Source organism: Meleagris gallopavo, chromosome 19 (assembly GCF_905368555.1).
Source record: "Meleagris gallopavo chromosome 19, MGAL_WU_HG_1.1, whole genome shotgun sequence".
In the NCBI taxonomy this organism is placed as follows: Eukaryota; Metazoa; Chordata; class Aves; order Galliformes; family Phasianidae; genus Meleagris; species Meleagris gallopavo.
This window is the reverse complement of record NC_139422.1, coordinates 7,598,666-7,877,978: the sequence shown is the minus strand read 5'-3', so window position 1 is coordinate 7,877,978 and position 279,313 is coordinate 7,598,666. Positions and strand designations below refer to the sequence as shown.

Below are 279,313 nucleotides of genomic sequence, written 5' to 3'. Positions count from 1 at the left end.
TGTGTGCTGTGAAGGAGAAAAGGGCTTTCCAGAATCATTCCACAGCATCAGCCTTACGAATAAGAATTAAAAAAAGATTGAGAGAAGAGTAATAAAGGATTTATCAGATCATCTTCAAACAAACCCACATTTAAAAGCAGTGTTTTTCAAACACAAAACCACTGCAGTGGTCTGAGGCAGATTTCTCTGTAGGTCAGAGCACTGCCTCTCTCCTTGTATTTACCCCCAGACCAGGGAAATGTGGATCTCCACGACAAGTTGCACCTACCTCCAAAAGGAAAATCATTTTATCAGTGCAGGGAGTGCAGAAATAAGAGTTGTAAGCATTGCTTCCAGAAAATGCAACAGTAACACCCACTCAGTGGGCACATTTGACCATTTCTCAGCCTGGCTTTTTTCAAGAGTGTTGACACCAGCGAGCCAAGAGACCCATCAGCAGCCACAGCCAGGAGGCAGCCCTCTGCCCAAGGCTGCTGCCAGCTCTGTGGGGCTGGGAAGGGAGCCACGATTCACCTCCGTTCTCCCCAGCTTCCCCAAGTTCATCACAGGCAGAGCAGCCCTCAACTCACAGTGCAACGTTTTGCCAATGCGAATGTGGAGGAGACAAAACCCAAAGCCCTCATCAATCACAGCCCAGCTCCCGGTACAATTAGCAACTTCTATTATCTTAAGAATGACACTTGTAGCACAGAGCAGAGCATGGTGCACCTTGTATTATAATACAGCTTGCAAAAAAGGGAAGGCTTGAATTGCATTAACATTGCATTAGATTCCCATGACTTTTTATATCAGCACTTGTGAGTTATTTATGAATTCATTTATTTACAAGGACAGCCCTTTCTGCATTCAGTTGCCATGGTTCCTTTAACTCCTGTATCTTATTAATTCTGGATGTTATGAAATAAATATAGAACAGACAATCACCTGGTGCCATTTCTTTCTCAATTATTCCTTTTTTTTTTTCTTTTTTTTTCCCCCCCCACAGTTTGATTCCCTGTGTCCTGGGCAGAAATGCCCCAGCACCTCCCTGCAGCCCAAGGCCAGGGGATGCTGGGGCTGTCCAGGATGGAGGACGGTCCTACAGCCAGGATCCCAAAGCCAGCTGGAAGTGTGTTGTAATAGAATTCCACAAGAAAATTAAATCAATTACCGAGTCTAATAAAGCTCTCAAGGTTTTTAATTAAACTAAGTTTTAATTAAAGCAGCATGAGCCCATGCTCCTTTGATATTCTGCCTCACACCCCAGAGGATTGTGACTTCTTTTGGTAATTTACGTGGGCTGGATCAATCACGAGAGGCACACAAATGTGAGAACTTTGTCAATTCCATGGGATGGAATACTGAGTGCTGGGAAGCAGGGAGGCAGACGGGGTGGGAGCAAACAGCAATCTGAGCCAACCCCATAGCAGGGGATCCATCACCCAAAAAGCTCCTGCAGGGAGCAGGGGCAGACAAGAGCCAGGTCACCCAACTTGCACATCTGGTAAGTGGCCCCAGGATGTTCTGCCTCTATTTTAGTCTTGTTTTGTACACAATATGCCCCAAACATGCTTTGTTTCTTAAGGAGATAAGGATCTTTATGTAACCCATTTTTCCTTAACGCTAAGTCCTTTGTCAGGATTAAAGGATCCTAAAACATCTGTATGGACTTGGGTGGCAGATGCACAAAGAAAGCAGCCTGAAATAACATGGAATATTAACCAACTAAATGAGGTATTTAAAAAGTAAACAGACCCTTTTGCATTCTTTCTTACAGCTGATTCGTGGCCCTGGTTGCACAATGCAGGTGGTAACAACAGTGCTGCCATCCTCTGTGACTTCCATCCCAGCATTTGTGCCGGATGTCTCAGACCTTTCCCCTCTTTTTAGTGGGGACAGCATCACTTTCTCTGCCCCAGTCTACACCACCTTGCTCAGGGAAACCTCATAGATCCCCTCTTAGAACCCTAAAAACCAAGAAGCACAGTGCAGTTCCCCCCCCCCCCCCCACAGCTGCTTTTGTAAGCTCTGCATCACTTTTGCCCAGCTGCTGCTCTCACCCACCCCCATCCATGTAACGGGCATCAGCTGGGCAAGGAAACTGCCCTCCCTCTGCCTTCCCCAAATGTGGCATTGCTGCACACCTGGGCTGCACACTTGGAAAGGACGGGCAAGAGATTAACATGGATGGATGGATGGATGGATGGATGGATGGATGGATGGATGGGAGCACCCAGCAGCCACCATCCCAAGGCCTTTGCCAGTAACTCAGATCAAACCTAATTCAGATGTGACCCCACAGTTCAGGTCAGAAGCACCCCAGAGTGCTGAGCAGCCCCCACCATTCCCACTTCCCGGCCCATTTCCAGCAATCCATACCGGCCCATCCGTCCTGGCCGTGCCCAGCTCCCAGCCATTACTGTGATTACTAGGGGTCGTGAAGTTCAAACAAAAATGTCAATTTTCATCTGGAAGAATGGTCCCATTTTAGGAGCAAAGGGATTTCTTTTCTCTCTCTCAGAGCCCCCGACTGTGAAATCATTGCTCCCCGAAGGCTTGCAAATTTCTGGCCAGCGAAAGGTGCCAATAGCTCCTGAGCCAATAAAAAGATTAACAAGGGTCACTGGTGCTTCCCTCCCTGGCTGCACTCAAAGGCTCTGGGGCCTATTTTGAAGATATTAACCATTGCCTTTACCTCCTGCGCGTTTATCACAGGGCTCAGGTCTGTATGGATTTATTGATGAGATGCTGCCATCAATCTCCCAGCAGAGTGCCAGCCCCAGAGTCACCTGGGTGACATCACCCGAGAGGGGGCTTTGAGAAGGGACAGGAGAAGGAAGGTTGAAACCACACAAAGCAGCTGCTGGGGGGATGCAGGCGCTGCCTAGGGGCAGGGAATGCTTCACACAAGGGTTGGGGTACGGTCTGCCCCACATGCATTGATTTGGGGTCGGGACGCAGCCCCCCATGTTGAATATTTCCTGTTCTGGAGAAATTTGAGATAGGTCCCTATAGCCTGGCTGCAGCCTGGTGGCACTGCGGGGTGGCACAGCAGTGCTGGTGGCAAATGGCAGCGCTGGGGGTTGCGTGGCAATGTAAGGGGATATGTGGCAGTGGTGAATGGTGGTGGCACCCGACAGAGCAGGGGCACACATGGCCATGGGGGGTGGCACTGTGCCCACGGGATACCCCAGGGTACACCGTGCCCACAGCCCCGGGGCTGCTCAGCCTACCTGGGACATGTCATGGATTTCAGGTGGGTTTTTTTCTCTCTTGTCATTGTGTTAAATAATTAAGTCTGTTCCATCTTTACCTACTGACAATGTGGCCCTTAATTAAGTGGTTTAATTAGATGCTGGCAGCTTTAATTAAGTTTAGGAAGCTGGAGGTGACTGGGAGCCTTTGGCTGAGCTGCGAAGCCTTTCCCTGGGGATGAAATGTGGGAGAACCTTTTGCTCCATGCTTTGGTCTCTGGGCAGGGACACAACACAGTGCCCATCCCCTTTGTCCCCTCTGTGCCTCCCCATGGCTGCTTGGGGCACTGTTGGCTCCCAGGTGTCAGGGAGACAAGCTCTGCCCTGGGACCATGGCTCAGACACGTAGGGGCTGTGCTGGGGTCCTCTGGTGCCCACTGAGCATGAGGCTGGGATATAGAGACAGGACGGGACCCACCGGGGCTGCGTTGGGTGGAGGAGCAGCATCTGCAATTCTACACCGTGCGTGGGGCTGTCTAAAAGATGTATTGCTTTTTAATAATGTAAATATGTAAATATTACTAAGGTGCCATTAATCCTCCTTGCCTCAACTTGATACCACTCTTAAGAACAAATGTAATAAGATATTATTAATATGCAAAGCAATAGCGTGTTCACCTGATGAACGTCGATGCACTGCAGAGCTGAGCAGCAGCGAGGAGCACTGGGGAGCAACCTGTGACCCCCTGTCCCATGGGATGGCTGTGCCACTCTGAGCACTGCAGGCAGAGCCTCTGCTTCCTCTCCTCTGCAGTCACTCCCTCATTGCTGAGGTTGCTGCAAAGCCTCGTGCATTTTCCTGAAGGATTTCGTGGCCCCTCTCTTCAGTTTTGTGCAAGACGAGGAGGAGCCTGGCTGGTCCCAGGGTATGGATGTGCAGGAATTGAGAAGGAAATTATTCTGTGCAAATGGTGCTTTGGTTCACATCAGCCCTGCCCTGTAAATCTGCTCATCCTTCTTGCAGGGGAGGCTCAGGGAGATAACCAATATTTCAGCAGCACAGACTGGTGGAGACCTTCACCTCTTGCTGTCCCCCTGGGCACGAGACAGGAGAGCAGCTCAGGCATGAGCACGGCCATGGTTAATGCAAAAATTAACCTGTTGGCCTCGCTTGGGTCAAAGTAATTTCATTTAATTTGTTAATCTGGGCCCTTTATCGTTAATGAGTCCTTGGGGAGTGGGGGTCAGAGCCTCTTTTTGGCTGAAGAAAGCAGCAGAGATTATTTTTAATACTCAGGCCACTCAATAAAGCAAAAATACTTTTTCTATTGATAGCGCCGTTGGTTTTCACTTTGTTGGTGAATAGAAATTGCCAAATTAATCTCTAATTAAATCTGAAATTAATCCTCAATTTCATGATTAATGAACCCCAGAACCACAGACTTACCTGTGTAAAATGTACTGAGAAATTTCATACAGCAGATGTCTGCAAATAACCAGAACCGTATCAAAGAAAACGAATAAAAATCAATTATTTTCTATTTCTCTCTATACAAGAACTAAGCACTAAGCAGGAAAACTACCATCAGTTGAGCACTGATGGACTGATCTCTTTGCAGGGAGTTGGTTAAACCACCCCAAGCACAGTTTCAGACCAAGATTTTGGCTGCTCGAGCTCTCCTGTGCTCCCATTCCTGCTGTACCTCTGCCACAGCCCTGGATCCTTTTCTCCTCCCCAGGCTGCCCCGGGCAGCTGTGTGCAAACTGCCCGACCTCTCCAGGCGTGACCCTTCCCTTTCCTCCCAGGTTTCTTTATGCATCATCACTTTAGCAGGGTCTATTGTCCTGGAAATCTGTTTGCCACATGTTAGCTGGAGCTCTCTGCTAAGGTCCTTGGTTAAATATTCATGCAGAGGTTGCTATTAAAGCAGGGGTGAGAACTCCGGTTACACGCAGGAGACGAGGAGATGGCTGTGCTGGCAGAGGAGACCGCCTCAATATCAGGTTAAGAATCCTCATGGAAGGTCTGGGTGTGGAGTGGTAGGGAAAGATCCCCCCCATATTGTGCAGCTGAAGTGCTTTAGTTACGTGTGTGAGGTTGGCAGACCAGGGCTCTGAAAAGCTTCTTGGGAAGGGTGGTAGGACATGAAGTCCTGCGTGGGTTTGAGGGCACTAAAGAAGCAAAAGAGAATTTCGAATTGGGTTGAGTTTCTAAGATGGGAAGAAAAAGGCAATGCCTGTGGACGGGATCAAGAGCTGCAGCTTCACCTCCGTGCACAGGGCAAGGAGAATGCTGGGCAGGGAGCAGCACCCAACCTGAGAGGAGGGGATGCTTGAGCAGGGGCCGGGCTGGGGATGGGGACATTGCAGGGGGACGCTGGGGACAGACCACCCAACGGCATCCTCTCCCTCGAGGATAGGAACCACGAGGGCAAAAGGACAGGGGAGCAGAAGTCAGCCAGGGAGTGTCGGGTAACCGTCACCTGAGCTCTGCCTGAAGGTGACTTCCTCATGAATGGCTCCCGGAACACCAACACGCCAAGCTGGTGAATTATGCAGGGCAGCGCAGCGCCGAGCAGATGGCATTGCTGCTGTAACCCGAGCAGCTGCACTCGACAAAATGCAAAGCCCAGCAATTAACCTTTTTGAAAGTTTCCTCTTGTCTTGGGGATTAAACCTCCTCCAGTCCCCCTGCGCTCAGCTCCTACCCAAGAGAAAGGAATAATCCTCCAAACAAACAAGGGAAATAGACTTCACAGCCCCAGCAAGGTGGGCTTCCAAAGCCAACCCAGCACAGCGGGTCTGATGCTGACTCCTCGTGTAGGCAAGGCAATGCCTCAGCTTGGGAGCTTATTGCTGCCTTGAACCCATGCCATCCCCTTATTTTTCTTTGAGATGAAATTTTGGCTCCAGAGGATGCCTGGAAACTGTTTGGGATGCAGTTGTTATTTACATCCCCAAGCTTCAGCGTTTTATTCTTTCCAGAGCCTGCCCTCCTGCAGCCTTGGCTGGGGTTGATTTATGAGAGGGAAATAAAAGAAGAATAAATCATTATTAATTTTTTTTTTTTTTAAATGAAGAGAGCAAATTGATCTTTTTGTCTTAGAGTGAAAAAAAATCCCACTATTCCCAATATAAAGATCTCAGGCCATGATTACTGTGTGAGGAGAAGGACAGACAAAGGAGGGAATTGGGGCTGGGGGACAGCAGCCCACCACGACAGCGTGGGTGAGGGTTGTTTTCAACACCCTGTCCCCTTCAGGCCTGGATTTACCGCAGCAGACAATGCTCAGAAATCCATGAGCCTCCAGCCTGCACTCAGGGCTCCTGCTATCAAAAGCCACTCCAGGCAGGGTTGGAGTGACCTGAAGATGGCAAACCCCAAATTTGGTCCCTTTTCCCTTTCCCTCCCCCCACTCTGGGCTCCACCTTCTGAGTGCCACACGCTGTGCTGGGGAGGGAGAACGTGAACAGTGATTTACTTCTTAGAGAGGAAATGCGTCTCATGCTGGGCGCCCACCTTGGTGTTTGATAAAAGCTATTATTTTAACTATGATATTCAATCCTCTTCATGATTAAACTGATTAATTTCCAACAATGGAGTCTATATTGCCTAATACTTTTAATTAACAAAGTGTTGTACATATACTGGCAAAGCATTACTGGCACGATTCCTATGCAATACACTTAATTCCATCATAAATTATTGGCACGAAGGACAAAGATGCATGGCACCCTGGAAGTGGCTGACAAGAGAGAAGGACTTGAGACTGGTGGTCGCTGGTTGGACCATCATGGAATGTCAGATCCATTCCTCATTTTCTGGCGCCCTGCAGTCAGGATAGGGGAAGGGAGCACCCAGAATGGAACCAGCTGATCTTGGCCCTGGGGTAATTCTTTATTCCCATGAAAAAAATTGGTTGATGGCCTCAGAAGGAGGTTTCTTGGGTGGGCAAACTGGGCAACAGTGGGGGGTGATGCTGTGTTTATGAACGGTCATTGTATCAGAGAGGGAAACCACGCCTTGTAAAGTAAGGACACGAAGGTTAATGGAAGGATTCTGTGTTTCCCGAGGTTTCTTACAAATTAGTTAAGAGATAAATACCCTGGGGCCACATGCTAAGCAAAATTCATTCCTTCGACTTTTATTGGATCACAGCGGAAGGAGTCGGTGCTCAGAGGTCACTAGTGTTGCTTTAAGGGGGTCAAACTAATTAGCACCACGGATCATGCTGCTGGCTGTTCCCTCTTTGTTTCCAAAGCCTTGCTGACCTGGTCAGAGCCTCCTGGCCCCACTGGTTACAGGGACCTGGCTCAACCCTCCTGCTCTGCTGGAGAAATCTTCAGGCTTTTTTCTCTTTCAGTTCCACATGCAACCAAAACGGAGGCAACCCATGGCACATACAGACATATCCCCTTTCCCAATGGTGCGAGATGTACCTCTCACAGGAGGGGAAAGTGATGTTGGGAGTAGGAAGGAAGGAAGATCTCCATTGCTGCCTTGCGGGACATCGCCTGGGCCATTGGTTCAGCTGATGGGACTGAAGCTGGCCTCCTAACAGGGCAGCAGAGCCACAGGAACCAGCAAGGGGCTTCTGTGGGCATCAGGGGGTGGCAGGGATACAAGGAGAATGTACTCACACTTTTCTGTTGCTTTGCCCACGGTGCTTGGTCAGCACATCATAATGATGAGTTTCATGCAAAAGCTGAGCTTAGCCTCAGTCTCATAAATTTGTTATGCATTACATCCAATTAATGTAAATTATTACAGCGACTAAATAATGGCTCTGCCATCCGGACAGGGGAATAATCAGAAGTGAGGCTGCAACTTCCCGAGGGCCCAGCTGAATTAACTCTTTCCCCATAACTCCACTGGCCTTACAGAGCTGTGTACCAGCCCCACTCCTCTCATGGCAGAAATCCATCTGGCCCAGCCATTGAAACACAAAGGCCTGGGCATCAGCAGGGTGATGGCAGTAAGTTACTGCCTACCTGCACCCATGGTATCTGTCTGTCCTTCCGTCACCAGGTGATGGACATCCTTCTCCCTGCTCCTCTTGCAGGGAGCACAGCTGGGTGGCACTGCCCCAGGCAGGGAGCTTGTGCTCATCAGCACTGCCTCCAGGTGCTGTGCCGTGCAACCAGGAGGGACCCTGCTGTGTTTTTCTGGGCAGAAATGATCCTCAATGTTTGCAAGAATTCCCGGGTTCGGATTAAATGGAAGGAAGGCATGAGATCAAGGCAATAAATAAGTAGTCCACTCCCTGCCTCAACGTGCTTCCCATGGGTTCATCCATAAGCAGTCCCACACCGTGCTGCTGCTCGCTTTGCTCGTGCCCGGCTCCTCGCTGTACCCATTTCCCTTGGCAGAGCAGCCACAAATCATGCTGACACACCAATCAAGAGATCTGGAAATTTTTACACTGCTCCGTCTCTTGAAAGATGAGTCACCTCCTGCACTGTGCTCATGGGCACCCAGATAAATCTGTCACAAACTTCTCCTTCCCTCAAGGTGCAAAATCCCTTCCCTTTTTTCAGCAGGGCTGTATTTCCTCTCCTTAAGCTCCTCTTCTTGCCCCAACGCACATCCACACCCCTCAGCCATCTCAGTGTATTTCTCCCTTTGTTCCTGTTTCACTGACAACTTCATCCTAATAGTCTCCTCAAAGGAATGATGAATGCATAAGCTGCATATTGATCACCGCAGTGATTGATTACTGGATCTCTTTGACAGATGAGCCTACTAAGGTAGTTGCCAATATGGAGGTATGGATGGCAGGGCCCCCTTGTACAACAGTCTAATGGTATCTGACCTGATAGGGCAGCAAGGCAACTCCCTCATTTCAGCAGAAAGAAAGGCCTCTTTATACTCTTTATAAAATAATTCATAGGAAACTTAAAACACTCAGACACAGAGAGATTGCAAATGGGGAAATATGATGGATTATGGGTTGAAAGGAGCCGACTTCTGGAAGCTAAATTGATCCCCAGGAAAATGTTTTTGTCTGCTGTGAAAAATAGGCAATATCTCAGCAGCTCTGGAGGGCTATAATCTGGGAAATAATTTGCTTTTGATTTCCTTTAGTTTCAGGCATTATTATATTTTTTTTAAAGTTGGTTCCTTGCAGGTCTTGTTGCTCAGCTGGGAGAATCAGTGATGAAACAGGCAAGGGATTAGCCATGCTGACAAACACCAGGTGAGGCTTACAGTTATAAAGCCCTCACCCCTGTTTGTCACTTACTCCAGAGGAGATGTTGCATCTCTGCAAGAGGAAGCACTCCACCAACCAAAGAAAGAAAAGTCAAGCACATCATGGAACACGAGTGCCTACAAATCAAGGAGAAGATCTCCAGCTGTGATCCCCCAGAGCCCTGCAATCAGCTGGTGCATGCAGATGTTACACACACGCTCATTTTCTGAATGTTTCCTGGCTATCAGAGCCCGCCTGCAGGTACAGAATTGGGGGGCAGAACAGCAGCAGGGCGATTTTTGCTAATTCTCTCCAGGTCGCAGCACTTTGCATCTCTGAACAGTCAGTGAGCCAGCTGTGGCACCAACCCCATGTGGGGACAGGGAGACTGAGACACTGGGAAATAGCACACTTGGGATCAGCTCTGGGATCCCAGGGCCAGCTGAAGCCAAAAGCAAGCTTTTATTCTGCTTCTGCCCTCTGGTCAGAAGGGCATCTTGCCTCCCTGGCTTAGGGGCTGCTGAACAGCACATAAGGTCAGTTGTTAAACACATCCAGCAACTTGCTTTCAGAAATGGAACTTCTTCTGAACTCACTTTTTTTTATTTAATCAACATCACACTTTTATTGCTAATCATGAGAAATATTCTGGCAATAATTAGAGGAGTTTTTCTCTGAGTTCAACACACTAAGAAGAAAATGTATAGAGAAGTAGCTACAGCCTCCCAGTGCCTGGAAATCTCTTGTCAGAAAGCTTTGGCTCCAGAGAAGTGTGGAATGGACAGGCAGCAGCTCAGCAGCTCAGCATCCTGCTGCAGGAACACACCAACCCTGAGCTCCAGCAATCGATCCCCCACAGGGTGCAGCCACCAGAATGTGGTAACCAATTAGTTAGATTTCTACAGACTTTACATTCAGTGAGTAATAATCAGTAAGTAGAAATGAACTGAGCCTGGGCAGAGCACTGAGCCCAGTGGAGATCTTTTATTCATGGCCTCAACCACTTCATTCACTGAGGAGGGTATTTGGAGAGGGGCTCAGCCCTGAAAATATCCATGTGCAGGTTTGACTTCACACTTACTTGTGTCAGATCAAAGAATTATAGCAGTTTTGAAGCTGCTTCCCTTGTATCTGGATAGCCACACTTCTGTTCTGTTGGAGACATCGAGGCTTATTTTTCTCCCTCTAGAATAAATAGCGTTTTCATTTCTCTTTTAACCAGCAGGTTTCTAACAAGAATTAACAACAGCTCTAGCAATGTAGAGCAGATCAACTAAAGCTAAATGATAAAAGAAAGCTTACAAATGCTCTGGTGACATCATAGATAGATTTTATCTTAAAATGAAGACGTTTAAGATAAAACTGTGCAGATCAGAAGAATACACGTGAAGTGGCTCTAGGGACAGATGTACCTATGGGGTGCTGGGGGGTCTAAACCTGTGAATTCCATTTCAAAGAGGCACCCAGCAGTATCACAACGTGATCTGTGTCTGCTGCTGTTGGCAGCATTGGCACAGCCCAAGCACGAGCACTGCAGTGAACTTACACACTTGTGCACTTGGATCTGTTCTTCATGGAACTGATGCATTCTGCAGGGATGCTCACAGAAGGACAGAGTAGGACACATTACTGCTGCAACGTGCAGCTCTCAGTAACACCTACAAACCTTTAATGTTCTGTAGTTGAACCATGGAAACAAAAGAAAGTTGCTTGGAAATGGCTCATTCCCAGCTTAACTGGGCTGTCTGTCAGTGTAACTCTCAGATGTGAAGCTTCCAGTGGAAAGCTTAAAAATCAGAGAAATACGAGAAACTCCTTGATGAATGAAGGAGAGCAGAAGAACTGCAGGACAGAAAACAAAATAAACATCACAGCCTTTCACGTTACGTGAGGGAATTGCCTGTCCATGCATCAGCCCAGCTCCATGCCCACGGCAGAGCCAAGGTGATCCATAGCCACGAGCCCACCCGGCTGGGCTGCCTCCCACAGCACATCCATACAGCACAAAGCGAGCAGCCTGGGGCTGACCAGAGCTCCCTCCAGGAGTGCAGCGGCCAGCAGGACACGTCTCACTTGGCCTTCTGTCATTTGAGTCTGCAGATAGCTCACTGCGTGAAACACTGTCCGGCCCTTTGGCAGGAAGTTGTGCTTAACGGCAGGCTCTCATCGGAGGCACTTGATTATATTAGACAGATAATTATTGATCCAGCTATAGTTTATCCTTGCTGCCTAATTTCAATAAACAGCAGCCTAGGAGAATTAGCAAGGGATTCTGTTCCCCCCTCCCCCTGCTTCTTCAGGATTTGTCAGAAACACGATGATTTATGTGTATTCCAGTAAGATTCTCGCTTGTTGGCAGGCTGCAGGGATTGTTTGGGGTTGGAAGTACTCAGCTTTATATTTAAATGCTTCCATGCGAGTATTCAGAGGTCTCACTGCCTTGCACTGTAATATCTGAATAATAACTCTGACTTATGCAAACCAGTTTTTAGCTGTTCGCTGTGATCAATTTTTCATTTTAAGCAACTCCCTGCCATCCTGGGGAAAAAAAAATCTGATAGGCAAGAAGGTAATAATGCTCTTCCCTTTTTAAATAATGCACAACTCATTTCTGGAGCAGTTTCAAACATGTTGCTTTCTATTAAGCTCAGATAATATTCTGAAGATGTTTCCCCCGTGCTTTCAGGTGAGACTTTGGGAATAATGAAGCAGAAGAATGTGGGGCTGTCTGGTACAGTGCAGGGCACTGCCTGGATATGCAAACACTCAGTAGCACAGCAGGGCTGCAGAGCTCCAGGTTGGGCATAAAGGCAGCGGGGAGAACCAGGTGTGGGGTCAGCTCTGCTGCAGGATGCTGGGTTAGCCTAAAAGAGCAACAGCTGCTGTCAGACAGGGAAAGGATTAGGAAAATATTCACTTCCAGTCAATATGCAAGCTGACCAGGTGTGATAATGAAGAAAAGCTCTGCTGTTGTGGAAGAGTTAAGTGGATAGCTTCACTGGAACGACCAGGAGCCTGTGGTCGTTTCCCACATCAATTTCAGGAGTGTGCAGTGGACGCCTCTGAATTTCACCCTCATTGTGACAAATAACTTCAGTTTCTCCAGGGGACACCCAGAGCTTTTTCTGTTAAGAAATCCTCTCAATGGGGAAGAGAAAGGAAATCATTGTTGCTAACAATTAAATCTCTGCACCAATTTTTGTTGTTTTATTTCTTCCTGCCTCATTGGGAGCCCACGCTGCTGGGGGTTCAGATCTCTCTCACCAGTACAATTTGGAAATCTGCTGTATGAGAGGTATGAGACTGATGCATGATGACAAAATTAACAGACGACGGCTTGAAAATACTCTGCTCTGTTCCAGGTCTGGGCTTCCCAACGGGAGCCGGAGTGCTGCTGCAGTTTTCTCAAGGCCAGTTAGATTGATGCTGTGGTATTTTACCTTATACCCAAGAGTCACGGTAGCCAAAAATCTTTCCTGAGCTGCCAGATAAAAAGGTCATATAGAAAATGACTTTCCTGTGCACCTATGAGAAATCCCTGAGTCAGCAATATTCGCCTATTCCCAACCTGAGGCACTGCAGCTCTCTGGAAACCAGGACATCTTGCAAGCATCAGCAAGGAATCCTTGTGTCCAGCAAAATGCAAGGCAGATTCTATACACAACCTTCAATATTTCATACTGACTCTTGATTAGTTACTTTCCAGAAGGGTTTCAGGACAATCCTTTTATTGCTGTAAACTTTGAATACAAAACCAAATGAACAAAAAAGCTAAAGGAAACCTCCTCCCATCTTGGTTCCAAGGACTCTTTCAGAAGAGGCCTTGTGTAATTTTTTGCTCTCTCTCAGTACAAGAGCTGGGATCTCCTGTGCTGCATCTGTAGTGAACAGCATCTGCAGCATCTTAATTACAGTAGCTGTTCTCATCTTAATCTCTCGCTTGAGAATAAGGTTAAGTGTAATCTGTCCTAGATTCTTATACAGATGGTTCATTTCTTAAATACTTGAGAAGACTTCAGTTGATCTTTAATTCCTTAATCTGGGAACCAAGACCAACCACCCTGATTCTGAGTGATATTTCACCAGATTTTACAAGGAAAACATACCACCATCACCACCCCCAACAGGGGTTATTTCTTCTCTCTGTTTTCTTGCATTCTAATGAAAGTTGCTGGAGGTAAAGGAGACCCACGCAATCCCCCTTCATCCCACTGATCCCAATAACTGCACAGATCAGAAATTAATAGCATCTGAATGACAGGAGGAGATAGCAGGACCTTCTTTACTTGAAATATGACAGCTTCTAAAAAGTTCCAAAATACGTTCAGCTGCCTCTCTCAACTACAGCCAGATTGCTGACATCACCAAAAAAACCCCCACAACACAACAACAAACCAAAGCCTGATTAGACATAGATTTCCTTTCTGCAAGAAAACTGCACTTAACTAATTATGACTCTGGTAAGGAACAAACACATGATAGCTTTCAATTCAGTTTGTGTTGAAACACGGAGAGATTACAGCTGTGAAAATGTACTGAGATAGATATATATATACACATACATATACTGTGCTCACTTCAGTAACCGCTTGGCCATTTAATTCCCCAGCCCGTAGCTTGTGCTTATGATTTGATATTGAGATATCGAAGGCCTGAGGAAATTAACCCCCTTTTTGTGTTGACTTCTTTACAGCTCCAAGTGCTGCCTTTGACGACACGTCTTCCTGAGCTCACTTCATTTCTCACAGATCTCAGCATTTACCCGATTTCCTTCCCACAGGACTGGAGGTCATTTGTTGGGCTTCTCAGGCAAGACTTGCGAAGCAGAGACGGCCATCTCCACCAGCCCTTCTTTTCTGGCCGTTCCTCTCTTCTTTCTGTTGGTGCCTAGAGCGGAAAACTCACTCACACACACAAAGAGTCTGCAGGAGAATGCTGGCACTGACCCGCAGCCATCAGCGACCGTTCTGCGCTGCAGGGCGCTGCTGTGATGCACTGGGCTGACCACGCAGGTGGGCTGGGGATGGCTGCAGATGTCCACAGGTTCCATCACACAGCGCTGTACTTTTGAGCACACCCCATAAACTGCCTGCATTGCTGTACATCCCCGATAGCGCTTACAGCAGACCGAGAAGGACGACCCACGTATTCTACATAAAAAGCCACCTCCATCATTATACCTGCGTTTGGAAATGGGCAATACCACGGGGAGGGACCCATTCCTCGGAATGGCTGCACCCTCTGGCTTCCTGCAGGTGACCTCTGCTCCTCACCCAGCAGCTCCAGGGCCTGCAGTCCCCCACAGCCGCGGTCCCTTCCCCATAATTTCCCCAGCCTCCTCTGGACGAGCAGCAATTTTTCTCCCCGATGATAAATTTCAGCGCTTGCCCTGATGCAGCAGATGTCGGTCTCCAAGCTCTCCCCGATCGGTCCCCAGCGACAGCGAGCCGATCGATTTTTTTATTTTTTTATCTTTTTTTTTTCCACCTCGGATCGAGCAGACGGATGAACGCCGTGATAAATGGCCGAGGATTGATTTGCACTTAATTGACGATTTGGTGAACCCGTTCCAACAGCCCGCGGTCCGGCGCTCAGCGGAGGGGCGGAGCAGCGCGCGGCCGGCAGGGGGCGCCAAAGCCCGCGGCACGCGCCGCGACCGTTAGGGCCGTTAGAGCCGTTGGGCGCCTCGCTTTGCCCCGCTCTGGGTTCGCTGCTCACAAAGCCGCGTTGGCAACGGCGAAAGCACGGGCGGAGGAGGAAGTTAATTAAGAAAAACTCCTTTCTCTGTCAGCTTTTGTTCTTTCCTTCTACCGTGCCAAATCCCGGAGCTTTTTTACCCAAGCAATGCCCCCCTGCCATTAGATGATAAAAGCACGGTGCAGTTTGTGGCAGCGGAGCAACGTTATCCCCAGTGTTTATCTATTATTTATCAGCGAGCGCTGCTGGAGCTGACTGCAGCCAAACGGCTCCACGTCACGAATCCAGACCCAGAGGGCTGTGCCTTTACCTCACAGCACCCAATCACCCCCACGCACAAGGAGCCATAGAAGGGACCCTGAGGGTCACCAGGTTCCGACCCCCCAGGCAGTTTGCACACAGGCCTCCAGCTCGGGTTGCCCATGGCTCCAATCAAACCGGCCTCAAACACTGCCAGGGATGGATGGAGCATCCCCAGTCCCTTTAGGTCACACGTTATGACACCTCAGCCCTCTCAGCAAAAAACTTCCCCCTGACGTCTCATCTGAACCTCCTCTCCTTCAGTTTTAAACCATTCCCCTTGTCCTGTCACGATCTACCCTTGTAAAAAGTTGATTTGCCTGCATTTGGATGTCTTTTTCCCCAGTAATCCTTCAGCTCCAGCTAAGCTGGGCTTCACCTCCAGCAGTATCACCCACAGCCACCTCTGGATTGTGGCCTCCAGCCCACTGCTCTGTCTGCTGGAGCAAGCTGCAAGCAAAGCTAAATCCTCCGTCCTGAAGAGCCACCCCAGACATCCTCTGCCGTTCACCTCAGCCCCACCTCACCGCCATGAAGCTGCCATGAGCTCTGCAGGCCTGTTGGATAAGCACAGGACACCGTGTGAGCCTGCTGCTGGGTGCAGCACGGAGGATGCTGCAGTCCCATAACCATGCTGTGCACACACGCAAAGTCCCTCTCCCGGAATTGCAGAGCTCCTCTGAGTAATGGAGGCTCTGAAACTAATTACAAGGACTGCAGCGCGTGTCCCCCTCGCAATGGGCTCTGACACTGCGTGGCAGGCCTTCCTCTGGGGCAATTGGGCTTAGCAGAGCACACAGAAATGAGGTGCTGGTAGGACTCTGATTGAGGGCAGTGAGCTTAAATTACATCCACCTGCTGCATGCCTAACTTGCAAACCTGGGCTCCTCACCACGTTCGGATTCTCTGATTTTGGGACAGAGCTGCTGCTGTCTTCCCTACCTCCTTCTCCTTTGATGCATCCCTTGATTTGAGTTGCCAGGCCCTGTCCACACACTTAGCATCTCCTTTGAAGATCTGATGAGACATTTCATTAGTGCAAAAGCTGCAGGGTGGAAAGGATGGAGGATTTTGCATTTCTCTTAAAAGCCCATCTCAAATACCATGTATTAAAGATTGCTTTTCGAGCTGCAGGACTTCTCTTCAGCTCTGCTTTGACCAAGGAAGCCTGGTGCTAACAAATGGGGCCCACCCTCCCATAATGCAGGCTATTCTGTTACACTGGTTATAGAATGGAATGGAGACACAGAGACAATTAATTATGTGGGGAAAAAAGAAAAGTTCCTAATGCCACCTGTAGCTTTGTGACACCTCTGTATTGATTACACCAAGGAGAAAAACAGCAGATTACCAGCCAAGTTGGAATGCACTGTCAATATATTTAATTGGAAAGGAAAAGACAAGTTTGCTGGTTAATTAAGAACCATATCAAAAGAAGGCTAAAATTACTTGGAAAGAAAAACTTTACATTTTTCTGGCCCCAGAATGACCTCTACTCCTCTATCCTCAGCTTTCTCTTTATACTGAAGGCCAAATCTCTTTATGCTCCCATTTCTTCAAGCAAAGACATAACTGATAGTGCCAGTAAGCAAAGTAGCTCTGTATTCATTCAGTGTGCCAGCAATTATTACCACTCCTCAGCACAGAGAAGGTTTAAATCTCATGCACGCTTTTAATTCCCTATGCATGGATCATGGGTTACAGGAAAGGATCGTGCTGCTGATACCACCAGAATGAAATAGCGTCTTGTGACTGCTCTAGCATGGTAAAAAAGGTGGTGAGTGCTGTGCATTAGGGTTTTAATTATTGGATACACACAAATCATTTATTAGATATTGATTTGCTTTTTAAGAATGTTCTAGTAGTGTGAAAATAGCTGATAATTAACCTATGATTAGATAGATTTACCTCCCTTAGAAAAGCAGGGGAATCTCTGAGGGCTTACATTTATCAACCATTTCACTGGCCATCCTAACAAGCCAAAAGCTTGTATGAGAAAGAAATGAACATTTGGAATTAATCATACAGAATTCACCACAGTTCTCACTGTCTGGAAGAACGGAGAATAAGGATTTTAGATGTATGATATTCATGACCGTGCCTTTGATTTTATTAGCTTTCCAAACAGTATTTGGAGGAGCAGACAGCTAATTGGATACTAGATGTTCATTATCTGTTTAGAAAAGCAATATTGGTAGAGAACAGCTGAATCCTAAGAACAGTGTGGGCTGTTGGTTTGATAGAGTTTCACATAATATATCACAGCATCAGGCTCTAAATTCCACAGCCAGCCCGAGCCCAGCAGCTGCTGATATGTGGTACTTCTGGGCAAAATGCAATTCATCAAATGTGTGAGCATGGGGAGAGAAGAGACACGGTAAACATAAAGCAGTATCTCTACTCATCCCAAAATGGGATCTGATTTCTGTTAGATCTCGGTGCCTATTCTAGCTGCAGCTTTTCCTCTGACGAGGTTTGCTGCTCTCATAGTGTCTCGCTGTTCTGGATGGTGACATTAGGGGGGAAATTTGAGCAGTGCCTTCTGTGTGCTCACCTGCTGGAGCTGTGAGGTGGCAGCCTCCACATTTCTGCGTTCAAATAATCCTGAAAGAATCACCGTTATAATTTCCATTTCCATCCAGCTTTCAGCTAAGGGCTTCACATCACCTTCCAGCCACGGATGAACTAAACTTCCTTGGGGCAGTACAGAATTATTCTCCCTCATGGTGGGAAAGAGGTTGTTGGGCAGTGCACATCTAGGAAACAACCTGTGCTTTCCGGCTCAGTCCTCTGCCTCACTCCTAAGGTCACACTTGTGGGCTGCAGCTTCAAAACCAAACACGTCAGATAAAACCACAGGCTGGCTATAGGAGGAGGAAGGCATCTGCTGGCCCCCATGGTGCTGGGGCTTTGCCTTGGAGTTCAGTACAAAGGTGAAAACTCAGCTGGGGAATGATTACATTTACTGCACTTTCACAATGGAGTTCTTAATAAGGAGACTTTCCTCTTAAAATGAACGGAAATGAACTGCAGAGCAATCAGACAAGTTGATGCCACAAACAAGACTGGCTGGCTTGAATTTCTCATTCGGATGCTATTCAATGCCACTGTTATTTCTGAGCACGAAGGTGCAGCCAAGTCTGGAAATGGAGGGATTTGAAAAACAACAGGAAGAAATTCCATATCCCCTACCTGCCTTAGTGAAATGTTACAAGAGACCTGAGGATAATTATTACAGGGCTGTTCCAACTGCAATCGGGGTCTGCACCAGGTGGCAAAGGGTTAAGCCTGAGTTATTTTGAACAATAGATTTCACTTGATTTTTCTGTGTTTCCTACTTTGCAGACTTACATTCTGAGGCTTTACAACTTAATCCCCACTGTAGTAATAAATTTTTTTAATCCTGTGTTTAAAATATGAGATTTACTTGTCAAAATCTGGATATACAGCAGGAATTATAATCGCTGTTCCGCAAAAGCAATTCGCCTCAAGTTCAGGCTGGTGTTTGGGAGAGTTTGCCAGGTGCTTTATGTTAGTGCTCGAGGTGTGCTGCTTGCTGAGGGCAGAGCAGCCTTCCCGTGGTGCTGGGGATGCAATAAGTTAACAAGCATTTCACAGGTAACAGCTCGAGATTCCTATTTTCCTTTGTGCGTGTGACATCAGGTCCCTCAGGCAGCACCTAGCAGGCAATTACTACTTGACAATTAAAGTGGTAATTCTCTAGCCAGAACTGGGACGCAAAGCAGCTTTGCCATCTCGCAGCCACAGCTGGGAAAGACTTGGCCAAGGCCTTGGGTGTTTCGGGTGGGGAATCAAGGCTGGGAAAACCACTGCTGCATCCATGCGAACTCACTCCAAGAAACACATCGAGTGCCTCTAAAATGTAATCACTCCTCGGCAGAAATTCATCATCCCTGCTCAAATCTCCTGAGTTGAAAACCTCTGTCACAGAATGGCTGTGGGTTCCAGCTCCTGTAGCTGGAAAAAATGAAGGCATTCTGCCTCACTGAACCCAGCCCAAATTCCCTTCCCGGCAAGTCCAGCTGCATCTTTATCCAAACCCTGTGACCTAAACTGCAACAAATGGAGCCAACCCTTCCATCAAGAAAGGCTGAATTTATTGTGGGTGAAGAACAACAAATCATAGGCTTTCAGATTTATGGTCCCCAGCATCTGAATTGACTGTACAGAAAGCAGCCTTTCCAGCACTCTATTCATTTCTTTAATAAAGTTGAAAATGTAAAATATGCATGCATGCAGAGCCACCCAATCTGAATTTTATGTAAAGTGTGCAATAAGATTATGGATGGTAGCAACATATGACTCCTTGTAATTTCATTATGTAAAAAGACACAGTTGGGATCTCTTAGGCTCCTATTTAAATACTTGTGAATTAAATAATGGAAGGTATGCAAGACCAGGATTGGACAACATCATTTTCCAATAGGCAGAATTGATAGGCGAGTGGTTTCAGTATTTGAGGCTGTAATAGTCTATGTTGCCCAATTAGGGGAGAAAAAAAAAAAAGCAGAAATCTGTCAAAACGGGGAGAAAGCAAAACGTAATGCAAACACACCCTGAGCTTCAGATTCCTGTCGGGTTAGATCTGTGTGCTACCTGCAGCACTTGTGTCTGTCACACAGGGGAAGCACAACAACGGGCTTTTCCTTTCACTGCTCTGTCATCAGCTCAACTTTGGTGCCATGCTGCAACACCAGAGCCCACTGTCTCTCTCCCCGGATCCACAAAGGAGCAGGTGATACAAACTCATCATCTTGGAACGCTGACATGGGAACCCTTCCACAGCCCTTTCCAGAGGAAATGTAAGGGCACTGTCAGGCACATCCAGCTGGCTCTTCTCTCCTGAGGCTGATGGCAGTGCCCTGTAGCTCTAATCTGTAAATTCAGAGCATCTAACTGAATGCATCAGCTGCATACCTACACTACGTACAAAATAGAATGTGTTCTTTCCCCTGCCACCCTCTAAAAATAAAATAAAAAGGTCTTATGCTAAATTTCATCAAGCACCTGTCACAAGTTTTTTGTAAAACAGTTTGATCACAGTGACAGCATAACCAAGGAAGGAAAAGGACTGAGCACATTTTGGTTTTATGACTGTATGCATGGGACATCTCATACTCTGAGTTAAGCAAACTCTAACTTGTTTGGGCAATGCCTTCTGGTTAATAGAAATGCCATTATTTAGACCATCACAATCAATAAATTGGATTTTGCTTTTGCAAGTGAAAGGGCTGTTATTTTTCATACGGTTTGTCAATAGGCTCTGGGTTATGAGATATATGAAAGATATTCTATGCAGGCCAGAGAGTTATGAGCTCTCAGGTGGATGAATTATTAAAGTTCTTTTTACTTCTATAAAAAATAAATACAGGGATGGCCGAAACAGATGCCATAAATTGTGTTTCTGATCTCAGATTTCCATCTTTTCTTGTCTGTTCTAAAAGGCCTGGGCTCTTTGTACTGAAACCCTTTTGCCATTTGCATCCATGCAGGGAAATACATTATTATCACTGAAACAGGGTCCCTTGGTCTGGGCTTACAGGTGAATATTTACTACATACAGGAATTAAGAGGAAAAAGGCGCGTGTAGATAAGGCTGGAGGTTGGAAGGAAAGATGTGGGCTTCTCTAATCAAAACCTCTTCTTGCCCAGCAGGGTTGTCTCCCAACCAACGTGGGCATGCTGCTCTCTAGAGATGTTCTCAGCCGCTGCAGTTCCTTACATCTCATTTCCTGCCCTTTGCTCCCCCCTGGAAGCCTCACAGCTGCGCTGCTCAGGTACCACAGGCAGGGAAAAGGCAAAAGGGCAGAACTGAATGTCTGCTTTTTCTTGGCAGCACCCCTGTCATTCCTGCACCTCTGCCACTGGCTGGAGATACCCGTCCCCATGAGCTACTGTAAAGAAACCTCTGCAGAGGAAACTGTAATTCATGGCAAACAAATAAATGATTTGAGGATAAAATAAAACCTGTGTATATGGACAGTACAGACCATGGCAGCTCCTATGCTGCCTTCATTGGAAGTCTGTCTCCCAGCCTGTCCCCTCTTTGGCTCCAGTAATTCTCTCCAGCCCTCAAACACCAGCTCAGCAGAGTTTTCTGCCCTACCACTCCACTCTGACATGATCCATGATTTCACCTTAATGCACTCCATATACCTCTACAGCACGTTCAATATATTACTTTTTTCTTCATTCACAAGCGTGCTCAGAAGAGCCACAGCTCAGAGGATGGGTCCTTTTTGTTCCCAGATGCTGCAGGGACGTTTAAGCAGAAGGGGAACTCTCCAGCCTGCTCCCATGTGTTAGAACATTGCTTCCTTTTCCCCACCAGTGCTCAAAGCACTCTAAGCCAGCCTGCTCTGTCCTTGCCATTTCCTTACCCAGTGCACTCTAGTTAATACCTTTTTCATAAGGAGTTTTAAATTATAAGTCTAAATGAGGCCAATAAATTATACTTCATAAAATTCTGTGCACATCATTTTCCCACAGAAAAGGCTCCAAAGAAATATTTTCCATGCCACCACCTATGTTCCCATCCCTTTGCAATATAACATTTATTCTAATATTAAAATGGCAGCTGCTCTATAAATTGTGAATCATTAGCACTCTTCATTGATTTTTCCCTTGCAGCCTGCAACCCTGGGCAGCGACTGCGTGTGAATATCAGTCTATTGGATTGAGATTCATATCCTATTTGAGGGTCAAAGACCGAGACCTCATGAGCTTGAACTTCTATCAGCCTAAAGCTGATCAATACTTGGAGATATATTTGATCCTGGCTGCTAGCACAGATTAAGTGGCCATAAATACAATCAAAAACGTGAGGCTGCTGGGAAAAGTGCCTGGGGAATGGGAGTGCAGCAGCACAGGTGTCAGCTCCATTGGCTTCCCTGGGTGCTGTGCTTGGGGGAGCAGGCTGGAGGCTCAGCACTGCCCAGGGAGGAGGATTTGGACCTCTGGGACCTCAGACATGCTGGGGTGCCTCAGTGCTTTCCAAGACTGGTGTTCAGGTGTGAGCACTCAGAGCTTCCACCCAGCCCACAGCCAGCAGCACCAGAGCCAGCCCCAGCCGTAGGGATGGGCACATATGGGGAACTGGTTGGAAACCATCAGGTGGTCAGAACGAGTTCCTCTTTCTCTACATCTTCCCTCCCACCCTCCTCTTCCACCCAACCAAAACTTTAAATATATGATTAAAATGACCTATTAAAGAAGAGAGAGTCATTCCATTTCAGTATATTGGTAGTGATTCTGCGCTGGCTGAGGCAGAAAAAAATCCATAATCATAAGCCTTATTAAAGAACAATATCCTTTGAGGGCTTTTTGTTTTCCTCTTTAGATAATGTAAAGCCTTGAAAAATAGATATAGAAATAGAAAGAAATAGAGACATTGTGTTACACTGCTAGAGACCGTGGCACTCAGGGAAATTACCTTCCTATTTTTAGGCATGTTTACAACACGCCTATTTGCAGCATTACCTTTGATCCTAAACTCTAATTTATAGGATTCTTTTTATATGCCTGGGAGATCCAGGATGGAAACAACCGTAAGCGTGGCATGAAGTCAAGGGGACCGATTGGAAAAGGAGGGAGTGCAGGCATAAGTGCGGGGAGGAACCACTGCACTCATCTGCAGGGCACAGCATCCTCCATCAGCACCTCCTCAGCCAACGCTGGGAGGGAAGGCACTGTCTGCCCACAGCCAAAGGCACCCCAGTGTTTATGTTTACATGGCTTTGTGTCCTTGTGGTGTCCTTGTGCAGAGAGACTTCATTATCATAAAGAATATGTTTTTATTCCACTACATAAGTACTACTTATTATAGTCTCATATATTTTCTGACACAACCAAGGGGTCTTTATTGTTGTACATCAAGGTCACTGACAAGTAATATATTCAATCTATTAAGTTATTAGGGAGATAAATAATTTGGATGCAAGCTGAACTCTGAACTTTTACCTTTTCCCCTGACAGACGGGTAGTTTCTTGGCATTCATACTAATCTTGCCTGTGCTTGAATAGTAATTCCATTAGGGTTATGACTGCAGCTGTACATATGCAACGACCTCAAATACAATTTCTTTATGGAGATGGGCAATAGGAATATTAAAATTTTAAGCCAAAGAGGATGTAATTTAACTTTGCATTATTTATTGTGGATACAAATCCTTTATAATATTAAAGGATAAAGAATTAATAAAAGAAAGATCCCATAAACAATCCATAAAGTCAAATGTAGATCGTGATTTAATGCAATTGCTTTTTAGTGTCTCCTGGTCACAGGCTCACAGCTCATTAAAAACATCTAGTCAAGAATCAAGCACCGCTGCTGCCTTGAGGTCGCTGGATGCTTCAGGAAGCAGCTTCAGCTCTGCTCTTACGTGGAGATACCCAAACCTCAGAGTGCCTGTGGCTAATCTCAATCCAGAGGTTACTGCAGTTATTTAGTGCCTGAAACCAAGCCCCTTGCACCTGCTGAGCACGGCATCATCCCTGCATGCACCCACCATTGCCTTGGGCTGGGTAGAACCCCAGGCTTGGTTGTGCCCCACGTTGGGTCTCCAGGGTTTGGAAGCTCTGGTTTTCCCCACACTACCAAAGAGTTTTCATTTCTGATAAAATCCAGCTCCAGAAACTGTGCACCTTTGAATTTTAACTGGTGAATACCATGCCCTAACTTCTGGGACAGGAGTGTGTGGAGCATCATCCAGAAAAGTGGGGAGAAAACCCAGGGCTTTCCTACCATCACCATTAATGTTCCTATTGCAAATAACAGGAGATTCATGCATCTTTTCATTTCAACCAGTAAGAATACTTTGTTCAATGAAAAAAAAAAAAAAAAAAGTGAATGGCGTAACAGAAGTTACTTTATTAAGTCCTGTATCCCTAGGTACCCTCAGTGCCACCTTTTGCAATGATCTTTCAGAAAGAGATTAAACAGAAGCTTATACCCTTGCTCTAAGAAAGCAGGCTTACAATTCCTTACACTCATACAGCAGCTCCCATCTTCCTCACTCAGTTTTTGGAGGAGAAAGCAGGCAAGCCTTCCTTCTGAAAGGTGCAGAGCAGCCCCACAGGCAAGCAGCAGCACTGTAATTGCATCTCCTGGTTCCTCAGGCCCCAGTCTACTTGGTGCAGAAGCACACACGTATCTGCACCTGAGCCTACAGGACATCAGGCAGAAATCCTCCGTCCTCTCCGTGCCCCCATGTGACACAGGGCAGGGGAGCAGACTCTTGGACCTTACACCTCTTGGGACCTGCAGCAAGGGGGAAGCCGATACTGAGAGCATCTCTGCTTGTTTTTGTGGGGTCACATCTCAGACACGGACTGAGAGTTCTGTCTCCCCACACCGGTTCAGAACCATCCCCACCAGCCCAAACATACAGGCACAGAATAGAAAAAGCAGAAGTCTATGGAATTCAGAGCTGACAAACACCATAGCTGCATGCTTGTTCACATCCTCCTTAACATCATTACCAGATAGTTACATGTGTGCTTGGTGCTGCAGTACCTGAGACGGAAATAGTGATTTTTGCTTTTTGTTTTACCCATTGGCATCACCATTCTGTTTTTATATATCAGAAAGATGCTGCTTTAACGACCTCCTGGGCTTTCCAGAGCCATTCATTGTTTCCCCACCCATCTTGTTTCTCCCCTAAGAGCTGGCATTGCTGCTCCTGCCCCTAATTGCTAAGGGTGATGCTTTATTCCTTCTCCTGAATACAGAAGTCAGCCCCATCTGGGGACTAATACTGCCGCAGCCAGAGATCGAGCACTTCTTTTCACATCCTCTATTCTTCCTCCTTTCCCCCCCTCCTCCTCATTTATCATCCCCTGCCCACACCCTTCCTCCAAGCAGAACCCCATCAGAGCAGGGCACGAGCCCACAGGGGCTTGCACAAAGACCTCCCTCAGCCCAGGGAATGGGAGCTTTGCCCATAGAACATGATTGTTTGCAGACTGCAATGGGCCAATAAATCAGTTCGATTTTTTTTTTTTTTTTTGGGGGGTGGTGGTGAGGAGGAGATGTTCAAGCTTTGTTACCAACACCACCTTTTGTAGTGCCATCAGTGATAAGCAAAACTCACTTCACATTATTTTACCACTTTTAAATCCAATCTCCCACATGCACTATTAATTTACATTTAATCAGAACTATTGCATGTGAAATAATTACCCATTGATTATAAGGGACATATTTATTGAAGATAAATCATACCTAGTGTATTACATGGCTGTTAATCCTCATCTGGCAGGCTTTAAATAATTAGTTGGTGGTTATTGCAAAGAAGCAGTAAGGAGTTGGGCTGCAGGGTTGCTCTCAGGAGGAAATGCATTGAGCCAAGCGAAGCAAAGAGCTCCAGGACTCTCAGCAGCTGCTCCTTGCCACGTCTCAGCAAAAGCACAGCAGCACCAGGCAGGGCTGCCCTCAACAAAGCTCTGAGCTGCCTGGAGCTCCCCACAACGTCCCACATAGGAGCTGTGGGTCTGTGTGGCCTGGGCAGCCTGGGTCACCACTGCAGCCTGTGGGACCACATGCACACGTTCTGCAGCAGGGAGGGTTTGGCTTTGCTGTTACAAATCAAAAGAATGACATGGATTTGTGGCCTATCATCTTTGGCAGCCTCCTTTAAACTGCTTATTTTAAAACAGGATAAGCAGAGGATTGATAACCTTGTAGGACACAGAGAGTCTGGTTCCCCCCAGGGCAAAGCAAGCAGGGAAGTCTCTGCAGCATCCCCTCATCCATCCCACAGCTGGGTGAGGGCTTTGCCCCAGTCCTAGTGCCCTGCATGCCCACCTGCAATGAGCTGTGTTCCCCTCGGACCTCCATATATTCTTCATGCTCAGAAAATGCCCTACAGGACAGAGCAGCACTGACAGCTGACTGCCCCTGCACTGCAGGAAAACAGATGAGATTTAGGGGGAACCAACCTGAATATTTTGTGAACCTTCAAAATAAATCATTTCAAAGTCAGGTCCTGCTTCAACACAGCGGGAGGAAGAGTTTGCTTCCTGCACTCCCACTCAAGTTGGATAGAAATGCAGGTTCAGAACACACTTGTGAGTTTGGTCTATCATTAATTGCATCATTTCACCCACTAAACAAGCACACGGGTGTTTGCTAGCGAGTAACCGCACCGCACAGCATAAGGGGGTCATTCAATGCAAGTCCCCATATTGCTCACTTATTTCAGGGCAGATTTTCCACCCAGCACCAGCAGAGAGCCCCACGGTGCCCATGGGCAGAGTGGGTGAGGAAGAGCAAGAAGATCCCCCTCACACTTCTCCTGCAAGACCTTGCTGACTCCAAAGTGCCACATTTTCAGCAAAGCAGCAGCACACCTAATAAATCACATCTGCACGCTGCTTTATTCAAAGGCTCTGACAGTTTAGGATTGACGACACCCAGGGCAACCTAGTGTCAAGCACTCCTAATGAAAACTATCCCATTTTGCTCCAGTAGTAGCAGCTGCCAACAGACATAATCTACTGGCATATGGAGAAGGCCATGCTAATCCCTGCAAGGTCATTAACAAGAGGGTGAAAATTACATGCAAAGCACCAGCTGTGGCATCCCCTGCTCCCTCACACTTGATGTAGCAGGGGCAACAGAGGTGAAAAATGCAAGCACATCTCTGCAGGCCAAGTGTTTCTATTAAGAGCACAGCTATTTTTCCCTGTCCCCAAACCAAGGTTCAGTGCTGCTGAAATTCTTCCTGTGCAGAAGAGCAGAAAGCTTTCAATAAGCCAAACCTGGGGTCCAGCCCATTTTTCTCCAGCAGAAGAACTGCAGACAAACAGCCCATCCCTGTGGGCTCACCTCCATTGATGTACTGCACCACTGACACACACAGGCTCTGCTTCCATCAGCCCAAACTCCCTCCCAGGGAACACTCTCCCCTCATATTTACTTGGGAACTCAGGGCTGTTTTTGTCTTTTGGTTAAATCACACCAACCTTTTTGTAAGCAATAAATCACAAAGTCTGTTAGCCACCTCCCAACAACAACAGCCTAAAACAAATCTTTTCCAATCTAAATCCCAGCCTGCAGAACAATCAATCCCATAAACCCCATGATTGTTAACATTACTTTGGGTAATGTTTAAAAACATTAATTTCAAAAAATGTAATAGGAAAAAAGCTCTTTAAATGGGCACAAAGATAAATGGTCGCCAGCAGCGTGACCTTTTTCCATACCACAGTGACATTGAATCATTTTAAAGTTATTTACATTTTCATTCTTCCTTGGAAAAATGTTGACAGGGCTTTCACGGGCAGTAATGGATCCTCTGCAACATCTAAGGAAAGTGTAACAGCATCGAGAGCCCTTCCTCAATTCCTCTTCCCTGCCTCGTGCAAAAACAGCCTTAATTAATGAAGGAGAGGTGACTTCAGAGCACGGCTCCTCGTTAGCGCAGCGCTGATGGGTGATAAGTGACAGAGCTCCCAAAACACCACTAATGCAGCCTGCGGCACGTCTCAGCACCAGCACCTTCCTGCATCAAACACACACGTGCTGGATTTGACCCCCAGGCTTGCAATCACCATTGCACTGTGGGTTTGTCTGTGAGAGCTGAGATGTAACCCCAGCTTTGCTTTGCAGCTGAAGCATGCCCTGCTGGGCCACACAGATCACACGTGGTACCCACAGCTCGTTGTGCCACTTGTGCTTCATGCACTCATACACACATGCAGAACTGTGGCCGTGTAACACATACACCTGCAGCAGAGGAATCTTTCTAAGTGATGCTGCACAGAGGCACGGTGGTACACAGGCAGCACTGGACAGGCACAGCCTGCAGCTCTCATCCATCAGGATCCCATGACCACCTGTGCCCCAGACACATCTTCCTGCCCTCTCCCCAGCCCTCAGCAGAGGAAGCACGGCCCCATCGAGGCACTGCAATGTGATCTCTGCTTGCCTCAATGCAATATTCATGGTGAGAAGCGTGCCAGCCGTGCAGCACAGGAGCTATCGCCTTCCAGCTGTGCTGTGCCTGCAGGGCAATGCAGCCTCAACACAGCTGCAGTGCCCCAAAGCCCCACGAGCACACAGGGATGCAGCAGCACTCACACCTGGCCTCTGCCTTCTGCATGGAAGGGAGGCAGAAATACCCCATCTGATCACAGCGTATCCAATTAGTGCTCCTCTGTGTTAATGAGATGCTTCAATGAACATAAGGGATTATTTTTCCTGAAAATGATGATTTTCCTGCTGGCAAATCTATTGATAAAACCCTACACAGATCTGTTTCAATGCATCTGGGCTACTGCTGCTTCTCCAGACCAGCTCACTGTGGCAATGCTGGCCCCGGTGCTGCAGCAGAGCTAATATTGGCATCCCACAATTAGCATGCAACATATTAATCCGTGCAAATAAATGAGCCTGGTCCTCCAGTCCAGAAAAACACTTGGGGGACCAATTCTTTTTTTCGGAGTGTATGATTAGTACAAATTAAAACCAGAGTAAGTTTTAATTTTGCCATATTGCTCAGCTTCATCAAAATGCCCTCACTCCCCAGAGCCAAGTCCCAGCAAGAACACGACGAGGGGATGCTTCAGCTAGAACAATCAGGGTAGGCCAGGAAAATTAATTTTGAAGTGCATGGCAGGAACAGAACACAGCGAGGAGGTTACATGCCGAAAACAAAACAGAAAAGGCTGAGCAGCAAGGAACAGAGAAGGAGCTGGCCACATTAAATATTGGGCCAATTCTAAATGATAAACTCAACATCTACTGCCCTACCACCAGCCCTGAGGTCACCTGAGCTTCAGTTGGTTGGGTTTCAGTTAGGAAAAGTTGCACGTTGGAATTCAGCCCCATCCATCCCCTTTATACATCCCCACAGACAAAGGCCATGTACAGCTCAGTCCATGGCCCTCACAAACACCAGGGCAGCCTCTGAGCGAGCCCAAGCACTGAGCTTTGCAGGTGACATCAGTCCTATCCCAAGGATTTGGGACAAACCCAAACCAGCCCCACAGCACTGACCTGCAGCACAGCAGGGAGCTCAGCCCTGAGCCCAAGGCAGCCAAAGGTGAGCCTAGGGGAATAGGAGGAGTACCAGGAGCAGCAAGGACACGGTCCTAGAGAAAGGGGCCTGCAGCCCTACACCAGGAGCCAGTAAATACTCCCTCAGACTCCTCCTGGGAGCACAGGTGGCTCTGGTTGAGGCTGCTCCTTCCTCACAGCCCTCCCAGGTGGCACTAAGCCACACACCTGGAGCAGGATGTGGGCTGCCTTGTGCCTCTGTGCAGTGCCCCTGATCTGCAGAACGGAGCCTGGCACTGCTGCTGAGCATTCTCCCAGTGTGTCATTTCCATTGATTGAGAGCAGCATCCTCCTCCAGCCAAACAGAAGGCATTCCTGAATTAATTTAGATTTCCCGCTGCCTTGTTAGGCCAGCTGGATACGGCACGCTTCATCTCCTCTGCAAACAGTGCCTCTGTCCCTATGGGACACTCAGCACTTTATAAACCTGTCAAGCTCTTAAAGCCGACGGCCGTGAGGCTCTGCAGCACAACGCAGTGAGGTGTGGGTCCATACCAGCACCAGCCCACCCTGCAGAGGGGAAGCAGCACGGGTGGTTTGTGAGTGAGGGGATGCACTTTTGTGCCATGCTTTCGTTGAAGAGCAAAAAGAATAATAGTATGCAATGCATGATTTATTTCAGAGCGTCCAAGCTGCTGCAAACTGTGGTGCTTTGAGAACATATGTATATACATGGGAAAGAGGAGATTGGCCCCAGAGCTATTTGCATTTGCTGCCCTCCCTCCCTCACGCACTGTTGTTCAAAGGACTCATCCTGGAGACAGCTGGAATACCTGCAGCTTTGTGGAAATCAGAGCCTTCTGGTGCAGCACACCTGATCCAGCTGGGTTCCGTTTGCAAAATATGCTGTTCTGCCAGTCCTTCTTCTCGCCAACTTACCCAAAGCTGAATTATTTTTCCTATTTTTCCCACATGCTCCTGAAAATATTTTTTGCACCACCAGCATCAGTTCGGCTCTTGGGGATGAGCTCCTCCAGTGACACTCATCACTCCCATGAGGGTCCCCGTCACTCCCTGTGTGTCCCTGGGCTCTGTCCCTTCTCTGTGCCCCTCCCAGGCACAAGGATGCAGTGATGGGGATGGAGCTGTGCTGGCTGTGTCCCAGCCGGGGCCGCACGCTCAGCCCAGCAGCCGGCGTCTGATGGTGTCAGTGCCTGTTGGGTCCCCAAGGGATGCTAATGTGACTGCAGCAGGTCCCGGCTATTCTCTACAGCCCGGCATGTTGTTGCTTCATTAAATGCCAAATTGTTACATTAATTCTAACTGCCCTGTAGAGATGTAGCTGTCAGGAATGATTTACTCGCCTCCAGCTGACTTGGGGACTTTTCACAAGCTCCGGCAGAGGAACGGGAGGAAGGCAGGGGCTGAGCAGCAGCGGGACGGCGTGCAGCCAGGCAGGGATAGCAGTGCCTGCAGCATCCCTGGGGGGATAGAGACGCTCACACCGCAGTGGGAAAAAAATTATAAAGGTCTGGAGCTGCTGGCAGCCGGAGCTGAGTGCTCAACCACAGTCTTTGTGGACACCACTGTGTCACAGCTGTGTCAGGGCTCTGTGATCGCTGCTCCCAGTTCTGCCGCCGCTGCCCGAGGGATGGATTGTGCATAAATGTCAAAAACTTTCCCTTGTTGGTCAGGATTAAGAGGGAGCCGTGTGTCTGCATTCTGCCATGCTTTCCCTGGGCTCAGAGCAAGAATCCCAGCACTTCACACCCAGCACACCCACTGTGTGGGGGAGCCCCACACACCGCCCATCCCCACAGCAGCAGGGACCTATGGGGCTGCTCCCCCTCCGCCCCTCAGTTGGAAGTGACCCAACTCGTCATTCAAAATGGAAAGAGAAAGAAGGTACAAAAGCTGGTTGTTCTCTGTCGTGCAGAAGTCCGTTTAAACCCAGAAGCATCGTGTGTTTGGGTGTTGGATTATTTTCCATCACCAGGCTGCAAAACGCTGTGCACAAAAGCAATGTGCCCTTCTGCACCCTAAATCAACACCCCCCTGTGCCCCGCAGCCCTGCAGGCACACACCCGTATGTGAGGCTCAGCACAAAACGGAGAGATAATAAAGATGTCAGAAAGAAAAAACTAATAATAATTTAAACATCTTTGCTTATTTTTTTCCAGCATATTTGTGCTCGCTTGGTTTTCCTGTCAGCTTTTAACAAAGCCATTTGTGCTGTAATGTTGTTTCGGGGTGTAAATCCTGCAGGTCTGAGTCTTTCCTCCACCTGTAGAGAACACAGGTTTGGGACACAAGGACTCTTCAAAGGTGAATCTGCCATTCAAAACCAAAAAATCATGCATTAGGTTTTCCTCCCCGGCAGCAAACAAACTGCTCCTCCTGCAATGCACTCACACTGATCAGCAGAGCTGATGGAGCTCACCTGCAAAGTGAGCAATGCGAGCCACTCTTCCTAATTCCAGCCGGGTTTTATGAGCTGTCACTCCATTCGTGCTGTTGGTTTTATTTCCTTCTTCCAAATTGGTTTTCTTTTTAACGAGAAGAAAGCATTTCTGTTAATGGCATCTCTGAGTCTCAGCCCGGAGATGCACAGCTGAGAAGCAGCTCCTGAGCCTCTGCCAGAGCACCGCCATCCTGCCAGCACAGCACTGCACAAAGGAATGGGCAGAGTTGGCATCGCTTCCCTTCCTCAATCCAGACATGCATGGGGAGCAGCAGCTCTGCATTTGCTGTGAGGGAAACTATGAGCAAAATCTATCGAACACTTGGGTCTGCTTCCAGACAGTGGTCTTACAGTAGCACCATTCCCCTAAAGGAAACTCCATTTCTGCCTTTGTTCTCCTTTCCTTCTTTCAAAAATCACTCTTAATAGGAAATTGTTATTAATAATTGAACGGCCAGAATGTACTGCTGTGAAACAATTGGCCCAGGTTGGAAGGGGTGTCTCTGAACCATGGGGCAATGGAACAGAAAGCAAAGAATTCTTGAAAATAAGAACTCTTCACTGAGTGGTGATTTCAGGTGTTTTCATCTGATTTCCAAAGCTCCATCATTTTCTAATTAATCCATGAGTTTCAATGAGCTGTGGCCCTGCGATGGCACTGCGAATCACCAGCAACAGTTGTCTGCCTGTTACTCAGTTCTGGCACAGGAAGGGGAGAAGCTCCTGGGCCCAGACCCTACTGGAGCCCAATGGGCCATGGGAGGACACCTGAAATGCCCCAGGAGCTGAGGCACACGGGTTTGGCACCATGAGCTGAAACTCAGCTGCTTGGGGACCTCTTGATGCTTCAGCCTGGGACAAAGCTGCCCTGCTTTACACATTTCCACCTGTGCAATGAATGCTGAAAGATAACAACGAGCCATTAAAACCAGTCCGACCACTATCAAGGGCTGGGCATGCACTGAGCAGCTCTGCTCAGATCTCCCAACCACTGCAGCCCCAAAGCTCCCAGTTCTGTTTCTGCTTCTCAGAGCATTTTTACATCAGTTGCATTGCAGCTGTGTTTAGAGAGGAGAGCACGCTTTGGTGCTTTTGTGAATCAAGACTTCAAGTTTAGAGAGCTTTTACTTTTATTTTCAGGTATTGCATTTATTTATATAGATGTATTTGATGTGAATTTAGCAAAAGACAATTTAAGGTTCAGCTGACAAATTTATTTGCAGCCTTGGAGTATTCGATCATCAGAGAGAATGCGAGAATATAAATAAAAGACACGGGACAGTCACATCATCTACAGATAATTCCATCATTTGTACAGGTAACGATACACACATTGCTTTGCCTTTCCTCACCACCCGCTCGTGCTCTGCAGAGATACACAAATGCCTCCAACAGAGAAGAGCTGCTGGGAAGGCGAGCGCTCACTGCAAAGCACAGCTGGAGCCGACCCAGCGATGCGACCACAGAGAGACCCAGAGGGTGTTTGGCAACAGCAGGGGGAGCGAAGACACTGCAGAAAACGGCTGCAAAGGGATCTTAAAGAACAGCAAAAGATTCACAGCTCTGAGCCGCCGGTTTTCCCGAGCCAGGAAAACCACCTCTCGCCATCGTGATGAAGGTGGAGTTATTTGGTAATAAATACATCTATTCATGGTTCAACGCTTATATGGAAGAATGAAACTAGCAGCCTACAAATCAAAAAGGTGCGAAGCGGAATCAACGGGTGGTCTTCACTTTACAAAGGAAAAGGGTCGATGATGAGTGATTGGCATATGAAAGAGCATCTCGTTTTAGAAAAGTGAAGGTAAATTCAAAAGAAAGCAGAACATACCGCCTCGAAAATCTGCTGGAAGAACAGAGATGTTCGCTACCATGGGGTTCTGAAGTGATTCACTATTAACATTTCTCCTATAGAAATACAGACATGGTCACACCTTTCACCGTGGATGAGGACTTTATTTTCTCTTCAGAAGGTTTTCGGTGTGGGTGGGTGATGAAAGAAGTCCTCACTTCAGAGAATGAACTGACAGCAGAAAGCAAAATACGTCCTATCAAATCTGTAAAGCACAACTCTCGGTGTTCAGTAAGGACATGACAACCAGGTTCGTGGGATGCTCCTCATGCTCACCGCTGTGCCACGTCTCCCTTTGCCCACCGTCCACCGCAGACCCACCACCTGCTCGCCCTCCGCAAGCACATCCATGCTCTGCAGGCAGCCATGCCATCCTGCACTCAGCACGTCCCTCCTTTTTTCCCCATGGGCAGATGACGTTTGACAGCAATGAGTCCTTTCCCTTCCCACTGCACGGCGGCGGATCCTCTATCAAAACTGAGCGTGGTCGACTTCATCCAGCCAGGAGGCCGGGCTGGCGGGGAAATCCGGGTATCCCCCACTGCTGCCGGTGGAGAGGTCAGAGCTGGGCCCATTCCCAGCCAGGACCCGCATGGACTGGGGCACCCCCTGTCCACCTTGTCCCATGATGCCCAAACCGCTGTCAGGATAAACCAAGCTGGAGATTAAAGGCTGGTGGCCTGGCAGAGCTTGCAACGAAGCCGGTGACTGGGGAATCCCGTAGGGGCTGTTGGATCGCAGGTCGTGGTACTGGTCCTGAGCTGGGATGCCGCTGTGATCCAGAGCGAAGCCCCCATTTGTCCCAGCCTGCCTCCCCAGGGCCGGGGACGCCTCGCTGAGATTGCTGTAAATCCCGTTGGAGTGGCTCATCTCGGACATGGAGGGCTCATCTGAAAGGGAAACAGACTGGTTTTACTGGGAGAGCGATGGCCACGGCCAGCAGCACACACAGGAGCTCCTGAGAGCCCTGGGTACAAACAGATGGATGGGAACCGAGCAGCCATGCACTCGCTACTTGTATTCCTTATTATTCCTTATTATTCCTTATTATTCCTTATTATTCCTTATTATTCCTGCCCTTGTTGATGAGTCTCCAAAGAAAGCCATGGGATTATTTTTTCTGAGTACAAACATCTAATATATTTTGGATCTGAAACACAGGCATGAAAAGCACACATTAAAATATAAGACTGTGGTTTTAAAATAATCCTTTAAAGAGGAACGTGAGTTCAAGATCTTTCCATCCTTTTTTTTTTTTTTTTAATGTGTGTGTGTGTATCTCATTTCTATCTGGCTTTGAGGTTTATTTTGAATTTCAGTCTCATTTTTAGGAACTACGTGAGCATTCAATCCATGAAAAACTGCGCGTTGCTCAGAAGAAAATGTATTAAATCTCAGCAGTGTTTGTTTTCTCAAGATTGGGATAAGGAGATGGAAGGCTTAAAAACACTTCTGAAAAATAAAAATATTTTGTAAATTACCAGCAAAAATTGTTTGCTTTCGTTTTGGGCTTTATGGACAGTGAGAGCCGTTCTGTTGCCTTGGATACAAATCTGCCTTGGCACTGAGCTATCAATAATTGTTCAACAATTTTTAGTTATTATTTATAGTACATTCATAATTAATGACACCGAGGCACAGTGTGTATACACAGACTGGAAAATCAAACAGTTTTTAGGAACGCAGGAGAGAACAGAAACACAAAGCTGTGTGCATATAAACATCCGTGCATTGCAATGTCTTTGTCAGTCTAGTTTTGTATTTCAATTTCTGCACAGCTTTACATTTCAGCTTCTCTCCCGTGCCCCTACAAACGATGTCCGTGCCCGCACAGCTGAGCCCCGCGGGGATGCAGTGCAGGTGCTGTCGGTGGGGATGGTTGGCGCTGCCGGCCCTGTGCAGCCACCCCAGTGCAGGGCTGGCAATGAGCGGCCGCCGGGCTGAGGAGCACAGAGCTGTGAACTCCGGGGTTTATCTGCAGAGATGGCTGCCCCAAAAAACGGGACCCAGTAACACAGAAATCTTCCAACACGAAGAAAATTTTTTTTACAGCAGGGAGGTAACAGCTCCCACAAGATTGGGAAGTATTTAACCAGGAACTACACAAATAAAACGATTTTAAATAGGATAATACAGCAACAGCAGCCAAACTAAGAGGAACATATGCACTTCTCATAGTTCAGTTCAGTAATTCTGAATTCTGCGTTTTGTATTTCTAACAGTCCCTTGAGAAGGCTGCATGCAGGGGCTGCTGCAACAGCCCAGCGCTGCCCAGGGAACTCTCCCTGCTCCGTCTGGGATCTGTCACAGGGTTTTCCCGTGCCATTTCTCAGCTCACGGCTGTCTCCGGCCGAAGCGGCTCTGGCTCTGCCAGGGCGGTCCCTCCATTCCGCCTTCCTCCTCCCGCACTTGTTTTCCTTCATTATATTACAGCTAAAAATTATTAATGTGGCCCCGATGGGGTGAAGCGAGCTCTGCCCGGGCCGCAGCTCAGCAGGCAGCGTTCGGCACAGCCCCGCCGGGCACCGACCTGTGAAGGAGACCTCGGCGTCGCTGTCGGGCCCCTCCTCCTGGATGCTGTCCTTGTCGGACTTGGAGGTCCCCCGGGACCGCTTCATGTTCCTGAAGTACTGCCCCCAGCGCTGCCTCCCCGCGTCCTTCTTCAGCCGCTTCTCCTTGGCCCTGCGGTTTTGGAACCAGACCTACAAGTAGAGCACGGGGCAGCTCGCTGTGCGCGGGGCCGACCCGATCCCAGCCGCCTCCTGGGGTGGGACCCACGCGGTCTCACCTGCACCACCCGCATGTCCAACCCCGTCTCCGACGAGAGCTGCTCCCGGACGTGCCGCGCCGGTTTGGGCGAGTTGTTGTAGGCGTTTTTGAGGGTCTCCAGCTGCTTGGCCGTGATGGTGGTGCGGGGCCTCTTGGCCGTGGACTCGGCCTCTGCCGGCACGGAGCGGGTTAGCTCGGAGCTCCCCGTGGGGACCCGGGACCCCCGCCCTCCCTTTTGCCCAACCCTATGTACGAGCAGAACCCCGAGGGCAGAGCGGCCCGGAGCCGCCTCTCTCTTCCGCGAGGGCGAAGGGCACGCCGTACCTCTCTGCTTGGCCGTCTCGTAGTCAGCCTTGCACACCAGCCTGCTGTCCTCCATCAGGTAGAACTCGTCTCCGGTGGCCAGCTGCCGCTTGCAGACGATACAGGCGAAGCAGTGCAGGTGGTACACGAAGTCCTGGGCCCGGCGCACCACCTGGGTCGGGGGGATGCCCTGCTGGCAGGCGGCACACTTCGTCCCGAAGCGCCTGGATGGGGCGACAGGCGGCGGCCGCTGAGCGCGGGGATTCCCGCGGGCCGAGCCCGAGAGCGGCCGCTGTCCGCGGTGCTGAACCCCGGGACTGAGCCGCTGTCCGTGGTGCTAAACTCCCTCCGGTTCCCCGCCGCCCCCCGGTTCCCCTCCGCCGCCCCCCGACCCACGCACTTGAAGAAATCCTCCTTGCAGTACACGCCGTCCCCGCGGCTGAAGCACTTCTCGGCCAGCTGCGTCTGGCAGTCGGAACATTTCAAGCACTTGCTGTGCCAGTGCCGGTCCAGGACCTTGAGGATGAACCTGTCCACGATGTGTTGATTGCAGCCGGCGCACAGCGGGATCTCTGCGGGAAGCAGCCCCCCATCAGCTGCCGCTCCGATGGTCCCACTGCCACCCACCGCCACCCGATCCCCCCCGCCCGGCATTCCTGGAGCTGCCCCCGTCTGAAACCCCGTGGTTGGCCCCGGGAACGGCGTGAAAAACATTATTTTTCATTCAAATTCGTTGGTGTGGGTTGTGAGAGCCTCTCGCCGCGGCAAGGAGCGCAGAGACTCCCCCCGAACCCCTCACAGTCCAGGAAAACACAAACGGAAACGCTGGGAATGGACTTCAGCCCCAGCCGAGCTGCCTGCACCGCCTCTCACAGTTATTCCATCTCTTTTTGCTTTTCCGACACTTCAAATATTCACCAGTGAATAACGGCGGGGCAGCCTGGCCCGGGAGGGGGGGAACAAACTGCCCAAAATAATGAAAATTCTACTGAAAACAAAACACAGCAGGAGTGTTCGGTTACCCTGCTGGTATCAGAAGAGGTGATCTCTGGAGAGAGACGATACAGAGATATAGAAACAGAGAGAGACAAAAATGAACAGGTAAGTAGGTTAGAAAGTGAAAAGCTACAGATATATGGACATAAACATACAGATATTGGCAGGTATAAAGAGAAAGATAGAAATGTAGATGCAGAGACACAGAAATGCAGATTTATCAGCACAGATACAGATACAGAAATATACAGACACAGCTGCGTGGATACAGATAAACACAGACGTATGGGTGTCTGTATGCAAAGGTAACTGTGTGGAGACATACAGAGAATTACGGCTGTGGGTACGAGCAGAGGTTCAGGTGATGCCGTTATCGCTATAATCTTCTGCTCTACTCTTATCGGCATCCGAACAAACGACACCCGCAGCGGTAGCGATAACGGCAACGGCAATAGCCGACCCCGAGCTGCCCGGACAGCTGAGCAGCGGACCGGCACCGCGGCCCGGAGGCAGACACGGGGCTGTAAGGGCCCGGCGGTTCTTACGCTGCATCGCGCTCCGCTCGCTCAGGCGGGACACACCGCTCCGGGGACCCAACGGGGCGCTCCCTCCGCCGGCCCTCCCCGCGCCCTCAGCTCTCCGTTATCCCGCTGCCTCCCCGGGATTGAACCCCCCCGGGATGATTATTTGCAGCCGTCGGCCGTTCCCGCCCGCACTCCTTGCGGCGCTGTATTTAATCCCCTTCTCGTCTGCGCTCTGCGGGAGGGAGACGGCACCGCGGTGCCCGGAAACGAAATCCGGGCGGGGCCGCCCCGACGGGGCTGAGGGATGGCGGGGGCCGCGCTCGGCCCGGGGGCCGCATCGGGGGAGGACCGGAACGGGGGGGCAAACGGCGGTCGGTGCCCGGAATTCGTTGTGCGCTGCGAACGGCCGCGAGCTGCTGAGAAAAGGGGTTGATCAAAGGATTAAAAAAAAAGAAAGAAAACGAAAATGAAAACAATTACTCAATAATAAAAGCACGACGAACTCAGCCCCGCAGCGCCCCGCACCGCCTCCGGGTACCCCTCTATCCCCCGGGCCACGGGGCTTTTTGCGGGCGTCGCGTCCTGCAGGGACTCGGCGTTTTTGTCTCGTTCCTCCGCCGTGAATTCGCCCCGGGCAGTTTCGGTTCCTTCCCCGCCGCTAAGAGGAACCACCTCCCGGTGTTGGGGGTCAACCGCGCAATTCTCTCAGTGAGCATAGCGTGGAGAGAAGCCGGGGAGAGGTACAGAGACACGCGGGGTGCGAAGTGGAACGAGGGGCAGCGGACCGACGGTGGAGAGCTCCGGCAGCACCGGCACCGCGACCCCGTCCCTCTCCGCCTCGTTCCCTCCTCGCTTTCGTTTAAAACCCCCGCACCGACGGTTCTCGCCCGCATCGACAGCGCCAGCGTTTTCGCCAGTCGTTAAATTGGGGGGAAAAAAAAAAACAAAAACAAAAAAACAAACAACAACAACAACAACAAAAAACAGAAGAATTACGGGGAGATTTTCCAGAGGGGAAACGGAAAGAGTCGGAGCCAACGGGGGTCTCGCAGGGGGTGTTCGCCCCCGGGCAGCAGCTCCTCATCTCGCCCCGCCGTCGTTGCGTGCGGAGCTGCGGCCGTCACGGGGCACTCAGCCCGGCACAGACACGGCGTTTCCCCCTCGGCAGCGGGCGGCGGGATCCCGGCTACACAGACGGCACGGGCGGACCGAAACGGGCACCGGGAGCGGGCACAGGACGCAGCCGGGATCGGGACACGTCGGACGGGGGAGAACGGAGGCAGAGGCCGTCGGGCCGCCCGAACTTCCCTCAGCCGACTCCGAGCGCGATGCTACGGGGCACTCGGAGCCATCGGCGGTGCCTCCGCGAGGGGACGCGGGGCTCTGCGCCCTCTCACCTGGGCTCCGCGGGAAGGGGCAGAGCTCCGTTGCTTTCTCCGAGCCGGCGCGGACCCTCTCCAGCAGCATCGCGGACGCGCCGGGTGCACGGGATGTCCGAGGTGAGCGGGTGGCTGCGGAGGAGTGGCGGAGCGCTGCGGGGAGCGGCGGGGAGCGGCGCGGGGCTGGACCGCGCCCGGGGCGGAGCGGGGCCGGCGGGGGGGCGGGCCGGGGGCGGCACCGAGCCGTCGGGCCGGGCCGCAGCTGGGCCGCGGTTCACCGAGGGGCGATTTAGCATCACAAAAGCGCAAGGGCGAGGGGGGCAAGGATCGTTCCCCACGTCCCACGCGTGCCCCGGCCCCGTGAAGCCCCCGCGGGGGCATCGCGCTGCGGGCGGAGGTCAGGGGAAGCGCCGTCGGGGGGAGGTCCGGCCCCACAGCTCCGATTTCTCTCGTTCCAGCGGCCGTCACGACGCTGCCCGTGGGGAGCGGGGGTCGTCACTCTCCGTTAATTAGTTAATGAGCGTGAAGAAGTAGCGGGGAGAGTATCTGACCCACGGCAATCAGTGCCCTGCGGCTAGCAGAGGTTAATTGTGTTAATTGAGCGTCCAAGAATGTGCAAGGGGTGCAGATAGGAGTGCAGGGATGTGCACAGTGGGGCTGAGCTACGTGGCTGTGAGTGCAGATGTGGGTACACAGTTGTGTGCAGTGCATGCATCCAAGTCAGCCTGCACGTCCTTTGGGTGTGCACCTGTGCGTCTGCATTTGTGTGGTTGTGCTGTATTCTGATAACTCTTGTGTGTGTAGGTGTGTCTGTCCCTGTCCCATGGTGTACAGCCCCATAACTGCATGCACACTGCTTGTCCCAGCAGCGGGAGCTGATAATTGTGGTTGTTACTGTGAGACCACTAATCCCCCGAATCCCTTTACCTCCTGCTCGCAGGGGATTACAAATTAATAAAAGCAGCTTAGGGGCAGGAGCCTCCAAACACACATATGTTCCTGGCGGAGGGCAGCATGGCGACTTTCACCTGCCCACCAGGCTCAGCCTCACACCAACACCGAGCTCTGCTGGGTGCCACGGCCAGTGGATGAGTGGGTGGGGATGGATCCCATCCCATAGGACAGCTCTGAGCTGTATTGCGGAAACTGCTGCAGGAAGATGTCACAGGGAGAGGGATGGAGCTCCTTGCACGGGGTTGTAACAGTGCCCCCAGCACTGGAACAATTTGGCTGTCCACAGGACCAAGAGCAGCTCCTGGGGCAGGCAGTGACCCATGCAGCCTCTCTTAAGCTTGGGTTTATAAGTGGATTTTATGTCTGATCCTCTAAGGAAGCAGTTTAAAAGCCTGCGTGCTTGCAGGCGCTGTGCGGCAGCCGTTCCCCATGAGCAGCAAGCAGCTGGGCAGGGCAGGGCAGGGCAGGGCAGCAGCCCAAGCCTCACCCAGATAACCTTCAGCACCCACCTGAAACAAGGCAGCACACCCATTAACTTTGGACAGTGAGGACGGGTCATCCCTACCCAGACCCAAAAGTGAATGTCTGCATTTCTCCTCAAGGTATTTGGGCTGCAACAGTGAAAAAAATGGAGTAAGATTTTCCAAATTCATTACCTACAGAAAACAACTGGTGTGATTTGAAATGGATGTGCATACAAGCTGTGCCTGCACTGGAGTTTAACTAAAGAGATCCCAAAAACACGGATTAAAAACTCCAACTGCACCACTTTGCCCAAATGTTTGTATTTTTAACAAGCACATCAGCTTACAGTTTGGTACAAAATATTCACTTTTCCTTCCTAGAGTTTAAAAACACCCCTGACAGAACAGACATGAAAACGTCAATTACTGAATCTAAATAAATAAAACATTTAAATAACTGAACTGTTACATCCAATATTCCCAACATCTGATATGCAGTGCACAGATGGAGAAAATACACCTGGAAGCTTTTGTTCCATTCATAGATCGCAGTCAGCTCTGAGCAGTAACAGGACGGATAACAGTGCTGGAAATTGTAAACCAGAGACTTCACTAATGATGCCAGCGGGGTTCTTCAGCACTCAAGCTTCTCCTTCTCTCTATGCAGGTTCAGTATTTCCTCTTCACAAATATCTGAAGAGCAAAGAAGGCTCCATGAATTACGAAGGCCCAGAAATCCTGATGGGAAACGGCTGCTCCAAGGATGGTGTGAGCCACAGATGGAAACGGCATCACAGAAAGTTGGTACACAGCACAGAAACAGAAGTCCCAGGAGTAAGGGGACAGTGGTGTGAAGCACTGTAAGGAAGGAGATGCTGTGTGACACCTGCCAGCACAGCGGCAGCACCAGGCATCTCCCAGCAGATGTAAAACATGTAGACAACCAAAGGGCACAGAAGGATGACATCAGTCATGACAAAGATACCAAATAAAAACAAGTAAACCAAGGTTTGCACAACCGAGTCCAAAGTCAAGAAAACCTTTCCAGATGAGGGCAGTAAAAGCAATTCAAGTGAAAACCTGCACCAGCTTACTGCTAACACCAAGTGAGAGCATCAGCACAGATAAACCAACACCTTCATGCCGTGCTTCCATGCTAACAAACAAAAGACACCACTGCAGATTCACGTGTCTGGTCATTTTGTCATGGAAGTTATTGGGATGTACCAAAGCAACCTTATTCCAACAGCACATTTGCTGCTGTTCTGATGGCAGAGTTGCCTCTACAAACCTTCAAAGCCTTTTGTTTTCCTTTGTAGATGAAAATACAATGAACGAGTCAAACCAACTGGGGTCTGTAATACATGAAGGAAGTTCTGAACAGCAGTAATGACTGTTCTGCTTCAAAACACCTCTGGCAGCAGGAAGCCCAGCAGTCCCATGGAAACTGCCACATCTCCCAGAGCCGGTGCTCCCTGCGCTGCCTTTTACCGTACTTCTGGATTTAGTTCAGGTTGGTTTGTTCTGAGTAGCAAAACAGTTTCGATTGTTGGCCGATACCAAGATCTCTCCAGTTAGAAGTGAACCAATTTTCAAGCTTAAACTTCACAAGTCTGGGCTTTCCCATCAGCTCAGCTCCTCCTGGGACCTCTCACGGGATGCCAGCTCAAAGCGCAGTGGCACAGATCAACCACCACTGGTTAACCATCCTTCCACCTGCTTACAAGTTGTTTTAATGTTCAAGCTCAGGCACTACAATCATAGGAACCCCTACAAACTCCTGAAGAAAAGAAACTCACAAAGGCTCCTTGCACCAGAGCTCTCCAACACAGAGCACGGCCGTGGGAAGGTGCTCAGCTGCAGGCACAGAGCTCCCAGCACACAGATGGCTGTGCAGGGCTGCAGGTAACACACACCCCTTACGTGCACAGAACAACAGCACCACGTGAATGGAGAGCTCTTCCTGATGTGTTTACAACTACATGGATTGTTACCTTATCTGTAAGTTGTTTTGACACTTACAGGCTCAATTCCATTACTGGAGGTTGAAGCTGCAGAAAAACCTGCCTGAAAAAAAAGTCCATTTTGTAAATAAACAAGTTTAGTTATGAGAAAATATCTTTGCTGAGTTTCTGTGCTGAGCTTGAAGCTTTTGATGCTGGGATGTACAACGGAAAGAGGCTGACACACGCAGTACAAATAACAGAATGAATTGGCCAGGGACTGCTCACTGCTCGTGTAACAGAAGAGCTACTGAACATTCAATTAAATTAAAAGTTGGAAATGCAGAATTGAAAGGAAAACCCTTTTTATATAACATAATTAATCTGTAGAACTCACTGCCACGAGAAAACATTGAGGCCAAAACCTATTAGGATTAACTAAAGATTAGGTAATGGATAACTAGAACACGCTCAATTACATTGGATAGGATTATAAACTTCACTACCCAGAACATGAATTATCCTCCACAGATCAGAAAGGAACTCCTATTCTGAATGGTAATTTTACAACTGTTTTCATGCCTCCCTCTAATAGCTGTCAGCAAGGATCCCTGTCAGATCTGTAGAGCCAATGGCCATACTCCCCACTGCTGCCACATGCAGCAATGGAAGAGCTCTTGGACTTCCCTACAGTTAAAACCCGCCCTGGCCCACACAGCAGAGCTCTCAGCACACCACCAACAGAAGTGGCTGCTGTACTTTCTGCACAGACCTCACAGCCAGCAGGTGACATTCCCATGAGCCCAGAACTGGTGGTACCGAAAAGCATTTATGCTGACTTCCAGAAGAACAATTACTGTGACCCAACAGAGCCACTCAGCATTGTAAGAAATGTAGTATTTCTACATCTGAGCATTTGCTCTGGCACGCTGATGCAAACAGCCTCAGTTTCCTTCACTAAAAACGGTGTTTCTCTTCACTGGAGTCCATCAGAATTGGCAGCTGGCTAACACCTCATTCAGTACTGAGCTGCTCCTCCAGTTCAGAAATGAGTCATCCAATGCTCTGTTAACACATCCAACAGTGGTGCACACAAAACATCGGGTCTGGGGTGGTTGTTGCTGACACTGAACTCCGTTTAATGAATGATGGCATCAGCAAACACAATCAGGCTGCCTGCAGGGATGCACACCACCCCAGGTCTCCTGTCCTTGCAGAGCACACACATCCTTGGCTGCAACGAGGGAATGGAAGAACTGCTTGAAGATGCTTTCTACTCTATGTATGCAGCGTGAGCAATACTTGAGAAAGTCACAGAGGCTTAGAATTGATTTCAAGCAGACCTCATAACCTACACTGGTACCAATGCTGATTGCATAAAGTCATGCTTACTCTGCAAATGAATAAATGATGTAAGTCACGGAAAAATCCTCACTGAAAAATGCAACGCTTCCTTCACTGGGTATTTTATGACAGCACTGTGTGCCTCAGAGTGAAAGATTGGGGTTCTTGCAGCAAGCGCCATATATTAAGCTAAAACACTTGTGAAATGACTCAGGAAGAAAGGGTTTTAAAACAAGGAATATTGTATATAAAATCCCTGATCATAAATATTAAAGTTGTATCTGGTACTGAACAGCCACGTACAACAACAACAACAACAACCACCTGGCTCCCAAGGGGAGCTGTTACACAGATGGGCGATAATACTTCACTTTCCACCGTTTAGATCTCATTCGGAAAAAAAAGTACATGATCATCAGAAATAAGGATGATGCTACATACAGGACGACACACAGACTCATGTCTATGTTGGAAAATCCAATCCCTAAGAAAATTACAGACTGCCTGCTCTCCTGATGGTTCACGGACTCAAATGCACTTTTACTGCTGTCTTTGGCAGGTCCATGGTTCCCTAGGAGCTTATTGAACAGCTTAGATTCTGAATCTCTTATGAGTTCTTGGTTCAGGACCACATTTTCTCTATTTCCACCCGGTTTCTCCAGCAGGCTTTTGTCTTTCTCCTCCCTTGCATCTTTTAGTTCAGTATCACTGGAGTCAGTCTGGCTCTCAGTGTATTTATAAAGAATATTTTCACTGTCGTAGTGATGCTTCATGAACTGCAGAACTTGGGCCTCGTTCCAGCTGTGTAACCCTTTAATTTCCTCGTGACATGCAGGACAGAGGTCTGGAGTTGGCCACTGAACTTTGGGAAATTTGGGGTCTTCTGTCAGATCACCTAATTGAGAGAAGGCAAAAAATACATCAGAAATGAATGAGTGAGGCACACTGAACTGTCAGACACCTCAGCAGAAACTGCAGTGTATATTTTATTTAGAAATAGTGAGGCAGGAAAACAAACAAACACCAAAAAAACCACCACAGCACAGTAATGTTTGTATTAAACTGAAGGCAATCACAAATTAAGCAATTCATGACTTTCCTGACAGGTGCTTCCTCCTTTGAGCTACGAACACTATCGCTTATTTTCCTCTTCTCTCACTAAAAGATGCTGCATTCAAATTCCAATACAACAGGATTCACAAGTGCTGTGATGTTGGAAGGCATGAGAACACCCCCAGCTGGTTCTTTCAGGGTTAATTCGAGTTATGGTTTGAAACAAATGCTCTTTTGCACTGGATGCTCTTTAATCTTCCAGCCTGGTTTGCAGTAAGCTGTTACAAATATTTGTCTCTGCTATTCAAATGGAAGAGCACAAGTCTGCCTTTCAGATGTCTTACAATAAAAATCACTCTGTAACCACTTTGTTTCAGTAGAGAAAACAGGAAAAAAAACAACTTATGTTAAGATTACCAACAGAAAACTTACTGCACTTCGTGTTCCCCTGCCAAAAAGAACACATACATTTTGTATCAGGAATTCAGTAAGGCAGAGCTACATACAACAATCTCATAACCCACACCTGAAGTCTTGCCAAGGTGCTTTCATTGACCATTCAAACATTATTTCTCACTAACAGCTATGTATGTTGCCAGAAATGCAGGTGCAGCTTTCAGGGATTAGAAGAAGTTGCTGTCCCAAAGAGAAATTTCAGCAAACTCAAAATGCATTGTTTGACACTTATTTACTCCAGCACGTTTACACTTCTAAAAGTGCATTCAGCCAGCTGTTGCATCATTTAAATCAATATCCATGTGGGTTTTCCAATGACTGAATGCTCTAAAGCAGCACATTGCTCCATGTGTGCAGGATGTGACTCCCTGTGCTCTGTCTGGCAATAGTAGCAAACATTCAGGGATGATTTTTTTTTTTAAATACCTCCTCATACACTTCTTTCTTGGAGAAAGGAGGCCAACTGCTTCTACTCACAACAGTATTTAATACTTCATAAATCTTGGGAATTCAGCCTAACCACGATATAAACACAGCGTAGCATATTTAAATTGTAACTAATGCTACATTACACAGATCCATAACAGTAGCCAAGGATTAAGTGCAAAGAGAAACCAATTTTCTTTAGTGCTTTAGCTATTTGATATCCCCATAACAGAACAGATTAAATACAACCCAGTATTTTAGCTGTATTTTTAGTCCACTGAAAACACAGCAATCGAGGCAGTGGGGGAAAACAGATTTTCTTCATATGGCAATTTTATTTTATTTGGTTGTTGATCTGGTAATAGTTTAGGCTCTTTTATCCTGAGAAAGCCTCCTCTTCAATTATCACCCTCTACTCTACAGCATCTTTCCAGAACAAAATGAAGATGAGTTTTAACATCTGCTTAAACTGTAATGGAAAGAAAATTAATTATTTTTATCCTCTAAGTAGCTGAACTGTGTTGCTCTCTTTGGAAAAGGCTTTGTTTTGAATTCAGCATCTCATCAAGCAACAGGTGACATCTCGGATGGAGCACCATCTCTGAGAAGCTTTTTCACTGTATGTCATAAGAGATAAACTGTTCTACTGGAGTGTATCTCAAGTGTGCATATTCCTCAGTCATGAAATAGTTACCAGGCTGGTCTTTAAAGCTGACTGAGATGCTGTAAGTCTTGCTCTGCATACAAACACCTTTAAGGTTGTTAACCTTGTACACCAACATAGTTACAGAGCTGGTCTTAAGTCAGTATTTCATAGGGGGACACGAAGCTGAGACAACAGCTGTTGGTTTGAACCCATGTTACATATATTTGCACACCTATTTATTCCACTACAAACTACGCTGTATAAAATGCCATAGCCTTTCAGACACAGCTACCCTGTGTGGGTTTCCCCTGCTTACCTGCAAGTCTGTTATTGACTACATTGTGTTTCTCCCAGAGCCAGAGAACAGCCTTGTCCAAGGTTTGCACCGAGTCCATGGATTCCTTCGCCATCTCCTCAAAGTGCTGAGCACAAGCCTTGCATCCAAAGAAGTGCTGGATGTATCTCAGCATGACCTCAAGTACTATTCTGGGATTGTCTTCAAGACCTAGAAAGGCAGATGAGAAAAGCATTCAGCACCATTGGGACAAACACAGCTTCAGTGGGTGCTGTGAGCCTCGGGAAAAGGAAAGGAAACGTTGTTCCCTTCTCATCCCATGGATATGAACACCTCCAGATGCACAGAACCAGCCACCTTCCCCATTTACAGGCGTCCAAAGCACATGTGTAGTCATCAGCACCAAAACCAAATGCTTGCCAAAATAAACAGCTCATGATGCAGTGTCTTAGGTTGGGTGAGTACTGACTGCTGCAGCTGAACACACCCACCTGGAAGGTTCATAGATATCCATGGTAAAGGGTTCCAGTGCTTCTGTCCCATTCTGGCAATGAAGAGCAGAGGCTGGGAGCACATGTGCTCTCTGTACAAGCTCAGAAAAAAAAAAAATCCTTAGCAAAACCTACTCAAAACTGCCAGAGCATTTGTCTGCTGCCTGTGTAAGAGACACATGGAGACTCCATAGCACACCTTTAGTTAGAGCAGAGATGTTATTAATACCAATGAAAAGCAAACAATCTCTGCTCAGACATTCCATATCTGTGATTGAATAGGCGTGTATAAATAAAAGCTAGGAGATTACAGCAGATTAAATTACAGTATTACAAGAAAGGCTAAGAAGTGTTTTGGAAAGTTGAAATGAATTTCAGACAAAAGAGTTTCATCACATATACTGACTATGAATTTAGGAATAAAAATCAATAAGAAATAACTACCAGCAAACAATCTCTTCATGTAAAACAGATTCAATTACAAATTTAATCGTATCTGTTCTGTGTAATGTTACATTCTTGAAGTTTCCATCAAAATTCATTTTCTAGAGAGGGCTTTCAAATTTAGCAATGGATTAAAAGATTCAGATATACAGTTAAAAATCCACGAGCAAGTCTTATCCACACCAACAGATCTAATTAATTGAGAACTCTTCCATACAAATGAAGGATGTCCAGGATGAGATTTCTGCAGTGATTTCTATCCGCCCTCCGAAGTGAACAATTCTGTGTTCAGAGCTCCTTTGGGTTCCCTGATGTTCACCTCATTGCAGCTTCAAATTACACAGCTCAACAATAAAACACATCAAATTTAAAGCAATAAAAACATTCGATCAAGAAAATCATGGTAAGTTTATGCTGGCTGCTGCCAGACTCTGCAAGGAGTGGAAACTATCAAGAAAAATCCAGCTGGTTTAAAAAGGAAACAAACAATTGCAAAATGGCTCATTTTGTTTGTTTTTCTTTTATCAGCCCAGAGATGAATCTTCTATTAACATCTGCCATGTATCATCGTGTAATCCTCCTTTTCTCTTTCCTCCCAAACTACAGCAATTCAGGGTAACCCTAATCTTTAAAGTGGACAAGAACCATAAAACCCTACCTGTGGTGGGAAGGATTAGGGAGTACATCATGCTTTTTAGTAGATGGGATTTAAACAAGCAATAAGGAGAGGAAAACCTCCCAAGACATAATCCGACAGTCTCAGACTGACCCAATTCTTTTGCCATAAGAAGTGATCATCACATATCTGCCCGATTTAAATCGATGGTTAAAGTGTGCCGAAGAGTTCTCAGGTTCTGCAGTGTATTTTTAACTTCAGACTGACTAAAGCTTGGAACACGGAAGCAATGCAAGATGTGATTTTGTAATACCTCGATATTCAGAACGTTTTTCAATTCGATTCAAACAGTTTCAGCAGTTTGCCTCAGAAAAGGGCAATTCGGCTGCATGATGCTGCTGCTCAGCTAATACACCATGCAGCACAACAAAGAGATTCAGCCTATTGTCCCACGAATAACAAACAAAACAAGGCAAAATGAGAGGAAAAAACCCCTACAGCATGATGAGATTAGCTACTCAAAGTATGCCTACTTTGCAGGGCATTCAACATTAAGAATTGAGTTTTTCTCTGCGATTGCAAACTATGCTGGACAGATAAACACATCCAGAATCTGAAATATGTATGTATTTAATGTACAATTGACAACTGGAAAACTGCAAACTATTGTTACCATGGCCTGGTAGCACTTCATCTAGAATTCTTTGCAGAAGACATTAAAAGCCTTGAAATTGAAACAACAAAAACTAAATAGAACAATAAGTAAACAATGCACTATCCTACAAGACCAAAATCAGATGAAGAGCAATATCCCAGCATTAATTTTCTTTCCATTGTGCTAAGACAGTATCTACCTATGCAGAACGTTTCTTAATTAGGAACCAACATCAGAACATTTATACTCTTTCAAAGATACTGCAAGTCTAAAACCAAGGGATTTTACCAAGTGTTTGCAAAGGAGTGAGTGCCACCCACTGCAACAATTAATGGGCACTATGGGAATTCAGCTGAAAACAGATCTGTCTTGAAATTCTGTATTTCTGAAATAGAATTACAGAAGGACTGGCTAATGGCTGTCCAGCTTTTATTGCTGCTAAACCCTGTGGTTTCATCTCATTCTTCTCAAATAAACAGTGCAACCTCACAGCCTGACCAGTCTCCCTCCCTTTTCAGGTGGTTCAGAATTTCTTCCTTTGAAATTCTCCCCCTCCTTCCTGTTTTATTGCTCACTTCCCCAGGGTCACGTACTTTCCTACTTTATTTACCACATTTCTAAGCAAGGACAAACTGACACACTTTCTTTCAAAGCCTTCCCACTGCAGCAAAGCTACGCTCTGACCCCTGCTGGCAAAAGCCTGCCAACTGAGCCTGGAAAGACACTGTCCATGAATGCATTAGCAAAGAATTTACAGGAAAAAGATTCCTTGAATCCATTACTTATTTTCTTGACTACCAGAACTGCTGTGTGCTTTTGCCTCCCCCTTCAAGAACCTCACATAACTGCTACTTACCTGTATTTATCAAAGCTGTTGGTCGCAGCGCAGCTTGCACAGTTAGGGTATGAAACAGCTTCCAAAGGGAACAAGTATAGCCTCTGAGCTCTGGCCTGCTGCCCTGACAGCCAACCCACTCCATTCTCTTAGTGAGAAATATCCCAGAAATCTGAAAAGAATACATATTTCAGATACATGCAGCTCTGGGACCGAAATTAACTTCAACATTTGTAGAAATGATACTTCACTCCAAAGCCCATTATTAAACTCACCTGTCTTGCAAACACATGACATGACATACACTACACAGTCAGTGATGTTAAACCTGCCAAGATGCACATCAGGGATGTCTGATTAGTCTGCCAGGATACCTTAAGCAGCTTAACTTCTAGAGACTTTTTTTTTAAGCACAGTATGAAAACAAAACACCCACACTGCTGTAAGCTGTGTTACAGCTTCTGCGGGCACAATAAAAACTGTGCATCACTCAGCAAGATCTATGGAATTTACAGCAGTAACATCTGAAGAGGATCAGATGTAAAATTAATGTTTATTTCTTCTTAAAACTATCACTATCAATGAAAATCTTGCATGGGATTTCTTTCCAATGATTCATCTCTCTGATGCCTAAAACACATGTCTGCTTTCCAAACTGCAGATAGCAACCCCACTTCATGGGGAGAAAGACTCACATTAACTCCTGTGCAAAGACAGCTCCATCACAGTGCTTTTCATTACCAAACTGAGATGGGATTCCTGGCAATGACCATACAAAGCCAGGAAATTAAATAGGAATAATGAAGAATAATTTACCCTTCAGTGGGTAAATTTCCCACCTTTTATACTCTGATCTTAAGAGAATTCTGCTGATAGCTGGCAAATAAAGCCAATTCTAAAATTCCTGCTCTCCCATGGTTTGAAGCTGACATTAAGGAAGGCAGCAACTGCTTGCTCATAAAACCATGCCAGGATTGTCTGCTGCAATTCTCTCACTCCAATTTCTTCAAGTGGATTTTTTTTTTCCTGGCAATGATTTCACTTTATTCTCATTTTAACCTTCTTATAACTCCATTACGGCTGAGGGACCATCAGTAAGTGATGCCTTAGATTTATATAGAATCTTATCCTTTACTAATGCTGTATTTTACACTGGAAACCAGTAACAGCTTACCCGCATTTTGTTGTTGACCAGATCTAGAATAGCATCATAAGGGATTTTGTCTAATGGAAGGCTCACCAGCCACTCCTGCAAGGTCTCTAACAACTTCACCACAGGCTGACGGCCAGGAAAAAGCTGAGGATATTAAAAAGAAAAAAGAATATAGTAATATTTTAAAGCACAACTTTCATCAGCAGCATGACAGTTTGATGTTTACCCAAATGTGTTTTCTTTTCTTTGAAATGCACTAAGTTTAATAGACAAGATTTTTTGTTGTGTGCTTGTTCTGTTTACCAGTAAATCAGTTTATCAGTTATCTCACAGTAACTCTCAAAATTCAACACACTGCATTTGCAAAATGTTAACCAGCACGAAGGTACTCAATCTCAAGCAGAACAACCTTGGACAGATTACACAGAATTTTCTATGAAGGCAATTCAGCTAAGCATACAGCTTAAGGAGCATAAGACCTAAGAAAGGCTGAAATTCTTTCTCACTCTTTGAATATAAAACAGCAACTGGTTCTTATAATATTTTTATTCTGGTTTTTGTAAGCATGGATGATGGCAGTTACCTAGAAAAATAACTTTCCTTTTCACATGTGCAAAAGTGATTTCCAAAGTGGTTTGGAAATGGTGATTACATTCACTTGCAAGTTAAAGCAGTCAAACTCTGTCAGACAAGCACAAGGAACTGTAAATCAGTGGTCATATCATTATTATACACTAGAAATGCTTGATTGATTGTTGTATTTAGTATGCACAACATCTTCTAAGTACCCTTCCAGAGGAAGGGGAAACAAAGTCCCTGTATCTGCTGTCTTAAATACATTTCATGTATTTAATAGATGTCAGAAGATGCTCTGCACATCCAAGTCCCTTTGCAGCCACTGACCAACTAAAACAGCATACTTCTGTTCTGCAGCCAGCATTTACAATCACATTTACTCCTGTAGGAATCCCCAAATATCACAGATTCCTATCTAAAAGACAATAGTAGCAGAGTGTCCCTGGTGGATATATTTCATGGCAGAAAAAAATAAAATCTAATTCTACAATAATGAAGATTTCCCTAGTAGGGGGGCAGAGATCAGACCTCTGGATTTAGAATTTAGCATCATTTTAAATACTGTTAAACAGGAGGATAGGATAAAAAGTGTTGGAAGTCCTGATTCACAAAGCTGTTGTTATGGATTGAATGCTGGGAACTTTGTTAAACAGGAAAGCAAGATCCAGAGTTTAACTTTGAAATCCAGTGCCGTGAGCCTGCAGAAAGATGCACATAATTACAGTACCAACACTGCAAACTCAGCATTCTGACTGCCTCAAATATAAACAGTCCACGTGTCAATATGTGGGAATTGTGTATGAGAACCAAGAGAAAAGCTTTTCAAAACAAAAGAATGCAAATAAAGGACAGGAGTCCCCATGTACAATGGCAATCTGGAGATGAGTGTGCAACAGCATTCCCCATTTATGCACTAATAGCCAGGGAAGCAAATGACATAAGCTGGCCAGGAGCCATCAGGAAGAACAGAGGATGTTTTAGGGATAATATGATGGAAAGATTACCACCACACTTTCTTAAAGAAATGAGGACAGCTAGAGATTTCTGACCTCTGATGGCTGCAGGGGGGCAAGAAACTGATTGATACATCCAGATAGCTGGGAATAGATCATACAGCCCTTATTATTCCCTTAAACAGGGACTGGTTAAGGTATTTTGAACGAAGCCAAGTGTTAGCAGTCAGTGAGTAGATCTAGAGTCTGCTCCTTTCAGAAGGCTGATGTTACAAAGTTAAGTTTCATTTTTTTCCAAGTTAGATGGCGTATGTTGCTTTTATTACAGGTGATGTGTGTGCATCTTCATTTCTTAAATACTCAACCTCAATCACATTCAAGATTCAGACAGAAGTTAGAAATTTCTAAATAGAACACTACTTGTCAAGCATGCAAAATCGAAAAAACAGTGAATACTTTTACTTACTGAGTTAAAACAGCTATTTATCCCAAAGATCTGATAAATGGACTCTATTTATAGCATTCATTCAACATGCTGCAGGCTGCTTAACCTTTATTCAAATTTGATCTCTCTGAGATGAAATTAAAAGGCATTTCAGCTCTTTAAGGATATCAGAACGGCATAAACTAACTCAAAAACAACATTTCAAGAAATTCACAAAACTATTTTTAAGCTATTGGGAAAGCACATATTTAAATTCATTCTGAAAGACATTTTGAGAAGCTTACACCACAGTAAGTTTTATGTCGGTCTTTTTTTTTCTTTTTTTCTTAAAATAATCAAGGAGCAGAAGCACATACCTTGGCAGAAATGGTAACAAAATCCTTGAAGGTCTTCAGCTCAGCTCCCTCAAGCATCTTGTGTGTAGCAAGCTCTACCCGGAACAAGTAATGCAATCCAGATTCAAGGTCAGCCATGTACAACTTCGATCTGAAACACACACATAAACATCACGACAGGGCTCTTTCACTCATTTTCTCATCACTCACGAAGGTAAAATCGATATATAGCAGGTGTCATTAAAACCTCTACATTTGCCACTCCACAACGATTGCAGTACATCCTGCAGCAGGCACGGGCAGATACAGCAGTTGCTTCGGGTGCTGGGAATGGTGTCGAGTTCATTGAGACCCACTGCACTCTCCTGAAGAAGTTCTGTATCACTCTGCTCTGAAATTAGACCCGTGAAGCAAAACCACACTTAAGCTTTTTGTTTCCCGGCCGGCTTCACCTTGCAATGAAATTACAAACCACTGTCAGCAAGGAAGTAGAAATGACAGCTTCTCTCCAGAATCTGACACAAACAGTAAAATTACATGCTACCAAAAAAAGGGAGACTCCTGCTTAACATACACAGATGATACACAGAGCAGAGGTGCAAGCAAGACTGGCAAAAATCGTTACTGGAAAGGACTGAACCTAGAAATCCTCTCCCAAGTGCAGCAGCATTGCTGCAGGCTCCTTGGACACAGAGTTCTTTGCAAAACAATTAGTTTTATTTACATCAGCTCTTAGTTACACACCTTATGACAGGTACAAGTAAGACAGCTAAAGCAAATTAAATATTTTAACAGTTCATTCTCACAACCGAATGTCTTTACAACAAGAGGTACTTCAGATAAGATGCATCAGGTAAAACACCCTATCTTTCAATGTTCTCAGAGTCCAACCTTCACACTGTATCATGCAGAGCAATGTAACTGAACAAACAGAACTTCACACTTTTGTAAGAGCTCAACAAGATCATGATTTCCAAGCCAAACAAAAACAAACATTCAACAAGTCAGCTGCCTCCACCTCTAAAATTACATGCACAAATTAACATATATTAAAATGCATGATAATCTACATTTTTAACAACTCAAACTGCAAACTTACTTTGACATATCTCCTTAGTTAATAATGTACTCACTTAAATTGGGGAAAAAAAAAGAAAAAACTCTGCTGGCTTCAAGTTTCTTAAACATAAATCCATAGGTTTGCATAAAGGTCTCCCAGAAAAAGCCCATTTGGAAGACACTTGGACTGGAGATTCATATCAACAAGATTTTGGCTTGCTGGGAAGCAGCTACATTTAACTAAGCTGTTTTAATAATACAATGTTTTATGTACAATATTTTACAATAGTCATTGAAAGAAGATGACACTAATAGTGTCCAAAAAAGGAAAATAAGTACAAAATGAAAGCACTCAGTCCTGTATCTTTTCCATCTAAAGATGCTGAGGGATTATCTCTCTGCAAAGCCTTTGTATCCTTCTCTCAGAGAATGGGGAAAAGAGGGTAAAGATAAACCTCATCAGATTTGGTTTGGCAAGCATCTTTCACAGTGACTTAAGCATTTTCAACTGTATTTGCATTTGTTGAGCATTTTTAGTGGGCACTGCTTACTTTCCAATACACACAAAGAATAATTGCTTTCTACAGAAATGTGCTATAGCTTGTTGCTTTGCTGTTTATTTTTTTCAGGGAATTGATTGAAACACTGCTCACCAACACAGAAATGTTACCTGCACTTTGCAGAAGCTGTAACCTTGGTGCTGGAAATGAACTAATTCAGTGTCATCTCAACATACTGAGAAACAGATCAAGCTGAAGCAACAACTGAAGCACTGCTTTCAGCTTTGGTGCTATAATTTCTCCAGTAATAAGCATAAATGCCTTAAATTTTATTCTGCAGAAGAATGAAGATCAGAAATTCTGATCAACCTATTCAAATCAAGCCACATCAGATGGGATAGAAAGAAATACCATTTTCATCTGCAGCAGAACTTTGTAATGACAGGGCAGCTTCCTACGTGGCAAAAAGAAACTGCATGGAATTTTAATCATCAAGCATTGATTTGAAAATCAGTATTGCTTACTTATCAAATTCCTTCCACGGCTTGATCTCTGTGCTCTCCTCTTTGTTTCCTTTAGCAGGCAGCTCAAGTGGTGGAAGAAGTTTCTTTCTTACCCCTGGCAGCGACTTCAGATATGAAGAAAAGACCGACCGCAGGGGCTTCAGACTGGGCGTAAATGGACAAAATTCAGATTATTTTGCATCTTGGATTAATAAAACACCCAAAGCAAATCAGTATATTTATAACATGCTCACTTTGTTCTCCGTTTCTATTTTGATAAATGGTGATGATTTTAGGAATAGTAACAAAAATAACTGCAATTAGTGGTTTGAAATTCCACATGAATTAAGGACGTCACGGTCATCAAAATAGCAGCTTGCCTTACACAGGCAATGTTCACATGGAGCAGGCATTCTGATTTAGAAGCAAGCTTGTCAGACCTTGGATGCACTGCTAATTTTTTTTATTTTTATTCCAAAATGTTTTCCTTTCAGATACACCATGGCAATAGGCACAAAAACTATAAAAAGGCAATAATGGTAAGCAAGCTAATATCAAGTCTCTTACAGAAAAAAAATACAGATATATAACAATATTAAATGCTTCATTAGGAACAGCACACAGCTATCAGCATGTGCAACTCCAAATAACAAGCAGCCACCTATATCCAGACAGAAACACTACAAAACTGTCTATTTCAAAGAAAGTTTTACCAGTAAATAATTTTGCCAGTGCAGTAAAGCAAGCCAAGGTTATAAGGTTATAAGGCCACAGGACTCTTTCATACTAACTCTTTCTACTGGCATAATCCATCTCTACATATTGTAAGCATTCATAAAGAGCAAACTGTATAATGAGACCACTAAACACAATTAATCAATAACAGCTGAAGAGTGCTCAAGACAGACAATTTTCAAACACAAAGGAATCAAACACAGTGTACTGAGTACATGCTAAGACACAATGTCATCATGCACGTGCAAAAATGATTATAAAATAACTTACTTTGTATAAAAGGAAGCTATAAAAAACAGTTGCTATAGCTTAGGTGAATCCCCCTATGTTCCCTTGAAACAGAAACTGCTTACCTGTTAACCAACCCGTGTGACCCGTTAGGATGCATCAGGTAGCACGAAGGGACTGAGGTAATCCCAAGTTTCTCCAGGAAAGACTTATCAAAATTCAGTGCTCTCTTTACAGCAATGTTTTCATACTGGATCAAATCTAAGATAACCTGGGTAACAAAAAGGTAACGCAAATTAAATACGTTGTTGGTGGAATATCCAATCTTGCAGGACAAGACAGGTAAGTAAGCAGAGTGCATCAACTCTTAAACTGTTAAAGAGTTTTCTCAACAGTTCTTAAACCAAGAAAGTGCATCTGTGAGTATTCCGTGGACACCAATAATATCAGATGAACATTTACTCTATAAGATATTTACTCCTACTTTCAATTCTTTGTTTGGTCTATTCTGCTATTTTTCTTTTCAATTCTAACATCTGAAGAAAACATGAGAATGAATGATGAAATGTCCTCAAACCTCAAAATAGAGCAGGGAATATTCCACAGGCAACAACAGATATGCTTTGTGCTCCATGTGCAAGGTCAGTTTCCATTACATTTTTCCCTTTTGGGTGCATATTGTCTTTGCTATGTTTCACCTCACTTTCAAACTTGTAATTTAAAAGACCCCTCTTTTAATCAGTAATAAAAGCACGGACTTTGTTTCTTCAGCTGTTGTGACTTCTATTAGGTTTGTCTATATTGTCTAACGCTGAAAAATTGAAAGTAATGTTGTTTTCTATTTTATCAAGCTACTTTATAAATACAGAATTCTAAGTAACATTAGCAAATATTTAGCCTTCTGAAAGCAGATTCTATTCTCCTTACTCGGACAACAATCTGCTTTCCCTGCAAAGGGAAACAGTATTAAAATCAGTGTGACAAAATGCTAGAGAACTTCATAATCATTACCTCCTTTTTGGTACTGCCTACAAGCACCAAAACAGCAGCTTCCAGAAACCAAATGTCTGGAAGCAGTCTGCTTCTCAAAGCGATTCTTGTTTTTGGCAGCATACCCTCCTCCACTTACACAACTCACTCATCTTGGCATCAAATCTAATTAGAAACATTTCACAGACACCGGATGTTTCTGCACAGATTATACTTAGATAATTGTGCAGTTTATTTACTTTACTTATTCTAGATCTTGGCAGCAAGAGAAAAGTAACAGCTCTAGGCGAACAGCAGGCTCGTTAAGTGGTGAAATGATGCCAAATCAAATACTTTATTGGGGGGGAAGGAAAGATCAAAGACTTTCACTTCCTCAGTGGCTCAGAGTGGAAACAATTGCATGCTATCATTTAAATTAGAACTACTAATATTATGAATGTTTTTCTAGCAGTAACAAAACATCTGATAATATTTTTGTTGGGATTTTCCTACTCTTGAAACAAAAGAATTGTGCTAACAATGAAATAGATAAATTAATCTTCCTCTCAAGTGGGAAGAGAAGTTAACATAACACGGCGCACATTTGTAAGCAAGTTCTTCTGCATAATTAAATACAACAGCCTTAGGCAATCACTTGACTTCATGATATCTCAAAAAACATGACCCGACTTTGACCATCCTTCAATCCAGTCCTAGAATCACAAGTTCTCTTGCTTGACTAATATAAAACTCAGCTGTTTTATAATAACACCCTTTCATACTCACTGTGTCATAAATCATGCATTACCTCTCGGCCAATGTAGGAGTTATTACTTTCAACCACAACAGCAGTATAATGAGGGGCTTTCTTGTCGAAGAGAGAAGTAACATCACTGGACCTTTCATGAAAAGATAAAGCATTTAGCACAGGAGAATGCAATAAGCTCACTGTAACCAACAGAACTTCCTTCTACTATCTTGTAGTAGTATTGATAACAACATACTTTAATAAGACTATCTATATTATATTTAATTAACACAGCAGACATACATTAACTGCACTTTAAACAAGGTACTTACGAAACTGGATCCAGTGGTGGGCAAGCAGGAGGTCTTGACTCTTGGGAATGGTTCTGCAAGAAGTCAACCATCATCTGGCGAACTGTTTGCAGCTCACGATCCGCTCCTGCTGAGTCCAAGGTACAAAAACATGCAGTGCTTCAGACAACTGGTAGCAAACACTTCAGGTGCAGGTTTTCATACACTCTCATACTTTCCTGCAGCATTTTTGGTTTTTATTTGTTTCACATTCAGACTGGGAAAAAGAGGCACTGTTTTCTGCCTGATGAACAGGTACCAAGGATTTAATTGTAAGATTGCAATTTAAGGTTGAAAAGAGAACTTAAAAACTATCAACCCCTCCCAAAATCTATAAAATATCAAGACTCACAAATCTATCTGCTTGCCTTGCTGGTTCTCTGTCAAAACAACGTTTCATTCCAAACGTGTGCTTGATCCCACAGCAGTTGCAGTGGGAGATTCTAGTAGCCTTTTTTCAATAAGGATATTCGTGATGGATTAAGAACTGCAGATGTGTGGCATTCATAGCAAATGGGACAGGTGAACTTACAAAGCCACATAACAGAACGGAATAACTGACCTGCGAGATCATTTTATCAGCTTTAAAAGGAATAAATCAAGATGCAGGAGGTCTCACAAATACCAGAAGTAACAGGTACAGGCACAGTCTAATTCTACACAAAGGGTTAATGGTGCAGGTGGTCCTTCTTCTGACCTTTGGCCTTTTAAATGTTAATCCATTAGAAAAGACAACATCACTTTTGTCCCCAGACAAACCACCTCAAGCTGTGATCCTGTCAAACACAGGGGATAAGCCTGCTTTCAGTTAGTCAACATCTGAGTGGGGGTTCCCCCAATGAAATTCAGGATGCCTGGAAACTGACTGGCAGTTCAAAAGGCACCAGAGCCACGACTGAGCAAACTGCATCTCAGGCTACAGAGATGTGGGCTGGTTTTGTCCTTTGGGACTTCCCCCCCTCCCCCAAAATGAGGGCAACTCACAGTTATAGTAGGATATTCCTACCTTTGTAGTTTTCTCCAGTCGTAAACTGCTTTGTAAATGCTCTGAAGAACTATGGGGGAAGAAAAAGAAAAGTATTAATGATTTTTAAAAGTCGCTTTTAAAGACAAAAGCTCTGGTTTCACACAGTTGTTTTTAGTTTTTACAGCTGTATTACAAAACATTTCTATGCCTCCATTCATGAAATAGTTTTTACTCCTAGCCTATGAGTTCCAAAGATCTGGGTAGAGCATCAGAATTTCTAGTAAATACTCTCAGCAAATAAGTTGATTTATAAGTTTTAGTTATCATAAAACACACATAATTTACCTAAGACCATAAATACATCATGGCACTTACCCTTACAGTTGGATAGAAGTGGATCCCATACTCCTTGCATGTCTCATAGTTCTCTTCTTCCCCGCAATCCAGCACACCAATTCTAATTGCAGACTCCCAGTCTGAAAACAAAAATATATTTCCATTTTCAGCAGAAGCAACCACAGATCCCAGCAGGCAGACTGGCCTGGTTCCCAAGGATATCAACTCCACAACTCTGACAGATGCCAGTAGCACAGAAACCAACCCTTAAGTTGGTCCTTGTTCACAGGCCATTTCTATCCTCAAGATGAATGAAGGTCATTGAAACAACTAAAACCTCCCTGGCTGGCTGGGCTTCTGTTTCTTTGAAGCTGCAGCAGTATTCCCAATACATCTAAATAAGAAGAAATCTCAACATACAATGTGACAATTATAGGACTGAAGATTTTTTTCTAATTGAGTCCAAGAAGATGAAATAGGGTCCAACCCAACAGAAGGTACCAAATCAGTTCCGCAGCTTTTCCTATCAGCTAAGCATGTGGAGCATATTTAAATGGATAAAATAAATCCAATAGTTTCCCATCCACGTGGCTGACAATTACTAAATTGCACATTTGATGCACCTGGTATCGCAGTTAATTTTCACACAGGCTCACTGCTTACTGAACTCACAATGTTCTCAGAGGCCTCCAGATCTGCATTCACCCCAACACTTACATTTTGCCCACTGAAAGCTGTCTTTACTTTTTACTGCTCCTCAGGTGCACTCAGGATATGCTTCTAAAATACCCGAGATTTAACTGGAGTGCTACAGAGTTGGGTCCCCACATCACTAAATTTCCTAATTTCCTTTATAAATGTTTCATAGGAGTAACCACAAGGGTTGAAGTATTTCCATAAATGCACCTACATAACTTCAATAAAAGCTTTCGATTCATTCATAGCTTTTTCCTTCTCATTTTGCCAGCTCTGCTCTGCTGCAGCAATCACTTTAAGGAAGAACTGCTCCAAGAGACTCCCTTATGCAGTTACTTTTTATGGCTAAGCTGAATCAAAACAGCTGTGGGCAGAATTTGAAGACGCACCATAACTCCCAGGGATCAATAAAATATAAAATAAGCACTAAAATTAAATTTGCTTTTATAGCAAAGAGCCCAAAAGCTTCATCAAGTTCAAGGTTTGATTGGATGCCTGGCTGCTGTTGAAATTTAGCTTGACCTTTCCTTGTCTTTGAAGGAGGATGGGGCAGCTGAGTGGGAATTTCAGAACATGCCAACAGCCCAACAGGCACAGCAGTAACTACAAGCATCCTCGAGCAGATGGGCACATATTCACACCAACACAAAAGATACAAAAGTCCATTTTATCAAATAAAATGCAAAACAAACAACAACAACAAAAAAAGTTTGGCTTCTGGGTATCTATCCCATCCGACTTTCACCACTCCTCCTTTTTCCACCTGCCTTCATCCTCCTCCACACAATGAATAGAAGCACTACGAGCCCAATGCAAATTGCTCACTTACAACAATGGAAATGCATCTCTGGCTAAACACTTGGGTTAAAGAGCACCAGCTGGGGTGTATGCTGCTCAGCATTTGCTTCTGCTTAGCGAGGAGCTCCTTGTTTCTAAGAGACATGGAAACTGCTGCAGTACACAGCCTATATTGGCAACGCAATGTAGATTTGTTTCAAAGAAAACACTGCTGAGTTTTTAAATAGCACTATCATTTCCCATCTAGACTGCTTCCAGCACAACAGCAACGTTTCTGTAGTTTCCCAAAACAATTTCTGGAAGGAAAATGTTGCTGGATTTGGGACAACTGTGCAGAGAAGTGGATTATTTCTGCATAATTCAAGGGTTGTATGTGGGATCTCTAAGGATTTGTCACTTCTGCAGAGAAAACCACTACATATAATTCCAGCCCACAGACATTCTGGTGGGTACATGCAACCATCTTTTAAGTTACCAGAAGTAAACTGTAATAAAGCTAAATGTGTGGTTAGGGATGCAGCAGTGACAACTCTGAGCCTATTCTGAGAGAAAGCATCAAAACAAAAACTGCAAACAAAGCATGCTCTGCTCCTCATTCTCAGAAGCACCATCTTTAAGCTTGCAGTGAAGTTGCCAAGGTTGAACAGATGAGAAATGAAATCGCTCCTAGATGAAGCTAACTAGGGAAAGCATGAGCGTTCTTAGTCTTCCACTAAAACCCATCCATTCCCATTCTGAAGTGGAAACATTCTGCTACCAAATAACACCAAAAAGCAATTTGCATTTGCTGATAGGCCAACGTCCACAAACCTAAAAATCCACTTCTTAAATGGAAGCCTTTCTGAAGACTTAGACTACAGGATATTGGTCCTTAACAGGTCATAGCAATACAGTGTACATCATCGTAACTGCAGATAAGTAAGAAAACAAGGACCTGAAGTCGTTAAAAATTACAATTATTGTCTACAAAGATATCACACCACTGCAGTAAAACATAAGCATTTCATTTTGAGAAGAGCTCCGCTCACTTTCAGCTCTTCATGATCTCCACTGCAATGCCCACACACCTCCTGGCTCTTTCATGTGTTTAAAAACAGGTCTAATACTATTTTGGCCTCAAGGCAATCCAATTACAAGGTGAAAATGTTATACAAGCTTATGTAAAGAAGCAAAAAAACAAAAAAAAAACAAAAAAACAACACGCTACAGCTTATACAAACAAGAAAAGCCATGAAAATAACAAGTCCCTGAAATGCTATGAAACCAGTGCTGCTCTGTTTCTTGCTCTTTGAGTTTCTGCTCGGTCCAGCACATGACAAACACCCCAGGGCCTTACTCTGGCAGGTCCATTTCTGTGCATCTAGAACCCTGCACATCTAACACTGACCTATGCTGTGTGTTCATCATCAATGCTTCTCACATCCAAGGCTGCCAGAGAAGCCAGAGCTCCTCACTGCCTCTCAATTAGAATCCACGCATCAGAACTGCTGCCTCCACCATGATATCATCTCTTGGGTAAAAAAACACAGTAGAGTTTGAAAGCCTTTAGCACACCCACATTAAGAGCAATTTCTCCCAAAATTCTGTCTCAGTTCACCTCCCCACCACAGCTACAAACACCTCCAAGCCCTGCAGGTTCCCTGCATCAGCTCAACAAACAGAGCAGAACACTGCAGCACGTGCCAAGAAACCCACGAGCAGATTTAGACCCAGCAGTGTGAGCGTCCCTCTGCTGACACACAGAGGCCAACGATCCATTTAAAAGAACGGTGTGATAACCACAAAAACACGTGTCTCTCTTTGCATTATCACCTGGCCGTTCTTTTTTCCCTTCCAACCCACTCCTGCTCTGTTGGTTTTGCACAATCCAACACCAAACACACGCAGCATCTCCAGCACTGCAGTATTTATGTGTTTTGTGCTCAGAACGGGATGTTTCCTTTCAAGCAACCAGAAGATGAAGATCTCAGAGAGCTGACAGTCGGAAGGCATCTCGGTGCACCCGCCATCACCCTGCAGTGCCACCTGGGCAACCGAGGAAGGCTGCGGGTCGGAAGGGGCCGCACAGCTCATCCATCACACAGACGGTGGCGTTTCGGTGCTCGGTTCCCCCAAATCATTCAACCTGGACGCACACCGCTGCTCCCCACAGCCCCTCACAGCTCAGCTCCCCAGCGGGATGCGGTCCGGGCAGCGCCCACGGCCCCGCAGCGCCCCACGTGCGGAGGCCCCGCAGCCCAGCCCAGGCCCCGCGGCCCACACCGGAGGAGACCCCGGCGGCCCGGCCTCGCAACGGCTGTCCGCGGGGCAGAGCCCGGGCCGGGCCCCCTCACCTTTGACGTCCCCCGCCAGGGCTCGCCAGGTGGGGGCGAAGGCAATGCAGTGTCCGCAGGACGAGCTGTAGAACTGCACCACCCAGGCGGCCGAGGAGTTGAGCAGCGCTCGCCGCACCGTGCCGGCCGCCAACACGCTCAGCGGATCCTCCCCGGCCCGGTACAGCCGCGCCGCCACCCCCGCCGCCAGCAACGCCAGCAACGCCAGCGGCCAGCCGCCGCCTGCCGCCATGTTGGGACGCCGGCCGCTCGGGGCGGGGCGGGGCGGCGCGGGGCGGCGCCATAACAACGGCCGGGCGCGGGGACGCGGCCTAGCGGAGAGCCCGGCCCTCAGCCCGCCTACCCGCGGGCGCCGTGGATGTGGGGAGGGGGATTAGGGTGCCCCAAAGGCGGGTTGTCGCTGGCGGTGCTCGCGGCTGCTCCTTGTAATCCCTCAAGGACCAAAGGGGGAAAGCAATTGATCCAAATCCTCGCGTTTCAGGCACTCCGATGCAATTTCAGGGGTTAGAATCTAGGCTAGGATCGTTGTGGTGGGCTGGCTGCAGTGGTGTGATATCTTTGTAGACAATAATTGTAATTTTTAACGACTTCAGGTCTTTTTTTTTTACTTATCTGCAGTTACGATGATGTACACTGTATTGCTATGACCTGTTAAGGACCAATATCCTGTAGTCTAAGTCTTCAGAAAGGCTTCCATTTAAGAAGTGGATTTTTAGGTTTGTGGACGTTGGCCTATCAGCAAATGCAAATTGCTTTTTGGTGTTATTTGGCAGCAGAATGTTTCCACTTCAGAATGGGAATGGATGGGTTTTAGTGGAAGACTAAGAACGCTCATGCTTTCCATAGTTAGCTTCATCTGGGAGCGATTTCATTTCTCATCTGTTCAACCTTGGCAACTTCACTGCAAGCTTAAAGATGGTGCTTCTGAAAATGAGGAGCAGAGCATGCTTTGTTTGCAGTTTTTGTTTTGATGCTTTCTCAGAATAGGGTTGAAACGAGATGACTTCAAGGTCCTTTTCAACCTAGGCCATTCTGCAGTTCTATGACTGTGCAGGAATCCCACACACCGTGCAAATCATATGAGAACCAGCAGACTCTGCCACATTTCCCTATTTTTGCCCATTCCTCTTTTTTTTTTTTTTACCATCACCATCTGAAGTTCAGTCACATCCTTCCATCCGCGTTCACTGCTCTGAGTCATTTCTTTCCTTGTACCACTCTCCATCGGAGCTTTTTGTCTCTAAGCAGTAATAGGAGGTGGTTACAGCAGTGCAATCCAATGATATAAAAGGAAAACCTTATTGTAGGTGCTAATTAGGATTTTAAAATCTTCAGGTATTTTAGAGCACATTTTATTCAGAAGGACTGCTAAAAGTGCAAAGATGAAAGAGATGGATTATGGGAGAATTAAATGTGGGGTTTAACTGAGAAATAATCATTTTCTATGAAAGATAATGACTCCTCTTGAGGCTAGTATCGAGATTTATTGACCCGGGAGGTTAATATTGATCAAAACCAAGGCAAACAAAATATTAGACCTTGAAGTAGAGTCATCTTGATATTGAAGTCTTGCCACTGACTGAACAGGTCAATATATCTGGGTGCCAGAATCTAAGGCTTGGAACAGATAATGGCAGGGGATATTAAATATGTCTGACATGTTCTGTGCGTACACTTTTTATTCTCATCAGCAGTAGTTACTTTATGGCTATGTCCTTCTGTATATAGCTATCTTGCAAGGGCTCAGGCTTCACTCACAAACCTAATTGCAAATATAATGGTTATCTTTCTCCAGTGTAACACGTAGCTGTCTGAAATTAAACAAGTTCTTCATCTATTCATTCACATATATAGATGATATTTTTTAATAGCTTTCATTGCCAACACACAACAAGTGATCCTGATGCTGCTGCAGCAAAACTATAGTGAAAATAAACTGAAAAACTGTAGTGCTTCAATATATAGATTTGTCATTGTATCCAATAATTTGCCTGAGTCCTGAGGAAAAAAAAACACCATTGAATTAAATTCTAATAATAAGCTGACAAGAAGAAAACACCAATCTTAGAACAAATAACTTATCTGGATTAATTAATCAATGAGGATAAGGGTTGGGAGGACAGGGAGGGGGCTGGGGAAATTCTTACCCAGGAAGGAAGAGCTCATGTAGTGCTGCATCTCAGCAGTGCCATCAGCCCGAGGATTGCAAAGCAGGAAAGTCAAAAGCCCAACTAGAGAGCCGAGACTAATTAAGGGATGCTGTGGCCAAGTCTTTATCATCACCAAGTACTGCAAGCTGTATCAATCAGTTGGTTTGGAATGAATTTCTAAGCAGACTTTTAGGAAAACGTACCACAGGGAACATGAAAATAGTTTACAGGGTAAGTTCAGAAGTTAATGTGCTTGGGACAGAAATAATCCTTTTCTTTTCATAAGGCAGCTGCCATTACTGTGCTTTTTAATGTCCCTAAGAGCTATTTGCAAACCAACAAAACTACCCCCACTCACTAATGAGAGTAGCAGTGTCTACAACATAACCTGAAATCAAGTAGCATGTCCGTAAAAATAACAACGAGATACATTAGATTTATTTTGTTTATTCAGAAAGCAATTCAGTATGAAAACAGTTAAACCATCAGTACTTGAAAATAGAAACAAAGTGCATTTCATTAGACTGTAAATATTATGATTTTAAATATAAACATTTCCAGGATGTAAAAAACTGGTGCACCTCTGTAATGGTGCTGAGCCCCACAGGAAAAGTTTTAGACTTGTTCCCATTAGAAGAGTTTGTTCCAAGAGATCAACAACGATTTACTTTCTGTAAGATTTAATTCCACAGCTGCACCCTGATTTTCTGAAGACAGACAGCATTGATTTTCTGAACATTTTTCTTAGAATGTGATTCATCCATCATCATTCACAACCAGAATGCGATCATGAAGAATAAGATCATTTACACATAAATTGCTTTTGAACCCTGTCTGTCTAACCACAGACTCCTATACAATTTTAAACCCACAAGGATCTCTTAAAATGCATAGGTGAATAAAGTGCTAAGTTGATAAAACAAACAAACAAACAGAAGAATAAAATTGTCACCACCTAGATCACTTGTAACACCACCCTAAGAAGAGTATTGAGCTTAATCAGCATTTCCAAAGGCCACACCTGTACTGGGTAAAGCTCAGAATTAAGATTATTAATCGTGCATCTCTTGCCTTAAAAGTCAGGGATTAAAACGCCACCATGAGGGCAAACTTCTAATCACTGGCTTTTCTCAAATAAATCTTGTTGAGAACTCTGACTGTATCAAGGATCAAGCTATCAAATATGTCTTCAGTCATGCTCATCTTCACAGTTAATTCATCATCGCCGTAGTAAGTCCACTGGGATTCTTCTTTGTGGAGTTCCTGAATCTAAAATATAACATGGATATGAATGTTTACTGCAAGAGCACGGTCAGTTCTGGAAGGCACCAAGGAGCTGTGCCTAATCCAACAATTTTATATAGCAATATCCACTTAAGACAGTCATTAGAAATGAAAATACTGAATGATTATTGCAGGTGTAATGAAAAGGATGCCAATGGCTTCTGTAAGCTCCAAAGTAACTTTAAGTAAACACAATGAAACAACATGAACATTTCTGGTTTCAGTGTAGAGAAAGTAAACAGGTCTTTGTTGAGAGGTCTGCTTACCAGAATGAGATCCACTCTGTCTCTCTCACAGTTTCCATACTTAGTCATATTAAGGAATTTTCTTTTCCCTTCTAAGTCATTCCTTTCCAGGTTCAGTATTTTAATAATTTCCCCCTGAACAAATGTCTAAAAAATAAGAAAGGGTGAAAAGAATTGTTCTCATGAGAGATCTATCACTGTGAAGCATTGGAAATGTGTGAAGAGAGCCAGTGTAAAGATCTAGCATCAAATCTAGAAATACCCCACATTTTAGGGGGCTGATTGAGAAGCAGCTGATTGATACTGACCAGACAACACATTTTCAATGTAAGATCACTTCAGAGGTAGCACCCAAGATTGTTGTAACCTTGGACATTCAGAAGCCTGACTGTCATTCTCCTTGAGTACCCTATGCACTTGGAATATTTGGACTAACTAAATAGTGAAGTCTGTATTTACTGAGCTATTTCAATTGCACTGCCCTAATCCTTCCAACTTTGCCGCTGTGTCACTGCAATGGCTGCTCTCTTTACTCTCATTATTCTATAGTTTACATTTCCAGAATTTACCTTAACCTCATCGACATCTGTGCTTCTGCAGTGACACCTAGAACAGCAAGATCTCAAATTTTCTTTCAGCCACGGGAATGTATTTGGATGTGCAGTTACTTGATATTCCGCACGTAGAAGCTCATGAGTCAAATCGAATATAACCTGTAACATCAAAAACACAGAACCAAACTGAGTACCAAATGATACTCTTTCCAAAGTTCTCTTAGTGTTCGACAAAAGATATCAGGCTGCTGACAGCAGGGTATTGCATCTCAGTGCAGGATTTGTGATCATCACTTACATCACAGATTTTCCTCTAGCTGTTATGATGATTGTTACCTAACGAGTATGTAAGCCTGTACAGCAGTAGGTCTCAGGCAGTAATGTGTGATCATTCACTAAGTACAGATGGGTTATACATAAGGTCCTGGTAGGTCTGTCTCCCATGGCAGACAGAGGTCCACAAAATTCAATAATTCCAGAATGCCAAGGAAGATGAAGATTTGTCCAAACTCAGAGCAGGACTTCAGCGGCAGAACACTTGGACCCTAGATTGTAGCTTTCCAAGGAGTTTGTTTTGTCCTGACAGACCCAAATCTTATCCAGGGTCTTAGAACAGAAGAGCTGTAGCAAAAGGCTTGTATAACAGCAAGGATGCCTATCCTAGAAGAATTATTTTGCAGTTCATTAACAGAAGCAATATTTTGCAATAGCTTTGTCAGTGTTCCTCTGCTCTATTTAGTATCAGCAGCAAGAATAACAGTAGGTACCAGCTAATGCAGTTCATCCTACAGAGCACTGGAAAAAAACACTCAGAAAAAATACCTGATTATACATCCTCTTGCTTTCTGTTTCCAAATCATTCCCTTGGAAGTCATTACACTCAAACTTCTTTGGCACACTGGTTCTTGAGAAATTTGAACAAATGTTTTCTGGAGTCCATAATTCTTCTACAGCATATGCAGACAAGTTCTTTACATATGAAGTATAGTGTGGTACCACAAGGGGAACCTCAACAGTTTTCTTCCAAGGAGCTGAGTACCAGTGATCCAACAAGTACTGCTTTTGAGTTTGTCTTTCCAGAGCATGTTCATTAGAGTTAGGCTGATCAAAATCTTTAGAGCTTCCAAAAACACCAGCATCGAGGATTTTTAAAAGGAACTTTAGTGGGGAGAAAAAGAAAAACAAGGTGATGTACCCCATACTTTTCCACAGTTTTTAGAGGTATTGAAATCATTAGCAACTGATTTAGGGCTACACTTAGAAATCAGGAATCGTATGCTCTTACTCACAGGCTCAAATAAAGGCTTACTGATGCGTCAGAAAAAAAAAGTATATTTTAATTGTATTTAGTAGAATTCAGAATTAGATTTACATATTTGAATTCTATGAACGTTTTTGATATTTTTACATTTATGTTCTGATTTGGGACTGCTTTTCCTACCCACTCCTCAAACCAAGTCTTGATTTTTTTAAAGCTTTCTTTTATAGTGCTTCCCAATGAACTACTTTGGAAGTGAAAAATGAACAGGCTGGAAATGGAAGCAGCAGGCATCAAAAGGGCCATTTCATTGGGGTTCCAGGCTCCCCAGCAGGCTGAAGGAGAAGTGATAGAACACTGCACATGCCATCCACCAGCTGCAAAGTTCTATAAATGATGGTTTAGTAGTAGTTCAGTTCCATATGTCAACACAATGCAGTTTTTGATGAAAAACAACTGGGCAGCAGAAATGCTTGCAAGCATAGACCCAATTTCAGATCCAACACTTAAGGTGACAAACTTTTCTGACTGTACTTACAGGCAAAGTAGTTGGAGAAGTCTCTGAAGATGAAGGAAATCTCTTGTCTGTTTTTACTCCTTGTTTTCTTTTAATCTTCTTATATTCCTTAACTGCATCATCTACAAATTTAGTCACAATTCCTTCTGCTATAGTGTGACAACCATGAATGCTAAACATATTGAAATCGTGCAGTAAAAGATCAGCAACCTTTGCTGATTGCTCAGTTAAGCTAGCAAGTGGATTTTCTTTGATAAGAAATTGTTTCTGACTGTCTTCTTGTTTGAGGCCTTTGATATAATTCATCACATTTTCTTCAAAGGCACCTTTGTATTTGTGTTGAGCTGTTTCAGAGAATGCAATTAATGCATCAAATAGAAGTTTCTTACTGAGTTCAGCTGCGATATCATCAGTGAGTTTATTTCTTTTCTGATCCTCTACTAAGCAACAAACATTTTTGCTTGTGTTTATCCCATCTGCATGACTGGCCTTATTTTCCTTTGGAGACACATCTGCAAGCATCCCTTGTATTTTTTGTATCATATCTGTTTTTTCTTTATTTGATCCCCAGCACATTAAATTGCTTTGATGATAATATTCATCACATTTACAGTGGTCAGAATGCGGAAGTGCTTGACTTCTTCCAGACTGGAAGGCAGCATAAAGCCTAGACTGCTTTTCTGACACTTCTGATCCTCCTCCACTTTTTGTATCTTCAGCTTTCTGCTCTGTTACCCCTGCACCCTGCTCACCGACTTCAGGGTATTTGCAGTCTCTTTTGGAGGATTCGTCATCATAGAAGGAATCTGAGTCTTCGTCCCCAGTAGAACTGGAACCATTTTTGTTGTCCTCCAAGAGGTGCGAAATCTCACCAGGTCTGACAAAGATACCACAGTGCTGTGCACATTCAAAATACTTCACCCCTTTGTAAGTTCCAGCATGATCACCTTCAGCTTTGTCCAGTGCAACACCAGCCCAATGGCCACTATCAAAACAAGTCTGTCCTTTGAACATCAGGGTTCCAGGTTGGGTCTGCTTTACTAATACTCTGTCTCCAATTTCAAATGCTGATAATGGATCATTGCTCTCCTCCTCAGCTAAGTGCAGCCTTACGTATGTTTTGCACTGTTTCATCGTGGAAGCAGGATTTTTACTGGCCTGACTAGAAGAAATAGGATCTGACACAGGCAGAAGCTCCAAAGACTGTGAAAGCATCTCCTGCTTTCCTTCCTGGTATTCTGACGAGTGCTCCTTTGCACAGGAAACATCTTCAAGTAAATATTGTTCTGAGAGCTTACCTTCCTGACTTGAAAAGATATCAACTGGCTCTCGATTGAACAAGGGATATTCTTCAGACTCAGTGTCATCAGGTAATGGGGGGAATGCATCCATTTTCAGTGATATATCTTCATTCATACACTGTCCAGTCTCTGGGACTGTCATTTGTTCTGGTGGAGATGGGAAGTCATCTATACTGAAGCTAGAATCATCATTTTTCATTGTATCTACACCCAAAGGGGGAGGAGGGAGATCTTCACTTGGAAATGACAAATCCTTTTTATTAGAGGATGGCAAGTCAGCACTTGCATAGGACAACACTTCATCAACAGGAGACAGTATTTCTGACAAGGTAGCCTCGTCAGCCAGAGGAAGGCCCTCATCACTAATAAAAATTGCATAATCTTCACTTCTGGAAGAGTTCGCAGATTGAAACAGTTGCTTTTTTGAGGAAGAAAACTGTCCATTCCCCAATTCCTTTGTGGTGTGCCTGTCAGTTTTTGAGTTCTTATGAGTTCCTGGGGCCAACCTCTGCAAAGACCCAAAGGAAGTGGTTTCTGTATGGACTTCCTCAGAAATTCCTTGTGTGGACAAGGGCAGAGATACAATCTCATCGAGTTCTCCAGCTATGCTTTTCTCATTCAAAAGCTGTGCATGATCATTTTGCACTGTTGCATTTCTGGACAGTGAACATGCTACTAATTTATCATTTGCAATATCTTTGTGAGGTGGAAAAGAGACAGTGCTACTTAATTGGTTAGCAGCCACATCTAAAGGTTTCAAAGAATCCATCAGCGGAAGACTTTGGTCCCCTAATAAACTGTTAATTCTATCATTCCTTTCTGATTTGTTAGTTATAGAAGCAGGATCGTGCTGTTTGCAAATCTGAAGTAGGTAAATATCATCATTGCACGAAGAGCTGGCAGCAGCATTTTTTGAGTTTTCTGAGGCTTTCAAGTGTGGCCCATCCATTCTCTTGGTGGGTTTACCAAACTGAGAGGAATTCAGTGGTGTTGTTTTGGAGGTATTTGCTTTGTCTACTGAAAGGAAAGAAAGCAAATGACCAGTGCACCCATGAACCGAAGCCTCTCCAGAGCATTTCTGGAAGTTCTGAGAGCATGATGAAATCTCTGTGCTACTATCATTCTTGGACACTTCAAGTTCATCATGTTTGTCACTATGTAATGTTTTCCTCCCAGAATTTATTGCTATCGGTGCCTCTTTTGGAACATTAGGAGAAGCATCATAGACTAATTCTTCTGGAATACTGACATCAGTGTCCTCTCCATCTTGCACCTCTAATTCAACATCTGAAATAGAGCATTCTGAAACATCAATCCAAACTGCAGACACTTTCTGAAAATCCAGGAGAGAACAGTCAGATCTGGCAATTTCAGAGCTTGGAGAGAAGCTGTTTGACTTGCACAATGATTCAGTAGAACCTAATGCTTTGGAAAATGCTTTCCACCGTAGTTCTTCATCAGAAGTTTCTCGAGAATTATGGCCCAAAGGCTTCAGACACTGACTGCCATCCACCTGATGGATCTCACAAGGGGCAGACATTTCCACTTCATGTGGAACATCTAAAGAAAAAAAATTCAAGAAAACATTTTTATTTTATAGAAAAGGTTGCTGAGAGGTAACTGGATTTAAACCCATTTAATTTTCAGCAGTAAGTTGCATTCAAAAAAGATCAGCAGCATTAAATTCACTATCAACTTGAGAATTATTTTAATATCATAAAAACAAGTCAGGCTTATTAAAAAAAAAAAGATGAAGAAATCAGCTAATACAATAGTGCCAAGGTAGTTGATCAGAAGAGTAAAATACAAAGTTTTCATTAAGATCTCCATTATTTTAGCCCAAAGATGAACTTCACTGCCTGGTACAAGACCATTATTCTCTATGGACAACCTTCTGAAAGAACTATTACTAAGATTATGATAAATAACCACAGAAGCCCTATGGGGTAAAGGCACTTACCTTCTGAAAAAAGGATTACAGGAGGTGCTTTTTCAGCTCCACGCATGATCTGTGATTCTCTTTCAGAATCTGGGCTAACCCTGAAAATACAACGTTATAATTGAATTAAAACTGAAATTATGAAGCGCATGGCACTCAGAAGTGTTCAAAAATGTTAGTGTATTACATGATGTTTCTCTAGGTGTATTTGCTACCCATACACAGCACAGTACCGAATGCAGCACCTTGTTTTCAACTGTTACTTCAGATGCTTTCTGTCAAGACCAAAGCATTCTGTAGATACATTTTCTGAAGTTGATTTCAACATTCATTCAGTTGACTCAAAAAGAATTAGATGTTCAAAGAACAGAACCATCTATGAGCATCAAACTCAAACAAGGCAACATTTGACACATCAGTAAGAAGCAGAAGGTAGGACAGGAGGTCATGATCTTGACAGACAGTACCTTCGCTCAGCTAATGAACTTTCTTTCCTTAACTGAGTTTCCATTACTGTAGATTCACTTGACATTGGTGCTGATCTTTTTTCACTGCCTTGGTCATCAAAAGAAAGATCTTTCTTACTTGTCCCAGCCTGAAGAGGCAATGATAAAAAAATAAAATAAAAGCGCTGAATAAACAAGAATACTGAAGAATGCCAGTGAATTGCCACTGAAATTTCTCCAGATTTAAGGCAATACAGCACAACAGAACTTCAACACAATGTCATCTTCATTATGTACAAGCTGAGTTCGAAGTGTGATATCTCCATGACAGGCAATACTGTGGATTTCCTCCCTTGAAAATTTTATGCACAGTAAAAAAAACAGGTAAGAAAAACATAGGCTTGACACATGCCTGAAATGGACTACACGGGTCTTGTTCTTCTCTAGAAGTCCTGCCGTTTCTCTGCTCCCTGGGTGCTTTCTCCACTGTCACAGGATCATTCTCTTGATCTTCTAAGAATGAGGTATCATCACCTGAAATATACAGATTACTCAGCACAGAAGGAAAATGCGGGGTTCTTCATCTCAACCACGCAAAGTAGCCACGGTTACAAGAGATTAAGGTTTGCTACCAGAGTTCACGTCAAAGACTTTCTACTCACACTCTAGGTTATGAAACAGCAGAAATCTCACACCAAATATAAAAATGAAGTCAAAACACTAATGGTGAAGTTGTGATCCATTCGAGTCCATGGAAAACTCAGAGACAGGGTTTATTTCAGTTGGTTAATTTCAATTTTCCACATGCTAAGCCCTAGGCTTAAGAATCTAGCAACAATGCAACATCTGCAAAATTTCTAACATTAAGACCACTGTTACTAATTCTTAGTTACACAAACCTGTACTCTCACTCACTACAACAACATCTAGAAGTAAATGTAAAATACAGTTAATTAGAAACAAACAAACCAATAAATATTTTGTGCAATATTTCATATAATACAGAGATTATGCATACCCAGAGCTCTATAAATTATAGAGCTGACTCACAAAAATAAAACTGGCTGTTATATATATGTTGTACTGATAGCAAGAAATATGAACTGAGGATAAAACCTGGAAACAAAAATAACTCCAGAATGTGCTGTCAAAGTCCATCTCCAACTGATCTATGTTCCTTTGAAATAAACACCCTTAAATTATTTTAAATGTGCTTCAAAAGAAAGTAATTGTCATTGGCATAATCGGAATAAGTTATGATTTTGTTCTGAGGAAGCAGTGTAATGATATCTCATGATAAACCTCTGAGAGATCTCCACCATCTTAGCTAGTTGTGATTTATGCATTGGGTATAGTGAGCAAGACATTTAGGTAATAAATGAGAAGATTCTCTCTCTGTCTATCTTGAATAGAGTTTGAAGTGTTTGAAACAGATTGGACATAATTTCATTAAGTATGATTTACCAGATTCTTGAAGGATGTTTTCTGCCTGAACCCAGCATAAGGTACACAGAGCACAAAGTTTCCCCAGAGCCTTTCACCTAAACATGGATCGTTTTCCTTGTTTCTATTTTGTCCCTACGCACTCCTTGTCACCCCAACAGAAGCTGAAAGGGGCAATGACCTTATTCATCCAACCACCCCCTTATTTATCTTCCAGTTATGTAGCAGAAGCTGTAAGTCTCACTTCCAGAAATTTCTACAGTCTCTCTTTCTATGCACAAACACCACCCAACAAGACCACTTACAGCTTTTTACACTTTCTTCTTGCTAATCCTGAACAGATCCTCGTACCAAAACCCACGCTGGAGACACCCAAGAAATAGATAAGCATCACAAGTTCTCTCCCATGTGTTACTCAGCTTTGCAGTCCTCTTCTAAAAGATCACTTGAACTGCTCCAGAGCACTGCTAAGGTTTCAACTCTCACCTTTAGTAATTTAATTTGACTAGATGTTCATAGTTGGCTACAGAAGTCGTTTTTTATTGTGTACCTGCATTTGTGGAATGTTTGATCATAAAGACCATGCCTGTGGTTTGACTAGTAGCATCACACACTTTCTTGGCCACTGTTCCAGACGCATCAGGACCTCGTGCACCCAGGGACTGCTGCAAACTCAATGGCTCCTCTGTCTGTTCCTGATATTGTAGCAGTGTTTTCTTATTCTTGGTAGAAAAGCTGAAAATAGACAATGAACATAGTTAGACAAGGGATTCATGACTGGAATTTTTTCTCGTGTTCCCAAGTTAATCATAATATGCCTATGCAAAAATCAATAAAGACATGAATCAGGTGTTTCTGGTAGCTCATGATGATACCTGTATTGTAGCATGTGCTTGCATGTGCATGCTTATAAAAGCCAGTTATTTCTCTCTCTCCCTCCTGCTCACAGTACTATATTTCATACAGGCATAAAGAACAGGAGAAGACTAGAAAAAAAATCATCAGCTCTGAAAATGCAAAAAAAAACAACCAAAAAAAAAAAAACACTACAAAACCAACCCCATGACTATAAAGTATTTAAGGACATGAAATTAAGTATCCCAATTTGGCAGCTTCATTCTCAATCCTCAGCCAAATGCTTGTCTGCTTACAATAATTCATAACTATAAGCTCTGTATTCCTTGTTTCTTGTATTTCACATCCACTGTTGAAACCCCAAACCAGCAGCTTTTTCTGCAGGTTAGCAATTTATTTATTACTTCAGTTCACTTTATTTTTTAAATAGCATTTCCCAATCCCTTCCGCTCCCTGACAGCCCTGCTTATAAACTATCTTCCTGGTCAGGAAGAAACATTAACATACCTGCACAGGTGAGTAGATGCCATAATTACCACTCTACACTCTTATATGGGAAATATATACACAGTAATGCAGCAGAGAGAGTTTGGGTGCATTGAGCTCCACCAGGCCCTGTCTGCCCCAGACTTATGTTAATATTCACTGTTCTCCTATGAGCAGGCTTGTCAGTAATAAGAAGTGAAAGCAGAGCCAAGAAACCTTTTAAAGATTCCTGTGACTTGTAATCAATAACACCATGAGTTATGGATCAATTCCATGACGGGATTTATTTGAAAGCCTTTCCCTGTGGGCAATGTAAGTAAATGCAGAGCCCTGACTTGCCAGTCTGCACAGAGTCTGGGGAACACCAAACGAGAGGGCTTTTCCTATTGTCTTCAGTCACTTCTTTTGAAGCAAGCTAGATGTTTGTTCACCTGAACCATTTGGGCAACAGCCATACAGAGCAGCACGAACTCTGCTGAGTCCTCATCTGCGCTGCTCAGCACCTCCTGCTCAGGGCAAAGCAAACTGGGGTGTTGGGTTATGGCATCTGGGGAATGCGAGGTCAGTGCTTTCTCAGAACAGCCTCCTGAACTCCCAAATTACATGTGACTGTGGGTATTTTACTGCATAACATTAAGCCCCACGTAGTACAAAAGCCTTCTGTAGTTAAATCTCAAGTGAAAGACAAAGCTGCTCTGAGGGGTTAAGTGATACATAACCTTAGAGTGGATGACAAAGGAGTGATTTTCACCAATTAAATCAATATGTTTCTACTCACTTCACATGGGTATTTTGAAGTTTAATTAATATGTAGTTGCAAAGTGCTTTGAGCTTGTAGTTAGAAGTCATCATGAAGATGTGAGTTATCAGACATTGTATAGCATCATTAAAAAAATACCCAGGTTATTAATGCTCTGGAAATTGACTGGCATAGCTCTGCTTCAAAGCTACAGTTGTTCCTAACATTAGGTCTCAGTCCCACAGAACTGCTTAACAGTTCATAATACAGATAATCCAAGGGAAATGGCATACACTGGTAAATGTATTCTACTTGAACAGTTTAGCAAGTGGTATATAACCTTTATGTATCTCCAGATATGGATCTATACCTCAATTTACTTGGAACTGTTCATATACCTTGCAATAAGCTGGTACTTGCTCCAGTGAGCTTACTATTTTAGATATGAGATGGCAGACTGAACAAACAGAGGACACACAAAATAATCAATGAGGCAATATCGGTCAGAATGTTAAGCAGGGATATTGATGCATCAACTGCTTGACCACGGAGATTTTCAAAACTTATCATTATAAAACGCCCTCTTGGGAGCATTTAAACCTCACACAATTATCTGGGCTATAACTGCTCCTGCCTTCCCCACTGGATTGGTTTTTGTCTTCAGCTATCACTGTGGAATGGGTTTTACTTACCCATCATATTTTTTGTTTTGTTTGTTCTTTAGCTGGACACAATTCTGTTTATCCCCACACACATCAGGCCTTGTAGATTCTGCCAATGGGGAACCTAACATAGCATTAGAAATCTGTCTCATCTTTGGCTTAATTACTTCTTCAGTTGCTGGGCTCCTGGTAAGCTGAAAGGAAAAGGACTGCGTAAGGTTTCACCTGGATATTAGTTGCAGTGCCAGCTCTGACTTTATTATCCATCCACATACAACAAACAACCAAAAAGAGCACTGAGAGTTCTATTAACAGCCTCATTAGGACTGCAAAAGTAATCAACAGGCTATGAATTAGTTTAATGGAAACAATCTCGTGTGAGAATTGAATGGTCTAAGATGCTGAAGTCCTGTTCAGATCCAGGTAGCAATCACTTTTATGATAATCTTTACCTGAGATTCAATTCTAATATGAAGAACACCTGTTTATTAAGAGAATAAGCACGTCCAGCACACAAGTCCAAGCCTAGCACAACCTGCACCCCCACAATTAAAAGCTATCACTCATTAAGTGAATTCATAACCTTTTTCTTCCCAGTTAGATGATGCAGTTCTTCCTGGAGTTTTGCTGTCGACTGCTGTATCATTAAGATTTCTCTTTGTTGCTTCAATAAGAGTTTCCTCTCTTGATGGGCTGCCCTGTAGATATTTTGCAGGTGCTGTATTTCTACCTACATAAAGCAGAGAAAGAAAACAGTATGAGGGAGCTAAGAATAAATTTTAAAAAGCATCATAAGGTAGGAAGCAAAACAGAACAATGCACATGAAGTAACACCAGTAGCCTTTCCCCTTTAAAAATACAAAAAAGCAATATGAAATCTTGCTCCAACCACCTCCCAGTGCTGCATGAAGCAGGGGGGATGCAATGAGCCCCAGATGCTCTTGCAGCATTACCTGCTCCCGTTTCAGCTCCGTTAGGACTTTGCGCTGCTTCTCAGCCATGGCAGAGGCTCCTTCAGTATCTTGCAGGAGTTCCAGACAGCTGAGAACCAGAGGAGGACAGATACCATGGTCAGATGGATAATTTAATGCCATGAATGCAATAGTTTTTTTTTGGAAAAAAAAAAATAAAGAAAGAAGCTATAATGCACAGGAGCAAAGCTTCTCTCCAAAGAGCTGTGGCGCTGCAGTAGCCATGGACGGCTCTGCAGAAGGTCCTGCTGGGCTGTGAGGGCACATCACCGTGGAAGGCCAACCCACACGAGGAGACCAGACCACCCTGAGGGTCAGAGGAAGGGACACCCACACCAGAGCAGCACCAGGGACACCTCACACTGCTGGGAGGCTGCAGCTGTCCCTTCTGCCATGCTCTGAAGAGAATAAAACCAGGCAGATCCTCTCCTGCTTCTTTACCCGCACCCACTCCATCTGAAACACGTTTTATATTTGCTCTCTTTCCCCTGAAGGAGGAAGCGTTCTGACAGAGCAGAGAGCTGCACCCCTACATCGCAGCACAGGACCCTCCCTCAGGGCGGGCCCACCGTGCCCGGCTTCCCTCACCGCCTCTGGTGGCCCAGCCAGGCCAGCTCAGCTCTGGCTTTATCCCGCACAGCTCCCCTGCGCAGCTCCAGGAGGGCGGCCTGGTGGCGGGCGCGCAGCTCCTCTCCCCTCAGGCACTGCTCTGCCATGGCCAGGCTGAAGCAGCAGAAGGAGCTGGAGCGTCCGTAGTGCCGGCCAACATCACTCCACTGGGGACAGAGCAGAGCACCACGATTACTGAGGAAGCGCCATTGTGGGTGGCGAGTTTCACACGCGGACCGAAAATGCAACAGAAGAAGATCCAAGCCCAGTAGGGTGGAAGCGGAGCTGGTGTTACCTGGCTGTCCTGGTCACTGCTGTCCCTGGAGCCATCTGCTGGGCAGGGATCCCCGGGGGCAGCTCTATTGGAGCTGACAGCAGGTTCAGACCTTGGTGGCCGTGCAACGGCTCCCTGTCCTCTGCTGGCAGAGATCCTGAGGAGGGGAAGACTTCAAGTCATTATAAATAGAATATCTAACAGATAGAGAAACAGAGCGATGTATCTTGTTTCTAAACATGATCATTTGGGCATGACAAATGAAGATTAGAGCTGCGTGCTTCCACTATGCTGCCTCACACAGTGCACGAGGTAGCACCCATTCCTGAATTCAGGGTGTTGGGAAACCTCCACATCCTGCACTGCTGGGATCACCAAGGGGGCACTGGAACCTCTCAGCTGGTTCCCTTTGCACTCTGACATTCGAGCATCAGCCTCCAAACAGCTTGTTGGGGATTATGGTGTCTGTTCACTCACAGGAGCAAAACTCTGAGCGTTAACCTCGTTTTCAACTGAAATCAGTGTAAACAGGTAAAAAGAAAAGAGAGGCCTATAAATAGGGTAAGTAACTCCAAGATCTCAAGATTATTTTCTTCAGAATGGCCAGGAGTACATATGAAGATTGCTATGATTTAGCAATGATATAATGAATATCAATATTTACATTCTCAGAATCAGCTGGGAAATGACTGAAATTCATGATTAATGGTTCCAACTCTTGAATTTTACAGTATATCGTAAGCCATGCTAGAAAACACCACTGTTTACACTATACCACCAAATCCTTTAACTCAGAGCTCACCTTCATGAAGAGCTGAGCCAAATGAACTCCTTCCTCCCAGAGATTTCCTTTGTCCCACAGTTCTGGAGTCCCACCGGGCTCCGATCTCTCTCCATATTCAATGGAAATTGTTTCAACGAATGCATCTCTTCATTACTGATGGTAGGAGAGGAAGGATATTTTTCCTTGCTACAATTAGAGAGAAAATTTAAATCCCCAGCTTTCTTCGAAAATTCCTCAGAGGAAGCATACGATGGCACCACTGCAGGGCTGCACTGCACTGCACACTGTGTCCCATACCTGCCAGCTGTGCTGTCACCTGCAGACTGGTGTCCTGCCCATGTTTGCTCTGCATGGTCCAGATTCAGCACAGAGGAATCACTGCCCTTAGAACTACTGCACAGCTGCAGAAAGAGAAATGGTCCATAGATGTGAGTGATCTATTTGCAAGGCAGAACTTTCAATCCTTCTCCCCTTATCCTCTTGGGTACAGATATTTATTTTAACAGTAACTCCTTATGAGCTAAAGGACCAGTGAGATGGGTGCTACTGACAGTGAAGTAACTGGGCATGGAGGGTAGGGAGTGTCACTCATCCTTAGGGTGTATAAAACATATAGAGAAAAAAAAAATAGCACAGAGGATGTTTGGTTCAGTACAGAAGCAGCAGCACAGGAACTGGAATCACTCACCTTTAAATCGCCCTGAAGCAGGTCATTCAAAGACCTCTGGCTTTCCTGAAGCTCTAGCTTGGCTTTCTCACTCAGCACTGCCAGCCACTGCTTCTGCTGGAGCTGATACGCCTATGGTAGGAAATGACACACTGTATATGATATTTTTAACTGAGTCACATGGCTCCTCAGAGCTGGGTGCCAAAGGGCAGCAAACTCTGAGAGAGCAGCACAGGTACTGTGCCACCAACCCCTGCTGTATCCTGCATGCCCTTTGGAAGGCAGCCCAAACACTTCTCTTTGCCTCAGCTAGCACAAAGCAAAGCATTCGTGCCCACCTGCACTAATATAGCATTAGCAAACAGTAAATAAAGCTTTGCACCTCTCCCTTGCAGCCACATGGGTTTTATAAACCCTCTGCAAACCAGCTGATGCCAGTTATGGCCTGAGCACACCTGTGTCCTTGGATACTAGCAATTTTTATTTCATTTTATTTTTTAACCTCTGATAGCAGCACTGAAATTGCTTTTTGTCTGGATTGCTTACTGTACCTTCAGTTTGTGAGCCAGCAGGAGGGAAGTTTGTTTTAAGTTGTGCAGATGGTTCCTGTGTTTCTCTTTCAGTTCTGCACAGCTAGGGTCTGCCTCACCTGCAGAAACTTACAAAGCAGATGTTAACAGTCATCACATTTTAATTGAAAAAAATAAAAAGAATCCATACTCTATTTAATAGGTGCCAGCAGAAGAAAGTATCAGAATTTAGGAGAGGGAGGCAGCAGAAGGAGATTGCTTTGGATTCCAGTGGGATGCTGTCCTGAAAATGCATTCCTATGCTGTCAAAGTCTATGGAGATTCAGGGATTTGCCAGGTGCTCTGCCAGGAGGGGTGGCTTGCTGGGTCACAGCTGGGCACAGAACATCTTGTGAGCAGTCAGGATATTTTCAGCAGGGTGCCAAGGCTCCCAGCTCTGCTGCATTTCAGGCATGGCTGTGCTTCTCAAAACATTCCTGAGTTGTAACACATGGACATAAACAGGACTACTGAAAGAGGGAGGGTGATATGTACATTTTTGTACATTTTGTGTTATCCTTTTGAATCCTTCCTGGAATGAACTGGAAGACTCCCAAATCTCACATTTGCCTTTATTCCCAGACCAGCTTCTCTGCATATATTTAAGAAGGAAATCGTTTCTACCTCCATCCTGTCAAGAAATCTGTTAGCAGACAGTCCTGCAAGCAGTAGGGAGAGGGCAGGGGGTTGGATTCGGGGGGGTTGTGCCAGGAAGCAGGACTGAGGAGTTCCTAACTATTCTCTGGTCTGAAGTCCAGAAGGTGTGTTTTTGTCACTCTGCTCCTTCACTGCATGAACAGAATCAGATCCACTGGTTACAAAAGAAGAAAAGCTTCCCAACCTGGTGATCTCTGGGGGAGCCCTAACAGCATCACGTGTGCCCTTCCATCCTGCAGCCTCTCCCTGTGCAGGGCTGCAGCCTTGATGTCTCTGTTTTGTCACGGGGGAGAAAAGCCTTTGCTTCTATATGGGGAAAACAACTCTGTTCCAGGTGCGCCTGTTTCCCTGCTACTTCCTTATTGTGACTCTCTTGTCTGTCTTTTACAGTATAGGTGATGTAATGTTTACCAGTGATATGTTCTTGGCTGCCTTAGGCTTCTCAGATGAATTGCTAAGCTTATGCAAACAGGTTGAGTGTTTACTCTGAGCTGTGCCACTGTCACAGCAACCAGAGTCATAAATGAATTGAAGTGTGGGTCATAAATAGAAATAGGTTTGACTCGGTAACATCAGATATAATCTGTATCCATGTTCAGATTGCCTGAATCCAAATGGCCCCACATCCCAGGATAAACCCACAACACGCAGGGTTCAGTTTTGCTTATGTGCATCTCCCAGTTCTGAGTGGTCGTTTGAAAAGGCAAAATCATACAGAATGGTTCAGCAATCACACGGCTAGCAGAAGGTTTGTTCTTCAACAACTATCGGTTTCACCTCACGCTTCCCACTCTGGGGGTCTGACACAGACTATCCAATGCTCACAGCTACCAAAGACAAAGCTCAACATGAGGGTGGCCCCTTCAATGCAGAGAAATAAGGTGATGTCGTACCAAACCAAATAAATAAAGGGAAGGTACGGAGCAGATCTATCGGTGCTAACTCGTCTGAGTAGCTTTCAATACCAACATGTGAACGATGGGAATCTATCAGGGCATTGTTTACAGCTGGGAAGTATTCTCCACTTGTGCCTCAGACTGAATGATGTTACTGGTGTTCCATTCAGAGATTGACCACCAGAATTGATCTCAAGGTGAACACAAAGTTTTTTCTGAGATGTTTTCACTCCTCTTGGACATCATTTTCCTAACAGAGGCTGTTGCCAGATGCATTCATTGTGTTACAACATCCTGTGTTAAAGAAAATACCATCTGGCTAGAATTCACGTCCTCTTCCATTATGATGAATGGCATTTTACTGCATATCCAGATAGCTTCGATGTACGTACACTCTGTCTTTAAAAAAAAAAAAAAGCTATTTATTAAATCAATTTCCGCTGCACCTGCAGAATCTCAGCAAAGCCCTGTAGAATCTCTGTGACATGTAATTAAAAAAGCTGGGCTAAAAGTCTCATTTTTCTAATCACTTGAAGCTAGGCAGAAGCACTTACTGCTGCGCTACTCAAGGACAGCTTTTCCTCTTTCTGCCCGTGTCAGCAATCAGTCCAAAACAGTTATTACCAAACTACTTCCATGCTACTTCAGATGGAAGCACAACTTTTACTGCATCGTTCCCTGGATGTCTATGGAGGTGGGGTGACAGTGGTCCACAAAGGTCTCCTGTAATGGAGACACAGACCCAGCACTAAGAGACCACTTGCTACCCAAGGCAAGGCAGTCTTTCTCTCTCAATCATCACTGCACTGACCTATTATTTGATGAACTCTTCAGGCATGGGGTGGGTGAAATGCCAGCCAGGCGTTTCAATACTTTGTTGGTGTGCAGGAACTGAGTTGTAGTGATGACAGGTGAGCAGAGATACAAAGGTCTGCAGACTCCAGATCACAACTGAGATGTGCAGCACCAAGTAGGACAGCTGTTCATCCTTCCTTTAGCAAGACCTGAGCCAAGAGCAATCCCTAAGTAAGAGACTCTAATCTTGAGAGCTACACTTTTTTACCCAGGAAAATCAATGCCCTCATCTGCATCCTTGAGTTCCTTGGAGAATCTGTATTTCCACATCTGCAGTTTCTCCTCTCTTCTATAAATACATCTGGCATGCCACTTGTCACTGAGGGGGAGCTGCTTGCTGGACTAAGGGATTAATGTGGCCAGTGCCACTCCTGTCCTCTGCACGTTTCGTGCTTATATCTAAATCCTCTGGTGCACGGGGTTGGCCAGAGTTCAGCTTCCAGCCAGATGTTGCAGCACATGGCCATACATCACCCTGCTATTGACCCATCCGTGTGTGACATCTCACATACAGAGCAAGTCAGCAGCTCTTGCCACAGGCTAGCAAGAGATGGGCCTGAACCTGGACCTAACCAGACACTGACTTTCTGTGAAACGTCCCTTCTAAGTCTTATCTGTTATATTATATTCGCTCAGCCTATTGCATGTCCAGCATGGGTAACACAGCCCCAGTCTGTGTGGCAAAGCAACACTGGACCCACAGAGCAAGAAATACACATATCCACATGCTTTGTGGCAACGTTTTACAGGTGACTTTACAGGTGGAGCTCACCCAAGCTTTGGGAACTACAAGAAGCGGTGCATTTTGTGGCAGAACACGAAGAGCTCTTATCTCTGAGCCATCAATCAGAGGACAATTGGCTGAATCCACGCTGCTACACTCCTGTGCTGATGGCATTAACTTCATCACGCCTCCCTCTCCCACAAACAAGAAGGCAGCTCCCTCTAGTGATGTGAGACAGAACGTGGATCAGCAGCTAAGGGGAAAGATCGTAGAGATGAACAAACACCTTTTATGATCCAGGTTAAGATTATGCATTTTAAGAACGATGGGCAGCATTCCATTGGTTTCCCAGTGCCAACAGCTCTCAATCAGTAGCTATGTGGAAGATGAAGCACTCAGAAAAGACTTGTTTAATGGCAATTCTCAGCTTACATCTTGTCTCTTGGATACACAACAGGAAGAAATGAGGGCCTGGCATGCTGAAGTGGGCTTTCCCACTCGTAGTCCACGTGCAGATGGCATTTACAGGTTGGGGTTTCATACTGGTTGTGCTCAAAAACAAAATTCAAGAGTTCAGGACAGGCTCACTGGCTCCACTCAAGCAGTGAACAGTTACAAATAGTTCGTGAACATCAGTTTCATGTATTCTACTATATCTGAAAATGCTAGTTGTCCTTTTGCCGAACGTGTTTACAACAGAGAAGAAGTAATTTCTTTGGCACAGCAATTAGTAGCTAGGTGATGCCTGTGCCTTTTACATGTAAATATTTATACTTTGCCTCGGTTGTGTAATTACACATCATTACGCTGCGTGTGCACGGCAACTTCTGTGTCCTGTGAGAGAGAACAGAAGCAACTGCTGTGTGATGCATGACAGCAGACAATGCAGCCCTGCGTCTGAATACCCTTTTCCAGATACGAGTGGGGAACAGATCCACCGGTGACCCATATTTCAGGAGGAGATTGTCTGCAGAATGACAGTTCTGTGCCTCATCTGCAGCATCACGGCCGTCGTGGGGCTGTGGGCTCACGGTCAGACCTCGGGCTGAGCTCACTGTCAGCTCCTATGGACACCCGAGGAAGGTGGAGGTGTCTCCTGGCGCAGGCAGCAGGCAGCTGCTCCCATTGTGCAGGGGCAGCAGCGGGCAGAGGGCTGTCTGTCTGCCATAGCTTCCAGAACTGGGCCTTTCCATATTAATAGTAAATAAATACAATGTCTTTCGTTGATGGTAAACACTTTGGACAATGCACTTCTGTCCAACCCTGTGAGGAACCCGTGTGGTCCTCGGGGACCGGAGAGAAGCGCAGCAAACAATGCTGGCTTCCCCACCAATCTCAAAATCCAATATTACTTATAAAATGTTGTGGGGAAAACAATGAAGAATCCTTAATAAGAGCAAAGGCTTTTTGTAAGTACCCTCTTTGAGGAAAGGTTATCTGATCTTGTTCTTTTGTCTCAGAAAAGCCCTTAAAACAATGCACCATCTGCTGCTGTTTGTTGCAAGCAAGCAGGGATCTCTCCAGCCAGAGCAGGCCTGCGTGCTGCTGTTTGCTGCTTAACCCTTTCAGCAACAAACTTCCCCTTGTTTCTATGCAAATATCTGGTGTGAGCAGAAGTGGCACTTTGCACCCACCCTTCCCTTGGCCTTCCCTTGGCTTGCAGCACGCTCGAGCACACATTCAGTCTGCATCCTCATTCAGTCTGCATCCTTTGCCACCCCCTGCAAGTGCTCTGTGCTGCACAAGGCGGATAACACCCCACGCCTATCCAATGTATTAATTATGGGGCATGAATTGCAAAGCATCCTTCAGATGCAGCCGCAAGGGGATGGAGATGGCTCAGATCTGAGGGAGGTTTGTTCCATCAGGGCAGTCTGTGGCTGCCACCACACCATGGAGGTGACATTCTGCTGATTTCACCTGTGCGAGACAGTGAAGCACTGAAGACAAAAGCCAAAGCACTCCTATTGCATCTCTAGCAGAGTGTATCAGTGAAACTGGACGTGACATTAGGGGAGTAATACTAGCTGCTGATTCTCTCCCAGTAGCACAGGCAGCAGACTGGGGGGGGGGGGCACAGAATAACCACACACCCACCCCATGGAAGCATCCCCTTACCGCAGTGCTGCTCAGTGCTGCCTCGAGCTCCGCAGGGCTGCAGTGCGTGGCTGCCTGCTGTCCTCAGGCTCTCCGTGCAGGGATGGCATTGGGCAGCTGCCCCTCGATCCTGCGCTGCTGGAACGGCCCCACACCTCTGAGCTGCAGGGTCTGTCTGCAGGCTGTGTGGAGGTAACAGTTACTGAGAGTTTTTGAGGTCAGGCACGGGTATAAGCATCTGCTGAACTCAAGAATGGTTTATTTCATTTTAGCAAAGCTCTCATTTACCCCATTTTGTTAAACAGAAACAAAAGACCCACAGAAAAGTCACAGCTGCCCATGTACACAACGGCCCTTCTTGCACCTCAGTATTGTCAGGAAAGCCAGGAACACTCATTGCCTGCTCTGGGACTGCTCTGCAAGAGATGCCTTTTTCAAAACCAACTTTGCTGTTCCTAAGCTTTATTTATTAGGGTTGCACTGTACATCACATGCCATTGTTGGCACCTGGTTGCACAATCCAGCTCTGAAACTTGGCAAATGTTTCCAGAATCTCTCTAGAAACTCAACGTAATGATCTCAGTTCCAATGTGCCTGGGACTGTGCTGAGCATGGCCATGGCCCACCTGAGATCTGTCAGTGTATTTCCATCTTGCAGCACAGTTGTCCTGACCACACTCTCAGCTAACTGCCTACTTCATTTTTTCTATAACTGTCTGAGCTGAACTAAAAAGATTAGGAAGGAACGAAGGTGTGAAAATGGGCATTTATTGATCCAGCCCCAGCTTGAAATGCAGGTGGGGGACACATCAAAATGATGACAGATGTTTTCTTTTTGATACAGAAAAAAATGATTGTGGAATTTTTTTATTTTTTTTTTTAATCAGCAATCAGCTTAGGGAAATCTCATTTCATTTTTCTTGTTAATAAGCTTTTCTTTGTTTGTCATGACCCAGAAACAGCTGAAACGATTAGCGCAGCCTCCGCTAGCACGCCTTAGATGTGGTCTTCAAGCATTGGGAGCAGAAGAGGGTGAGGGAGAAAGAAAAGAGGCAAAAGGGATTTCTTACAAAGCAGTTCTAGCATTGGTTGGGCAAATACGCTGAGTAGTGTTTCTGCCTCTTTGTTGTGTTAGCTTTTCAGTCAATGCCACTTTTTCCTTTGGCTGTTGATAAATGTCTCCCGTTTGGGAAGGCTGTTACTGGGCTCTGAACATCACTGGGAGTCAACACTTCGTACAAGAAGACACCGCCCAACCAACAGTCCCTCTCCTCTAAACACAACCAGCTCTGCAGAGGGCACAAATCATCCATAAATCACCCCAGTTCCCAGGTGAGGCTGTTTGGATCAACACCACCCAAAGCAATGCAGGAGGAGCCAGCACCTGGCAGCCCCAGGACGCAGCACCTCCACCTGTCCCCTGCTTGCTCTGCCTTGGGCCATGAGGCTGCCCAGGGCACTTCAATAAATGAACGTACAGCAAAAGTGCCATGATCTCTTTGGCTCCCAAGAGACGTGGAAAGAAACGAGAGCCACTCCTACAGGTAACCGAATCCAAATAAGGATGAAATCGCATCAGCATTTCGTGGCAGTTTGGAGAATTCCCATCAGTGAGTCATTTGCATCAGCAACAAATCTCCGTCAGCCGCCTCTGCAGACTGCAGAGCAGCCGTGCATGAAATGGGAACGTTTCTTATGGAAAGATGCACCTGTGGGACTGCTTGCATGAATATGAATCACTGTTTTCACAGCTCTAATGAAACATGTAAACACAAAACCGTGCTGTTGTAACCAGCTATGGTAAGGTCATGTTCAGGAGTGGTGATTTTGTAATGCTGGATGTTTTGTATTCGTGAATGAGGCTGGCAAACAGTTTTGAGCAGGTGGCTTTGTTTAAATGAACTCTTGAAGGGAATATGCATGCCAACCAACGGCAGGCACACAGCAATATGGCAGCTAGCAGCACAGCTCAGAACACAGATCCAACTCAACTGCTGTTACTGTCACGTTTCTAACCTCGCCCTTGGCTACACTGGTGATGTACACACACGGATTTACCAGCAGTTAAGAAAACACCGGCTGAATGAGGAGCACTGTGAATCACCTACTGGTGTCCCATTGCTCCTCTCCCCAGAACCTCACGTCGTCATACACAGGGGTTCAGACCCAGCCATGGACTGCTGCAGTTGGCTCAGTCCCACCTGCAGGGAGCCACGTGCTGGGCAGAGCTGGGCCACCCCCCAGCACAGCACCCCTCCTCTCTCCCAGTGGGAAGATGGGGATGCAGCGGCTGGTCTGCTGCACAGATGTCCTTTTGGGTAATGCCTGTCCAGGTCATATTTAATCTCTGAGGGTTTGGAGGATTTATTCTCCAAGGGACACCTCTCTGCAGGGGCTGCGTGGCCCTGCTGGGTCTCTGCCATTCTCTATCAGCAGGACAGGGCTTGGTCTGACCCGTGGGTAGCGATCACTCTGAGCTAATGGGTCCCATCCCTGCAACCAGAGACATCCCACCTGGAGCAGCCACACACACAGCACTTTACTACCTAAAAATACCTAATACATCTCAGCAAAGCGTTCTCTGTCTACTGCCATTTACATTAAACATTTAATTAACGTTGGCTGACTATAAATAGCCCGAGTTAATGTAGTCCTTCCTCCAAATTTCCTGCTTTGAAACACATTTCCCATAATTGCTGTGCTCTGCCTTGAGCTCTGTTTGAGGAAATCCAGCGCCTGTGAGGAGGTGTAGCTGCACATACACACAGTCTGTGGAGCTGCTGCAACCAGATTGTTTCGCCCACTTTTGGAGCAAAGTGAGGGAAAACAATTACTATAAATGACTTTATAGTATTCAGTTGATTAAATCACTCTTTAATCCCCTGCAAGAAGGAGATCAGTGGAGATTTAACTAGGTACTCATAAAGATAATCAATTTATTATTCTGTCAATGCCATATGGTGAAATAGGGAGGTTTTTACCAGGCTGCGGAGGGAGGTGAGATCTGTGTGTTACTTTTCAGAAACCTTTCTGTTACAAATCCTTTGTTATTACTGGGAAACATTCGCAGAGCAGAACTGTGCTGTGTACTCTGTGTGCTCTCTATGGCTCTGATGTTTTGCAACAATACAAAACAGACAGAACGTATTCAACCTACTTCAAGCATCACCCTCTGCATCAGCTCTCCAGAGGCGTTTTATAGCATCACAGGGATCTTTCTGAGGTGTTCCCCTCTCCTGATGTACCAGTTGGTTAAGGCAGGGGCTCTGTTGAGCTCAGCCAGCTTTACAGGCTGTAATAATGCAGGAGCACAATGCTGCATGGAGATCCTGCAGCACTGGCAGAGCCTGGTCTGTGCTGCCAGGAGCTGGGAGCCCCAAGCCCTGTGCTGCTGCACTTGCAGCTTCACCTTCAGTGTCATAGAGAGCCAGGTGAGCACACAAGGTGAAATCTGATGGGAGTGAGTGCCCAATGCTGCTGCACTGCTGGGAGTCTGCATCTGGGGGAAAACTTCTGTAGGGGAGATCCATCTCTTGGAGGGGAAAAAAAAAAGACTGAAACTTTCCTATCAATCTTCCAGCCCTCTAAAAATAGGTGGGTCCCTCTTTCAGTATATCTTGTGTCAAAATCTGCCTACTTGGCAATTCTCTGGGCGAGGAGGAAGGAGCAGTCTGGCTCCAGGCTGAATTGGTGCTATTCATTTTAGCTGTGAGTGTGCGTGGTGCATTTAGCAGAGAATAATACATCCAAATTTGTTTACCTTCTAGCAAGGAATCCGTGAGATGGAAAGGCTGGGCTGGTTATTGGCTTTTCATGCAATAGGCTCATGTCCACTTCAGAGCCTTTATTCACTGGAAAACCTTTTAAAAAGACAAATGAAAGCATTTAATAAACATGCTCTTTGTAGAAATGAAATGTCTACACTTTGGCATCAATTCTCTGCCTGTTTATGTGGAGCACTCCCATATAGCTTTTCTTATCCACAGATTTCTAAGCACATGAGTTAGGCTTCCAGTTCCTTTCTTAGTGCTGGGAAAACCAGGCACCAGGAGGTGAAGCGATGTGCCCAAAATCAGCGGCAAAACCAGATAATATAACAAGATGGCCATACATGAAAATTCACAGCTACGAAAGCCCTGGGCTGTGGTACCAAGAGTCTCCCTGTCTCATCTTACTGACATTATTTACCTTCCAACGTGCCGCTCAAGCTCTCCCCAGCATTGGGACGTCTCTGCCTTATACTGTGGGTGATCCATGGCCACTCTTTGCTCACAGCACTCCCACCACACAAAGAAGCTATTTTCTTCTCTCTGTCCAGGTCTGCTGTTCCCTCAGTGCTATCCACAAGGCTAATCCTGCCTGGTCCATGACATTCCCTGTCTGATGGCACATGTAACTCATCAAGGCCTGGGGCTCCCAGCAGCATCTGTACAGTCATTGTCCCATCCTGCTCATCTTTGGATGCCTCTGGCTCAGGGATGGAAGATTCATTGAAGAGGTCCCAGGTTATCTCTGCTGATACTTTACCAGCAGAATCTTTACCACTGCTTGCTGCACTCAGCCTCTTAGTTGCCATCTCAATCTTTTCTGCAAGCTCCTTGGATAGGTTGTGTATGGCTTTCACTCGGTCCCATTTATTTTCCCATTTATTTCTATATGGAGAGAGGCCAGAACTTGAGTTCTTGTAGTGTGGTTTTGTATCTTTCTGAGGAGGGGAAAAGCTCAGAGGAGGAGTATCCAGAGCTGGGGGGGAGCAGTCCCTCAAGTCCTGACATTCCAGAGGACTGGGAAGCCAGGATTCAGATGTCAGTAGTGTTGCAGAAGGTAATGCCTCTCTGTTTGTAAGTGATTGAACAGTTTCTGGAAGCTGATTCCTGTTTAAATAGAAAAGAGAAATGTCAGAAAAAATAAATCAAAACCCCCAAAAAACCCAAATAGAAACATCAGCTTTTTGCACTAAGCTTCAAAAAAGAAAAAGAAACAAATTTGTCTATAGATACATTTGTCAAATGACAGATTGAGAGCAGAGCACAAAGTGCTGACGAACAGGGGACGAGTTGGAGTCCTGCCTGGGGCTGACAAGGAATAGCAATGTAGGATCATAAAAGCAGACTGCAATGTTTGCCTGAATCTTCAGAGCCCCAGCATGGTGCCCAGAAGCACTCCAGGATGGCAGAAGTGAGCTGTGCATTGCTCAAACACTGCTGATAAAGCTGAGCACACAGAGCTCTGTAACCACTTTGGGCCTTGGAGCAATGAGGGTGAGGTGGGATACGACAGGGGACTCATCCATTGCTCTGGTTTTATAGTTTGCAGCAGAACACTATGGAAAGTACACAGAGCTTGGTGGGAAGGCTTTCTGGAGTGCAGGCAGTGCTGAGTACCTGTCCCTGGGATCTCGATGTACTGCAGCATGGGATGCTTTTTCCACCCAGGCCACGAAACTGTGCTTCAGGGTTTCACCACTGGTTTGCTCCTGAAACAAGAGTGACCATTCCTGTAAGCACTAGATAGCTAGGCAACACAAGAGCAGTGGTTGGCTTTTGTTCCACTTAATAATAGGTTCATTTAACCAGAAAAGTGCACAAGTCAAACAACGAACCTGCTCTTTTTTGCTGCAGCAATAGAGATTTCCAGGCTTTTGACCCCGAAGTCACGGGTTCCAGCCTTGCTAATGAGCACAACAGCTCTTGCCAGATTTAAAAGTTAATTGCTCTGTTTTTCCAGATAAAATTTTACCTCCCTAACACTTCAAATCACGTGCACGAAGTGCTTCACCTCCTGCAAGGTGCTGCAGTGATCAAGACTGAAGGGCTTTCAACCCACCCCTCCTCCACGACTTACTTGCTCAAGTGTGTGCTGAGGGCTTCCTTTGGCAGCAGCTGCTCCCCTGATGAGCTCGCACGTCTGCTCAGAGCACTTTCTCTTTCCAAGAGCTTCTCTCTGTTTCCTGTATACTTCTTGCAGTCTCTTATTCCTCATTTCCACCGCCTGCATTACAGACTTTTTCTCTTCCAGTTTTTTTTTCTTTCTCTCTTCATTCTTCCGACACATAAACTCCTGAACAACATCACGGCTGTAGGGGTGAGGTTTTCTAAGATTTACCCTCCTCTTTGGAGGCTGTTTCAGGTTTTCTTTCTCAGACCCTTTCTGCACAGGGGTCCGCTTCTGAGGAGATGTGCTTTTCCCCCTGTGGATGCTTCCAGAGCTGCTGGTCTTGGCTCCAGCTGTTATTAATGCAGCCCTTCTCTTTCCTGCACTAAAGGCGGAGGGAGCCGTGTCCTGAGGTCCAGGTGAAGGCAGGTGGTGCTGCTGCAGAACCTTTCCCTCCATGGTATCTCCCAGGAGCCTGCTCTGCCTGTGGACATCGTGGCACTGGCTTTGTAAATGGAGGCTCCTGAGTATTTGCTTTGCACCTTTGGTTGGTGCACTGCTGCTCCTTCCAGCAGGGCCGTGGTGGGGAGCTGCACTGCTTTGGAATTCAGGGCTTTTCCCCACAGGTTCTTTTCTATTTTCTCTGGAGCTGTTCTCCATTGCTGACACTGCAGTGTTGGGCCCTGTGGAAGATTTGGAAAGGGCAGTGGTGTTATTCCTTTGGTGGTGAGACAGCTCCTGTATCTTTGTGCATCTCACAGCACACCTCCTACCATGGGGCTGAGGGCTGCTGTAAAATCCTCAGTGTTGCAGAGAGAAGACAAATCTGTTAATTTTGGCAGTGTCCAATTATACAAATGATGTAGATTGTAGTCCTTGGAGTATGTACAGAATGTAACATACAAGAGCAATGAAACTCTCTCTTAAACCTCTTACACTTACTTAGAACGACCTTGAAACCATTTATTCCACAAAAGGCCAACCACATTTTTTGTTTGTGTGCCAGAAGCAAGCAGTGTAGCAGAGAGGACAACTGTACCATAGGCATTTCCAGTGCTCTGCTCTTCAGCTCTGCTTCTCAGTTTTGGAAATGCAGGCGGTGGACCAAGCAGCTTCCAGGCTAACTTCTGTCCTTCCCTCCATGCAGAAGCACCAGGGAGCTTTGAACCTGAAACAGACATGAGCTTAGGGAGCATCCTTCTGTGCTGGTAGCTGCAGGTAATTTGGTTCTGGGGAGCTGAGAGCTGGAAGGATATGATTCTCTGTAATTACATCAAAATCACTGGAGCAAACAGATTTGCTTTTAAACTGGTGAGAATCAGCAGGATGCAGTGTGGAGAATCAATGAATGTTACGGGACAAGGGACCATGTATATATAATGCAAAAATAAATGATGCAGCAAGCAGCACAAACAAATTATTCTTGCCTAATAGGTGGTGTCACATAATAGGCAACATTTATCACCGTTTTACTTCATAATTTCAGATTGCATTCACAGCATGCCAACACTCGCACTGCCGTAATTATGTATTTATTGCAAATGCTCCTCGAGCAGAAAGTGACTAAATGGAAAGTTATTTGATATCTGCATGGAAGCTCCCTCCCCCCTTAAATTCTACCCTGCTAAAATATTCAAGTTTCTTTATAAAGGAAAGATTTTACACCGAAACAGTTACCGGCCTCAGTTCAAAGCTGCGGATCAGTACTCAGCAGGAGCCATAAAATCAATTGACTGAGTCTGCTTTCCTCGACGCACACATCCATGTCTCGAGCTGTCAGAGCAGAGCACCTCTGAGAGCCATTTCTCAGACAGGAGGCACTCTCGGAGGCTGACTGCTTAGCAGGGCTGTCCTTCCCTGCAGCTGCCAGGTGGGCACATGGCTGCAGTGACAGCGCTGGGCTCTGTGCTGTGTGCACAGCAGGTTCCCACTGAGGCTCACCCCAGTTCTGCAGCCTGGGAGTGCAGCCCGAGGCACAGGGATGATGTTTGCCATCCCCTCTGCAGGGCTGGAGGCATTTCCTACAAATGCATGGAGCCTCCTAGGGGGATTACCCAGCAGGTTTGTGAAGTTCTGACAGCACAAAGCATGGGGGGAACTGACAGAATCTGATGGGCTCGGAGTTTTTAAAGAGCTTGCATTTTTAAAGAAACACCTCAGTATTACTTTACTTTCTTGTTCAACAGTGTTAAAATGCAAGAGGCATTTATTTATTATATCATCATGGTTCATAGAATCATAGAATCCTCAGAGTTGGAAGGGATCTTTAAAGGTCACCCAGTCCCACTCCCCTGCAAAGAACGGGGACATAGAATCATAGAATGGCCTGGGTTGAAAAGAACCACAACGCTCATCCAGTCCCAACCCCCTGCTATGTGCAGGTCGCCAACCAGCAGCCCAGGCTGCCCAGAGCCACATCCAGCCTGGCTTTGAATGCCTGCAGGGATGGGGCATCCACAGCCTCCTTGGGCAACCTGTTCCAGTGCCTCACCACCCTCTGACTGAAAAACTTCCTCCTAACATCCAACCTAAACCTCTCCTGTCTCAGTTTAAAACCATTTCCCCTTGTCCTATCACCATCCACCCTCATAAACAGCCGTACATGCACAGCTCAATCCAGTTGCCCAGTTCCTCTAAATGCAACAGACAAATGCATCTGTAGCTCTACCAACACACATTGCTCTTAACAACCTACACTGCACCACAGTCTGCTTCCTCGGAGATCTTCCTTATCTACGCAGTGTTTTACAAAAACTCACACCGAAGTTTAAGAACAGTCTGACTTGCTGAAGAAATCACTTACCAGAAGGAAACCTTTTGATTTAAATATTCTCCAGTGTTAGCTTTTTTTTTTTTCCCTACCTATGAACGGATGAATATTTTATAGCTGTTGTGACTTAATTTTTTGTTAACTACAGCAAATTTATAATTCATCAAATTCCAGAGTACTTTGGCTCTGACCTCCGACCCCTCATTCATCTCCCGTTGCTCTGCCTCAGCTCTTCCACTGACAGAAACTAATAGCCAATAAAGGCACCGTGACACTGGCAGTTACAATGATGAATGTTTCATGTGGCACGGCCTTATTATGACCCACTCTCAGAGGAAGACCAAGCCATTTTTCAAACAATCCATTAAAACAAAACCAAAAAAAAAAAAAAAAAAAAAAAGGAGGGAGAAGGAAATTATTATATATTTCATGCATTTTAAATAGGACTTTGGTAGCAGAGTGCATAACGCAGCTGTACTCGTCATTTCATCTGCATGGCATGGGATAACTTGGATTTTTTTGCCTCCTGATTGCCAGAAGTTCTACATTTGTCCACTTAGAGCAGCACCCGTGGCACTTCCACTGTTTGCCCTCCGAGTTGGAATGCAGCCATTCCCACTGCAGAATGATGGCACTAAGGAGGGAGCATTGCTCCGATAGTTCAAATCTGCGTTGGAAACACCCTTCAAAGAAATCCATGAAGGAGCACGCGGTAACCTCACTCCTGCTGCTGTTGTAGCAGGGCTGCATTCCCTGCGTTCTCCTGGCCCCTGCACTGCAGAATGTGCCTTTTAGAGACGCTCTGAGTTCAGCTGGGAGCTCAGTGGGTGACAGACTGTTCTTCCCACCGAGGACATGAGGCTTATTTTCTATTTCTGGTTATTTTTAATCCTGGCAGGCCTGGAATTCAGCTGCCGCAGGCAATGGTGTGACAGACGCTCGAAGGTCACTAAGACTGTTCTTAGAAGACACCTGTGTGCATCAGTGAGACCAACAGAGAGCCTGGGGAGGGCACGTGGCAGTGACTGCTGAACGTTACCCAAAAGCCAATGACAGAACGGAGCAGCAGGGAGCCCTGTGTGACCCCCCCAGGGCCTCAGCATGCTTCACGTGTATCCAACCCACAAACAAAGCCCTGCATCCCTGTGCTGCCTCTGATCACCATCTGCCTCCTTGGACTAATGCTCACTTCTGTCTGTTCCCTCTGAGGTTTTGTTTCTTGCTTTATATAACCAGTCTCTGCTCCTTGGCTGTGGCTCCTAGGATTTGGCATCATTTTGATAACCGGATCCAGATTTTGGCAGGTGTGTGTGCAGGTGTTGTTATCTCTGCTCCATCAATCTGTGTCATTTCCCATGAATTTCATTCTTACCTTCACCCATTGCTGTTCTCCCCAGAGAAGAGGACCTGGGCAAGGGCAAGGGCTGCTTCTGGCTCTGTGTTTGAGTTCCCCGTGCTGAACCACTCTTTCTTTCGTCTACAACCAAGAGGTAAAAATGGAGACAAGAATTCATGTGGAGCTTAAATTAGAAGTCAGTAAAAGGTTGGACATGTTTAACACTCCCCTGGTAGTTCTCTGACAGTTACATTCAGGGATTTGGTGGAAAACAAAACAAATCTGCCTTCCTGCTGAGCACCCGCCAGAGGCTGAGCAGGGCTCAAAGCACTGCCTGTGTCAGCTGGGAGACAGCACAGCATGAGGGTGTGCTCCCAGAGGTGAGCTCTGCTGAAGGCTCCCATCCATCACTGGAAAAAGTGTGAAAGGCAGATCTGAGGGAAACACCCCCTGGAAGCTGGTGGTGTGTGACAGGGACGGCAGCACCCAATGAATTAACACTAATGCTATTACAGCAATAAGATTTATTATGGATAGCTTTTCAGCTCCTCTTCCCTAGTCTGGCGGAGCCTCAGTAATCCCATTGCCTGAAGCTTGCTGAGTGGGTGTGCAATGGGATGGACTCCAGCACGGGGCCATGCTGATCCCATCTCTGCACACAGCACCCTGAGAGCTACACTCACACTAACCCAGTGAGACAGCTGCAGGTGAGTGGTACTTCAGGCCCAAACTTAGCAGCAAAGCAGGATTAAAATTTTAATTATATCTGCTTTTAGATCCACGCTAGTTCCGCTGAATGAACTGTTAAATCCTCAGTAATGCCTCTGAGCTACACAATTCCTGCCTTAAGTACCTGTGATGCCTCTCCTCACTGCTGTACTATTATTTCCCATGTGCTTATGCCACTCTTGTGGTGCTTTCTACCTGGCAAAAAGGCGTGGGAGATGGGAAGCTCCATGCAACCAGTTAGGATGGGAGCACAGCCTTCCATGGGCTGAGAATCATCAAAGGTTGGAAAAGACCTCTAAGCCCTCTAAGTCCCATCGCCAACCCATCCCCACCGTGCTCACTCAGCTTCTCCTGCAGAGCTTTGCTGCAAGGGCTGTGCTTCCACTGACCTCTGGGACATGGAGCAGAAGGGGCAGGCACCCTGCACACCTTTCTCTTCAGGGGTCTGTCCTGTAGCAGCTCTCGAGCATGGGATGCAATCAGGCATTTCTGCTCCTGAGAAGCTGCTTGCTGGTTTCGCTTCTGCTCCTGGATTTTCTTCTTGAGCTGCTCTAACTTCTTCCAGGATGACTTTCTCTGCAGCTCCTCCAGCTTCTGGTCGCTGGGGCTCCTGGCTGGTGGGGGGTAGTGCACAGGGAGCAGGACAGCCACGGGCACGGGGGCTGAGATCTGACTGCTCCCTGCCAGGGGGCAATGCGTGCGATGAAGGGAGCAGCGATGTTTTCCCTTTTGTACCTCATGACCTCCTGAATCTGCCCACTCTATGAAATCTCCCCTCAGGCTCTGTGCAATGGGCTGTGTCCCATTTGCAGCCCCCATCCTGGCTGGTGATGTGGGTAGGCATCCCCCAGGGACAACGGGGCCACGGGTGGGCTGGGGCTGGCAGCACGACTCCCATGGAAGCTGGGCTGAGACCTGGCAGGAGACAGAGAGGTACAGTTACTCTTTCTTAAAAAAAAGAACAAGCCTGAACAGGCACAGAATCACACAGAATCACAGGATCACCAAGTCCAACCATCCACCTACAGTGATATCTCCCCACTAAGCCATGTCCCGTAATGCAGCATCTAAACACGGGGCATTATTACATGGGTGGTAGTTGAGCTCCCAGAACACATTCTGCTGGTGATGTTGGTCTGTTCATAGGAGCAGCATTTTGTCTGCTACCAGCAGTTTGGCAAATAAAGATAAAATTGGGAAGTGCAAAGGCAACTGTGGTCTGACAAGTTACTATGAGCATAGACTAAGGCAGACTAACGCAGGGAGCTGATGGAAGCGCTGCTTCCACTGGCAGAGTGCTCAGCATTTCTGGGGGTGGATGATCTGGTGATATCTTTATTTCTTTAATAATAAATTGTAAGGTGCTAAACAAGTCCTGCACCCTGGAATTTTAAACCCATTTCTGTGTTCCTCTGCCACCCCTTCCCCAGGTGCTGCGCACTGAGATCATTACTCACCTGCAGGATGCAGGAACCTCACTGCTCCTTTTCTCCTTCAGAGCTGTTTCATCTCTATTTCTCTCTCCATCTACAGTGTAACAAAGTTATGTCAATATTAGGAAATTAGAACAGTTCACTTCCCTGGGAGGCTTCTCCCTTTGGACACCTTCTCTCATTCAAACAGCTTCAAAGGAAGAAAAAGGATCCATGTGCAAACCCACAAGCCCCAGCCAAGCTCAGAGTGGATCAGCCCATCGTTAAGTTTTTAAGAGTCTTGTGGAATTTGGGTAAACCGCCTGCTTTTTTGTCTTATCTCATTTTGTCAACAGGAAAAAACCTTGGAGATAAAGCACAAGCAGCTTTTGCTTTGCTGCAGCCAGTTGGCAGCAGCACTGCAGCCTTCGCCCAGCAAAGTGGGGCTCCTTGTGCCCTGTGCAGCTCTAGCAGACAGCAGAGAAGGCACCTGCCCTCAGCCACGTTCCCTTCCTCCAGCACCAAACTGCCTCCAGGCTCTCCACTTTCCCAGTAACTCAGAACTCACCAAAGCTTTCTCCAAGCCAAAGCTTTCCCCTGGCTGCCTGCGAGTTGGCACAGCTCCCCGTCCGATGACAAAATTTGTTTTCGATCCTTTGTAGCTGTGAAAAGACAGATTTTCTCTTTTGAAAGGAGACATATGTTTTTGTTCACGGTAGCCTTTTGTTGGCATACAATCCTCTGATTAATTTTGCAGCTCCTGGTTACTGGGTAAGCACTGGCATGCCTGAGCACGTTCCAGGTGGTGCTTCCTGCAGTTGGAAAGAATGCGACCCATGGGGAAGGTAAGAGGTGAAATCACCCTTCCCTCCATTATCTGCACTCTGCCTGTATGGCTGCCCCAGAACTTTAGCAGAGATGTTTTGCTGATTTTAAAAAGCAGCTTAAGCTCGAAGTCACTGCTGCCAACAGTGAATTCAACAGCACAATCCCAGCGTCAGGTCTGCACTGTGCTGGGATAATGTTATCTGCTCATCCACTCCATGATTGCAGCTGGTTGCACCTCATGGGAATGTTATGGTGTTCCTTACTGAGAGCACAGTAGGACAGGGAGAACTCAGAGGATGTCACAGCTCAGTGGGTATCAGCTGTTGCTCTGCTCAGGGCTGCACCATAAGCAAACCTTCTCTGTGTTTGTCACTCACAGAGTCACAAAACCACAGAATGGCCAGGGTTGGAAGAGACCTCAAGGATCACGAATCTCCAACCCTCCTGCCACAGGCAGGGCCACCAACCTCCCCATTTCATAGCAGCCCAGGCTGCCCAGGGCCCCATCCAACCTGGCCTTGAACACCTCCAGGGAGGGCAGCTGTTCCAGCACCTCACCACTCTGTAAAGAATGGTGAAAGAGCTCTAGGAGACACCTTGCTTTGCTCCTTATCCCCTTTCGGTCACGCAGTGATGGAAGAGGTTGTACACTCATTGCAAAGGAACAAACCAAACAGCACATTTACACTGCTTTCAAGTACACTACAAGAGAATCCTGCAGAGGAGATGCACAGGGATGTGGCAGAGAGCACTACGTGTGACAGCTAACATTCCCTGCACCACACGTACCACTGCTTTGGCTTTCTGAAGACTGTTCCAAGCCAGGGTCACATCTGTGGAAACAAGAGATAAAACACATGTTTTTAGCATCTCTTTGCATCTGTCTTCACTATAGACAACTTTCCCTTGTGCTCAGCTCCGAGTGGATCACAGAGCTGGGGGCTGAGCTGCAGAACTGCTCCTGGAGACTGTGTTGGCTGTGTGCCTATGTCATGTTTTCAGTGTGTGCTGAGTGCTGTCGGAGCCGATGCTCTTACACCTTGTTCAGCAAAGCCCCCATTGATATTTGCTGGTAGTTCTTGTCTTCAGGCTGAGGAGCACTCCCAGAGCAGCTCTCACTGGTAGAAAGCAGCAGGAAATGAGAGTTGCACGTTGTTCCAAGAGCTACAAGCACAGATTTACAACCGTCCAATGCTTGCAAACTGCAAAGTATTGCTCCCTTGTGTGTGCAGACATGCAGATTAGAAGAAAACCTTTCAATAAGCAAGAGATCTTCGGTATGAAATAAAGTTATCCAAGACTGACCATGACTGCAGAGAGGAAAGCAGAAGCACGTTACCCACGTACCAGCCAGAGGAATGGAGCCTCCGGGTGCAGAGCTGCTGTCCATCCCTCAGCTGTGCTACAGTCCTGCTTCCCTGAGATCCACACCTGCAATAATTGCCCCAGAGGACCGGTCATTGCTTTCCTTTGCAGTCTTCATTACACCCGTATGTATTTTCACTCATCCTGCTTAACACTTACCTTTTGCAGCCTCATCCGCGCACGGAACACCGTCCCCTTAGGAGCTGTAGAAATGCACCTAGAGGAGCACATCAGAGGGGATCTGTGGAAGAGCTGGAGCTGCTCTGCAGCAGCAAATCCCCGCAGCCACTTCCAAAGAGAGCTGCGAGAAAGAGCTCAGCACCAAACATCCCATCCTCGGCTGCTTCCCGGAGCTGAGCCACACGCGGGCAGCGGCTCCCTGGCACCAGACCCTCCTCTGACAGCGGTGCCAGGCCGGCTTGCCGTGCCCACGAGCTCAGGGAGGCACAGGGCCGTGCTCGGGAGCCCCGCACCCTGCCGGCACCGCCGCACCTTTCTTTGCGCTCTGGGCTCACGGCCACAGCGGCGGGGAGACCGCTGGGAACGGTGGGGAAAACAAACAGCAAGGAGAGGAGCCCGGGGCTGATTTCAGCTGGTAAATTTATGGAGAGAAGCCAGCAGCTTTCTTGACACAGCCCTGAGTGCTTCCCAGGGCGCTGTGGCGGATAAGGTTCGGCATCGCTGCGGGTGTGACTGCTTCTTTAGTGTCACGGTTGTTAAGTTTCAGCGCTTGGAATCCGAGGACAAGCGTTGCGGTCGGCGCTGCTCCGTCCTCACGTTTCAGTTCGTGCAGCAAACAGCAGAGGGCAAACTCCGACCGCAGAAAGGGGACGCAGCGCTCAGCGCTGGGATGCTTTTGGGGGGGTTATGCCAGGACAACCCAGGAGAGCAGCGCTGACACCTGAGCAAAGCCAACCCCGGGTGGGTGGCAGCAGGAACGCCCTTTGCTCCTGCAGTAATCACTCTGCTCTCCCTTCTGTACTCAGCCTTTATGCAGAGCATCTTTCAGATGGGCAGCAGTGTCCCTCACTGCCTGAACCCCCCCACGGCTGCAGATGGCTGTAACCACCCTCACATCTCTCCTCTGCTGGCAATGCGCTGTGTGCTGCCGTTGCCATTTGGGTTATGTGGAGGGGGTCCTGCAGCTGTGTGCCCTGCAGTCACAGTTCCATGGTTACACCCCAAACCATTACAATCAAGTTATAACAGCCAAGATGAGGCTGCTCACTCAGTGCTGCTCCTCAGATGATCCATAGACATTTGTTTCCTGTGAGATTCTCATTTCTCCAAGTTGGGAATTTTCTTCCCACAGTTATCTTCTCCCATAAGCTGACACTGGGCAGCTCCCAGCTCTACATGCTGTTGGTGCAGTGATGGAGGACATATGGATGTGGTAATAAAGACAAGCAAAGGAGGTTAAAATTGTTTCTTGATTCTCTACAGCAGTAACCATCAATTGCTGCTGTCAGGGGTTGAATTTCCATCAGTACTCTGAGGAAAGAAGTCGTATCTTTGGGTCCCACCTCACTGCAGAGCAAAGCACAGTAATGTTCTGTTCCATCAGCATGTTGGTTTGTATTGAATCCGACTCTTGTTTCTGGGTAATGTCCTCAGCTGTTTCTCTGTGCTTTATAATTGTGCAGATTTGCTTGAAGCAGCAATGTCATGTAGTAAGGGTCCGTTATTACTGGAAAGTGCTCAGATGGTGAGGCAAGATACTGACACCACATCCTTTCATCTGCATGGATCCCTGTGGTTTCTAGAGAAGTTCTCTTGAAGAAGCAGACTTCAGCTGCTAATGTAATGAATGTCACTGCAGTCTGTGCTCAGATATTACCGGCATTTCAGCTTTTCAAGTCTAACCAAACAAGGAATTCCTGAGCTGCAGACTGGAGTCACAAAGCTCCCACTTTGAGCTGTTCCAAGCCAATGTTTTGGCCTGATTAGAGGTTGCAGTGCTAGGAATGCAGAGCTTGTCCAACAAAGAGCCACAGCTACTCGGGTGCGCCGATAAGAGCCGTAATTGCAGGGTCCATGGGCAGCCGTCGTGCTGAGTACATGTGTGCAGGGAGAGCAGACAGAACAGCAATGTGAAACCTTGGCAGGGGCAGGGCAGCTTTCAGCAGAGGTTTGGGAAGCGGGGAAGCTGGCAGTAAGTGGGAAAGCCCTGGATCTACTTGGGTTGGGAGCCGATGTGGGGCAGCAGCACAGGCACTGTGCTGGGCAGTGCAGTGTCTGAATTTGCTCAGGTCAGGCTGGCATCGCTGCTGGCACTGCTTCTTCTCAGCAAGCTGTTGGAGCTGACAGGAGCCAGAAGAAGACAGATTGCCGGCGTGTTGAGCTGCACATCTTGGAGTGTTAGACCACAAATCTGCTGAGAGCTGAGGAACTGAAACCTACTTACCCTTGGGCCAAATCCCACTTCTGCAGAGTGTGAAACTCTGGGGCAGGAGCCAAGTGAGAGCCCAGGTGGAGAGGAGCAGATCTTGTTGGGTTTGTATTCCAGGTGTGTATGTGCAAAATGAATCAGTCCTATATGGCTCTGTCCTGAGGATTGCACAGCTGCTGTCACATGTAACGAAGGCAGAATTAGGCCCTGTGTTTTCTCTCATGTGGCATTTATGATGCATCAGCCCTCAGACACCAAACTTCTCTTGCAGGTGTTCTCAGACTGTCACCCACCAGTCGCAGTGGACTATTGTGAACCTGGAGGGACTCCTCCACAGGTCAGGAGAGGGTTTTGCAGGATGGGATATGGGGACATTTCATGTCACTAAGAACCTACCAAGAGAGATGCTGAATTCCTCCTGCATGGTGTTATCCCACAGATGGCAGTCTCTGCATTTTCCCCATCACAGCTTATGCCTGCTCTCAACAGGTACACTGACACACACTGTCACTGCTCAGGAAATATTTAAACCAATAACCCACAAGGCCAAGCAGAATTCAGGAAGTGAGCATTTCTGTGAACCAAAACCAGAAATTCCTCCCAAGTCTCTGTGGTTTGAAACTGCTGCATATCACACAGATACAGTTCTGTCTACCAAATGTACCCCGCAGGTCCCATAACTTCATCCAGAGAAGAGGAAAGAAAACTGAACCTTTTTTTTTCCCTGGCGCCTGACTGAAGAGCTCATGTTGTCAGCCACTTCTCACAGACATTCTCAGTTAGCAAACAATCACGGCACAAATGTAGGCTTCGATTGCAAGCTGATGTGACATGAATGTTGCAGTAAGCATATGGTGGGAAGAGGCAGCTGATGAAAAACTGTGTGCCATCCTGAATCTGACAGCTATGGGCTGCACCCTTTGAAATCCGTGACAAAACACTGGCTGGATTTAAAAGGGATGTAAAAGACACTTAATAAATAGGGGTCTGATTTGAAGCTGCAAAGAACTCAGGCCTTATTACTGCATATTGAAGTCGTTTGTGAAGGTTCTTATTTCTCAAACAAGCAGGAAAACAAGAGTGAGATAAGCGGGCTGCCCCTTCGATGATGCCACACTGGCTCCTGAGATAAGACACACATCGTTTCTTCAGCAGGTGATGCTGTGGAATAGCAGCACTCATGCTCAGTGCTCAGAGATATGTGGGGATGAGCCCAAACCTGGCTGCAGAATTTCTGCTGATGCCACTGAACCATCTCCTCCAACCCTCGCAGCTCATTCTGTTTCCCATCCTGTGTGCAATAAGCAGATAGGTTTCCCATGGTCTGTGCCATGCATTCAGGTCACACTGAGTGCTGTGCAGTGAAGTGCCAGATGCAGTGGGAGGTCACCATGGGACTGCCCAAGCCTGGGGAGGGATGCACTGCCATAGAGACTCTGACTTTCTTTGCAGAGGTTACAGCCAGAAACACAAGGGAATGTCAACCTCGTGTTTTCCTATTGATGCCCTGAAATAATAAGCATAATACATGTCAGCCAAGAAGGGTATCTTCAGAAAATCTGGATTTTATGTTGCATGTCAAATGATGCCTGGAAAGGGGCAGGTGCTCTTGATGTGATTATATATAAATATATATATATTATACAGTTATCAGCGAAAAGTGTGCTAAGGTAGAAATAGGTATTTGTGGACTATTTTTTCTTCCTATCCATAGGAGATGTGAATGGAATCAGAAGCAGAGGGTGGGAAGGCTGCCTGCACTGTGCAGCGGAATGTGGGAGAGCACACGATTGCCCTGGAAACCAGCTATAGTAAATGGAGCTCCTGAGCTGCAGGGGAGGATTTATACCACCAGGCTGGGAGCAGGCAATTTAAATCAGCCATCCGCAGGTAAATTGGCACATTGCTCTGCACATCATTTTCTCCGTGCACTGTAAAAGGGAAAACGAAGGGTGGGTGGTAGGGGAGAATTGCAGGATTACAAAGTTAGAAAAACCCACAGAAGCTGACGCAGAGATTCTCATGGTTTGGGGCAGGGGCTGGTCCTGGCAAGCAGGGAGCAGGCATGTATGCTCTGTGCAGTGAAGAGGAGCAATTGGTGCAAGGATGCTGCAGACCTGTGTGCTCCCACCTGAGGGCAGTGGTTAAACACAACTCACCTGGAGCCACCTGGGGCTGTTGGGCTATCCAGTTGCTACAGAACTGCACAGATGTAAGGAATGTGCCTTATTACCAACTCTAGTGATGACATTCCAAATCTTCTGACTCACTGGGTTCAGGGTGATTGGATTTAAGTATGCAGTTCAGTATGCAGCCAGGTATATTTGTGGCATTAAACATAACGTACCAAAGACTGTATGTTCTGTAATTGTGCTTCACTGAGCTCCACTTTTTGTTCCAAAGTTACTTTGTTCTGCTTCAGCCTTCAAGCAAAGCATCGAAGAGCCACCAACAGCAGCAAGATTTCAGCCTCCTCCTTTGGGAGAAGCTTCATGTTGAAAACCCCAACGGTCCGACCAAAATACAAAGCTAGGATCTGGGTCCTCCTGTCCCACATTTGTCACTGCCTGAATCTTTGTGAGAGTGCTGCCCACACAGCAGACGCTGCCAACCAGAGCTCCTGTTTCCCTTTTGCAGGATTTCCTCTCTCCAGTGCTTTCCTGTTGTACAACTGCTGCCGTGCAGCACACTGATCTGCCATTGGGATCCCATGATGGTGGAGTGCAGGAAGCTGAGAAAGCAGAAGAGCTTTATATTTCCCATTTATTACAGTCCCTGAGGTCACTGACTCTGCTCATAAATTCACCAGATTTCCCTTTGATTACGTTTGGTTTACTGCTGAATGGCAATCCAAAATATTGCCAGCAGGGAAGTGAGCAGCGGGATAAGCTAACATGACAGACTGCCTTTTGCCTTGTTCTGCTCTGCCAAGCCAGGTTGCTCTCAGATTTGCCACTGCTTCATTGCTGCTATCCCCTGGGTTGGCACAGTCCTTTAACCCAACATCCTTTGTGACTGTGATCGGTGTTTGGGCATTTTTTTTTTCCTGTCTCTTTGGATAATAATGTAAATCAACAAAAATGTAGCCTTATTATCGATAAGACTAATCTATACAGAGATAAGTGCAAGGGAAAATAGATACTGCTGCATATTCATCTCCAATGGAAAACAAACGTGGCATATTTGAAGGCTAAATTCACTGCTGAAGGAGCTGTGTTACAGTAATTGATCTCTTTGTGTGGGTAGGGAAGCTGACCCCAAGGAATCACTGTTAGCATGCAGCAAAGCTATTGGGCATGTTACCATTGGTGATGGGCTGAGGTTCAGACTTGGTGATCTTGGAGGTCTTTTCCAACCTTCATGATTCTCTGATTGCCTTCACTGAGAGAATGAACCAATGCTGAACTCCTGGAAATGATGGATTTGTATTGCTGAGCCAGTGAGACCAAGGAGCACCATCACTGTGCAGGGGTTTGGTGGGAGCACCTGGACTTGTTTCATTGTCCTGTCTGGTAGAAAGGTGATGTGTTTCTAGAGACCAAACCTCATGCAGGTGAAAATGCTGTCCTGCATGTAGCTTGGACTGGAAGAGCTCCTGGATGTGATGTGTGTGTTTCTATGACAACATCGTTTAGCAGCTCTCGTGTGAAAGCCAAAAGCAGCAGCCAGGAGTGGGCACACGTCCTGGGGAGCAACACCACTCCCTTGGCTCCCATTGCTTTTCTGAGGACAGGTAAGGAAAGGGCTGGCACTGTTCTCCACCACTTCCATTCTCTCACTCAGAACCACTGCTCTGCTCCTTTCCTGGCAGCCAGCACAGCCCCCAGGCTGCACCCCGCAGAGGACACATATGTTTGGTCTCAGTGGACAACTTGAACAGACATTCGTATTCCTTTGGTCCCTTGGGCCACGCAGGCTGCTGATCACACTGTGTGATCAACACTTCAGTGCAGGTCACAATAAAAACACGAGCAGCATTCAGCCACAGGGCTGAGATTTACCAGCCTGGGAAAAATATCAGATATCAATAGGTAGAACTAATTGATATGTCAGATAAAAAGAGTGACTTTACAGATGAAGAGCCAGGCTGTCTAACTACAACCCTGACATGAAGAAAGTGCTCTCACCCAGTGAATGCTGCATCAGACCCAGAACTCGTGTCCGAACTGCAGCATCTCTGAACTCTTGTTCAGATACCAGCTAATGGAGAATGTACGAGGTTCCAATTTTATTGTTTAATTACATTTCAGCATTATACCTTACTGCTAGTCTGTAGTGGCATTCCCAGTACCGAGAGCCTTCTGACTGCTCCTTCATTTTAGCACATGAATTCTCATCTTTCTTCATCTGAGCCGTCCATGTGGTGAGGTATGGCTGTGTGCAACGCATGCTCCAAAGTGCCCCTCACTACAGAGCAAACCACTCCATCTCTCCCATTGGTTCTTACTGCTATTCAGAATTTCTCCAGCTAATTGATACAAGCACTGGCTAACATTGCACTGAGCATAAATCTTTTAGGACACATCAGAAATTCCTCCGCTGGATAATTACTTTTGGATGCGTGCTACCCAGTGTTCCATCCATTTAACACAAGCTACATTGATTTTGTTAAGCACTATTTTTAACAGAATGTCATGCAAGATTAAGCCAACTGCCCTGCAGAAGTCTACGTTTATTATTTCAGCCAAATTACCTTTCTGAACTGAATTCATAACCCTTTTTGCTTGTTTGATGAGCAGTTCTGTGGAGCAATGGATTGATGTTCTGTGGCCCTTTCCACTGTGTCCTGTATCATATCATAGAACGGCCTGGGTTGAAAAGAACCACAACGCTCATCCAGTTCCAACCCCCTGCTATGTGCAGGTCACCAACCAGCAGCCCAGGCTGCCCAGAGCCACATCCAGCCTGGCCTTGAATGCCTCCAGAGATGGGGCATCCACACCCTCCTTGGGCAACCTGTTCCTGTCTGAATGGATATCAGCCTAACATGTTTAGTGGGGAAAAATAATGGTGGTAGATGGATAGTTGGACTAGATGACCTCAGAGGTCTTTTCCAACCTTAATGATTCTGTGATTCTATGGTGTCAGTATCAGACTAAGAGGTTTAGTGAGGAAATACTGGCAGTGGATGGATGGCTGAGGAGGTCTTTTCCAACCTTGGTGATTCTATATGTGGGTCATCTCTGTTGCTCTTCTAAAATACTTCAGTTCACTTTCAGTCTCCTTTCAGGCCTTTGAATTCTCTCTCATGCTCTGTTATTTGCACAGAAATTGGCACCACTGGTGCAGAGAGTGTGCTGTGCTATCATTCCTAAAATGGGAATTATTATTCCAAGAAATTCTTTCTTTAACAGCAGCATTCAGGCTGTGGCTTCAGCTCTGAGCACAGTGTGCTTCCTGCTGTTAGAGCTGCTCAGGGACTGCAGTGGTTGGTGACACAGCATTGTGAGCCATCCCCTTCCGCTGCTTCCACCCCTTGTTCTCACTCACAGGCTGCTTAAGCAGAAAGAAGTGCTGTCAGTTACATGAGAAGGTTTGGAAGTTTGGCTAAGCAATGCAACTGAAGCACAAATATTGACAATCTGTTTTAAAAACAAACCCAAACACACTTGTATTTGATGCCACTGCCAACTGTTGCCATGTAAAAAGGAAAGAAAGCTCCCATGTGAAACTGTGCGTAATCCCCTTGGCTTTCAAGCAGAACAAAAGATTACTTCTGATTTGGAATTACTTCCCAGCATTCCAGCAGGAGAAACTATTTGCCTGTTGACAACTGGAAACTGGCAATTGGAATTGGTAAAACAATCCCTTTGGATCACTGTGACCACCAGCTGATGGTAGTAGGGCCCTGGGTTACGTGTCCAAGCCATACAGCTCTTATCCAATGCCTCCAAGAAAAGCCTCCTGCTGCTGCTGTTCAGGTTCTGTTGCCTCAAGACCAGATGCAGAGGAAGAAAGGAGTACAAAGACCCTTGAAAACCATAATTCTTTCCCAGGTCAGCTATTCTTTCTTTTCTCTTCCCCCAGAAGGATAGCTGGGCAAGTGTTTCCATTAATTCCATTTCACACAGCAGCACCAGGGGAGATGCTGCACTGGAACTGCCCAACATTGCACTACGCATCAACTTCCAGCCCCACATCCACCTGGTGCTGCAGATACAAGTGCTGTTCTTAATGGAATCTTAATGGAATCCTGTTAATTATAAATTTCCCTCACTTGCCTCTCCCTGAATTCTGCTTGTATTATAAACCTGCTCACAGAAGGGCACTACATCTGGGGTACTCTGTGGGTACAGTGGTATTAAAGGTGCTGCTTGTTAACTTTTGAGTAATTGATGCCCCTCCTCTTGTTTGGGATGATTGGGTCTCTTTGCCCCCATTGCTTTTCTCATTGAGATCCTACATTTTCAGAACTACTGCCTTGCTGCCAAACCTGTTGAAGTGGATCTAGGGGTTAGCAGACTGGCCATGGGGAAAGAGGCAGCAAATGCCCATAGGCTGTGATCACCCGTGCTTCCTCCACAAGGAGCCATTCAAAAAAGGGTACGAGAAACAGAGAGCACAGCCTGCTCTTCTTTAGAGGCAGCCTTTAAAGGAACTGAGAAAATGACAAACTTTTTCTGGAAAAAGCTGAGTAATAGCAAAGTGCTCCCAGAATGTACCCGTCTGAATTAAAAAGAATTAAAGACATTTTGAGGTGATGGCATTTAATTACAGCTGTTGCTAACAAGAGTTGGCGATGAGATTGCACCAGTTCAGCAGTGACTTCAGCTCGGGTCTGTCTGTGTTGGGAGTCTGAATCACGGTGTTCTTCTTGCACATAAACCCCAGCAGAGGCCACCAGCAAGCTGCTTCCTGAGCCGCAGGAAAGCTGCCAGCTAATTAACGGCGATGTGAGAACCTCGGAGGAAGGCTGGCTGAGCGGCGTGTCTGAGCGATGAAGACATCAAGGCGGTGGGGAGATGTTCCTAGTGATCCATATATGCTCTGCACAGCCTGCTCAGTACCATCCCGCTGCCATTCCCTCTGCTGTCTGCAGCATGGCTGTCCCTGCCAAGCAGTAGAACAGAAGTTAGAGCTCCTCAGTATTGGTATAGCTTTGGATATTAATGATCTTCTCCACGATCTGTTCCTCCTTTTTGCTGCTGTTTGCAGAAGCTCTGCTTTATGTTTAAATATCGTCACTTCACTTCCTCTCCATCTCATCCAAACTGAACAAATCCATTTCTTGCACCTTTTTCTCGTAGGTCACACGTGTCATTCCCAACACGATGCCATTCACCAGATGAATTACAGGTATTTTTAAAGCATCGGGCTTCCCTTCTATCTGCACACAGGTAAGCTGTGTTGTGGCTCAGGCCCAAGGACCCACAGTGAGCTTCTTGGCACGGCTACATCGGGTTAACCAAACCCAACCACAGCAAAGTGATCGATATGTTTGATCAAATGAATTCAAACCTATGGTGACCCGTTTGCTGCTCCTACTAGAAGGAAAAGAAGCAGAGTGCGTCAGATGGTGAATTATCCGTCACAAATCCATGAATGTTGAGGCCAAAGGGGACCGTTATGCTCAGCTCAGTCTGACCTCCATCCTGACCCAGGCTGTGGATTCTGCCCCAGTGATTCTGTGCCATTAACATGTGGGTGTTTGCTCAGAGCTCTGCAGAATACGGTACGTCTGGCTCCAGCCCAAACTGCAAGCTGGCCTCCACCCTCCTTTCTTTCTCTCCCCTCTCCAGCATTGTTTTTCACAAGGGCAATTGCTCCATCTGCCCACAGTCACTGACTGAGCAGCGCTGAGGCCGTGCAACAAAGCACCCTCTGTCTCCTGCACGGCAGCCAGAGGCAACAACAGCTGCCTTTGGTTTTCATCTTTTGCATTGGTACTCTTTGCTGGAAGAGGGGCATGTGGGGAGGCACAAACACCCCTCTGGTGCTGCCCAAATTTTCCGGGCAGCCTGGCCTGGTGGTTGGCGACCCTGCACACAGCAGGGGGAGTTGAAACCAGATGGTCATTGTGGTCCTTTTCAATCCAGGCCATTCTATGATTCTGTGAAATACCAAAGTCTCACAGCGTTGTTCATTTCCATGGGCTCGTGAGCAGTTGTGTGTTCTCAGAGAAACCATCATCCTGGGTAAGAACAGGCTGATGTGTGGCACAGAACCCTAGCCTGGCCTGCAGGTTTGCCTGTGGTCCCTCCAGCAAGATGTGTTTTAGCTGCTTGCTCCCTTTTTGCTGCAGGGAACAGTGTGTATCAGGACAGCTGTGCACCTCCCTGAGTGAGGAGAGCACTCCCAGCAGGATGCTTGCAACCCTCACTGCTCTGGTTGGTCTGCAGAGTGTAGACCATCCCAAAGTTCAGGCAGTTGCAGGCTTGTTTACAAGGATTGTTTTGGATTTAAATGCCCAATCAATTAACTCTTGTGGTTTGCTAGCAGGGTGTTATTGACCGCGTTGTCCCCCAAGCAGAATCTCTGTGCCCTCTCAGAGGGGCTTTTGTGCAGGTCCCTGGGGTGGAGCCCCAGCATGCAGGATGTGGCTCTGGCTTTCCTCTGACCACAGGGCTGGTGGGGCTGCTGGGAATGGACAACAAGCAACTGGAACCGGCCAAAACCACAATGTATGCCTGCACTTCTTTGGGAGTCCACAATGATAATGATATTTAATTTGGTGTTGCTGGGTAAGCAGCACTAATTTACAAACTGGCTCCTGCTGAGTGATCCACTCACTAAGTTTTATGGGAGCATTGCAGGCCTTAAAAAAGAGAAAGCTGGATGCAGTGTTTGAAGGTGACCTGCATCCTTCTCCAGGCATCTGAGTGACTGTAACCAGCAAAGGCCCCATCGTCCAGCAGGACAGAGCTGCTGCAGATGACTCCTTGCTCCACAACTGTTGCTCCCAGATTTCTGCTGCCAGCACCACAGGGCAGCTCCAGCTGAAGGCTCGCTGGGAGAAAGCAGCCCTGCTGTGCCTGTCCTGCCTGGTGACCTCAGTGTGCGGCTCAGCCCAACCACTCCCAGGTGCTGCCTCTCAGTCTAACGACCTCCAGGTGCGGGCACTTACAGGGCAAAAGCTCTTAAGCTGAGCAAGCCCAGATGCACCTCATCAAGGAATTAAGTGGCTGCATACGGTGTAGATCTTCAGCAGTGCTCTGCCCACCGAGCGGGGCTGGCTGTGCCGCCGGGCACCGCACCCATCAGCGGAAGGCAGCCCCGCACGCTGCGCTGCTCGCTCCGATCCACCGCTCCGCTCCCGGGGCAGCGGCAGCGCGGAGTCCGCGGGCCGGAGGAAGGGGAGGAGGAGGCGGCCGAGCCGCTGCCCGCCGCGGGCTGACATCAGCCGGAGGAGGGGCCTGCCCGCGAGTTTCTTGGCTCGGCGCATCACTTCCCGCTGCTGCCATACTCCGGTGCCCGGTGCCGGGCTGCGGCTCGGCGGGGCCGGCGCCCATGGCGGGTGCGCCCGGAGGGGACAGCCCGGGCTCTGCCGCCCGCCGGCTCTATTCGAGGTGAGCGGGGCCGGGTGCGGGGCTCGGGGGGAGGGGAGCGCGGCCCCGGCAGCCTTCAGCCCCCGCCCGGAGCTCCGCGGCCGCAGGGACCGGAGCGGAGACGGGGGGAGGACGGGAAGGCGGCGGTGGGTGTTCCGGGGCGCTGGGTGCGGGAGGGGAAGGAGCCCCGGTTGCGGGAAGCTGTTGCATGTTTGAGAAGGAACAGAGCGAGAGACTTGAGGGAGAAAAGCCGCTTTGGGGTGTGGGGCGTGGTGGGGGCTGGGGCTGCGGGTCCCCATGGCACCAACGCGCCGTGCTCTGTCCTAAGGGCAGTGATGCTCAGACCGTGCCCACGGTGGGCGTTTGCACTGCAGGCTCTCGGTTACGCTACAGGGATTTGGCTTCCAGCACTTTGGGTGCTGCCCGAATTCACACAGCTCCGGGCTGTCTGCTGCTCGTGCAAAGGCCGTATGTTTCCTGTTCTTTTCATCCGGTTCAAAAATCAAAAAGTCTGAATGGGGGTCAGTTGGAGGCCTCCCTGCATTGCCTGCAGCTTTGCTTACCTTGCTTGTCCTCGCTGTGTTTTGTTTCTCCTCTAGTAATCAGAAGTGGGGGCAATGCAATATCTGGACTACAGGGGGGAGGGAAGATCACTTGGGCTGCATGCAGGCGTGCCAGCATGTCGTCAGCTCTTTTCCTTGCTTTGCAATAATTTTCAGCACAACTGTTGGTTTCAGCAGTGTTTACTAACTTCTCTTGATTGTGTTGTAAACAGTCTCCATCTCACTCATTAATGTCACTACAACTGTACCTGACCTGAATGTGCAGTGGGCAATTAGAGTGCTCTCTCAGAGCACCGGGGATCCTTCTGGAGAAGATGACATTCTCAGAGGTGGAAAGATTGTTGGTTTCCTGATGTGGAGGGCAGGGGGTTACAACAGGGTAAGCCTGAGTTTGCAAGGCAAATCAGGGGGAAGAATTCCACCTGCGGAATGGACTTTGCTCTGGAAGGGCTCCTGTTCATTTTGCATAGGTGTCTAAAGAACTACATGAAATATTCCCATTGTTTTCTGAGTGTTGGAACATGTAAAGTTATGAAGGCTTTGTGAAGTCCATTCTTTGTAGTGTTGAAAGGAAGGCTGTGTTCTGTTCATTCAAGAGAAAAGAAAGCAATACAAACTTGTGGGCTTTTTCTTAAGTTACAACTGGAGGCACTGCTGCATGACAGTCTGGAGGCCCTGCAGTCACAGGTGATGGAAATAGCAGCTGGAAATGCTGGTTTTCTTTTGTCAGCCTAAGCAGGCAGTCTCAGAAGATGACCCCCCTAAAATAGCTGTGCTGCATAATGGGTGACCTGAGCAAAAAACCATGTGATAGCTTAACATGTGGTGGTGTTTGTTGATGTCTGGGGACACCGAACAACTCATAGCTTCACTGTTTGTGAGTGGTGCTGTCATCCTGAATTGGAACAAGCAGACTGTTCGTTCTCTGCTGCAGGGGGGTCATTGCTGCCCCAGCTTTTGGCAGGGAGTTGAGGCTTGGGTTTAATGCATATTCCTGCAGAACCTTGGGCATCCCATTGATTCTGCTGCCTCTCACCTTGTGGGGCTCAGGGAGGGGAGCTCCTTCGGGTGCTACGTGTGTGAGTTCTGGGAGGGGGATGTGCCTTCTATCCATGCAGTGCCCAGCATGGTGCGATCTTCCTTTTATTCTGGCCTCTAGGTGCTGCTGTGATTTGGTCAGGTGGGGGAACTGGAAATGGGAAGTACGCAGGAGAAGGAGATGGGAGCTGGCTCCACAGCTCAGCTTGCGTTCCCTTTCTCAAGCCAGCAATGGGAACATCCCAGATGTTGGGTTTGCTCCTGATGTAGCATAAAACAGCACTGTCAGTGTGCTGCAGCTACGTGCTGTTCGTGCTACCCCTGGAACACATGCAGGCACATCTCAGGCCTTGTCTCCTTGTATTTTGGCCTCCCAGCCCTGCTGCCCTCCCCTCTCCAGCAGATCCAGCTTTCTGCCACCAGAGAATAGAAAATGTATATACATTTTTTGTTCTACTGCGGCTGAAGTTGTTGGGGTTTTTTTTGTTTGTTTTTTGCTGTTCTGTATTTTTTGCACTTTAGGTGATGTCCAAACTTGCATTCTGCTTTCCTGAAGAGCAAGTTTGAACTCGGGTCTTACACAGCCAGAAGCCCTTGGCAGCAAGTTTCTCTTGTTGGAGGAATTTCTTATTTAACTCTTGATGCTGTTTTGCTTTAGGAACAGTTCTATCTCCAAACTGCTCCTTTGCTGTACCTTGTTCCCCCCCTCCCGTGTGCCATGTGTCACTGACCAGATCCCAGAGCTCCAAGCAACATTTTGTCCTGAGACAAAAACACACCAACCAAAGCACTGAAACAAAAATGCCTCCTATGTGGGCTGCAGGGCCTGGCCACGAAGTGGGGCTGCTGGGTGCTGGGCCATTGATGCATCTGCTGTCAGTGGGAAAGCTTTCCTGCTTGCTGAGCTTCTTTTTCTTTTAGGATACTTTTAGATAAATGTTACCCAATGGAGCTGATTTTCAGAGCAGGCTTAGCAACGAAGTGGCATAAGTGGGATCTTTTTTCCTTCCTGCAAAATAAGCAGGTGGGATCTTGCAGGAAGGATGCTGGCATCCAGAGGCAGCTCTGCCTGTTGTCCAGTGCAGTGAATCTGTATGTAACAAACACACGGCCTGGCAGGTACCCCCTCCCCACCCCCCAATGCTGCTGAGTGTAAGGGAACAGGGAAAGGCACTGCAGCTGCTCTAACAATGCCCAGCAATGTTGTGCAACCACCTAAGGGAAGGAAGTGAAAAATTATCATTACGACGCAGTTTCAAGGGCGCTATAAAATGAGCACGTTGTAGCTCTGGCTTGTCCTGGGGTGGAGTGACAGGGTAGTAAGGCCTGGCAGCAGCTGCAGCCTTGGCTCACCCCCAGGAGTGGGGTGAGATCTTAGAGCTGCTTTGAGGCATTGAGCCCCAAAATGGGTACCCAAACCCCAAGGCTGTGTCGTGTCCCCATCCCTTGTGTGCCCTGCCTCATGGAAACCTGGGGATGGGGAAGTGCTGAAGTATCTCATTGGTACCTGATTGCTTTTACATATTTTGGAGGAAATGACAAGAAGACCCCTCTGCAAGGCCACAGGTGTTGGAGCAGTAGCACAAACCCCAGAATGAGCTACTTGGAAGGCAGTGCTTCTATCTGATCATCACCTTCAGGGTGGAAATCCATAGCCGAAAGTCTCCTACTCCCAATTTTCCTCCAGTGAGAGCACTTTGCCCAGGAATGACGGGCAGTGCAGCCAAAGGCCTCTCCCTTCATACTGAGAGTAGGAAGGATGCAGAGAAGTTTCCTCTGCTGGGAGGTCTGTGCAGCTGCAAGAGCTGCTGGAATGTCTGACAGCTGATGGTCTCATCTCCCTTTCTGCTCCTCTCTACCCCTCGTATCCCTTTGGGGGTTTTGGGGCTGATGCATCAGCTCTGAATGCTGAAGGGGAAAGATTAAGGAAAAAGGTGTTTCCCCATTTTTAAGCCTACGTTCATACGAATAATGTAACTCCATATAGGAGCCATTTCATGTTGAGCCCTGGCTGCACACGAGAGCAGATGTTCTTACTTGGGAACTGCTTTTAAAAATGTATGGATGAAACGCAGTGCTGTCAGTGGATGTGCACAGTTTGCTCCCTGAGCTGCTGCAAATGCTGGCTGTGCCGTGCCCATGGGAGATGTGCAGTGCTGCACACGAGGGCTGCTCCTGTGGGAGCAAACATTGCCTCGAGCCGTGCAGAGTTCTGCTGTTGAGCCACGAGGGGAGCTGGGGCAGTTTGTTCATTTGCAGCCTTTTGTGCTGCGTGCCCTGGTCAGCCTGCAAAGGGATTTCTTTTGCAGTGGGATTGGATTGCAGCAGATCCAGGGCAGTGGGATGGAGCTGGCTGTGGGGTTTGTGAGTCTTGTGCCAGCTGTGGTGCTGTGCTCCCAAAGGGAAGCTGTGGCTCACAGCTGGGGCAGGTGAGTGCTGTGTGTGTGTGTGTGCTTTGCTGACCACAGGGCTGCAGCTGCTTGGTGCCCAGCAGCTCTCCTGTGATCCATGCTGCAGTGCTGGGAGCACAAAGAGCAGCCTCATCTGTGAGTATCCATTTGTGCCTGAAGAGAGCTGGAAAACACCAATTAATGTTCATCTCTCTGGGACTATCTGTTAATTACTGTCATCTGTGGTTTGTTCTATAGCAGTTGTCAGTGTCCTGTGCTGCTGCTGTACGGGAGTGAGTGGGCTCTGGGGGGCTGCATCCATCCCAGGCTTCTGCAGTGCTTATAGCAAACATGAGCATTTCGTTGCAGCCTTCCTAGGAAGTTCAGCTGCTGTTTGCAAGGGTGAGAATCTGCACGTCCTTCGGGGTGAAAGAGAATGAGGGTGGCAAAGCTGGGAGCTGAATGTCCTGACTCCCACTCCTCCCCTCCAGTGCTTTCTCACCCACATCAGGGAGGTTAATTGTGGGTTGGAAGCACTGGGTTGGTGCCTGAGCAAACTGCAGTGCAGCCTTGTGCTGCACAGTGTGACAATGGGGCTGCTGTTCTGCTTAACGTGGAGGGGGACAGGAGGTTGTGTGCCTGGAGCACTAAATACCAGGCTCTGCCTGTCTGCAAGGATGCCTAACAAACGTGCTGGGAGTGCTGCACCCTATGGGCTGTGCCACAGGGAAGGAGCAGCGTGGTGGGGTCTGGTGGCCCTGGCTGTATGGAGTGTCTCTTGGCTACTGTGGGAGGTGGAGGGAAAATGTGACCTCAACACTAGGGAGGACCCTGTTTCTGCTGAGCTCTTGTGAAGTTATCACAGCTGATGCTGTGCCAGAAGTCAACCCCTTCCAAATCAGTTATCTTCAGTGGGGGCTGTACTGTGCAAATGGCACTGGGGGCAATATCTTGCTGCAAGACATGGATACCTTCAGACCTGTCTTGTTTATGGCCAGGCTTTCTACAGTGTGAAGGCAGAAGTACAACCCTCATTGACTAAACAGATGAAAATCTCTTCGAGTGTATTTCTCTCTTTTTCTGACAAATCCTGGTTTCAGGGAGGAGCAGTGTGCTTAGGGCAGCCCTTGGGCTGGCTTCTCATGGCAAATGAATTGAGACTTGCACATTAAGTGCAAATGGATGTCCTGGAACTGTGAGAGGCCATGTGAACCTTGAGGCATTTCCTGGCCTGTTTGTCCCTCTGAGCTCTTGCTCTGATCTAAATAATAAACCATATGAGCTCGCAGTAACATGCCCAGAATTTTAAGGCTGCAGCCCTTGGCCAGTGTTCATACTGACTGCTTCCACCAGGGCTGTGATCCAGGGCAAACCAGCGTGAAGAGGTGGGTGATTGGAGACTGGTTTGGTGCTTTGCTGGAGAAACAGTGGCTGCTGTGTCATCTGCACCCATCCCTTTTGTGTGCACTGATGATGTTCTTGGGTGGGAAATTGTCCTCAGCTGTGACACTGAGCCCTGACTGAGTCCTGCCCTCGTGTGGAGCTGTGCTTCTGCAGCTTTGGGAAGGGCAGTGAGTGTGTGCAGCCTCAGCTCCAGACAACTGAGTCATCACCAGGGCTGCCAGCTCTCCCCTTGCTGGTTGCCTGAGGCGAACATGGCACAGTGACAGGAGATGTAAATATGCACATACACACACTTGGCCTGCATGGGAGAGAAAAGTAACAGCTTGAAATGGGATTGGAATTTAAAATTGGAAATATTACCGAGCAAAACCACGCGTGCTGGAGGCTGTGGCTGCTCCTGAAGGCTCCTGGAAGCTGCTCAGACCTGGTGGTGTTCCTACGTGTGCACCTGATGCAGTGAGGTGAGGAGCTCTTGTCACCCCTCTGTCCTCCTATCGCTGCTACCTGTGCTCCTGGGGTGCATTTCTTTGCGCTGCCGGCTGCTGTGCCTTGTCTTCATCTGGCAGAGAGATAAAGACATCTCTGCAGGAGCAGATTTTGCTGAGAGCATGCATTATTGAGGAGCCGGTATAAAATGAGTTCCCTTGTTTTGGACGTCTGTGTAACCCTGGTGTTATTTCTTCCCCTCTTTAGCAGCATAAAGGGAGAGAGGAGCAGTGAGTTCCTCAGTGCTACAGGGCAGACTGTGCTGCATAGAGCCACTGCAATACCTGGCAGGTTGCAGGCAAAGGCTTAACCAAAAATGGGTCTGTGGAGGGGTCTCTGCTGCCCATTCCTCCTTCTGGCTCCTCAGCTGTGTTCTTCTATCACGCAGGTAATAAATGGTAGAATAGTAAACCTATGGCTTCTTCCTTTCTATGTGCATGGTAACAAATGCTTGCCATGCATTGTGATGTGCAGCAGCAGGGAAGAAACATGGGAGAGAGGGAGAAAATGGAATTGAATGTTAAAGGAATGAGGAGCACAGCCTTAAGAAGGTTGGTTTGGAAAGGGGACGCTTTCCCACTGAAATGGGATTCTGTCTCCCACCCAGCAGGCATGGCTGTAGGAGAGGTGCACAGCAAAACAGCACAGTAAGATCAGCTGCTCCTTCTCTGAGCTGTTTCTCTGAAGAACATCACTGGTAATTGACCTTTCAAAACACTGTTCCTCTAATTTGGATTCTCCAGCTGCTGGCAGCTCCTTGCCTGGGGTTCTGGCTGCTGAGCCCAAAGCAGCATCCCATCTCACTGCCTCAGGCAGAGTGTGTGATGCTCATTGTTTTGTGATAGTAAGGAGGAAATTATTAGGGAAATTACTAATGGGCTTGCCATATCCAAGAAACAATGTGTTCATACAAATCCTGCTATAGAAGAGCAGTACCAGGGTCTGTACCCCGGCTGCAAAGATAAGCCGTGCTTTGATCTGTGAAGCAAACTCCCAGCATTATGTGCCTGCATGCTTTAACACGGGGTTATTGGGTTGGCATTGGTACTGGCTTGTTGGAGCAGAACCTCATGCAATGCAGTGTCTGGCCATGAGCAGGGATTTGCCTCCAAGCTCTTGTTCCATACAGCTGTTCATTGCAGTGCTGCCAGGATATGTTAGGACAGAAGTGCTAAAAATTCTGGAGAATGCAGCAGAGAGCGATGCTGAATGATGCTCTGGAAGGACGAACAGCAGCTTGCAGAGCCCTGGAGCTCCAGGGTATCCCACAGAGCCATCAGACACCAATGCACAGTGCTAGACAGTGGGTCTGTTCTGCTCGGGTTGGGAAAGCAGTGTGTAATTCTCACCTTGCATGTGAGCTGTGCTGCTGTGAGGCCTGGCTGGCTGAGAGTGCTGCCATACTTTGCCTTATAAGCGTACAGATTAAAGCTGATGGTGCACGTGGGTTTTCCATAACGTCACTAAGAACCCAAAAGCACTTCTGCTGTGATTCTGCTGAGTCTGGGTTTGTACAGAGAAGCTGTCTAAGGATGTTGGTGGGAGCTGTGGAGCTCCCTGATGGATATTGGAACTCTCAGGGAATCTGCTTTCTTTTCAGACATGCTGATGTTGTGTTTAGGAAACCCAGAAGGTGCCCTGTAGCTGTGAAACAACCATGGGGAGCAGCAGTGCTGGGGTTGCTGCCCCTTTGGATGCACCACGCTCAGTTGCTGTGTTTCTGCTGATTGCTTTTTGGTGGGTCCTGCAGAGGAGGGCTGTGTCTGTGCTGTTCCTACCATTAAGGACACATTAAACCCCTTCCTATGGGAGTGCTGGTGCTCCAGAGGTCTCTGGGTGAGCTCTGATTGCTCAGCATCCCCCTGGCTTGCAGCCTGGTGGCTCGAGCTGCTTTCAGAAGGATCCCAAAGGCCTCTCCTGGTGCCGAGTTCTTGGTCGGGGGCTGAGAGGAGCAGGAGAGACAGGAAGGGAACAGAACCAGTTGGCTGTAGGTTTCTGAGGATTCAGTGGAAAAAGCACACTGAACTTTGCTGTCATTACCTGTTACCCTGCACCACGATGCTCCGTTTGCAGGCTGGCAGCTCACATGGGTCTGTGGGCAGGAGAGAGGCAGCTGTTGGAGCTGGGCAGGTGTAGGCAGGCTCAGGCTGAGGCTGCCTGTATGTGGGGGCTGTGGGCTGCAGGTGGGGGCTGGCAGGCAGGAGTTAGCCACGTGGTGACCCCTATCCTTGCTGGCACTTGGCAGCATCTCTTCACTTTGCGGCGGTTTTCCTGGCTCTGTACTCCATGGCAGGAGCAGCAGGCAGCTGAGAGGAAGGAGAAGCCATTTTCAGTGCCAAACTTGTTGTGAACGCAGCCTTGTGTGTCAGTGGGTGAAAGAAGTTGAGCAGCACAGGAAGAACAGAGTAAGCGGGTCAGCTGTCCTCATTGTACCGCTGCTGGTGAGTCAACTGCTTGTAAACATAGTTGGTGTTGATGTATGCTGTAATTGGAACTCTGTGTTTTGTAGCAGGGGCAGCACGCTGATTTAAATCGCAGCGTATATTTTAGTGAGAGGAAGTGCTGACCCAACTGCCAAAGCAGTGTTATAATGAAAAGCCATTCAGACTGCACGTCCTCTGTTGCCCTCTGGTTTCTGGAAGTGACTGAAGGAAATAGCAATCTGCTTCTGGAGAAATCATCCCCTGAGTGTTGTTTTGTTGCTGCGTGATGGATTAATTTCATTGATGGCATCGGCGCTGTGCAAGAGAGCTGCAGGCTCGTGGAGAGCTCAGGAAACTTTCCTGGTTGTGCTGAGAGAAGTGAGCTGGTCTGATACACACAGTGACCACACTGCACATCCTGTTGCAGCAGGGCTCTTCCTGAGAAGGAGCTCTCCTGCACTGTCCCTCTTCCAAGACACTTTGCTTGGTCCATACCTTTCCATGGATCTGTTCAGTTTGGGAGTCAGAACGTTTCTTAGTGGGTTGATGTCCAAACTGGAACCTCCTTAATCACGATTCTCTTCGTCGATGTGATGTTTTTACATCTTATTTAAGTGTGTTGAATGGGTAGTCGGTGAAACAGTTAACCAGGATCAACAGAAATTCACGTTTGCACCTTAATCCCAACTGAGCCATCTCCAATGCTGCCAGTTCATTAGATCCCATTGTGATCCTTCTAAAGTTTGAGTAATTTTGGAGTACCGTAGTTTAAACTTGTTGCATGGCATCTGGGAAGTGAAATCTCTAACAAGCAATAGGCACAATTACACTTTATCCTCTTCCTGCTGCAGGAGGTGCTGTGCTGGGCTGTTCCATGTGGTCACCTCCTGCAAATCCCTTACTCTGCTGTTTTGAGCCTTAGGCTCTGGGCCTTACATTCTCTTCTCTCCTGCCCATCCTCAAACAGGGTTTGCTGTTGGATGGGCACTGCTGAGGCTGGGAGGTGCCTGGAGCAGGGAGCACTGTGTGCCTTGGGTTTCTGAGCAGACAGTGAGGGGGGGTGGATTCAAATTGCTGATGATGATGCAGCTTGTTGGAGCCACTAAGAGTTGAAATGGTGTTTTATTCAGCTCTACTAATCAGAGAGTGAATGCAGCTAAATACAGCTGTCTTCCTCGCTGTCATTTGTTATTTATTAGCAAATATGCAGTGGAATTGAATTCCTTGTAAGTACTTTGCAGCTAACGGTAGGTGGCAATTAACTGAAATGAGTACTGTTGAGCACGGATGCTACCATCAGTGAGTGGAAGAGGAGCCAGCACATGGCCCCAGCAGCTCCCAGAACACCCTGTTGTTTTCCTCTTTGGATTCCCTTTATTGAGACTGCAGTGAAAATAGCTTCTTATGTGCCACGAGTAGCTCGGATCTGTGCTGTTCTGTGGGTGAGCAGGGAGAGGACAAATAGGAGTTATCCATGCAGTGTTTGGCAAGGGAAAAGCAAAGATTTGGGAAGAGTGGGTGGCTGGGGTGCTGCACTGTAGCTCCAAGAGTAGTGTTCCCCCATCTGGAGACCTGGATCATCAAAGAAATCCTAAAGACAGAGCTGTTTTGACAGCAAAGGTGATCACTGTTAATGGCACCAGTAGCCCCTTGTGCTGTTCTGCTTTGCTTCTTGCTTGGCAGTTTTCTCAGCATTCCTGGGCCCCTCGCTGCCTTCTCTGTACTGAAGGTGTTGCTCAATGAGTCCTTGTGCCTTGTCTGAGCACCCCTTGTAAAGGAACATCTTTTGCTCTCTGTTCTTTCAGTATCTTGCCAGGCAGCCAAAAGACAGTCTGTGCTGTGCTGTCATTAGCTGCTGTCTGACAGTGATGGATGACCCTGTGAGATCTTGTTCTTAACGGCAATATCAGCCCTTCCTGTTCTTCTCAGCTCTTCCTGCCTTCAGATCACAGCCGTCCTTCTGAGAAGAAGTTAAGGCAGAGGGAGGGGGTCCTCCTGCCTGCTGAGTGCCAGCAGTGATGGGGCTGAGCAGTGTGTGGTGCTGTGCCATTTGCGTGTCTCCTAATAGAATGCAGTGCAGATTGCAGAACTCATCTGTGGCCAAACTGCTTTATGCTTGGCCTCTGATTGCTTTAGATAAACGCGGTCTTTTTGCTGTTATTTCTTAAATGCCTGCATTGCCCTGTGTTAGGTACCTTCTGTATAGGAGCCAAGTGCTCCCGGAGCTGCCCTGGCTGCAGCCCTGTGGCTGTGTGCATAGCCCACATGCAGTGCAGCTGTAGGACCTGCTTGGTGCTCCCACTGGGAGCTGTTGCTGGGACCCTCCCCAATACACACAGTGGTGTTCTGATTCCTACATTACAATCGGGGTCTTTAAAACCCTATCCTGACTTGTCTGGATTTGATGTGCTTGAAGAACTCGATGCATTCAGGGAAAATAATTTTGCTGTGCTTGTGCTCTTGCCGTGAGCTGGGAAGGCCACCAGGCTCTCCTGAATGCCTGTGATTTGAGATGTTTTCTGCCAACTGGAAGTCCTGCCTGTCTGGAAGAAGGTGCAGATCTCTGCATGTGGTTTGCACTTAGGGCAGGAGCAAGGCTGCTCCTTTGGACTCCATAGACCTTCTGTTTTTCTTCCCCATGCTGTGCTATTAGCAAAGAGGTTGGATGCACTGGATTTGCATTTACAGGCTTTGACGTCTTAGCTGTGGAAGGAAGAAAAGCAGCTCGTGTTCTGCAGAGTCACCTCTGAACCACACCATATGGCCCAGCGCCTTCAGCTTCTCAGCGGCAATTTGCTGGCTCAGGAAGGAGTGAATCTTCTTTTCTGGAATTAAGGATGAGCAGTAGGTGCTTGCTGAAGTAGAATTGAGCCCAGGCACTCTGCCTGGGTGTCAGCACAGTGTGAGGGGATGTTTAGGAGGCCAACTAACTGGGCTGGTGTGTGGTGTATGGGTCCCAGCCTCTGGAAGCTTCTTGGACCGTTCCTGGAGCTGATGGATGAGGCCTCTTCAGAGTCTGATGAGCTGCTGTGTGATTCTGCCTAGAGATGTCTCTGTTCTGGAGCAGCTCTGAGCTCCTCTCCTGACGAGCAGAGAGATGCAGCACCAGGAGCTCTGGCTGCAGCAGTGACATGGGCAGGGGCAGCTGATGCAGTCACAGAGGCAAGGTGCAGAGGGAAGAAACCAATTCTGAAAGGAGATGAGTGCTTGCCTTGGACCTGATCATCTCTTGGGCATCTCTTTGGGCAGCACTGAATGAGCCAGGACTCTCTTTTGTTTCTGGATTTTAGCAGTGGACTCACCTCTCTTGTACGTGAAACCAGCATATGACAACGGATGTTCTACTTAGAGGGAAGAGAACATTACTTTCTCTAGGTCTTTCGAAGCAAAAGCTGCACTCCTTTTCCCCTCTCCTTCTGAGGACAGCACACAGGAGAGGGAAGAAATGAAGCATAAGTGAAGCTCTGGACTCCAGCAGCTTGCTGGCAACACTGCCCAAGTGGATGGAGTGAAAACTGGAGAGCAGTGCGGGTTGTGTGAATGGGAAGATGCCATCAGCATCTTCTAAACCCCAGCTCCCCCTGGTGAGCTCTGCAGTGAGAGCTGTCTGCAGGACTGTGCCTGGTGGTCCTCAGCCCTGTTCCCTCCTCCTGCCCGTGGGTTTGGAGCTCTGGGTTTATGTCCAGAAAATGCGCAAGCTGCAGAAGAAGAGGTAGGAAGGGGCTTTGTGGGAGGAAACGGGGCTCCCACCTGTCTGTCTGACTCAGTTTATTCAAGGCTGGTTCAGATTGGCTCACTTGAATGGCAGATGCCCCTCTTCTACTGAAATTGACCTCATTTCTCACAGTTCAGCTTTAGCCAATGGAAGCTGCTGGGTGTGCAGTGGTGGGATGCGTGAGGCTCTTTGTTGCCGAATATTTAGTTGTTTCCTGCGTCCTTTGTGTTGTGTTTCTGAATGTTTTTAAAGCCTGTGGTGACCAAATTACACACTGTGTTGCTTCCTGGAATTAACCCTGGCTGTGGGAAGGGCAGGCAAGTTGCAGGAGTGGGTTTTGCTTCTGTTTAGCATTGCTGTCTTCAGCTCCTGTCCCTTTGCGTGGCAGCAGAGGCTTGGCTGAGCATGGAACAGCCTTCCCTCCCTCCCTGGTGTGCTGAGGTCCCGAACTGAGCAGTGATGCTAATTAGATAAGGCAGATATGCTGCTGAGCAGCCTGTTCAAGGGCAAACAGATTTCCATCAGGCTGCATGCACTGGAGGGCTGTGTCACTGCTGTGTGCCCAGGCACCAGGAAAGCTCTTAGGGAGTGTGAGTGTGCACAGGTGTGTGTGTGCACACAGGGCAGAGCTGAGGCATTCTGTGTGCTTCTGGCAATGCTTCCACCTGCACATGGAGGCTGAGCAGGATGCTGCTCTTGGAATACTCATGTGGGCTCTGCTATTGCAGGGTGGGGAGCCATCACTGTTCAGATCACACAACAGTTGTGGTCAGTCCATGACTGCAATGCCATGAATTAGGCAAGCTGCTCTCCAGCTTGGTTCTTAGACTCTTATGTTGGGTGAACTCAGGCTGCTAAAGAGAGCCTGGTGATTGGGATGAGCTCTGGCTGTTGAAATGTGAAATGAAATAATACAGAGTGTGTTTCTGTCTGCAGCCTCCCAACTGGAACCCAGTCTAAGTTTCTGTGACAGTGCCTCCATCCCCCCATTTCGAGTCAAGTTTCTTCTCTGCTAAGTTGCCTGAATTTATTTTTGCTCACTTAGGTGCTCTTTTTCTTTCTCCAGTCCCACACCTTCTTGGGGACTGTTGGCAAATGCCTGTCAGTGCCAGTCAGGGACACCAGATGCCTGCTCTAGTGATTTACAAACCACATAGCTTGCCATGATCCCCCAATGGGCCCCTTGAACTCAACACACTGCAGCAGAAGCTCATTCTTACTAATTTTCTTGTGGCTTGGCTCAATGATCTGTGGAGAGGAGTTAAACATTTTTAGTACCAACAGTCAAACAATTTCGTTTTTCCTGTATCAAACAGGGGTTCAGGCATGGAGCAATGCTGTGCTGGCACTGCAAGCAGCTTCTTGCACAAGCAAAATTGCCCCTTGGGTGGGGAGGCAGTGGAGGAGCTCTGTGGGTTGAGGTGGGAGCTCTGAGGGGTTGTGAAACAGCTCCTTTCTCCCTGCTGTTATTTGGTGGCTTTGGGGGCCAAAGAGCAGTGAAATGGGGGAGGTGGCAGGGCTGGGCCTGGATGTGTTATGAGGGTGATTTTTTGGGGCAGGCATCTCCCAGTTCTCTGCATGTGCCCGTATAGGAGGCAGCAGTGGAGCTGTGGCCATCCCGAGTGAGTGAGTGTGTTGTTCTCGATCTGCGTAGCACAGCCAGGCTCCCTGCAGCACTGTTTTGCTAAGAATAGAATTAAAGCCTCCTTTGAGTGTTTATCATCTTCTGTCTGACCCTTGCTTTTCTGACTCAGGATGAGTGAGCTGTAATTTCTCAGAGCGGACGTCTGCCTTTGACCTATGTGGCTCTGAGTTTTTAAAATACATGAAGCAGAAAGGAAAAAAGCCAGAAAGAGCAAGAGAAGGCTCTGAGCAGAGCCACAGGAACACACTGCATTCACTCCCCTCCTCATGCAGGGCTGACTTTTCAAACACAAGCCCTCATACGTGTGCCCTGTCCTGGTGGGTTTGAGGCTGCTCTGAGCTCCTGGGGGTGGCTGTGATGTAGGACTCGGTGGGGAGGAGGGCATTCCCTTCCCTTGACTCAGTGGCAGCAGCTTTGCTCCTCTGAGCTCACAGCCCAGCTTGCACTGCTGCCAAAGGTGTTGAGAAACAGGAGGGAGAGCAGCTCTCCTGGAGGCTGACATGCAGAGAGCCTGTGGAAAAAGTGACAGGCAGAGCTGATGGAAAGCAGCCCAGTTGCTCAGCAAAGCAGCTCCGTGCAGCCCAGTGTTGCTCTGGTATCCAATGAGGAGGTGTTGGGCTTTGGCTGCCCTCTCTGTTCCCCTGAGGAAGCAGCACAGACACGAGCAGCCTGGGTGTGAGGCTTTGGCACCCCCTGGAAGAACAGCAGATGCCATGCTGTGCTCAGGATGCCAGCATGCAATGTGGGCACTGGGAGGCACAAGTTCCTTGTCCTGCTTCCTACCACGAACGCAAGGGCTGCTTTGTGGCAGCTTGTAGTTCTGGGTGCTTCGGTCTCACATGCAGGAGTTTTGCCTGATGCAGTGAGCTGAGTTGGCTTTTTAACACTGCATGGTAACATGGGCACGCTGGGTTTAAAATCTCTGAAGGTGAGCATCTTGCTTTTGGTAGAATGGAAGCATCGTGCCTGGAGCTGGCCCTGGAAGGAGAGCGTCTGTGTAAGGCAGGGGACTTCAAAGCTGGGGCAGCCTTCTTCGAAGCAGCGGTGCAGGTGGGGACAGAGGACCTGAAGACTCTCAGTGCCATCTACAGTCAGCTGGGCAATGCCTATTTCTACCTAAAGGAGTACTCCAAGGCCCTGGAGTACCATAAGCATGACCTCACACTGGCCAGGTAAGCGTGTTGGCTGTTCTTCATCCTAATCAGAATTTGAGCAAAGGAAAGTTCTGTGGCATCTGAGCCCAACAGCCTGAGGGAGTCTGCTTTAGAAATGAGAATCCAGACTAGCTCTGAGGTGTGGAATTCACTATCGTGTAAAGAACTCAGGAGGCAGAGAAAGGGATATGGAGGAGGGTGGCTGGAGTAAGAGCAGGGCAGTGTCCGATTCTTCCCTCCCCAGGCACTCATGGGAAGCACACCTGAGGTCATTAGAACTCTCCAACTGAGAAAGTAAAACAGCGAACAAGAGCGTCATCAAGCTGGGGACACCATGGTATCCCTACCATGCGGTGTTTGCTACAACTTTGCTTGCTATAACTTGAATTTTGCCCCCAGCAGTTAGTGAATAAATGTCTGTCAGCTCTTTAATACCTTTCCCTTCTTTGTGTCATTTGTAGGACCATTGGGGACCGCATAGGAGAAGCCAAGGCAAGCGGCAACCTTGGGAATACCTTGAAAATACTTGGGCAGTTTGACGAAGCTGTCGTTTGTTGCCAGAGGCACCTGGACATTTCTCAGGAGCAAGGAGACAAGGTAACTGCTTCATGGCATCCAGCAGGAAACTCTTCCTATCTTGAAAGTTAATCCACCTCGAAGCAAATGATGCTGTGGTGGAGGTGAGCCCTGCTAGGAGCTGGGATGTCAGACTCTCCCATCTGACTGCATCTGAGATGCTGCTGATCAGAAAAGCTGGCATGGCAGTGAGGGTGGTAAAGGAGAATGTGGGCTCCCTGGCTTTGGCTGAGCAACTCTGCCCAGCGATGGAGGAAAGGGCCACGTTGGAATGGGGAGAGTAATGCCTTGCTGCACCTTGCTCTTCTTCCTTTTAGATTGGTGAAGCCAGAGCACTCTATAACATAGGAAATGTTTACCATGCCAAGGGAAAGCACTTGTCTTGGAACGTGGCCCAAGACCCGGGCTACCTGCCTCAAGAAGTCAAGGAGACGCTACAGAAAGCTTCAGAATACTATGAGTAAGTATTCAAGTGCAGACACCCCTCTGTGCTGCAGGGAACTGGCATCAGTCACCGATAAAATGCTGTTACCAAGTAAGAAAATTCCTCCGACTGTGAGGTGCCAAGGTATGCTAATGAATTCATCTCAAGGAAGGCAAGGGAAGGAGTGCGTGCTTTTGTAGAGCTCGAGCTAATACTTTTCCTACTACTGCCTCAATAAAAGCCTTTGCAGCTTGGCTTTGTGCGCACTAAAGTTCAATAGTCAGCTCCTCAGTCTGGGAGCAGAGCTCCTGCTGCTCTCTGCTGGCCTTGGTGGGAATGGATCCCTGTGCACCTCTTGCCGTGGCCACACACACAACAGCTTCTCCCAAAGGATGAGGCTTTTCCTTTGAAGCCACGTTTCCCCTTTTAAGGGATCTGTAGTTCATCCTGCTGTAACATCCTTCTCTTTCTTAAGCAGTCGTAAAGTTCACTCTGATGTCCAGCGCAGGAAGGTTATTGTCTGACTTGCTTTTAGGCCAGTGGTTTTCTCCCACTATTTCAGCTTTGTTTCAATAACACAGGTGTTTTTTTTAAATAGCCTTTTTATACGAAGAGAACACCAAGATCTTGCATTGCTCTCCTCCTATCTGAGGATGTGTTAGTGCTGATGTATGGCTCACTAGCCTTTCCCCAGTGAGTGATGCATGTTGCGCAGGCAGTGATTAGATTTGTGCCAGTCAGGAGCTCTGTGTGCTGGGAAGAACCATAACAAGGAAATACGGATCTTCCCTTATCCCCAGGTTCACGCTGCCCTGTTCTAGGGGTAATATCTCTTCTCAGATGCTCGTAGCAACCCTTGTGCTGTGAAGTGGCTGCGGGAGGACAAATATTGCTCTGCTTCCTTGCAGGAGGAACCTGTCCCTGGTGAAGGAGCTGGGGGACAGAGCTGCACAGGGCTGTGCTTATGGCAACCTTGGCAACACGCAGTACCTGCTGGGCAACTTCAGCGAAGCCATTGCCTTCCACAAGGAGGTGGGAAAGCACGAGGGGGTCATCCTGGGGGCTGGGAGGGCTGATAGGGAGCAGAGTTTCTGCTCAGCCCTGGGGGATATGAACTCCCCATGTGTGTCAGCCCCTGCCCTGATGTGCAGTGCTGCCTTTCTGCATTCCTCATCAGCACCTGAGAGCAGCGCAAGGGAAAGGTGCCGTTGGCTTGGAAACCAAAGGAGATTTTTAAGGGCAATTTGCTGGGCCTAGGAAAGGCTTTTCTGTGCTTAATTTGTGCCAGTCTAAATTTTAATAAATGCAAGCCATGAATTTAATTAAGCTGCTGAAAGAGCTGTTGATCAGGAATAATTGTTGTTTGTAGAGCACAGCTACTTTCTGTGAAGCTTTTGGGAGGGGTGAGAGGAGACAATCCCTGCCCCAATTCAAATGCAATTTGAAGCTTCTTGTTGAGAGCTGACGCTTTCTTTCAAAGCTGAGGGTGCTGAGCATGTTGGGCAGTCAGACCCTGCCAGAGCTGCTCTGGATGCAGCCCTGATATGCGTATGCACCACTGCATTTCTGGATGTGAACTCTTGCAAAACAAAAGAAGCTAATCTCCCAGCAAGGTTGCTGTGTAACAGAAGCCTGGCAGTGCCAGCTGTACTCATTAATCTGTGTCTGCTGCAGCGCCTGGCTATTGCTAAGGAGTTTGGGGACAAAGCAGCCGAGAGGAGAGCATACAGCAACCTGGGCAATGCACACATCTTCCTTGGGAGATTTGACATCTCTGCTGAATACTACAAGTAAGTGCCAGGAGCTGAGGCAGGTTGGGGCAGATGTTCCCTGCAAAACCCCAGTGGATTCATAGGCCTAAGGGGAGATGATGGGACTTGGTGGCCAGCTGCTTGTGTGATGCTTGGCAGCAGCAAGCAGTGCCACCACCTTCCTTCCAGCTCCAATGCCATGTACATATGGGTGTCCTGCTGCCCTGCAATGACCAGCTCTCTTCTCTCCACCTGTCCAGGAAGACACTCCAACTCTCCAGACAACTCAAAGACCAAGCAGTAGAAGCTCAGGCTTGCTACAGTCTTGGAAACACGTACACACTGCTTCAAGACTATGAGAAAGCAATTGAATACCATCTAAAACACCTGGTGATAGCTCAGGAGCTGGGAGACAGGTAAGGGAATGCCTCCAGGGATGGCTTCTCTGTTCCTGGGCTCTGTCCTGTCTCGGTTATCTATTGCTGTGCGTTGCTGGGGATGAGGAATAGCAATGTGTAATACTGAAGGCCTTTAGCAGTCTCTCAGGACGTGGTCTTTGGTCCTATTATTTGTCAGGGGAGTAAAAGTGATGTGAACGAGACCTTTATCATCCCACTGAAACCAGAGATCGTGTCCTGATGGCTGTGCCTTCTTGTTCAGCATCGCTGCCTGCACTCTGAGAAGCTGGGTCTCCTCCACTAGATGGAGCAGAGACACACAAATGGGAGCACTGTCAGGGCAATATCTGCTCGGGGAAGATCTAATCCCACCCAAGGGTGAATCATCCTGTGGGGGTGCATCCTGTGGGCTCCTTCATTTCTGGGAACACGCCCCGTGAGCAGAAGGCATTGAACTGGTTGACAAGAAAAATGTTTAAATGCTGATCAACCCGCCCCAACCTCTGAGGAGGGAGTTGCAGTCACGCTGAACCTCCCCCCGCGCCCCCATGTGCTTTTTTTAATTCCTTCACCCCCCACATCTGCACGTTGGCAGAGCTGAGCAGGCTGTGCTGAGCAGTAGGGCTGTGCAAGCAGGTGCTGGAAACAAAGGCACCTGTGTGCAGGGTGAGGGGCTTCCCAGTGACGTGCTGGTATCCTGCAGGGGGACGTTGCATCCCTGCAGTGTTTTCCCCTCGCTGGATGATAGCTGTCCTCTTGATGCCTTGTGTATCCCTAGAGAGGAACCCATGCAGTGTGGAGCAGATGGGAGCTCTCACTTCTGCTCTGATTGATGCTCGTGTGTGACGTCAAACTGTTCTGGGTCCTTGCTACACCACCTTGCTTCTGGCTGCTATGGGTACAGCCTCATTTCTGAAACTATTGCTTATCCTCTGACCTTACTGCCTTTAGTGTAAGGTCACCGTAAGCTGTACAGTGTTTCAATTTTTTTAGGAGGGTATTCTGTGGGTGAAAGCAGAGCTGGCTCACGGTGCCCCTGAAGAAGCTGTGAAAGGGCTGCTGTGCTGGGCTGGGCTCTGCCCAGGATTTCTGTGGTCAACAGCTTCCTGTCTTGCAGGGTTGGAGAGGGAAGGGCCTGCTGGAGTCTCGGAAATGCCTACGTTTCCCTGGGGAGCCATGAACAAGCTTTGCACTTTGCAAGGAAGCATCTTGAAATCTCCCAAGAGGTAAGAGAAGCTAGCTCAGGTCAGAGGGAACCAGTCCTCCCTGGTGGGAAGACTCTTTTTTTTTTTTTTTTTTTCTTATCTAAATTGATTTTGGTGTAGTTCTTCTCTAGCTAGGGCTCCTCTGTAAATTGCCTGCCTGTCTACTGCTTCAGTCTCTGCTGTCCTGCAGAGCTTGGTTGGAAAATATTCTTGTCATGGGAGGCTCCCAGGCTTCTGCGTGGTTAGTGCTGGTACATCTGCCACTTCTTGCTCTCACGTGATCCTCTTAAGTGAGGAAGGACCTGGGGAGCAGCTCTCCAGCCTGCTGGTAGGACCTCTCTCTCCTGAGCAGCAAGCTGTGAGATCCTGACTGCCAGGCACCCTGTGGTTGCAGCTGTGTTCTGCTTTCCTAGTGGGTCGCTACCTGGCTAAGCGATGCCAGCATCCCTCCAGAGGCTGCAGCAGGTGAGGGGTGCCAGCTCCACGTGGTGAACTCCAGTGTTGTGCAAATACATCTGACTGCTAATGCTGGGTTAGTGCAGCCTCATGCTTACCCTGCACCAGTGCCATACAGTAGGGCTCTGTGCACGCAGCTGACTTCCAAAGAAGTGCCTGCCTGGCTGCAGCTTTCCTGGTACCAAACCAGAAAGTGTTTGCAGGAGCCTTTTTGCACAGGCTCAGATGTACAAGAAGGCATTGTTTGCTTTCCAGTGTGTTATGCGAAAGTCAGCTGTGGCCTCTTTAGTGTTCTCCAGATGAAGAAATTGACCTTTTGGAGCACTAATTGAAATTGCTGTATGTAAGTGCTCTGTGTGCTCTCCTGTCTGTGAGATTGGCTGAATGGTGGGGTAGGGCTGACATACCAACCTAATGAAGTACTTAATTATACTTATCAGACCTGCGGAAGAAATACTGTTCTTTGGCCCTGAACATCTTAGGACAAATGAGCTTTTCCAGCTCCAGCCTGCCAGGAGGGCAGTGGGGGCTGTGTGCCCTGCAGAGGGGGGAGGGAGGGAGGAAGGGATAGGGATCCTGAGAGGGTAGGAGGGCTGATGGTGATGCTCTCATCCTGATGTAATGGCTGTGATTGCAGCATGTCAGGAATAGGTTACTCGTGGCAGGTGGCAATAACCCCCCCCAGCTTTAGTTATGGAGTAGTGCAGAGGTCATGTCTGTCTATGGGGAGGGTCTGCATTAGCTTCTAGCAGCGAGTGATGCTCTTGTAAAACTGATTAATTTTGCCTTGAGAGCCAAGTTAGGTGCTTGTCCCGTTGTGGTGAGCACCAGTACTTTGCCCATAGAAAAACTTATTCAGATTATACCTCTGCTCACTAATATTTAAAACCCATTTCCCTCTCCTGCCCTGACATACATCTGATGGTGACATTTGAATCCAAGGGAAACCTGTTCTGAATAACCACAAGGGAAGCTGCTGCAAGGTGATCCGAGGTTGTGCAGAATTCCTCCTGAAGGGAGGAAGATGCTGTCTGGAAGTCCTGGAGGCTGTCCCAGCTCTCAGGTGCTGCTCAGCAGTGCCTTCCTTGCACCTGCGTGTGGTGGGGATGGTGGGAGAGCAAAGACAGCCAAGCTGAGGGCAGAGAGCCTCTGCTATGGCACGTGGGGCAGCTGGCCAGACCATTATCCTGACAGTGATGGGGCCCTGGAGAGAATTTGGAGTGAGTGGAAATCAGGGAAGTACTTAATAGAGCATCAAGGACTGTGTGACCTAACCAGGACGTGGTAATTTCTCTGGAGATGATGTCAACAGCAAATCTCTTGTAATTGGCAGGGGATTTATGCCTGATGATAAGCTGTTTGATCTGCCTCCCTTTACTGGTGCTCAGGGCTTTGTCATAAATAATGTGGGGATTTATGGTTCTGTTCTAGGACGATTCACGCTGAAGTCTATCTCAGAGGACCACAAAAGAGCTGTTGCAAGGCATTTAATGGGGACTCAGGCTTCTCCAAGGGAGCAGCTAAGGGCTCTCTGTAACAGAGGCAGCTGTTTCTGTTTCTCTAAAGATTAGCAGCTGCTTTTGAGTGACCTCTCCGTGTTGGCTGTTGATACGCAGTGCAGTCATTTTCATGCCTGGTTAACCTTTGAGGCACGCTCAGCTGCTTGTCCTGTGTGTCTCCATGAAGTAGCAAGAGCCACTGGAAAGATCTATTCCTGAATATCCAACATCAGCTCCTTCATGCTCCTAAGAGCTGGGAATTTTGATTGTCTCCACTTTAGCACTAAGCCAGGAGTAGAATGGAAATCTCAGTTTTTTCCCCTCTCTCCATCCCCTGCCATCCATCCCAGCAGGTGAAACGTGCTCGGTCAATTCAGAAGGGCACAAGCAGCGTGGCACTGTGCGAACACATCCATGTCCTGGAGCTCTGTGTGGGTTGGATCCCTCCTGGATTCACATCCACAGGGCTCTGAGAGGAGGGGTTCTGTAACACCTCAGTGGATACCCAACCCCTGAGTGTCTGGGGTTGAAAAGTTGGCTGGGATGGTGCCCCAGGATGCCTCTGTTTGTTTGTTTGCTGTGGTGTGGGTCAGGCAGCACTCTGCTAGGGGCTGCTGGCTTATAGCATGCTGCCTCTTAACCAATGCCTTGTTGGTTTCACCCACAGATTGGGGACCGGACTGGAGAGCTGACGGCACAGGTGAACGTGGCCCAGCTCAGGGCAGCCCTCGGCTTGGGCCCTGGTGATGAGGATGTGGGCATGGCTTGTCCTTACTCTGGCTATGAGGCACAAGGTGAGCATCTGGGCCACGTGAGGTGTGGGAATGGTGCACGGGGAGCTGGGAATGTGTGCAAGTGTGTGACACAACAAGTGTGTGACAGGGAAATATGAACACCGGAAAAGAGATTGCAGTGTTTGCAGGAAGAAGAGAGTGAAGAGCATGATGTTTCTCAGCAGAATCGTTCATTATTACATATGGATGGTGTGAAATCCTTGCTCTGACCAAGGCCTGTGGGCAGCATCTTATTCCCTGCTCCTGCACTGTGCTTGCCATAAGCTGTGAGGACAGGGAAGGATCCACCCCAGATCGAGCACATAGTGAGTTAATGGAATTAATCTGCATTGGGAATGAACTTCCACGTGCCTAAGAAGCAAACCAGCTTTTGTCTCTTGTAGAGCACCCTTTTAGCTGATGTGACTGATAGAACAAGCTTTCAAAAGGTGACTGGCAGGGATTTTTGGCTGCTGTCATCCTGATTAGCACCTAAGGAATCAGACTACAGTAGGAGCCGAAGGCAGGTTGTGAGCATCGGTATGCTGGGTGCTGCTCCCACCTATGGGGATGCTGAAGCTGGAAGCTACAAAACTTGGTGATGGCACAAAAATGGTTCCATTCACTGCTCTGGGCCGTCCTGCTGCCCAGTGTGGATGAGTCCTCGCTGTCAGCCTGACACATCCCTAGCTTGGGGACCATCTGTCTGTCCTGCAGCTGCCACCATAGGTGTCTGGGTGTGCATGGCATGAAAGCTGGTTGCTCTGTAGCTGTGGACAGGCTTATTAATTCAGACAAATGAAGTCGCATCCTGGGAGGTGCAGGCTGATTAAATATGACCTTGTTAGTGCAGATGCTTTCTGAGACAGTGTGTTCTTTTTCCTGGTGGGAGAGCTGGCTCAGGGAAGGTGATGGGATGCTGCCTGCAAGTGTTTGCTCTGTGTATTGATCTTGAAGGTGTAGCTGCTATGTCAGTGCTAAAGCTTTTCCTGAGAAATGGAGCTGGGAGGGAGCGTGCCCTGCCATCCTCCAGCAGTACAAGGCTGGAGTCAGAAGTAGGGAAAGCTGTGTGCTCCAGCCTAGGTGAGATGGAGCCGAGCTTCAGGTTGGCTTCTGAGCAGTCTCTGCCTTTTGATGTTGCAGAAAGGAGAGCCTGCTTCTTGTTTTTTCCTTCACATTATTTTCACAGCTTAAGGCTATAACATGTCTGCATATTCATAAGGATGCTAAGTTGGTTGGGTAGGGCAGGCATGCTGTAAAGTGCACAGATTCCATCAAACAGGTAGCATAAAGTTTCATAGCAAATCTCAGTTCTGGGGAAATCTGTGCAGCTGAGAAGCCCTGAGCTAAACCATTGGGCTGCCATGTCCATCATGGGTTGATGGCTTCCAAGCCTTGTCTGCCCTTTACTGGGGGCCACGGGAGGAGGAAGGAGTGTTTGGTGTTTTCTGGCTCCTTGCTGAGCTCTTTGTGATTTTAATTAATGTCTGAGAGAAATTGGATGTCAGAAGAAAAAGCTGGAAGCCAGGGAAGTGGGACAGTGCTACAAAAGTCTTGTGAAAGCACTGACCTTGTGAAGAAATGCAAACACGCAGAGCTTAGAGCAACAAATGGATGGAGCCAGGGAGTAGCAAGCAAACGGGTTGCCTCTGCTTCTCTAAATGCCAAATATGTGGCCCTGAGAAATGCTCTTGCCCTCTTTCACACACTGCGAGTAAAGAATTGAGTACTGATAGGATTTTGCTGTTGCAGAGAAGGGAACTTGCTGTGTTTGTGCGGAATTTTTGTTGTAGAGGTCAAGATCAGCGTGAAGAGTGAGAAGTGCTGCCTGGTGCTGGGAGGTGCCCTGTGGGGTTGGCTGCCTGCTCTGCCCCACACGCTGCTGCTCTGAAGGACATGAGCTGTGCCTGGTGAACCAGGAGCACTCCACCCAACCCCTTCCTCGAGCATCCTGCTGGCAGTGCCACCTGTGTGCATTGCACTGAGTGTGACCTGGCAGTGTTCCTTGGCAGCTCCCTGCTCTGGAGGCTGGCACCTGCTGCAGGTTGTCTGCTGGCTGTAGGAAAAGGACCTGCTGCTGCAGGAGGGGTGAGAGCAGACCTGGCCAGGCAGTGAGTGCAGGAGGGTTCTCAGTGCTGTTCTGAAGGGAAAACTAACTCTGGACCATTTTTCCTCCATGTTCGGCAGTGTGTCAGCATCAGCTGTCATCTCATGGCAGCAGCAGTGCTAGGAGACACTGAGCAACACCTCTGCTGGCAGCTGGTGTGGGTGGGAGGATGCGGGTGCTCCAGGAGGTGTTGGCATGTAGCTGCTTTCAGAGTTCCTGGCGTGGTTTCTGTGCTGTTTGCAGTATGCAGCTGCTGCTGCTGTCCAGCTGTGCTCAGTGAGCTCTGAGGGCAGGGAAGGGCCCAGCTTGTGAGCCAGGCTTCCCCTGCTCTGCACGTCCCCTGCTGAAAGAAAGGATGGGCACAAGGCTGCTCTGCTGGGTTGCACTTGGATTTCAGGAGGTTCTGTGATGGGCTCTGCTCATCCCTGTGTGATGAGCTTCAGGTGGTGTAGAGGTGGGCAGCCTAGGCAGGCACAAACCATCTCCTTCCTGGGCAGTGACCAGATCTGCTTGGCTCTGAATGTGAGTCTTTTCATCCTCAGTGCAATTTTGAGCTTCTTCACAGGAATCTTTGAACCCTCAGATAAATAGGGGATAGGAAAAAAAAAATCTGCTTTTATGTTTCCCCAGTCTGTTTGTTTGTTTGCTTGTTTGCTTTAAATATCTTTGAAGTATCTAAGAAGCATTTAGGGCTGCTGAGATGGGTTGGTTAGCCCAGCCTTGTGCTGACGCAGAGCAGGAAAGAGGCAGCACTGCTCTCCTGTGCCTCAGGCTGGGATGCTGTGCCACAGCCTTCCCTCTGTGTGTCTTCTCAGCCCTGCTGCCAGGCACTGTGCTGGGGAACAGCCAGCTGTGGCCCTCTGAAGCAGAATGCAGGGTGGCCTGGAAGGTGGTTTTTTTTGTTGTTGTTTTTTTTTTTTGTGCTTGCTTTTTTTGTGCTCTGGTGAGCTCAGGTTTGTGCTTGGGCTGCTGCAGGGTGTGGGTGCTCACTCCCACCAAGGCAGCTACAGGAAGGTGTCCGGAGGGCTCTGAGTGCTGCAGTGGTCCCTGGGGGGATGTTTAAGGGAGAAGGGACGACGAGTGCTGCCTGAACAGGGAAGGGAGCTCTTGGATGGAGACTTAAGACATCTGAAGGATGCCCCTGCGTTATCTTTGTGATGAATCTCTTCTAATTTCTCTGAGTAACCTCTGCTGTTACAGCTGCTAAATCACTCTGGCAGCACTGATGGGGGGGTGATGAACCTCTGAGTCATTTGGAATTGAAGCAAGTTATTTAGCACTCAACTCAGACTGTCCCAGCATTAGCTTTATGGGATTTAAAAAAAATATTCTTCCCAAAGTTTGAGCAGTGTTTAGTTCTCTCATTTTGCTTTGTACGTGAGCCTCCTTCCCAGTGTCTGTGTTAAGTGCAGCTTTGGTGTTAAGTTCAGTGCTCGGGCTTCTCAGCTCAGAGCAGAGGAAATGCTTCAGGCCTGGAGGAAAGGATGTTGTGCTAATGGAACTCAGGTGTTTGTTTCATCTTGGTGCCAGGGGAGGCAGGGAAGGAGGAGCAGGGAAGGAGCCTGTGCTTGAATCCTCTGGCAGAAGAGGTACAACGTGGCCCTTGGCAAAGCCATCCATTAAATCAAGGGACCTCTTGTTGTGGGAAAGCGACTTCATGGGAGCAGTTACTTCTTCCAGCAGCCCAGATGGGAGCTGGGAGCCTGATGTCCCCTCTGGCTGCTGTTCCAGCCCTGCTGTGCCTGCTTTCAGCAGCACGGTTCCCCAGGCAGTTTTCTTTGGTAGCCAGCACATAGGAAATAGCTACAGTTACAAGAATTTTGTCTAACAGTGCAGTGTTTGGTACCTTTAGGATCGAGATACTCCTGTTTGTTCTACTTGCAGCACTGCAAGCGAGTTCTTCCTCACCCAATTAGAATTACTTCTCATCTTTAAAGGTCTTTGCATGCTTGACTGTGGCTTGCTTTAGCACTTCACTGGGCAGGGCGAGGACAGAGCCTCTGGCCACTCAGGCAGCAGAGTTTTGCTTAGCACAGAGAACTTAGAGCTTGTAGGGATAACCAGAGCTCAGAAATGTAAGTTCCTGTGTGGCTGACTGTATCCCAGGAGATAGGAAGCACTGCAGGCTGGTGGCTGATGCATGAGATCAAACAGGAGGGAGGGATGAAGGATATTGCCCCTTTTTCTGTAAGATTTTGTGGCCTTTGATCATTGCGTATCTTCACTTTGTATCATTCTTTCTCTTGCCCTGTAGGACAGAGCTGCTGTAATTGGGCTTGTTTGGCTGCTGGAGGTGTTGCCTGTGTTAATCACTGCATGTCACTTTCTAGCTCAGACTCAGTTCCTTTCTGATCCCTGCTAGTTCAATGTGAGCTGGTAACAGAAGATCAGAGGTCGTGAGGCTCTGCTACATGCTGGCAGAGAAAGTCTTGCTCATAGAAGAAAACCAGGTGTTCTTGCCAAGCCTATCCTGACTGGTCTTGAATTGGCCCCAAGGTTCCATCCCCCCTCCCAGCCTGCTCTGTTGGGTTCAGTTTATCTCCCAGAAAATCCTCCTGCCCCCACAGTGTTTAATCTATGAAGCCTTGCCTGGGGGAGGCCATGATTATACAAGGCCACCCCTGGCACAGCTCCAAGCTTCCCAAGGCTTGTATTTGACTTCGTTAGGTGCTGTATCATTAGGTGCACTATGAATATTCTGTATCCTGCGTATACAGACAGATGCTTCATTATTTGGCCTGAATTGCCAATGCTTTCTTTGCAAAAATTCACGTTCCAGCCTCACTCAGAGGATAAATAACCATTACGGATGGGTGTAAGGGGGGGACTGGACTCAAAGATGTGATCAGTGTGACAGCAATCAGTAAGAGTTTGTAAGGCTGTGAGACGTAGGATCACCTTCTACTCAGAGCCTGCAGCTTTCCTCAGCTACACTGGCTGTGCCCAACCTGACTGCACTCCGTGGAGCTCCTGGGTGCCACGTAGATGTGCAGTGCTGCCATGCAGGGGTTCAGCTGTCAGATGGGATCCTGGAGGATGTAAGATTTGGCTGCCAAGTGCGTAAAATGTCTTCTGCCAAATCAGGCGGATGAGAATCCTGGTTCAAAAGTAATAATAACTTCTTGTTCGTGCCTATTGTGTGTACACATGCATTTTTATGATGGATCAGTTTCCCCTTGGGGGGGGGAAGGAAGGTGGGGGAAGCCACTGTGAAACTGTTATTCTGGAGAAGGTTTTTGTAGTGCTCAGGATCTTGTCTGGAGGGTTGATATTTGCTCAGCTGTGTGCTGGTCTGTGTGCCAATGAATACAGCACTGCAGAGCAAACACTGGAGCCCAATCTTCCCAGCAGAAGAGGTTTTGTTCCTGTCCTTTGGCTTCCAGCTTTGCTGCAGAAGGCTGAAAATGCAGGACCTTGTGTGGGTGCAAAGCATTTCTGAGGAAGTTTGATGTGACAACCTGCTGAAAGTGACCTTCCTGCTGTTCTCCCTGGCCCTTAGCTGTGGGTTGGCTTTGTCCTTTCTGTGTCCTTTCTCTTCCAAGCCACATGTGTTCATGGCTTTTGTCTGAACCACAGAGCTCTCACATAGTCGTCAGGGAGAGAAGGGTTGTTTTAGCCATCTCACCATGTCTTCAGCCATAGTAGAGGCCAGAAACGTTGGGATTTTCCTGGTCCTTTCCAATCCAGTAGGTGGCTGGATGAGCAGACGCTCCTTCCCATAGATGGACACACACAAAAGCTCAGTGCCAGCACTTTTATGGCTCAGTCATCATAAATAACTGATACTATTTGCTTTCTCTATTTAAAGGAAAGCATTGTTCTATCCCAGTAACATCAACTGGGAAAACAAATGCCAGCATTTATCATGCAAGTGCTGGCACTAATAGAGGTCAAGTGGATTTATAGTACCAGAACCCATTATGTGTTTGAAGACTAATTAAAGCCCTAAATGAGATGCCTGTTTTGCTGGATCTTTTTATTTTTTTTCCTTGCCGCTGTGGTTTTTATCCTCCTCTTTCCTCTCTGAAGAGCACTGGCTGTAATAATGGAGCACTAGCTCAACGGAGATGTCCTGATTAGGTGTCAGCAGTGTGAGATTTGAGATGCTCTGTACTCATTGAGATTGCTGGACTGTATCTCTGCAGTTGTGGCTGGGGTTTACAGAGCTGTCTTTCTCCCCAGCCGACTGCTTGGCTGCTCTAATTGAATCAGATTTAACAATATTTGGAGCTGTCTGCCAGAACCAAGGATCTGAAATGCTGGGGTCTGTGCGGATGTGAGAGGGCAACAGTCTGGTCAAGAAGACAAGTTGGTATTTCGGTTGATTTGAGTGTAGAGAGAAATGGCCTTTTCAAGTGCTTATGCTGAGATTTGTGCTCTGCAGGGTAACTGCTGCCCCTGAGCTGCTGTGTGCTGCTCAGCCATGAGAGCTGGAGGGAGGGCAGGAGCAGTGCTGGCCGTGTAACCTTTCCCCAGCAGTTCTCTGTGGATTTCACTGTCAGCTTTAATTCACATACAGCCACCCAGAGGGAGACAGCTTGTTCCAGGCCTGCAAATAGAACTGTCGGTTGCTCTGTGCTTGGGAGCTTGCTCTGTCTATGGAGAAGTCCTCCTCCTAGGAGCCCTCATAGCACATGTCAGCTTGATGAGAGCTCCTGGCAGGGCTCCCTGAGCTGCTGCTGCACATGTTGTGCTCGATCTTGTCAATGCTGAGATCCCAAGAGTTGCAAGCAGGACACAGGAACAGAACTGCCCCTCTGCCTGCCCGGTTTTACCCTACTGCAAATCTGCATGGGGCAGTCCATGGCTGTTCTGTGATAAAACACTTCCTTGAGTTCTCTGTGGCTACATCTTGCATGGTAGCAAGGTACTGTGAGAGTTCTTGCTGTGTCTTCCTAGGAGGAAGCCAGCTGGTCCTCCCAGTGCCTCGCTGCCCAATGGGAGCTGGAACCCCATGGAGTGATGTGCTGACCAGGTGCTATCAGAGGCTTTTGCAGAAGAGGCTGGTGTGCTCTTTCCCCTCAGTGTGATGGTGAAGCCCTCGAAGTCCTGAAAAACAGAGTTGCCCTACACCATTCAGCCTGAACAGCACAAGGACAGCAGGGGCTGTGCACTACCCAACTTCTGGCTATGCAAAACGATTGGGAATAAAGCACGCTGTGTCTGTGCCGTCATAAGTAGCACAAGGATGGGGGTCTCTGCAGAGTGTGGCTGTGAGAAAGAAGTGCCTGGAGGTGAATAAATTGGGTGAGTGTCCCAAAGACAGAAAAGCAGGGAGTAGCTGGAGATGAGGGATGCGAGGGAGCCAGGAGAAGCAAGGATGTCTCAGTTACACCCCTTTGCTGTCTTCCAGTCAACTTCCCCTGGGATTCATTTCTCCCTCCTAGTTGGGGAGGGGCTGCCTCCAGTTTTAAAACAGTGGAATGTGGAAACCGTTGAACACCCCAGGAACCAAACTGCAGGAGCAAAAAACAAACATTAAAAAAAAAAAAGAAACCCAACCTCCTTGCTTCAGAGTTGAGAACGTAGAGGGGGGGTGGAATTCTGAGAGGGGGAAAATTTAAAAAGCAACAACACCCCCTGAGTGCTGAGAAGGACAACATCTGAGGAGCTGCAGGAAAACAAGCCATGAATGCAGGCAGTCAGCAGCTGTGCTCAGCTGATGTTCACAAGAAGGTTTCAGCTCTCTCTTATTAGAGACCTCAGCAAACCTTAAAGACAGAGAGAGCATTTAGACATGCCCCTGAGGTTTTTGGTTACTCTGCAGTTGGCTTGGTAAACATGCCAATAAATACTGGAGAGAGAAGAGAAAAGCTTACAGAGGAACAGACACGGGTTTTCAGCTGCTCAGTCTGCTGCCTCCACCACTGTCGGTTGGTGATGGGGAGGAGGAGGATGGGGATGTCTGTATGACATTAGGGCTGTGGATACTGCTGAGAAAAGGGACTTTGGAGGAGGTTGGGGCAGCACACATGATTTGGAGCTGCCTTGGGGACCTTTCTGCCTGGGGACAGCAAGCTGATGGGACTCCTCCTATTGCAGTGTGCTTGTGAGTATGGGACTCTCTCTGCTCTGCTGGAAGATGGGCATGTGTGGGCTCTGGAGTGATGGGGAGAATGGAACTGGGTGTGTTTGGAGCCCCTCTGGCCTCGTGGCTGGTTGTGTTTTGTTCTGGAAGCAGATAGCTGAGTTGGGATGCTTGGAGTTGGGTTTGTAGTTCCTCTCTTGGCTCAGCTGAGTGCGAGGTCTCTGTGAGGTAGCAGAGGAACATCAGCACCAACATAGCTGGAAAAGATGAATTGTTTTGTGTGCCCTAATTGCTGGGGCAATCTGACTCTGTGTATCTAATTAACAAAAGAGGAAGGCAGGTTTTCTCAGATCAGAGATTGACGGTCGCTGGCCAGCAATTTAATGCTATTGTGAATGTACCAAAGCACAGATGATGGAGGTGTACAATTAACAACTCTTCAGGCCGTTAGAAGTGACGTGTGTTTATCTAATCAGGCACACGCTGCTGCTTCAGGGCTTTCCTGGAAGCAGCCATTAGAAGCTGCTGTGACGCACGCTGGCTTCCAGGTGCAGACCTCACCTCTTGGGCATCACTGCCAAACCCACGTGTGCCATCTGATTTATCTTACTTTGCTCTCCTGGCAATGTGGGAGGAAACCCCTCCGTCCTGCTGGTGCCCGTGGGTGAGGGGGGTGTTGTGCATCCTGCCAAGGACCTCAGCTTTAGTAAAGATGTGGTAGCTTAGTTAAGCTTAGTTAACATAAGGGCTGAAATAAAAATGGTAAGATATTAAAGAGCACAAAACTCACTTAGGGCAGGCAAGGCTGTAGGATAAGCAGCGGTGCTGTTTAGATGTTGGTGGGAAACAGGGACCCTTGGGCTAGATGAGTTTGCTGTTGCAGGAACTGCTTGCAGCTCAGTGGTTTCCGTTCTCAGGGCTCTGCATGAGGATGGCTTTCAACTCACATACACTCCTCACCCTCCTCCAGGACATCCCCCCAAGCTTGGGAGTTGTTGTCATGGGACCTCCAGTCCAATGGTTCTCTTTCTGCCTTGCTTGGCTTTGCTGATGTGGGGTATCACATGGCTCTCAGCTAAATAAAACCTTCAGCTTATATGAAATAAAACTTATCACGTGTGCTTTCAAATTTTATACCTGTGAAAGCAAAGTTTCCATCTTCTTGATGCTGGACCCATGAAAGCCATGAAAGTTTGCTCTTTTGCTTAGTTTTCTAGTCCTTGTGACTGTAGAGAGAGGCTCTGTGCTGTGTCCCAGACACATTCTTTAAGCTAAAAGCATGAAGATAAAGCAACAATCCCACACATTATGTTTTTGTTATGATTTTTCTCAATGCCAGTCCCCTGACTTCTCATGCTTGAGGTGGGGGCTGTAACTGTGAGATTCCAGAGCTGAGACCCATGGTCACGGTGTGGCCCTGCTGCTGGTTTGTGCAGCTCTGGCTGTTGCTGACTGTGCTGTGATAGCACTTTGAAAAAGATTCAAAACAACAGAGAGAAAACACATTTGAACCTCAAGGACAGTGTGCAGCTGCAGCATCCCATCTGTCTGACTTTGCAGCAATGGGAGCTGAGGGGCTGTCCTGCTTTGACACCTCCTGATGCAAAAGTGTGTTGTTTTGCAGGAGCCAGGCCCAAGAGAGTCCAAGGAAATAGCATGGACAGCTTGGACCTCCTGAAGTTCCCTTCTGAAAAGGTAAGCAAAGCAGCCTGCCTGGCCTTGGGGACTGAGTGTGGGTAGCAATCTGTGGTGGCTCGCTGAGGGGAGGACACAATTAGTGTCAGTGGGATTAACCAAAGAGGGTTTCTAGAGAGCTTGGAGGAGAGACACTTAACTGAAAGCTGAAAAAGGCTATTCTGAACTCTTTTTTAAAATAAGTCCTCTATCGAAGAGGATAAGGGGAGTGGTTTAGCCCCTTCAGTGGCTGGTGGCACATCTCAGCATGTTATTAACCCAGCAGAGTGCTTTGCTCAGCGCGGGGAGGAAGGAGAGGTCAGAAGTGGGAGCTGTGCCTTGCAGGAGGTGGAGGATTTTGTTTCAAGGGGCTCTGAGGACTTCTGCTCCAGTGCACTGCTGGAAATGTCAGATCTGAGCAGAGCAGCACTCACTCTCTCCCCAGGGCAAAGGCTGCTTTACAGACAGCTGCAGGCACTGAGCCTTCCCACCTCTGGGGCTCATCTACATCCCTCCGAAAATCCCATAGGGAGCTGCTGGGTCTGCCCAGGGGCAGCTGTTGGTTTGCTGTAGGGCTTTATCAAACTCACCCTGGGGGAGGGGTCCGGGTGGGCACTGTGCTTGGCCTTTGGGCTGGAGAGCATCATGGGGACAGCAGTGCCAGAAGGATGCTCAATTGCACGTCCCAACCCAACGTTTAGTTTTGCTGATGTGTGGTTTGCTGCTAATGCTGTAATGGCTGAGCCTCCTTCAAGGTGGAGGGGTGGGTGAGCTTCAGGGGTCCTGGGGGGAGCAAATAAGAGCTGTGGGTTGGGGCACGGGACCCTGGAGTCCAGTGAGCAGCAGCGTGCCCTGCTATCACCAGCCCTGCTCCTTGTTTTGATCTTTGCTTTCGGCTCCCAGCCATCAGTCCTTGTTTATCCTTCTTTCCACCAGACTAAAAATTCTTTATCACACACTGGCTTTCACCCCGAAGGTGCTTACATGCTGTAATTGAGTCATCTATCCTTTTGGCACGAAGGAAGCTGTTTGAAGCCTCTATCCAGGGCAGCAAAGCAGCTTCTGTGCTGCCACTTTAGTGCCTCCTTTTCAAGGTGTGGACACCAGCCAGGCTGCAGTCGGTCCTACTGATAACATCTAAAGAATTGAAACTCTCCTTATTCATTCTCACTATTCCTGTTTGTACTGTAAGGAGTGGGAAAACTCCTGCACAGGCATTGAAGAGAGCAAAGGAAGACAGCAGTGAGGGAGCAGGGGACTGCCTGTAGCCACCTGTTGCAGTTGTCATGTTGCCCTGCAGTTCCTGTGCACTGCTGTAACACAGAGCTTGCTGGAGGGGCTGAATGGGGCTCCAGCCATTCATGCTGAGCTGCTGGGGAAGGGTCAGCCCTCCAGGTGGAGGCACCTTTCAGCCATCACTTCCTATGTCTGTAAATAAGCCAGCCGTGCCCTTACCCCCATCCCTGTTTTTTGGTTCCTTTTAAGGGGATGCTGCTTCTCTCTCATCTCTCCCTGTGGAGGAGTTGACTATTGTGTGCTGTTTGGGTGATGCTTCCCCTCCACTCGTTAAAATCATCCTCTGTGACGATACACAAAATATATCAGCTCAGGCAGCCTAAAAGCCCCATTAATTTCTTTTTTCTGTGCATCTGCTGTACTCTAAATCTTAGGGCAGCAGGTCTTGGTACAAGCAATCTGTACAATAACTATTTCTTGCTTTCCCAAGGACCAGAATGGGGACAGCCATCACGTGGGAGACCTGAAGATCTCGGGAAAAGAGTTCTTGTCTTTACCTGTGAGGTCAAAGAAATACCGGGAGCACCAACTGGGTTTGGATAGAAGGCCCCAAGGGCCGTGCACATCACCCCTGGATAGCAGCCAAGTCCGAGTGCAAGTGCCACAGTCGGTAGGAAGAAGTGGTTTTCTCCTCTAGTGCTCATCTTAGGATATCTTCATTCCTTCCTCCTTTCCAAGCTCTCAGGGGAGGGGTGGTGGTGTGGCTGTTGGATGGGAAGCAGAGCCTACATGCTCAGTGTGCAGAGCGTGGTTTAATAAGCCAGTGATTGGGATGAGATGATGGCAAATCCTTACCTAGGAGCTTCTCTCTGGAAGGAAATCGTATGAAGCTTCCAAAAGGGCAGGAGCTGGCCGTGATGTTGGTGATTTATGGCTTATGGGTGTGTGGTGAGCATCTCTGATTCGGGCTGTGCTTGGTTCCCCAGAGCTGATGGGCATCTGAGTCCTGGAAAGCTCTCACTGTCTTTTTTTTTTTTTTTTTTGTCTTTAGCCCAAACAACAGAGTTGTTTGTTGGGCCGCTGTGTTCTGGTTGTGTTGATGCTCATGCTGTGACACTGGCAAACATGATGCACTGGGGAGGCTTCCTGCAGCTGTGTTGGTTTCGTTCTCGGTTTTGAAGATGGGAATTGCACCCACAAACAATGGCACGTTTCTGAGTCCTGGGAGGGGGCTCAGAGATGTTTGGACTCAGCGAGAAGCCCCGAATCCTCAGCTTCCTGCTGCTGGGGGTGTGTTGTAACAGCAAAGACTTCCTGATGGCATGGATGCTCCAAAATGTTTGATCTCCTGCTTTAGTGGTGCATTACAGCCTCAGTGTATGCAGTTCTGTGATCACTCACTTGAATCCAGGTGGAAGCAGTCCAAGCCAGGAGACAGACACCTGTTTCTCCTTAGTGCTTAAGAAAAGAACACAAAACAATATTTCTATGTTAGGTAAGAAAGGGTCTGAGCTTCAGAGCTTGGGATGAAGCCTGCCTGTAGAGAGGGGATGTTTGAACGTGGTTCCTTGTTCCCATACTATGGGTGCAGGTAGAACACGTCCTGATCTGCACAGCCATGCACATCCCCTTCTGGCCACAGACAGTCCTGGTTTTCTGTTCCGTTGTCTGACCGCTGGAGACAGGATTTCTACAACAATTGTTTCTTTTAGACTTCTCTGAGCTGCTGTTTCATTCCCAATGGTGTCGGTGGAAATGGTCTAATAGGAAAAGCATTTCCTGCTGCTCACCGGTGCAAACATGATCGTTGGGAAGGAAAACAAAGCTCATCTGAACCAGAAAGGAGACAGCAGCACGGGGGCATCTGAGGGAATACAAAGGCAGAAAAAAACCAGCCTGCTTCTGCTAGAAATAGCCTTGTATTTTTAACTCGGACACTCAGCCAGAAAACAAACAAAAGCAGTGCTCCAGCAAGAGTAAGGCAAAGAGTGTTCCTGGAGTGTGTGTGTGAGCACATAGGGCTCTGTGTGTAGGAAGGGCCCCTGGGATGCTGCCAGCCACCAGCAAGTTGTCACCATACATGCAGGGGTTTGGTGAATGGTGAGGAGGCAGGGAAAGGCTCACCGAGGTGCCCAGGTGTTGTAGTGCCTTAACTCTACCTGCTCTCTCTGGATTTGTGGGCGAGTTCATTTTAAGTTCAGCCCCTAAGCATTCCTGGTGCACCTGGTGGGGCAAACAGCAGAGAGAGTGAACTTAAGATAGGCAGAGCAGCAGGGAAAACCAGCATCTCCCTCCTCACAGACACCAAACATACCCATTTTGTCCTAGGAGAGAATAGATGATGCACTTGGCTGGAGGAGAAGGCAACTGTCTGTCTTATGTTTTGGAGAATGCCCATCTTGGTAACTAACAGACTGTAGCCTGTGTCCCATAATAAGTGTGATGTGTGAGGTTGGGCTTGTTCTCAGGTTGTAGCTGTACCGAAGGGAAGGTGGAGGTGTTCATAATCTTTTTCCTAAAAGCTTCTGAAATACCCTTGGACATCCGGGAGCTCTGCATGGCGATGAGGAAGGGAAGAATGCTGCATCCATGCCTGTGCACAGCCCCAGAGACCAGACTGCAGGGCTGAGCCTGCTGCTGGAGGGCTTCATCTCACTTTGGGTGTTTGGGTTTTGGACTCAGCAGCACCGTGTCTGTGCTACGTGCCCATCCCAGCCCTACAAAGGCTTTGTGCAGAGCCCCACTGGGACACAGCTTGTGCCTCAGACCCTGCCCTGCCACACACACAGTGCCCTACACGAAGGGCTCTGCTGCCAGGACGGTGGCTGTGCAGTGTGCTCTGGGTTACTTCAGGTGAATCCTGTCTGGTTTCTGTGCTCCCAGCTGACAGTGATGCCAGCTTGGCTTTGTAGTGCAGCCCAGACCTCCGAACCTTTCAAGTCAACATCTTGCATTTGGCTTTTGTCCCATTGCTCTGTTGGATGGGAGTGTGGGTGGGCTGTGTTGAAAAGCTGTTTCCATCTGTGCCCTTTTAAGTGAAATGTAGCAAACCCCACCCAAGAGCAAGGAGAGGCTGGAACCCAGCTCAGACCCTTTCTCTTGCTCTCCCTCCCACAGAGCTGACTTTGGTCAGGCTGTTCAGACCGCAGTCGCATCCTATTCCTCACTTTGCAAATGCTCAAAGCAAAAAATCTTTAATCCATCAGTTAACAGCAAGTCCTTCATTAGCAGTGTGCCCCTATAGCTGATCTGGGTTGCGTATGGGATGTCACCATACCTGCGCTCAGAAGACGAGCTCAGAACAAACCTCCCAGGCCCTGAACAGGTCTCTCTATAAGTCCTGTTCACCCCCTCCTCCCCACCTGTGGGATGGGTACTGCTGCTCCCCTGCCAACCCCAGAAGCTTACAGAGGCGTGATGGTGGCTGTAAAGTTGTTTGAGCTTTGGATGGCAGGAGCTGTGGTGTTGTTATTAGCATCAGTGATGATGATGCTAATTACTGAGCTGCTGGGAAACTCCCCATGGGAGGAGGCAGGGAAAAGTGGAAGGGGAGGCGAGGCATTTGGTGATGGAGAGGAGCCTGGCCCTGCTGGCAGCACTACCGGGCCCTGGGAGCAGGGCTCAGTCTGTTGGCAAAGCTGTGGCAGTACTGGGATGGGTGGGAGAAACCATGGCTCAGGCTCTGCGTAAGGTAGGATGTGGGTGAGGGTTCCTCTGTGGGCTCACACCTTTCTGTTAGGGGTGGGAGGGTCCTGGGCACATAGGGGCTTCATCACTACTGGGACACGATGCAAGGGTCCTGCTTGTCTGTCTGCACTGGGGCTGGTGTGGGATCTGATGGGACACCCAGAGCTGTGGGTCGCTGCAGGCTGTGGTGTGGGAGCAGCTGAGGGTTGAGCCACATGTGGTTGTTTTCTCTCTGTTGTAGCAGCAGTCTGTGTATCAGGGTTGGGTCCTCGTGCCTATAGCTGGGTGGCCAGGCCTGAGATTTTCTGTTGGGTTTTGCTGTGTTTAAAACAATGTCAAAGCAGAGGGTTTTGCACCACGTGAAGCTTGCAGACATCAAAGGCTTGGTCAGAACGTAACCCTTTTCCTCCTTGGGGGAGAAGGTCTTAATGCACAGGCTCCCAGAGGACTGGCAGCAGCTGCCTTTTGCAGAGGGTTGCCCCATGGAGGGGACTTCTAATGCTTCAGAAGCATCAGGTGAGCACAGGTTAGTGTAGTTGTCCTTCACTCTCCTGTCTGAGAAAGCAACGTCTCTGAGAAGGCAGGAGAGGGCCCAGGGAACAAAGATGCTCTGTATTCTTGGAAAAAAAAAAACTTGCCTGGGGATGTGTCCTATTGCTAGGCATGACTCCTGTGGGCAGAAATGAGCTAAAGGCACTGGGATCTGTGGGGCTGTGTGAGCCTGGCTTCAGGGGCTGCAGTGCTTACTGGACTGCTGGGAAAAAGCACAGAGAAGAAAGGACCACCCTCACCCACTACCCTCCTTGGGGGTCAGTGGTTCAGAAATGGTGCTGCTCATCTGGACCCCAGTCCCCCCAGTGGAGAACATCAGCCCAGGAGTCCTTCCTGGCTCCTGAACCACCCGAGCCCTTGTGGGAACTATTTGTAGTTAATAACAGAAGGAGCTGTGTGCATTGAGGACTTGCAGAGATGGGCTGATGTATTTAGACACAGAACACACGCACAGCATGCTGTATCTCCAAACATTCCCTGGGACAAATGTTTTTATAAGACCTGCTTTATGCCTACAGCGGGAAGCGACCATAAAAGAAGGGAGAATGTTGTAGTTGACACCCCTGCAGGCAGGGTGCCAGAGTTCTTCCATGTTGTTGTCTCTCTCTCTCGATATCCTGTTGAGTTGATCCTCTGTATGGCCAATGAGAGCTCAGTCCCTCTGCTGTCCATTCAGAGCTTGATGTGGGTGCCCCATGCTTGGCTGCTCTGTGGCTCTCTGTGCATCTTCCCTCTCTTTTAAGATGATGTAATGATCTGATTGATGTGTGAACTACCTCCATGCCAACGCACGCCCTCCTTTATCTCCCAACCTTTTGTTTAGCTGCGTGGTATAATTATGCCAGTATGGCTGGTCAGACTTTCTGGTGTGAACATGCTCCAAGAAAGCTGGAGCTGGAGGGGTGGGTGGCTGCTCTGATGGGTAAGGCTGTTCCTGTGGCACTCGAAGTCTGCTCTGCTAGAGCCCACCGAGCTGTGTCACCATCAGGCTGTGCCTTCCTCTTTGCTTAGTGAGATGTCCAGCAGCACTTGGTGTGGGTGCAGACCTGGGAGATGTGTCTGCAGGGCTGTGGCCTGGTGGATATTGAGAGGATTCCAGGGATGCAGGCTGCTCTGAGAAGCAGCAGCAATCTGGCTGCATCATCTTAAAACATGCATCCAACCCTTCCGACCACATGTCTGTCTGAGACTTTTTGTTAAGCACTGGGGCCCTTCTTCTCTTTGGCTCCTTTTGTGGGATGGTTGCACACATGAGCCCAAAGTGCTTTCCTACATCAAGGGCTGCAGCAGGGACAGCAGAGCTGGAACCGTGTGGGTTTTCCAATGCAGAGTCCTGAGGTGCTGCTCCTCGCTGGGACTTTATGCAGGGAAACGAGTGGGGAGATAGAGAATCACTGCAGAGGAACTGCATGGGGCAGAGGGGGGAGGCAGCAGTGTTTTCTGGCATGCGCTGCCTCTGCTGCACTCATTGCCTCAGTGGTAAATTATCAGTTTCTCCCTTAAATATTAACAGCTGCCAGGTAACGAATTCCCCCTCTCTGTTTTATAATGGCACTAAAATTGGGAATTGCCTTGCTTTTCTCTGTAATTATCCTATGAGACCACGTGAGCACGAGGGAGGCTGGGCAGGACTGGCAGCTCTGCAGCCCTGTGCTGTGCCTGGGGAATGCAGCGGGGCTGGGCTGCTCCTTGGGGCAGGCAGTGCTGTGGGGTGCATGGCTGTAATGTTCTTCCTTACTGTGCTCTGCCTCATGCAGAAGGGCAGGTTTGGGAGGTGGGTTTGTGGATTTGAAGCAAGCCTGTGCTTGTGAGCAGAGAGGAGAGCACACCCAAGTGCAGGAGGGCTGTGCAAGCCCTCAGCTGTGCAGAGGTCATGTTTTGGACCCCAGGCCTGGATGCTTCTCAGTGTCTTGGCACAATTATTGGGGGCTGCATGAAGGCATTACGTGAGCCCTCGTATCCCAGATGTAGCTGGAGGGTGGCCTTGGAGCTGAAAACATTGGAAAAGAGACTCCAACCAGAGGGATGTGACCTGAAATTGTTGTCCCAGGTCCCACCGCAGCCGTTTACTGAAGGTGAGGACAGGAGCTCTGCAGCCTGGCCATGCTGGAGCTGGTTGACCCAGCTCCTGAAACACATTTCTTTTTCCCCTGGCTCAACGTAACCGGGTTGTCAGTTATTGGCACTTTGAAGCTGTAATTGAGGTCTGCTTTCCTCCTTGTGCAGCCCTTTCTCCCAGCAAATTGTCAGCCCTTGAGTGGTACAGGGCAGGGAGAGGGACGATGAGCTGAGCATTTCCTAGAAACTGTCACTTTAAAGAGAACAGTACTGACAAAGAGGAATGAATCGCAGCCAGACACAGAGCTGTAAAACTCCAAATGTTTGACTTCTCTCTGAATCTGGAACTCTTCTCTCGTTCCTGGGGGCTGTGCTGTGCCTGGGGCACTTTGTGAGTCTGTGGTTTCACCTCCTTGCGTGCAATAAACTGCATGTGCCAAAAGAGCTTAAAACGTCAGAGTCTGAGTTCTGTTTGGGTGTAAATCAATGTAACCCTGAGATCACTGGGCAGTGACAGCGGATGACACAGACCTGCAGTTGGGGGGATTTGGTTTGCTTGTCATGCACAAATATTGTTGGTTGAGGCAGGTGGGAGCACAAGAAGTGGTGTGGCTGTGGATGCGCTTTGCAGGCTGCGTGGGAGAGCAGGGAGGGCTGGGTGCTGCTCCCTGGGGCTCTGTGTCCCCACACAGGGCTGAGAGTGGCTGCTATGGGGTTCTGCCTGTGTGTGCCCCAATGTGAGCTGCCAGCTGGGCAGGGCGCAGCCCCAGTCTGGGGTTAATGTGGCAGTCACGAGGCTCTGCTCACCTTCATCCACATTTCCCATTAGCAGTGCTATTTTCAAACCTTCCCAAGGCAATTAACACCAATTAATCTAAAAAAGACCAAACAATGTTTTTTTTGTTTTTTTTTTTCCCAGCACCCCTGGCTTCATCCCATTCCACGTGCAGCCCCAGGAGGCTGTAGTTTGCACCTGGCAGGGAGTGAGGCTGGAGCAGCGCTCCACATGCAATTGGAGGGGACCCCAGGGGTCCCCATGACCCTCACCTGTCCACTCCACATCGTAGTATCTGTGCATCCTGCTCTGGGGTGGGAGAGCAGCTCTCCACAGCACTCCCTATGGATTTGCTTATTGGGGTGCACTGTCAAGCGATGGAGCCACCCCAAGACTCACCCTGCCTGCAGTGGGGCTGGGATTTCATGTTCCGTGGGCTCTGTGCATGGTGAGAGCCCTTGATGTTGGAGGAGGCCTTCAGGCATTGCTGGATATGTGTAAATAATAATTAGGAGTCGGGCGTTTGTAGGAGGTGAGGTGTGCACTGTGGGTGTGAGCGCTATTTGTTAACCTTACTTCTGCCTTCCTGAATCAGGAACATGGGTTATATCATCTAAAGCAATGGAGTGTGTGTTGCTGCAATGAGCTCTACTTGGCTTTGCTGCTTGGCTGTGTGGGGAAGGCTCTGCTGATCACATGTTGAGAGCTCACTGCTCTCTGGCATCAGCCCATGGCCCTGATGGCTTGGGGCAAGGAGCTTGGACTCGCTCCTGGTGGTTAATTGATCCTCTGGAGTTGGCCATCCCCCTACCCAGCCTGAAGGGGCTGACCTGGAGTGACAGTGCTTCTGATTTGTGTCCTTGGGTTGTAGTTAAAAACGTGAGGACTGAATCTGGGCCTCAGTGGTAACGGGAAGCCAACCTGGTACTGTAAGAGTAGTCAAAACTTACAGGGAAAACTCACTGCCTTAACTGCAGAGCGTTGTTGTAGGACTGTCTGTATGCATCAGGGCTGTTTCCAGCAGAGGGGAGGAAATGTAACCCTGGGATTAATGAGGCCATTGCACAAAGTGGCTGCATCTGAGCATGCTGGCATGGTGAGCAGCAGAGGTGTCAGGGACACTTGGGGGACACTGCCATGGGCACTGCGCTCCAAGGGAAGGCAGAGATGGGGCTGTGCTGAGCTGCTGCTCTCAGGTGTGGGTTTGCACCATGTACAGCAGCAGGGCACGCTCCCAGCAGGTCAGCAGTTGAGGCATTAGGAAAGGAGAGAGTGTGGGTGAGCTATTTTGATTTTGTTTGAAACAATAAAGCCCGAGCTATTTGCAATCCTAACAACAGAACCAGCTTTTAGCACTGGCGTTTATAGGGATGAGTGGGCGAGTTGTTTAAAGGGAAAAAAAAATCTTTGAAAACAGTCCAAGGAAGGGTGATAATTTCATATGGAAGGGAAAAGCGTTGGGCACGTCTGTGTTTGCAGTGTGTGTGTATGGGGCTGCTGGGACCGCAGAGCCCAGGGCACACAGGGGGCTGCAGGGGGGACGTTCAGGGGATGACTCTGCAGGTCAGAGATGCTCTGCTTGCTCTCCTTCACTGCATCCTGTGCCCAGGTGCAAAAAGTGTTCTTTGCTGTTCCAAGGGCTCTGCTGCTGGGTCAGCCCCATCTTCTGCATGTCCCCCTCTGTGCCCATTCCATGTGCTGTGATGGGGCTATCTCCAACTTTGGCTCTTCAGATACAGGGCAGGGGCTCAGCTGTGACTCACAGCCCCGCTTCCCTCTGCCCTAAAGCATCCCCTCAGCTCAGCACAGTGGTGCAGAGGCAGCAGCCGTGGTGCAGATGTGCATTTCACAAGAGATGTGGCAGTGCCTGTGCTAGTGTGCAGCAGTGTCCTGCACTGAGCGTGGCAGTGGCCATGCCCTGCCCATTTCTCATCCCTGCACCCTTTCTTTCTTCATTTGCTGCAGCATTTCTTACAATTAAATCATGAACGGAGTGGTAGCTTAGTAGTGAGCTCCCCAGGCAGGAGCTTCGATGTAGAGGCAGATTCCCATTTTCTCTCTTCCACAGCCCATGGCACCAGACCCACACACACTAATTGGTTTTTGCCTGCTCTGTCCCGAAGCCTGGACTGTGCGGGGTGATGGAGAACCTGTTTTTGTTCAGGGTTAATGACATTCCCCACTTCTGCAACAGAAGGTGGGCAGGAGGCTCTGAGGGCAGTATGGATGGAGAGCCGATGGGGCACTGCAGCGTTTTGCTGGCGGGCTGCTTCTCTTCCTGGTGACCCATCCCACAGTCCAAACCCACGTTTGTTTGCATTTCACAAATGTAAAACCTGTCCCCGGGCTGTTGCACGGTGTTCGCATCCCTTCTGTGCTTAGCATCTCATTACGATCACAACGTTCCCTCTGTTAAACAGGGCTGCGTTTAAATTCAGAATCAATTCGTGGCTGAGTATCTTCTGCAGCAGGTCCAAAAAAAAAAATCACATCCCTGACAGCACGTGGAGCAGGAGGGCTCTCGGGAGCCGACGCGGGTCCCTGGGTATTTCAGTGCTTTAAATCTGAGCCATCAGATCGTGCCTGCAGGCGCACGGTGCGTCCGCTGCCCGCGGCGCTTTTGCAGATGTCGTTCGGCAAAATCGATCCCGATCTATTTTTAAGGCGAAGTGTGCGCGGCGGGTGGGAGGCGAGGAGGTGGAGGGAAAGCTAAATATTCACATAGCTCCGCGCTGCGTCGGAGAGCATCGGCGAACAGCGCCGGGATCGTGGCAGCGAGGTGAGGGCGAAGCAAGAGCGGGGATGCGGCTGCGGGGGGAGAACGGCGCGGCGGTGGGGCTGAGGCTTTATGCGGGGCTGTGGCTTCACGCCGGGTCTGCCGGTCCTCTGCTCCGTGTAAATCTGTGCTCCGGTGCCGAGCGGAGCCGCTGGGGAGCGCACGGCAAACAGAGCCGTCGTGAGCGGAGCTGGGAGAGCGGCTGCCCAGGTCGGTGAGCGCAGCGCGGCTTTCTGTGGGCTTTGCTTTTTTGCTTCTGGAATGAGGCGATATGCATAGAGAGACAGAAGGGGGGGTTTCCGCGGGTCGTGACTTGGATAGAACTGGTGGATGCTGGAAAAGTGAGCTGCTTTTAAAGCTGGCTGCTGGATTCATTTTGAACTTTGTGTTACCAATATCCATGCTACTCCCTGGGAAGTGGATGCAGCAACCCGCAAAGCAACTGGTGCTGTGTGGATGCCTTGTAGGAGCACAGTGGTGCTGGGGGAGCTCCTGGGGAAGGGAAGGGGGAGTGCTGCCCTGGGCACAGACTGTGTGAGTTCGACAGCTCTGAGCCAACGAGGAGCCAAGGCAGCAGCCAGCTGCTAGGACTGGAGCAGCCCCACTGCTGTGCTGGGAGCAGAGGCAGTAGGTGCTTCCATCCACATCAAACTGAGGCATACAATATGGGTTTCCTCCTGCCCCCTACTCCTACTCCCCTTTGCCTTCTGGATGCTCATCCCAGCACCCCCCCAGGTGCCCACCCTGCGCAGCCGGAGCAATGAAGCTGGGTCTGATGCCCTGCATGGTGCCAGGCTTTGGGGTGCACAGCAGTGCTGCTGTTGGCTCCTCCAAGGGGTTCTGGGATGATGGAGCAGATGGCAGTGCTGTGTGTATCGTGCGAAGTGCTCCTGCTGCTGCTCTAGCCTGGTGATTTTGGGTCAGCTGCCTGAAGAGAGAGTGGGTAAGTGCTTGGGATGCATCTAGTTGGTAGGGGAGAGACAGATAGGAGGTGACACATGGGCACGGATGTGTCGGGGCAAATATCTGCTGGGTCCGGAGCACAGTTTGTCTGGGAAGTGTCTGCACTCAAAAGGTCAGCTCTGGGGATGGAGTGCAGGGTCCTGTCCCTGCTCCTTTCATCTCTATGTTGTCTAATCACTGAAATGGGATGAGGAGGAGCTGTTGCTGGACAGGTTGCTGAGGAAGCACTCTCCAAGGAGTGGCTGTAGGAGCAGCACTGAAACCTGCTGTTTTATCCCGACCCTGCTGCGTGGGGACACAGAGGAGAAGCCCATCTGGCAGAACGGGGGTTTGGCCCTTATGAAATGCTGCTTTGTGCCCAGGGGACAGAGCTGGGCAGAGGCTGAGAGGTTCTCTTTAGTACTGGTGAGTGTGCACCTGTGCTTCACTGGGCAGTGACCTGCAGGTTGAGGAGCTCAAGGCAGCCCAGCACTGGTGCTGTTGCTCCCTGTGTTCCCAGCACTGCAGCTGTGTTTGACACATCCTGGATCCCACCTGGCAGGCTGAGCAGCCTGCTGCTTGCACCAGCACACAGCATCCCTGCTGCCTTCCAGGGAGGGAGATGTGTTTCAGGTAAGCAAGTCGGGCTCCCAGGCTGTCATTAGCCAGGCTGCTGGATGCTCTGTTCCCTCGTGGAGAACAGGAGTAAAGCTGCAGTGCTGTGTACGTGACCTTTCTGTGGGTAGGGAGCTGAGGCTTTGTGCAGGGTGTGGGGTGCGCTGTGGGGCTGGGGTCTGTGGCAACACTGTGGTGGTGGTTGTGCTGTTGTAGGACTGTTGCTCAGTGCTGTTAGGGGATGCCCAGGCTCTCAGGAAGCCACAGCTCGGCAGCAGACGGTGCACCCCAGGGCACAGCCCGTCCATCTGCCTGCACAGCTCCTTCCTCGGGGCTGGCAGCAGGCAGGGCTCTGTGCAGTGTCACATTGGGGTGTTTTAATTAGGGAGGTGTGGGGCTCTGAGGGAGGGCCAGGCAGAGCATCCTTTCCTCTCTCGGGTGTGTTTGGAGCAAAGGTCCTCATATTGTAAATGGATGGATCCCCGGTGGGATGTGCTATGGGAAAATATGGTCTCCCCATGAGCTCTGTCTGTTGCGTCCCCCATGAGGTGGAACTCTTCCTTGGGTTGTGCCACTGCCCCCACTGACTCTGTGCCACCCCAGGGAGCCGTGGTGTGAATGAGCAGGCTTCCTCTTCCACCTTCAAGTTTGGTCATGTGAGCCGGCACGGCAGGACTGTGTTAGAAGCTGTTCATCCTTGGCTGAAGCTCATTCAGGCTGTGGTTTCAGAGGGTCTGTCTGCTCCATTTGTGAGTCAGTACCTGGGAGGAGGTGAGAGGTGATTCTCCCTCCCCTCTCTGCTCCCATATTGCCAATGTTCCTCTCTGGCCCGCTGCTAATTTTGACGCTGCCCTAAATAGAAGCTGAGTGCATCTCATCTGCTTTGCTTAGCATATAGGAAAATTGTTTTCCTTCGTTTATTGACTCTGGCTCACAGCTTTAACCCTGTCAACACACAGCTCTCCCCAGCACAGGGCTCCCTGGTAGCACTCTGCATGCCCAGGGAGCAGCCCTGTGCTGGGGTCAGCATTGCACACCTCACCAAAGGCCCTCCAGAGAGCTCTGCTGTGCAGCAGTGAACACAGGACCTGGGTTCACCCTCCTGGTGCAGCACCCTGCCCATCTCCACCACGGCACAGCAATTAGAGGTTGCTGTGAGTGCTAACTCTTCAGCAGCACAACTTAAATATATCACTGTCTGCTGCAAGGTTCTTATTTGGGGCTCTCATGCAAGAGCCGTTTTCCTGAACAACTGTAATTTTGTGGCATTTGCAGCTTGGTGATGGCCGGAGCAAGCAGGGTGCAATGACAGGTCGGAAGGAAGTGGGGGCTGTGGTGTGCAGAGGTTACGTTTAGCAGCTCGGGAAAGAGGGGTGGGCAGTGTGCCTGAGCCTGGCACGTGGCAGCACCCCATGGGGGGGTACCCGCTGGGTTCTCCCACCTCTTGCCCTCCCCACCGCTCTGTTCACGGCCTCTTCTTGGAGGCTGGTTTTCTTTGGATCGTCCAAACCAATGGAAAGAGGAAAAGGAGAGGCTGTTTTTGAGCTAGGAGCACAGAGTTTAAGAGGCAGTGACCCTGGGCAGGTGCAGTGCATGGAGAAGGACGGGCATAGCGTGGAGTCCAGCTCTGGGCAGGGCAGGATGGAAACATTGCCAAAGGCCACGCAGTGAGAGGCGGTTGGGGCGTGCTGACTCCCTTGTGTTTTATTGTCTTTGCAGAAGATCAACCGAACCCCTTCGGATGAGGAATGCTTCTTTGACCTGCTGAGCAAGTTCCAGAGCAACCGGATGGACGATCAGCGCTGCCCGCTGGAGGAATGCCCGTCGGAGGCTGCGGAGGCAGCAGCCACACCAGTCCCAGCCCTGGAAGAACGGATTCGTAAGCATGGAGGTGTTGATAAGTCGCTGTGACTCTGGGTCGTGCTGCTCCCGTGGCATGGCTGGCTGTGTGGTGTTGCTGTGCAATGGCCTGGGTGGGCTCTGGCAGGAGGGGAAGATGCTGCTGGGTGTTCTCAGTGTGAGCACAGTGGAAAAACTTCTGGGTTTTGTACAGTTGTTGGATGCTGCGGTGATGGGTGTTGCGTAAGGATGGGGAAGGCAGCAGGATGGATAAACAAGAGGAAGCTCCGGGTGCGCAGACAGGGAGCTTTGCTTGTGGAAAGAACACGGATAAATGGAGGAAACCATCTGACAAATAGATGGGATGGGAAAGGCAGGCCAGGGCTGTGTCTGCGCTTTGGGTTTGTGTCTTTTTTATGACAGCGTGTTGAGGTGCTTTGATTACAGCAAACAGGGCGTGCAGGTCCCTCTGTTGCTCACAGGGACGCGGGTCGCTCCCAGGTGAGCGGTTTCTTCTGTGCTAAAAATAAGGTGGAAGCAAACATCACTTTTTTCAAGATGCACTTCTGCATCAGAAACACACTTGGCTGTAACAGCTGTGTACCTTATGAGTATGAAGCTTTATTAAGAGCGTTCAAGTAGGCATACTTTCTGTTCATCCATCACTTGGTCTCTGAGCTTTTTGGACACGTTGTTTGAAGTTTCTTTGTGAGCTGAAAGGCGTCAGTGCTGCAGTTAGTGTGCATTCCTACGGCTCCAAGAGCTGGGGCTGTTGGAGCAGCAGTGTCAGGATCTGGGGGCACCCTCAAGTGCTTTGTGCTCCCTGAGGCGATGCCCCACCAGGCTGGATTTCTTACAGCTCCACTTGCTTGTCCCCATCCCAAGTGCAGTTCCTGTTCTGTGAGTGTTTTGCTGCCTAGCAGCTGCCAGGAGCCAGCAGGCCCCATGTGTTGTGTGTTGCCCTGGCTGGGGGCATTGCTCTGCTGTGTGCCTTAGCCAGGCTCGTTACTTTGCACGTTACCTGCCTGCAGTTAAACCCTCGGGACCTGCAGTGCTCAGTAAGGAACCACAGCAGTGCACAGGAACTGTACAGTCACCTGCAACTGCTGGGTGGAAATCAAAATTGCAGCAGCATCCTGCCAAAATCTTTGCCTTACCCTAGGTGCTAGGCAATGCAGCAGATGCAGCCTGCAGGTTTTTGGGAGGTGGCTGCCATGTACCTGCAGGTAGGGCTGTGCCCCAGCACTGGCATCCAGAGAAGGGTGTGAGTGGTTGCACGGCTGGGCTGTGGGCTTTGATCCCTGCTTTCTTGGTAGGTTTTTGCTTGCTTGCTTGTGCTGTTGGCAGTGGGATTGTTCCTGCTTACCACACAGGGTGGAAGGGAATGGCATTGGTCACAGAAGCTGCTGTCCTACCCAGCTCAGCCCTGGGAGGCTTCTAAAACAGGGGCTTAGGTCTGTTGGTTGATCAGCATTTCGGTGAGAACCGGGACTCTGCGGTAAGCAGAGATGTGACCCTGGTGTGCTCCTCTCCCCCTCCCAGCACACTCCTCCCTGATGGCATCCCCACAGACAGAGGAGTTCTTCGATCTCATTGCCAGCTCGCAGAGCAGACGGCTGGATGACCAGCGTGCCAATGTGGGCAACCTGCCAGGCCTCCGGATAACACACAACAACTTGGGGCACCTGTGCATGGAGGGGGATGCCCAGGAGCCAGGGGATGAGTTCTTCAACATGCTGATGAAGTGTCAGGTACAGCAGGGCTGAGCGGGAGGGAGGGGTGGACTACTTTCTCCACCATCAGCAAGCAATGCCCTCCTACTCTTACCAGGCTGGCTGTGGGCAGCATGCAGCCCTAACCCCTGTTCTTCCCCTGTAGTCCTCCAGGATAGACGACCAGCGCTGTGCACCACCAGATTCCATCCCCCGTGGTCCCACCATGCCAGATGAGGATTTCTTCAGCCTCATCCAGCGGGTCCAGGCCAAACGCATGGATGAGCAGAGGGTAGATCTGGCCTCAGCACAAGAGGAGGCAGAAGAGGAGCAGCAAAGGCCTGGTTCCAGCTAAGAACTGGGGTTAAGTCTGGGGAGTTTGTTTTGGTTTCGTTTGTTTTTGATTTTCTTTTCTTTTCAAAAAGAACTTTAAGTGTAGGTGGTTTCAAACCAGAGTGCTCCTGCACCGCCAGACTTCTTCCAGGATCTGCACCTCAACTGCACTGCACTTGTTCACAGGAGGGGACTGTTTTTAAACAAGGGTTTTTTTAGGAGATGCAGCTTCTGTAACAATGGGCACAGCTCAAGGGAAGAAGACCTTGGCAGCCCCTCTGCTTGTCACCTAAAACTCCAGGAACTCACACTGGCAGCTGAAGGAGGAGCCCAGAGCAGGTAGTTAAATGCAGCCTCGATCTTCTTTATTTCTAAAATACTTTTAATAGGGGAAAGGAAGAGCACCTTTTTCATTTTGCAGTCACGTCTGTGTCATGACACAAGTTGTTCTGGATCCTTCCCTGGAAACATCTTCATCAGTTTTGTTCTTTCTACGGAAGGAAATGAGCCCAAATCAGAAGCTGCACAGGACCTTCTAAAGCTCACCCCACCCCTGGCTGCAGCTATGGTCCCCCACCCTTTGAAGTTTGTTCTGGGGTTGCAATGAACTCTGCAGTGAGAGCTGTATGCTGTCCCCTCTGCTTCCTCAGCTGCTCCTGTACGGAGTTGTGCCAGAAACTCCAAAGCAGGAGCTGGGGCTCTCCCACTTTTACCTTTAGTGGGATCTGGAGACCTCCAGAGAACAAGCATAGGACAAAGCCTGAAAGGTAAGTGCCAGGTATGCAGCCTGCATTGCAGCCACAAGACAAAAGATGGTACCTTGGAAAGAAGGAAGAAAGAAGGTCTTCTGCCCATCTATTCAGCACAGAAATCAAACTTAGCTGAACTCATTGTTTCTGGTGCAGCTGAGCCAGAAGCCTCACAAGGGAATGTCCAGTTGCCTAAGGCAGAAACCTGCATCTGGCACTGACCTGCTTTGTAAGCCAGCAACGTTTTCTGGCCGTGGCTTGTCAGGAGAGCAAGCAGAACTATCCCCTGCAGCTGGCAGTGGAGGACAATAGCACTCCCCTCCCTTTGTTTCTTCTGAAAGAAACCAGTGCTGTGCTGCTCCGTGCCCCAGCAGACCTGCTCTCAGCAAGGCAGCCCTTATTCTGCACACAGTCTGGTCCCACACTAGCAAGAAATGGAGCCTTGGTGACAGCTCCAGGTTGGAATTGTTACTGGGAAGTCAGTTTCACCCTGTATGCAAATACAAGGGTCCACATTTACTGTCATCCCTTTTGGTAAAGTTGGAAATGCAAGCCCAGAGAGGAGGGCAGCAGAGACTGAACTTCAGGAGGTGGAATGCTTGACCAGAGAGGCTATCCTGGACATGAGAAACTCCAGTAATGAGTTCTGCCAAAGCAGATGTTTCCTATAGGGAACAAATCAGCACTTTCTAATCAAAACGCATTTGACAGAGACATTTCCTACCAGCAGTAAGATTTTCAGACCAGTGATGCTGCTCACCAGGCATTTAACCTGCCTATACTGACCACGGGAGGGGGGTAGCTGCATTTCAGCTGCTACCAGGGAGCACTCACCTGCTGCCCAGAGTCCTGGGCTGAGCCTCTGCCTCCTTCCTGCGCCAGGTCAGATAGCTGGAGATCAGGCAGGAGAATGTGCACAGCCACGTATGTACCCACCTAGCTTGTATCTGTAAAGAGGACAACACTGGAGATGAGGATGACTTGACCAGCTCCAGGCTTGGCCCTGTGCAGCTCTCAGCCAGGTGGTGAACTGGAATCTGACCATTAAGCTTTCAGAGGTGTTAATTATTTGCCATATACTTGAATGTATGAGCTTATTTATTTTTTACATGTGCATTTGCTAATGTCATTTTAATGGGGGATTTCCAACCCATAGGTACTTTTTTCTAAAAAAGAATAATCTGCCAAATGAATTAATATATTAGAAGCAAATACAGCTCAAGGGAAAGGGAGGGTTGTGCTTAATAATAAATATTTGTGTCTAAGCTTCAGTGGCAAAGTCATTTTCCTTATTTTTTGGCCACCTTTCCTGCTTTGTTGTCAGCAGAGCTAATGGTGGCTCTTGGGGATGGGAGAGGGGGTGCAGGGATTGTTCTTGGGGCAGCTGTCACTACAGGTAAGTGTTAAGAAAAGGGTGTACGTGTGCACATACACATTCCTTTCACTTACAAGCACACAGGTCTGTCTGCCTTAACTCCCTTCAGGTGCTGTAGAGAAAGTGCCAAAGCTCTGAGCACTCCATACCCCCAAACACCAGTCAAAGCCCAAGAGTACAGGGACAACAGCCTGTGACTGTCAAGTATTTGCTTCTCCCAGTGAGCTCGAGCCCTCCCATAGAAATCAGGATGAAGCCTTCCTCTCAGGCTAAGTGCTTTAGTACCTGCCCCAAAAAACAGGTCTTGTTTCCCTGGTGGCAGCTGGAAAAAAAGGGCAGCAATTTCTGCACACTGCCCTGCCATAAGCCCTTAGTGAAGATACTCAAAAAGCAGCAGGCAGCAGTGCAAGCTCATTCCAACACAGCAGGAGTGAGCAGGCCATTAGACTTTGCTAGAGAGGGAGCCAGAGAGCAGCAGATTTTGGATCCTGAGGCTTGTAAGAATAAAGCCAAGTCCCAGCTGGTCTTCCTATGCCTGGCTACCTTGTGTAGGCTATGGCCAGTCCCAGTCAAAGCTAAACAAAAAGCCACCAGCTTGCTCTCATCAGGCATTCTTAAGCTTCTCACTACCCAGACACATAAAACTCTGTACTGCCAAAGGCTCTGTGTGTGACCTGAGGACAGAACCATGCCTCCAACTATGCAAAGTCTTGAGATGATTCCTATAACTAAGTGATGGGAGCCTATCTCACCTGCTGCCTCACTGTCCTTAGTAGCTGTGGAAGGAACTATGTGTTCTCCAGTAAAAGAGAACAACACAGCATCCTCCAGTAGGAGTCACAGTGTGCAGAGAACAAAAAAGAGCTCGGCTTTGTGGAGGGAGCAGCTCACTGCTGGCACCCATCGGATAAAGGGGGGACTGCTGGGGCTAACTTGGCCTTGGATCGAGAAGGGCAGCTGCTGCAGCAGCTGTGAAATACAGAGCAGGGTGCTGGCCCCTGTGCAGGGCTGTAATGGGGAGGAAATCTATAAAAAACATCAGAAACACAGGATACTGCTCCTTCCTACCTTGCTTTTTTCTAAGTGTCCTGAGAGACACTTGAGAGCTCGTGTTGACTGTGTGCCTGGTGGGAGTTTTTGTATTGCAAACTCATCTGCCAAGTCACATCAGGTCTGAGTCTCAGCACTTACCTCAACCCTCTTCTGAGCCTCGTGCTGCTCCTGCCCCAGCCATGATCTCCAGCAGGCTGGAAGGGCACGCAGCACACGGGGAGGGGTCTGCTGGCTCTGAGCAGCCCAGCACTGTAAATTCCAGACAGCTTTCAGAGGCTCTCCATAGCAATCTCCCTGACTGCTGCTAGGCCAGGACACAGCCACAGGTTAACTCCTGCACCGACAAGCTCATCATTCTGTAGCACTGAAGATCACAGCCCAGGGACGGGCACAGAGGTATCAGCCGCCCACCTGCAGGGGTTGGGCAGAGGGCTCTCACCTTGCTGTACCTCTCTGCCCCCACTGCAGCAGGACCTGGCAGCCCAGAAGCTTACATGAGATCCCGTGGAAGCAGCACACTTCACAGCCCCCAGCTCCCCTGCACACACACAGACTCACTTCCTCTCCCCATAGGGCTCCCATTTCTATGCACTCTACCAAATGCTCCTGCACCACTGCTGGGGGGACCATAAGAACACCAGCATCTGCTGCAGCCAACAGCTGCAACCCATCAGCGTCCCCCAGCAGCTGGGTGAACTCTGGAATTTGAATGTAATAAAGCAGGAGAGGCAGAAAGCCGGAGGCAAAGTATTTCCTATTTCACAGCAAAGCTCTTGCAGGATAGGATGGAGGAAAAGAATGCAGCTCTCATCAGCTGCAGTGAAATGCTTTGAGGAACACAGCAAAGGTTTATGCCAGCAGTGCATCCTGTGAATGTTGCTCTGTCTGCCTCAAAATCACTCCTCTGGGCCTCAGGCACCCGTCAGTGCACCATCACTCACCGTGCTCTGCTGCTCCAGGCTTGGGCATCACTGGTCCCCATCACACTGCAGCTCCAGCAGGCTTTTTCCCTTCTTGCCAGAAAGATATGCCTCCCCTTTTTCAGAAAGAAAAAAAAAAAAAAGAGAAAAAAAAAAAAAAAAAACCTTCTTCAAAATAAAGCACGACATTCTTTTAATGCAAGCTATTAGCAACAAACGCTCCTGTTTTGTTATCAAAGCCCATCAGAGAAGTTCAACCCTCTCCCCTTCCAGCTGAAGGTCCCAGAACGTCTTTAAAAGCACCAGCTTCCTGCCCTGTTGCACAGCACAGTCTGTGGTTCTGAGGAGCCCCATGGGCTGCACCCTGCCTGCTGCAGCTGTTTCACAGCACTCTAAGCTCCGTGTCCTATTCCAGGACCCTCTCCTGAAGAATCACCCACTCTGTGCAGCCTACTGCTTCGTGCTCTGCCCAAGCTGCTGGCCTAAGCCTTCAGAGCTGCCTCCAGCAGCAGGAGCAGCAGTAAAGCAGGCCTTTCTCCACCCTCAGAACTCACAGACAGGAGCCCATGGGTGAGCAGCACCAGCTCAGCCTCCACTCTGCCTCTGGGCAGCACCAAGTGCCAGGGACCAGAAATACTGCAATGACACTTAGCTACAATTCCTAGTGTAAGAGAGCAGAAGTTAGCACAGCCTGCCTGTAGCCAGGGGCACAGAAAGGTAAGGAAAACAGTATTACAAAAGTTAGGTTATAAATGAACTGTTTCCAAGACAACGCAGATCCTGTAACAGCAGCTCCATTCCACCCCATCAAAGCCATGTGAGCAATGGCAGCACAGTGCTGTTTTTGGGTACAACACCAGAACCACTTTTCCAGCAGTGCTAACAGGAGCCAGCAGCTCACAACAGGGTGAGCACACAGCAGTGTTCCACTCCTAATTCTTAATAAAAACATGGATTGCTCTCCCATCTAATTGGTTCAGAGAGAACCGTGTTTCACGAGGATGTGAACACACACAAAACCCAGCTGATGGATGCTCTGCCCTTCAAAGCTGTTTCATCACCCTGAACTTACCCATCACCAGAGAAATGTGATTGTTTCCTCGTCACTCTGATCCATACTAATAATGCAACACATGTAAAACACTTCAGATAAATGAGCTACACTCATTAATGCTTGCAACGCACTCAATGCTTGAATGATGAATCCATGGGCACCACGCTTGGCTGAAAGAATTGGGTTTGTTCAGCTTTGGAAAGGAATTTTTATTGCTCTTTAATGGAAGAGTGATACAGAGAAGGCTCTCCTCATAAATCTGTAAGTGTTTAGAAAGAAGGTAATGGGCACAGGATGAAACATGGGAAATTTCTCTTAGGTACTGGGACATATTTTATTCTTATATTATAGGATAGGCCAAATACCAGACCTAAAGAGGCTATGGGGCTTCTATCCTCAGAGAAACTCAAGCCAAGACCCTCAGTGTCCTTATCAAATTGAACCTCCTCTAAGCAGGGTGGTAGGGCTCCTCCAACCTCAATTACTCTCTGATACCAAGTTTAAAAACACAAGAAAGCAGATACTTTGTTGTACTAAGATGTTAACAGACCTCAAGCCCATAAAAACTACGCAAGCAAAAGGAGCCCAAAGAAACTGCAGTATGATCACCTTACTGCCTGATTCATCACTACCAGCACAGAGCTCTCGGGTAAACACCTACATTTTTCATTTATGAAGTTATTATTTTCTCTTCTAGCTGATCTTAACAAGCAGCAGTGGCATTAATAAGCACCTCAATGTCTGTCAAATAAGACACATTTCTAGGTGCTCCACTTATCTCCAACGTGCTTTACAAATACTAATTGTTCCTTCACGCCCATCCTCCCCCTCACCAGTAAGGAAGTTGCATAACCCCAACCACAGGGCTGCTCACTGCATCACCACCCCACAAGTTATTTCCGAGCAAGGGCGGCCATGGGGCAGAGCAGAAGTGGTGTAAGCCCAAATAAAGACCTTCAACCCCATGACATGTGGGGCACAGAGCCTTAACTCGGGAAGATACCTCAGGAAAGAAAAAGGCAGCACTGAAGTGACTGCAGTATGAGCTAGCTGTCCAACGCTCCTGCAGGCTCATTTGGCTTTGCAAACTCACCTGTGCTCAGGGCCATGTCCTCAGGTGGTCCCAATTGCCTCTTCTGCTCAGCTGCCATGCGATGCACCTTCAGGAGCACTGCAATCAGCTGCTGTTGTGCAACACCTGGACAAGGCCAGAGGACACTGCTAGAACCTCCAGTTGGTGCTACACCTCCTTGAGCCAAAGCACACGGTCGGAAATTATTTGCTCCATTCTCACCTGAGAACAAAGCAGGCTTCCCAATGCCTCTGAAGCACCTTAAACTGCTTTAAGCACAGCAAAAGTACCAGGAGAAATATCCACAGCCCAACTCTGTCATTATTAGCTTGGTCAAAGGCAAAACTACACCAACCAAAAACACAACAGAGAGAGGAGACACATTTATTCTAAGCACAGTCTATTGAAGTCAAGGAAGAAACATGAAAGTCTCTCTTGCCATCAGCAGAATGGCACCAATCCCACTCGTCAGGTCCGTTCCTTGCTGTCAGTCTCTGGGGGGGGGTCCCCACTTTCTCCCTCTGTAGGACGGCTCTGAGGGCCACCATCTGCCACACCTTCTGGAAGCAGCTCCAGGGCTTCCTCAGCAAGCGCACGTCTCACCTTCTCCCCTTTGGCTGCCAGGATCTCCTCGATATTCCTTAACAGCAATGAGAGCCAACAGTGATGCTACAGCAAAGGCCAGAGGAAAGAGCCTGACGTGGGGCTTTGCTCTTGGTCATTAACATCACACAGTGAGCTTACACACGAGTACCGGCAAGAAATCCTTCTGTAAGCTATTTGGGAAGCAGACAGAACTATCCAAACCTCCTAAGGCTGTTCTTACCCCTTAGGATCAATAATTCAGCAATTACTGCAAACCTCGTTTTTAAAGGGCGTGAGAAACCAATAAGATTCAACAGCACGAGCGAGCTGACAGCATCTCTGAGATGCTCACAGGTGGGGGAACCCAGCAGCGACTGAGCAGAGCCTGAGGGAGCACCGAGCAGCACGCAGTGCCCGATGCTCGCATCCCGCCCGGCTCCTCTGCGCGATGCCGTGAGGAACCGCTGGGACGCAGCCCCGCCCCGCCCGCACCTCTTGCCCTGCAGGTCGGAGAACCAGCCCAGGTTGTCGGCGATCACGTGATGGTTGTGGCAGCCGGGACACGTGACGATGACGACGCCGCGGCTGTAGGCCAGGCGGGAAATGTTCTGCGCCGAGCGGCGCCGGCAAACCTGCAAAGCGCAGAGCAGCGGCTCCCGTCAGCAGCGCGGCACCGATCCGCGGGGCCGCTCCCACCCCGCCCGCCGCCCCAACTCCGCACCTTGCAGGTGTACACCAGGCGGTAGTGCGATGCCTGCAGCCGCCCCACGCTGTCCGGCGGCGCGGAGCACACATGGCGCGGTGCCGGGCGGTGCTGTGGAACCGCGGAAGAGCTGAGCGCGGCGCGAACGGCCGCACGCATAAAGCGCCGCAACATGGCGGCCGCGCAGGCGCAGAAGGGGCGGCGCTGAGGCGGCGCGGTCGCTCCTACGGAGACCGCCACCCCCATCCGTACATTAACGGCACCGCTTTAAGAACAGAATGGCGCGAGTTGGAAGAGACCTCAAGGATCCTGAATCTCCAATCCTCACATTTAATACCAGCCCAGGCTGCCCAGGGTCCCATCCAACTTGGCCTTGAACATTTCCATGGACGGGGCATCCACAGCCTCTCTGGGCAGCTGTTCCAGCACCTCACCACTCTCTCTCTGAAGAATTTCCCCGATATCCAACCTAAATCTTCCCCCCCTCAACTTCCAACCATTTCCCCTTGTCCTGCTGTTATCTACCTTATCAAAGAGTTGAGTCCCGTCCTGTTTGTAGGCTCCCTTTAGGTACTGAAGGCTGGAATGAAGTCACGCCGCAGCCTTCTTTTCTCCAGGCTGAACAAGCCCAGCTCCCTCTGCCAGTCTTTGTAGGGGAGCTGCTCCAGTCCCCTGATCATCTTTGTGGCCTCCTCTGTCTTTCTTGTATCAGGGGCTCCAGAGTGGATGCTGTACTCCAGCTGGGGCCTCACAAGAGCAGAGAGGGACAATCACCTCCCTGTCCCTGCTGGCCACCCCTCTTCTCATGGAGCCCAGGATACCATTTTCTTTCCAAGCTGCAAGAGCACACTGCTGGCTCATGTTAAGTTTTTTACCCATCAGGACACTCCCAAGTCCTTCCCAGTCCCAAGCCAGACCCCTGGGGGACGCCACTTGTTACCAGCCTCCATCTGGACATAGAACCATTAATCACCAAACACTATGGTGTTTATTGAGGGATGTGAAACGCTGTCCAGCTGCAAACCGGAGCCTGGGCCGGCCCCTAGCTGCCCTCAGTGTCCGTGTTGTCGCTGCCCGTGCTGGGCTCCCAGTCGGCCTCGGGGCGGCTGCCAGGCACTCTGCGCAGGGCACGCTTCCTGGAAACGGGACTGTGTGAAACTGGGCCCTGAGGGAACCGAGTGTGGGAGGGGAGAGCTGTGGGACGGGGCCGACCTGCGGTACCGCTCAAAGCAGTCCTTCATCCTCCTCCGCTCCTTCTCCGACAGCTCCTCGTGGGCTGAGCTGCACTCCTCGAACTGGAAAAAAAAAAAAAAGGCAAAGAGATGAGCGAGATCGTTCTGAAGCTTAGATAGACTTTTTTTTATCAGCTGCTGTGTAAAGATGACCCCTTTTAAGGCTGAGGTGCTCTATCTGATGAGCCTCTCTTGGACTTGCTTGTGACCCAAATCATTTCACTTGGAAGAGAAGGGGAGAAGATGGAAACTTGTGCCTTAAAATGACAAAGAAGAGCTGGTTGCTACCACAGCCCGTCACTTGGGAAATACTCCAGTGTGTAGAGCCAGCCTTTCTATCTGCTTGGGCCTGCAGAACAGCACGCTCATTCCTGGGCTGTCTGCTGTTGTGTCTAGGATGCAAACACAGTTTTACCATGCTTACTGTTCTTTTTCAGTTGCAAATTTGAAATTCTGTTTCCTGTATCAACAGTGGTACTTGCAGACAAACGTCCACATCCAGAGAAAAAGGCCAGAAATAATTAGAAGTTTCTAAGCAAAGCTGAGAAGTACCCAGCAAATGAGTGCTCTGCTGTTCAGAGTTCACCCTTTTGGAGGGTACATTTTGCACAAAATGCTTTCTGGAAAAGCAGCAGCTGCCTCCGTGCTCCTCATTCCTGGTAAATCCATCATTAACAAGAACATGAAAAATTACAATCCCCAGTCCAACTAAAGAGAATCGTTGTGGGCTCTTACAGTGGGTGACTCTGCAGGCAGATTGCTTTCTCGAATGCTGAATTGCTGGTTTTGTCCTTTACAGCAGTCCTCTAAAGGAAAATAAAAAAAAACAAATCACAGTTGCCACATTGAAGTAACTTCTCCTTCCACCAGTTCACCAAACAGCAATAGCTGTACAGTGTAAGAGCTGCCCAGCAGTACACAGCATCAACAGCAAGCTGAACCCAGGCCTGAAAACATTCAGTATTCAATCTTGTGATCATTGCACAAGACCCTGCTCATTTTACTTGACCTCTGAGTCTTGCTTAGGGTGATGGAATTCCCCATAGGATCACCAGAGACACCATCTGTCTAATTTCTGCTTGTGGAGGAGCAAAATGAACCAGTGCAGAGCAGCACCTCTGTCTAACATCACTAAAAGAATAATAATGGAGAGAACAATAAAAAAAAAAAAAATCACACTAAACACTAATCACAATTTGTCCCTGTTCCCCAGCAGCTAAGATGTGCATATCAACAGATTGTATTTTAGCAAAACTCCTAATGCAGCGATCAGATACTGTGGTATGTAATTTTGATTTGAGTGAGGTAGAGCAAGAAAAGGCTTTCTGTTTCAATGTAGTAGCTCCCATGAAAAATCTCCCACCTCAATGAATGGTTACTTAAATCTTTCAGGAGAGGACCTTTGCTTGTTTCCTTCCTTTCGCAACATGTTTCAAAAGCAAATCTCAAGTTTTAAAGGACCCTGTTTATTCTTCTCCGCACTGCTGAATCGTTTCCACTGGGGCTGCAGAACCAGTGACAGAATTAATTACATGGTTCTGCTTTTGTGAAAATAGCCTGCAACGCAAAAGAGAGGAAAGAAATGTCTCTGGAGAAAGACACGTGGTTCAGCTGGAGTGGAAGGACACTTGTTCCGTTCTCAGCTCAGCCACAAACACAATAGGAGCTGTTTCTCAAAGGCATTGTGTACCCAGGTGATTTTTGCTAGACAAATTCAGAAGGCAGATGACTGAAAAAAAGTCATCTTTTGACCACAAAGTAAAAAACACATGGAGATTTTTCCCTCCAAAAAGCTGTACAGATGCCGGGAACACGCTCTCCTTTTTTGCAGGTGAGAAGGATAGCAGAATGTCTCGGGGTTCAAGAAGTCTTGATTTACATGCACCTGTTCTGAGTTATCACAACGAGGTGCCAAGCATGCCCCACTGAAAAGCATCACTCACAAACTGAGTCCTCATCAGTCAATGTACCTCTTCTGCGCTAATATAAAAAGCACATCTATTCCTGTCCTCTGAATACTGGGCAACCCCATTGAGAACTGTACTGTATGCTTTCCCCAAAAAAAGCCTTACTTTTAGTCAGGTGCGTATCTTCATCTGGATGACCATGAAGAGTAAGCTATTGGGACACAGACAGGTTAAGATCATGAGAAGTACTCCTTATTCTTTCTCAGACAGTAGCTAGGAACAAATGCAGGAAGCTATATAACCGGGTATGTAACTGACCTTTCCCCACTGTATCTTGCTGTAAGCAAAATAGGAACATTCTGAACTAGAAGCTGCATATTTACACACAGACTTATCCTCCATGACTACAGGCTCAAACATTTTGTCTCTAGACAATGTGACCACCTCTACCACAAGTAAGTTATGAACTAAGTTGGGAAAAAAAAAACAACCATTTACTACACAGGATAATACTTATTTTTGCCTGTTCTCTCACAAGAGAGACATCAGAAGCAACGCAAAATAATTTGAGTCTTCTGGTCTACTTGGACTCAACAAATCTTATCACAGGTGCATCCCCAGGTGCTTAGAAGTCTCAGGACATAAGAAGAAGCTACCCTTAAGCCTTTAGCCTGCTTTGCTACCTCTGGACTTGATGTCACTGCCACGAGCCTGACCCACGGAGCGCAGACTGCTGTTACTTTGGGCACTAAGCACAACTGAGGAATTTCAAACCATCCCAGGAGAAAATAAAATGTAAACAAGGCACCCTACTCACATCCTGGGAATCTCTGGAGGAGGTGTCATCCAGGTCAGAAGTCTGAAATAAAACCAGTAAGTTCGTCATTCCTCATGAGCAAGTAAATGACAGTAATGGAATACAGAGGAGACCAAAAGCTCCAGAAAATGGAAATGTGGACTTCCTTCCTCCTACACTCATCTGACCATTTGGAGAAAGTACAGAAGATGCCACACTAAGTAAAAGTCCTCAGATGTCTAATTTAATTCCATGAACTCTCATACCCTGCTCCTATTTCACCCAAATGGCTTGTACAGCCTCTGGACTTCACTCTTTAGTAGGTGACAATGCCAATGATCTCCAGAAGCACTCCAAACATTGTAAGGCTTCAGCAAATCAGGGTGAGCTCATAAAAAAACATCATGTCTTCCTTTTTTCTAAACAGTATGTGCACAGAAATGGTTACCCAAGCAGGTGGCCACTGCTTGCTGAAATAGGACAGGTTAGGTCTCAAGGTCTCAAAACACTTTTATTTGGGTCCTAGACTCAACTTTCCATCTTCATCATATACATGACAACCCCCACAGGCATACCAGTGCAGGTAGCTCCAGTTGCAGCCTTCTCAGCTTGGCTTCAGTAGCCAGTAGCTGACTCTCCTTCTGGAAGAGCTGCAGCTGCAGCTCATCGCATCGCTCCCCCAGCTCCCGAATCTGCTTCCGATAGGCGTCCCTCTCAATCAGGTTCTTGGAGTATTGTGTGTAGAACTGTTCTCTGGTCAGCAGTGCCTGGTTAAGTGGCAACACACCACACAACACCACATTCAGGGTTATGATATCTGCCCCGCTTCAAGCAGCAAGCCAGGGATTAGCAGCAGCTTCTAGAGGAACGTTTTATCACCTGGTCTCTTTCTGAAGCCACTTCCTCCATCTGCTGTAAGACAGCTTCCATCCGTTTTTTATACATCTGGGAGTCCTTCCTCAGAGACGTGCACTGTAGTTCAAGTATCTCTTTTTCCTCTGCATACTGTTGAGACATGGCTTGCGGGGTGAGCCTAAGCTAGAATCTCACCACTTCTGCTCTATACCACAGATTGCTACAGCCAGACTTCCCTGCAACACGAAACTCAGACTGCCCTTTTGGAGCAAAACCAACCAGAAGACCAGGCAGTATGACTAAGAAGCCTACTAACATGTCAGATTTACATGCACCTGAGCTGCCAACCATGATAAAAGCTCCCATCACCCTGCAGGCTGAGGCGCGGGCATCAACAGGTAACACAGTTAACATCACAGACCTCTAAAATATTAACATGCCTTTTTCCTCAAACTGCAACACAAACCCTAGAGTAGAAGTAACAGGGACTGCTGCTGAGCAGCTCTTCTGCTTCACCGACAAGACATTTTAAGTGCTTAATCTGCCCATCTCACCCCACTGACCCCCAGCAGGGGTTTGTACTGCACCACACACTTTGTCTCGGAGCACCTCGGCTTGGCGCAGCTCCTTGCGAAGGTGGTATATGGTGTTCAGCAGGTCCTGGCGCTCCAGTATCTGGCTGCAGTCTTTCTGCACAGTCTCACAAGAGAGACTCTTCTCCAAATTCTGTTCCCTGGCAACCTGCTGGACATAGAAGAATGTGAGATACAGCAGCCATCTAACTCCAAAGTCCAACATGCTCTCTGTACGACTTGGGAGAACAAGGCCATAGCTGACACACAAAATATTCAGTACACCCCCATCGCTGTGCTGCCTGCAAAAAAACCAATCATTTCTGAAGATTCCTCACCCAGTCACCCCACCAACCTGGAGAGTGTTCTCCAGCTCCTGATTCTTGGCCAAAAGCAACTCCTTCTCCTGCTGGATCTCCCACATCACTTCGTGGCTCGGACGTTGCTCTATGGCATGCTTCAGTTTCATCGAGTGCTTACGCTCTAGTTTGCAGTCGTCCTCAGCCTTCATGAGGCTATGCTTCAAGCTATCAATCTACAAGGCGGTTAGAGCTCATCAGTAACAGACAAAAAAGTCTGATTGCAAAAGCAGTTCTCTCGTGGCAGAGTTCCCCATTCCTCAGACAAGCATGATGCAAGCTTTTTCCCAGTTCTATCTTCCTCAGGAAGTTTGGTGTTCTGGGGAGCTGAGACTTGCCTTTGTGCTAAATGGGTACAACATGCTGGTTCTGCACTGCCCCTGTGAGAGGGCCAGTCTCAAACGAGGGGAAGACTTAATTTTTCAGAGCACAGCTTGTTATACATGGGCCTACAGGGCTGAGCCACTACGACATACCACCTGCCAAGGAATATGCACAAAACCTCATAATAGAGCAGGCCACGCCAGCCCAGGCAAAGACACATCTGATGCACAGCTCAGCCTTTCAGGGATCAAGTAAAGAAGGAAGCTTCAGAACGGGGTCACTCACCTCTAGCAGCAGGTCTCTGTTCTTCATGAGGGCGCTGCTCTTCTCCTCGCTCTGTCTGGCATAGCTCATTGCCAAGTTGTAGTTCTCATCCTTGCACTTCCGCAGCTCCTTGCTCAGACTGTCCCTCTCCTCCTTCATCTTCTGCACTCGCTCTTGGTGCTTGTGGAGCAGGCTGTCCCTCACCCACATCTCTCTGATCATGTTCTCTTTGGTGTGCAGCCACACGGTGAGCTCCTGGGCCTTCTGCCGCTCCTCCTGCACCATCTTCTGCAGCTTTGTAATCTCATTCATCAGGAGCTGGCTCAGGCCAGATTCCCCAGCTGTGTCTGTTGGGTGGACAAGTATCAGTAACTGCTGTCCTGTCTGCTCCCACAAACATACACGCATGCACACACCAGATTTCCACTAAAAAGTTTCATTTCGGAACTCAAACATTACCTATAATCAGAGAGAAAACCCTGCTTGGCTCCTTCCCAGTTATTTTCTTATACAGTTGTGGATAATAAAGCTCGAGACTCTCCATGAATGCCTCAAAGCCCTTGCGCCCTGTTCGCTGAAGAATGTCCAGAAGAACACCTGAAACAACGGTTCCATTAATTTATTTCTCTCTTTATCCATTTCCTAACAGAACAAAGAATTGCTCCAATCTCCCCAAACGGTGTTTCTGTGGTCTGAGTTGCAAGAACCAAGGCTGCGTTTCACCCACCTGCTTTGCGTTTGCGCATGACCAGGCTGGGGTCATTGAGAACTTGTTCCTCATCATCATGGTTGATCACCTGGCACTGGCGAAGATAAGGTGTTATACGGGAAGGATCTATCACAGAGATCAGCTTCACCCGAAAGTTTTCCAGGCTATTCCAACATGTCTCATCGTTATCTTCTTCCAGCATGGTGGTGAGCGAGAAGTGTCAGTGAGCTGCTTTGCCCTTCCTTAAAAAATAAAGACAGGAAACGAGAAAAAAAAAAGCAGACTCTAAGCCTCAGGGGAAAGCGTGGGTGGTGGTGTTGAAATGAAGTACACAGTCTTGAATGTAATTCCATGAGTTCTACTGCCTCTCACGGCCACCTCACAGATCTCATCTGTACAGCCTCAGCACAGCTTCAGCTACTGCTCCTCCACAGATAGGAAACAGGCAGGTAAACAAAAGCAGGAAACCCAACATTTCTGTGTCTAGATTTCTATCTAAAGTCAGTTTTATCAATTCAAGTAAGAAACTGGCATTATTTTTATCTCTTTGCCCCTATGTGGTAAGATAATTCCACAATGAGCATCTCCTGAAATCCTGCTCATTAATTACCATGCTCATGTCACAGGTATGAACTGGCTGCAGTAGCTGGGTCATTGCCAGTATCTGCCAGCAACCTCAACATTCATGTTTTCAGCTGTTTCGTATGACTGGGAGCAGAAGGGGAAGAGTTCTGACTATGCAGGGGCTGAGATTTCACACAGATCTTACTGCATCTCTCCAAGCACTCATTTCTCTGCTCTCTTATGGAACAGGACTCCAAAAGTGAGCTGGACTGACACAGGACTAACAGGTCAGTAATTATCATGGAGAAAAAAAAACAAAAGCCCAACCTTGCTCTGCCTGACATCAAAGCAGTCCCAGCAGATCATGAGCAGAAAAGCATTCCCCTATTGATGAGAAGCACACCCTCCCCTCAGAACTGTAACAACAAAAAATCTGTCAAGATAAATCATTCTGCATGATGTGGACCAACCTGGGCCTGTGCAGACAAAAGCCTTCACTCCTCTTCTCCTGGTCTGAGAACATTCATTCAGGCCCTGCCTCTGCAGAAACCTGCCTGGTCTGCAGCCTTCCTTTATACTATGGGAGAGCAGGTCATTCCAGGAGCCAATCTGTGAGAAAAGAGGAAACTACTCAGCTACCCTCTGAAATAAGAGAGAGAAGAAGAAAAAAGGAAGTCAGAAGGGATGACGGGGGAGGAGGATGAAAGCTGATGATGCTGCAAAGCACCAGCATTGCTTATCTTACACTCACCGTGCCTCGGTTGTCCAATCTTTACCACTGAAGTACCACCTATGGTCAGGAAACCTTCTTTGTGTAGACCAAGAGTGAAAAATCACATGCACAGGTCCATCCAGGTTACTTCAGAGGACAAAACCAGCACGGATCACACGTACCACCAGCACCTGACAGTACCAGTCCTGCAGTGAATGGCACACAGAACAGTGGGCAGAGCTTCTGCTGTGTGCACTTCTCGGAAAAAAAAGCACTAGCTAGAGCAGTTTGCGGAAGATAGAGCACACTGCAAGGGGAAAGCCATTTCAAGGTACTTCCTCCTGCTCCACTAATTGCTTAGTATCCAATTAGAGTGATTTTAATGTCCCACTGCCCCTCTTTTGCAGCTCTGCCTAAAGGGGTCTCACAAAAGCTGCACCTCACAGCACACCGACTGTGCTGCCGTGACGTGGGGAGGCTGGGCAATGCAGTGGGGGTGAAGCTTTCTGCAGCACCTTCCCACTGATTTTTACCAGCTTTGACTCAGCTAGCCTTACACCTCTCTGTAAGACAAACTGCTGTTTTGTGAATGAGGAAACAAGCTTTTATTAAGTGATTTCCTGATGGCTGTATGGGAAGGCTGTGGAAGAATTAGGGAAGAATCAAACCTGGTTCGGTTCTGCCTTTGTAGCTAACTGCATATTCATTTTCCACATTCTCTCTGGCTTGCTTTCATGTAGCTTGCAAGCTTTGTTTCTCACATTAGCAGTCACACTCATCCACATATTATACAAGCAGTATTTACCATAAAAAACACAGAAGGCATAAATAGTTTAAATGAGAAAAATAAACATCTGTATTTCAACCAGTACTCGAGACTCATCTGATAAAATATTAACCTGCTTCTTACTGGGCAGCATTCAGTCAGCAGTCAAACAAAACATCATTACAGCATTAAAAAAACAAACATTCAATGAACCACATATTCTGAACACAGATAAACGTTCACATAAACAGGGGGGAGCACAACAAGGAAATAACTATCACTGCTGGCTTCCCCAGGTCCCCAACAATTGTTACCCCACAGCACTCGTGGCAAATGCTAGGCTGAAAGAGAACAGAACTGCTCTGTGCCTAAAAGACATCCCTCCAGCAGTTTTGTTTCATTACTTGCAGCTTGTCTAAACGAGCAGACTTTTTTGGTGATGGGATGTTTCCCTCTCCTCCCCAGCTCTTCCTGGTCAGCTTGTTGCAAGTGTGAGAAGTGAAGAGTGCAAAGAGCATCTCCTGCTGCCATGTCGCAGGACAGACCTCCTTCAAGTGGCTCCTGTAACACAAACAGCTCTTAGTTGCAGGACTTTTAAATAGGGAAGCAAACATTTCTGAGTTTCTAAGACCAGTTTTTTAAAGGAGAAAAAATAAAAACAGAATCTAATTCAGCAAGCATGCAAATCAAATGGCAGTCATACTCATTTGGTCCATTTCACTACAGGCCTCAACACATTCAGACACTGCACTTGTACACCTGAGACGCTGCCCAGTTACACACAGAAAGGAAACCACCCAGGGCTTCATTAAACCAACTCGCTATAGTACTAATAGGCAGCAGCAGGGTCTAGAAGGCTGCCAAATACTTAAACCTCACAGCTTGATAGGTAATTTTATAATGTGAACACCAACTTCCCCTCCTCCTCAACGTCACTGTGTTACCCTTAATGTATGATTAATGGGAGACTCTGTGCAGACTCTGTGGCCTAAGGGAACGGAAGTCAAAACCGTTTCAATCTTCTCCTATGGTCATGATTCATTCTTTGGGCTGTGCCACAGGCAAAAGTATTTCAGGTTCTCTCTTCACAAACGCAAGATTCACAGAACAGCTACTGACATTACCTCCTCACACCCTCCTCCTTTTCCTGAACCTCTTCCTGATGCGCAAACTTCTCCTGATTTGAGGAGCGCTGGCAGTCCCAGCAGTGCAGGTGTCCACGATGGATTCTGCAGCAATCTCTTCAGTTTCCATGCCCTGCAACATAAGGGGAACAGACTATTTGCACAGCAGCACAAAACCTAGGAGAATCTGCAAGAAAACCCTTTCAGTCACCTTTTTATTTTAGTTAGCACAGCAAGATTTAAAACAATTCTCCATTCACAGTCAAAATTAAGCACGGGACACAACACTGTATTACCACAATCCTAGCAAACAAAACATCCCAAACACTGCAATTTGCAGCCAACACCAGCACTTCTTCCTACAGAGTATGATTCTGTCACTGCTCTCCAATCAGAACACACCTGACGTGGTTTCTCTTTGCCTGGACATAACTTTGCTAGAGAGGCTGCGTCTACCACAAGTAAGACTTCAGCTTTCCTTTACCTTATTTGGAAAATCAGCATCTTGGTCTCCAGGCTCATCACCACCTGTCCCATCCGACTGTGCATCTAATTCATCCCCACAGCTCTCATCCTCAGACGCCTCCTCCTCACTCTGCCACTCCTCTTCATCACTCTCTCCATATTCCCTCCTGCTGGCTGACAGAGTTGTTACCACTTTTGGAGGAGGCAGAGATGCCAGTACAGCAGGGAGTGTAAAGGCTGCTAGAAAGCGGGCTTTCAGCAGCAGAAAAGCAGGGTCATCACCCAGTTTCTCATGCACCAATTCTGTGATAGCATTCAAGTCAACCTCACCCTCAGTCTGACTGCCTTCAGGGGACAGAAGACGTGCTGCTTGTTTTTCCAGAGCTGCCTTCTGCAGAAGTAGCTTTGAAAGAGTTTTTAAGTTGCACAAAAAAGGTGGGAAATAGGGCAACCTGGTTTGCAGTGGTGGTACCTGGACACCTTGCTTCCCACTCAGCCATTCCTTCACCAGCTCCTCATCTTCAAGGGAAATCAGGCTATAGTCAAGAAGAGTCTTTTCTGCACTAGAAGTGGTTGGCTGGGGTGGAGCACTCGCAGCCTGTGCAGGGGGTGGTTTGGAGGCAATAGGTCTGTATTTCGATGCCTGGTCAGCTGAGCCTTCAGAATTCCCTGCAACACTGTCACGAGGAATTGAAGTTCCTGGCTGGAGCACAACCCCTTTATTGAGGACATTCGAGTTGGAAGATGATCCATTTGTTGCAGATGAGTCCTGGTTCTCTCCCATGCTAACAACACCCGTCACACAGTGGGAATCAGACCCCTGAGTGCTTGCAGGTAGCTGCATCTGGGGCAGCAGCTGAGCATGCGGGGTTGGTGCACCACCTGGAAGAGCATTCTGAGCTGCAGAAGAATCAGCAGTCTTAGAGGAACTATCTGAACGTGCAGACGTAGCAGAAGAAACACCAGATATGCTGCACACAGGATTGGCCGAGCTCACGGGGAAGACACTTGCAGAATGGCTTACACTAGCTGTCCTTCCTGCTGGGCTCCCTGAAGCTAACTGGGGATTTGTTTTTGTCTCTGCATGGCTTGGGTGAGGCGTATTTACTCCAGAGGATACAGGAGGCACTCCTAAACCACAGACATTGCCACTGGATGTCAAGCTTGCCTGACTTTGACTCCTCATAACAGCAGCTTGCAGACCTTGGGGAACACCCACAACAGCCTGCACAGCACTGGAGAGCAAAGCCTGCTGTGTTACAATCCATGTGAGAGGCAGCACGCTGTCAGGAGTCAAATGGGAGCCAGGCTGTGGAGCTAAAAGAGCAGGCAACAGATTGACTGGCCCAGGATGATTCAGTCCATAGGTAACTGGTGTGGGAAGAGACAGTTTGTTGTTGCCAGAGTCTATGCCAAAAGGCACCACCGTAACTCGATGTGGCACAAAAGCTTGATTTTGCAACACTACCGGAGCTGAGCTACCAGCTAGGATCTGACCATTGCACCCTCCTTGATCTGGGGCCTTTCCTGCTGCAGCTGGATTCAGGCTTGGAAAACCTCCTCTTTCAGGGGTATTTTGTGGAGCTTGCTCATTTAGTTCCTTATTAGATTGTACTTTTGTCTCTTGTGAGGAACCAGGGCTCTCTCCAACTTTTGACCCTGGTGGAGAATGGTTTTCAAGCACGACAGGGGTAGAAGCAGAACCAGCAACAGAAGTAAACGCTGACAGGGGAGCTGGCACACGTTGTACTTGGCTGTCTGTAGGGCCAACTGCTCCAGGTTTGTTCCCCACTTGTGCAGAAGGAATCATTTGCTGTGGTGGGTGCTGGATTATCAAAGGCCCTGAAAGCATCATCTGCGGGGCAACAAATACTTTTGTCTGCATAGCTTTCTCTTTTAGCTGCTTCTCCATCTGCCGCTTCTCTCTCAGCAATTCCGAGACAGTTTTAGGCTTCTGCCTTTGAGCTTGGGCTAGAGGAGCTGGAAAAGATGGGAGAACTGGAGGAGCTGTCTGCCTCTTGGGAGCACGCTGTGATGCATCGCCTATAAGGTGAATAAGGGGGGAGAAAAACAAGTCTTCAGAAAGGAAGAAAGACTTTAGATGCTATTTTGTAGCTATAAGACATCAACTACCCTGCATAGGAAATAGGAAAATTCCTGACTGGGAATTCTTACAACACTGTATTGTTGTGAGTACACTGCTTGAGAGAAGTCTAACAGTGACAGCCTACAGACCATCAGGCAGGCACGATGACACCATGCCCACAGCCCTTCAGTATTTTTGCCAGTCCTTCCCAAAATTAATGTATTAAGCCAACAACTGAAAGATCCAAGAGCTACGAGAAAGGAGCAAGGCAGTGTATTTCATTTTAAAGCTCTCCTTCAGTTCGATTGGTTACTGATACAATGGTGATGAATTAAGTGAAAGTTCCTGTGCATCGTAAAAACAAATGCTCTGATAGGTACCTGAAGAAGACTCCGAGTTTTGGGAAGCCTGCCAAAAAAAAAAAAAAAAAATTATATTAAATTATACTTGAGACATTTAAAGATCATTAAAACAGCACAGATGTCAATCAAGGCATCATCTGTCAACATCCTTGTAAATGGCCACACAGGCAGCACTTCACTTCAAATAACTGGTAACACACAAACAATACCAACTCGCCACACTCATGGAAAAGCTTCTGTTTTAGACAAGACTCCAGTGGGAAAAGCTTAGAAATAGTTGGTGCACAATACCTGCTGAGGCCTGATTGCATCGGCCCTTCTCTCCCGAATGATCTTCATGCAGCCATTGGTGTCAATCCGAAAGAGCTGCAAGATAAGCATTTCGTTGCAATTTGGTTCAGAAAAAGAATGTGCTGGTAGAGCCAGCAATGTGACAAGGCGGATGGGAGAGGCTTCACATGAAAGACTCTGGGTACATATTCACACTTGCAGAAAACTGTGACAGCATTAGAATGGATGCAGGGTTTACTAAATATAATATGCAAGCCAAGAGAACAGATTAATCTGGTAATTAGATTAATTTAAGTGAAAGATTTGTAATTGTTTTTAAGCATCAAGTACAAAGATTACCACTCCTTTAATGCAGATAATGCTATTGAGACAGAAAAACCTACCTGAATGAAAAGTGTGAACAGAGGAGTGCTGGAGAGACTGACCGACTTGAGCTTCTGTTGAATAGAATAAGCTAGAAAAAAAGGCCCAACATCGAAAATCAGCTGAATATTCACTTGTAAGGTGCCAGAAAACAGGGACATAAAGGAGTACTATCTCTGATGGGTTACCACTACCTTTTGTTTGATCAAAAGTCATCTTCCCAGTTCTCAAGGTGCAAGGCAACAGTACATCACCCACCCAAGGTGTCACTGCCATGAGGAGCTTTCTGTCAAGGTTCATTTTTCTCCAACGTGCTCTCTCTTGACAACGAGTTTTCCCCACGGTGTTCCACAGCCCCCTGTGCTTCTCAGCAGCAGATGCACCAACTCCAGATGTCTTTGTTAAAGTGGCAGCAGAAGACATGAGTTTTGATTGCTGTGCGTGAACAAACACATAATTAGAGTTCCAATTAGGAAGCTTCTAACAAAGTCCCTATTTATTTTCATAATTGCCCTATGATCTTTTCCTCTTGGAACAACATTAAAATAAGATTTATGATTCTATGTTTGCTTTCCACCAGTAAATATAGTTTGGCAGTGCCCAGACCACTAAAGCAGATGAGACAAAAGAGGCACTTACAAGTTTCCTCTGAAAGCACGTGTTTTCTCTCAACACTCTTCTCACATCCTCCAGGGTAACCCGCAGCACTTGCTTCCCACACCTGGAAGCCTTAAAAAGAATTCAGAAGGGAAGGTGTAAGGGAAAGCATACCATAAAGTTACTTGTGCTGATGCTATTCTCAAAGGGTGCAAAAGCTCTCAACAGTCCTGTTACTGGGATTATCTACACACCCTGGCCACTGGAGTAAGGGGGTTTATTTCAGCAGCCAATCCTGCTTTATGAAGATAGGAAAAAAGTTGTGTGTCAGTGACATTGTGGGTAGAAGAGTTATTTTCTAGGTATTACGTGGTGGAGAGGGGCAGTGCCAGGAATTCCTGTTTATTCACACAGCTCAGTTTCCAACGGCACTCCCCAGTGGTACAGTGAGAAAGCAGCTAACAGGTGTGAAACATCATCATCTACTTATCTCATCAATTGCTCTCTTTACTGCAGCAAATGCTCCTCCTGGCAGCTTCTAATCTAAGCTCAAATTCCATCCAAAACAGATGGAGAAATCCAGGACTCACCTTGTTAATTTCTTCTATGGGATTCTTCACAGTGATGTCTGTTGAATGGGGACGTGCCAAGCCCCTCAGGATGGTGCTCAGCTCTGTTGCTTTATTAGTAACTCCTTCCTCACCTCCTTCACGCCTCGCATTTGGAATTTTACTGCTGCTGGTTCTTGCATTAGCGCTCCCAAAAGAGAAAGGAGATGAATTTTGGTGCCTCCCTTGGCACGACTCCAGCACATCTGTCTGTGTTGGGATCCACAGATCAATGCTGGGAAAGGTGCATTCCTCCTTACTCGTCTTCTCCTCCTCAGAAGTGTCTGATAAGTCCAGTTCTACATCATCTTCACTGCTGCTCTCTGAACAGCTGGAACTCTCCTCTCTATGGTGACGTTTCACTGACCTGGACCGTTTCTTTTTAGCCAAAAAGAGCACAGATAAGCTTCAGCCAGCACTCACCCTTGACCAGCAAATCTCTCAGACCAGTAAGTCAGAGAGTCTTGTGAGGCAGTATTCTATCAGTGAAAATGGTTTCAAAATGGATGGTGCAGCAGCACCTGCTCGTGCTTCACCAATGGAACCACGACAGTGCTTTCAAGGTGGTCTTAAGCAGCCAGAATTCATGGAGTAGCTTGTACTGCAACTGGCAGCTCAAGAGGCACATACAGGAAAACATAAGTACATGCTTATATAATATCCTCGAAGGCCTTTCAAGGCAATAAGGAAATTATAGGTAACATACAAATATATAACACTTTTAACTTCATTCCTTCAGGAAAAAAAGGCTGCTTTGACACATTACTGATTAGACCACAAACATCCACGACAAAATACTGTGCAAAATTGAGGGCAATTGTGGCACTGATTTCATAGGATTTCACTTTCAGGTTAGAGAATCTTATTTAAAGAGGTGGGACTGTGACACAGGAGGGTTCTGTACAATACCTTCGACCCAATCATGATTTTCCATTTGCTCAGGCACTGGGAGCGAGTCCGATGTGGCAACTCAGCAGCTATTTTACTCCAGTGACCTAAAAAGGAAGAGCAGAGCATACCTATTGATGCAACAAACTGAAGGAACAGTATTTCTCTTCCACAAAACCAGTTGGATGTCAGCCCTCAGATTAAAACGAGGGCTGGTTAGGTGGGTTTATTTATTTGTTGGAGTGGAGGGCTGATTTTATTATCTTTTAAAAGATGTTTAAATCATATGAAACCTCCCTGCTGTTACTCAGAGAAATGTTGCACCTCCTTACATAACAGTGTGAGACTTCCTCAGACCTGCATCAAGTTGCAACGCTGTGTGTTTTCATGGAATCTAAGACACCTCACTTCAGGAAATATATTTTACTGAAACATAGTAGAACTTATATATACACATGTTCATGAAAGCACTTGAACAAGAGTTCTGTGCTTCAGTAGCACCACAATCTGTAAGCAAAGGTGATACAGTCTGATGGAGGCAGTGCAAGTGTGACATTTACATAAGAGAGCTTCATCTCTAAAAAGGTTTGGAGTAGTTCATATCCTAACGAGCCTTCTGCTATTTTAGAGCTGTTAGTGAGACTGGGAAAGTGTCTGTCTTGCTTTAGATTGCACCTAAGAAGCTCCAGCAGAACTGTTCACCCACCTGATACATCTGTTCACCCATCATACACAAAGAGAGGAGTGCTGTGACATTCAGAGTGTAGAAGAGTAGGGAATGGGAAAGGAGATTTCCTTTTCAGGGCAGAACACATACAAACAGTAACTGACTCTTATACAGGGAAACGTATGTGAATGGACGATAAAATCCTAATCCTTGTCTTTGATTTATCAAAGATTTCTCTGGACTTTGCTGCATCATACACTCAGCCAAAGTCAGAAACTAAAATGAAGGCACCAGGGACCAAAACCCTGGCAGCATCACATCCCTCCCTTCTCACAGCAGTAATAGCATGCTCAGATGGAGGCTAAAAAGATTAAAACCTAATGCTGAAAAATAGTGCTGGAGAAAGTAAGAGAACTCTTCCACAGACTGTGAGCTCTGTGGAGCTGTGACAAACGCAGCCATGCAGCCCTTTGCTACACAACTCATTAATAAGTGAACTTCCAGGAAAAGGCTGCTCCATGTAAGGAACTCAAAACCACCAGCTGGAAACAGAGCCTGCCACTGCTAAAAATAAAAGAGGAAGAAACTCAAATAATACTTTTAAGTAAATAATACTTTTCTGAGCTAAAAATTAAGCCACAGGAACACTCACCCAGGCCGTGCTTCTGCACCAGGTCAATTAGTTGCTCTTCTTCCTTTAAACTCCATTTGCCTTTCTTTACGTCACGGTGCAATGCTTTTAAGTACCTTCAAATAAAAAACATTTAAACAAGGAATGTTTCACTTCATTTATGCAGTTCTGATCAGTGCTCCATAATCTGAGGCTGAACACAGATCTTTCCCTTTTCTAAGGCACCCATTACTATTTCTGTAACACAGCACAGTTATCATCTCTTAGATCTCTGTAATCTCAGACTACGTGGTTAAGAACTATAATAAGCAGTTGTAAAATGGATCACTGAAATCAGAACATACTGCATTCGGTCTCCTGAAGCTGGGTTCAATGTGAAGATGGCTGAGCACCTCTCACGACACTGATGTCAGCTGCAGGAAGTGACTGATCAGGCTGTTTGTGCAGCCCATACACGAATGACCACCTTTTCTCCCTACATGCACTCACACTTCAGGATCCCTTTGCTGTGCTTAGGACAACAGCCCCTCCAACTTCTGCTACACCACCAGCAGCTATACCAAGGGAACGATGTGCCACAGGCAACAGAGCATCGTTCTCCCTGTTGGACTCAAATATCAGCTCTACCTTCTCTAACTTCAGAGGCAACAAAAGCACTACAAAGGCTGTGCTCAGAGCCCACCTTTAGGGACCGGTACTGATTGTATTTAGACCATAACCACGTTCACAACAGTCTTTAAAAGTTGTAAGCAAAGCAAACGTTTGTAAAATGAGTTGCACCTTGGCTCTGGACAATAGGCCTGGAGGCACAGCTGTTCCATGTGCTGTACTTACCTGTCACTGCACTGAGCATCACTCCTCCCTGGTACTTCTGTCCGAATTTTATACCAGTCGCGCTCTCCATACTTCTCAACTGCAGCCAACAGCATCTGTGTCAATCACAGAAAGGAAGAGTTAGAACTCTTTGTCAGTAATACTTCTAGCCAGCCTGAAACAGAAGCAGCTGCAATGTTTCCACAGAATTATAAGTCTCAGTTCAAAGGTTTTGGGAGTTAAGACCTCCCAACCTGTAAACTGACCACCTCAGACCATTCTACATTCCTTTGTGCAACATTAAAGCTCACTTGTACATAACCATGCAACACTGCAAATCTAACCTTCCACACACCGTCATTCTAGGGAATTAGAGAGCAGAACTCACAGCATCCTCCTCTGGTGTCCAGGGCCCTTTCTTCAAACTGGGATCCACACTCTTTGTCCATCGATAGATCAGCTGGGCAGAATCTCTTCCTTCCATGTAATAGGCAACTAGAAATGGAAAGGTGCATTTTAAACTCTGCTGCAAGCAATATTTCTTCACTTACCAACATTTGGAACTGTAATCTTTCCAAACTAACAGTAGATTGTCATCAGATGCATCTAAATCTCAGCTTGACAATGGCACACAACAAGAACTGAAAGAGCACAGCATACATGAACTGCTATCATTTATAATGGCATTACCAATATTGACACAGCATCCCAACAATTCATACTGCAACAGAACTCAAGAAGAAACGTTTCAGCTCTAATACACACCCGACAGACTCAAGGCAGCAGATGTTGTTATACAAAGGCTGGGATTTAGGACTCCAGAAAACACTTTGTTACTACTTTAATCTTCAGTCCTCACTACTTACACTGTAATCCCACACAGAGCTCACAAAGAACTCTTCTAGAAACCAGTATAGGTACTGTAATGTATGTACATGCATCCTGATGATCATCCTAGATGATCCTGTAGGTCCTTTCCAACCTTGTGATTCTATGATTCTGGAGCACAGCACTGTTGTACCTCATATAGATACTGACATACATACACATACTGGGCCAAACAGTACTGCTGCACCTCATCTAGGTATAAAACATGGAACTACCATGGAAATGGAAACACTCATAGCAAATAAAACATCAGTAATCCCTTCAAGCAGAGCAGGCCAGGTGCTCCAGCATGCAGAAGTATTAATACATGTAACCCAGGAAACCAAGAAACCATCATACGTGAATGGGAAACAATTCCCTTCGTAGGTTGCTTACTTTTCTTGTAAGGGATATGGCTTCCCACTCTCATCTCTTGAACAAGCTCTAAAAGCATCTTATCTTCATCTCTGGTCCATTCTTTTCTTTTCAAGTCTTTGTTACAGGCTTGGTATTTCTGCAAGCACTGAAAAGCCGTCCTGTTTGTCTTCATGGAAAGAAAACAGCTGCTTAGATAGCTGGATATTTACAAGGACAAAAGCAAGAGGGCAAAGTTCCAGTTGTTTTTATACTGTTCATGAATACTCCTCACAAAAGCATTAATGAACAATGAATTAATATTAACTGTTTTCCAAAACTTTTGATGAGGTAACATCAGTTACCTGACTTTCCAGCTCACATTTCTGACCTCAGAACTACTTACCCCCAGTTCCTGGGCTACAGTCTGCCAGTCCAAATAACCGTGTTTAGCAGCAATATCCTTCAGTCTCTCCGTTTCCTCCTCTGTCCATTCATTTTTGTTGATGCTTGGATGCTCCCAGTTTTGCCAAAACTTCTTCAGTTCTTCTGAGCTACGCCGTCCATCAAACTAAAATAGAGAGAGAGAAAAATCTATTTTGTCTTGTGTCGGCATTCGTTTCTGCTCAGATGTGTGTCCCAGCTTCACGTCATACAGTTTGGGTTCCATGCATGTCTCAGTGCTGATTTTTTCAAAATTAAATCATCAGATTTAAGAAGTGATGTCAAATTTTAAGTGCCTATATGCTTACCATATTGAGATCACACAACAGTCAACTTAAATAAGGGCATGAGGGGATCAGTGGATGGAAATGGCAGCAGGTCAGGTAATTCTCATGAGAAAGGGGACAGATGTTAGAAGTAATGCAACAGCTGATCTCCCAACTTACATGAATGTTTGAAATCTTCTCCCAGTCATGCTCATCAAACTTGTCTCCTAACAAGTCACTTTCTGGAAGTTGGCTAGAGCAGAAGATATAAAGAGAAAGAAACCACCACATTAAACAGTTAATTAAACAGTCACTTTCTCAGCCTGATCTTTCCTCATCATATTCCTCTCACCTGCTATTAACTTCCACCAAAACCTACTACTTCAAAGCTTCGATAACTTCACTCACAAACAAGATTTCTTCCTTACTGGACTTATTAAAGTGATTTTACTTGAATATAATGAGTGTACTGCTGGAAAACAGCCCCCTGCAAGGTGATGTTGGTTTAGCAAGGGAAACAGTTCAATGCAATATTAGAATACATTACTCCAGATATGTTAACACACAAAAGCTCAGAATTAGTAAGTTTTTCAGAGCACTCCTCCTGCAGAAGCAAGAACTATTTCCAACAGTATCTCTATCCTGGCCATTAGGTGCATTTGCATATAAGTGCACAAAGCATGACTCTTAGCAAACAGCTACAGATATGAGAGCTCTGTAAAGTCTGAATAGCACTTCATAGCTTTATCTGTGTTGGCTTGCACAAAATCTTTTCCAAATGTCACAACCAGAAGCGCCCAAGAAAGGAGGGAACTACAGAAGTCAGCCTCCCAGAACAGCTTTGCAAATTCATCAAGACCTTATAAAGAAGACTTCTCACTTAATTGCCTCTATTTCCCGTTCCACTTCTTTGATTTGCTTTTCCAAGATCTGTTTCTCCATTTCAGTCTTGACATTTTCCAGTTTCTGATTCGAATAACTCAACCTGTTCAAAGACATTTTCAACATTGCTTAATAAGACTAGATGGGAAGAAGGTCAATGGCATCAGAAGACATATGGCAAAAGAGGCTTCCCCACAAGTATCGTTCTTTCCTTCAGTTTATTTCCCAAGACTGTTCTTCTAGGTTCTCCCACGTAGCAAACTCATCCTATTTTGCTGCTTCAGTGCAAACAGCTGACCCAGAACAAGTCTCAGATTAATCATTTTGGTATTTACAGAGATTCAGTGATAGCTGCAACAGCAACAAATTAAGTCTGCACCAGTTACAGGCACAAACATCTCTCAAAGGACACGCTGTTATGACTCACTGCAACACATCACAATTTCAGCTTCAAGCCCTGAGGCTGTTTTAAGTTATACCATTGTGTGAGCAGGAGGAAACAGAGGACTACAAAATGCCACAGTATCTTCAATACGAAACATCTTCCCTTGTTGGTTATCTGCAAAATAATCACCAAGCCTTTGCAGTGCAACCTGAACGCTGTAACCTCTTGCTTACTATCAGAACGTTAAAGCCCTTGACTCTTCAATATCACACACACAAGATATAGATGTCAATAAAGAATGGAAATGCTGCTGACTGCAACAGTGTCACTGCCTGCACTGGTGCCCACAGGACAGGGGACTTGGGGATACTAAGCAGGCCTCCCAGGCCCAACAGTGACAAGGGAAGGCCTTTTCCAACCAGAGCAATTCTGTGATTCTAAAGCATCCGTGCTGTGCTTTGTAACCTTATGACATTGCAATGAATTAACATGAGAACTGGCTGAAGGAAGATGGAAGGTCCACTTGTTTTCCCTCCTTACTTCAGCTGCCATGCTCCCACAAGACTGCACAGTACGTACTTCAGTAGCTTGGGCTGTAGCAGGCGCTGCAAGCGGTCGCTCACAACCGACTTCTGCAGTAACACCTTCTCTTTGCTTTTCCCTGGGCAAAACAAAAATAATCAAGCATTCAGTCATTAGTGCAGAACCACTGCCAGAGCATTCCCCACATCTTTAGTAGGAGTTCGTTTCCATTACCTACACAATTTTGCTCTGCAGAGAGACTATAAGAAGCCAGGTAAATTGATTCTGCCGCCCATCTAAACCACTAATGTTAAGTCTGAGCTTGCAGCTTCTGCTCAGTTTTACTTCCAAAGAAACCTCAGTGAAACCATCACCCAGGTGGATGCAACTCCCTGGAGCTGTAAGCATCTCTTCTCTCATCTGAGGACTCCCCTTGCACAATCCCATCTGGTTTTGGAGATGTCTGATGGGAAACGTGGAATGATGCATCAAAACAAATGCAAATGAAAGAAGGAAGGAAGTCATTAATCCTTCAGTGAATAAATGCATAAATTCCCATTTACTTTGAATTACTCTTCCTGTGAATGCAAGTATGAAATACTGTAAGTATTGATGTTTGAATACAGATGGGGGGGAATGGATGACTATATACATTATATTTCCTGTAGAACACTGAACAGCGCATACAATTACTTACATTTTGTTGACAGCAGTTGTTCAAAGGATTTTATGCCCTGAGCTGCCTTTTCCTTGGCATCTTCATTGGAAGGAGGGCCCTAGTAAAGATGAGAATGGATACACGGAAAACTTATTTATTCTGCTTGGAACTCCATCGTGAGCTGCCACCAAAAAGACTGATAAGTCACCTGCGTGCAGATTGTCACACTAGAACTGCTCAGTCACCTTTACATCAGAAAACAAAGACAACAAGAACTTTAAACAAAGTGGAATTGGATTGTAGAGATGAAGAAGCATAATCAAAATTAAATTGAAAATAAAAAGAATGTTCAATTGCTCCATGGCTGGAATGCCCCTGTTCAGAACTCTCAGATGTCACAGCCAGACAGAGGTTGGACAAATGTTTCCAAAAGAGGGTAAGCAAGCAACATGTGAGGGAAAAAAATAAGAGACTGTAAACTCAGGAGTGACATTCACAGTTAGAATGGAACACAGCTATAGTACAGTTACAATTTAAATGTATCACTGAAAAAAAGAATCAAAATGTAAACCAGTACTATTTACTTACTATTCCTGTCGTCTTGTCCTTAAAGTATGGCTTCATAAAATGGCCCAGAAATATGTTTGATGGTAAATTTCTCCCATCTCCTGTCTTCGCTGTTTTTCTGCCATCGAGCTCACATAAGATTTCCTTCTGCAATAGAAGGATTCAACAATGTCAGCATCTCCTCTGAATTTTCTAATTTCAGGGAACAGCAGATGAGTCATTCAACTCATTTACTGCACATTAGTGCATGTATGAAAGATAAGGTTTGGAACCTCACACATTTGTGTAGTACAATGGAGGAGAGAAATGCAAATATATAAATACCACGCACACACTGACTTGCTACAATAAGCTAAAGCATAAGCTATTATATACTCTAGTGACAGCATTTTTTGGTGATAGGAAATCATGGAAACTGCAAGAAAATAAGCCCTTCCCGAGGTCAGCATTCAGGTGACACTGGTTTGAACTGACACATAAACCTCTGTATCCTGGTTCCCAGACAAGCAAGATGAATGCTACACCAGCAAATAAATAAGGGCCATTACTGCTGCAGCTGATCCCTGCACTTCATACATTAAGAATGACCTAAGAAGTTCCACTGTGGTTAAGAGGCAAAGGATGAAAGCAAAAGGTAACTCTGAAAAGCAGAGGATTGTTCTGCATCTGTTTTGCTCACCTGCTGCTCTTTGTTCTGTGCAATCAGAAGCTCTACTTCCTCAATCTTTTCCTGGATAACTTCCTGATACACATAATTCATCTGCAGACACGTTTCTGGATCTTCCAGCAGACTGCTTTCCAGATCATCATCACTACTGTCCTCTCCTTTTTCCACTTCCTTGAGGAAAATGAGGCATTTTAGGGGTTAAGGGTTCAGGAGAGAGAATGCTTGCTTTTAAAAGCAAGAAAGTGATTTCCAGAAGAGCTGGAAGCACAGAACTCTCTCCCTGACAGCTGCTCTGAGCACTCCCAAAGGTGGCTGCAGTTACCAGCCCTGCCCAGCTCCCTTCCCTGCCCTCAGCAGAGCTGCAAGTAAACTGCAGAACACTTCTATTTACATTGGAGTCCCCTTGCTTGCTAAGTCCACAGCTCAGGACCATCCCTTCAGATTTCTACTTTATTAGTTCTACTGAAGCAATTCTCCACGTTAATGGTGGAGACAAGACAGCTGCCCCAGATTTCCCGAGAATGATGTGAGATTTCCCCTTCCTTCCTGTTCCCTTCACCAGGCAAACACAAAGATATGCTTAAACAGTTACCATTTCTGCTTGGACATCTGAGCTGTCATCTTCAGCATCGTCTGTGGGACCACAAAAATACAAAGATATCAAATGGCAGCGAAGAAAAAGCTTCAAACCGAGGATTTTCCAATTGAAACACGCAGAACAAAGCACCGCAGGGCACCTCACACACAGCTACGAGGGGTTTTTGGGTACTGCTGTTACTGCTGAGTAAGAATGTTTAGTTTTACACCAGACACACTCTTGGTTTTCGTTTGAAAGTAAAACAGCTCTGGATAAATGCAGCAACAAAAGAGCTGCATCTCGGTCCGGCGGCGCTGAGCGTGCAGCCAAGTGAGCATCCTGGCAAACAGAATCACAGGATGACCAGGGTTGGAAGGGACCTCAAGGATCACGAGACTCCAACCTCCTGCCACATGCAGGGCCACCAACTTCCCCATTTCATAGCAGCCCAGGCTGCCCAGGGCCCCATCCAACCTGGCCTTGAACACCTCCAGGGATGGACGGGGCACCCACAGCCTCCCTGGGCAGCTGTTCCAGCACCTCACCGCTCCTCTCTAAAGAATTTCCCCCTGATATCCAACCTAAGTCTCCCCTCCCTCAACTTAAAACCATTTCCCCTTGTCCTGCAGCTAACAACCCTTTCAAAGAGTTGATTCCCCTCCTGTCTGTAGGCTCCCTTTAGGTATTGAAATGCTGCAATGAGGTCACCCTGCAGCCTTCTCTTCTCCAGGCTGAACAAGCCCAGCTCCCTCAGCCTGCCCTCATAGGGGAGGTGCTCCAGTCCCCTGATCGTCTTTGTGACCTCCTCTGGACCCTCTCCAACAGCTCCCTGTCTTTTTTGCACTGGGGGCTCCAGACCTGGATGCTGTACTCCAGCTGGGGCCTCACAATAGCAGAGAGGGACAATCACCTCCCTGTCCCTGCTGGCCACCCCTCTTCTCATGGAGCCCAGGATACCATTTGCTTTCCGAGCTACAAGAGCACACTGCTGGCTCTGTTAAGTTTTTCATCCATCAGGACACTCCCAGGTCCTTCTCCACAGGGCTGCTCTCAAGGACCGCTCCTTCCAGTCTGTATGGATGCCTGGGATTCCTCTGGCCCCAGTGCAAAACTGCACTTTGCCGTGTTGAACCTCATCAGGTTCACCCGGGCCCACCTTTCCAGCCTCTCGAGGTCCCTCTGAACGGCATCCCTTCCCTCTACCGTGTCAACCGCACCACTCAGTGGTGTCGTAAACCACGCCCTGCGAGCAGCCCTGCAGCAACACCGGGCCGAAGCCCTACAGAGGAGCAGCGCCCGCCGACGCGAGGTGCCAGAGGTGCCAATGGAACCCCGCCCCCCGCCGGGCCCGCAGGGAGGGCCGCGCCCCGAGTACCCGAGCTGAGGCTGGAGTCCGACACGGCCACGTCTCCGCCGGTCACGTCGAGCCGCAGGCTGCGCTCCAGCTCCTCGATCTCGCGGCGGATTTTCTCCCGCTCCGCGTTCAGCTCGGCCCCGGCCGGGCCGTTCCGCCGGGACATGGCGGCGCCGCCGCAGCCTCAGGGCACGACGCGAAACCGTGCCGCCGCGGCCCCGCCCCTCTCCGCCCGTCGACCTATCGCCGCGGGGCGCATCTGTCAGCTGAGCCCAGAACACGTGACATCGGACAGCCAATGGGAGCACAGCTTCGCCAAGACCGCGACCCGCGAGTCGCCTCCGCCTTTAATCGCTCCGTTACACGGTGGGCGGTGCCAGGCCCCGCGGCCACAGCGAGCCGTTCCTGCGAGCAGCGCGGCAGCCCGTTCCCGGGGAGAGGCCGGACGTTCCCGCCAGCCCTGTTAGCGCTCTCTGGAGCAGGGCAGGGCGCTGCGGTCCCGCTCCCTGTCGGCTGAGCGCTGCCCTTTGTGGGATCGGTCCCGCCCCGTGCCGGCTCCAACCTCAGCCATCCGCAGGGATGGAGGAGCTGCTCCTGCAGCAGCGCTCACAGCGCTCAGTAAGGAGTTCTGCGCTGAGCTCTGCCCGTGAGTCCCTGGTTGGTTTCACTGTCCATCTTCAGACACCTCAGAAATTCTGTCTATGGATTTAAGGAGATCGGCGACGAGCTGCAGTGATTCTGCTCCAGAGACCAGCTGCCTGGGTGAGAGAAACAGGGCGTTAGACTGGAGAGGATAAAGCACACAGGCACTGTTTTCTGGAAGAAAACACATTGCAACTAAGCGAGAACAGGGACTGACCTGCAGTGCATAATAAAGAACCCAAGTTTCAGTCCCCCTGGTGGGGATGTTTATACTTTTGCTGCTATCAGCATGTAGCACCTGAGATAGTGCTAGCAGAGCGTGTAGAAACAACTTACTTTATTGAAGATTGAGAGTTTGTGATAACAGTCAGAAGGTTCTGTAAGGCTGTGTCTGCGTTTTGTCTCACCACAGCCAGGCTTGCTGACTGCCCCGACCTCAGAGCTTCATTCTCCATTTTATAATTCTTCAGCTGAACCTTGAAAGGGAAATAAAACCCTTGCTAATGAAAATATAACACAGAACTCACAGCACTGTGTGAGGTGCAGCAGCCAGTGGGAGGCCTTAAGAATATCATTGCTTTGTACCTGAAGTAATGCATTTTCCTGTTTCAGTTTTGTAGCGGTGTTTTCTGCCTTAACAGCCCGTTTCTGAAAGAGAATGAAGGATGAGTGTGAGATGTTGGAAGGCTCGGTGGTATCACTGGAAGTGATTTGGTTTGTGTTGCAGCACCTTTGCTCTGAACACTGTCCGAGATGGGGATGGCAGCACTTACAGTCATCAGCTGGAGATTCTGTTCCACGTGCTGCACCATTGCTTCCAAGTCCTGAGCTTCCTTCTCTTCTTTAAGTTTATTTTCCTCAAGCTTTCTTTCAAGCTTCCTCAGCCTTAAAATAAGGTAGAAAATAGTACTCAGCAAAATAACCACAAGGAAATTCCAGGGGAAGAACTGAGAAACTCTATTCTTTCACATAATAACAAAAAATTAAGGCATCTCACAGAACTGCCTTTGTAGGCTGCAGCTCAAGGGATTTCTGCATTCGTCATCCACTAGCACCAATGGAAACAGCTGAACACAGCATAACTGTACAGAAAACGTGTGTGTTCACAGTCAATCTGGAGCATTCTGAAACAGTCAGCCCATTACCACGGGAGCAGCAGCTGCCTCACGGCGAGGAGCAGCACAGCAAAGAGAAATCACTACCATGGATCAGTCAGTTGTTCAACCTCAGGAATTTAATGTCTCCCAACATCGACTTAATCACCCACCAAAATTAAAATGCTCTTCTTGCTTTAAAGGAGAGAGATTGCCTCCTGCGGAATCTTGCCATTACTTTCACAACTTAAGCTGCGTGAAGCCTAAATGCATTCACAAAACTTTACCTCACCGTGCATAAGAAAAACAGATCTGATAAATCAGAATCAGATCCTTCTCTGAAAGAGTGGTCAGGCACTGGAATGGGCTGCCCAGGGAGGCGGTGGATTCACCGACCCTGGAGGTGTTCAAGGAACGTTTGGACGTTGTGTTGAGGGACACGGTTAGGTGAGAGCTATTGATGATGGGTGGATGGTGGGGCTGGATGATCCTGTAGGTCTTTTCCAACCTTGGTGTTTCTGTGGTAAAGCTTTTCAACAAACAGAACAGAGCTCACTTCACTTCTAGGAAGCTTTTCTCTCTTTCCAGGCAGCACCTTAAGACGATTCATTTACTCCTTCCCTTTCCCCACGCTGTGCCTCACTCACACGTCTGCTTGAGTTCCAGAGATCTCCTGCAGCTCACGGATCCTCCTCCTCAACGCGGCATTCTCTGCTTTCAGCTAAAAGAGAAACCAAAGAAATCCTTCTTAGGGACGAGAGAGCGGTGTAACGGCCCCGCAAACACCCCGAGGGCGGGACCGGGAGACACGAGAGGCAGAATTACTTCTGGTGCCGAGCAGCTTTGTTCAACGGCCGGGTGCTGGGGCAGCCTTTCCCTCCCACAGCGCGCAGCTGACGCCGCATCCCGTCGCAGCGGTTCCCCATCCGTCCGTCCGTCCCCGCTCACCTCCTCGTAGCAGCGCTCTCTCGGAGCAGCGCCCGCCCCGCCGCCCTCACGGCGGCTCACAGCGCGGTGCTCCCGCTCGGCAGCCGCAGGCCGGTAACTGCCGCTCCACCCCGCCTCATCTCCGTCCTCCTCAGCCTCTGCGGGCGGCGCCGGGCCGGGCAGCGGCGGGGAGCCGAGGAGGGGGCCGGGCAGACCCGCCCGAGGAGGAGAAGCGGGGCGGGGGCTGAGGAGGACGGGCTCCTCGGCGCTCCGGGCTTTGCTCCGCACGAACTCGCGGAAGGAGAACGGGTTGGGCTCGGCCGCGGGAGGCTCCGCCGCCGCCATCGCTCAGCGCTCCTCGCCCCGCCCCCCCGCGGCGCTCCGCCAATCCGGGCGGTCCGACGCGCCCCTTTCCCGCCCTCACGCCGCGCGGCGCTCACGTAACCCGGCGCCGGCCGGAAGTGAGGCTCTGGGGCTCGGCAAGATGGCGGCCGCCGCGGCGTGGTTGCGGCGCGGAGCGTGGGGCCCGGCCCGGCGGTGAGCCTCGGCGGGGGGAGGAGCTCGTTATTCTCGGTAACGGCGGCCCCTCCCCTAACGGCGGCTGTCTCGTAGGTGCGGGCTGGCGGCCGCCCGGAGCTACAGCGGAGGCGGTTCCTACCCCAACGTGTCGCTGACGTGCCCGCTGCCCGGCGTGCCCAAAGCCGTGTTCGCGGCGGCCGAGGGCCGGGAGCGCTTCGAGACGCGGGTGACGGTGCTGGAGAACGGGCTGCGCGTCGCCTCCCAGAACAAATTCGGGCAGTTCTGCACCGTGGGCCGTGAGTGCTGGCAGCGGGCGGGGCGCCGAGCCTTTGGCTGGGCCGGCGGCGCGCTGACCTCGAGCTTTCTGCCGCCAGTGCTCATCAACTCCGGATCGCGGCACGAAGCGAAGTACCTGAGCGGCATCGCGCACTTCCTGGAGAAGCTGGCGTTCTCCGTGAGTAGCGCGGGGTCCGCGCCGTGTGCAGGGCTGGGGAGAGCGGCGGCGGTGTGGGTCGGTGTGTACGAATGGATCCTGGCGCCCTCTGAAGTCTGCGGTGCTCCCATCTCTGAATTTGGTATTTAGCAAACGGTTTGACTTAAAGGACTTAAAAAGGTGGCTGCGGTGCTGGAGCAGGAGGTGCCCGTTCTGGGCTGAAGGGAGGGGTTATAAATTGTTGTCACTCTGCTGCTTTGTGACACTGATGATCTTCATTCTTAGTCCACAGCGCAGTTTAGCAGCAAAGATGAAATTCTTCTCACCTTAGAAAAACACGGAGGCATCTGTGACTGCCAGGCTTCAAGGTATGAGGGATTTCCTCTGTTCTCTTTGAGGTGTCTGACAGTTGCTGTCACTGTGACAGTAAAAGTTGCATTATTCTTCTGAGCAGCAGAATCCTGCTTGTGGCATCTGCTAAGAAATCCCAAAAGTGAACTGGCGGGATAATAAAAGCCAATAGAGTTGCCTTTTCAAAGCATTTATTGGGTTATGGGCAAGCATCTTTAGCCGTGATGCCCTAAAGCACCGTTACTGAGTGATGTGATTCTCAGTGCAGCACCCCTCTGCTTGCCTTGCAGGGACACCATCATGTATGCTGTTTCCGCTGATGCCAAAGGCTTGGACACAGTGGTCAACTTGCTGGCTGACGTAGCCCTGCAGCCCAGGTTATCAGGTTTGGGAACATAATTCTGCCTCAGAACAGGAATCCCAAAGCATGCCTTCAGAATTCTCCATTATAGATCGTGCTCATCAAGAAGTTTGAGAGTTCTCATATAACAGATGGGTGTCTCGCCTGGCGGTTATCTGTCACTTTCTCTCTCACTATAGATGAAGAAATTGAGATGACTCGCATGGCTGTACGGTTTGAGCTCGAGGACTTGAATATGAGACCTGATCCAGAGCCTCTCCTCACAGAAATGATCCACGCGGTAAAACACTGAGAAGTCTGTCCTGTGTGCAGCACCCTGTATGAGAGACGCTGCATCCTCTTCCTCAGTTTCCCCTGAGTGCAGGGTTAATTTTAGACTTTGGAAAACAGATTTTTGCGTTACTCGGATCTCAGTGGTATGAGGGAGAATTTTGCTGCCTCTGCATTTTGAAGCTCTACATTTTATACAGGAAAGATTTTAATCTGAGTTAGTAGATTAGTAGTGACCACACATTACCTTTGTTGAGATGCTGATTTATGCTAACATTACTGAAATAGTGCTCCGTCTGTCCTTTCTCCTAAGTCTCAAACAAAAGGTGTAGATTGAGGGGGTGACCTAATACTTGCTACTTCAGTGTATCTATTTCCTTTTAGGCAGCCTACAGAGAAAATACAGTTGGACTGAAGAGGTTCTGCCCAGTGGAAAACACTGACAAAATTGATCAGAAAGTCCTGCACTCATACCTGAGCAATTACTACACGCCGGACAGGATGGTGCTGGCAGGGGTGGGAATTGAGCACGAGCAGTTGGTGGAGTGTGCAAAGAAATATCTGCTTGGAGTGGAGCCGGTGTGGGGTAGTGCACAGACCAAGGAGGTGGACAGGTCTGTGGCTCAGTACACGGGCGGCATTGTCAAGGTAAAAGGAAGGTGGAATGGCCTTTTCCTTTCTGTTAGAGTTGCTGATTTGAATGCGATCCCAAACTGGCTGTGGCAGCCGTTATCTGGTTGATGAGTTGATTAATAGGAATTTTGTGAGCTGGATAAAACGGATGTGAAAATCAATCCTAATAGTTTGTCTGCTTTTCACACAGGTTGAAAAAGACATGTCAGATGTGAGCCTGGGCCCTACTCCAATCCCGGAGCTTACCCACATTATGATTGGGTTAGAAAGCTGCTCATTTTTAGTAAGTATCAACCTAAGATACTGTGTATTGGTTGCCCTGTACTTGCAGAACCTCAGGCTACTGTGTCTCAATATGTGAACATTGGCACTCTTGCTGCTGATGGAAGCTGTATGTAGAAACAGCTTTTTCACTCACCATTTGATAAAGGCACTGAATTCACGTTCCTCTTGTGCCATGTTTTGAGTTCTTTTTCTCTTTACTCATCCCTGATCCTTGAGAGCTCTGCTGGGTCTCTGCTGTTAAGTGACCAAGTTTCTTCCTGAATTTCAGGAAGAAGACTTCATTCCCTTTGCAGTATTAAATATGATGATGGGAGGCGGTGGCTCTTTTTCAGCTGGAGGGCCTGGCAAGGGCATGTTCACCCGACTGTATCTCAATGTGCTCAACAGGTTTGTGTTTGCTTAATGAATAGCAGAAACAGTCTTTTATAGCAGGCTGTCGTGGAAGACCTCGTCCTGTGAAAGACAGCACTCCTAGGTTTTACATCAGCTTATTCTGTTGGAAATACTGAGACTGATTTGTTTGTTAGTGAGCATTTTGAAAGGGTGAAAGGTCAGAAGTGAGCCAGAATCCTTTCTTCTTCCATTAGCCCAATCCATTCCTTCAGGCAGGGAATATGAAAAGAATTGGCTGTAGGTACTAGTGGAACTATTCCATTGTTTTCTTTTTGGTCTCACGGATTCAGAGGGTAAGAAGGAAAAGCTGTCAGATGTGGGCACTGACAGTTCCTTCTGGTACTACTGAGAAGCCTGAAAATGAGTTAGGAGGGGGATCACTGTCCATGTTTTTTGAATTTGATATTTATATTCTATTTTCTAAACTTTAACGTTCAGTTTGTGTACTCACAGGCACCACTGGATGTATAATGCAACTTCTTACCACCACAGTTACGAGGACACAGGTCTCCTGTGCATACATGCCAGTGCAGATCCCAAACAGGTACACAGTCCTGTATTCAAAGACAGGTGTCCTTAAACACCATTGCATCATTTATTACCAAACAGTGATATGATTAGATTTTTGTACTTGATGATAACGTAGTGGTAGCAGGTATCTGTAAACTTGTAATATTGCAAAGCTATTGGAATCCAACAGCATTTTTCTGAAATTAAACTCTATGTTGAGCATGCTATGCTGTCTTAACAGAATATTCATCACTGTTGTAATTTTGTTTCAAATATCTGTTTTCCTTAGGTCCGAGAGATGGTGGAAATCATCACAAGAGAATTCATTCTAATGGCAGGAGCGATAGGAGAGGTCAGCAACATAACTTGCAGGCTGTGTGGATGGTCTTTGAGCTGAAGTATTACATTGTGATGGCCTTGCTGGGGTGAAGTATTTCATGTATTTCCATAAAAGAATGTCTTCATTTTAGCAGCACGTTCACAAAAGAGGAAGGTCTTGCACAACTCTGAAGTGTCCACAGCTCTCCACAACAATATTCTTAGAGCAAAAGAAAGGCCATTTGGGCTGGAATATGGCACCAATCCAACCACTTGTGTTTTCCAGAGAACGTTGGTAACTTGTATTAGAGAGCAGTGGCCAGTTATTTTATAAGATGTTTGTATTTGCTGCTCATTTGCAGGTAGAACTTGAGAGAGCAAAAACACAACTCAAGTCTATGCTCATGATGAACCTTGAATCTAGACCAGTTATCTTTGAAGACGTGGGAAGGCAAGTGCTGGCAACAAACACAAGGAAACTACCTCACGAGCTTTGTGCACTGATCAGTGAGTAAACCAGTTTTCCTTTCCTGGAAAGATTTGTGGGTACAATCCGGAGGTGGCAACTTAACATGTATATATTGATAGCATAGATGAATTGCTCTAGCATGAGGAATTAAATGCAGATTTCACACTGATCTTCTCAGTTGCTTGCAAGCTAGCATTGTTTGCCAGAAGAAAGGCTGAATCCTGGTAGAGAAGGTCTATGGCCAGTGATGATTTGGTTTTCTGAGCACCATGGGGTCTGAGTTGGTACCACAGTAAAGCTGGTTTGTGCTTCAGAATGCGGCTGTTACAGCTCAGGGTTTTTTTTTTTTTCTCCTTTTTTTTCCACTGCAGGTAAGGTGAAATCCACTGACATCAAGAGAGTGGTCACTAAGATGCTCCATAAGAAACCAGCTGTGGCTGCACTGGGCGACTTGACAGATCTGCCTACCTATGAACACATCCAAGAAGCACTTTCCAGTAAGGATGGCCGGCTCCCCCGGCTGTACCGGCTCTTTCGATAAAGCAGCACTTCCTGAATATATCTGAGAGACTTGCTGCTGCTTTCGTTTTGTTTTTGTGCTTTTGTAATACTGCTACAGCTCCACTCCCTCCCAGATCTTTCCAGGCATTCTGTGCAAACACGGAGTGACATCACAGCTGAGCAAAACTGCTTCCCAACATTGGGCTGCAAAGAGCTCACTGTGTTGGATTTACAGGCCCACCCTGCTCAGGATGAATATTCTGATCCTCAAGAGAAGATGGGTGTATTACAGCCTCCTCTTGGTACTGGGGAGAGCATAGCAACCCCAAATATTTATCACTGCAACTGAAAGCACGTACCTGGGAAGTCACTGCTGTGTGTTACCACTAAGCCATACTGTAGGAGCAGCCTTTTCAGCAGCAGCAGTTGGATGTCGCATTAGAGGCCCTGCTGTGTGCCTTCAGGAAGGCAGAGGCCTGCCTGCCCCTGCAGACACAGCACCCCCGCAGGGCAGACACCTGGCAGCAGGCCAGATGGGATTAAATAACAAAAGGCTTCAGGCTAATCATTAGAGGTGTGTTCCTCTAATTAATAGCTTTCCTTCACAAGGGTGCTCACCACACTTGTTTTAAAGAATTTGCTTTAGATTACAGTTCAGTTTGACACGTTGTACTCCAGTGAGACATCCTGTGAGACCTGTATGGGTATAGGAAGACTGCTGAAAATGCTGCTCAAAAGAATATTTCGATATTCTCTCTTCAGAGAATATTACAGCTATTACCATGGTGAACAAGTATTTGATCAAAATGACTTGGGAAAATATTGGTTATTAGCCATGCAAAACAGAATCTGAAATCCAGATTCTCTTCCAAGCATTGTTAATTATCTTACTGCTGTAATTTACCATCTGTAATACTCTTAGAATTCATATGTCTGGGAATAACTCAATAATGATGCTAGAACCCAAGGGAAAGTAGATTTTCATTTAAAAGTGAATTATGCTAAAGAATAAAAGTTTTTCTTACTCCCAAACCAGTATTTGAAGGAGTTGCACCTTAAACTTGGACCCTACCTTTCTTCAAAGTGTCAGTCAGATTAATTTAAGGCCTGGCAAAAAAAAGGCAGATCTGTCAGTCTTACACAGGCGTGGAGCTCAGGAAGCAGTTAAATTCAATGAAATGACCATGTTTAGAAAGCTCATGATACTGAAAGTGACAGACATGGGACTGCCATCGTGTTCCAGAAAGAAAAAGAAGGCAGATGTTAAACATATGGAAGAAATGGGGACCCAGAAGAGATGAGAAAGCACCTTGGTGTGAATAATCCCTTGCTATATGGGCTTAAAAGTGGGGACAGCTGCATCGCAGCATGTCGTTGGCTTGCTGTGTGTTGTAAGGAACAAGCAAATGGGGAGCAAAATACTACGAGGCAGCTATGATCTGCTTTATCACCATACCTTACATGACTGGAACAAAACATGTTACATTGCTTCTTACAGAACTCACAGTATGGAAGTCATTCGATTGCTGTGCATGTTTTTAAAGATAATAAAGATCTCTCTAAATGACTGAAGCAAGTAGCAGTTGAGCACTACCTTTCCTGAACTGGCAGGTGAAATGCCCTTTATTTGTTCAGTGCAAATAATACCAAAGGAACCTGTCTCGCTTTTCTAGCTGAAGAAGAATGGCTGAGGTCACCCAAAGGGTTAGCAGGCATCACAGTCAAACGGCTGTAGTTCTGAAGCCCTGCAATAAGACTGGCTCTCATTTAAGGTACCTGATTAATTTATTTTTATTCCTTTAAAAAGAAAGGAAATCCAAATACCTGGTGGCTACAGACAGCTCAGTGCCATAGATGTTTGTACCGCAGAACAGAAGCCCTGTCTTGGACAGGTTGCATAGTTAGCAGCACTTCCAAATTGTTTGCATGGTGTTATGTACTGAGGTGATTAATAACTCAGCCAATCTGTGCCTATAAATACTAGCTGTACTTAACCTTTTACCAGTGCCATACCAGTTCATGTGTGTGTTTATCTCTGGGAGAACGCCACATCAAAAACAGCAAGTCATTCACAGTTCACTGAATTGGGAGAATAAAAACAAAGGGAATTTAACTGTCATCAGAGGTAACAGAATGGCACTGATCTGACTTGCTGCAGTTTCCCTGCTCAACATCTCAATCACTTTGGTGGAACATTACACAGTAGCTGCATTTAGACGATTGTTTTCAACTCGAGTGTCCTGCTGCAGAAGGGGGGGAGTGATTTAAAGTAGGACAAATGTATGGTGTGAGAGATTTACACACCTCCCCGCTAACAAAAAGGCCTACAGAATAATTATTGAAAGGCAACGTTCATACACCTCGAATGTACAACAGTACACTCATACAGATCCTGCTGCAGAGGTCCAAAAAAGCCCAACTCAGGAGTAACCATCCATAGACAAAACTGCCTAAGTTCCCTAAGTGGTCCCCATGAAGCATTTTACAGAATACTGCACATTTGGCTACAGGTAAGGAAAAAAAAAAAACAACCCATAACATACGAGGGGTAACCTGATCAAATCAGACAGACAAACCAACATTTTCACCCTCCTGCAGGTTTTTCTTAGGTCCCTTGCCCTCAGCCATGCCAATTCCAAGAGATGTGGACCCTGTATGGAGTCATCTTAAAAGAGACAGACTGCATCTGGTCCTCCCAAAGACAGTATGGTCAAAAATATTGGAATGGATGCCCTAAATAACCAACTCTTTTTTCTTCAGCAAAAGCATTTGAGCTGTATGGATTACCTCATGCAAATGAATCCAGGATGAGGTTTAAGACATTCTTCACAAGCCCCAGCAACTGCCAGAGGTGCTTAAGCAGCCAATTCCCTGCAGATATTGCCGTGGCTTGAAATTCTCATTCCAGGCACCTCTAACACAAGCGTTGCAGAGTTCTTAGCTCAGGAAATGCTACATATGCTGCTGGATTTTTGGTCCTTTTGCTGTCGTCGATTCTGAAGTTCCCTTGTAATCCGTCTCTTTATTCCAATTAAGTAGAGTTCTCTGTCAAACTGCCCCGCAGCAAGTGGAATACTACAATATAAAAACAAGCCAGTAGATTAGGGCAAAATGCATTCCTGTTTGCCCAACATTTACCAACTAACTCATAAAACAGACTTTTTTTTTAACCTTTTTTTTTTTTTTAAACACCCACCCTCCCCCCCCAAATCCAAATCCCAATTCTAATTGATCAAGTGCTCCAAGAAATCATCCTTTTCTAGATACCTGGGTTTCAAACTCCCTCAGCAGGCTACTTACAAGAAAGTGGCACACTAAATTTCAGTGACTTCACTGCATTTTCTGAGGAGTTGCACTAGCACAGCAGCTGACAGTGGAATATTAAGAAATTTGGAGAACCTAAAATTCTCCACTGACATACAGCTATGTTGGAATGCAGCCACTGGGAGGGCAAACAGCACCAACCCCAAAAGAGGGAAAGAGAAACAGAAGATGAAATGTGCCCGTGCTTACAGGCAAACCAGAGAGCTGCATCTCTGGTAGAGCACAGACTCAGCCAACTGCAACAGACTCCATTAATCTCCCTCAGGAGGATTAAGAGACTTGGCAGCCAGGATTTCTGATGTCAGTTGTAAGGCTTAAGCACCATTAGCGGTCTGACCACTGGTAACAAATATTGGGTAAAAAACAAACACGAGGAACTGCAGGGAATTAACTCTTATTTCAGGGATTCTCCCGCTGTGACAAATGCTGAAAGGGAGCAGCACATCCTCAGGATCACTGCAGACATGTACAGTTGAACAGAACAGCACCAAAGGTACTTACTTGTCCCTGCCAGGCCTCACTTTCACCCGGAACAATGCAAACACAGGACGGTGGTCTGAAGTTTTGATCACAGGACAAGATGAGTATTTAACAGCTTGGATGTCATCTCTGTACCGACTGCGGAACACTACTCGATCCTGGGAGACAGAGAGGAAACTCACAGTAACTCCCTTTGCATCTGTGCTGGAGAGAAGCACCAGTTCATTTATTAGACTCTAGTTAGAGAAATTCTTGGACAGGGATGCAGTCGTGAAGAACCTATGTCTGATCCCAATACCACTTGTGTCCAGTTCTGAGCACAGAGGATAATGCACTGTAAATGATGTGAGGAAGGAAAAAGTAAGGCTGGCAGTCTGGGACAAACTCTCATGCATTCAACAATCCTTACTTCCGAGTTCCAAATGCCCTGCTATCCTTGACAAACTTCAGCACGGCTGTATCTCATGCAGACCTACTACAGGAGGGAGCATATTCAAGGCAGCTTTGTAATGTAGGTGAGAATCCCCTTCAGAGACAGGAAAATGCCTAAGCAGCCCTTCCAAGAGTGCTGCTCTGAAATCCTCTCTTACCGTGTAGGAAGGAGTCCTCTGTTTGGAAGTGGTGTCATAGCTGTCCTTTCCTATGTCAAACTTGTAGGAAGGACGGAAATGAATGTCAGCCTCTTGGAATCCTTTGAAAATAGACCCTGTATGGAAAGGGGAGAACAATGTAAACAACAACCATTTCTTAACTCTTTGAAAGGGTTGATAACTGCAGGATAAGGGAAAGTGGTCTTAAGTTGAGGGAGGGGAGATTTAGGTTGGATGTCAGCGGGAAATTCTTTACAGAGAGAGTGGTGAGGTGCTGGAACAGCTGCCCAGAGAGGCTGTGGACGCCCCATCCCTGGAGGTGTTCAAGGCCAGGTTGATGGAGCCCTGGGCAGCCTGGGCTGGTATTGAATGTGGAGGTTGGTGGCCCTGCCTGTGGCAGAGGGGTTGGAGATTCGTGATCCTTGAGGTCCTTTCCAGCCCTGGCCATTCTGTGAACAAACTCCTTCCATCACCCTGACACACATTCTGCACTTATTCAACACTGTTGAATAATGCTGGGGAGGAACAGCAACCATGTACATACATGATTATGGAAGACTAGGCTCTGGAAATGTAGGAAGTTCAGGTTCTTATATGGTGAAATGATGATGAATAGCTAGTCTGTGCCTATTTAAACAAACAACACTTGGTGTATGTGCTTCCCCTTCCATTAAAAGCTCACAATGCTTTGTGTATGCTGTCTGTTCAACCTAAATACCCTTAGTGCTGTGAGAGAATTAGGTTCATTTTACAAAGGAGTCAGATGAAAAAGAGTAACAAACAGCTTGGCACATTATATGATGTACACAGCAAAACGCAGAATTCTCTTTAACAGACTCCCACTAGATTCAACAACTGCTGAGTTCCCTTTCTAGTGATCTTAAGAAGAAAAAGCAGTGGATATCTTTATAAAATAGGGAGTTGGCAGTAATCGTTTCTGTATGTAGAAACCTTTGTTCCTGCAGGCTGGAGAGAAGGACAGCTGTTACTTACCTCTACCCATTTCACTGGTAAGCTGGTCATATGCCAGTAGTTTGGAGACGCCTGTTTCTGGATTCTGGTTCAAGATGGAATCCACAGTTTCACGGTCCTTATTTAGTCGGAAGTTGAAGTCACCAAACCAGAATACTTCATCAAACCGAGTTGTGACATCACCTGCAGATTCAAGGCAGAGGCATCAGTATAAAAGGAAACGTTCCAAAAAGTTCTGAAAGCAGACAAAAATCCCAGACTTCTCTTTCTCTTTGAGTCTGGAGGAAAAATAAAGTATTTGATGTAGCTACATGTTCACTGCAACTCCCTTTGTTCTTTAGAAATGAGAAGTGTATGATGCAGTTTGGCAGAAATGGCTCCTCCAATTCAACCTTTTCTCCCAAATATCCCCAAAATTACGATTCAACAAAAAAAAAAAAAAAGAAGAAAATTGTGTGAATAAGAACCATCCTCACTGAGAAAGACACACTGCCCCTTTTTATATCAACTAATTAAAAAAAACCCATCCCATTCCCTCTTCCTTTGTGCACTCCCCTTCGTTCTGCACAACCCCTGCTCATATGGCTCATGCAGAAGAACATCTCACACTTACCAGAACTGGATCGATACGGGTTTGTGTCCGGAACGACCTTAGGAAGGGTAAGTGCTTGAATGGTTTTATTGTAGTCCAGCTTCCTCTCATTCACCTTACTGTCTCCAGCTGAAATACAGAAATTCCACTACTGGCAAGGATGCATCATTTTCATTCAGCTCTATTTTTTTATGATAACAAGAGCTTTCAATGGGAATCAGACATTCCTGTAAAAAGGAACGCTGCCCCAGGGAGCACACACTTATAAACAATGGCAGAAAGTGGAAAAAGGGAAACAAATGCACAGAATTCATTTTTGTTTTCTAAACAGTTTCTTTTCGAGTTGCTACCACACATATTCCCCTCCTTCCCCTCTTCAGCTCAGCAGTGCTGAGCTTTGACTTCAGTCTGTCCTGCTCGTGTCCCCCTGCAGCCTTCTTTTGTAAATCAACCCGCTCCTTCCTCAATCAGGACACTTCGAACAAAACTTTAAGCGTCTCACATGTGAAATGGGAGGTAATGAAGAGAAAGGAGGTTCCAAAAAACGTGAAGCAGATTCCCAGAGCTCCCTTGGTTTTGATCTGAGATACGATTCGAGTTGTCACTGTGGCATATTCCACTTCTGGAAGGAGAAAGAGAAGCTGCCGTTAGAGAAAAGCTCCAGAGACAAAGAGTATGAAAGGGAGGAGAGGAACAGCCCTGGAGAAAAGGACAAGACACCTGGTAGCAGCAGTCCTTTCACCTCCCCATTCTCCAGCTCATATTGGACCACACACCTGAGCAGAACCAGATCAGGTCCCTTCGAATGAAGACTGACATGTAGAGCACTCCGTGTGCAGCAGAGTACAGCATGACGTAGTGGGGGCCCAGTGTCTCTTGGAGGCGGATTTCCCACTCTCTTCTGCAGGAGAGAACAACAGCTGGATCACAAAGATGGCACAAGAGACAATAACCAGGAAAGAAAATCAGCATTGTGAAAACAGAGCTCTAATGAAGAAAGGCATCTAAGTAGAAGCAAAACCTCCGCTGCCAAAGCAATAGTGCAACAAAGGCTGCTCAGTCTAAATCATGACCATGAGCAGGGTCTGCATGTTGATGACTTAGAGCTCTCAAATCCAAGGAAATACAATTCTGACTGGAAGAGTAACCTAAAAAAAGCCAACAACAACAAAAAACCAGGGACTGACATGAGGCTCTGACCTCCTAGTCAGCCTTACATAGTAAATTTTGGAGCACTGTGGTACAATGAGCACAAGATTGCTAACTCTAACGGTCAGTGAGCTTGGCTACAACTGGCTCAGATAAAACTCTTAACGAACAGGAGTTCTGTTAGCTGGCCTGGGAACGGGCCACATTCTGTATTTATAGATTTTTGTCACATTTTCCTCTAACACCCATTTCCCATGGTGCTCACGCAATAGAATTCACTGACATTACAAGGTGGTTTGTGAAGAACGTGATTATTTCCAGAGTAATTAAAAACAAAGCGACTAGTTAACAAGAAAAAAGGATGGTTCATTACATTGTTTTTGCTACCTGTCTGGACAGCCTTCTTGAACCCCAATGACATACATGTCCTGGGCATAGTCAGGATCTGTTGGCAACAAGAAGTCATCCAGATTCTCTGGAAGTTCCTGTTATTATTAAAAAAAATAAATTATAAAAAGCTTTACTACAAAAGGAGAAGTGCAGATAAAGCTACAAGGTTTACAAACAACTCATGCTTCTAAAATAGGATACTACTAAGAACGCTGCTTCCCAAAGGTAGATTTCAAGTGCTGTCACTCCAGCAGTATCCAGCACTCCACAGGTTGGTTACTGCAGCTACATGGGCTGATAATGTGACATTCCTGATTTCCCAGGATGTATTTTTTCCACCAAGCTCACAGGCTATTTACTGAACACCGCAGGGGTTGATTGTGTTCTTCCAAGCATAGCTTCTCAATCATCTATTTGAATCCATTGTAAAGTCCTATGCTAAGTAAAGACGTAGGTAGGAGATGATATTCTTTAGGGATATTCTGAACAATCAATCCTCTTCACGTGACCCTACCAGCAATAGAGAGTCAAAGAGCTGCCACAGAAAGCCAGAGGAGAGCTAGGAAGCTTCTTGCTGTTTCCATACCAAGTACCTGAGGAACTCCAGTACCGAGACTTTATCTCTAAGCTGAGGATGCATGACAGGGCCCTGCCACTTGGCAAAGACAATGAACTCAGATTGATTAGGAACACGGCCATGAAAAGAAGAAACTATCACCCCACCCCCTGTAGTAAATACAGGGTAATTCTACTGCTGCCAAAAGTATTCTGGAGAATTATGTGCACGTACCTTCTGGCCTTGCATGTTCCAGGTGGCCACAAAAATTCCAATATTCCGATCAGGGAAATATCTGCTGAGTTCTTCTGCTCCCAGTAAGGCACCACTTGCCAGAAGGCTGCCTTCCAAATAGCTTCTGTGAACAGAAGTTGAAAAGAGCATCTAAGAAAACAACATCATGACTGGAATACAGATTTGTAACACTCAAACCTTGAGTTAATAAAGAACAAAACTTCAGCAGAAGAAAACAATATCTTTATACACTATTCTGTTACCTTACAGTTTAACAGAACATCTGCAGCTTTTAGAAGCCCAAAGATAAGAAGCAGTAGACGTGCAGGGAAACACAAAACAACTCAAAGTAGAATTACTTTCCCTTTCATTACTGCCACCCACTCCTTGGATCGCTGATCAGATTTATCCCCTGAGGTCCTGCAGAGCACTGTGTACCTACAGCACACCATTTTTAGCTGAGTACTTGATGTCCTTTGCCTTTCAGCACGCTTCCCAACCTGTGCCACATCAGAGTGTTTATGCTGTGTGCTGGGAGGTCTTTGCAGAATGAGGATTCCACACCTTAACACGCAAAATCAGTCCCCCCTCAATCAATTATCTAAGCTTAACTAATCATGAAGACAATCAACTCATTGAGTAAGAGGTCGGGCCCCAGGAGGAGAAAGTGCTGTACTGAGACCTGAGATTATTCCTCAAAGGAATCCTGCAAAATCTGAGGCAGAGCAGAAAAATTCCCAACTGTTAGATGCACAGCTACTGCTCCTTAGCTTTCAAAATAGCTTACTTAAATATTACAAGAAAACCAATAGTAAATCTTTCACTTAGGAAAAACAACACACAAAGCAGAACACAGAGTGTTTGTACCAGTATCTGTAGCAGTATTTTCACCTAGAAACTGTTTCCAATCTCCTCAGTAAGTTAAGCAACAGAGACCTTCGGTGATCTACCGACCAGTCACAAGTTCTCTGCCTCTGACCATCAGGATTCCACAAGGCAGCTGGCACCTACCACACACAGCAGACTTTGCCACCAGAAGCCGGGGGACGTACCTGCTTCGGACATCCTTGGAACGAATGGGAGTGAGCAGGCTGAACGTAGATTTCATGGAGTCTGTGGAGCAATTATCGTAGACTGTCCCGTTGCCATGCAGCCTGGTGTCACTCAAGCTGTTGCTTACCCTCCCAAACTTGTTCTGAGAATAATGTCGATAATCCATTAAATCTGGGTCAATCTTATTAGCTGTCCTCAGCGTATGAGAGGCCACGTTGAGCTCCATGGGCGGCAGAGGTCGAGCTGGCATTATTTGGGACAGCCGGGGTTTGCTGCCTGCAAACGCTTTCCCACGCAGAAGCCCACCAAAGGCACTGGAGATCTCAGAGGCTCGTTTCCCCAGGTCAGAAGTGCTTCCTTTGCTTTTCCCCACGGGACTTTCTTCTGAGGCATCTGGTGAACTGTGCAAGGAGTTCGGCTCACAACAGGGGGTTCCTCTACCCCTGATGGGAGAAGTGAGGGCAGCTTCCTGCAGAGAACCATTGGAGGAACTCGTCTCGTTGGGATCGGTCAGACTTTCCTGACTAGTTCTAAACCTCCTCCACCTTTTCCAGTTCTTCTCATCCAAAGATGCAGCACGCTCCAGACGGGGTTTCCTCGGAGGCCTTGGGGTAATTGATTTAATTTTTACATTAGCTTTGAGTTCTTCCGGTAGAAGCTTTAAGGTTTCATTCAAGAAGGCATCCACACGTGGAGGAGACTCAAAGGTCAGAGCGCCGTTGCTGCTGGTCTCCTTCTTTGCTGCTTTGCCTGCTTTTTTAGCTTGCAGGTCCTGTACTGCTCCACCTTCTGCCCTCTGTGTAACGCACGTCCCTGAGTGCTGTGAAAATCCATTGAGAGAACTCATTCTCCTCCTGGCTTACAGCTATGGGCTGCTCCACATGTGTAGTTCCTCACAGCATAGCTTTCTTTCCCTTGCTTGCTCCGTGGGCTAACAAATCTTTAACCAAGCCAGAAAGACGTGGAACCTGGAGACAGTTCAGTCTTTGGTTGAGAACAAAGGGAGGGTGTATGTGCGGACAGCTGCATGGTCTGCAAAACGTCAAGAGGTAAAACACATAAACTTTCCCAAAAGAAACATGTAGGAATGAGAACTTCCTGAGCTGCAAACTCTGGACTCAGACAGGAAGCCAAGCTCCTTGCAGGCCCACGTTATAGAACAATTCAAACCTTAATGTGACCTTGCACCAACATTATTCTCGTTTTTACAAGAGCAGGACGCTGTCCTGACCTCCCAAATGGCAGCATATCTCATGCATATTCAGCATCACTTCAAACGTATTTCCTTAAGAAAAGAGCTGTGTGCACCAGAACCCGACAGCAAGTGAAAGCTGCCCATCCATCCCTGCCAGTTCTTGTAACGTTCTTGTAAAGCCCTGCTGTGAGTCACAGCGCTCAGCCTCCAGCCAGCGCCACAGGCCAGGAAATTTCCAGCGGCCTCTGAGCAGGGAGCGCTCAGCAAGGAGCTCACAGCCGCCATTCCTCCTGCACCGATCCCAGGAGCCCTGCTGAGACTCACAGAATGGCCAGGGTTGGAAGGGACCTCAAGGATCACGAAGCTCCAACCCTCCTGCCACAGGCAGGGCCACCAACCTCCCCATTTCATAGCAGCCCAGGCTGCCCAGGGCCCCATCCAACCTGGCCTTGAACACCTCCAGGGATGGACGGGGCACCCACAGCCTCCCTGGGCAGCTGTTCCAGCACCTCACCGCTCTCTCTATAAAGAATTTCCATCCAAAACTCAGAAAGCATCCCCCAGTTTTAGGGACACAGTGCCGGGTTCGAAGCGAGCCCTCCTCAGGAAGGGATGGATCCGCAGCGACACGTTTGGAAACCCGCACGGACACCCGAAGGAGCACGGCAGGACCCGGCGCCCCGTCCCGCCCCGCCCCGCCCGAAGCGCGGCCCGCACGGCCCATCCCGCCCCGCTCACCGCTGACAGGAACGCGGCCGCGCTCCCTCGCGGGGTTCTCCGTCGCGCGGAGGAATCCTCTCGATGTCTCCACCTCACAGCCGAGCGAGGCCCGGGCCCCGGCACTGCCAGGCGGGCCCGCAGCCGCCCCGCCCCGCTCCCTCCCGGGGCCGCTGCCCGAGGCCCGGCGGAACGGCAGCCCCGCGGCCCGGCCTTAGCAACGGCGGCGGCGCCGGGCCCGCCCCGCCCCGCCCGCCGTACGGCGTTGCGGCGCCCCCTTGCGGCTGGAGGACTAAAGCAAGAACCACAGGGAGGAGTGAAATGTGAAAGTGCTCCAGAGCGCAAAATATTTTATTTAAGAATTTACAGTGTCAAATCTTACACTTAGGAAAGATAGCCGCTCCCAGCTCAAAGGAAGCCTTCTTGAATTAAGATGTCTGGCAGTCTCTACTGAAAGGAGAAAGCTAGAGGGAGCCCAGAGGCTTCAGCCATAGAAAAGTCACCGCGCTGTGCCCGGCCCCCCATGCAAAGGTTTGCAGATCCCCCCACCAGCATTTTGCATAACCCCTTTGGAACGGATGTAAGGCTATCGAGATCTCACGAACAGGAAAACAACCAGGGACCAACACAGGCAATTCCACATTCACATCGCTTCTACTCCTGGGCAGAGATTCAAGTAAAAAAAAAACAAACAAAACAAACCAACCAGTTTGGTGGCAAATTCTAAATAAAATATGGCCTAAGGATTTAATAAATATTTAAGGTTTATTTCTCTCTTTGCAGACGATTCAGATTCTTCAGTCGATATGAAAGTTGCATATCATAGGTTTCGAGGTTTCCTATATTAGACCTAAGGATTTTAAAGTCCAGCAGTAGAGGTCTAACCCACCTACATTTAGTACATCTGAAACTCAGCTGTAAGCTACTTAAGACCTTGGTTATTTTAGTAATGGAAATTCAAGAACAGTACTATGCTGATTCTGGCATTGAAGAGGAAGAGAAAGCGAGCTTCCCAGCTGTTACCACCTCAATGATGCAGTGCCAGAAGTTTGAGAGAAAGCAAGTAACCGTATTGCACTTCAGTAACACTCATCAAATAGTACAGCATCAGCTATTATACAGAGAGCTTCTTTCAGACTATACAATTTGCTTTACAAGTAGCCTAAACCACAAACTACATACATACTAGATAAGATCCAAATCAAATTAGTATTAGATTACAGTCACAGTTTTCATTCAATATAGGTCAATTTATTTGGATGAGCTGTGGCCCCCTCCCCCCCTCAGAAAACAAACTAGCATGAGGCATTTTGCAGATGAGCAACTTGAATTTCATACACTGATAAACCAAGTCCTGTTTTATAAGCATTACAATTGCATGGTCCTCTTAAGGCCACAGTGTCATGTTACAATGTGGACATGTTTTCCCCCCACAGGGAGGGGAGCATCCTTCAGAAATTAAAGAATCCCTGAAACTATATCTCTGAAAGTCCCACTAGAAGGTTTAAAATAATTTTAAAGAATAAATTGCCTGTGCAATTTATGAATAGTTTTTGTAACAGACAACAACTATTCCCTCTCTCGTGTCTATTCTTTATCACAGCGAAGCTATTTCTAGCCAGTTCTTTAAAAGGAAGAGTTACATATATTCCACGTTTGGTGATGATTTATGTAGATGAGGTGCAAGCTGGGAGACCCATGGGAAAAAAAAAATCATCCATCATTCAATTACTGTCATGTCACCTGCAGCTGGCTCTGATACCACGTGCCATAAGATTGAGCAGTTCTTCATATATCCAGGAGGTGAATGAGAACTCCAAACAAAGCCATCACAAACTACTTCAGTGTCGGATACTTTCTCTGCCCAATTCTTCCTGGCCTTGAACTTCCAGTGACTGCAGGAGACTGAAAAAAGATGATGCGAATAAAACCAATGTTGTGTAAAATATGCCATACTGGAGACAAAATACAGATGCTGTCAGTAAAGTTTTGATCCCAGAATTGTTATTTGAAGGGAGCTGACTGGTCTGCGTACACATTCTACATGCAGCAGCCCAGATTAAACAGTAAAAAAAAAAAAGCTATCCAAAAGAAGATGGAGTTTGTACTGATATTTAAGGCCACACCAAGTTGTTTAAGTGACCTCAGTCCGCATCTACCTTTAATAAACAAGGTTCAGCACAACTGATTTGCTCAGGCAGCATTTATTTGTTAGAACTCGATGGACTAATAAGTCTATGGTTTTGTTCAACATTTGAAAGTAACAAGAAGGCCTTTACTCACTTGTGCAAATTGAGAAGGATTGTAGAACTGTACTGCTCCTGCTGACGGTTCCCCAGAAGGTGGTACAGGGGCAGGCTAGAAAGGAGATTACACTGAAATTAGAAAACTGCAGAGCTTCACCGCCTCTCATACTTGGTTTGCTTAGTCACACAGAAAATATTCACAGTAATAATGCCAACAATATGAACGGAGCAGCATATTGTAACAACTGCAGCAAGTGCTGGTACAGCTTGTGTATCTTTAATGTTGTTTGCTTAATGTAGGAATAGGCAAAACAATGTCACATGCATAAACTGTAAATAGCTCTGAGAATCCACAGCATGCAAACCAAAACAAGACACCAGTGCAACTTCACTGAGTTAGTACCTCCTGCTTTTGTTAGTAGACCTAAGACTTGCCCCAAAATGAACACTCTACGTCAAGTTTTGCTTTACTAAGAAGTATCAGAAAGAGTTTGTGTCATTCCTTTTACAGCGAGCCCACAGTACTGAAACTTACAGCAGAGATGAAGCACTCATTTAATTCCTACAGGGGCTTTGGTAGACGAAAAAGGAACAGCATTACTACCAACTTGAGCCAAGCAGTTACAGAACGAGAAGGATTTGCTTCAAGGGGTCATTTAGGGAGGTGGTGTTTTGCTGCTATTATTAACTGATTGACTACTTTGGTATCCCAGGAAAGAGCTGATAAACATTATTAAGTGATTCTCTTAGGAACATGAACAAGAAGCATGCCCAGGTTACGTGCATTCTCATTAACACAAACGAGTGTTAAAAGGAACACTGCATCATTAGTCACTTTCACATTTACTGTTATTTCAGTGAAACGAGAGGGAAAAATGGCTAGAAGCAGCATTAGTACATGAGCAAATGCAAAATAAAGAGGGGAAAAGTAAATATGTTGACATAAATGAGAATAGCCAGCCACATGTACCTGATTAAAATGCTGGCTTACTTCACGTGATAATGAACTCATTGAACTAGAGCGCGAAAGCTACAAAACAGCAAGAACACACAAATACAAAAAAACACAAATAAAAAAGTCATGCATGTCACTGCCCCAAGCTTTCAGTTGTTTTATTTAATTATAAAAGTCTCACTCTGCCAAAGGTTAAACCAACTTCACGTTAAAAAAAAAATAAAAAATGTAAAGCCAGAAGTTAGTTTAAATCAAATGGACTTTTTAAAGCACAAAATTATACAGATATAGAAAACATTTAGTAGGAATAAAGGTAAGGTTACTCTGCCTGGCACACAGCAATCTGTTCTCATCTCTGTCTCTCACATTTAATATTAGTGAAATTATGTGCATGCACGAAGGCAAGAAGAGATCCTCAAGTGCTACTGATATTTCACTCTGAAAAGGTACTCAAGTTTACTTAGAACAGATCACACTACAGAAATACACCGAGGCTGAACTCCTCCTATGGATTTACGAGTCTTTTTTGTACAATTTTGGAGGCAGTCATATGATTTCAGCTTGGCTGGTCACCAGCCCCTCAATCAATCACATACTCATAGAACAGTACAAGTTGGAAGAGACCAAGATCTTCAGGTCCAACCTTTTATAGGTAAATAGAACCTACACGAGATTATCTACTATTCTATTCAACTGCTGCTTTAGCCAGCCTTGTAAGACCACTGCTGTTGAAATACACAGCTCAGTAGCTAATTGCACTGAGTCAACTCTTACCTCGCCTGGTTGGAAGCCGTCAGGGTTGGAAACAGGAAGTCCAGATCCAGGTGGGACCACTGCAGGGTTTAAATACTAAAGAAAAACAATGCACTATTTATTAATCTTCATTCCTCTAACTGATCACAATCCTATTTCACATTTTTACTATAATAATCCCAAAGCAAAGCAGCATTGCAATCCATTGAGTCAGATGGAATATGCAGCGTATGGCTACTTCCTGCATTCCTGCTCCATTTCCTGACACATACTGCACACACGGAACTTGCAGCTCTGCCAAGTTAGGAGATGCAAGTCTTCATGTACTCCCTACCTCCATTTTCACTTCCCTTATCCAATTCCTTAACTAAACGTAGCAAATGTTTGTGTATAACAACAACATGCTTTATTTATTCTGCAGCTAGGAAGCGTCTATTGGGAATCATGAATTATTTACACAAAGTTAGAATATCCTGCATATGCAATTCAATCTAACTCACCTCTTGATCAACAGCTGCAGATGGATCTGTGTTGGTTTGGTTTGCAGCTGGTGTTTGCTCTGCTGCACCACTCCCTTCCATTGGCTGAGGGTCCCCTGGAACTATGAAGTAAATGAGATTTAGTCAAACACACCAGCTCAGGGTGCCTGACTTCACAGAATGAGAAGCAGGGTCATAGGCAGAACTGAAATTCTACAATACCAATCTTCTACTAGAAAAAAAAAAAAAAAGAGGTAATTTTAAAGAGTATAGCATTCGTATTTTTAGATGCCTCAGTTTTGTTACAAGTCTGCAAGCAGGAGATGCATGCAATTCACAGAAATAGCCTTGGTGCAACACAGTATGTAGTGAACTTAGAAAAAAAGATCATAAATAATGAGAGCACTAGGTTTAGCAAAATAGGAACACTACACAGTTCAAATTTTCCTATTATGATGGCTTTAAAGAACTTTAAAAAGGCACAGAAAATCCTACTTTTTGGTGCCTTTTGGTAAACTCAAAGCAAATAAAAAACCACCTCTGACTGCAGAGTACAGACATAGGTCTAATTTGTTTTTCTGCAATCCCAGATCAACCTTTCTTTAAAAGTGTTCAACTCCACTAACTCCAATTTCTCTGTTAAATGTTCAGAGGCTACTTAACACACATTGGCAAAAGCGACTTCAAGAAAACCTCGTTGAGAACTGATCCACTCATGACATACCTGCGTTTGGAACAAACACATTTGCAGGAATTGGCATTGGTGCCAGTGGTGCAAATAGGTCTGATGGTGCAGGAACAGCACCACTGGACTTGGTTCCACCTGGATTCAGAACATCAACGTAACGGGCTCTGCTTCCTGCTAAGATAGAGGAATTCAGAAATAACAGAAATAAGCCTTGTGTAATTCATCCCTGTCTCTATTTTCAACTGCCTGCTGGTTAAACTGTCTTTCAAAATCAGCAAATAGCACTGCAGGGATACAAACAATATCCAAGCCACAGCGTTATTGTGACAGCAATCGCAAGGCAGAAGCCAGGCACAAGAGAAGCCAGCAAGAGCCAGAGCTGCATGACATCACTGAGTTGCCAGCTATCTTTTCTTGGAAGTTTATCTTCGTATTTTATGCAATACAAAGTTTGAAGTCTTCCATACTTCAACCAGTAAAACTGTCTGTTACCTGCTCTTCTAGAGAACATGTTGACAGGGGCACTAGGTGGGCCTCCAGGCCCAGATGGAGCAGCCTGAGGAACTTTAGGAAATCCTGTTGGAGGTGGTGGTGGAGGCTTATTCTGCAGAGAGAACAAAAAGAAAAAAACCTCAACCACATCATAGACTAATGGGAGTTTATAATAAATTCCATCCTAAACTCAGTTGTCATTTCTGGATCCATACAAGCATCTGAGGATACAAATGGTTTTCTAAGTATGTAGACTATACAAATACGTAACCTGTTTATTAGTTTCAAAACGTTGCACATTTTAACCTGAATTCAGTAAAATGCAGCTCATAAAAGCCAACAATAGGTGAAAGAAAACTGTAAGCCAGCTGTCAGCTTGGAGAAGCAAACAGTTCAGGTTTTTACCTCTTCTTCTGGTTCATCCAAATTAACCCAACGTTGCTTCTTCTCATCCCAAACAATCTACAAGGAAATCACAGTCAAAGATTAGGCCTTCCAACAAAGCTGGAATAAACATAATTTTACAAGTTTTATGCACGCTTCTTCACTTTATAAAACAAGTGTCAGCCGACAGCCAGGAAGCCATTTTGAACAAACTGCAATTCACAAAAGCTCTGTGACTTAAAGGCCTTACTGATTTGTTCTTGTCATCTGGAAGGTGAGCTTCATTCTTTCCTTTTCCCATCAGCCAGCGAAACCAGTTTGCACCAGTCTAAAATATAAATACACCTATTCAGATAGTTCTCCCAACACTGCCTGTACAGGGAATTTAAAAGACAATTTCATCTAGTAATTTGTTTTCTGTTAGGGACTTCAACTCTAACTTGAAAAAAAAAAAAACAAACAAAGTAAGGAAAGATGTCCTCAGCTAAACTAGACATAGGGAAGAAGGAATTCAGAAGTGATAAGCCAGAGATGACAACTACTGCTTCTAAATAGCAATCTGAGAAAACAGGAAAAAAGGATTGGTATAAGATGGAAAAAACAAACAAATACTGAGAACACAGAAGTGAATTCACTGTGGTGGTAGGAGTTGGATGAAAGAAACAGGTTTTATTTGTTTATAAATAAAGGGAAGTTGCTTTGAATTCATTCCCAGTGAAAACAAGCAGCTAGTATGCAATGCAGAAGTGCTTGTAAAGGTAGGCAGCGGTAGCACAAACTACAACGTGGGCATGATAACATCTAGAGGTTGCAATAGCCAAGACAAAAAACACCATCAGACAGTTTACTCAGCTGCTCTGAAATCCGTGCCCTGGCCTGAGACTGACCACATATTCCAAGAATCTCCTCTTACTACCTTCCTTATCAAGTGTACCTTTCTAGATGCTGGCTCTTTTTTCACTTCTTTTTTAGTCTCTTTCCCCACAGGAACAGGTGGAGAAGGAGGTGGCTGTTTTGCTGCAGAGTTAGATCTCTCTCGTCCCACAGAATGAGCAGAGGACTCTGAAGTTGTCCGGGATCTTTGTCCATAGCCCTGTAGTATAAATATACAGGAAAGCACAACGTTGTTCCTGCTGGAGTGAACAGAATAGTCCAGCTTGCTACACAAATTCTTTGTTTGAAAAGTTAGTAATAGGAGGACTTATAAATACATCAGTAAAAAGCACATACACATAAGATTATGAAATCAGCAGAACAAACACCCTAATCATGGCATACCATATATGCTGAAGACTGAGATGCAGATCTGGATCTTCGTTCTGGTGCCTGATTAGATATAAAGCCAGGACATGCTTAATAAGCAAGCAGCTAAGTATCTGACACAACATGCACTTTTCATTACAAATTCCCACAGCATTCAAAACATTCAAGCCGATTATTTGGATATTTCTATGCCTTCTGACATGCAGGAGGCACAGAAAAAGAGCTGAAGTCTGGCCAAGTAATTACACTGCCATTTAGCTAGTCCATTGAAAAGTTACAGCAGGTCACTGCTGGGCAGACAATCAGTCCACAAGAGGCAAGATACAGAACTGCTGCACCAGGTAGTGATTGATGTGCTTCCACCCCCACCTTCCTCACTTTCAACCCTTACATATAGCAACTCTCTAAAAGAAAAACAAACAAAAGAAAACCACACCAGTTTCTTTTGTAAGTATAGCTAAGGATCCTCCACAACCTTTATCAGTTGATTAATGTATCCCTATTAAAAATGCTTATATTAATTCATTCAAACAAGAAACCAAAGTAACTTCCAAGGAAATATCAACTTTAGAAATATGTAAGCAGTGAAAATACTATACATTTAGAAAGGCTTTTGGAATTTTGATAAACACTGGGCATATTTCCAGTCACGATTAAATGCTTTTAAAACTCATTCACAGAACTGTGACTGGTTGTCTCACTTGTACGCTTCAAGTTCTTCTTGAAGAATCGCTTTGGAGGTAGGAGAGGAAGACAGACCAGAGAAAAAGAAAAAACACAAACACTAAACTCTTCAGATAACAGCCTGGCACTCTCATCCAATTAAAAAAATTTTGTAGCAATTAAAAATGGCAGAGAGTTCCATAATAGTTCCTGATTCTTTATTTCACTGAAGGGGACAAAGAGCAAAGGAGAAAATAAAGCTTCAAAATCTAGATGAAGTGCAAGACAAATCCCCAATACATTCTGTGTTAGCAAAGACATGTAATGCAGCTGACTTTTGCTAGGAATGTATAAAATAAAAATACCATTCTTGCCATTCTGTTGTAGAAATCTTCCTCTCTCTGTTCAGGGAAGGAGTTTCGTGAAGGAGACTCCGAGGCAATTCTCTGCATTCCTTAAAAGCAAAATTAGACTGTTAGCTAGGGAGGGGGTGTAGAGTTCAACAAGATCCTACAAGCTGATGACCAGGACAGAAGCCCTGATGCTCCAAGTCACAGACCTTACAAACAGAACAGCCAACTGCACTGCACTCAGCAGTTCCATAAAACAGGCAATTTTCTGCATCATGCCTCAATTGCAATTCCAACCAGTTGCTGATTCCAACCTTCCCTTTAAGTTAAGTCCAACAAGCAGGATGAATACTAAAGCTTCCCACAGATATTTCTGTAATTTCACATTATCTTTTTAAACTTAATTACCCAAGACCTCTCTTACTATTTTATAAACGTTGAGATGCTCTGTATTAAACCCTAAGATATTTTATTCCCCTTAGAAAAAAAGGGAGGTATTTACAAAGATTCCAGACCTGTTTCCAGGTTCATCTGCTCTTCTTCCCGTGGTTCAGTTTCTTGTGGTGGCCCTCCTGGTGGTAGTGTTGACCCTAAATACAGTGGTGATGGCTCAGCTCCATACTGATTCGAAAATCCTGGAGGTGCAAAGCCAGGTCCTGGACCAAGAGGCTGAGAAGCCACAGGGTAGAAAGGGACACTTTGAACAGCTTCCTGGTCACTAGGTGGAATCCCAGCAGCTGACCCATCAAGTATAGCCTGAGGAGCTAAGGTACAAAAAAGTTAAGAATTACAACTAAACAGAACCTTTCAACCTGTGAATAAGATCATACAATGCAGAATTGAAGTCTCACTGTTTCTACAGTCCTTTTAAGGAGTTTCTCATATTAGAAACCCAAAATATCTATTTCACTCTTTGTCATGAAGAAGGATATAAGAACTAACCTGAAGGCATCAGCTGCACGCTTTGCATCTGTTGAGCCATGTTGGGCAATAAGGATGCTAACAATGCATTTTCAGCACCTGGGCCCACGTCGTGGCCAACTCCTGCTCCATCATATTGACTGGTATGGTCTAATTCAGAGCTTGGTGTGCTACATGGGTACTGCTGTGGCGTGGATCTGTCCGTGCTATAAGCTATTGCACCCTCCTGCACACACACACAAAAATAAGATCTTTTTAATTCTACCTGATGTTGAGTTCATAACCAAGGGAACATACAGCAAAGGAAAGCTTAAGAGTGAAAACAGTATAGTGTTGCTTTTAACTGTTTAGTCAAAAAAAAAAAAAACAGCTGTCATCTACTTGTAAATCAAGTTCAACCAAAGCACTTAGGTTTTTGTTTCTAACAGAAGCATAGTTAATTAGGTCAATTTTCATACTGCTAGTGGGTCTCCTTATATAAAGGTCTTCCACTTGGTTTAAATTTAGCTATACTAATACATAATAAACTTTTTTGTTCAGGTTTACTTTGTTTTTTTTAACCAATCTAATGAACTTTGCAATTTTCCTTGCACTACAGTACTAAAAAAGTCTATTTTATGTAACGTAGCTACCTTTTAAGGTAGTCTGTACTAAATCTTAAGGCACTAAAGTATATTAAATCCTCTTGGTTTCAGTTATAGTACTTGTATTTTACAACGTAATATTACACGAGGTCATCACACACAAACATCAAGTCTTTGTAGCTGTCAATACAAATCAAGTAACTTAAAATTGGTTTACGTTAATCCTTAGAAGGGAATATTTTGTGCTAGAAAGTACATTCTTGAAGTACCTTGATCTGTCCATCCACATGTCGAAGCCTTACTAACCACGAAGGTTCAACAAAGGATTCCTGGTCAGGTTTCTCTTTTATCTGGGGATCAAACAGGCGCAGCTGCGATGACATCTAGAAAAAGGAAGCACTGCAAAGTTAACCAGCCAACAAATGGTGACTTCACCCACAGCTTATCACCTACAATACAAAGCTTCTAATACAAAGTTGTTCCCTATGTTACCTGGATTAGCTGGCCAATAAGTACAGGTGAATAGTATTGTGGATCTTTAAGGACAGTTCTGGAAATCACTTCACAATAATGGAAAGCCTGAGCAGCAAGTCCCATTTCAGCTAGTCGGCAAGCATAGATGAATTTGAAAACCTATAGAATGCGAGCAAAATAAACTAAGTGGTCAGAACATTCTTGGAAGCATCAAATGGAACTGATACTAACTGATAAAACAGGGAAAGAGCCATCTTGCTCTCTTGTTCATGAATATTTCACATTGCAAGAGATAGAAAATATTTTGTACGTTGAATAAAGCATGTATGAGAGATTAACACATCACAAAAATCTGAGAAAATAAGAGATTGAACAGGTCTTCACCTGGAAGTTGGGCAAACAGCCAGGCTGAGTTCCTAGTGACTGTGCATATTCGTAGGCTTCCGTTCTTTGAATAGCTTCATTGGTGGCAAACTTCAAAAATGGCAAGCTATTGGGAACGGGAGAAGAAAAATATTACTTTACTTAAAGAATATAAACGTTATCAATGAGACAGATCTATTAGAGATATAGCCAGAAATATAGTTCCATTAGACACACAGTGCAAGTAACTTCAGCTCCTCAAACAGCAACAGGGCATCAGGCAGTTCTCAAAGCCAGCTGTTGCTAGATGTTGCTGAAGGGCACAGTGCAACTCCCTCTAGCCATTAACCTTTCTGTTTTGCATCAAAGAAGTTTTGTTTTAAGAAGGGAATCCAAACCTGTGATTTGATCCAATTAGGACAAGCTTTGTTGTCTTCCTCGTGTAAACTCCAAAACCAACTTGGGCCATAAGGTAACAAAAGTGAGCAGCATCCAGCAGGCCTTTAGAAGCTGCAGAAAAATAAGCAATAGAACTCAGAATATTCATGTCTTGATGGCATGTATTGAATAGCCATTGTATTCAAATAGCTTCACAAAACAGACAAGCCCATACAGAACTGTCACACTTGACATTTTACAAAGCAATTGTTTGTTAAGACAAAAAAAAGCTGAGTAATTAAATTTTTTCCAAAGGCTTTTCCTTCAGTCATCCTCATTTAATTCCTAAAGAGTTACCAAGAGTGTCTCCCATGGTAGCAATGGTCCTGGATTCCAAGTCCACGTTATTAGTCAAGTTGGATAACACCATTGCTAGATGTGGCCTCCAGTCTCCCCATTTCTCATCTCCACAGCACTAAAATCAGAAGAATTAATTAGAGAAATCAGCGGCAGGAGCTCTGCACATTTAAGTGTTCAAACCTAAAAAGGACTAAGAGAATTTATCTGACCTAGAGCAAGCACGTGGAAGGTTTGCTGTTATTAACTGTACTGTCATTGCAGTAGTTCTTGAAGACTCAATTGCAGCTCACACTGGAGCCTTACCGTGGACGCAGCTGGCATCCTTCCAGACATGAGCTGGTAAACAGTCTGCAGAGGGTCATTAATTGGGAGACTGTTGGCAAATCTAGAGAGACATTAAACAGAAAAACAAGAAATAAACACTTGGTAAGGAGTTAAACTGCACTGAACGTTCAGTCACTGTTAATCTTGCTCAGTGTAAGAAAAGGAAGTGCTGTTTGAAAATACTACACTGAATAAGCAATTGCCCAAAGGATAACAACCAAGAGAAAACCATTATCGATTACTTGGATCTGCCAATATGACATATATCAATTTCATGCCCATGGATGATAGGGTTCAAATATTAAAATATCAAATATCAAAATTAAACTTCTCAAGTTTAATTTTACAGCCTCCAGACCTCAGAAAAGTGAAAGTAACAGATTACATGCATCAACTGAATACACAGATAAAACTAAAGCATACATCTCGCACAAGCTAAATGGCTAACTCATGATTTTAACATCAAGATTTCTGAAGCACCAGATATCTCTTTGTCAGAACAGGTAACCACACCATACTAACAAACAACAAGCAAAGCTGTACCTGGTCATAACTCTTGCATGTGTTCTATTGTCCATCTTGCTGGCAAGTAGCAGAGCATGACCCCATAAGCCATGCTTCATGGCTGATTCCAAAGCATCCTAAGTTAATACAGAAATTAGTTTCCTGGTGATAGCTTAATATTTAACTTAATATTTAACTCAGATAATCGGTGATCATTTTACAGTAGTGTTCTGACTGAAGGAATGTTTCTTCAGGTCACACGCTAACACAAGAATATAATTTCATTTTATGAACGTATTTTTCCATCAGTGTGCTGCAGCATCATGAATTATTACATGCACTGCAAGCTGCAAAAACAGTTTTCACTGATGCTCAGAGCTTTCAGATTTTTTGAAAAATAAAACATTCACACAGCATTTGGAGTAACAGCATGAACACTCACCTTCTTACGTCCATAAAGCAGCAACTCTCTGAATCTCTCTGTTTCTTTCTCAAGGCTATCAATTGTGGTTATTAGACTATCAGTGAGAAACGAGAGCTGTGCTTCACCAGATTCCTCCTCTGCTTGTTCCAAAGCCTCATTAGTGAAATCAATTAAATTTGCTTCATTAGGGGACTTCCCAGGAAGCCATACTGTTTTATGGTCTCGGAGCAGAAGTTCAGCCAGGTCTGTTCCCACAACAGTCTATTGTGTGTGTCAGGGGGAAACAAACAAGAAGAACTGTTACTTCAACACTGCCTTTGTTTTGCTTGTCAATTCAGCAAGTGTCTATCAGAACCTTTGAGCACAAATGAGCAGTTTACCTGCTCCCATCAATCTATGGGCTATTCCAGAATAGGTGACTATGTATAAATACCATCTTTTACGTAAATACCACCTTTATGCATGAAGTATTTTAGGCTAGATAAAAACTCAAGCAGTGAGACATACCCCATTCTGCCTGCACAGCAGTACGATGAAGTCCCAGAGCAGACTGGCAGATTCTTTGTCAATTAAATTTTCATTTTTAAAACATTGTGTAGCTTTATTTTGTGCAAAATTAATAACATCCACTTTATGGGTGTCATCTCTGGAAAAAAAGAAATGAGACAGAAGTAAAACATTCATGTCGCTATTGTGACTAGTATGAGGAACAAATTAATTTTTTTTTTTTTTTTTACAAGTGAAAAACAACAAATATTTTGAGTTAATTTAAACCTTGCAACTTACAATTGTAGGACAATAAAATATTAGATGAGGAAATGGAATCTAAAAAGTTTTTTGAGATCTGTTAGGACATACTTAGCAAGAGGACCAGGAAAAGCTCTCATCTCTTCTTGCTCTGGAGAATGTTGCAACATAGTCTGAAACACAAACACAAAGCACAAGACTTGTTAAAAGTTACCACTTACAGCTACAGATCAAACAACAGAAAGATAACATGCACTGATATATTAAAAAAACACAATCTGTAGACCACAGTTCCCTTCCCTCCCCCTCTCCCCCCAAAAAGAAAGGCCAATATTCCATTGCCCATTTTTTTCTTTAAAGGTTACCTCCATGCTGTGTATTTCAACCAGGGCTGGCTGTCCTTCCGAAGGCAGGTTTGGCAGTACTTTTATTAAGAAGCCCCCAGGACCAAACCTGGCACACAGATGAGGCACCGAAAATTTCTCAGGCGTTAATGGCCTTAAGGGCACTGAAGGAGGGAGAAAAGATAAAACAAGAAAAAAATTGATGATCTGACGTGCAACTGAAGTAAAAAATAAAAAAAAACAAAAACAAATTCACTTTGACTAAACATTAAAACAAATGAATTGATCTAAAGATCTTCTGAAAATTAAAGAACTCTAAGATTCACTTATTGCTTCAACTCAGGACCTGTCTTAGACGTGTCTGTGAGATCTCTGTACAAATGTATGACATCAAAATAAAGGCTACTCTGGAAAACCTCTTCCACAGAAATGATTAAAATATAAAATACTGTGGATAAATCTGAAGTTTAACTTAAATTTTAATCATCCCTTGAAAGCACAAGCAATGAAGTTTAAAAACACGTCTAAATAATGTTTACAGACGTAAGAAAGATTTAATCACCATCTAATTACTGCCATCTAACTACTGCCCTTCCATGAAAATAAGTTATCTTCATGCTAAGAACAGAGCAATTTTGTTCAGGTGTGCACACACAGCAGGTAGCAATATTTTCCTGCTAACTGACTCAACAAACATAGGAAAATGGTATAATACACTACAAACATGAACAAAAGCACAAACCACCACCAGTAGGCAGCCTCACAAGCACAGTCCCTTCCCTCCTCCCTCCCCAGTGGTGCCAATACCTTGATCAACAGCTGACCATCCAGTTTCAGTCGAGTAGCCATAATCTGTAAAAGGCTGTTGTCCATCAAAGTTAGGAGCGTATCCACCATATGGGTAATCTGTGTGCAGTGACACTGCCTGTGCAGCAGTTTCATATGCATTAGCCGTTAAATCGTGGTTACTTCTATACAGCTGGCTCTAAATAGATCACATTAGTAGCTGTTAGCAGCAAAGTTACACAAAGCAAGCAATCCTGCAAGTGTGGGTCCAGGCAGCAAGCATTCCCTCCCACCCAGCACCCACTTCAGTTCTTCAGAAGGCTCTTTAAACAGGCTTACTACATCACTTCATTTGGTAACACTACCCTGCATATCACCTGGTGCAACAGGCTATAGAAGATAGCATCTGTTAGTGTTCTCCCTCCCTCACTGTTTTTACTACTATTTGTTCTGTGGGGAGTGAACTGAACATACTTGAACATGACCATCTGCATGTTTGTGTCAGTAGTCCCATTATGGCATTACTTCCAGGCCCAGGCGTTGCTGGATCAACCACTATGGATCAGAATCAGTGTAACTCCTTGACAGAAAATCTCACCTGATTCAATGTGATGGGTATCTAAATGGCACTCAGTGCCTAAAAATTAACGCCTAGATGATCATCAACACCACTTCCAATGCTACTAAAACAACTGGAATTCAGACAGGAGAACAACCTAACACAAGAAACATGATGCAACAACACATGATCTGCTAGTAAAGACTCTACTACAACAAGGTCCTGAATATTCCTTCTGTTTTTCAGGTATTTGTATTTATAGCATAAGTAGATGAGCAATCAGCTAGATTTGGTTTTGATTTTAAAGTCAAGATAATGTGATACAAATGCTGAGTTAGACTTTTAACAGATCACATGCTTGCAATGAGAAAAGTGACGTAACACAAAGCCAGACATTATCAACTACAGCCAAGCACAGTGAGGGCAAAGTTCTCACAAAGAGCGAACGCATGCATGGCAACTTGCACAGCTGAGTACTGATTTTGGTTAAAGTTCTCCTGCCAGCTGTGCTAAACACCAAGTTCAAAACTGTATCACAGAACAGCCTTCACTTACAGAACGCAATCCTTCCAAGATTAAAAAAAAGGAATATTTACTTATCCCTAACTTCTTACCCACTCCTAAGAGAAAGACCCAGCAAAGCTGAAATACTGCTGCGACCCTTTGAAACTCACTTGTTGGGAACGAGAGCTGAAGCTGCTCCGGTGGCTGTGCACACTGTGGGAGCTCCTCAGGCTGTGACCAGAATGCTCACTGTGAACACTGCGCCTATCAAACTCGTCACCATAAGGATCTCTGTGAGGCTCAGTTTCATCATCAAAGCTTCCAGTAAAACGAGGATCGTATCTCCAACGATCCTCATATCGGTCATGTCTAAAGAACAGCAAAAAAAGTAAACATACCCGCCCATATCCCAAAGGAAAGTGACTCCACTGTATACCTATCAAGAAGGAAACCGTACCTAACTTCGGAAGGGCTTTTACATTACTTCCTAGATTTAGGTATTTATTACAGTAAACAAGCAGAGACTGCTTAAAGAACTTCATCTAGAATACTCAAAATCAAGACCAATGTCGTTTTCCAAGGCTGTTCTAGGAAAAGAAAGAATGCTTATCTTATCTGGGGGGAAAAAAAAAAAACAAAAAAACACCAAACCATATTTGCCTTAAATCTTTGAGGCTGATATGACAGCTCATCTGTTGTTCCTAATTTATTTACGTTAAAGCAAAACAGCTAACAAGAATAACTATGAGATGCATAATACTACACTGTGTGCCTCCATTCACATATAAGTGGTAGCTCTCCAAACAATTAGCACTTAGGCCCTTCTCTGCCCTAGTTCTGGAAAAAGCACAGAGAGAACACAGATTGAATGGACAGACCTGTTGCTGTATGGATATGCTTCTCTCTTCTGGTAAGGGTTGTGTTCACCATCATACAAATACCTCTGGTCATAACTTCTAGGATCTCTGTATCTGGGGTCGTAAGCTGATGAGTAACGTTCCCAACGACTTGGATCTTTGGAAGATAAAAAGAAATGGTTTAGATACTGGAAGTCATTACCTACAACTTATCTTTCCCTTCTCTGCTGATTTGGACAGAAAGATGTGGTTATTATAGTTAGCCAGGTATTCTTGAGAGGACGGTGCTTACCACCAGATTTTTTTTAACAGCTTTCAAATTTAACCACAGCATGATAATATCTCAGCAAATAGGAACAGAATATTTGCTACTAGTCTTCAGTGAGCCTCAGCATATGGACAGATGTTGCTTATAATCCTTACTGGCACCATATAAGCAATTGCCTTCAGAATACCAACACCACAAGGGCCCTGTGAGCGTTCAGGTAACTATGCACAAAACCAACTTCAATTTCTGTTCACACTCCACCTAAGTTTTGCTCTAGAACACTGCCTGCAGGTTAAACACCAAGGATGAGTGTCAGCAAATGGCAGGTCTGCAAAGCACTGAAGAAAAACAATTTTACACTTAGAGTATGACTCTTAATGAAAAGAGAGAGATAAGTCTGAGATGGAAGAAAAATCTTTGTTTTCTATTAATACTTCTGCTGAATAAAAAAAGTACAGGAAAGATGGCATGGTGTTAAGTACTAAAGCAGGCCCAAAGACCAACTTCTAACAACTGTAGCTATTCTGATTGTGGAAAGGATATAAACTTCTTTTTATTATGACAAAAAAAAAAAACAACCCAAAAAACAACAATAATTCTCCAAACTTAAAATTCATTTTCTCCATAAATTTCTTTCTGTAGCAAAAGAGAGTTCATGTTGACACCTTACCTCCATAATCATACGTGCTCGGGTAATAGCCTGGATAATAATCAGCCCATCCAGTTTTTGCATAATAATCTTCAGGATATCCTTGTCTGAAAGAAAGTTCACAGGCATGAAAAGTCATTATTCCTCTTTTAAGTTCTTCTGAAGTCCTCAGAAGATAAGAACTACAGAGCTACTGGTTGAGCAAACGAAGACAAAAACCACAAGAACCTGACTAAAAACACACAACAGATCACTGAATATGCATTACAAATACTGTAGTTATCTTTAGTACGTCATACCACTTCTGATGGAAAATGAAAAGGGTGGCCATTAAAAGCTTTTACTGTATGCCATTTGTGAGACACTATCCCACAACTCTTGAAACAAAGCCAGCAGAACAACGTTAGATAAAAACACAGAAGTGCAGTGTGTGCAGGTATGTTTGTACACATGCAGATACACATTCATGTACAGATGCACGTATGTGAAAACATGTACGTGTGGATATAAACACTCACATGTGTACACACTCACAAAGACTCCTCTGTATACACAGATATATCTGTATCTATGCACAGGAAGGAAAGGGATCTGAGAACAGTGTGCAATGACAGGAACTTTCACACTCTTCTACAACACTCTATTCATAGCACAGTGCAAGCTCTCAAGTGGCCAAACAAGTCCTCACCAGAAAAACCTGTGGGAAGCTTGCTAGCACAGCACAGATCTTTGCAGAGGAGTTTTGATCTTATCAGATCAGGTTTATCCACACAACCAATCTTCTCAGCCCTCCTCAGAAAGATGTTATTCCCTTAACCTCACCAAACTGAATTTAAGACTCTGCTTCACCAATTCATTATGGAAATCAACGCATCACTGATATACTGCAGGAAATTCTCAGACACAACCTTTGTGTGACATGGACACTTTGTCTCTGCTGTCCTGCAGTGCTGTACTACAGCCTACATCCACGTGACATCACACCAACACTGACAGATAACAGGATTTCATCTGTCCAAAGCCCCCATGAAAATTTTAACCTCTTAAAAATAATACCCAAGAAGAGCACAAACCAGCAAGAGTGCTATCTCAGTGCTACTAGGTGTTATTCATTGCAAGAGATCACAGTGCACTTAGATTCAATTCAGACAACAGTAGAAGTTATCACACATGGTTATGCTTTTTTTTTTTATTATTATTATTTTCTATTTCTCAGAGCCAAAGCTTTCAATAATCTAACAATAAGTAGAATTTTGCTTTCAATTTGAAATCTGCCCCATGAGCGATCCACCAAAAACAACAGACAAATACTATGGAAGGTTTCATCATTTCCAGAACTTGTTCTCTGGGGATCTCTTGGAAACCTGCAAACCTACTCACTAGATAATACAGTAGTAATATTTTGTCATGAATTTGAAATTCACACAAATCACCTGTGCAACAGTGATCAAGACCCAGCAATCCCTGGGAGGTGATTTGCTGCTTTCTGAGAAATACTACAGATTTCATTTCTGCTTTTTACATAGTAATTGCAAGCAGCATTTAAACACTGCTTCTCTCTGAAAATTCTCACTTCATACAACTAAGCAGATTACAGCTCTCCTTTTTTCATGCCTGACCTCCATCGAAAGCTTGTCCACAAAGCTGGAACGATCACACAAATTAACCTGACACAACACCAGGTACGTTTTCCCTGGATTCATCCCTGTCTCAGCGAGCCACGTGTGCTGCTACGCCTATCAAGCAAAGCCCCACAAGTTTGCCAAAGTGCCAATTATGAACAGAACCAGAGAACCACTCTAAGTGCTAGCAAGAAAAATAACTGGCATTGATTAACAAACCCATGACCTACATACACTGCTCTTTCACAGCACAAGTGCACAGAGCTAACTTCAGCACTAAGTCTGCTGCAGTGACTTTCTGCCTGGCAGGAAAGCTAATAACCAGCTAGAGAGCCGAATGAAAGGAGTAGTGAGCTTCAGCAACAGAAAAGACAGCTGGAATCCTATCAGTACCTTTTCAGACGTGGCATTTGATACCATACTTTCCTATGGCAACACAGAATGAGTTTTTGAACTTCCTCGCTGCTGTAAAACTCTGAGGCATAATTACACTCAGTGCTTTAGAACATACCAGACCTTTATTCAGTGTAGGGATTGCATACCTAGAAGAGGGCCTATCAGAGCAGTGACTAGCTCTGGAACTAGGACGTTCAGGCTCAGAATACCGGTAACTCCCAGGCTCCATATAAGCAGTGCTGCTGCTGTCGTAGTACCTGTACCGTGGGTCATACTGTCCATAGCTATCCTCCTACAAAAGACATTGACACGTAAGGTAAGAGGCCTCCCAGCTTCAAGAATAATTGCCACAAACACCACAACTGTGATAGACAAAGAGATACAGACCAGTAGTTTACAGGATAGATTTTGGTATCCCTCGTGGCAAGGCATATCAAGTTCATTCATACCCAAAACTTAAGAAAGAAACATTACTTCTAGATTACTTCATCCACTATGATGGTCACTCTGCAAAACTGCCAATATCTGAGGCAGCAGATGAGAGCAATATCTGTTGCTCTCGTTGACAGTTGACATCTCTGCAATATTAGCAACTGCTTTAAGAATCTTTATAGTGTAAGTTTTATTACTGCCATTAAATTTTGCCTGTAGTTAAATCCTGACACGAATGCTACACTGAAGGTTTACCCCTATATAACTATTAAAGCTTCTAATTCAAAGATAAAAATGACTGATATCAAGGGGGGAAGAAAGGAGAAAACGAAAAATTACCAGGTAATACAGATGAGCTGCTGTTCTGGGATCTGGAGGAGGGTAAGGTGGTGGATACGGAGGCTGGTAAGCATCGTAAGGATGCCTGTAGTAGTAGTAAGGGTTCTGAGGTGGACCAAAGGCATCCTGAGGAGTCTGAGGCAGGGGAGGACGCTGCAGGTCTTGTTGTGCACTTGGCAGCACTGGCTGACTGGTGGTGGTAGGAGCTGCGGGAGCCACAGCACCTGCTGGCTGTCCAGAACCCGGCTGCTTATCAGGGCTTGGCAGCTGTGCTGAACTTGCCTCTTGGTTCCTCAGCTCCTGCTTCTCACACTGCTGGGACGTCTGCATGCCTTTCGTCCCTGCTGCAGTCTGGTAATTTGAAGAAGCTGAGGACTGCCCAGAAGACGCTGGCATCTGAGCTGCCTGCATTTGTGGTTGGGATGGCAATGCTCCCTGTACAGCTCTGTCTGGCACAGCCTGATGCTGTACATCTTTTGTCACCTGTTGATAGAAATGTTGTTTGTCACGCACCTCGGGACCCACTTGACCAGCACTGCCAACTGGCTGTTGAGGATACACTGGACCACCAGAAAGCAACTGATTATGCACTTGCACAGAATTACTTGCACTGCTTTTCTCCAACGTCCGTGACACTGTAAAATCAAGCACTCCAGCAGCTTCTTCTTTGCTACTTGAACGATTTACAGAATTTTTGGTCTGTACTACAGAATTAACAGGTGGAAGCAATGCACTTGTATTTCCACTGGGAAGATTCATCCCAGGAGAGATGGATGAATAAGCCCCTGACTTGCTAGCAAATTCAGGAGCAAAACCTTCAAAATTAACATTCTTTTGCCCTTCAGGAGCTAAATTAGATGGTGTTTTCATGAGCAAGTTTGCAGGCTGATTAGAAGCAATATCAGAGGAATTAACAGGGCCTTGTAATAAATTATGTTTTAACAGATTACTATTTGGAGGAGCATTAGCTAACAGAGATCCAACTTGCATCACAGGCAACAGTGCATTTTCCCCAGAGATGATTCCACCAGCATGTGATGTTTGGGGACCAACTGAAGGCTTGTCCCCAACCCTGGAATCCTTCATTGGCTGACTGTTCTCATTGCTGCTTAGCTGATTAGATAGAGAAATAGAAAAATTAATTGGCTGAGCCAAGTTATAACTTTGATTAGGCTGAGCAATTAGGATAGGCTGATTTTGCAAAGACTCTGTAGGTGGAGAAGACAACAAACTTGCATAACCAGAACTTGCCTGAGACTGAAGTGCCTCTTCTTCTCCCATTTTGGGAGGATTCTCAAGATTTTCAGATGATATATTTCCATCTTGGGAAGGCTGCACAGCAATACTCCCTGGTTTGGTTGGCTGCTGATTAGACAGGCCTTCTTCTGGTGGCTGAATTACTTCTACAGTTTGTTTGGCCGGTACGTAAACTGCAGGAGCAGCAGGAGCTAGAAGAACATTTCCTCCAAAATTAGGTAACTCATTGTGAGCCCACAAAGTCGTTGCTGGGCTATCACACTTCTTAATTGCTCCCTGAGCTCTTGTGGAAGACCTTCTCTCAGACAAAGATTGCATGTTTTCCGTAACAGGTCCAGAGTGCAATATATTTCCAGCTTCACCAGTGACTGCAAGAGGCAGAGGGTACACCTGAGGCATGAAAATAGTTTCTAGATTATCTGGTGGCTGTTCAAGATTGCCTGGTGATGCAGCAGGCATAGCTGTACGCTTCTTGGTGTTCTTCTGGTTTGGGTGGTTCTCCCTTAATTCAACCACCATTTTTGCTTGGTCAATCTCCGCAGGTTTTATACCAACTCCGTGGGACCTCACGGGCTCAAAAGAACTATTTGCACTTGTCTGAAATACTCCTGTGGGCTTAGGAGGACTCGGAGTTGGAGGCTGGGACAGGTTACCATGGTAGCTCTTGTTTGGATTTATCTCACTTGAATCATCTCCCAAAGGAGAAGAGTCTATCTGTTTAAAGAAGCGAGCAGAAGATTCCTCATCGGGCTTTCCACTTTCTTGCTGAATAAATGTACCAACCTGCTCTTGAGGTCTTGCTGAGCTAGAAGCACTCCTATGGCTAATGTTGCTATAGTTTGAAGACACACTATCTGGTCGTACAGGATGAGCTAATGAATCAGGTGCCTCCAGATTTGGTCCTCCTTCAGCATGGCTCACAACAGCGTTCTTTGGAAGCATCTGACCTGGTAAGGATCCATATCTGTACAGATCAGGATGAGCAGAAGGGGATGAAGCATTCATGTTACGTGGCTCGCTTGGCAGCACTTCTTGGTTCTGTATGCACTCCAGGTTCTCGACATTTTCATACTGTGACCCACCATTCCCAGGTGCATCACCCACCCCTGCTTTGCCATCACTAACAAACACTGATTGCTTAGCAGCCTGTGCCTCCTGCTGACTTAGAATTTTAGGAAAATACTGGACATCCATTCCTTTTTGTATCATCTCACTGGCTGAACCTGTACCCATCTGAGCCTGAGAGAGAACGTTAGCTGGAACCCGCTGAGGATGCACTGGCTGGTGATACAAGGGTGACGAATGTGGCTGACAAGCAAACTCAGTTTTCTCAACCATGTAATTTTTTTCAGATGAAAGTATTTCTTCATTTTCTGCCTCATCCCCTTTGAAAAACATGGAAAGACTTCCTGAGTCTTGGTCTGTGGGAATAGGTCTATTTGATGTTACAGACATACCCGGAGACTGTTTCTGGAGGTTATTTTCCTGAGCTGTAGGAATAACAGAGCTAGAGTCTTGCAACGGTGGCTGTGGGTAGAACTGCTCCTGGTAAGGTTGATTTAACCAAGCATTTGTCATCTCCGTGTTCTGTCTAAAGACATTTCCAGGCTGGAAGCTGTTCACGTGATGACCACTATTTGCAGAGCCATTTTTCCCATTTTTTTCACAACCAACAGCTAAAGGCGCTTGCACAGCATTCTGTGGAACTCCTTGATGTACAGGACCATGCTGTACATTAGTCTGCGGCGGAGGATGAGAAGTGCTAACAGAAGACTGGGAAATGTTATGAATGTCAGTCTGAGAATGTGGTTCAGGATAGGGCACAAAATTTCGAACTGGAGACTGCAGGTTACCTTGAACAGGTCTCCACTGAGACACAGGCTGCTGAGGAGCTGGAGGGAAGAGCGCTGTTGCAGCAGGTCCAGAAGAAACGTCGCTTGGATCTCTGCTAACATCTTGCCTACCTCCAGGACTGTTTGACATAGACACCACTCCAGGATGCACGCTGAAAGAATTTTCAAGCGCTGTTCCTGCATTATAATGCGATGGTACCGCAGACCCATGGAGTCCGAGATCTGCATTTGGATGCACCTCTGTAGTGCTATTTGTGACATATCCTGGGGACGGCGCAGGAATCGGAACATTAGAAAACGTACTGCTATTTACTCCTGGCTGAGATACAGAAGCTGACAGAGAAGGATGCAGTCCATGAGGATTGTCCCCTGCGTGTGACGGCGAAGCATGCACAACGGCCGGCTGCGGAAACACCGCTGGGGAAGAACTTTGCATAACCGACGCATTGCCCTTGGATGGATTATCTAAAGGGGTACCCTGTGGAGTCTGTCTGCCAAAGGCAAAAGGGTCTGTCACAGGCTGCATGGGGGCAGCTGTTGCATTTGCTCGTTTACTGAGCGACGCGCTTCTCCAGTACGTGTTCCGAGCAATGCCTGCAGGAGGTGGAGCTGCTGCTCCTGCTGGAACAGTCTGCGGAGGCTGCTGCATGGTGGCCTTCCAGCAGGGTCAGATGCCAGATGAAAAACAAGTAGTGGATGCTGGAGACAAATTCCTTCTTCCACTCTGTTTGGACAAAAACATGACAAGTCATTTTCCTTTCCTGCAATATATGTACCACTTCAGCAACTTTTATCTTAGAAAGAAAACAAACAAAAGATGTCTCTGCTCTCTAGAACATAAGAGATTCACACCCAGCATTGTAATTCTAAATCCAAGTACCGTATTAATGAAGCTTAATGCTGAGTGAAACACCAAACACTGAAAAGGCAAAATGAAGCGACAGTCAGAATGCAACAGAACCTGCAAGCACCACAGTAGGCTGAACGTAATTAAAATGCATTGAGAAAATGTCACTGTTAGAAACAATGCTTCCTAATCTCTGCTGCATTGTTTCCCAACGTGAATGGATCTTTTTACAGGTTATGAGAGAAGCACTCAAGAAGGAGCTCATCAAATGTTGCTCACTTGAACAGAACGTGTCCCATTTTTGTTTAAATAAATAAAATATCGTTCAGGACAGTGGTAGCATTTACTTTGAGAAAGAAAACTGCTTTCACCAGAAATATTCTCTCACATAGACGAATGCTGCAATGCAATCAACTCCCACCCACATCTACTAATTAATCGATGCTCTCACTTTAACCTTAGCAGGACTTTGGCACAGCATCACAGAGCGACAGTCACACTGCAGGACAGGTACAGAAGTATTCCAGCTCTGCCAGCAAGAACTTCACAGAATCACAGAATGGTTTGGGTGGGGAGGGATCTTAAAGCCCAGCCGGCCCCTGCCATGAACTGGCTGCTCCCCAGCAGATCAGGCAGCCCAGGGCCCCAGCCCAGCTTTGGCACCTCCAGGGATGGCTGGTGAGGAACTCGTATCGAAAAGTCACAGTTGTATAATTTTAACAGCAGTAGAAAAGTTTAAATGCAAATAATAATAATAATAATAATAATAATAATAATAATTCTGGTTTAGCAAAAAGACACGTGGAGTGAACACTGCTGATCTACATGTGTTCCGTAGGTTTATAATGAAAATTTGTTACGAAAAAAGCATGCTGTACAGACTGTATCAGAGTCAGTACAGCTTACCCTGGGGAACATCTCTCCTACTCATCACCAAAGAACCCAACACTCCAGTGTATAATCTAGGCTTCTCTTCCGAAGGGCCAAGAACACCAATCAGCAGAGACTGGGTCTCTCCATCTCTTCTCATTATCCACACTTTTCCTAGACCTGTTTGACTGCTTCAAACCCTAAGCTTAGATCTTGTTATTAACAGAAAAACTATTTGTTTGAAGTAATCAAGCACAAAAGCAAATTGTTTCATAACTCAGATACCCAACTCCAAATTTCTGATGTGGGCTTCATTCCTTCCTGTCCTACCAGATGTACACACACACAAAACCCTAATACTTTTCCCACTCTTGTAACAACCTGTACTAGTAATTAGCTAATTAAAGTCAGTGTGAGTTTTCTTTCTCAGCACTGCTTTAGAAACCCCATAACAAGATTCCTATCACTGCATTACAGAGGTTCAACACGAGGGCACCAGATTCCTTGCAGAAGAAAAGTTAATATTAACAGACTGCACACAGTAGTAAAAGCGTGCAATATCTGAAGAATTAAGTCCAAATAAAACCAGCGTGCCCGTGGCAGTTTAGTTCAAACAGAAGATAGCAGCTCAGAGATACCAATCCTCCCTGCCTCCAATCCAGAGAAATGCTTGTAAGAAATTTCTAAGTAACTACACAACCAAAGATCCAACTCTTTGCCTTATCTAGTTCAGTAATTCTGCACTTTCTGATGGTTTATTAATGGATAATAGACCAGACTGATAAACGTTAATCACCAGCAACAACAACTGCAGAAGATGTTTCCAGATATGCCAAGAAAACATTACCAAAAAGAAAGAAAATGACCAGAACTACTGTCTGGACAAGGCTATCGTTAAACTCATCTAATATGCCTACACTCACTACTTCAAAGTCCTCTGTGAAGTTCTATTGATACTAAGAAATAACTTGGGGGAAATTAATTTAATCCCATTCCCAATGCTAGATAAACTGCTCTCAAACATAAATCTGCCCACAAAGCAGGTTACTGAGCACCTTTATGACCAGTATTTGGGCCACTGGTTTTTCAATTCTTCCCAATGCAAACAGCTGTGTACAAGCAGAAGCAGACTGGGGACGTTCTGCCTTAACACCGCTCACTGCTTCCTGCCTGCCTCATAAGTGGCAACTACGGCTGTGCTGGGAGAAGAACCCTTCGGGGACCAGAAGCACAAAGCTCAATGAGATCGACTGGTGGTAACAAAAAATAAAAGCGTTCATTATTCCACCACCAGACGTCCAGCAGATCCCTGCATCTTCAGGCAGCCGCCCGACTGGGCCAGCACCAGCTGTACTCCAGCAAAGCAGACACACCTGACCCCTCACACGGGCGACAAACAAACAACAGCACAGAATCTGCCCCCGTCTGAAGTTCTGCTGGGTGCCGGCCCAGGCGGGGCCCCTTCTGTAAGACGGCCACGACAACGCACATCCGTACAGCCCTGCCCCGCGATCCGCCCCGCTCAGCTCCAGGCCCCACGTTACACATTCGGCCCGTCCGGGATTCCCGGCCCCACCGCCGCCTCCCTGCGAGGCACGGAGCGCTCCCGGGCCCGATGCCGGCATTTCGGGCCCAGCGCTCTCCGCCCAGCCCTCCCGCCCCGCGCCGCCCTCCCCACAGCCGATTCCCGCCGTACCTGGCGCCCGCCGCCGGCCGATCCCCTCAGCGCCGAGCGCCGCCCCCCCTCGCGGTCGCAGCGCCGTGCCCCCCCGCCGCCGCCATCTTGGCACATCCGGCCTCAGTTCCGCCGCCGACCGCCGACGTGTCACGGCGCGCGCGCGATGACGTCACGGCGCGTGCAGGGCCGGCGCCGCGCGCTTGGCCGAGTTCTTTTCTCTGCCCTTCTTCCTTCCTCGTTCCTTTAAGGGCGAAAAGGGGGACGGCAGAATGCCGGCGGGTTAAAGGCAAAAACAAACAAACAAAAAAACAACCAGCCGAAAGGCGGAAGCGGCTCTGACAGCGCCCGCCCCTCGATGCCGTGGCCTGGCGCAGGCGCAGTGCGGTTGCGGCCTCAGGAGGCCCAGGTTCGAGCCCCGCCGTGCGGCCGGGGGTTCGAATCCCGCTTCCGGTGGCTGCCGACTCGAGCGCTCGTCAGCTTTCCTCCGCCTTGCTGTGCTGCCCCAGCGCCCCTTCTTCACCCCGGGGTTCGCTGTAGGCGGTCCTGGTGATTCCCGGCTTCTTGAGGAAGCCTCCCCCCGGCACTCCCATCTTCTCCATCGGGGGGTGCAATGGCGAAGATGGCCGCCAGGGCGGGACAGAGCACCGCGCTCCTGCCTGGGCCCAGCGGGCTGGAGGCTGTTGGTCCTTCCCGTCTCCGAAGTCCCGGCCTCTCAGGGCTGGTTTGTGAGGGAGCTTCATCGCGTGGTTTTCATCAGGCAGGGAGCGCAGAAGTTGGCAGGTGCCGCAGCTCAGGCTGCGCACATCGATCCCTCTGCGATGTATTCAGACGGTAGCGTCACGTCAAACAGCTCTGCAGGTCTGAAGGTGCCGCTCCGTCCTGCTTTGTGTTCCAGGGGCCGTCCCATGGGAACGCAGAGCTTTTAGGGAGGCTCGTTGTTCTGACGGGGAGCAGAGTCTCCCATCTGCCAGAGTTTGCACACAGCTCTGTTCTGTGCTGTCACAGAACAACAGGAGGGGAAAACACGACTGACCTAAACAAACATCTTTATCAGGGGTCATTATCAGTGCAGGAGGTATTCCAGCACGCCTAGTCATTAAGGCAGGGTAATATCCTCAAAGCAGCACTTTGATGCTGCTGTGGGAACCAGAGGAGCGCTGGCTGCAGTGCCTTTCATCTCCTTCTTTTGTAGGGACGTTCCATAAGGCAGCTCGTCAAACACCACTTCCCTACATGGGCACGGAGGGCAGATAAAGCCCTGCTGTTCCCTTGATATTTTCTCCAACAGGTGTAATCTGAGGAAATGTGATTCTAATTAGTCTGATTGGCTTTTAGAATATACATATGCATTCCGTAAATAGCACCAACAGCTCATATCTGCAGCTGTGTATTTATATATCTAGCCCTCTTAAGCTCATACACACACAGTTCCAACACCAACGATGGGATCTCACCTTTGCTTTTCTCCTGTTAATTATGTGATTACAAAGAATTGTCACATTAAGGCATCCAATCCCTTTTGAAGCTTTCTGATCTGCTTTACTCCGTCCACGTTAACTGATGTGTCATTCCAGAGAGGCTACACCTGTGATGAGTTTGGCTCCTTCTTGCATTCTTGAGGGGGTGATTGGAGCTGCAATTCGGCAATCAGGGCTCAAGCAGCTGTTAGCAACCTCCTGAGCAAACACCGACAGCCCGGAGGTAAACACAATGCAGAGTAGCGATTTCTAAATGTCCCGTCTAATTGAGTAGGAATAATGAAAACAAAAGATAATTAAAAAACCCTGCCCTCCAGCATGTAAACAAATAGTTCAGATGCACTGATTCCTCATAGCACCGACATGCATACCATCGGGACAGCTTGGAGGTGATCTTTTTTACTGAAACACTTCTGAACTCTTTACTGAAACATTTCTGAACTATGATCATAGAATGGCCTGGGTTGAAAAGGACCTCAAAGATCATCTAGTTTCAACCCCCCCTGCCACGGGCCGGGATGCCAACCACCAGACCAGGCTGCCCAGAGCCACATCCAGCCTGGATCTTAGTGCTTCTCAGCGTTTTTCACCTGGAATTCTAAAGCAACTGTGCCTGCCGTGACCCACTCATCCCCTGGCACTTTCAGTTGGCAAAAGGGCTTGAAATTCAGCTCCCAGCATCTGAAGTGGTGCGAGGGCTTGGGGCTGTGGTTGGACAACACGAGTTGGGCGGAGGGGACTGGAGGAAGGCAAAGCCTTCTGCACAGAGTTTGTGGGAAAGTGTGGAGGGAGAGAAACTTTCTCTGTTGAAAGCCTTCTGTGACTTTTAATTTGTATTAATTTATGGCCAGTTTATTAGTATCTATTCATACACCAGTGCTTTTCATTTTTGGGGCGCTGTGGGACAAACAGCCACATTCTAGTGGGCACGGTGGTGAAGGGTTGATAGTTGGACCTGATGATCTTATCAGTCTTTTCCAACATTAATGATTCTCTGATTTTGCCCTTCCTCAGCATTCAGCCTTTTGCATGCTGTATTCCTGACCTACCCTTGAGGATCTGGGGGAAATTGCAGGCTTTGTGCGCCCCAGCTTCTGAAACTGAGCCACATGTTTAGTTGTCACTTACAGTGTCGTGTTTTACAAATCCTCCTAGCCCTTTTTGTACCTGTTCAGGCCAAATTCCTGCCTTGACCACAAGTGGACTGGAGTGTTACATGCTAGGCCAGATAGGAGCAGGAGAAAGTCGAAAGTCTTGCTAATGGCTCCCATTGGCACAGATGTGCTCCATCCCCCAAGGCATGCCATGCTTATGGCCACAGGCACGAGCTCTGGGCTGGGTACGTGTGGGAGAAGCCAGGAGGGATGGGCTGCATGGAAACAGGGCTGGGTGCTCCCAGACGTGATTCACGGACAGCACATGTGTAAGCGATGGTGGAGGCTGACAAATTCCCTCCCTTCAATCCAAGATTCAGTGGTGCCGGATCGTGTACGAAGTGATGTGGGGTGTCTGAGACAAAAACCAAGAGGATGGCTCACTTAAGCTTTACTGAGCAATAAGGATAGATGCTGGGGGCACGAGCACTTGCTACAGCAGCTGTGCAGCTTCTGGAGTCTGGCAGAGTGCAAAAAGTGCAGTGCTGCAGCTGCTGACCTGACGTATAGCGGTGTCTGAGACGTGCACACACATGCCAGCTCCATGCCTGAATGGAAAATAGCAGCATTCCAGGAGGTACTGGGCTTATCTACTGCAGGGAGGAGGTCCAGAGTGTGGCTATTTATATCAGCGTATTTAGGACTGTGCAGTTGCATTTAGAATACGGAGTCCCTGTGGGGAAGAGAAAGAACTGAAATAAATTACCTTACAGATCTGAGTTCAGTGAATGTCACTGCATGGAGGGTGCTGGGCATGGAGCTCTGTGCTCCCCTCGGCAGCGCCTTCAGATGCTTTTCTGTCTGTATCCATGTAAGAGACCACATCTGAGGGCCAGAGCTGCCATTTGCTTGGCAGCGTATGAAGCAGGAAGCGCTGTACATAATTCTTATCACCACTTGTGGAGGGCTGTTTCTACAGACCCCAGATAATTAAAAGCATGCAGCCGTGCTTTACCCTTGGCTGCCTCATCAGCCACGAGTGTTCTCCTAGAAATCTGCTGCTAGTGATAGGTTTGGAATGCACAAAGATTGCAAAGCACATTTGCCCCCTCCTGGGTTCCATCCTGCCAGCAGAGGCAGCGTGGGAGGTTGGAGCACCCGGAGCACAGGAGGACAGCAGGAGGCTGAGTGCACTGCTCACACCTGGGGTTTTGGTAAGGAGAAAGTGTCACTGACCAGAGGACAGCCCTGCAGCATGGAAAGCCGAGCGGGTGTCTCAAGCCCAGACTGCAGTCAATCCCCAACAAAAGCACCGAGTTCCAGGTTTAGTAAAATCTAGATGCCCAGAAGCATCATTTATTGCAAATCAGTTAACCAAAAAAAATACATCATTTTTGCAAACTACAACTTTGCATGTAGATAACTTTATTACAGAAGATATCTTTTCTTAAACTACACTCTAGTTTATAAAACATAGGAAGATTCAACACCACGTGATGTTTTTATCACTCATTTTAGGGATGTCACAATAACAACGGCCCGAAATGTTCACTAAGATGAGTGCTCAAAGCTCTGTGCTTTGAGAAATCCATTTTATTTGGTGTTCTAATAGAAAGGAATGAGGAAGAAGAACCTTTTTCTTAGGTTTTGTGGATTAGCTGCGCTCTATCTGCCTGTCCCATAGCTCTAGTCACAGGGCTTTGCACCCGAGCGAGTGAGATCCCAACACCTCTACAAGGTGATATATTTCTGATATATTTAAGACTTGCTCATTTAGATTTTTGAAACAAAATCCACCTTCTTTTTAAAAACAAAAACAACAACAAAAAAAAACCAAAACGTATTTACAAACATTAAATCTGCCACAGGCTTATACTATATTTTACAGGATACACAGAACGAGTGTACATCAATATAAAAAAAGATGCAGCACTCCAGACTCCCAGGAACAAAACGTCAGCGGCTCTGAGCACAGCCGGGCTGTGCTGCCCCAGCTCCAGCCCAGTGGCTGCAGGGCTTCCTCACCTCCTCGGGCTGTCTGCCTTCAGACATTCCCTCTACCATAGGCAGCCATCCTTAAAATAAGGATGCGGTTTACGAGTTTACATCGGCATTTCTTTCTTTCAACAGTTACTCAAATGCAAACACAAAAAAACCCAGCAACTAAAAAAAGAGGAAAGGTATTCAAAGTAAAGTTAAGTCTCCTTTGTGTATGAGCTCCACAGCTGTGGGTTTGGTACATACCCCGTCGTTACGGGTTTGCCCTCTCAGAAAGTTTGGCAGATGCTCTTCTTGGTCTGTAGGGTGGCTGTTGGTTTGTTTTATCTCAGAACCTGTCCTTACAGGTCTATAAACATGAATTTTTTTTAATCATAAAAATCATTTAAATATATATATTTATATATATATAAAAACGAGAGAGAACAAAAATTCCTATTACCGAGGCAAATATACAACTCTATAATACTGAAATTTAAACAAGGACCGGTACCATAAAATGTCCTCTCAGATAGAACAGCAAAGGAAACATTTTAAAGTACATTTCAAAAACCCACCCATACTGAATTTATTTCCCCTATGGAGTGGCATTTTTAGTCAATTTTTTTCTTCCTCTTTTCTTTCTCACATCTCTTTCTGAATTGAAAGAGAAAAAAAAAAAAACAATAAATTAATGGCATTGCAGAATCCTGAATGGTCGCTTATAGCTTTACATAAACATTTCCTCTCAAATCAGCACAACGAACCCCCAAACAAAAGAGAATGTCCCATAAAAACCTCATCTTTACGATTCCTCGAAACACAACCACTGGTGTCTCACATTGAGTTCTTAACAATAGAACATATAAATAAAAAAAGGCAGTGTTCTCGTGTAAAATAAAAAGTACATAAATAAATACTAAAAAAAAAAAAAAAAAAAAAAGAATTAATTTGTCTTTTTTACTTTTGTATAAAAACATATTTAAAAAAAAGGATCCTTTAATAAAAGCATCCAGCGTCCTGTTTAACAACGAAAAAAAAAAGCCGTCTCTCAGGCTGCAGTCCCTGAGCCCCGCTGGGTCTCACTTGAAGGCCTCGGGGATGTGTCCCATCTGCGACTGCATGCTGGTGGGGGGGCTGGAGATGCCCTCGGACCAGTCGGACACGTTGGAGTGGGGCGAGGAGCTCGACCACTGGTCTGGAGACTCCGGAGAGGGAGTGAGGAAGGGGTGGTCGGGCACCTGGAGCTGGTGGCTGGGGGTGTTGTCCAACGGGGAGGAATAGCTGTGCTGGGAAGGGGGGGTCAGGAACTGCGTGGTGGTCATGGGCTGCGCGAGGGAGGACGGCAGAGAGGTGGGTAGCAGCTGCGAATCTTGGGGCAGGATGGTGTGCACCGCCATGGCGCTGCTGCTCACCGGCTGCATGTCGGGCTGGCTCAGCTCAGTACCGAGGAAATTTTGGCCCATGTGGCCGCTGGCGTTGGAGCCGGGGTTGTGGTGCTGCTGCGGCTGGGGCTGCTGCTGGGGCTGCTGCTGTTGGGGCTGCTGCATGCCGGGCTGAGGCTGCATGCCAGGCTGCGGCTGCATGCCGGGCTGCTGCATCTGCTGCATCTGCTGGTTCTGCAGCAGGTGGGGCTGGGAGGCCAGCCGGGTGCTGGGCATGGCCTGGTAGCTCATCATCTGCGACAGGCTGGTGCTGGGCAGCCCGTTGTGCAGGGAGCTCATCATGCCGTGCTGCAGGTTCTGTGCCTGCTGGTGCGTGCCCGGCTGCATGCCGCCCCGCATGGCGCTGTACTGGTTCTGCACCATGCCGCCCTGCAGCCGGCTCAGCCAGTCGCACTGCCCGCTCAGGCCGGCGGCTCCGCCGACAGAGAAACTCATCGGGGCGCTGCTCATGGCCGTGCTGGGGCTGGAGACGGGGAGGTGCGAGAGGCGCGGCGGCACCGCCTCGAAGGCCATCCTGCCAGAGCCGCCCAGGGCCATCTCCTGCTTCCCTGCCATGTTGAGGTGGTTGATGCTCATGTGGGCGTCGGGCATGCCCGGCAGGTGGTTCAGAGGCATGGAAGGGGACTGCTGGAACGGAGAAGTCATCAGCGGAGGGGAGGCGACGTCGGACAGGTACCCATGGGGTGACTCCAGGGAGTCCACTGGGGACAGCACGCTGGCGTTGTCGAGTAGACAGCTTTTTCCATCTTGTGATTTTTTCCTCCGAGCTTTCAGGTCTTTGGAATCCTTGCCGTTGCAGCTCAGGCCCTTGGTGCTCGGCTTCCTGGCTTTCTTGCCCTGCACGGCGGGCTTCAGGTTGCCGATGTAACTGCTGGGGGAGCAGAGCGGGGGGGACAACGTGGGGGCCCCGAGGGGGCCGCTGTGCAGCGGGGGGCTCCGCACCAGGTTGTACTCATCCAGCAGGCGCACGATGTCGTGGTGCATGCGCTCCTGCGCGATGTCCCGCGGCAGCCGGTCCATGTGGTCCGTGATGTCGCGGTTCGCAAAGTGGTCCAGCAGGACCTTGGCTGTTTCGTAGCTCCCTTCTCTGGCGGCGAGGAACAGTGGGGTCTCCTCCTAGAAACCCAGATGTAGTTAGGTCCATGCTCACTCATCTTCCAGGGAACACCACACTGTACCCCTTACCAAGCACTGCATAACCGCTAACTCCAAACCCCACAGCAGAACAACAGTCTCAGTGTCAGGCAGTGTTGTTTTACAAGCTCAAACTGCCCTTTAACATAGTGCCCAAATACTTCTTTCCCTGCCCACCGGTCAGCCCCAAAGACCCTACCTTATTGTTCTGCATATCCTTATTGGCACCGTTCTTCAAGAGGACGACTGCGGCTTCGACATTGTTCACAGCAGCTGCCCAGTGCAGTGCTGACTTGCCTACAGGGGAAGGCCAGGAAACACAGCAAGAATTAGTGAGAGGGAAAGGGACTAGTAAAGCAGCTCTCTTCTTCTTTAGCCTCCCACTGTACCCAGATCATCCACAGCGTTGACATCTGCGTGGCAATTGATGAGGTCCTCCAGCATCCCCTCCACAGCCAAGCGAGCAGCCAGGATCAGTGGGGTCGTCCCGTCGTGCATTCGGGCATCAAGATCAGTCGCCCTGTTCCTTATCAGGATCTGCCCCAGCCAGAGGAAGCATAAACGTTAGGTGGGACAGACCTCAGAGACACCCAGAGCTTGCAAGCCCTTCCTGAGGGTGTCACAGAACCATAATGGTTGGGTTGGAAGGGACCTTAAAGTCCATCCAGCCCCAAGCCCTGCTACGGGTTAGCTGCCACCCACCGGATGAGGCTGCCCAGGGCCCCATCCAACCTGCACCGCTGACCCAACATGCGGGACAAATGCTTTCTGCAGAAAAGCAAAGGTGAAAGGACCCATTACCTGGAAGACTCCTTGGGCATCGGCAGAGACAGCGGCGTGCAGAGGGGTCCTGCCCATGTTATCCTGAATGTTTGCATCAGCACTGGCCTCCAGCAGGCGTTTGGCAGCGTCGGAGCGCGAGTAGCGGGCAGCCAGGTGCAGCGCCGTCTCGCCAGTGCGGTCGGTCTGGTTGTGCAAACTGGCGCCCTGGTAGATGAAATCTGAGATGACTGCAGGAGCATCGTCCTCCTCCTCGCTGTTACCAGTCTCCAGCCCTCCTCCGCTGCACGAGGCGATCATGAGGGGCGTGAAACCATCTGAAAAGCGTGGGGGAAATTGGTGAGAAAAGGCTCGCTGCCTTCCTGTAACTCGGGCGGCTCAGCGAGATGCTCTGTCTGCAATAGATGCTTATTCCCGGGGGTGCACACAGACTGAGTTCCTGACTGCTTCTGCACATCAAACACGAATATCCTTCCTCTGATATGGATGTGAAATTCCTCCGTGGCTATCTCAGCACTCTCTGGTTTTCCTGCTTCGTCTGCTAGCTGGCACACTGACATGCAAGGTGCGATCAATACGAAGGGTTGCTCAGCACAGACTTCGGTGTGGTACAGCACAGCCTTAGCTATTTTCATTATTTCAGCAGACAGTTTCAGAGAGATGGGGAAGACGAAATGTTTGAAACAGTTTGAATGTCTACTAACTATTAATGTAGCCAAAAGCTTGGAAAGAAGATCGTGAAATGTGCATTCTTAAGTGGATGATCTCTAAGGTCCCTTCCGACCCAAGGGCAGGGAAGAAGTGGAATGATTTAATAGTTCTCCTGTATCCTCTGATTTTCCTCTCCACGATTAAATAAAGAGATCTTGTTGAAAATAGAATTTGGCAGTGTCTCATGCAGAACAGCAACCGTGCCATGCAGAGGGGTGAGCGGTAACTGTGACATGTGGCTGAGAGGGCAGGGACAGCACGTTAAAAATGGAGATGGGAGCTCTGGGACTGCCCATCTGCAGGCAGCGAGGATTTGAGATGAGCCAAAAAGAGAAGGCAGAGAGCCTTACCTGGACCCCGTACGTTGACATCCATGCAGTCTGCATCGATCTCGCCCTGCGGTGGGGTTGGGGCCATGGAGGAGATGCGGAGGTCGGCAGCATCCAGGTGCTGCTGGGTCCACTGCCTGTGGTCTGTCTGGTCATCTGTATCAGGCAGCATCGCTTGCTCCTCAAACTGAGGGACAACAACAAATGCTGAGTGTGGGATGGGGGAGCTGAGCTGAGCTGCAAGGTGGGAAGTTCTGCAAGCTGCACAGGTGTGTTTGCATTGCAAGCAGGTTTAGAAAGCGGCCTTGGGAAGTCCCAAGAGACTCCTGTGTGCTGCTTTCCATGGAGCTCTGTTCTTTCCCTGCCACAGCCCAGAGAGCAGCTGCTGCAGCGCAGAAAGGGAATCCTGCAAGCAGCTTACCCTGAACTTCTTGGTGTCCAGGGTCTCCTCGTCACCCCACTCATTTTGGTTGTCGTCCATCAGCGTGCCGTCAGAGGCATTTTTGAGGGGTCTTTGAAAAATAAAACCATGCCAAGAATTAGTTCCTCTGCAGGGACAGATCTGTGATGGGCTGTGCTTTATACATGCACAGAAGAATCAACGAGGCTAATTTTCAGGACATCCCCTCAAGGTGCCTTTCATACTCTCCCAAGAGCCAGCGGACCAGGAAGCATTAAAAAACCTCCTGCAAACTGAAGTGTGGTTTTCTCAATGCAGAACAATACAAAACCCCACTTTTCTCCTCCCCACCACTCCACTGCAACGCCCTAGAGAACAAAACCGATGGGACGGTTCAGAAGAGCCTCCAAACAGCCCCACTCTGCTGTGCCTGGCAGATAACAAACCCATTACTCACTTCAGTCCAACAGAATCTTCCCCAAGCGGTTCTCGGCGCTTCTTCTTGCTCGACTCCGTCACTTTGAAGCCCTCTGGGAACCAGAGCTGGCCATGCTCCCTGCGCCGCTTGCGGGACACCAGCACTCCCACTCCAATGAAAGCAAGCAAGACCAGTGCAGCCACCACCACATACATAGGATACAGCTGGGAGTTCCTCGCGGGCTCCGCCGTTTCACCTGGAAAGCAACGGGGCACAGAGAGATGCTGAGACATGAAGCTGCATAGCAAACGAGTGACAGAGTGGAAATGAAGCAAAATTAGTTAATAAAGGGACCCAAGGCTGATCTAAATCAGCCCCCTCCCAAAATAAGGTCATTTTATACGCTATTAATCAGAATTGCAAACTATCGGCAAATTCTCCGCTGCACAAGGCAGCCTGCATCAGGAGACAGCTTTACTTTTTTCTCCTTTAAGGAAAAGGATTAGCAAACTTCAAATCACTGCGCTTGCATTGAGCTGTTAAGACAAAAGGATTTAGGGGGGATTTTCAAGATACAAACTTCAACTCCTTGCATGTCACTGATTGATTGGAGCTGGTTGGGCTGCGTGGGCTTTTTTTTTTTTTTTTTTAAACTTTTATAGTGATAATGATTTTGAAATAAACCTGGAATAAGCAAAAATAATAAACACTTCTGGTATTGTTTTTAAAAACAGACTTAAAGGAATAAAAAGATGCAGCTGTTATTAAAACCAGATTGTGCTCAAATGTGGCACCTGAGCCAGCAGATAACTGAGCACGGATGAGGTGGGGAAGTTTCAGGCTCTCATCAGCTGCACTTACTCTTGACGGCCTCTATTTTGTAGGGGATGTTCAGGTTGCCCAGGGAGGCCAAGGCCCCCAGGAAGGCTGCCACATCGGTTGCACTCTGGAAGCACTGGGAGGACGACTGGATGCACTGCCGGTTGTCAATTTCCAAGTAGACGATGGATCTGTGAGAGAAGAGTCAATGGGAGATGAGGGGCCACCATCAATCACCCTGCAGGGCAGTGGGCAGCAGGAGGACTGAGTCCATCTCGTCTCTTCTCCGTGGCCCGAGCCCTGGGCTCACACTGGTGGTCTATTGGATCTGCCTCCATAAACACTGCAAAGCCTGACTCCTTATCTACAGGAATGCGAGGGAACCTGCTGCACCATGCTCTGAAATCACCCAGACACTACAATATTGTAAATAAGGCTGTTTGGGAGCCGTAAGATCTTTCACATCAGTTTCACTGCTCAAACTCCTTTGGTTTCATTGACTTTTGATTGAGTCCACAGAGAGGGAAGGTCAGATCTATATGTTTATACAAAAGAGCTCCAAACACAGTCTGCAGCGATTGAGTTTTACAACAAAGCTCTCGGAAGCATTTCCCAGGGAGAACCTGAGGCTTAGCCCAACGCCTTCCTGTGAGCAGACATCAGCTGGGCCAGCCCCCCCCGCCCAACAACACCCAGTGCGGGAGCCCCGCAGCACCGTGCAGAGGTTCAGGTTGGGTATTAGGAAAGATTTCTTCTCCAGGAGAGCGGTAATGCATTGGCACAGCTGCCCAGGGAAGTGGGGCAGTCACCATCCCTGAAGGTGTTCCAAAACTGCGGAGATGTGGCACTGTGGGATGTGGTCAGGGGGCATGGTGGGACAGACTGGGGTTGGGGACCTGAGAGGGCTGTCCCAGTCTTAATGGTTCTGTGATTCTCTGCTATTATTATCAATACACGAAACCAACCCTGCGCTGCGACGGAGGCACCCGCCGGTCCCCTTACCCTCTGATGTCCATCTGATCCAGCTCTCTCTTCTGCCTCCTGCCAGCCCTCGAGTAGAAGCTGCTCTTCACTTTGTTGATGACAGCACTGGACATATCTGCCCAGTCCTCCGTTGACCTCTTGATGTAGTGCTTTTTCAGCTCCTCCTCATTGCCGTAGTATGGGAAGATCATGTACTCTCCCTTGGCATTCTTCTTAAAGACTACATTGGTGTGCAGCACGCGGCTCAGCTCCCTCAGGAAGTTGAAGGAATTGTTCTTCAGGTTCTCAGGGGTGATGAGGACCACCACCACCAGCGTGCCATCCGCCAGCTTCTCAGGCATGTTGTTTGCACAGTCCAGCCCGTCCCACTCACACTCAAAGTTATTGCAGCCCTGGTCACAGTGACCATCTGAGAAGTGGTCCTTACAGTACTGGTCATACAGGGGGCTGGGCAGAAGGGAAGAAAGAAAGACAAAGGAATGAATTAGACCAGGCACTGTGCGCCTACGGGTCAATGATTGGACTAGATGATCTTAGTAGTCAAGCTTTAATGATTTTATGATTCTATGATGATTGCTAAGGAAATAGTTTGTGCTTCCCAATGAGCTCTCTTTTGTGTAAATATTATTTATCTTAATGGATATGGGACCAGTTGACATGGAAGGCAATTGTGCCATGCAGCACTGCAAAGTGCTCATCTGAGGGGTGAAAGATAGCAGCTGTTGTGCCATAAGTCACAGTCTAGATGCCAGAGAACAGGGAAAAGTGCTGTGAGCTACATTACAAGTCACATTTTAGATGCAATGGACAAATTGCTGAGACTCAGAGAAGACACGAGGACACAAAATAGTTACTCAGATTAGAATTTGTCCAGGAATCTGGGAGCAAGTCCCTGCTGTTGCCAAAGACAATGCTTGCCATGTGCCTGGATGCTCACATCATCACACTTCCTGCTTGGTCTGCCCTACACTGAACCTCACTGTGCCACTACTGCTGGTTGCAAAATTCACATTTGTGGCACGATGCAGGGCAGGGCAGCGAAGCCAAACAGAGAGCTACCAAGTGTGCACAGAACTCTGTAGGACCAGGGGGAACTACGGGGACTTAAGATGCAGCCCTACATCCAGGAGAGGCGAATGAAGACACAGCCAGAAGACTGCAGCGCTCACGGCTTTAAAGCAAGAGGACCAACAAGTCACTTACTTGCACTGCCCCTCGTACTTCTGGCAGTCAAACCCATCATACAGGCAGCCCGCGTTGTTGCACTGCGAGTCACACTTGCCATCATTGAAGTACTTCCAGCACTGCAGTGACTGTGAGCAGTTCTTCCAGGGGTCATTGAAATTGAGCGAGCAGTCACCGCCATCCCAGCCGCAGGCGTGGTTGTTGCACTTCCCATCACAGATCTTATTGCCGGCATAGCTCGCGCAAACGGCGATCTCACACTTCTCCTCAATTTTGGGTGGGATGATGTCCTGCCCGAAGCCGCCTTGGAAATCAAAGTCGAGGATGTGGCAGTTGAGGCCGTTGAAGTTGGCGGGGCAGTTGCAGTGGTAGTAAGGGGAGGCGTCGCTGAGGAACTCGCAGGTGCCCCCGTTGTAGCAGGGGTTGGAGATGCAGGGGCTGCTGGCCGGGTATTGGCACTCCGGGCCCGTGAAGGCCGCCGCACACACGCACTTGGAGCTCTTGTGCACGGAGATGCAGGTGCCACCATTCAGGCAGTGCAGGGTCCCACAGGTGTGGGAGTCGTTCTCGCAGGTGGCACCCACAAAGCCCTGGGGAGGGGACAGCAAGGAGGTCAGTCACTGAGACCTATGTCCTGATACACAGTGTGTGCTGGGTAACTCAGCCCAAACGTGGTGAACCAGAGGGCACAGCTGCGGTGCCGCCTCTGAAGCCAGTGATGGGCAAAATCGCCTACAGCACGAACCTCATTAGAGCATCCCCCTGAAAACAAAGGGAACTCTTCTCCATCTCTGCCTGTCCCACCTTTACATGGCACAAACCTTCATCCACCAGGCAGAAAGGAGCCTGCCCCACAGAGCCAGGTATCACACCGGCAGCGCTGCTCCTCCCTGACTCAGCAGGTGAGGAAAGCTTGGATGCATGGATTCTCCTCCCAATGGAAGGGGCTGATTTCCCCACGTTCAAAGCAGGAGCACAGTGGGAACCTACCGGAGGGCACTTGCAGATGAAGCCACGGCCGGTGTTGCTGGCCACAGCACACGTTCCCCCATTCCTGCAGGGTTTGCCCTTGCAGCCATCCACCACAGTGTCACAGCGACGCCCTGCAGAGGGACAGGAAGGTGTGAGGAGCGAAGCAGGGCACACGAGGTGCTCGGGGTGCACTGCAGGCAGCGGTGCTCACCTGCGTAGCCGGGCCGGCACTCGCATTTGTAGTCATTGACCCGCTGCACGCAGTTCTGGGTGCCGCGCGCGTCGCAGGGGTTGGAGAGGCACTCGTTGACGTCTCCCTCGCAGCGCTCCCCTACAAAGCCAGGGGGGCAGATGCAGCTGTAGCCACCTACCCGATCCGTGCACTTGCCATTGTTAAAGCACTTGGGCCCCAAGGTGACAGGATCAAAGAAAGGGCTGCAGTCATCCACATTGATCTCACAGTGCACCCCTAGAGAAATGGGGGAACAACCCACACAGCTCATCAAACAGTATCTTGGGGCTTAGAGGTCCCTCGTGCGAACCTTCCCTGTGAAGGGGCTGAGCCTGACCAACTCAATGGCAGTCTGAGCCACCGCTCAGTGGGAAGCACGCAGCCCATGCAGCTCGTGTCCAAGGCTGCGTGGCCTTGATGGCTGAGCCCGCCAGCACACGCAATCCTCTATTGCTGCATTTGCTTCTGCAAGCCCGAGCAGCTAATGAGCAGATACCAAGGATATCTGCATTCCACCCACTAATGCCCCAGCCTGGGGAATTAATTTACCTTGAGTTCCTCTGGGGCAGGAGCATTTGTAGGTATTGATGAGATCGATACAGGTTCCTCCATTCTGGCATGGGTGGGACAAGCACTCATTGATCTCCTCTGAGCAGTTAACTCCATGATAACCAGCCACGCACTGTGAGGAGAGGAGGGGAGAGCTGTCAGAGACCTTCACCCAGTTGCTGCACAGTGCACAGGACACACAAACACCTGACCTATTCCCGATCCACCTGAGTTACCGCAACTCCCAGAAAGAGCCCAACACAAGAGAGCAGCTCCCACCTCACAGGAATAGCCCCCCAGGTAGTCCGTGCAGGTGGCTCCGTTCTGGCAGGGGTTTGGGGAGCACTCGTCCACTTGCTCCTCGCAGTAGCTGCCGGTGTAGCCGGCCTGGCAGCGGCAGAAGTGAGTGTTGCCACTGTCCACACAGAGCCCCGAGTTCCTGCAGAGATGAGCGACGTCGATACCTGCCAGGGAGAGCAGTGAGACGCGGGGACATCAGTGACACCCAGGGAAACGGCGCATCCCAAAATGTGACAGCAATCCTTGGGAAACCTGGGGAACCCCAGGCCGTGCGCAGGGTACGATGGCAGGGATGTACCTTGCTGCTTTGCAGCCACCTCGCAGGAGACGCTGGGGACATCACAGTAGAGCCCCGTCCAGCCGCTGTTGCACTCGCAGCGGTACAGGTTGTTGGTCTGCCAACACTTGCCCCCATTTTTGCAGGGTGAGGAGTCACACCAGCGCACCAAGTTCTGTGCAAGGAAAGCAAGGGAGGAGGTCAGGCCCAGAGAAGCTTCTGTAGGATGAAGCCCCATCCCTGCATGCAGGGACCCCTGGAATCTTCTCACTACCTGGCAGTTGAGCCCCGTGTATCCCTGAGGACAGGTGCACTTGTACGTCCCGTAGCTGTCCTGACACGTGCCCCCATTGAGGCAGGGCTTGGAGTCACACTCGTTGATGTTGTGCTCACAGTAGCTGCCCGTGAAGCCGGATGGACAGAGACAGGTGAAGGTGTTGATGCCATCCACGCAGGTCCCCCCATTGAAGCAGGAGCTGGGAGCACATACACCACATCCTCATGAGTCACCCCCACAGCTGACACTCTTGGTACTGGACGCCAGTCCCGAAACCCCTCCAAACCCACCCAGAGACCCCAGCCCCATGCTGGCAGTACCTCTCAGTGCAGTCAGGCGTGTTGTTCTCGCAGTGGATGCCGCTGAAGCCGGAGGGGCAGGTGCAGGTGTAGCTGTTGACGCAGTCGGTGCAGTTGGCCCCGTTCTTGCAGGGGTTGCTGGCACACTCATTGATGTCCTCCTCGCACTTGAGCCCGCGGAAGCCGGCCAGGCACTCACAGAAGAACGTGCCAATGCCATCCGAGCAGGAGCCACCGTTGTGGCATGGATCTGGAAACGGGGCACACATGCATTAGGTGCAACGGGTCCAGCCCTGGTGTTATCCCCACACACAGAGGGATGGGACAGAGGCCAGCCCAGCCCCAGCTGGGAAAGCATGAAGCACACGGGACACGCTCGCTCATTGCCTGCACGTCACCGTCCCCCCCCAGCCTCCTTCCTGCCAGCCACCACCTGGCCTAGATTGACGCAGCCCCGCGGGGATGGGGCCGAGACATTCCCAAAGCCCCACAACCTAGACCCACACAGAGACACAGCTTCCTGAGCACGGGGAGGCTGACCCAGCCCTGGGGACCTGGGGAACACACACAGCCCTGGGTGTCCCTGGCTCTTACTGGGCTGGCAGTCATCGATGTCGGTGTCACAGTTGCGGCCTGCGAAGCCCACCCGGCACAGGCAGCGGTAGCTCCCGTTGGTGTTCTGGCACGTGGCCCCATTGCGGCAGGGGCTCTTCACACACTCATTGATGTCAATCTCGCACGTCTGGCCTACGGGACAGCAGGACGGGGACCGCGTGAGCTGGGGGGCACTGGCAGAAGCACCAGGGCCAGTTGCTGTGCCCTGGGCGCAGCTGGCAGAGCAGGCTCACCTTGCCAGCCGGGTGGGCAGCTGCACGAGAACCTCTTGTAGTCCTCCGACTCCCGGCACTCGCCGCCGTTCTTGCAGGGGCCGCCGGCGCAGGGGGCCAGCACGTCCTCACAGGTGGCTCCTGCACAGGGACAGGTGCCCGCTGACCACCTCCCAAGGGAAAATGGTGACCGCGCAGCCTCCACCTGCCCTCAGCCTGCTTCCTCTGCAGGGCCTGGGCTGTCCATCCAGAGCCCTTCCCTCCATCGCTATGACCCCTGGCCCCCACAGATCTTTAAACCCCTGCAATCTGGGCCTCGTTAAAGGGCTGCACGTTTCCTCTGGAAGGGAAGTGCTGCTCAGGGTGTCTTTCCCCCCCCCTACTCCATTGCTCTTCCTGTTTACATACAGCCAAGGGACACGTTCCCTCCAAAACCTTATCTTCCCTGTCAGCCAGTATCTCCCAAACTGCCCTTTGCTATTTTCCAGAGCCTTCCCCTCCGCTCCTGCCCTATCCCCATCCCTTCCCCCCAGGGGTTTCTATGACCACTGCTGAAGGCAGGAAACAGCTCACGGCTTCCTGCTATTGTGCTCTGGCTGCTGCTCTGTGCGAGCGGAAGCGAGAGGACGGCAAACAGGAATCAGCTCAGCAGAATCACCCGGCCCTGCGGCCTCAGACTGCTTTTTCCAGCCCAGGGCACCACAGTGGGAGAACCAGCAAGGCCCCCATCACAGTGGGGTGGGTTCCCAGTGCCTCTGCCCTCTGCAGTGGAGGAAGATAAGGAAGCTCTGACCAGCTGTTCCTCAGTGCTCCTCTCAGTTTCCTCCAGCTGTGCTGCAGCACAAGGGAAGCATAGGGGAAGACCTAGAGCAGAGGGACCTGTTTGCAGCCTTATAGGAGGGCTGAGGGGCTCCTGCCCCCTCACCTGTGTAGGGCAGGAGACAGTTGCAGGTGTAGCCAGCCACGTCGTCAATGCACGTGCCTTGGTTCAGGCAGGGGTTGGAAGCGCATTCATTGATATTGGTCTGGCAGTTGGGTCCTGGGTTAGAAAAAAGGAAATAGAGCTTTAAAAACAAGGTGAGATGGAGTCAGGGGCATGGAGAACCTCCTGCTGTCAGCTTAAGCCACGGGACCCCAGACTGCCAAAGGTCCCCAATTCCCTCCTGGTGTAGGAATCTCCATTGTGCCTCCAGTGACATCTCTGGTCAATGGGGACATCCTCCTGGAGCTCCCACCCAGCCCCTGGCACAGGGCAGTGTCCTCAGCCACATCCTTACCACTGAACCCTTCCCTGCAGGTGCAGATGTAACCGCTGGTCATGTCCTTGCAGGTGCCACCATTCATGCAGGGATTGGATTCACACTCATTATTGTTGATGTCACAGTTTGTCCCGCTCCAGCCCGGGTCGCAATCACAGCGGTAACTTTGGGGAAAAACAAGAGCATAAAGCAGAGGTTTCGGTGCCACCTGATCGTGCTTTGGTGTGAGCAGTGCTGTGCCCAGCCTACCCGTTCAGCCCATCGTGGCACCTCCCGTGGATGCAGGGGTTGCTGTTGCACTCATTCACTTCGGACAGGCACTTGGGGTCATGGAAGCCCTCGGGGCAGAGGCAGGTGAAGCCATTGATGCCGTCCTTGCATGTGCCCCCATTGTGGCACGGGTTGCTGGCACACTCATCGATGTTGATGTTGCACATGCGCCCTGGGAAAGAGGTGAGCAGCAAAGTGTCAGTTCTAGCAGGGACACGGCACTGAGGTTCACAGTCTCCTGGGGACACGTAGACTCCTTCAGATATTGAAGGCTCGGGTCTCTGGGCACACACGTGTGCCAGGCCTGCCTCTGGGGTAAGGGGACTTCACACTGCTGCTGTGCACTCCTGGCTTAATTCAGTGCAATCAGGAGGGGAAATCACTGCAGTCAGGAGGGGGCCACGCTGTGGGCTCCTGTGGTTCAGGAGGGACTATCGGAGGGAGCCAATTTCAGCCTGTAACCCTACCTGCTGAGGCTGACAAAGGATGGCTTTATGGAAGGCTCCTGGCAAGCAGGAGCACAAAGAGCCGCGTGGCCCCGCAGCCCTCACTGCCGCGAGCGGGGAGCCGGCAGGGTCTGCTGCTATCAAAGCTCTTTGCTTTTTGCAGCGTTGATCAAACAAACCAGTTAGACAAGGCAGCAACCCGATACCCATGGGAGTGGATGCAATGGGAGTCAGATTCCCGGCACTGGAACGCCTTTGATTTTGGCTCCAGCTGGAATCGCCCGCTCAGACAAGCGGGAGGTGCTGGGCTGGGGTGGCAGCACTGCCGGGTGCCCAAGACAGGGGCAGAGCATCCCCAAGACCTCGGCCCCCCGGCCGCTCACAGTGCCCCAGTCCTCACCTCGCCGTGCCCCACTCTCACCTGTGTACCCCGGCTCACAGGTGCACTCGTAGCCATTGATCTTGTCGATGCACTTGCCGTAGTCACAGGGGTTGCTGGCGCAGTCGTCCAGGTTGATCTCGCAGTTGGGCCCTTGAGGAGGAAAGCGGGGGTGTTTGCAGGGTGCCCCCAGCCCTGCTGACGATGCACAACAAACCCCACGGGCGCTGCTCCTGCACCACAACAAAGCCTCCCCCGCAGACAGCTTCCAGCTGGGGTGCGGGTGCTAAACTGGGAAAACTCGCCCTGGCCGAGGACACCCCCGCCCCAGGCCATCCCCAAAACCAGGGCAGCTGCTGGCAGCGTCCTCCCAGCGCATCAAACCATCCCAGGCTGGGTGCCTCGCTGGCACCGCCGCCCCAGGTGCTCCCGTTGCTTACCCGTGGTCCCCTTGAGGCACAGGCAGTTGTAGGCGTTGTTCCTGTCCTGGCAGGTCCCCCCGTTTCTGCAGGGCTGGCTCTGGCACTCATTGATGTTGATGTCGCAGCGGTGGCCCGTGTAGCCGGGCTGGCAGAGGCAGGTGAAGGCGGCGATGCTGTCCTTGCAGGTCCCATAGTGGCACGGGTCGGGGTTGCACTCATCAATGTCGATCTCACAGTGTACACCCGAGAAACCTGGAGCCATTGGAGACACACGGTGAGGATGGAGCATGTTGGGGGGCAGATGGACAATGTTGGGGTGAAGATGGAGGGCACTGGGGTGATGATAGGGGACACAGGGTCATGACATGAGATGTTCCTGCCCACTTGAGCTGGGCACATAGCAGCATCCACCCTCTCCACCAGTCACACCAATGCAGCAGGACCCCCCCCCAAGTGCATGGCACAGGGCAATAGAGCCCCCCCAGCCACAGGGCCTTTCAGTGCCCAGCTTGCAAGCTTTGTCCCAGGGTGCACAATGATCTGCAGTAAGCTGCCTCAGCTCAGGAGTGGGGCCTCATGCTCGCCCGCGTCTCGTCCCGGAGCGTGCAGGGGGGGCGGCCGCATGCACCCCCGAATAATCACCCCCCAGCAGATCCTATTCTCCTGGCCAGCTCCCTCCCCAATGGGCTGGGGGTGGAGAGCCGAAGACAAAGTACAGCTTTGACTAGACCCCGCCAAGCCCACATAGCAGCTTTTCATCGGGGCTTGGCATTAGCAAGACACTAATTAGAGGCCATTCAGCTGGAAGATTTCTGGCGGGAGCTGCTCCACAAAAGAGCCACTGTTTGCCACCAGGGCTCAAGTCATCATTCTGTGCAATCGCTCCTTGGGTTTCGGTGCGTCGAGCCCCCGCAGCCCTGCACCTTGCATCCCCATAGAGGCAGCTTTATTCCTTCCTTCCTTCCTTCCCCATCGCTGCTGGGGGGTGCAGTGGGATGGGCGCTGCGGGGCCACACCTCGTTAGCACCAGGCTCATTACGGGACTGGCTGGAAGCGGGCATCTGCGGTGAGTTTTGGGAAGACTGGCACTTCCCTTGCTAGTAACTCATTGATGTGGTTTTATGGCACTTCACGTGGCAGAAGGTGACTCAATCCTGCTCAGATGTGCCCAAGCCCCCCAAAGACACGGGGACCTTACCTTCGGAGCACTCGCAGCTGTAGGTATTGGGGCCATCCACGCACTTGGCCCCATTCTTGCAGGGGGTGCTGGCGCACTCATCGATGTCGAACTGGCACAGGTGCCCGTTGAACCCTGAAACAGAGGCAGACGTTGCATCCCTGCCAATGGCTGGAGCACCCCCTCCCCGCCGCCCACAGGTCCCGCCAGGCCCCCCACATCCCAGCCGGGGCGCCGGGTTTCCATGGGGACGGCTGCGCGGGGCCCTGAATGCGGGGCTGCGACCCGCCATTGAGAGCATCTTATTTACATCTCTAGAGGAGCAAAGTCTCTGAACTTCAAAACCTCCTTTCACAGATTAACCGTCTCCCCATTCTCCGCTCCACCCCGTGACTTTGACACAGCATTCAAAGTGGCTGGCGAGGCCCCCCGGCCCCCGGCCCTCCTTCCCAAAGAGGGGCCTTTTCAAGTGCAAAGCCGAGAGCTTTAATCCACCTTCCCCTCTCCCATGGACTGGTGCAGCAATGGGGCTCAACCCATCACTGGAATGGCAAAAAAATCCCCAAAGTGGCAGCTCTGCGCCCAACCTGCTGCACGTATGGGGATGCCACTCATGGCACAGTTTTGCTGTGAGCATCCCACACTGCTGCAGGGCTGAAGCTCTGCAATGGATAGAGCCAACTTTTGAGCTCTGCACTGCCCAGGTAGTTACTCAGCACCAGGGATGCTGTAAGGGATGCAGAAAAGGGATGCCACGTACCGGTGGGACACTCGCAGTGGAACTCGTTGATCTTATCCAGGCAGTTGCCATTGTGCAGGCAGGGGCTGCTGGCACACTCGTCTGTGTTGATTTCACAGTAGACGCCCTCGTATCCTGCAGACAGACCCAGCACCCTGTCAGCTCGGTGCCATGGGACCAGCGTGCAACATGGCAGGATGGGCAGCTGGCACCAGGGAGGTGTTTGGCCTTTATGAGGACGGCCCAGTAGCCACGCTCCATCCGATGGGACCTTATGCACAAGCACCCGTGTGACCATCCACCATAGATTTCACATCCCAAGCCAGCAAGAGGAAGAGTGCGGAGGGCTGGTGGTGCCCAAGTCCCTACTCCCAGATCACCACACAGGTTTTTGATGCTAGCCCCAGGCACAGCAGCCTCTCATAGCTACCTGCCCAAATCCGTGCTCACAAGCACATGAAGCCTTCCCTGCCCGCACCCAACATCACTGCAGGTGTGCCCACACACCAGGCATGCAGATGCACTGGAACTCCCCGATCTGGTCCAGGCAGGTGGCATCGTTCTGGCAGGGGTTGGAGAGACACTCATTGACATCGATCTCACAGCGGGGGCCTGAGTAGCCCTGCAGACACTGGCACTGGAAGGACCCCTGGGTGTTGATGCACTTCCCCGCGTGCTCACAGGGGTTGGCTCCTGCAAGACACAAATGCTGCTGATAGGACACTTCTCCCTTTTGTGCTGCACAAACTGCTTGGTGCCAGGATACAACACTCACCCAGTGAGCACTCATCTACGTCCTGGTTGCACGCTGGCCCCATGTACCCCGAAGGACACGTGCAGATGGCTTTGCCATTGACAGGGTTGGTATCACAGTTGGAGCCCTCGTTGCAGGGGTTGCTGATGCAGGCGTCATCCAGGTGGCACAGCAAACCTGTGGGGAACAGCACGATGCTGGACACGTAGCTCACCATGCGTGGAGAGCTTGGGGAGGAAGGGGGATGTGCAAAGAGCTGCAACCAGCACGAGGTGGTGCAGGGATGGGGCCTCACCTGTGCGCCCATGGGGACACTCGCAGTAGAAGGAGGCCACCCGGTCGTGGCAGGTGGCCCCCTGGAAGCAGGCGGCCATGGCGCAGTCATCGATGTTCTCACTGCAGTCCTCGCCCGTCCAGCCATTGACACAGACACAGTTGTAGCCACCGTGGTTGTTGTGGCAGGTGCCCCCGTTCTGGCAGGCATTGGGCATCAGCTGGCACTCATCCACATCCTCGGTGCAGTACTGACCTGTGAAGGAACGGAGCACCATCAATTCCCTGTGCCCTCCATGCTCTCTCTACCCAGCTATGCATCCTCTGGGCAGGACGTGTCCCCCAGCATGTCCTCCTGCTGTCCCCCAGCACTACCTGTCCACTCGGGTGGGCACTGGCAGTTATAGGTGTTGACGCCATCCACGCAGGTGCCCCCATTCCTGCAGTTGTTCCCTGGACAGTCGTCGATGTTCTCCTCACAGTTCTGCCCGGCGAACCCTGCACAGAACAGCCACTGTATCACCTCCCTGTGACCATGCCCCTACCCAGTTCCACCATCCCCACAGCCCCGCAGGGCTCCCAGCACCGAGGGGTGCTCTCCTCCTGCCATCCCCGCAGCTGGGTGCTGTTAGCAGGCAGACAGCCCGCCGGCGCTCCCCGCCCCGCTCCTTTGAAGCTAGCGCCTGGTTTCATCCCCAGCCGATTCCTGACACGCACATTACCCCAGGAGGGAGCAATCTCCCAAGCCTGGCAAGCAGCCCCATCCTCGGCACAGGGTGCCAATGCCCCCGGCCCCGCCACGCTCACCCTGAGCAGTGGAGGCTGTGATGGGGACAGGATGAACCGGGGCCGCTTCCACCGCCGCTCACGGCACCCGGTGCTGAATCACCCCGCTTTAATTTCACGTTTAAAGAGCCTCATCGCCAATGTTTCCCCCACAGGGGAATTCTTTGTTTCCAAGCCTCTCGAAGAGTGAATCATAGCACGGTGTAAATCTCAGCTCTCCTCTCAGCGCAGCCCGGCTGCTCGAGTTCATGTTATCACCTCCATCTGATAGCATGGAAACCGTGCGGCACCTGACCTCACCCCACAGCATGTGCAGCAGAAATGAAACGGCCCTTACTGGGATATCGGCCATCTCAACCCCCAGTATGGCCACTGGTCTGGGGTTGGCACCAACACAGGGATGCTGCTGAGTGGTGGGGATGGGCAGGGTGTGCTCCTGCGAGCACTGCCACATCGGGACCATGCAGGGAAGAACGCACACCAACCCCAGCACCAGTCCAAAGCAGATGAGCAGGTAATTTTGTGCCTCATTCTTAAGCAGTTGGGCTGAGGCTGAGCAGCAATAACCAGCAATGTCCTGCCTACCAGCACTAACACTCTGAATGAGTAATTTTGAACCCTCCGAATGAGTAATTAGTACTGCAATTACTTTAAACTCAGGGTTACAATCTGCAGCGATGGCACGATAAAGCAGACAAGATTAGTTTAACTTTCAGAAACCCGCTGCAGTCAGGAAACAAGAAGGGGACTTTGTTTTTGCTGCATACCAGCGTATCAACCACTCTTATCATCAGCATCGGCCCCGGTTCCTGTGCCTCTGCCAGAAGCCGATGCAGCCCTCACACAAGCCGTGCCCTATGGCACAGCTGCCAAAGAACCCCAGTGTCCCCCTCAAGGACCAACCCTGCCCTATAGTAGGGCTGCGCCACCCATGGGAGGCGAACCGGCCGGCACAGCATGCAAATTCCCTGGCAGCAGCCGCCAGCTGCAGCGGGGTGTGAGCGCCGATCCCCCACGGCAGCGATGCTCCCCAGGGCGATCCCTCACCCCGCTGTGCCCGACGCCAGGAGAAGTGCAGTGTCAGCAGTGCAGCAGGCAGGCCAGCACTGCTCCTTGCCACCCTCAGCTTGCCCGACCCTGCGGCAGTGCCGCTCCTGTTGAGCGGTGCCTCTGGGAGCTGCTGGCTCTGTGGGGCCAGGCTGCCTTCCCTGCATCAGCCCCAGTGCTGCTGGTAGCGTAAGAGCTCTGCTCCAGCCTGGGTGAGCAGGTGCAGAGAGAAAACTGGAATTCCTACAGGGCCATGGTGACCATAATGTGGGTATCTGGATGCGGGCATATCGTTTTGGGTCCCAACATACGGATACCTGGATTTGGGCACCTGGATTTGGGTCCCAAGATATGGATACCTGGATTTGGGCACTTGGATTTGGGTCCCAAGATATGGATACCTGGATCCGAGCACCTGGACGCAAGCAGCTAGATAAGGGTACTAGGATGTGGGCATCTGGACACGAGTACCAGGATGCAGACGTATCTCTGCCAGCTGGGAGAGCCCGTCCCCATCTCAGAGGGATGGCAGCACAGGGATGCTCCATGAAGGTGGGGCAGAAGGGAGGATGGGACTCCCATGGCAACGCTGAGCTCCTGCAGGAACCCTTCATTTTGGAGGCTGCCCTTCATTTCTCTGCCCTGCAAGGCAGGCTCCTCCCACACTCACCGGAGGGAGCAGCAGTGAGCATGGGCAGGGTCTCCCTGCCCCAAGCCCATCTGCACTCGGAAACTTTCTAAAATAGCTATTCCGGGACAATAATTCCAGTCTGGAAGTGGATTAAGCTGAAGCGGAAAAAGGCACTCTTATTCTGGAATATGAGCATCCGCACAGGGGCCTCTGCTGAAACAGTTGTTTTGGAAGAGCTATTTTGGTGAATCACCACGTATGAAAAGCCCCCAGCTGACCTCTCTGTTTAAGGCACAGCTGCCCAACATCTTCCCGGGGCCATCCAACACAGAGTGCTGCAACGCTTGGCTTTGTCACTCCCCAGGAGGTGATACGCATGAAGCACTGTGCGCTCAGGGAGGGGAAAGAGAAGGAAAAAAAGCAGCAAATCGACCCCGACACCTCCCCTACCTGGCAGACAGGTGCAGTCGTAGGTGGTGTCCCCCGTCTGGCGGCACGTGCCCCCGTTCTGGCAGGGTGAGGGGTTGCAGGGCACATAGAGATGCTCGCAGTTCTGCCCGGTGTAGGCTGGCTTGCAGGAGCACTGGTAGGTGCCCACCTCGTTGGTGCAGCTGCCGCCGTTCTTGCAGACAGGTGGTGAGATGTTGCATTCGTTCACGTCCTGCTTGCAGTTGGCCCCGTGGAAGCCGGCCGTGCAGCTGCAGATGTAGTGGACTTCAAAGGGGACGCACTGACCCCCATTGGCACAGGGGTTGGAGGCGCAGGGGTCGGCCTGCTGGCAGGTTTTACCTGGGGAGGGAGGGAAGAGGAGGATGCAAAGAGCAGCTCTGAGCGCCGGGGCACAGGGCCACCTCAAGAGCTGTGTTTGCAGGGGGGTGCAAATAACTCCCCCCAGCTGAGCGTCTCCCAGGCTCAGCTATACCAACCCTTTCCATTTGTTTTCAGTGCTGACAGAAAAGCTCAGCGCCCTTCTGCAGCAGTGGGGTTTTCAAGGAGCAGCCCTCAGTAAAAGCTGCTCATCCCATCTCATCCCACCCAACCACAGACTCATTCAGGCCCTCTCAGATCCCCAAGCCCAACCCATCCCACCATGCCCACTTAACCATGTTTCCCAGCGCCACATCTCTCCTATTCTGGAACACTTCCAGGGACTCTGAACTCACCGTGTCCTGATATCCAACCTGAACCTCTCCTGGCACAACTCTTGTCCCACTCCATCCCGTCCCACTGTCACAGGGCTACCCCTCACCTGACCAGCCCGGCGGGCAGCGGCACTTGTACTCGCTGAGTGTCACCAGGTCACAGGTGCCCCCGTTGCGGCAGGGGTTGTTGAGACAGGCGTTGTCCAGAGGGGTCAGGCAGAGCTCGTCGGTGAAGCCCAGGCGGCAGACGCAGCTGTAGTCGGCGGTGCTGCCACGCACCAGGGGGATGCAGGTGCCGGCGTTCTTGCAGGGGGAGCTGAGGCAGGGGTTGGGCAGCTGGCACCGCTCGCCCACATGGGCACTGCTGCAGCTGGGGGTGAGAAATGCCATCAGTGTGACACATTGTAGGGAGCAGGGTGCCCGCTCGGGTACCGGCACCACGTGCGCACCCGGGCCTGCTGTGTTGGCAGTGGCTCTGGGCTGAGCTGCACCTTGAGAGGAGAGGAAGATGAAAGAGGCGCCTGCAACAAAGGCTTCCCCCATCAAGGAGCCTGCACAGACTTGCAAAACCACAATCTCCAAGCCCGGCATCCTGCTTTTCATTCCAAAGCACTTCTTGCACTCCCCTTGCACTGAAGAGGAAACCCAGGCCTGGGGGGGGACGCGTGGCTCACCCCACAGAACTGGGAGCACCGGCCCCACACACCTCCAGACCTGGTACAGGGAGCCCTGCAGCAACCCTGGGCTGAGTCCCTGCTGTCTGCCCATAGCCCTGCTCTTCACCCTTTGCATCAACAGACCCCAGCCACACGGGAAGAAATACAGGCCTGGCGTTGGCTGCTAACAGGTGGGGCACAGCTCAGAGCAGCTGAGTCCTCCCCCAAGATAAACCCTCACCAAGTCTGGTATCTCTGCATGGGGGCCCTGAGAAAAGTCCCCACATGATGGCCATGGGCTCAGCCATCTGCCACCCACAGCCACAGAGATGGGGATGTGCTGCATGGGGGCAAATGGTGTGGACATCCTATTCTGCACTGGCCATGCTGCCATGGGCACTGTGGTAGAGAAGGCACAGGAGGAGCAAGGCAATGCTGCAGCCCTGTCCTGCAGTGCCAGCATGCTACGCCCTGAGTAGGAAGCATGGAGAAAGCCACAGCCTGGAAAGAATGCTTGTCTGCAAACTACAGCCCAAGCACCTCGAAGGCAGGACACGGGGCTCCCATTGGCAGCAGAACCCCAAAGCTGGGACACGGGGCTCCCACAGCCACCACAACCCCAAAGCTTAAACACAGAGCTCCTATGGGCACCACAACCCCAAAACTGGAACACGGGGCTCCCATGGCCACCACAATCCCAGCTGCAGGACATGGGACCCCCGCACTCTCAACCCCAAATCCTGGATATGGGGCTCCCGTGGCCATAACCACTGTGCTGTTGCAGGAGCACATCCCTGCCCTGCTCCCCCTCTCTTCTTCCCCTACTTTTCTCCTTTTTTTTTTTCTTTTTTTTTTTTTTTCTTTTAACCCAATTCTGATTTCATTGTCGGGGATTGTGTGAGAATTTGTCAGGATTCTGAGACATTTTGAGTTAATGAGACGGCATTATCCAGGCCAAATGAAAAAGAAAATGTGTATAATAATAAATCAGGGCATCTGCTCAGCACACAAAGGGCGGCGGGGAGCAGGTGTGCATCCTAATGAGGCAGAGCAGCTGCCTGTACCCGATGCCCGGCTCCGAGCACGGGGCGCCGGCGCTTCTGGGTGGCTGCATGGGGACAGCGAGGATCGGGGCCGCGGCTGCCTGAGAGGGACCATTGTGCGGGGCTGGGCGAAGGCACGCCGCTGGCGGAGCGCTGAGTGTGTGCAGTCATCTGTTAAGCCCCCGCCTCTCCGCACCACACACGCTTTTTTTCTTAAAACAATCCTCCGGGCTCTGCTGGCGGCGGATGGGGCGGCGTCACGGGGTCCTGAGATGGGAGAAAGGGGAGGGGGGGGGGATGAAAGGGGGGGAAAACGGTGTCGGACAAAGAGCTGCGGGGACAGCGCGGGAATTGGTGATGTGGTGCCGCTGTGCCTCCACCAAGATGGGGCACAGGGAGAGCCCTCCCTCCCAATTAGCGCTCGGATCGTTTCCAATTTTGGTGTTCGGAGCTCACGGCCAAGAGCAGGGCACGTCCCCCCCGAGCTGGGCATGGTGATGAGCGGGGAGGTTCATTAGCAGGTTTAGGGACACGGTCAGTGCGCATGGTGGAGGGACTTGGTGATCTTAGCATCTTTGCTAACCTTAGTGGTTCTGTGACTCAACTGGAGAAGCTCACCGGGGACGGCAGGGGAACCAAAGGGTGTTTTGGGGCTTTCTGCAGAGCCAGGGCTTGGGGCTGCATCAGTGACCAGCACAGCTCCCACCACACCAAACGCATCAGAATGGCCCCCAGGGTCCCACCAGCACACCCGGCTGCTGCCAGGAACCTCTGAAGTCACAGAACGGCTGGGTTGGAAGGAACCTCAGAGATCACAGCCTTGTTTTTTTTATGGCTTTCTGCCTGTTTATAAGCTGAGTTACAGCACAATAGGGACAAGGTGCTGGGGAGGGTGCAAAGGGGCAGGGAGGGTTGGGCACAGGGCTGCCTCGTGCACTGGGTCTGGGCTGGCTGATGATGGGCTTGAGCACGAGCACTGCATGGTGCTCGCCTGTTGGATTTCTCCTCCACTGCCAGCTGCTGGAAGCGCTGGTTGAGCAGCAGTTCAGAAAAAAGCAATACAGTGCAAGCACCATTAAAACCAGCACTGCCCTTGCTGTGCCCAACAGAGGGTCTGCACTGCACCGAGGGACGCAGGCAGCCCAGGGAATGTCACCCTGTGGATTTTCCTTTAGCGATTCCCAAGCAATAACTGCCCAGACTGAACCCAACCTGCCTCTGGGCATCAGCATAAGAGACATTAAAGCTACGCTTTAATTACAGAGGTGAGTGTCAGCAAAGGACAGGGCGGGTGCTTCAGCATCAAAACACCTCCGAAGGGCCACTAGAAAGTGGCTTCAAAGTGCCCAGGCTACAAATACCAGCACCTTTCCGCCCCGAGCAGCGCCTGAGAAACGCTTCTCCCCTTCAGCTGTTGCAAAAAGGAACACCCCCACACCCCCCAGCTCTGAGCTGCTGCACCATCCCTGAGCTCACTGCTGTATCCCGGCACAACAGCAGCATTGCACAGACCCAGATGTCCCTGGTGTGCAATTTGCACAAAGGGCGACGCAGAAAGACCCAGCTGAGGTCAGACAGCAGCTCCCAGGGGACAGCCTGGGAATGGGAACGGCGGCTCCAAATTCCCAAACTCCCAGCACCGAGTCTGGGCCAAGCACAGCTCTGCTAGGCGCGGGCACGTGCCTTTGTTGTGTCTGCTGCACATCCTCAGCATGTCCCCAACAGCAGCACCATGCTGCAGTGGGGCTCTGAGAAAGCTCTGCAGAGCACCTAACTAAAAGCATGAATGAAAGGTGGGAATAGGGCGAGCTGGATGGGCTTCACATCCCAGCATCCCACGAGCAGAGCTGCAGGGCAGCACCCAGTTCCATCACCCCTCTGCTCACCCACTCAGTGTGGATTTCCCCAGCGTGTCAGCAACAGGTTGTATCCCTGCACAGCAATGCAGGCACTGAAAGCATCCCATCCCGAGGCAGATGTTCCTGTGACCTTTCACCCCTGCTCGATTCAGGAGCTTTGCTGCTTTCCTTTCGGCGCTAAGCTGCCATCTGCCACCAGCAGCACAGCTGACAACCAGGCACGGCTCACGCACTGCTTTGTTCTGATTTGGGACACGACAGCCCTGCAGGAACCCATCCCCATGGGACTGGGGAGCATTTAAAGGTGCTGGGCTCACGGGACTGTCCCCATCCCTGTCCCCAGCACCACACAATGGGAGGGGACAGGAGCCCAAGCTGCTCCTGCATAACCCCTTCCTCATCTGCTGGGAGCACAAGTGGCCGTCTTGTTTCCCCTAAGGCAACAGCACCGTGGGAAAGCCGAGGAGGGAAGACTCGGGCCTTTGCTTCGGCCCCATTTTGGGGTGATTCTGCTAACAGGGCCGGGTGATTCCCTGCTAGGGCTGAGCATACATGACCAGGATGGGAACACCTCCAGCGAAGGACCGGCAGAGCCAGCGGGGCTGCAGCAGGCAGAGATGGCCCTGTGTCACTAAGCACAGCCACTGCCTACACGGTGCGCTGGATCCCCATGGAGGGTCCCACTTTTGGCACATCTGTGCGATGCCTTCTCCATCCAGACAGCACGGAATGAACCAAGTGGCCAACGGGACAAACAGATCTCATGCATTTGCAAGACGCCAGCCAAGGGAAGGAGAAACAACCAGCAGGAGTCACTTTTCCAGTTGTGTCAGTGGCTTCTCTTGGCACAGCCTGCGAGCAGCACCGCAGCTCCCAGCGTCACACCCCGCTCCTCTGGCACGTTCACTGCCCACACTGGGAACCCTACGCCTCAGCAATGAGGGATTTGGTCCCTGCATGGTGCTGGCCCGAGGGGCTGGCAGTGCCCACCCGAGCCTTGCATTCCCCCTGCATCACACAGCATGGTTCCTGGCACCCACCAGGACTGCATTGCTCCGCTGCGTTCCCAGCCCTGCCTGCTCCTCCTCACCACCCCAAACCAGCGCCGGGCGGAACCAGTGGTTTCTGTGCAAAGTCCCATCCTGGCCTCATGTTATTAAGCACGCCGGGACACCGGCCTGGGAAAAAAAACAGTTTCACATAGGGAGGGTGGTTGGCAAAGCAACAGGTTACATCGAGTGACATCAGGTTAATAAAGTGAGAGCAGATCTACCGTTTCGTTTAATTAAAAAAAAAAAAAAAAAAAGCACACTGCAATCCCAATGCTTTGATGTGTTTTTTTTTTTGGTTCATTTCAGTTTTGACCTAGCCCGAGCCATCTAATTGAGATTTTAAGACCCAGACTTTCATCTGGAGAGAAACACATGGAATTCCCAAAGCTGGACGTGCTCATGGACTGAGCGGTGCTGCAGCCATCGGTCCTCTGACCAATGCCAAGCAGAGAGCAAAAACACGGCTCTGTTCCTTCAGCAGACATTAGTTAGGACAGTTGGGGAATCGAAGTTCCCATTGTAATGAAAAACAATATAAATAGTAAGCAGAGTGGCTGGGCTATTCACCACGGTGGTACGCAGCTACCTGGGAAGGAGCTGCTTTTCTATGGAGCTTCATTCACAATGAACATGAAAGATGGCTAAGGAAGAGACCAAGACAGAACTCACTCCATTCCCACCCTCAACAATGGGCACTCAATTTTTTTTTCTCCCAGCTGATGCTTTTTATATCCACTGCTGGTGTAAATCCACACAGCCCCATTGTTTGTGCGGCTGGGCTGCCCTAGCAGGGCTCTGCTCATCACAGCCACTCTTGGTGGACACATCCAGCTCCTCCTCAGCGAGGAGCTCAGTTATCACACAACCACTGAGGCTGGAAGATCCCCAAGCCCACCCCACCGTGACACATCCCTCAGTGCCACATCACCTCCAGGGACGGTGACCCCACCACCCCCTGTGCAGCCGTGCCAGTGCTGCCCACTCTTGCAGCAATGACGAACGAACTCTGACTTTTTTTTCCACCCCAAACCACGTTTTGGTTAAACACTGCGCTCCCTGATCCCCATATATGGAGAACTCCCCCAGGAACACACGCGGGCCTTCTATCTCGCTCTCCTAATCCTGAAAATAAAACCTGAGATTAGGATCTGAGCAGCTACCAAGAGTTTAAACAACCTATATTTAGCTCTGATATTTATAAATAGGAGGAGAGGGGCGTTTCGTGGAGCCCCTACAGCACAAAATCCACTGAAAGCCAAAGCCATTGCGCTGCAGCAGACAGACAGCAGGCGAGGAGGGGGATGGACAGACAGCCCCGGATCCAACCCCCTCACTAAAGCAAAGCGGAGCTCTGTAAATCAGTCACCGGCAACAAACCCCCTTGGAAGCGACGCCCCATAGGCTTGAAGCACCCCAAGCAGGATGACAAGGCCCCAAGGCCTGCTTTGCTGCCGAGCTCAGCCAGGGAGGCCGGGATGGCGCTGCCCCGACACCTCGCCCAGCAGAAATCCCTGTGTCAACACGCAGCCCCACGGAGCAGCGCAGACAATGGGGCCGGCACTGCCCTCCGCCCGGCGCCCGCATTCCTGCCCCGCGTCCCATAGAAACCCCTTTTCACGGGGAGCAGCAGGCCCTGTGAAAGGGCCGTCTGTCGCCCTGCCTTTTGACTCCCGGGCCTGTGTCTAACATTTTAATAGGGGCCGGGGGCTGGGGAAGGACCCCCCCACATTGGGTCACTCTCCCAGCTGCCCTGCAGCCGGCACGCGGGGCTCTGCCGACCGACGGGCGCGAGCCGGAGCTGCATTCCTCCACCCACCCGAGGGCAGCGACCCGGTGCTCCAGCTGCTGCAAAAACCTTTGGAAGAGTCTTTTTTTCCTTGCTCCCTCTGTGCGAGGATGCACAGCACGGTGGGAGCGCTGAAGCGGTGAGGATTCACGCGCACGTGGGTAATTCCCACCTTAAAATAAATCACCGCACCTTCAGAAGGACGCAGCCCCTGAGCAGAGATGCCATACGGCCCTTGGGGTCCCCACTGGGACAAATCATCGGCAAAGGGAGATGGGACAGAGCAAACCCTTCCATTGCTCCCTTGGGAATGGCTGTAGGTGGGCACTGAGCATCCCACGGCACACGGAGCATCCCAGAATGTGCAGAGCCAAGGAGGAGAAGCAAGGCTCAGCCCTGCAGCCCCAGCCTGACTCTGGTGGCTCACACACGGCCCGGTGGCCCCGCTGGCTCTACCAAGCCCAAGGGCAGGGGCTGCCCCACGCAGCACACCAGCCCACCATCACCTGGCTGCTCACCTGCAGCCTGCCCCATCCACGAAAGAAGCTTGACGTTATGGCATCATTACAACTTAATAAATCCATTTCCCATATAAATACCATTAATTTCAGATCTCGGGGAAGGGAATTAGGGTGAAAACTTGTTAAAAGAAAATGACCTGTGCGCAAATAAATTTTTGCAACTCGACTGAGCGTGAAAGTTTCCCATTAAAATGCAACTTTGCTCCCTTTGCTGGAAATGTGCGAGGGCCCAATAACCACAGCCTAAACTTTAACTGGCTTTTCCAATATTAACTCCAGCCTGCCGTGGGGGAAGGGGAAGAGGTGATGGTTGAAAGCCTGGAGATGTCACCAGGTGCCATGGCTCACTGGCCTGGGGCTCGAGCTGCAGGTGGGAGCTGCCGCAATCTGGGTTGCTGCAAAGACTTCCCAACATCACACACTACAGACCCACACGTCTGCTCCTAGAAGCCTCAATGCAAGAGAGCATTCCTGCTGCTCAGCCCATATGCTGCTCAGCAGTGCCTCTGGCCAATACGAAGTGCAGCAGATTTGCCCCAGACCAAAGCATGAGTTCAGCCCTGCTCTGGTGAGGACCCAACGCAGCGCCCATGGCTCAGGGCACTCGTGCTGGGGGTGGCACAGACCTGCTGCTGCCAGCACCCACGGAGGCCAACCCCAAGGAGCACCCCAAGGAGCTGACATACAAGCTCACACCTTTGCGGTTGTGTAGCCTGGCTGGAGGATGGGAATTAAAGGAAAGGATGGTAAAATGGCAGTCAGCCCTCTGTGGGCAAAGACAGATGGATGGGGTCACCCCAAATCCAGTGAGGTGCCACGACTCAAGCAAAAGCCCTCTGCATGGACTTCCAAGGCACATCCCATGCCTCTTCCAGTCCAATACACAGTATGAAACCTCAATGTCTGGAGTTACATTAGCCACAGAGAACTCTCCATCCGGCACTTACCAGCTCGTGGTAACTGCACCCCGAGGCTACTCCCTTGTTAAATACACTGATGCTCTATAAATTTCACATTCCACTCATGTACAGCACTCAGGACACCTACAAACACGAGCAAAACGAGGGTCACCACACCTCCAGGCCTGGAAAGAGCGAGTTGATTTCCAAACAATGTTATTTTAAACCTTGCTAACTGCCTTTAATTGGGGAACAGCTTGGCTGTGTGGTCATAGATGTGTGTCAGTAACATGCTGCATACAATAAACCATCACCGCCCCGGAGGTGGGACCTGGGCTGGAACTAATGGGTCCTGCAGGAAACAGCCATACTGAATGCAGGGGATTGCAGCCAGCATGGAGATCCCATCACATTATCCAAACAGAAATCAGCAAACGACCCAGAACACAAAGTGAGTTACGGGGTCGGCGACACCACCTGAATCAGTGATAATCACAGAGATGCCACAGAGAGGAGGGATGCAGGCAGATCCTTCTAGAAAAGAGCCAAAACTCCACTGTCCTGGTGACCCCAGCAGCGAGTTTCTCAGTCAGAACTGCAGCAGGTGGTGCTCTGTGCTCCAATCTCCCCTCTCACCCATTCCCCCTTTGCTCTTTCCCAGAATGAGCTCAGGCTGCAGCCTCCATGGAGAGCTCTCCCCGTGGCTGAATCACTGCTCCTCCACCGCTCTCAGGGCTTCCTCTGCCCGATTGTTCAGCACTCCACCCTCTTCCTCTCCAGCACGGAGACGGTGGTTTTTTCTTTGTTATTATTTCATGGAAATAACGTTGAGTTAAAGCACATGAGAGAGAGAAAAAAAAAAAAAAAAAAAAAAAAAAACCAAAGCAGAAGGAAACTTCCGCCCTTTGCAGTGAGATAACAATGACTGAGCAGTCAGTGACTCGGAGGGCACAGCGTGCTGTGGGGCTCACATCACTCCCCAGCCTTCCTGCGTGGCTGCAGAGAGGGTTCTGAGCTGAACAAGTCATCTCTTGCTGCTGTGGTCCTCTCTGAGCGCTTCTCTCACTGCACCCAGCCCAACGTGCTCACCACACTCCCTGGCAGCAGAGGAAGCGCTCTGGCAAACCCTTTTACAGTGCAAGCACAGAGTTTAATTTAACTTGCTCTTTTCCTCTGCACTTTTGCTCCTCTGGGCAGCACTGCTGACCCAGACCCTCTGCTGACTTGAACAGGGCAATGCAAGTGGGAAAGGACCCGCAGAGATGCTGCTGCGGCGGGGCTGGAAATGCAGCCCCCTCCCACGCCATCTGCTTCTACCTGCTGCAGCAAGGGAGGCCCTGGGAACGATGGTCACGTGGCAAGGAGCCTAAAATCAGCCCCACTGATTGCGGGGATGCCAGGCAGAGACAGCGATCCAGCAGTGTAATTAGCAGCCACCGCTACAAATCCGGATGATTTCGTTTTGGAAAACCTTCTCATTTTGTCTGGGAAAATGTCTCAGTCAGAGGGGAGTGCCACTATGCCAAGCAGTACCACAAAACCACGCTAGGAGCACCAGGGCTGCCAGGCCCATCCCCAGGGCCAGACCTCTGGGGGCTGTGGCTCTATGCCAATGCTATGTATGGGATGAGGCACCCCAAAACTGCACCGCTGCTCCTGCCAAGGGGGGGCAGGCAGCTCTTAGGGGCTCAGGCAGAGCCCCTCCAATGCTGAGTTCAGTGGGAGCTCCAGACCCTGGCCGGGACAAGCAAGATAAGGCCCCAAGAGCTGCACACTCCAAACCATAATAAATGGGAAATAATAAAGGCTTCGAGTGCTCCTCACTGCACACCGGTGGTTTCCTTTCCCTAACAGGGCTGATAATGGGGCGTGCAGTTATCAGAGCCGGCTCTGCCCCGCGCGGCCACTCGAGCAGCGTCCCCTCGGACACGATTCATTTCACTCTGCTTTCTAATTGGATTTGTGGGGACGGCACAATGGGGCTTTATGGCTGGAGTCAGTGAAGTGCCAGGCCGAGCAGAGAGGTGGCCAGCAGCCAGCACACGGCATTGCACGTCGGCGCCAGGGGCAGTGCCAGCCTTCCTGCAGCGCTATCTGCGCCGTTGGCTTTGCTTTGTTTGAGGAGCTTGGAAATGGAGCTCCTAGTGAAGAGATACTCAAACAAGTGAAAAAGAGCACTTTGCAGGCTGCTGTCGGGCACCTGGGAAAGCTGCACCTTGCCCAGGCTGCCAGCGTCCCTCATGTCCTCCCATCCAGCCCCACAGCTTACTGCAAAATGAGCTCACACGGACCTGCAAAGCTGCCCTGGTGCCTGCAGCCAGGCTGTTCACAGCTCCCAGTGATAGAATTCCCCAAAGTTAACTTTATCTCCTGAAAACCCAGCAACCCGAGCTACTCTGGAGGCTTCTCCCCCAAACGGAGCTCGCACGCATCAGACCTAATTAGATTCCATCACCATCTGCACATGAAATGTAAATCAGGAGTTGCAGAGACTTAAGGGAAAAAAAGGAAAGAATGACCACAAGGAAAAGGAGGGGTGTAAGGTTGGGGAGGGGGCGGAGGGTTGGGCATTCTGGGAAGCCATACATGATTAGTCACACAGCATTAATCTGCCTCCCTTAACAATAGCTGCCGAATTTCGACCGAATCCCAGCTGTCGCTCTTTGAATGAAAGAAAACAAGATTTAGAGCGTCAAGCGTTGGTAAGGGCTTCTGTGCAAAAAAAAAGTGGCGTGCATTCATTAGTGGCTCACAAAGGGACCCAGCCTTTGTCCATTAAATTGCTCATGTGCCTGATTGATTTGCTGATTTATTTTCAACCAAAGGCTTTGGGGGCTCCGCTTGGAGGAGGGGTGGGGGCTGCCTGGGCGCTGCGGGCAGAGTAACGGCACCCAGAGCTGCAGAAAAGCAGCAGGCATTGTCAAGGAGAAGTGCCATTCAACAGGTCGGGGTTGGAAATGCCTTCGGGTTCCTTCGCCGAGAACTTCCTATTGGGAAACTTGGGGTGGGTGGGAACGTCTCCCAGCCCGCTCTCAGCTCAGCCCATGTTTAACAGGCAGAGGGGAAATCTGGCCGGAAAGCAGAGCCTTGCCCATTCAGATTTCTTTTATGGAATAGTTTTAAAAAGGGAACTGCACTCTTATTCATTTCTCTGGGTTATTGTTCCCTGGGAGCCCGGACTGAATCGGCCATCGCTGCGGTGGGTCGGGTGGTCCTTCAAAGGGACCCAAGGCTTTACACATCCGCTTCCCCACCATCAGCCCTGAGAACACCCCGTGCCAGTAGCGGGCACGGATGGCAGCGCGGCACTGCGGGCACTGCCCCATGGATGGACACCCACACAGCACAACCATCCTTGGATACTTATTGGAGATGCCCTGGAAACCAGCTGCCAGGGACTGGAGGGCAACGCTATGGGGCCAGGAATGGGGGAGGGCTGGAAGACAGACAGACAGACAGACAGCCCTCCCACCCCCCCCGTCGTCCCTCCCTCCCGCTCCATCAGCGGGGCACTCTGTTGGGTTAACACCAGCCAAACGTGGCCCTCTGCCCACGTTTTCCCACCCAGCCAGGAACAAAGCCCAGTCCTGCCAAACCCGCGGCGACTCCTACACGAGCAGGTTATTCTTGCCACTCAAGGAATGAAAACGCATTTCGCCCTATTAAATCCAGAGCCTTCAAAGCAAAGTCAACAGGCACGTCAATGCTTTGGCTGAGGGAGATGGAAATCCTCCTGCTCCTCCATACTTACTGGCACACTTCCGTCCCATTGAGGAAAGTTTCACACTTGCCCCCGTTGAGGCAGGATTCGGCCAGCTGCGTGCACCGCACACCTGTGAACAGAAGGACAGCATCAGGCACAGCTCAGAGCCTGGGGGTCTGCACCCCATTGTGGGGATGGGCTCGCGGGGACCATGGGAATGGGCAGGACTACACTGCCCCAGTGAGGAAAGGGGCGACCTAAAGATAACCTGGGGTGGTCCTGGAGGTGGGCTGTGCCTTCCAAAGCAGGAGGGCGGATGGGGAGAAGCACTGGGTAGGACATCTGAGTGACAAATAGCATTTGGGAAAAACCATCTGCCTGCTGGCCCGTGGGCTGCCACGAGCTCAGTCCCAGAATGAGTGGTTCGGCACAACTTGCTATGAGTAAAGGTTTCATTGTCTGGCCCTCGGAGCCGGATTCTGCTCAGTTACCACAGCAACTCGCCGAAAAGTACCAGAATCGCTTCCGATTTCCACCCCGGCTCACTCTTCCCCTTCTTCTGCCGCTCTTGGTGCAGCCAAAGCAGTTTCACACTGAGCGAACGCAGCGTCGCAGAGCCGCAGCCCGAACCGAACCTCCCCCCGACAGCAGCGGAGCGACCCCGTCAGCCCCGGCGGACGGAGCGGGGAGTGGGCCTCGCTCTGCCCTACAAACAGCGTCTCGAGAGGCTCCAGCTCTGCCCGGCCCGTCGGGGCGGCCCCACTGCCCACCCCCCATCCCCCTTCGGCCCCCGACGGCAGCTCTGCCCTTTGCGGCTCTGCACACGGATCCGCCCCGGGGCCGATGTCGGGGAGGCGGAGGGGAGGGGGGTTGTTCAGGAGGGGGGCGAGGGGCACCCGGCTGACTTTCAAGAAACAGGAAATCGAGAAAAATTTGCAAAACGGTCAAAAACTCTCGCGGAACAGCAGCACGAGCGCGGCCGCCGTGCGCACCTCCGTGCAGCCGAGCCCCGTGCCGAGCTCCGGGATCCACACAGCCCTCAGTGCCGAGCACACAGAACCCCCCAGTCCTCAGTACGGAGCTCCGAGACCCCTCACAATCCTCAGAACCGGGCACCGCGACCCCCACAGTCCTCATTACTGAGCACAGGGGACCCCCGACGGCTCCGCGCCCCGCTACCGCGACCCCGAGCCCCGCCAGCCCGCAGCGCCTCGCTCCGCTTCCCGACGGCTCCGCTCCCCGCGGCGGTCCCGGATCACCGACCCCGCTCCCCCTCCGCTCGGTTCTCCGCACGCGAACCCCGCGATGCCGAACTCCAAAGTTCCGTCCCCGTTTTTCAGCCCGCTCCCCCCGCACTCCGAGTTCCGGACCCTCCTGGCGGCCCCGCGCTCCGCTTCCCACGGACCCCCCGCCGCCTCCGAGCGGAGCGGAGCGGAGCACCGCAGCGCACCGCCTCGCCTCGCCTCGCTCTACCGCTCCGCTCCGCGCCGCCGGCAAACTTCCTGCCGGAGCCTGGCCGGGCCCTCACCTCGCGTCGGGGCGGGCAGCAGGGCCAGCAGGAGCCCCGTGGCCAAGAGCCGTTTCATCCCTTTCTGCTCCCGCCGCTCACAGCCGCATAGATCCGGAGGTCGCCGGCCGAGCCGGCTCGAACCGAGCGGAACCGAGCGGAACCGGAGCGTGCGGCGCGCGCCGGGAGCCCCGAACACACCGCGCCCCAACGCCGAGCGCAGCGACTCCGAGCGCCGGCGCCTCCCGCGGCCGCTCAGCCCCCGCGGGCCGGGCCGGGCCGGGCGGAGGGCGGAGGGGGGGGCGGGACGGCGCGGGGCGGGACGGCGCGGAGCGGCGCGGGATGGGACGGAGCGGGACGCCCCTCCCTGCACGGCGCGAGGGGCAGCGCTGGGACCCCACCGCCCCCCACCACGGCCACAAAGCGGCTCCGGACGCTCCGGTGCGGTCGTAGCCGCGGCTCCAGTGCGGTTCTGGATAGCTCTGTGCAGACCTCCATAGCTCGTTGCAGCTCCGAGCAC

At 48.2% G+C, this 279,313-nt stretch overlaps 12 protein-coding genes across 36 annotated transcripts; 2 read left to right on the top strand and 10 right to left on the bottom strand.

The window, feature by feature from the left end:
• Positions 1–32,986: 32,986 nt before the first annotated feature.
• On the bottom strand, positions 32,987–39,807 carry LHX3 (LIM homeobox 3). 3 transcript variants are annotated; one of them, XM_085239438.1, is made up of 6 exons: positions 39,684–39,807; positions 37,167–37,338; positions 36,788–36,990; positions 36,483–36,634; positions 36,225–36,396; positions 32,987–34,584 (listed from the first exon to the last, which is right to left on the bottom strand). In XM_085239438.1, exons 1-6 carry the CDS (start codon positions 39,751–39,753, stop codon positions 34,166–34,168), a joined length of 1,188 nt encoding a protein of 395 aa, XP_085095564.1. In that variant the 5' UTR covers positions 39,754–39,807; the 3' UTR covers positions 32,987–34,165. The 3 variants fall into 3 exon arrangements, with proteins under 3 accessions (XP_085095564.1, XP_085095563.1, XP_085095565.1); XM_085239437.1 differs by having other exon boundaries at positions 36,483–36,990; XM_085239439.1 differs by lacking the exon at positions 32,987–34,584 and adding an exon at positions 34,719–36,111 and having other exon boundaries at positions 36,483–36,990.
• A 1,581-nt stretch (positions 39,808–41,388) lies between these two features.
• On the bottom strand, positions 41,389–64,252 carry QSOX2 (quiescin sulfhydryl oxidase 2). Of its 2 annotated transcripts, none has more exons than XM_085239258.1 (12): positions 63,972–64,252; positions 60,184–60,284; positions 59,848–59,896; positions 58,824–58,932; positions 58,552–58,642; positions 56,900–57,045; positions 55,833–55,976; positions 53,771–53,900; positions 51,462–51,584; positions 50,309–50,459; positions 47,268–47,456; positions 41,389–45,265 (listed from the first exon to the last, which is right to left on the bottom strand). In XM_085239258.1, the coding sequence occupies exons 1-12, from the start codon at positions 64,201–64,203 to the stop codon at positions 44,715–44,717; spliced, it is 2,016 nt and encodes a 671-aa protein (XP_085095384.1). In that variant the 5' UTR covers positions 64,204–64,252; the 3' UTR covers positions 41,389–44,714. The 2 variants fall into 2 exon arrangements, with proteins under 2 accessions (XP_085095384.1, XP_085095385.1); XM_085239259.1 differs by having other exon boundaries at positions 58,824–58,929; positions 63,972–64,251.
• A 2,300-nt stretch (positions 64,253–66,552) lies between these two features.
• Positions 66,553–99,189, bottom strand: CCDC187 (coiled-coil domain containing 187). Its single transcript, XM_085239174.1, is given in 30 exon segments — positions 66,553–67,228; positions 67,231–67,390; positions 67,672–67,797; positions 68,220–68,363; positions 69,027–69,362; positions 70,001–72,840; positions 73,241–73,320; positions 73,687–73,814; positions 74,078–74,199; positions 75,659–75,843; positions 77,881–78,044; positions 78,434–78,580; positions 78,804–78,891; positions 79,410–79,597; positions 79,726–79,781; positions 79,784–79,861; positions 80,507–80,576; positions 80,578–80,641; positions 80,786–80,889; positions 81,177–81,287; positions 81,707–81,813; positions 86,975–87,135; positions 90,714–90,813; positions 91,142–91,827; positions 92,338–92,429; positions 92,798–93,510; positions 93,867–93,995; positions 96,970–97,074; positions 98,052–98,577; positions 99,120–99,189. Coding segments are annotated over 29 exon segments (7,749 nt in total). The 5' UTR covers positions 98,482–98,577; positions 99,120–99,189; the 3' UTR covers positions 66,553–67,193.
• Positions 99,190–112,979: 13,790 nt separating this feature from the next.
• GPSM1 (G protein signaling modulator 1) lies at positions 112,980–163,395 on the top strand. 5 transcript variants are annotated; one of them, XR_014887306.1, is made up of 15 exons: positions 112,984–113,162; positions 127,756–127,977; positions 128,421–128,556; positions 128,853–128,995; positions 129,868–129,991; positions 130,634–130,749; positions 130,971–131,126; positions 132,226–132,334; positions 134,936–135,062; positions 144,801–144,871; positions 146,577–146,756; positions 159,211–159,382; positions 160,873–161,081; positions 161,209–161,714; positions 161,797–163,395. XR_014887306.1 is itself a non-coding variant. In XM_085239505.1 (14 exons), exons 1-14 carry the CDS (start codon positions 113,104–113,106, stop codon positions 161,395–161,397), a joined length of 2,001 nt encoding a protein of 666 aa, XP_085095631.1. In that variant the 5' UTR covers positions 112,984–113,103; the 3' UTR covers positions 161,398–163,395. The 5 variants fall into 5 exon arrangements, 4 of the variants coding, with proteins under 4 accessions (XP_085095633.1, XP_085095632.1, XP_085095631.1 ...); XM_085239505.1 differs by having other exon boundaries at positions 159,211–159,370; positions 161,209–163,395; XM_085239504.1 differs by having other exon boundaries at positions 161,209–163,395.
• Positions 162,959–169,103, bottom strand: DNLZ (DNL-type zinc finger). 2 transcript variants are annotated; one of them, XR_014887307.1, is made up of 7 exons: positions 168,905–169,103; positions 168,676–168,815; positions 168,038–168,238; positions 167,821–167,943; positions 167,620–167,724; positions 165,494–165,588; positions 162,959–163,071 (listed from the first exon to the last, which is right to left on the bottom strand). XR_014887307.1 is itself a non-coding variant. In XM_085239513.1 (3 exons), exons 1-3 carry the CDS (start codon positions 169,058–169,060, stop codon positions 168,067–168,069), a joined length of 468 nt encoding a protein of 155 aa, XP_085095639.1. In that variant the 5' UTR covers positions 169,061–169,103; the 3' UTR covers positions 167,969–168,066. The 2 variants fall into 2 exon arrangements, 1 of the variants encoding a protein (XP_085095639.1); XM_085239513.1 differs by lacking the exons at positions 162,959–163,071; positions 165,494–165,588; positions 167,620–167,724; positions 167,821–167,943 and having other exon boundaries at positions 167,969–168,238.
• A 748-nt stretch (positions 169,104–169,851) lies between these two features.
• On the bottom strand, positions 169,852–177,864 carry CARD9 (caspase recruitment domain family member 9). Of its 2 annotated transcripts, XM_010721010.4 has the most exons (14): positions 177,220–177,864; positions 176,939–177,077; positions 175,923–176,146; positions 175,655–175,792; positions 175,217–175,542; positions 174,604–174,783; positions 174,271–174,417; positions 173,701–173,826; positions 173,397–173,588; positions 172,843–172,884; positions 172,191–172,236; positions 170,854–170,924; positions 170,099–170,181; positions 169,852–170,022 (listed from the first exon to the last, which is right to left on the bottom strand). In XM_010721010.4, the coding sequence occupies exons 3-14, from the start codon at positions 176,104–176,106 to the stop codon at positions 169,929–169,931; spliced, it is 1,629 nt and encodes a 542-aa protein (XP_010719312.1). In that variant the 5' UTR covers positions 176,107–176,146; positions 176,939–177,077; positions 177,220–177,864; the 3' UTR covers positions 169,852–169,928. The 2 variants fall into 2 exon arrangements, with proteins under 2 accessions (XP_010719312.1, XP_010719311.1); XM_010721009.4 differs by lacking the exons at positions 176,939–177,077; positions 177,220–177,864 and having other exon boundaries at positions 174,271–174,420; positions 175,923–176,122.
• Positions 177,865–178,009: 145 nt separating this feature from the next.
• SNAPC4 (small nuclear RNA activating complex polypeptide 4) lies at positions 178,010–194,550 on the bottom strand. Of its 4 annotated transcripts, none has more exons than XM_085239499.1 (23): positions 194,406–194,550; positions 193,046–193,086; positions 192,466–192,624; positions 191,808–191,933; positions 191,259–191,337; positions 190,580–190,700; positions 189,653–189,757; positions 188,953–189,025; positions 188,469–188,633; positions 188,105–188,252; positions 187,230–187,336; positions 186,863–186,957; positions 186,050–186,144; positions 184,752–184,837; positions 183,825–184,220; positions 183,277–183,366; positions 182,832–183,072; positions 182,658–182,728; positions 182,275–182,349; positions 182,002–182,029; positions 179,555–181,578; positions 179,071–179,203; positions 178,010–178,507 (listed from the first exon to the last, which is right to left on the bottom strand). In XM_085239499.1, exons 1-22 carry the CDS (start codon positions 194,548–194,550, stop codon positions 179,075–179,077), a joined length of 4,599 nt encoding a protein of 1,532 aa, XP_085095625.1. In that variant the 3' UTR covers positions 178,010–178,507; positions 179,071–179,074. The 4 variants fall into 4 exon arrangements, with proteins under 4 accessions (XP_085095625.1, XP_085095627.1, XP_085095626.1 ...); XM_085239501.1 differs by having other exon boundaries at positions 180,008–181,578; XM_085239500.1 differs by having other exon boundaries at positions 190,619–190,700.
• Positions 194,551–194,695: 145 nt separating this feature from the next.
• On the bottom strand, positions 194,696–197,519 carry ENTR1 (endosome associated trafficking regulator 1). 3 transcript variants are annotated; one of them, XM_085239512.1, is made up of 7 exons: positions 197,315–197,519; positions 196,946–197,203; positions 196,768–196,841; positions 195,800–195,911; positions 195,612–195,674; positions 195,363–195,502; positions 194,696–195,142 (listed from the first exon to the last, which is right to left on the bottom strand). In XM_085239512.1, the coding sequence occupies exons 1-7, from the start codon at positions 197,390–197,392 to the stop codon at positions 195,049–195,051; spliced, it is 819 nt and encodes a 272-aa protein (XP_085095638.1). In that variant the 5' UTR covers positions 197,393–197,519; the 3' UTR covers positions 194,696–195,048. The 3 variants fall into 3 exon arrangements, with proteins under 3 accessions (XP_085095638.1, XP_085095637.1, XP_010719451.2); XM_085239511.1 differs by having other exon boundaries at positions 196,946–197,519; XM_010721149.4 differs by having other exon boundaries at positions 197,069–197,519.
• PMPCA (peptidase, mitochondrial processing subunit alpha) lies at positions 197,434–203,662 on the top strand. Of its 2 annotated transcripts, XM_085239509.1 has the most exons (13): positions 197,434–197,584; positions 197,660–197,862; positions 197,941–198,020; positions 198,285–198,367; positions 198,641–198,735; positions 198,891–198,991; positions 199,366–199,629; positions 199,805–199,897; positions 200,168–200,286; positions 200,746–200,836; positions 201,092–201,154; positions 201,483–201,627; positions 201,961–203,662. In XM_085239509.1, exons 1-13 carry the CDS (start codon positions 197,532–197,534, stop codon positions 202,128–202,130), a joined length of 1,560 nt encoding a protein of 519 aa, XP_085095635.1. In that variant the 5' UTR covers positions 197,434–197,531; the 3' UTR covers positions 202,131–203,662. The 2 variants fall into 2 exon arrangements, with proteins under 2 accessions (XP_085095635.1, XP_085095636.1); XM_085239510.1 differs by lacking the exon at positions 201,961–203,662 and having other exon boundaries at positions 201,092–201,227; positions 201,483–201,621.
• On the bottom strand, positions 203,513–213,594 carry INPP5E (inositol polyphosphate-5-phosphatase E). The gene is made up of 11 exons (XM_085239508.1): positions 213,364–213,594; positions 211,430–212,462; positions 210,378–210,501; positions 209,585–209,682; positions 208,825–208,949; positions 208,551–208,670; positions 208,070–208,177; positions 207,478–207,639; positions 206,485–206,600; positions 205,916–206,052; positions 203,513–205,165 (listed from the first exon to the last, which is right to left on the bottom strand). The coding sequence occupies exons 2-11, from the start codon at positions 212,275–212,277 to the stop codon at positions 205,033–205,035; spliced, it is 1,971 nt and encodes a 656-aa protein (XP_085095634.1). The 5' UTR covers positions 212,278–212,462; positions 213,364–213,594; the 3' UTR covers positions 203,513–205,032.
• Positions 213,595–213,664: 70 nt separating this feature from the next.
• On the bottom strand, positions 213,665–240,321 carry SEC16A (SEC16 homolog A, endoplasmic reticulum export factor). Of its 9 annotated transcripts, XM_085239498.1 has the most exons (33): positions 239,974–240,316; positions 234,702–237,284; positions 233,451–233,933; positions 232,826–232,971; positions 230,683–230,768; positions 229,766–229,901; positions 229,058–229,256; positions 227,846–228,023; positions 227,060–227,202; positions 226,806–226,867; positions 226,455–226,593; positions 225,966–226,208; positions 225,563–225,660; positions 224,999–225,080; positions 224,693–224,810; positions 224,356–224,467; positions 223,979–224,084; positions 223,613–223,753; positions 223,390–223,503; positions 222,558–222,762; positions 222,131–222,379; positions 221,631–221,719; positions 220,618–220,665; positions 220,274–220,432; positions 219,590–219,667; positions 219,361–219,417; positions 218,956–219,067; positions 218,500–218,637; positions 217,797–217,897; positions 217,318–217,392; positions 216,559–216,618; positions 215,626–215,700; positions 213,665–215,247 (listed from the first exon to the last, which is right to left on the bottom strand). In XM_085239498.1, exons 2-33 carry the CDS (start codon positions 237,207–237,209, stop codon positions 215,179–215,181), a joined length of 6,609 nt encoding a protein of 2,202 aa, XP_085095624.1. In that variant the 5' UTR covers positions 237,210–237,284; positions 239,974–240,316; the 3' UTR covers positions 213,665–215,178. The 9 variants fall into 9 exon arrangements, with proteins under 9 accessions (XP_085095624.1, XP_085095617.1, XP_085095618.1 ...); XM_085239491.1 differs by having other exon boundaries at positions 218,500–218,634; positions 233,451–237,284; positions 239,974–240,321; XM_085239492.1 differs by having other exon boundaries at positions 221,640–221,719; positions 233,451–237,284; positions 239,974–240,321.
• A 3,530-nt stretch (positions 240,322–243,851) lies between these two features.
• Positions 243,852–279,092, bottom strand: NOTCH1 (notch receptor 1). 2 transcript variants are annotated; one of them, XM_085239219.1, is made up of 34 exons: positions 278,815–279,092; positions 277,335–277,416; positions 265,875–266,137; positions 265,076–265,414; positions 262,537–262,659; positions 262,184–262,417; positions 261,910–262,065; positions 261,642–261,827; positions 261,156–261,269; positions 260,417–260,530; positions 259,237–259,470; positions 258,839–258,949; positions 257,951–258,143; positions 257,720–257,865; positions 257,368–257,481; positions 256,464–256,583; positions 256,210–256,362; positions 255,637–255,865; positions 255,314–255,515; positions 255,061–255,214; positions 254,742–254,926; positions 254,463–254,595; positions 253,893–254,150; positions 253,700–253,812; positions 252,728–253,299; positions 251,543–251,971; positions 250,583–250,731; positions 249,761–249,977; positions 249,325–249,415; positions 248,925–249,090; positions 247,885–248,180; positions 247,473–247,620; positions 247,283–247,380; positions 243,852–247,065 (listed from the first exon to the last, which is right to left on the bottom strand). In XM_085239219.1, the coding sequence occupies exons 1-34, from the start codon at positions 278,870–278,872 to the stop codon at positions 245,587–245,589; spliced, it is 7,659 nt and encodes a 2,552-aa protein (XP_085095345.1). In that variant the 5' UTR covers positions 278,873–279,092; the 3' UTR covers positions 243,852–245,586. The 2 variants fall into 2 exon arrangements, with proteins under 2 accessions (XP_085095345.1, XP_085095346.1); XM_085239220.1 differs by having other exon boundaries at positions 253,893–254,012.
• Between the last annotated feature and the right edge of the window lie 221 nt (positions 279,093–279,313).

Coding starts and splice junctions, on each gene's coding strand:
- LHX3 (XM_085239437.1), bottom strand. CDS start 39,753: ATGCTGCTGGAGAGGGTCCGCGCCGGCTCGGAGAAAGCAACGGAGCTC. Junction 36,397..36,482: donor TGGACATGCGGGTGGTGCAG/GTGAGACCGCGT, acceptor CTCTACTTGTAG/GTCTGGTTCCAAAACCGCAG. Junction 34,585..36,224: donor CGCCGAGGTCTCCTTCACAG/GTCGGTGCCCGG, acceptor TTTCCCTTTCAG/ATGAGCCCTCCATGTCCGAG.
- QSOX2 (XM_085239258.1), bottom strand. CDS start 64,203: ATGGCGGCAGGCGGCGGCTGGCCGCTGGCGTTGCTGGCGTTGCTGGCG. Junction 51,585..53,770: donor TTGTTACCATTTCTGCCAAG/GTATGTGCTTCT, acceptor TAATATCCTCAG/CTTTTTCCTGGCCGTCAGCC. Junction 47,457..50,308: donor AACAGCTTTGATAAATACAG/GTAAGTAGCAGT, acceptor CTGCCTTTCTAG/GTCTTGAAGACAATCCCAGA.
- GPSM1 (XM_085239504.1), top strand. CDS start 113,104: ATGGCGGGTGCGCCCGGAGGGGACAGCCCGGGCTCTGCCGCCCGCCGG. Junction 127,978..128,420: donor CATGACCTCACACTGGCCAG/GTAAGCGTGTTG, acceptor TGTCATTTGTAG/GACCATTGGGGACCGCATAG. Junction 132,335..134,935: donor ATCTTGAAATCTCCCAAGAG/GTAAGAGAAGCT, acceptor TTTCACCCACAG/ATTGGGGACCGGACTGGAGA.
- DNLZ (XM_085239513.1), bottom strand. CDS start 169,060: ATGTTGCGGCGCTTTATGCGTGCGGCCGTTCGCGCCGCGCTCAGCTCT. Junction 168,816..168,904: donor GCCTGGTGTACACCTGCAAG/GTGCGGAGTTGG, acceptor TGCGCTTTGCAG/GTTTGCCGGCGCCGCTCGGC. Junction 168,239..168,675: donor TCCGACCTGCAGGGCAAGAG/GTGCGGGCGGGG, acceptor ATTGCTGTTAAG/GAATATCGAGGAGATCCTGG.
- CARD9 (XM_010721009.4), bottom strand. CDS start 176,106: ATGCTGGAAGAAGATAACGATGAGACATGTTGGAATAGCCTGGAAAAC. Junction 173,589..173,700: donor TGGCTTCAGAAAGAGACCAG/GTGATAAAACGT, acceptor CCACTTAACCAG/GCACTGCTGACCAGAGAACA. Junction 172,237..172,842: donor CCTCCAGAGATTCCCAGGAT/GTGAGTAGGGTG, acceptor GTGTCCCAATAG/CTTACTCTTCATGGTCATCC.
- SNAPC4 (XM_085239499.1), bottom strand. CDS start 194,550: ATGTCCCGGCGGAACGGCCCGGCCGGGGCCGAGCTGAACGCGGAGCGG. Junction 192,625..193,045: donor CAGATGTCCAAGCAGAAATG/GTAACTGTTTAA, acceptor ATTTTCCTCAAG/GAAGTGGAAAAAGGAGAGGA. Junction 181,579..182,001: donor AAACTCGGAGTCTTCTTCAG/GTACCTATCAGA, acceptor TTCACCTTATAG/GCGATGCATCACAGCGTGCT.
- ENTR1 (XM_085239511.1), bottom strand. CDS start 197,392: ATGGCGGCGGCGGAGCCTCCCGCGGCCGAGCCCAACCCGTTCTCCTTC. Junction 195,675..195,799: donor AGAATCTCCAGCTGATGACT/GTAAGTGCTGCC, acceptor ATTCTCTTTCAG/AAACGGGCTGTTAAGGCAGA. Junction 195,143..195,362: donor AACTCTCAATCTTCAATAAA/GTAAGTTGTTTC, acceptor TCTCTCACCCAG/GCAGCTGGTCTCTGGAGCAG.
- PMPCA (XM_085239509.1), top strand. CDS start 197,532: ATGGCGGCCGCCGCGGCGTGGTTGCGGCGCGGAGCGTGGGGCCCGGCC. Junction 200,287..200,745: donor TATCTCAATGTGCTCAACAG/GTTTGTGTTTGC, acceptor GTGTACTCACAG/GCACCACTGGATGTATAATG. Junction 201,155..201,482: donor TGGCAGGAGCGATAGGAGAG/GTCAGCAACATA, acceptor GCTCATTTGCAG/GTAGAACTTGAGAGAGCAAA.
- INPP5E (XM_085239508.1), bottom strand. CDS start 212,277: ATGAGTTCTCTCAATGGATTTTCACAGCACTCAGGGACGTGCGTTACA. Junction 208,671..208,824: donor CCTGATCTGGTTCTGCTCAG/GTGTGTGGTCCA, acceptor TTCTCCTTCCAG/AAGTGGAATATGCCACAGTG. Junction 207,640..208,069: donor CCCGTATCGATCCAGTTCTG/GTAAGTGTGAGA, acceptor TTGAATCTGCAG/GTGATGTCACAACTCGGTTT.
- SEC16A (XM_085239490.1), bottom strand. CDS start 237,209: ATGCAGCAGCCTCCGCAGACTGTTCCAGCAGGAGCAGCAGCTCCACCT. Junction 228,024..229,057: donor TCAGCTCTCGTTCCCAACAA/GTGAGTTTCAAA, acceptor TGATCTATTTAG/AGCCAGCTGTATAGAAGTAA. Junction 222,763..223,389: donor ATGTGGATGGACAGATCAAG/GTACTTCAAGAA, acceptor GTGTGTGTGCAG/GAGGGTGCAATAGCTTATAG.
- NOTCH1 (XM_085239219.1), bottom strand. CDS start 278,872: ATGAAACGGCTCTTGGCCACGGGGCTCCTGCTGGCCCTGCTGCCCGCC. Junction 256,363..256,463: donor CTGCCCACCCGGCTGGCAAG/GTGAGCCTGCTC, acceptor GCTGTCCCGTAG/GCCAGACGTGCGAGATTGAC. Junction 247,621..247,884: donor ATGCCCAAGGAGTCTTCCAG/GTAATGGGTCCT, acceptor TGGCTGGGGCAG/ATCCTGATAAGGAACAGGGC.